A 288358-nucleotide genomic window follows, 5' to 3' on the forward strand; every position below is an offset into this window, starting at 1 on the left:
GTTATCAGAACTCGGGGCTGGAAGAAGTGATTCATGAAAGAAAAAAAAAGGGAGAAATGGTTCATGGATCCACCAAGAGGTGGGGATAACCTGATTTGCAAATAGGAAGCAGATTGTGCAGCTAGAAGGTAATTTCTGGGGGGAAACAGGCACAAGGGCCTAAGCCAATGGAAATAAACTATTCCTTTCAGGAGAGTGGTTCTGTATCCTAGTACCTGTTCTAAAAAAAAACAAACCTGCATTTCTTGAGCTACATGGTAGCATACACCTGTAATCCTAGCGTTTGGGATGTCAAGGCAGAAAGATTTTGACTTTGAGGCCAGCATGAGCTAAATAATCAGTCATAATTTCCTTATTAAAAGAGAAAGAGAAAAAGAGAGAAGGAAGGAAGGAAGGAAGGAAGGAAGGAAGGAAGGAAGGAAGGGGAAGGGAGGGAGGGAAAAGGAGGGAGAAGGAGGGAGGGAGGGAGAAAAGGAGAGAAGGAGAGAGGTAGAGAGAGGAAGGCAAGCTGCATTTCCAAGCTTTACTGAAGTCCTCTTGAATCAAATATAACTTTTCTTGTTTCTGGCATGTCACCTATACATGAAGGTGCTTTCAGCCATTCACAGAAAAATGGAATTTTATTCTATTTGCATCCTTTTCTTCACTATAAGGAAATACCTAGTCAAGCTTTTCTGTTTACTTTTGTTGTTAATGTTGTTATTTGCCACAGATTCTTCCTAGGTAGACTAGACTGACCTCAAACTCTTGATCTTCCTGCCTCAGTCTCCTGAGTATTGGTATTCATGCTGGCTCTAGCCAAGTGTTAACACTAGGAAAATACAAATGTATAAAACAATAATGGAAGAAAGGAAGGAAGGAAGGAAGGAAGGAAGGAAGGAAGGAAGGAAGGAAGGAAGGAAGGAAGGAAGGAAGGAAGGAAGGAAGGAAGGAAGGAAAGATTGGAGAAAAAGAAGAAGATATGAAGGGAGGAAAGGGAAGATCATCAAGATACCAGTTCTTTCAGCATGCATTAAATATTATTTCATGCAGTTGTGGTAAAGTTATTTATACTTGTATTTTAAGCATAATTAACAAACAAACATTCATTTGTCTTAGATGACAGATAATATCTACCACTAGATGGTTTATTAGTCTTTCCCAATTAAAAAAATGACTCAGGTAATCAATCTGAATTTTAAAGATGTGGAAACTCATAACTCAAGCTTCTTAGCAATAAAAATGACCACTATACTTCTGTGTGTAGCTCTCTTATAGAAGGAGGGTAAAAGCTAAAATAATTCTTCCAGCATGTCTCACAACTTTTCAAATAGTTAAGCCAATTCTTTCTACACTTTTTTTTTTACAGTATTGTGCACTGAACTCGGGGCTTTTTGCTTGCCAAGCAGATACTGAACCACCAAATCTAGCTTTTACTTTGTACTTCTTTCATCAGAGTAGTGTGTGCATATGCTATGGCCTAAATGTTGTGTACATGATGTATTAGAAGGAAGAGATATTGGGAGATAATTAGATCAGAAGAGTAGCTTTTTTACTAGTGGTTTAGGTGTCCCATAAAAGAGGCAGTAAGAGGTATAGCTCAGTGGTAGAGAATCTGTTTAGCAAGCATGAGACCCTAAGTCAAAACACAGTATTACCATAAATAAAATGCCCAAGAATTGGCTATAATGGTATATAATTGTAACTCTAGGTGCTCAGGAGGCAGATGCAGGAGGATCACTAGTTTGAGGTCAGCCTGAGCAAAATATTGATACCCATCTAAAGATAATAAAGAGATAGATTGCTTGTCTATCATGCACAAGAACCTGTTTTCTAAGCTAGCAACACACACACACACACACACACACACACACACACACACACACACAATACAAGAGGCTCTAGAATACAACTTTCCCTTCCACTAAGTAGACAAAAGCTTCCTGTCATATACCAATGAGGAAGCCTTCATCAGTACCAGGGCTTGAACTCAGGGCTTCAGTCTTGCTTAGCTTTCCTATCCACAACTGGTGCACTATCATCTGAGCCATGCTTCTAGTCCAACATTTGCTGGTTATTTTGGAGATAGAATGTTAGCCTTTCTCTTTAGGCAGGCTTTCAATCCCAATCTTCTATGTCTTAGCCTCCTGAGTAGTTATGATTGAGACTTGAGACATTAGGCTAACTGAAACCAAGGTAAATAAAGAATTTATCATCCTGAATTGAACTCTGGGTATTTGTTTCAGCTTTGAGATCCTGTCACAAGCCTATGAAAGACCTGATTAGAATTTATGAATGGTATTTCTGGTGAGTAGGAGCAACATTCTTGTCATCCCCCACATTATATCCCACAAACATTTCCAGAATTTTCCAGTACTGTTGTCATGGTAGATTCCGGGATCACTGATTTACATTAGCCAAAATCATCTGAAAAACCTTTCATTCAAATGTTCAATCTATCATGAAATGGATTGCAACACTGCATATAGCCAGCAAGAAACACAGGAGAACCCTAAAATACCACCTACTATAGAATTACTTCTTTAGGATGCAAGTTGAAACTCAAAGCAAGATGTAAAAATTTTAAGGTAATAAACAGCAAAGCCAAGTAAATAATTCTAGCCAATAATTATTATTTACAACAATAATCTCAAATTCCTTCCCAAATTCTCCTGTGTTTTAGAAATCTCATGTGGGTAACACTCAAGTCCTGTGGTACTTAAAAATCCTGATGGGTAATTTAATGTAGTCATGAAGAAATAGCTCCTGTATACTAGGCAATGTTTAAGATAATTTGCATGTATTTACTATTTAGTCTCCATTTACCTCTTATTGTTCCTGTTTTGAAACTGAGGCATGGAGAGAATAACGTCTTTCTCAAGGGTGCCCAGGAAGGAAGTAACAGAATTAAGATCCAGTCCCAGGCAGTATGGCTCCGGCATCTAAGTGCTTAATCACACATGGTAACGCCTCCTAAATTTCCTTCATTTGCTTACATATTTATCAAATCCTATGATTTTAGAGTTTCCTGAGTGGGAGGGGAAGCCAAGGAGGGCTGCTCAAAAGCTGTTAGAATAAAATGTTATACAGCAGCGTTCATTTAAAAAGTCTTTTTCTGTCCTCACAAACACAAAGAAACGTGTCCACACCACACCAGTTATACACACCAAGCTGAGAGTTCCAGAAATGGATTTGAACTAAAAAAATTTTTGATGGTTATGGATAAGAGACATGGTGGGGGGGACCAATCTAAACAAGGTGATCTGAGCTAAACGCAAAGCTCAAATTAATTGTGCAACCTAGAAATGCTCTCGGAAAGGCTAAATTTTTGGATTTTTATGCTATTTGGAAGAGGCCTGGGTTCTGTTAATAGGACAGACTTCGTGCAACATATGTTAAGAAAAAAAAATTGGAAGCTCTTAAAAAATACAAGCTTGGAAACTATCTTGCAAAAACAGGGGGAGAAGTCCTTAAAAATGTTTTGGAGCTTTTAGAAGAAAGTCAATATTAAAATTAGTACAGAACATAGAGAAAGAGCTTTATGAGCTGTGGGATCGTTGTTTTTCTAAGTGTCAGCATGGAAACCCACACAGAAAGAGGTGAATTGGGTCCCTGGAAAGACTGACTGGGAACACTGAGTGTTAAGTTTGTGATGTGATGGATAGCAACCAAAAAATTTTCATGTTGTGATGACAAAGTATTTCCTGGAACTAGGAGCTGCTTCACGACACACAAACAAGGGAAATGCTGTGGGGGTCACAAGTTTTCGCCCACAAGGTCATTGGTATGTGGCAATATTAGCAATGGTTTGTACAATGTTCCCAGACAGAGCTCTCTGTGGTTTGGAAAGCATTCATAATCTGAAATTATTTTATACTAAAGTGACAATGTTTATATACTGAGAAGAAGAGAACCAACTTTAAGATATGACTTGCAGTGGCTGGTGTCACGAGACCAAAGGCTCAAGCTTCCTCTCATATACGGAAGTTAGATCTAAATTACCAACATATCTGAAGGCATATACAGAACCATATGAATACATACACAAACAAATTGAGTAAAGATTGGTATATGTCAATGGAGATTGCAATAGTGTAACTCCTTGCAACAACAGACTTACAGTTTAACAAAATGAAAACCAGGAAACAGAAAACATGGTTTGTCGGGAGAAAGGTTACAAGGGGTAGGGACAGACAAATAGAGAAAGGAATGGTGGATGAATTCATCATAATATTTATGTAAAGTGGAATCAGGTAACTGGAGGGGATAGACGTTAAATTGAAACTCTTTTGTACAATTGCTTAATAAATAAATATACAATAAATATTTAAATTATACATATATAAAACTTTCAGTGGCTGACAATGTATGGTTTAGTGGTAGAACATGTGTCTAAATATGCAAGGTCCTGATTTCAATCTCTGAGATATAGTGGGGGAAAAAGTTTTCAGGAAATTATATGGTATTGATTTTAAGCCAGGAATTATATCCTCCAGAACTTTAATCACATCACCCAGGAGGCTGAGGCAGTAAGTTCAAAGACTGCTAATCTTCATAATCAGAATAAAAACAGAACAAAAACAAATACAAAATATCAAATAAAAATAAGGATAGAAATGGTAGAATATCCTGTAATCCCAGTTACTTGGGAAGTAGAGGTAGGATACTCAGGACAAATCAGGGCAAAAGTGATAAATCCTATATGAAAAATAAGACAGAATCAAAAGAACTTGTAGGGTGGAATGGCTCGACTGGCAAAGTGTCAAGACCCTGAGTTCAAACCCAACACCACCAATCAATAAATAAGGTAACAGGACACAACATTTTATTTATTTTACTTATTTACTTTATTTATTTATTCAAGGCAATACAAATAGATATACATGCATTGCCTTAAATTTTTACTTAATTTTACTGCCTTAAAAGGTTTACATCTTGTTAAGTTTCAACTTGCATCATAAAGAAAGAGTTCCATGGTAGGAGGTATTTAAGGATTCTCCTTTGATTCTTGCTGGCTACATGTAGTGTTGCAATCTATTTCATGTTAGATTTAGAATTTGAATGAAAGTTATGCTTTTATTTCAACAGCATGGAAAATAACTAATTTTCAAATAAGACTTTAATTCTCCTTTCTTTAACATCATGATTTAGAAAATATGCTATTTGCTAATAGAAGTTATAACTTATTTTATCAGAGATTTAGAGCCTCACCCTGAACATCATAACTGAGAACTAACCTTTAACTTAAGATAATGTCCTCTACAGCTGCTACCACCTACACTGAAGAAGGTGGGAAAGGTCTGGGAATGTGGCTTAGTGGTAGCGTACTTCCCTTGCACGTATGAAGCCCTGGGTTCCATTCCTCAGTACCACATACACAGAAAAAGCCGGAATTGGTGCTGTTGTAGAGCACTAGCCTTGAGCAAAAAGAAGCTCAGGGACAGTGCTCAAGCCCTGAGTCCAAGCCCCAGGACAGAAAGAAAAAAAAAGTGGGGAAAATGTGACCTAGGTCAGTTACAAACTCTGGGCATCTTAGTTTTCTCAGCCTTAAAAGGGAAGATAGACTGGTCTAAATGCTCTTTAAGAGTTTGGGGGGGGGGGGGGGGAGGGGAGGGGCTGGGAAGGTGGCTCAGTGGTAGAGTGCTTGCCTTGCATGCCTGAGGCCCTGGGTTCGATTCCTCAGCACCACATAAGCAAAAAAAGCCGGAAGTGGCGCTGTGGCTCAAGTGGTAGAGCGCTAGCCTTGAGCTGAAGAGCTGAGGGACAGCGCCCAGGCCCAGAGTTCAGGCCCCACGAGCGGACCCCCCCCCCAAAAAAAAAGAGTTTATGGGAGGGGCTGGGAATGTGGCTTAGTAGTAGAGTGCTTTCTTAGCATGCATGAAGCACTGGGTTTGATTCCTCAGTACCACATAAACAGAAAAAGCTGGAAGTGGTGCTGTAGCACAAGTGGTAGAGTCCATGCTGACCTTAAACTCACAATTCTCCTAACCTCACCCTCCTAACTAGTGGGATTACAACTATGTATCATCTCACACAGCTCAAACTCAAATTATTACTGATAGGACTTTTATCTAAAGTACTGATAAGTGCTAAGAGAAGTGAAAGAAGAGTTAGATGGGATGTGTGCGTGTGTGCGTGTGCACACACACGTGTGCACACGCATGTGCACCCATCAGGCAACCTCTCCTCCTGAACACTCATATCTATATTAAATACAGTGCTTGAGAAATTTACAACACTGAAAATTAAATAAGAAGCACTGTGGGAAGAAGAGCAGAAATTTGCTTAATTTCCCCAATGTACTCTCTGCTTTACATTTTTATCCCCCTCACTAAAGGAAAACCATTTTGCAAAACACCTAAAGGAGCAGCCTAGAAACCTCCATTCTTACCAACTGACACCTTTCCCCTTTACGGGAACAATTAAGTGTTTTTGTTGAATAGCCTTTTTCCTCTCTAATTAAACAGATAAAACTGAGTCAACAATGGAGTTCGGGAAGCAGACAAACTGAAATGTCAATAAACTATTGAAAGACACGCTCTGTCCAGCCATAGGGAAGCTGCATTGATCCTGAATCCTTTAGAAGAGAGAAAGACCTTCAAATTAGAAAACAAGCCGTAGGAGGAGCTGCAGAACCTCCTGATTAGCTTAATCACCATTCTTTCCACTTAGTAACCCTTTCTGATCCACAGGCTAGAAAGCTGAGGGCATGGCTTGCCACATGCCTCAGAGCAACTATGGATCTTCTCCACAATGCCCCTGATCTTTTCCAGGAAGTAGAGGAAATCTGTCCAGCAGCAGGTGACTAGTCATGGAAGGCAGGTGAGCATGGTTCACGCAATCATTTGTCTTGTGCCTACCTTCATTCTTGGTATGGGGGCAAGGAGTTGACCACAAAGCAACCTCAGCCTCTATAAAACAATTTTCAAGGAACCAGGGACAGGGTTTCATATGTCTACATGAATCTGATTAATCTCACCTCTTCCATCATGTTCCCAAAATGTTATTTAATCCAGTAGATCCAAATGTCAAATATGGTAGTTACATTAGCTGTACAAAATGAAGGGGTTCATTATGTCATTTCCAATATGACAATACAATTAAAACATATTCACCCTTGGTTACCTTCTCTTCTTCCCCTGTGGCTTCTCTTTTCCCTTTTTTTTTTCCACCTCTCTCAGACCCTCTCTCTGTCTTTAGGATTTCATCTCTGTTTTCACAACTTTGATTTTAGTTGTTTTTCTTTTCCCCTAATTTTCACAAAGGAGAAGAAACATGGGACAATTGTTTTTGTCAGACTAGTTTGTTTCACTTAACCTGAAAGTTCATTTTCAAAAAGAAATAACAATTTTATTCTTCTTAGTGGCTGAGTCCAACTCTACTGTGTACATATACCACATTTTCTTTATCTATTGGATGGTTACCTAGGCTGATTCTGTAATTTGTCTATGGTGAATAGGGTAACTGTAAACATGAGAATACAAGTATCTCTATATGAATCTGACGATTCTTTGAATTATACGCCCAGCAATGGTAAGGCTAGATCATACGGGAGTTCTATTTTTTACTTTCTGAGGAGCCTCCTTAACGATTTCCACAGTGAGCCGCCCAATTTACAATCCCAACAGCAGAGAATAAGAGTACCCTTTTCCTCGGCTTCCTTGCAAGCATTGGCTAGTTGTTTTCTTAATAATGGCCAGTCTAATTAGGGTAAGATTTCTTTATTAACCAAGAATGTTGAAATTGTTTTTGTGTGTAGACTCTACACGCATTGATATTTTTGAAATTAAAAATTGGTGAAATAGTATTCACACACTATACAACTCATCCATTTATATAACACAATCCAAGAGCACCTTCATGAGAAGTCCAGAATACAGTAGGAATAGAAATTTCTGACCTGAACATAAACAAGGCTATGTACGGCAGGACTATACTATAATGAATGGCAAAAACATAAAAGCAATTTCTCTAAAATATGAACAAGACAAGAGTGTCCACTATCACCACTCTTATTCAATATAGTATTGAATTCTTAGACAGAGAAATAAGGCAAAAGAAAGAAATAAAGGAGATAGGAAAATAAGTCAAATTATCCCTATTTGCAGAAAATATAATCCTATACTTCAAAGACCCTAAAGACTCCACTAGACTTTTAGACCTCACATTCTGCGAAGAAGCATGACACAAAATCAACATACAAAACATTCTTTTTTAATACAGCAGCAATACATATTTAAAACATATAAAAGACAAATAAAAGAAATTCTACACACATTCACAATAATGAATAAATACCTACCTATAGAAACTATAATTTAATCAAATTTGAAATCTTTTTTTTTTGGGTGGGGGGGTCCGGTCGTGGGGCTGAAATCTGGGCCTGGACATTGTCCCTCAGCTCTTCAGCTCAAGGCTAGCACTCTACCACTTGAGCCACAGTGCCACTTCTGGCTTTTTTCTGTATATGTGGTGTTGAGGAATTGAACCCAGGGCCTCATGCATGTGAGGCAAGCACTCTACCACGGAGCCAAATTCCCAGCCCTCAAATTCTAAATCTTTATGAATTATTAGTAAAATAGGGACTACAATCAAGAAATCTTGATTAGTAGGCCAAGCCCAAAAAGACAAGGCCCCATCTTTTCTTTTACATGTAGATCTTAAACTCAAAATACAACCTCCCATGTAAACACACATAAGGGCATAGGCTTATATACGCAATTGAGTTGACTATAGTATATCCAGAAGTGAAACTCCATAGAGCAAACCTTTCAAATAATTAACAAACAATTTAACTAAATGAGTATCAGGAAGTTGAAACAAGACATAAAGAGGTGTACTAGACTGATGAATGAAAAAGGGCGACACTGGCTCACTCTGTTAATCCTAGCTACTCAGGAGGCTAAGATCTGAAGACTGAGGTCCAAAGCCACCCTAGGCAAGAAAGTCTCTCTCTCTTTTTTTTTTTGTTCAGTCATGGGGGCTGAACTCTGGGCCTAGGCACTGTCCCTCAGCTCTTCAGCTCAAGACTAGCACTCTATCACTTGAGTCACAGCACCACTTCTGACCTTTTCTGCTTATGTGGTGCTGAGAAATTGAATCCAGGGCCTCACGCATGCGGAGGCAATCACTCTACTACTGAGCCAACCTTTCAGCCCAAGAAAGTCTCTTATCTACAATTAGTCACCAAAAGTTGAAACTGGAGATGTAAGTGCTCAAGGACAGCACCCAGGCCCTGAGTTCAAGCTCCAGGGTTAGCAAAAAAAAAGAAAAGAATAGAAAAAGGTACCAGGAGACAAATGCAGTCAGAATACTTAATGTACATATATGATAAAGGAAGTGGGAAATGGGAAATGTGTGTGGGAAACGGCAACATACAGAATTGGAGAGAACGGTGGAGGGGTGCCTCCGATCAAGAAGCATGGACCCTTAGGTGAACATGTTAAATTGGAACTCCCTTGTATAATCTTCTGAAGTTCAGAAAATAAAATAATATTGTTTAAAAAGCAACCTTCACTGGAAGGGCTGGCAGTTTCAAGTGGTAGAGCACCTGCCTAGCAAGCATAAGGCTCTAAGTTCAAACCAGTGCTATCAAACAAGAAATAACAACCAAAACTTTCACCAGAGCCAAACTGAGTCCCCTCAAGCAATAGTTTATAACAATAGTTTCTCAGATCATTTCACAGGCTGCAGGAATTTTGTGCTTTTTTGTTTCTTTTTTTTGGGGGGGGGTGTCCGGTCGTGGGGCCTGAACTCTGGGCCTGGGCACTGTCCCTCAGCTCTTCAGCTCAAGGCTAACGCTCTACCACTTGAGTCACAGCACCACTTCCGGCTTTTTTTCTTTTTGCTTATGTGGTGCTAAGGAATCGAACTCAGGGCCTCATGCATGCAAGGCAAGCGCTCTACCACTGAGCCACCTTCCCAGCCCGTGGCTGCAGGAATTTTCTGAGCATGTTCTTACTGAACCCTTACTCAACCCCTCCAAAGACATTGGAATGTTTTGAGAGCTGTACAAACCACCCATCTCCTACAGAAGGAAAAGCGGGATACAGCAGGTTAAACATCTTTCCCCAAACACTAAATGATAATTGGTCAATCAGACTGCAAACTAGGTCTTCTAGACTCCTGGTTCAGCACTCTTTTCACTATAAAACTCTAACTTTAAAATGCTACTTCAGCATGTGCCAACCTAACCTTTAGAAGCTATTGTGCGAACACACTTTCCAAGTTCTTTCTTAACGATGCTAGAAAAGTGAACATCCTTTTTTTTTTAAATCTGCAACACAAAAAGAAAATGCACAATTTGATACATTTTTCTTAAAATTCCTTGAACTATTTGTCCCAGATCTCAGACTCATATTGTGAGTGGTGAGGAATGAATCTGTATGTGTTGAGAGGAAAGATAAACATGTCTCTTTGGGCTTGTTGAGTGGAGGATGAAGTAATATTCTAACATGAATTACAGCACACAGAGGTTTATTAATTTGTAGTGAACTGTTAAAAAGAAGCCAACATTTATTGGATGATCATAATGCTCTCTCATCAGCTGCCTCGTCACTGTCAGTTCTGCCCAATCCTCTCTTCCCTGTGGATGATTCAGGATGACTTCTTGCCCTTTTGGATTTTTGTATAAAGCGGGGGCTCAAACCCAGGGTCGCACATGTTCAAGCCTGTTCGTGATATCCACAGGTCTTGTCTCACGCTTCATGACCCCTTGGTTTTCTCATCATTATTAGCCTTCATGTTTCCTCTGTGTGGGGCATCAACTCTCAAGAACTTATCACCCTGAACTCTTCCATCTTTGAATATTTATTCTTTTTTTTTTTTCCTTTTCTCTGCTGTTGGACTGGCTTGAACTCAGGGCCGGAGTGCTGTCCTTCAGCTTTTGGCTCATGGCTAGGGCTCTATCACTTTGAGCCACAGCACCATTTGCAGTTTTTCAGGAGGTTGATTGGAGATAAGAGTTTCATGGATGTTCTTGCCCCGGCTGGCTTTGAACCATAATCCTTAGATCTCAGTCTCCTGAGTAGCTAGGACTATAAATGTGCCCCAGCGACCAGTTAAAATATTTAATCTCAATATTGCACTGACCATGGCTCTCTGACTTGACCATAAGGAAATTTCCCTGCATCTGGTCATCCCATCTCATTTTTACATCCTAGTCCAGAATAGTAGTATATACCTATTATCCTATTACTTCTGAATTAGAGGCCAGCCTGGGATATATGGTGAGTTCAAGGCCAGCCAGAGCTATACAGTGAGACTCTGCCTCAAAAACCAAGGGTTGGACGGAGGGATGGTTATGGGGTCACACCTGTAATCCCCAAGCTACTCAGGAGGCAGACAACAGGAAAACTGAAGTTCAAAGCCAGCCAAAACAGAATGTCATCTGGACCCCAGTAGAACAAATAAGCCAGGTGTGGTGATGTGTACCTATGATTCTTGATACTGTGGGAAGGCAGATGTAGATGGGAGTGGGGTGAAAAAAAGACAAAAAACAAAAAACCTTTAAGAGTAAAAAAAGAAAAAAAAATGTTGATGTGACATGGCATTGCACCAGTATAAGTACAAATTCGACTATAGCCAAAAATAAAAACTGTCAAGGGATGTAGCTCAGTGGTTAGTAGTAGACTACTTGCCAAGCATTCATCAGACCCTGGTTTGATCCTGGATGATACCCGGGAAAGTTTAAGTTCTATGTTTTTCTCTACAGTCATACCCTTATCAGTCTCACATTTTCTGGACCTATTGTCTTTTTCCATAGGCACCTAATAGGATCTCTCCCAGGCAATCTGACCAGCCTATTCTTCTTTGCTTAACTCACTGTCCTCCTCCTCCTCTCCGTTTCCTCCTTTGATGTGCTGCTCAGAATTCCTTGGAGCTCTTTAGAGATTTTCCACTTCAAATCTTTAAATATATAAATTGGAATTGAGGCCAGTTAGATAGTCTTTCTATTTTCTTTCTTTTCCCTTCTCTTCCCTCTGTTTCTTCCCCTTCCCTCTCTCCTCACTCCCCTTTCCCCCTGACAAATAGAAGTTTGTATGATTTTTTTCAGGCAAATGTCCTTATTTGGCTGACTCTAAATCTCTAAAATTACCCAGAACACAGAACCTATGTGTTCCTTCTTTTTTTCCTGCTGTGATAGGGTGTGAATGAGTTTCTTCTCTTTCCAGGAGACACTTGAGCTACTTCTTATACTCTTTCCTTGTCTCCCTCTCTGATGTCTTCTTAGATCATTAAAAAATATTGACTTCCAGAGAATGTGATGTTAGGAAAACGAACCCTCAAATATGTATTTTAATGTTTTTGTTTCTTTCATGCATGTGTTTCTAACGCATTTATAAGATTATTTCTTGGTTGCTTTGTATGTCCCTCCCCCACAGTGTAACCCCTGCTTTCACTATATTTGATGTCAGTATAACATGTGGAGGAGATGGGGACAAACAAGTCATTTAAGGATTCAGGTGGACCTGTTGCAACAATGAGAAGTACAAAATGTCATGTCAAAACCAGCTTTACAATGTCGGGGGGGGGGGGGGAGTATGATTGGGTGGGGGGGAGGGGAGAGGCTGGGAAGGGAGGTGAAGGGTAAACAAAGGAGGAGGCTGCAATGCTTGGTAAGAAATGTATGCATTATCCTGCCCATGTAATTGTAACCCCTCTGTACAGTATGTTCTCAAATAAAATAAAATTAAATTAAAAAAAAATATTGACTTCTCTTCTATCTTAAAATAAAATAGAACAAACCTCCACTTTTTTAATCCCTAGCATTTCCTTAATCTACTAGCTTTTCATTTGCTTGCTAAATTAAAAGTCATCATTCACTCCTTCCTCTTTCTTATTTTCTATGCAACTGATATTCAAATTTTGTCAAATTCAACTCCTCAATATTGCTTTATCTATATGCTTTTGTCTCTCTCCAATGTAAAGTTTCCAAATCTGTGTTACCCAATAGAAATATAATGTGAAAATATGTAAAAGTTTTAAATTTTCTGGGAGCCACCAAAAAGTAAAAAGAAAAATCCGTTTAAATTTTTATTTCATTTTTACTTAACTCAAATATCAATAATATTGTTATTTCAGATGCAGCTCATTATAGAAATCTATTAATGAGATAGTTTGCATCCTCACTTTGGATTGGTGATATTTCGAGAGGCCTAACTACCAACTAGATGCTGGTGGCTCATGCTTGTAATCCTAGCTGCTAAGGAGCTGAGGTCTAAGGATCGAGGTTTGAAGCCAGTTCAGGCAGGAAAGTCTGTGAGACTCTCATCTCCAATTAACTACCAAAAAGCTAGACATGTATCTGTGGCTCAAATGGCAGAATGTTAGACCTGAACAAAAAAGTATATGCAGGGATAGCACTCAGACCCTATGTTCAAGCTCCAGGACTGGCGTGCACACATACACACACACACACACACACACACACACACACACACGGCATAAGTTCCTATATTAATAATATTGGACAACAGATCTTTAGGTAAGCATCACTTACCTATTTCAGACTCTTGTTGGATGGCAACAAGCTCTAGTGGTCTCCTAGCTTCCACTTGGGTCTCCTCCCCATATGCTCTGTAAACTATAACCAAGATGATTTTTCCTAAAAATCATTTTGATTTTCTCCAAAGAACCCTATGTGATTCTCTCAGCTCTCTATGACCTCTTGCATTTACAAGGCTCTGCATAAGTAGATGTAGCCTTCTTTTCCACCTTCAGCTCTTCCTTTTCATAAATGGTGCATATCCCCACAACTGCACACAAAATTACAGCGTAATTGTCTTCATGAAGCCATTATTGTCTTCTTGGATTATGGATCACTGTCTATTTGTTCCTTTTTTTTTTTTTTTTTGGGTCCAGTCATGGTGCCTGAACCCTGGGTTTGGACGCTGTCCCTCAGCTCTTCAGCTCAAAGCTAGCACTCTACCACTTGAGCTACAGCGCCACTTCCGGCTTTTTTCTTTTTGCTTATGTGGTGCTGAGGAATCGAACCCAGGGCCTTGAGCATGCACGGCAAGCGCTCTACCACTGAGCCATCTTCCCAGCCTTATTTGTTCCTTCTGTTTAACATGCTTTTCTTTACTCTCCTTCTTCATATTCATCCTCAAGAGCGAACTGCTGCTCCTACTAGACGTCCCTCTGAAACATTCCAGATCCACTAGATGCGAATGGAATGTTCCTTCTGTGTGCTCACATGCAACTCTTGTATTCTTCTACTACAACTCCTCTCACATTATTGATGAGTCCTTTATAACTGGCTGCCAACTTCCTGAACTTCAATCAGAGCTAGGGCATGGGCAGCCCTAACTTTGACAATGCCTTATTACTAGCTCCAAGTAGAGTGCCTAGCATTATGGTAGGTGCCCAGTAGACACCTCATCATTAAAGAAATGTAATCTTTGGGGGACCAGGAAAAGAAGAATGTGAATCTTGTCTATTTGTAAACCTTCTGGTGCTTTAAAGGTATTTGTGTCTTCTGTCTTTCCTTAATTTCTTAGATCTCACTAGTATCCAGATGAGTTTGCTTTAAAAGAAATAGCTTCTTTAAGGTAGGTATTAAAAGGTAAAGAGCATGAAATAGCTTTTTCAATAAAAGAAAGACATGAAAACTTCCCAGAAAGAATCACTATAAATTTAATAGCATTTATTAAGAGAATTAACATTCAATTTGTAGTGAAATAACTGTTATTAAAGGTATCAGTGATCTTCATTTTCCTAAACCTAAAAGAAATGCTAAATCCTGAGCATCTCACCTAACTTCTCAGGTGCCAGTCTTTTCAAACTTAACCTCTCTTGGTATTTTCTCCCCTAACGCTAGGAATCAAACTTAGCACCTTATTTGTGCCTGGCAAACACACTTCCATAGAGCTATATTTCTATCACTCACCCGAGTCTCTGAAAATGTCTCCTGATTATCTGCCTATCTTCATGAATATTCCTCCTTCTCATCCTCGTATCTTAACCTTTAAATGTGATCATTATTCAAAGCTAGACCTTCAGCCCTGTTTTCTCTTTCTTTTCTTCCTTCCTTTCATTATTCTTTCTTTCTTTCTCCCTTTCTTTCTTGTGGGGCCATAACTCTAGGCCTGGGCAAGGTCTCTCAGCTCTTCAGCTCAAGGTGAGTGCTCTACCATTTGAGCACAGCACCACTTCCGGCTTTTTGTGCTTATGTGATGCTGAGGAATTGAACCCAGGGCCTCATGCATGCAAAGCAAACACTCTACCACTGAGCTACCATCCCAGCCCCTTGGCCCTGTTTTCTTAGGGGCGGTGATTACTGGAGTTTGAAATCAGAGCCTCACACTCACAATACAGGTGTTTTATCATGAATCCATGTCTCCAACTCTATTTTCCCTTAGTTAGCTTTTGCCCAAATTGGTCTGGAACCACAATCTGCCCAATCTCATTCTCCCAAGTAGCTAAAATTATAGGCACGAGGTACTAACAACCATCTCTTCAGTTACTTTGTATCTTGTCTCTACTTCTCCCTAAATATTCTTATCTAAGTCTATCACTCTGTTTATGTGTGTGTATGTGTGTTTCCTCTTTTCATATCTTCAAAAACAACTCTCTACTAACAACCATCTACCTATGCACTCCTGTGGAAGATAGAAATGCATTCCAAATTGTATAAATGAAAATGGAATTAATGAGCATCTATAAAACAAACTCTCAACGAATTGTGGTGGTGCATGCCTATAATTCCAGCATTCAGGAGGCTGAGGCAGGAATATCACAAACTTGAGAACAGCCTGGACCACAGAAACCCCCAAACTAACCAGGTTACTGGACGGTTGTCCATTTCTCTAGCAGCCAGGAAGGATGTTGGTGTTAAGGCAGTGACCAGCTTGGCTTCCAGTATATTGATAGCAGTTCAGATTCAGGATCTTCTGACCAAATGTCTGTATCTTTACACTGCTGGAGCATTTCTTGTCACTCTGGAGCTTGCAGTAATAAAGCATATGCAGATTCCTATGAAATCTGGTTTGAAGGAGATGAAGAAGCCTGTTGTTTTTCAGAGTGCAAGGTGATCTGGGAAAGTAAATAATTTCTCTGGTTTGAATTCCCTATACATTTGTCCTTGACCTGTACTCCTGAACTATGAAATATGATTAGGTAGTCTAAAGAATAGTTTCTCTTAATAAAATAATAATTAACAAATAAGAAAAACAAAATGGCACTAACAGAATACCTCACTCTCCTGCTGTTGGCTGCTTCATGAAATGACATCCTACCATCTTGTTCAAGCCAGAGCACTGGTTTTACTTACCTTACACAGCACCTCCTCTCAGAAGCCCAAGTAACAATATTGACTATGTCAACCAGTCTGTAGTAGACTGGCATTATAAATGTTTTACATTAGTAAATCTGTACAGCATTCTTAAAGTAGAAGGATATTATATATAATTACATATCTATCACATATATATGTAATTTTGCAGAACTGACATTTTTTCCCTGGGATTCCACACAATATTTAATGTTATGTAGTTCAATGGTATCTTTGCTGTTGTTTCTGCCTTTTGGTATGCTAAATGGAAAATATTTAAGTAGCATTTATTTTCAAAATGAGTAACAAGAGACTGATATGTTGAATTGAATTTTGTACAGCTATTTAATTAAAGTTTTTATAAATAAATTCCATGAAAATTACAAAATAAAATAAAATCAATATTGATATTGATCCCCTGATTTCCAGCTACCACCAAGACAATACTTCATCCTGATCTAACACTGTTTTCTGATCAAGATCAACCAGACATGTACTTTAAGCTGTTGAAACCACTTTCTGTGGCATAGCATTTACTTTTGTCTTCTGTTATATAACTATTCTCATTGCAATTATTTATAGGCTTTACAAATCCTCCTTCAATAGCTTACAATCTTCTTGAAAGCATATGCTACATGATACCATGTGCTCTTCATTCAAGTATCCTATATAGTCAATTTTTGTTTATTGGATAAATAAACTTCAGAATAATTAAAGAGTGACAAATATGAATATTTTGGATACCAGTCACCATTTATAACCTGTTTCCCACTTTCAAAGAATTTGTTTTATAATGACAAGAAGCTTGAAATTAGAAGTGAACAAAGGAAGTATAACTTTGGAATGCAGAAGCAAGGCCATGATAATCACCTCTTCATTTGCATCTAGCCACTTGCAAATAGGTAGAATAGTACAGGAGATACTGAGAAAGAATATTTCATTATAATGCAATTGTCTTTTTATTCCTTTTAGAGATAAGGAAGCAATAAAGTTCTTTTTTTTTCTCTTTTTTGTCAGTCATGGGGCCTGAACTCTGGTCTGGGCGCTGTGCCTCAGCTCTTCAGCTCAAGGCTAGTGCCCTACCACTTGAGCCACAGCGCCACTTTCAGTTTTTTCTGCTTATGTGGTGCTGAGGAATCGAACCCAGGGCCTTATACATGCAAGACAAGCACTCTACCACTGAGCCACCTTCCCAGCCCCGCAACAAAGTTCTATAACCTAGAATTATGGAAAAGTAAAATCTCTGGCTTCACATCAGCTTGTCTGCATTCAACCTTGTTGGCAACATTGGCAATGCCTAGGGCCATCTCCCCTGGTATTATAAAATTGATACAGTTTTTCATCAAGACATTCCTGTTTCATTGCTGGTGGCCATGCTTGTAATCCTAGCTACTCAGAACGTTGAGATCTGAGGATTGCCATTCAAAGCCAGCCCAGGGAAGAGATGTCCATAAGATGCTAATCTCCAAATAGCAACCAAACCCCTAGAAGTAGAGCTCAGCTCAAGTAACAGAGTATTAACCTTGCGCAAAAATAATCTGAGGGACAGCTCCCAGGCTCTGAGTTCATGTACCAGTACCAGTACACACACACACGCACACACACACACACACACACACACACACACACACAAAATGATCAGCGAATTGACATACCTATTATTTAAAACGTACATGCTTCTCATGACAAAATATAAGGTGTCTTTTTTCTTACACATAGTCAAGTATACAGCATATTAATAATTATACTTACCAAGAGGTCATCAGAATTCATTCATCCTGAAAAACTAAAATGTTTTATTCTAACCAAAATTTCTTCCTTTCACCACCATGGGCACAGCTGCTAAAATCCACCACTTCATCAACTGCTTCTATAAATTCAACTTTTTAGGATTCTACATGGAAGTGAAATTGTGCTTTATTTGTCCTTCTGTGCTTGGTTTACTTTACTTCACATAATGCTTTTCAGGTTCATCTGTGTTATAACAATAGATAGTAATTTCTCTCTCTCTTCATTATATATGTATGTTACAGTCCCTAGAAGTCCTTATCCATCAACATACATTTAAATTGATTCCTTTCTTTGTTGTTAATGAAGAAACACAGAGTAAAAGAATTTCCTGGGGTGGGGTAATGAGAGACATGTCTGTTAAAATCACAGGAGCAATATGATCATATGCCTACTTTTGTCCCACAGAGAACCACGCAAAGCATTCCTTTTGTGAATGAGAACTGATGTGCTTTTATGGGAAATACAGATCCCAAATAAAGCTGCTTAAGTGTGGAGCTGCTTTCTCTCCCATTGAGTCTGGATATAGACAGCTCAGTATAGGCATGATGACTCCATAGCTATTTAGGATGCAAGCTGCTTTCACATGGCTCAGATATGGCTTCCTCCTCAAGCTGTAAGCCTTACTTTGAGCTATCCCTAAGACTGAGAATAGGATGAAGGGAAAATGATGATCAACTTCTAGGAAAGCTTGTCATTAAGGGAAGACATATGCTTCTTTCTCTCCAAGTGTGGCCACAAGCTGAAAGTCAGGAGATACATTATCATAGATAGGAGAAGAAATATTGAGACCAGTAGTAGTGTTTAGCATAAACTTAGGAAATATTTCTAAATACACACATTATTCATACAACCTTAAGGATATACCATTTCAACTTTATATGTATAAATTCAGGCAAGTTACAATGTTCTTGAGTATTTGTTTCTTCCTTTACCACTTCATGCAAAGTTCCTTTACAGAATTTGCCATGATCTATTAAGATTTATCACTGTGCTCCGCAGGGCTTAGTTTAGTAACCTAGGTGTAATTAGGATCCCCTATCCCTGATCATGGCTCTTGGAGCCTTCTTTATAGCAGTCTACTCTCTTCCAATGATTTGCTCCTTTGCTTCCTCATTCATTGTCCTTCATCCCTTACTTTCTCACTATAGTACAAACATTTTTTTACTTTTTCATGTCTCTATATAACAACCCATATGAATAATCATATATCAGTGTCACATGTCAATGCCATACATAGTCCCCTTTTATTACTTTATCAAGTTAGAGCAACCATAGCATGCATTCTTGTCACAACAACATGGTTTTCATCACACAATCCAGCTTTTGTTGTTGTTAATATCTTCATCACAATGGTAGAATCCTGGAAGCACATTTTCCCTTTACCAATCACCCACATAAAACTGTAAGTTGGCATGGTTTATACACCTGGTCAGAACTTAGTGCTATGGAAGAATTGACATAGAATAGCTAGCTTTCAAAATAAGACTTTATCAGAATCTGTATACAACTTCCAGCTGTTGGAGATGGACCAGTGCTACAAGACTGCAGGAGCCCCTGGTTAAGCAGACTGTCTAAATCTGGAAAGTTTTTTCATATCCCATAAAGATAACTATTGTTTTTCTTCCAATCTTAAAGCACCTTTCCTTTAACAGACCATTAATAGGTGTGTGTGTGTGTGTGTGTGTGTGTGTGTGTGCCAGTCCTGGGGCTTGCTTGGGCACTGTCCCTGAGCTTCTATTGTTCAAGGTTAGCACGCAACCACTTGAGCCACAGAGCCACTTCTGGCTTTTTCTGTTTATGTAGTACTAAGGAATCAAATCCTGGTAGAGCACAAGATGGAATTCCTGAGATCAAAGCCCACTACTGCAAAGTCCTTGCTTTTGCTTTAATGATGGTAATCAAAAGCTAAATTACAGAATTTGCAACTCTCCCAGTAACTTACTGTTAAATAAATACTTCTAATTCTAAATGCAAATTATGATCAGTGTAATTTTTCACTTTAGGAAACATTGAAAAGAGTAATGTTTATTAACTTTTTTGAATTAAATGTAATCAGTAGCTTTCTTTGCCCTCAGGTTATTATTAATAATAATTAACTGTGGTGATGAAGAATTACTACTAGTTTTGAGCCTGAGGAGCAAAATAATGTATTTCACAAAGCTACTTGTTCCTTTAGGTATTAAGCAAAACAATCCAGTCCTTTTTTCATCCAGGAAACTACGAGCACTAGGCTTTCCCAGGTGCCAAGTACAGATCATACTCCTCCTACCCATCTTCTAGCAATTTCTTGAGCCTGTATAGCTGCCAGGAAATCAGCAGGGTCACCCTCAGTTAAGGCCTCCAATCATATATAACCAATATGTGGTGGGGGAGACAAAATACGAGGATAGGAAATGCTCGTTGTTAGCACTTGAACACCTGCCTCCACCACTTCCATTTTACTTGAAAGAAATTAGGGAGGAGAACTTGGAATGAGTCAGCTTCTTTCATCCTCCAGCAACACTGATGCCTGAGTGTGGTGGCTCTGGGCAATGAGCCTTCCACTTTCAGAATTATGGCAGCCTTGCTGTTCGCACACCAAGTGAAGAACTTGAGAAAGTATGCACTTGAGTTCAGCGATTCTCTTCTCTGGAAGTCTTTCAAACATTCCATGCCTAGGCCATTCCAATGCCAGGCCCATTAAATCAGTGCACTGGGGATATGATCCATGCATTAGAATTTTTTAAAAATATATTTCTAAATGCTCCTAATGTGCACAGTTAAGGTTGAGAACCACAAGTCTAGAAAGAGGCATCTCTATTGACATGGAACCCACTTGCAAGCAATGGCTCTCAGTTTAACCTGCATGATGGAGTCATCGGAACATTTACAGATACTGATATGGGAGATGTTGATCAGTGAGCACAAATTTTCAGTTATATGAACAAGCTCTGGGGATCGAATTCTAGGACTACTGCAATAGATAATTTAATTTGATTATGGTAATCATCACATTATACATGGAATCTTTATTGATTTTTTTTTCTTTTTTGGCCAGTCCTGGGCTTGTATCAGGGCCTGAGTAGCTAGGATTAAAGGTGTGAGCCACCGGTGTCTGGCTTAAATGTGTTCTTAAAAAAAAACAAAAACAAAAAAAAACCAAAACATAAAACTTATTCCTGGTCCCACCTCTAGAAAATTTAATTGGTCTGGGTTGGGCTCAAATAAGTGTCCACATTCTTCAAGAGTTCTCCCAGGGGTTCTAATGTGTAAAAAGGAGTAAAAGACCACTGCTTCAACTGGGAAATAACACCTTAATTTGAAGCCAGCTCTGACGAAAGAATACTCAACACCTGCTGAATCACAAGTGCCAAGAACGGAAGCAACATACAGGAAAACCGTGTCAGAGATAAATGTCACCTGCTTCAAAGGGGACCAAAGGTAGGTGAATGGTGTGGGGGGGGGGGGGGAGAAAGGGAGGAGGGGGAGAGGGAGGGAGGGAGAGGGAGAGGGAGAGAGAGAGGGTGTGATCTAGATGGGGAAATAGGGATGTGGGGAACATAGTAGATCAAGCTAAACTTTTTAAGCTTGCATAAATTTGGGACATGTGGTCAGCCTTTCTGAGTCTTTGAACACCTTGGGGCACTTTTATTTGCATACAGAATAAATGTGATCCTAGGAGTTCTCCTGAGAACTGTAATCTAACAATGTGCCCTGTGTTTTGTCTTTCCTTTAATCTTTGGTAGTGAAAACACCCATTAAGTTTGAGCCTTTTTTTGGACTAAGTCAGAATACTGACACAACTTCACTTCTTCTGTTGGTTTTGGAATTCCACCTCATTTTCCTTACCAGGTGACATAGATAGACCTCAGTTTGTGGAAATGGAGGAACGAGGATTTAAAAGGAACCCATCTTTGGACTTAGCTCAGGACTTAATTGATTCAGAAGAAAGCCACTGAAAGGAAAGTCCCAGGTGATGAAGAAACAAACCATAGAGTTGAGGAAGGAAATCCTAAAGAGACCTGGCTTCCTTCTCCCCCCACCCTTAACTGGGTAGTATGATTGAAGCCTAGGGGTGGAAAAATGACTGTCCTCAATTTCCAGTTTGGAATCAGTTGAAATTCATATTATTGTATCTTGAGAAGGAAAGCCAGAGCGTTCTCAGGCTTAAAGCAGACCTCTTTAATAGTTATCCACTGATTTTTTTGACACTCTGTATTATGTGACTTATCCTAGCTAAAATCAAAATCTGATTACTAGCTATTATTTGTTTAAATTACTATAAGAAAAGTCATTTATTTCTTTTTAATCTAGAATTTTATTATGACACGGTTTATCGTAGTGATTTTGAAATTTCTGCTTTCTGCTCTGACTCTGGGCAGGTTATTTTTCTTTTTCTTTTCCTGGGGGGAGGGAGGGGGCGGCCCGGGAGCGAGCAGTGGGGTGGGGGATGGTGTGCTCTACTAGCTGAAAGGGAACATCTTTAGGCCTTCACTGGTCAGCCTCAGAAAGGCCTGACAGTGACAAGGATCCAGCTAGCAATGGAGATCTCCACTGTTCCCAGGGTGTCTGAGGCTTCTACCCCCTCCCTCCCCAGCCAGCTTTAACTGCCCTGAGTGGTCTAACAGACTTCATTTCACTGGATCAAAGGTTAGCTCATCCTCTCAGCCCCTGACCAACTCAAGACTCAGTCTCTTAGGGAATCGGACTCGGGGTTTTTAACTCAGAGTCTTTAACTTAGGGTTTGGGTGTGATTGGAGGTTAAGGAGACGTGAAGAGGTGATTAACTGGGCTACAGCAGTCTAGTAGCCCTGAGGCATAAAGATCAAACACAGTGAGAATCCGCTCCGGGCAAACTATCCTCCCAGATCGTATCACCGGCGATTCCCAGTTAAACTGGAAAGAGGGTGGCAGGGTGCTGGTCTTCCGGCCGGAGACCCACGCCAGCGAAGAACACAGAGGAACACGGCTGGAACCAGCCTACGGCGGTGGGAACACGGTGCGCACGCATCCGTGAGCTTTTCGGTGTGCGAAGGAATCTCCACCGGCTCGGAACCCGGGGGTCCGCGGGGTCCCGCGCAGGTGCCCGCACACAGGGCGCGCGCCTGATACCCCGACAGGAGCCGAGGGGTCAAGGTCCGGGTCTGGAATGGAGTTGGAATCCCCGGTGTCCCTCCAGGCCACAAGGCTCTTCGGCGCCTGCGCAGTCAGTGCGCCAGCCGGGCCCGGGCAGGGCTGTTCGGGAAGCCCCGCCCCCACCCGCCTCCGTCCCCGCCCACCCCGAGCGTCCTGCGAGCCGGAGTCCCGGAGGCCGCAGACCGAACGCGAGCGCAGCTTCGGGAAGTTGGCTCGTTCGTGGCATTGAATCTTTACTATAAAGAAAGCAACATCTGCAGAGATAGGGAAAAAAAACACAAAACAAAAACCACACTTCAGAAACACCCATCGAAATGAAGGTACATTTTTCATCTCGCTGGCCAGCGGTAAAGCCACTCAATAAGTAGGAATAACAGGGCGGTGTGATTCGGCTGGGGGATGTAGCTCAGTGGTAGAGCGCGCGCTTCGCATGTGTGAGGTCCCGGGTTCAATCCCCGGCATCTCCAGCCAGGTGCCGGTTTTTTGTTTTAGACCCCCGCTCCCTTTTTACTCCCATCACGTTAGGATGTCCAAAAACCATCAACAAAGAAAGAAGGAAAATGGCAACATGCAAGGCGAGAACCCTTTCGATTGCTTGAAGTGAAAGTGAATCGAGAAGCTTTCTTTTCCTTCTCCCCCTAAAGCCCATGTTTGTTTGGAAATACTGAATCTTCGGAGATAATGAGGGCAGAAAAACCAAAACCAAAACCAAAACCTTTGGTAAAGAGCGCAGAATGAAAGAAAAATACAACCTTGCATTGGCCGGGAATCGAACCCGGGCCTCCCGCGTGGCAGGCGAGAATTCTACCACTGAACCACCAATGCGGAGGCAGTAACCAGGCTTTAGGTTATCGCCCTAGAAGATGGCTCTAAGAATCATGAGTGTGTAAAAAGACCGTGATTCCTTAATTATTGATTACAAAATTACGGGGAAATCTTGAAACTTAAAAAAAAAATTAATTATGCTACCTTCTGTTGAACTTCATGATATTCTTCTGAAATCTGAGACGCAAACGAGAGCTTTGATGCATGGTAGGCTTAGGCAATGTCCTGGACTATCCTAAAATCCATTTAGTTTCTTTTATTATTTTTTTAAACTATTGTAATAAATACATGTGTAAATTCGTTTAAGATTAAAGGTAAGGGCTAGGGAAGAGAAGAATTTGCCTAGACTCTGCAAGGCTCCGAGTTCCAATCCCCAGCACCAGGAAAAGAAAAAAAAAAGTCACAAATGTAAACTTCAGGGGTATATTGGACCTATCATATAGGAGCTGCACTGAGAAATTTGAAACATTATCGTAGCCAAGTGGCCTGAATTAACTGTTCCAGGTTTCATGTGGAACCCTTGATCCCCAACCGCTTTCAAATCAAATATTATGAGTTTGAGTCTTTCCCTTTAGTGTTCCCAGGAAAAGTGAAATCGCCAACGATGCAACAAATACGAATAAAGTAAAAGGAGGGGGAATTAATTCATGGAAATAGACACATCAAATAAATGTCCGTGGATTAAGGTACCTTCCTCCCTTCACTTCTGAGAGGAAAATGTCCAACAATTGTCCAAGGTCTTTGGCTAAGGAGGGGTCTGGGGAAAAGGAGGCAAAATAACAACTGGCATCTAGCAGATATGCATGCCAAGCTAGGTAAGCATGCTGTATATGGGTTTCAAGTGTGGAAAATTACCTCAAGCAAACAAATGAAACTGAAGCGCTCAGAGTCAAGATTGGAACATATGTAATATTAGGTCAGTGTGTTAGCCACTTCCCTGTTGTGCATACAGCAGAATAAATCATTCTGTATTGCCCTTGAAGTCATGTGTTATATCTTAGGTTGTTATATATTAAGAATAGCATTGTGGAATTAGAGAATATCATAAAAAGCAATTGAAGTAATTTCAGGATTCTATATTAAAATTTGTTTCTAAAGACTCCTAGGCTTGTTATAAAGTGTAAAAGACACAGAAGTGCCAGGCACCGGTGGCTCATGCCTATAACCCTAGCTACTCAGGAAGCTGAGATCTGAGGATCTATGTTCAAAGCCAGCCGGGACAGCAAAGTCCATGAGACTCTTATCTCCAATAAACCACTCAGAAAACCAGAAGTGGTGCTGTGGTTCAAGTGATAGAGCACTCACCTTGAAGAGCTGAGGGACAGCATTCAAGCCCCATGACCTCTGCCCTCCCCCCCCCCCAAAAAAAAAGGCAATCAGAAAATCTAAACTACAGTCCTAACTAGTGAAAGAATAAGTCCAAATCATTTCACCTGTAGGACTAGTTTGTTCTTATGATGAGAAAAATGAAGAATAACGTGGTTTCAAGACACCATTCAGGAACACTCATTCTGTTTTATGGAACAAAATGTTGCCTGGTTTTAGAATTGAAAATAAAACTCATTAAGATCTTTAGACAAACAAACCATTATGAACGGATCTAACTTTCCAGGGCAGCTAACAGGCCAGTGACTGGTCAGGCCATACCTTCTTTGCCCTGGCCTCTCAATTTTACCAACTCATTTAAAAAATTTATTTATTTGCATTTGGTTATTAGGTTACAAGCCAGAAGTTTTAAACAAGCTAACTAATTTGAGGCTAAGGCTATCACTCAGTAGTAGGCCAGGCCCTGGTTCCAATCCTTAATACTAAAATTAAGTAAAACAAAATGTTGAAAACCTCTTAACTAAATGATCTCAGATCCATTTAGTTTTTGTTGTTGTTTTAAAAACCAATCCACAGCAATTGCTTGCCTATTAAAGTAACCTGTTCAAAAGCCATTTTATTTTCTGTTTTGCTGAAAGGTGTCCTAAGCCAGTTATCCAATTTCGGATAATCTAGGATGGGTTTAATAAGCAGAACTACAGTCAGCCAAGGCCTGTCTGTGATCGATGACAACAATGGCAAGAAGATCTCTTCCGCCCTTCTTTCTTCCTTGTTAACACTGCCATATGAGAGTAGAATGCTTGGGGCTGCCCAAACAGCCTGAGAGACATTGAAGGCTGGGCAGAAACATGGCATCTGAGAATTTCTCCTTCTACACCATTGATTAGGTATGGGTCATTTTGTTACATACGACCAAAGACTCAAAGTAGGAGAGTATGGGTGAAGGGGGGAGGGGGGAGACGAGGGAGGTGGGAGAGACTTGGGTCTATTTAAGAAAGGAATTACTAGAAATGGTTTATGTAAATGGGAGTAACTGAGAGAAGTAATCATTCACTAATGCAAGTGGGCAGATCATTGAGAAAAGAGGCTCTTGAGAAGGAAAGGGTGGTGATTATCTGGAGCAGATCTGCTCATGCTATTGTGGGACTATCACATGGATGGCCACCAGGATCTTCAGGGCACACACAGGACAGGGCACTCACAGAACAGGGCTCACAGAACTATTCCCACTGGGACTGGTGGAGAGAAAGAAAGCAGTGTCATGAAGCTAGTTACACACAGCCAAGGCTGCTGTGCTACCTCAGTAGTCCAGTCGCTCATGACACCGAATGCAACACCTTACAAATGTCGAAAGGCTTCTAGTCAAAGAAAGTAAGCCATTAAGAGACAGAATCAGGAGGCTTTAACTCCCTCCCGTTTCTTGCCTGGGGAGCAGAATCATTTCCATTTCTCCCTAAACTACTAAAATAAATCCTTGCTAAAACTTAGAAAAAAATAGTTCATGTACTACATCGTCACCAAAGCAAGGCTTCCCTCCCCCCTTTATTTTTTAACTTGTGAGTGATTGTATTGATTTAATACACACAGCTTATTTCTGTCCCAGGTTACAAGCTAGCCCTGGGGAAATGGTGGAGCCTGTCATTTGGATTGCCCTTTACTGGCTGGGAATTAAATCATTACTTATTCCATTTTAGAATCACAAGTAGTACCCTAAGGCCTACTTTCCTAGGGATTAAAATCAAGGCATGGAAATGAAGAACCCAGGTATAATTCTCAGATGCATGCAGATGTTGAGAATGTAGCAATTTTTCCTGGAAAGCTGTCATTGCAAAATCATCTGCTCACCACGCATAGTCCTCAAGCATGTCTAATTAGTCAACAAGTCGAAGTCTTCTCTCAGATGGTGCTGGAGTTTGCTTTCCTACTCAGGCCAAACTCACCTACATGATCAGTGAACTCCTACCATTATCTGAGAGCCCTTACATTTCCTTATCTTCCTTTCCTGTCTTTATGTCTTCTTCCTTAATTCTTGAAAATTCAATCATTCTTTTCTTTCTAATTCTAAAATTGAATGCATTCCTGTCATGTAAAGTCCTGAGGATAGAAGAAGTGTAGTGTGGTGTGAACGTGGCTACCATCATCTTGGCAGAAGGGACTTTTGCCTCTTCCAAATGGCCCTCCTTTTCCTAAGTCATTTCATCTTTTTTTTTTTTTTTGGCATATGAAAAACCAGAGAGAATAGAATTTTATTGTTGAGTGTATTCTTTTTTTTTTAATTGTGAAAATACTGTACACAGGGGTTACAATTACATGGGCAAGATAATGAGTATATTTCTTATCAAGCATTGTAGCCTCCTCCTTTGTTTCCCCTTTCATTTCATCTTTTTTCATCTCACATTTTTTACATTTCCTTTCATGTGTATAACTCATGCTTATGGCTCAAAATCAAAGCAATATATGAGAGTATGTCTTGAGGCTCAACCCGGTAGCATGCTGTACAATCTTAGTACTTGAGCAGGCAGCACAAGAGCATCACTAGTTCAAGAGGATCACTAGTTCAAGATCAGCCTGGACTACTTCATCCCACCTCCCACTAGTTCCTGATTTCTTTTCTAAAGGCAACCACTATTATGCTTTTTGTGTTTCTCTCCATGGAGAGAATATATATGTGCTTATTTATATACATTATTAGTATACATTAGCTATACAAGGAGGGCTTCATTGTAATATTTTCAAACATACATACAACCTCATCTCTTCTCTTTCTCTTCTTCACCCTTTTCCTTCTAAAAACAATTAGAGCAGTTCTCGTTGTTCTATTTTCAAACATACATGTAAAGTACTCCTACCATATTCAAGCTAGTTCACTCTCCTCCTTTACCTAGCCACATATTTATTTATGTTTATTTTTTAATTGTAAAGGTAAATTGTAATTGTAAATGAACAGGGGAGGGAGAGTTTACAGTTACATAAGGAAGGTAATGAGTCCATTTTTTTTTTGGGGGGGGGCGGTCGTGGGGTCTGAACTCTGGGCCTGGGCGCTGTCCCTCAGCTCTTCAGCTCAAGGCTAGCGCTCTACCACTTGAGCCACAACGCCTCTTCCGGCTTTTTTTTCTTTTCGCTTATGTGGTGCTGAGGAATCAAACCCAGGGCCTCATGCATGCAAAGCAAGCGCTCTACCACTGAGCCACCTTCCCAGACCATTTCTTTTTAAACACTGTTAACCCGCCCTCATTTTCTCCCACTTAGCCCTCCCTACTCCCCTCTTCCCACAGATATATTTATGTAGATTCAGATATTTCATTTTATTTTTAATCAAAAAATAGTCTTATATAGTTGTAACTACAATCTTTTTTTTTTTTCTCCAGAAAAATACATCTAGGAAAGTTTTCCTTTTAAGAGCACATGAAATGAAGGGATGGAGGCATGGCTGGAGCAGTATCTTGCTAGCCACCAGCTGAGTGGGAGATCCTGAGTTCAAACCCCTCTACCAGGGATTCTAGCAGTACCTTAAAGTTAAATTTCTGAAGGAATGGAATCAAGGCATAAACATGCAGAATACAGCTGCAATCCTAGGATGCATAAAGACAGCAGGAAACTCCCTTCAATGGAGTTATCTAAGCCAGCCAAGGATGTTTAAGTTGTTTCTGATACTATGATGTGATATGAATGATACTATGGCAGATGCTTTGAATGAAGGCAGTTTTTCCATGTTTGATAACATCCACAGGATGAATTCCTAGAAGTAGAATTTCTTAGAGCTTTTTCATGTTGATACACAGGCAAAATTAATTACTCCCCAAGAAATCTAATTCTTGACATTACTTTCATCATGCTAATCTTTCCCTTGTAAACTTTGTGGACTGTATGTCCAACCACATTTTTAAAGTTTTGTTAGATCCAGAGTGGCTTTCATGAAAATGTAGGCCTTAGATCTGCTTAATTTTCTGTTGTCACCATGTTGTAATTCTTTTTTGTCTCCTCACTGACTCCATTTTAATTTTAAGAACGCATTATACGCTTCCTATAAAATTGGTTGTGAATGTGAGTTTCTCTTAAAATGGAAATTACTGTTAAAATTAAGCACTCTTTATTTTTTGGGTCCAGTCGTGGGGCCTGAACTCTGGTCCTGGGTGCTGTCCCTCAGCTCTTCAGTTCAAGGCAAGCGCTCTACCATTTGAGCCGTAGCACCATTTCCCCAGTTTTCTGGTGGTTAATTGAAGATCAGAGTCTCACAGACTTTCCTGCCTGGGCTGGCTTTGAATTGTGATCCTGAGATCTCAGCCTCCTGAGTAGCTAGGATTACAGGGGTGAGCCACTCGTGCTTGGCAAAATTAGGCATTCTTAAATGTCTATTTTAACATGTAAAATACTAAATATATGGAGATAAATAAAGTACATAGATAAATTCCTTGAGATCTTCATTATGTGAAGAGTACAATGTTGTGACTCTTAATCTTGGAACACATGGCTTTTCATTTGTTCTTATCTGGGTGCTCCAAGTTCTCTGGCCAGGCGTGGCTAGATTCTCCAGACTCCTACATCCAACTAACATTGCATTATGGCAGCCATACATTCTTGCTGTTGTCTGTCTAGTCCCAAACTCTGGATACTGGTACTCTTTATGATAATAGTTTTGCTCGTGTTGCTTTCTCCTCCAGACAATTTCCTTTATCTCTGTACAACAGTAGTTCTGGTTCTAGTCCTAAAATCCCTTTAAGGTTAGATGAGTCATTTCTTTTCTCAAGTTTGGAGATGTAAGATGAAGGTATTGTTCTCAGCATCAAGATAAATTTTTATCAGCATTAAGAAAATGTGTGTGTTTAGATTGCTTTGAAATAGGACAAGTTTGAGATTATAGGAAAAGTTTGAATAAGATGACAGCATGTAATCTTAGCTACCCAGGAGGCTGGGTATAGTTCAAAGCCAGCCTGGGCAGGAAAGTCTAAGAGACTCTTTTCTCCAATAAGCCACCAGAAAAACCAGAAGTGGTGCTGTGGCTCAAATGGCAGAGCATTAGCCTTGAGCTGAAGAACACAGGGACAGTGCTCAGATCCAGAGTTCAAACTCCACAACCGACCCCCTCACCCCAAAAAATAATGATGACAACATGACATGGTAAGAGGTCTTGGCAAGGTGAGAAAGAGTAGATTTGAGTGGACAAGGTATTTCCTCATTAGAGTTCATGAATGTTATAAAAAGAAAAACAAGTTTAAGAACAACCCCACTTTAGGTGGACACAACTGGGTCACAGCTGTAATCCTATCTATTAAGGAGACTGAGATCTAAAAAGCATGGTTTTGAAACCAGCCTAGGCTAGGAAGTCCATTAGATTTTTCTCTCCAATTAACCACCAAAAAAGTTAGAAGTAGAGTTGTGGCTCAAATGGTAAAGTGCTACCCTTGAGCAAAAAAGTTCAAAATTATTCATGTAGAATAAGACATTCATTGTAAGATAATACATCTAAACAAAAGGATGTTACACATGATAAAGTGATGGCTTTTAGAGAAGCAAAGGAAATGGAATAAAAATATAAGGCTAAAAGTGAATAAATAGATAGCAAAATAATAGATGGGCTGCAGCCTAAGATAATAACTTGACAAGTTATTGTCACAATTGATGATTGTGATTATACAATTGTGATTAATACAATCCCAAGCAAATGAATTCCCTCAACAGAAGAAAATAGACCTGGGTGCCAGTAGCTCTCTCTTATAATCCTAGCTACTCAGAAGGTTGAAATCTGAGGATTTCATATCAAATCCAGCCTGGGCAGGAAAATCCATGAGATTCTTTTATCTCCAATTAATTCCTTTTAAAAAAAATATGGAGCTGAGGCCTTGAACAAAAAGCTAAGGGACAGTACTCAGGACCTGAGTTCAAGCTCCCAAACTGGCACACACATACACATACAAAAGTAATACATCTATACTATAAAAATGTAAACAAAAAATACAAATGTATAAAATCAATAGTAAACTCTGCCCATTGTACTATTCTTCCCTTCCCCATGTCTCAGATCCAGATCATAAAGTTAACTTCCATTAATAGTTTTTGTGTTTACCTGACTTTTCTGTTTTTCTTTTCTTTTATTGTAAAGGTAGTATACAGAGGAGTTACAGTTACATAAGTAATATAATGAGTACAATTCTTTTCAAGCAGTGTTACCCCCTCCCTCATTTACCCATCCTCATTTTCTCCTGCTTTCCCTCCTCCAGACTCTCCTCACCCCAAGTTGTAAAGTTCATTTCCAACATAGTGTCTAGTGACTATCTCTATTGCATTTCCCTTTGTCCCACAGTTTCTTTGTTAGCTTGCTTTTCTATATACCCATTCGGCATATACATTGTATACATGTATGTAAATGTCACAATGAAACTTCCCTCACTGCATAACTAATATATGGTAATAGAAAATCTTTAAAAATATAGACTTTCCATTCACTAGCACCATAGAATAGATAAATAAAATTAAACAGATTAAAAGTAGTTTTTCTCTTTCTAGAAATAAATGACATGTTTATATTTCTGTTATTTTAGGTATAGAAGCCTTAATTGTAATAGTGGCCATGAACGATTACAGTCCTAGGTATAACACAGAACAGGCAGGATATGAAAGCTTAAAGAGGGAATTAAATATATTTTTCACCATCAATTCTGCAAATACCATTTTAAACTTATATGTTTGCCTTTTTATTTTTTATTTTTTATTTATTTATTTTTGGGGGGTCCGGTTGTGGGGTCTGGGCCTGGGTGCTGTCCCTCAGCTCTTCAGCTCAAGGCTAGCGCTCTACCACTTGAGCCACAGCACCTCTTCTGGCTTTTTTTTCTTTTTGCTTATGTGGTGCTGAGGAATTGAACCCAGGGCCCCAGGCATGCAAGGCAAGCACTCTACCACTGAGCCACCTTCCCAGCCCTGCCTTTTTATTTTTGAACCACTTAAAAACATTAAGATGATAAAGTTTAATTTAAAAAAGTAACATAGAAAACAAACTCTAAGTCTTGAGTATAACAGAAATAACAGAACTCGATAATATATTAATGTATAACCACATATGCAGAAAAGAATTAACTTGGGTCAAGAGTAGTGGCTCACACTGTGATCCCAGATACTCAAGAGACCAAGACTGAGAGGATCCAGGTTCAAGGCCAGCTGATGCAAAATTAGCAACACTCTACAGCAACAAATAAACCAGGTATTGGTGGTATACATTGTTATCCCAGCTGTATCAGGAGCATCTGTAGAGGACTGTGATCTGAGGATGACCCTTAGTAAAACAAAAACAAAATCAACAGGGATATGGTTCAATTGGTAGAACACTTGCTTGGCAAGTTTAAGGCCCTGAGTTTTTTTTTTTGTTTTGTTTGGTTTTTATTGTGAAAATACTGTACAGAGGAGGGTGACAATTACATGAGAAAGGTAATGAGTACATTTCTTATCAAGCATTGTTGCCTCCTCCTTTGTTTCCCTTTCCCATCCCTTCCCATCAACTTCTCCCCCCCTCTGCCAAAGTTGTAAAGTTCACTTTTTGACATAACGTCTTGTATATCTCATTGTTGCAATGGGTCCACCTGTATCCCTATTTAAACGATTTGTTTTTTCCCTTCCCCTCCACAAATTATACCAACATCAAATACAGTGAAAACAGGGGTTATACCGTGGTAGAGGGACATAGAAAGCAACATAGAAGATCATCTTATAAATATGTTAGAAACAATCGCATGAAATAATAAAACATTTGAATAGTTATCTTGGGGTTCATTTCACCTAATATCAATTTATCTAACCTTTTCTGTTTGTCTCAGACATATACTAGTTATTGCAAATAAGGGAAACCATGGGACCTATGTTTCTTTGGGCCTGGCTTACTTCACTTAATGTAATTTCTTCCAAGTCTTTCCATTTCCTAACAAATGGGGCAATGTCATTCTTTCTGATGGAGACATAGAGTTCTATTGTATATATATATACTATATTTTCTTGATTCATTCATCTACTGAGGGGCATCTGGGTTGGTTCCATATCTTAGCTATGGTAAATAATGCTGCAATAAACATAGTTGTGCTGGTGGCTTTAGTATGGTCTTGTTTGTGATAGTTTGGGTAAATGCCCAAAAGTGGCATTGCTGGGTCATAGGGGAGCTCTATGTGGTCTTTTGAGGAACCTCCAAAGTGGTTGAATAAGTTTACATCACCAATGCAGTAGGGTTCCCTTCTGTCCACATCCCCTCCAGCATCTGTTGTTATTAGAGTTCTTGATTCTAGCCATTCTAACTGGGATGAGGTAATATCTCAATGTTCTTTTGCTTTGCATTTCTTTTATGGCTAGGGAGGTTGAGCATTTCTTCATGTGTCTATTGGCCATCCTTTTTTCCTCTTCAGAGAAGTTTCTCTTTGAGTATTGAGCCCACTTATTTATTGGGCAGTTGTTTCTTTGAGGATTTGTTATTGGAGGATTTAATTTTTTTAGTTCCAGGTATATTTTAGATATGAGACCCTTGTCTGTTGTGTGGAAGGCCCTGAGTTTTTGAACCATTGTATGTAAACACAGTCAGATTCATCCAAATGTAAGCCTGACTTGCCTTATAATCTGACCATAAGAAGAAAAAAGAAAACACTAGTTATGTATAGAAAACAATACTAGTCCAGGAAATTGTAGTTTGAACTAGAAACCGCTCTACTGCCAGAAGGAAAAGAAAAGGAAAAGTATTGCCTTAAGTAATATTTGAACACAGTACAGTCCTTTGACTATTTAGTGATGTTTTCTGGAAAAAAATTTATAAGTAAGTCAGTATGACAGGCATATCATTAGTAGTTATATTGGTATAGTGATTTTGAAATTATTTTATAAGTACTGTAGGATAAAGAAAATGGGTAACATATAAATGTGCTGTTCAGTCTGTCACTCTGGAAAGAAAGAGGAACTATAGATGGCATTGGGGTTGTGAATGTAGCACAGAGGCAGAGCGTATTTAGCATGTGGGTTATTATCTCTAGCACCAAGGCAGAAAAACCCACACTGGTGAAATATAAAAAAGTACTCTGGGGCTGGGAAGGTGGCTCAGTGGTAGAGCGCTTGCCTTGCATGCATGAGGCCCTGGGTTTGATTCCTCAGCACCACATAAGAAAAAAGCCGGAAGTGGCGCTGTGGCTCAAGTGGTAGAGCACTAGCCTTGAGCTGAAGAGCTGAGGGACAGCGCCCAGACCCAGAGTTCAGGCCCCACGACCGGGCCCCCCCCCAAAAAAACAAAAAACAAAAAAAAAACAAAAAGTACTCTGGACTACTGAATTCAAACTGGAAGTGATCCTTACAAAATCATGATTAAGAATATTTCCCCTTATTTGTGCCAACTGAAAGAGTATAGAAGCAGTAAGAAGTCTAGCACAAGAAGTCTAACTCATGGCTAGACCTTGATTTCTAAAGACTTTCTTAATTTTTGTATATGGAACAAACAAAGGCTCAATATCATAAAATCTTGCAAAATCACACTTTCGCAAGAAACATAATGTATCTACTCATAAGGGTAAGAAAAGAGGCCTCTTCTTCTTCTTCTTCTTTTTTTTTTTTTGTCAGTCATTGGGGCTTGAACTTTGGGCCTGAGCACTGTCTCTCAGCTCTTCAGCTCAAGGTGAGTGCCCTACCACTTGAGCTACAGCTGGCACTTCCAGTTTCCTGGTGGTTTATTGGAGATAAGAGTTTCACGGACTTTCCTGCCCAGGCTGGCTTTGAACTGCAATCCTCAGATCTCAGCCTCCTGAGTAGTTAGGATTACAGGCGTGAGCTACAGGCTCCCGGCAAGAGGCCTCTTCTTAGTTGCATACTTCTGACTTCTTGTATCCTCACCTGGCAGAAAGAAAATGAAGGATACTCTGGTGTCCTTTTTATAAGCACAATGGGAACAGAGTGTTTGTGGCTAAGTACACAATGCCATTTACGAGCTGTGGACACTGTGGCAGGTGGATGATTTGTGAAATAAAGAAAGTTATATACACATAAGCATTGAGAAGAATTTTTAGATCATATTAAGGACCTAAAAGCTGTTACTTGTTACTAAAGACAAGTTTAAATATGGGCTTTTACTTATTCACATTTACAAAAAAGTTTCTGCATGTATGACCTTTGTAACAAATACATAGTAGTACAATTCACTTTAAAAAGGCCAATTATCTGAATAGATTTAATTCAGTGGGTTATGATTTGTCATGAATATGACATTTGATGGAGGTAGGTCAAAGTCAGGTTAGATGTTTCCCAAGAGTAGTCACCTAGCATTTTCCTGGGTGATTTCTACATCTCAAGGTGTGGCTCTCAATTTTGTAAGCTCAGAAGTTTTCTTGTTGGTACATCTGAATAAAACCACTGCAGGCTGAGGAAGTAGCTCAACAGCAGAGTACTTGCCAACTATGTATGATGACCTAAGTTGACTTGTCAGTAAAGCAAAAAGAAACAAACCAACCAAAAGCAATGCCTCTGAATCATGTGAAGACCAAATGAGAACCACAGTCATTTGGTTCCTAATTCATACTATCATTTCTTGGACTATTATTATTATTATTATTTTGTCAGTCGTGGGGCTTGAACTCTGGGCCTGGGCGCTGTCCCTCAGCTCTTCAGCTCAAGGTGAGCGCTCTACCACTTGAGCTACAGCGCCACTTCCTGTTTTCTGGTGGTTTATTGGAGATAGGAGTCTCATGGTCTCTTCTGTCCGGGCTGGCTTTGAACCGCGATCCTCAGATCTCAGCCTCCTGAGTAGCTAGGATTAAAGGCGTGAGCCACCAGCGCCCGGCTTGGACTAGTATTATTGTCTATACCTAACAAGTACTTTTTTTCTTCTTCTTTTGATCAAATATAAGGGAAGTCAGACTTTCCTATAATGAATTTGGATGAAACTCACTGTGTTTACATACAGCATGGGGATATCGTTGTAAACTCAATAGCATCAGTTTAAAAAATATTATTTCCATTTGCATAAGAGATACATATCCCTGATATAGAAACTGGACAGAGTCCAAGTCTGGGCCATGATCTCCCCCCTTGGACTGGTTGCACTAACTAAGGTGTACCTCTTCAGTTGAGACTAAATATGCTTAACCCCTTCCTAGACACACCTTAATAGTATTGCTAAAGTTGATTGTAGGTTTTTTTGTTCTTTGCTTCAGAGATTGTCCTGATTTACTTTTCTTATTTTTATTCAACTTTTTTCTTTTATTGTCCTGATTTTTAAAATCAGTTCACACTTGTTCCCAAGTCCCACTTGGAATATACAGTGTATGAGAAACAGTGAGAAACAGCAGGGAAAACCTCCCTATCTAGAAAGAAGTCTCTTTTGAACATCTATTTGTTCACAACTAAGGCACATTCATGGTAAGTTACTGAACAAGTCAGTGAGTATTTCTATCATGAAGTACCATGGATAGAATGGCTTGTAAAAAACCTAAATTTATTTCTCAGCTCTGCAGCCTGAAAGTGGGCAATCAAGGTGCCATCATGGACAGCCTCTTCTCAGTTGGGTACTTCTGATTTCTTGTACCTTCACCTGGCAGAGAGAGAGGGAAGGATACTCTGGAGTCCTATTTGTAAGCACAATAATTCCATTCACAAGGGTACCACCTTCAACTTATTTATCTTAGAAAGGCCTGACTTCCTAATAACAATCAAATTGTTAAAATGTCAATGTTTAAATTTGAGAAGTGGTCTATATTTAGGACTTTGTTAAGAGTGAGATCTGCTTTTCCTGTGCTTCAGCCCAACCAGACCAACAGAAGCTGGTAAACTAATGCTAGGACACTATTGTGTTTCTGTGCTTCTGTTCTGACTCTTCTTATGTGTATTTTGTTGTCTCTTCTTCCCCGTGGATCCTGGACTTGTTTACTTTGGTGTATCTGTCTCTCATAACTAAAAAATGTGTAGGATCTCTTCAGCTCTGCTCTCAAAGTCCCAGATTAGAAGCCTAGAAAGTAAGGGCAAGACAAGGCTTTATACAATTTTGTGCCTTTTCTGAAAGATTAAGGAATCTGTTTAAGTTGTTTATAAATACCTTGATCCTTTCCATCAAGTGTGAAACATCTCTGTGCTGAGGTGTGGATGATGTACAAAGTATCCTGATAGAGATTTCAAAGTTTCATTTTGGTTGAATTATTAACAAAGCTGTCTCTCTCCTTTTTTAATGTTCTTATTCATTCATTTACTGCAGAGTACTGTTATATACCATTTGACTTTGCTTTGCTTTCCTCAACATTCATGACTACCTTATCTTGATTTTATGCTTAAAAGGCTAATGTTGCTTTTAGTTACTTAGAGACCTCTTCCCTTTTCCCTTTTCCTCTACTATACAGATATACAATATTTACGTAAAAACAGGATATTGCACTGATGAAAGGAATATTCCACTTGGTCAATTTGCTGATTATCTAATAGAGATAAAATATTTCCATTTTATTAGTTTTTTATTTTTTTAGAAGGTTTTAGACCAATATGTCTTTGCTAGAACATGATGTGTGGTCACCGGGGAGCAGTTCTGGTTGTCCATGTTAGCTGGAAGAATATGCACATAATAGCCAGGCAGAGATGCCAGGAGGAAATGCAACCACCCAGACTTGAGTGGGCTAGAATCTGAGACATCTTAGAATCTTCCAGAGTTCTTTAAAAAAAATTCCTGAATCTTCCAGAAATGGGGGAGGGGGGGCGGTGGGAGAGATCTAGAATCTTCTAGAATTCTTCAGCCATGAAGAAGAATGTCAGTGTGCTGGGTTCTCTGAAATCGCCATGTTGAGTCACAGTAGATTGGAGCTGGACTCAGCTTTTCTTCCCCAGCTTTGCTTGGTCCCTCACATCTGAGGAGGATCAGAGTGGTTCTTCAGTTGCTTGCCCAGGTCACACTGGTACATAGTGGGTCCTCCTTCTTGTGCAGACACTAGAGGAGAAAAGACATCCAGCTACCAGAAGCTGGAAATCAGTCTCCGTGCACATGCTTCTGATCTACCTCATTCGTTCATTCATTCATTCACATGTGCATGCAACCTGAGGGGTGGTGGTAAGGCCCAGCATGCCCTTGAACTGCTGCTGTGTCACCTTGGCCTGGTCCCTTCACCGGCCTAAGCTGCAGCTCCTCCTTTCCCAAGATTGCCCGAAGGCCTCCAGTCAGGTGCCAGGCACCTGTGGCTCACACCTGTCATCCTAGCACTCAGGAGGACGGGAGGACACTCACTCCTTGTCCCCATGGTGCCTCAAACTCCTGTTCAATTGCTTCTTCCCACAATGCTGTGCATCCCCACTCAAATGCTTCCTCCCACAATGCAAAGGCTTCTTCTAGTTTTTTACTTTTAAGACTAATTTTATGTAGTGAATTAAGAGATTAAGAATGACGGTAAAGCAAATTAAATGGTTAAAAATGTTAGCTAAGCAAAGCTACATATAGGGCTGATTAAAAAAATTAGACTGCTCAACTTGAACTAATAGCAAAATAATTATCACAAACTAGAACATGTCTAATTAACATATAAGAAAACAAGGGCTTAAGCTGCTTGCTAAAAACCTTCCAAGAAGTAGAGTATTAAAATTATTACTCCACAAGTCAAATTCTTCAGAACTGATCTATGCTCCATATCAGATTTACTCTCCTTGATTTGTACAACTTCCTATTTATGTAAGTTCTACATATTATACAATGCAGCAAGGAAAAAATTTCTAGCAGTTTTTCCTTTAGCACCAAGTAGCTGGGAGATATCTAATTCTTCAGATATCTTCTACTGTGACCTTATGGGTCATTCAACCTGTTTGCTGTTCATTAGTGTATTAAAATTTAAAAATAATACATTCTGATACTGTATTATGTAACAAATATGTATTATAAACATAGGATTTGATTTTATTTTTTATGCAGGTCATGTGGCTTGAACTCAGGGTCTGATCATGGTTCCTAAACGTCAGGGCTCAAGTCTAGCAGTCTTCCACTAGAACCACAGCTCCACTTCTGGCTTTTTGGTGATTAATTGGAGAGAAGAGTCATGGACTTTCCTTCACAGGCTGGCTTTCAAGCTGGATCCTCAGATCTCAGACTCCTGAGAAGCTAGGATTATAGGTATGAGCCACTGGTGACTGGCTCAGCATAGGATTTTAAATGCTTCAAACATCGTTGAGTTATTTTCTTATCTTTAGAATTATTGTTGGACTTTAGGAATATCATGCTCATTCAGAAACATCAAATGCATTCAGATATTAAGTCATGCTCTTGGCTTGGTTGAAGATCCTGAGTGCAGTTGAGAACATTGTAATGACACGAAGCTTCTATTAGGAGCTTCAGTAGGAAATGTCAGCCGTTCAAGATGCATGCATAACTTGTGGTATGTTGTGTTGGCTAAGAGTAAAGTATCTAAATGAGCTTCCAAGGTTCAAATTCTGTCTCCATCTATCACTTTGTAATCTTAGACAAGGTTATTTGTCTTCTTTGTCTTAGATTTCTCCTTGGTATAATGGGCATATAATTGCATTTATCACATAGGGTATGAGAATTAAAATGGGACAATGCATGTAAAGTTCCTTCCTCCTCAGAATCCAGCATCTAATAAGCTTAATTCAATAAATATTGACTGTTAAGATAGTAAAAGAAAACCAGAACAGTATTGTAAAACCTGTTTATAATCAGTATAATGATGAGCAATATCATGCAAAGGTAAGTAAATATGAAGCTGGGGGGAGGGGTGGACTCACACACATAGTATCAGAATACTGAGCTTGCAAAACTGGATAATATTTCCTCAGTATTTTATAACCATTGTGCCTGCTTGCTTCTTTCTTTCTTTCTTTCTCTCTTTCTTTTTCTTTCCCTTCCTTCCTTCCTTCCTTCCTTCCTTTCTCTCTCTCTCTCTCTCTTTCTTTCTTTCCTTCTTTTTGCCAGTCCAGGGGCTTGAACTCTGGGCCTGGGTGCTGTCCCTAAGCTTCTTTTGTTCACGGGGAGTGTTCTACCACTTGAGCCACAGCATCATTTCAGGCTTTGGGCTTTTTTAGGTAGTTCATTGGAAATAAGAGTGTCATGGAGTTTCCTGTCCTGGCTGGCTTCAAACAGGGATCACCAGATCTCAGCCTCTTGAGTAGCTAGGATTACAGGTGTGAGCCACTGACACCAGGCATTGTGTCTTCTTTTGTAGGTTATGTTAGTAGATAGCTGAGTTAACAGAGGCAGTAACCATACTAGCCCTTTATGTTTCTAATATATTTATAGATACAAAGCATTGTTTCAAGCATTCTGTTTTGGCACAAGTCAGAGTGATAGGTAGCCTTTTCCTGTTTTCCTAGAGAAGGAATTGATGCTTCAGAAATAAAGGTAGTATTTTAATGGGGTAAAACTGGGACTCAAAGGAAAGATTTTTAAGGGTTGGAGGTTTAGCTCAACTCGTAGAATTTTTCTTGGTATTTATAAAGCCTTGGGTTCAATCCCTAGTAGCCCTCCCCTACTAAAGAACGACTTATTTCGTTACAATTTTTTTAATTTCTTCTATGTGAGTGTGAAATATGAGTAAATGACTTATGTGCTCAATAAATACAATTAGTGAATCTGAAGAAACTATTCAATTTAATTCAGTTTGTTTAAAGATTTAATCATTTCAGCTTAAACAATTTTAATATTAAATGAAAAAGAGCTGATGCAAATGCACAAATCTCTTGAGGACAGAGTTTGATTTTCCTCATAATGAAGGATAAGGTCTTAATGTCATTCTTGCTTCTACAATTAAAAGTTGTAATACAATTAGCAGAGAACGATGTCATCAGTGTACTTTCATTTGGGTATTCCAAGTGAAATTGCTTTTAGAACTGATGCTTCAAAACAAGATCATTGTTAAATACACATACAAATTGACTACCAACCTGTTTTTCTTGTTCTTCCAGTTTTGTTATAAATTGAAAGTTAGGCGCAAGAATTGTGGTAATTGCAGCTGAAGCACAAGAAGAGAAGATCAATGTGAGGTCAGATATTCACATTAAAATTTAAATCATAGGTCTATTATCTGAAAATATTCATAATAATTTTACAGATATATTTCAATGTGTTTCAATCCCAGGATCTTGAATAGCTTATGTGTTCACATGTTTAATGGAAAAGGTATGAACCAAGTGATCTCAAGCTACTTTCTAGCCCTGTAGCTTTGTGACATTTTACGGGTTTTAAAATGTATCATATTATTGGTGAACTTTATTTAAAAAAGGAATCAACTTTTTATGTTCAAAGTGAATGAGTACTTAAAGTTTTTTCAAAGGTTGCTTAGCACTAACATTACTTTAGTGAGAACTTAATGTGTTAAATGGCTATGGTATCAATGCCATTTGTACACTAAAAATAGAAGATATCAATTTTCCACATACACTCTCAATAACAATGACAGTCTCAGGATGAATTGGCCTTTGATATATACTGTTAAATGAGGGCATGAAGACTGCATACTAAGTAAATTGTGAAATTATATTATGATGAGTTAATGTGCTGCTGTTCCCTCTGTCTTTTAGATAAGATAAGGACAATGTGTGCTACGTGCAACTATGGAAAGAACAAGCAGTAAATGTGATTCGAACTGCTTTTCATTCATTAGTCATCCTTTAGGCATTTCATTGAGGGCTTTAATGTCTCACTATTCTAGTCCCTGATGATACATTAGGGAACAAAACAGGCAAAAAAGTCTCAGTACAAGATAAAGAGAATGATGGAGGGTGGGTAATATTGAACCCTATCTGTGTCTATGTATGTAGATGACATAAGGAATCTCACTGAAACATGGGTTAATTTCCCCCTCTTTATCCAAGTGCTTAACATCCGACTCCAATCCTTCACATATTCCTGTCATGATATCTTGTCTTGTGAATCATTTTTAATTTTATTAGTATTATATATAAAGTACAAGCCAACCATCTGGGCATTGGTGGTTCATAACTGCAATCCTAGCTACTCAGGAGGTTGAGGTTTTAAGTCAGCCAAAGCAGGAAAGCCCAGAAGGAAAGGCCAGAAGTTGAGCTATGACACATATAGTAGAGCACTAGCCCTATGCAAAAAAATCTCAGGGACAATTGGGAACTGTTGGGAACTACTGGGTCCTGGGTTCAAACTCCAGCACTAATCAGGACACACACACACACACACACACACACACACACACACACACACACACACGAAGCAGACCCATATAGAGGGTAGGGAATAACTAGATTGCAGTAGATTTTATCTTGCTGAGAAGAAACAAGCACAGAGACTGTTTCTAGGAGGTCTTACTAGATACCAGCTGGCCTCAAACTGTCAATCTTTTTGACTCAGCCTCTTGACTGCTGAGGTTGTAGACATGTGCCATATTGCCCAGTGAAGACAATGGTTTTAGTTAGTACATGCAAGTTGGCCTGAAGGTGTTCTACTGTGGTAGAGGTGTATAAACTTCCATAGTGATAGCTTAAGGAGAATCACATATCAGTGTTTACCATATACATTCTTGTGGGACATTATGGCAGATTATAGTAAAGTGGGAAATCTTCCCTCAGATTTTAGATATTATATATATATAATATTATATTATATTCTTGGCTTTAGGATTGACGGAAGCCAGATGTCTGTCAAGAGTTCTACTTAACAGTCCTAAGAATGTTAGGTTGGACACATCGGTTGAAAGAAAATGCGTATCAAAGGGACTATGATAGCGTAAGATATTTTGTCTCTCAACCAGCAACCTCCATCTTTCAAAAAAACATATTGTTCAAGATTATGCAGCTAACAGGAGGTTATTTTTTTCTTGAGAAAGAGTCATACTTTTTAGTCAGAGCCAGCATTCAACTTTTGATCCTCCTGTCTCCCAAGTGCTGGAACTACAGGTATGCATCACCATGCCTGGCCTGCATCTGTATTTTTTAAATACATGCATCTTTTCTGAAGAACTTTACTTTCTCCTTTTCTGTTTGTATCTTTTGTAATCAGATTTCTAAACAGGCTGCTATTGAGACTCAGGGAATGGCACTTTTACCAAAATATGGCATGTTTTTATTTTCTTTGTACACTGAGCAATTGGATCTAAAAGGAAGTAAAAGACCTTGAAGACAGGCTCTGTATAAAGGTCCTCCCAACCTTTCCTTGCTTGTATCTTTGACACGCCTAGGGAGAGGCTTACTTCATTATGACTGCAGGGCAAAACCACACTATTGACTTGCATGCTGACTCTGAAATCTTGTTCTCAGAAAAGAAGTTTGAGAGGCTTAATGTGTGGGTACATCTTATAATTTGAATTTAATTCAGAGACTGAATTAATTCAGAGACTGCAACAGAAGGGTGAGGAGTTCCACTCCAGTCTGGCTATCATAGTGAGATCTTGTTGAAAAGACCTGTCCCCTTACTGTAGCAACACTTGGATGACATCAGGTATTAGGATACCGTAATGCCTGAGCCTTGTGCTCATACAAATTCCTAAAAATGTTTTCTTGCTATTTATTTTAAATAATCATTCATGGTCCCTCAAAGTTACCTATATACCCCCCCATTGCCCCTTCTATATAAAAAGGGTCATATATGTTTTTGAACAATGTTGAGTTAATGGCTGCTGTGTCCATGGTAAATTTGTTTATCTTTTCTCTTATTTAATGTAGGTTATACCTGTGAAACTTTGGAAGGCAGAGGGGAAATTTCCATATATCCCATGAGACTCTTCTCTCCAATTAACCAGCAAAAAGCCAGAAATAAGATTTGTAAATCAAGTGGCAGTGGCCAGTTTTGAGTGAAAAAAGGCAAGCAAGTATATGAGATCTCGTTTTTAAGCCTCAGTATTGGAAGGCACACACATAAACACACACACACACACACACACACAATGTTACACTAATAACAAAAAAGTAATATAAATATATATGTATACCAATTATATATTGAGCACCTATTTTGCTAAGATTTTTCAAACACTGTTGGCTCATGAGATCAATTTATCATAGCATATAAACATTTTCAAACTTGATTGTTCATAGCAAATTATAATGTGTGGGAATTATTACTTTGCAAGAAGTTAGTTTTTCTTTTACAAAGCTGGTTTGAAGAAAAAAAAAAAAAACATTACCAGGCCGAGGCTGGTAGCTTATGTCTGTAATCCAAAGTCTGAGGTTTGAGGATTGCAATTTGAAGAGAGCCAGAGCAGAAAATTCCCATGAGATTCTTATCTCCAACTGACCACCAAAAAGCCAGAAATAGAGTTGTGACTCAAATGGCAGAGGCCAGTCTTGAGTAGAAAAAGGCAAGCAAGAGTGTGAAGCCTTGTGGTGAAGCCTCAGTATTGTCAGGCACACACATAAATACACACACACACACAGTATTACACTAATAACAAAAGTTGCACAACTGTTAAGGGACATGTAAATTTCACAAGTTTGAGAGACAATGTATTGTGAAGTATACAGTGGCAGGAAAGAAATTTCCAAGTTTCTATTGTCCTGGATATTTGGATTTGAGGTCCAAATAGATGAGGCAAAAGAATTTACCAAGACAGGAGAATAGGAGAAACACATATTTATTAGGACTCACACAAGAGAGACACCGAAGGCCCTACTGGCACAGCAGAATGCAGATAGGGTTAGGGGTGGAGCTATGTTTTTGATTAGGCTACTTTTGATTAGATAATCCCTGTTTTGTGGAACACATTTTTGGACCTCTTTGTTGCATCATAGTTTAAATTTCACTTGGATGGGACTGGATTGAGCCCTCTCTGTTTTATCTGATCCCTTTCTGGGTCTTGACTGACTTCCTCATTTTACCTGAACCTTGTAATGTGCCTCTCCCATATCTATTATCTTAATCAACTTAAATGAAGTATTGCAATAGCATTCCTCTTTAGTTCCAAAGAGAAAATATTTGGTATTCCAGTGGGCTTCCCAGTTGTTTAGTGTTGGCTTTAAATTTACAATTGGTGACTAAAAGAAAAAGCCTCCTTACTGATAAATCTCCTCTCTCTCTGTCTCTCTGTCTCTGTCTCTCTTCTCTCCCCACATCCTGAGATTTAGGCACTGTCTTAGAGCGTTTTCCACTCAAGATAGTACTCACTCCACTATGGCTTTTTGGTGGTTAATTGTCTTGGACTCTGCTGCCTTTGAATTGCAATTTTCTGATCTCAGCCCCTTTTGAAAAGCCTTTTGCAATCCATTTGTTCATTCATTCATTTTGAGGCAAGGTTTCCTCTATTCCAGGTGGGCCTGGAACTTGCAAACCTTCCACCCAGTGACGGCATTACCAACATAAAACCTTTTTTTTAAAAATCATTTTTCAACTCATAATTATCCTTCTTATCATCAACAAGAATAAGTTTCAGTGAAAAAAATGTGGATAAACTTACACTTAGGAAAAAGGAAGCTTAGTCTACAATCTGTTTGTATTTGTTATTATTGGGGGAGCTGTAATTAAATTAATAAAGTTGGTTTGCTTTTGACTTGCTCAGGCAGAACTGCTGGGTTCAAAGGATTCCCCAGAGCTGCCTCTACATTATATTTTGAGCATCTAACGAACTTAAAACCTTTTCCCTAAATATATTTGTATTAGAGAACGCTGAAATATCACTTGATCCAGCGTGTATGCCCCCCCCCACACCATTTGTTCCAAATCTCACCATATAAGAGAATATTTAGAAACTGCTTTTTCCAGAAGCACTGTTAGTTACTATGCTTATTTGTGAATGTCCAAAGAGTAACTGAAAGCAGACAAAACACTAGGCATCTTTGCCTGTATTTTGCAACATTTTGATTTTAACCTTTCCCTTCCTGAAGCCATTTTGGGTTCCAGAAGGACTGAAGAGCTGGATAAACATCTTGGGAGGAAAGGTGAATCTACCCATAGGCAACAAGGGCTTTCTTTTCCTGACTCAGCTTCTGATAATCATGAGATAAAGATCAATCAACAAATGGGACCACATCTTGGACCAAGATGTTTATGTTTACCTTCTTTCTTCTTCCTGAGGCCAAGTTAAATGAAACTCTTTTCTCTCTTTTTCACTACTCATTCCTATAACTGGCATATTGGGATGATTGGTCAAGCTTAATCAGATGAGACTCCCAGAGCTAAGACTTTTGTCCTAAAATTCCAAGATCATGCCTATCCATACAATTATTTAATGAAACATTTGCCATCCTAACAAACATTCACTAGCTAGACTTCTGTAAAAGAATAACAGAACAAAGTATTAACTCAGTAAGGCTTCTGTCTACCAATTTTGTTATTTCTTAAAATACCAACTGGTAATGCCCCATGAGTTCTCCTCTTTGCTTTTAGTTTCTGCTGCATAATTTTACAACTTAAAAGACTGGTCAATAAAAACTGTCATGAGATATGAAGCCAAAACTAATTTTATTTCATTTAGCATCTATTGATCATACTTTGGGCTGCTTAAATCTTTCTTGGTGCAACCTCCCAGAAGGTCATTTATACCTTAGAAAAGAGGTAGAAATTGATAGATAAGCAGAAGAGGATAACTAGAAAAATATTAATAGATCATTTAGGTCTCATTTTTCCTCATTACATTTTCTGAAACGTTGGTGAAGGTGTCTTAAATGCCACAGGTTTGTCCTTTGGCTCCCACCCTCACATTACTGAATTAATGCAGAAAAGAACTTGAAATACAAGGTTGCTTGTTATATACTCTCAGTATCCAGTATTATGTAGACTCTCTCCTTGTGCAGTAAATATTATGTGTTTGTCCCCAGGCTCTGCTACAGCAGAGCTTGTCTCTATTGCCCTTTATTCCCTACTGCTAAAAGCAGTCGCCACCAAGTGTAAAAAATCAAAACAAAGCATTTTCTCATCTCCCCAATGGAGTAAAAGCAGTGAAGCCCAAAGAATGCTTAGTTACCAAAAGCCACGCCAGGTGGCTAATCGAAAGGGTATTGATTTTAGCTAGTAAATAGCCCTTAATATAGGTGGATCTTGGGTTGAATATGCAGCCTAGTAATTAGCTAATAAAGCAAACAAGGGCTGGAGAGAAGCTGGCACCGTAGGATAAGCAGCAGCCTGTCATCCGGGAAGCTTGCCTTCACCTAATACCTTATCCCACGAACGGGGCAAGTTACATCTAGAATTCCATGCCTAGTGTTTTCAGCCATTAAATAAGGAAAAACCCTATAAACCTATCATAGGGTGTGAGATATAACTAAAAGCTGTTGTAAATGTTTTGCAAATATTACACATTGTAGACATGCTTCCTGAAAACACAGATGTTGCAGTTTAATAATCTTAAATGGGGAGGTTTATTAACTATTTTAGATCATTAGGATAATGTTTAGTGCTCTGGGATAGTTATGAAAGTTTCCAGTTGAACTCATCTGATACTCAGATAAACCCATAGTTTGATTAGTTTTCATATTATCTTCCAACTGCTCAACGACACGGAAAAGTGGCAGAGGCCAGATGGGACAAGAGAGAGAAAAACAGAGACACAAAGAGAGACAGAGAATATTGGCCAGATACTGTTTTGAGAAAGGAAAAGGACAAGGACAAAACATCAGAGAGCTAAAGCCTAGGGAACAGGGATGGGAGAAGGAGTGAAATCAGAGAGGGAAAATTCCAAGCCTAAAGATCAGCTTCTGCACCCAAGTTCATGCTACGAGGCTTGGGGCAGAAGTGCCACTTTTGGTGGTTTTGTTGCTTTTAAACCTTTGGCTACTAATAGTTTCTTAAAGGCAAAAGAAAGTATTCTATCTAAAATTTCCATATCTCCAGTGTATTTTGAACATTCAGAGAAGCTATTAACATTATTATTAACACTAATTGTCCCACGGCACCAGTGGACAAGAGCTTTCCAGATGCTGGTCCTTCCATGTATGCTAAAAATTCTGCTGATGAAAATGTTAAAGCTGAATATAAATTAGAAAAGCAAATGTGTTTCCAGCTATGTGTAGATCAACAACAATTAATGTTTTGTCATTTATTATAATGTTACATATGAATATGGGCACACGTATGTTTTCAACGAACCATCTGAAAGTGGCTATGTTACTACAACCCTAAGTGTTTTCTCATTCTTTTCTAAAACCAAGAACCATCGGTAGGGAATGTGGCTTAGTGTTAGCCTGCTTGCCTGGCATGCATGAAGCCCTGGGTTCAATTCCTCAGTACCACATAAACTAAAAGGCCAGAAGTGGTGCTGTGGCTCAAGTGGTAGAGTGCTAGCCTTGAGCAAAAGCAGCTCAGGTACAGTGTCCAGGCTATGAGTTCAAGCCCTAGGACTGGAAAAACAACAAGAAAAACAACAATAACAACAAAAAAACCCACAATTAATTACTGTCTGCTATAGAATGGCAATATTCATATTACACTGAAAAAAAATCATTTGCAGCTCCAAATTCTGGCTTTACTCAGTCTATACTTGAATTTCCCGATTCTTCTCCCTCTCTCCCTCTCTCTCTCCCTCCTTCCCTTCCCTTTCTTTCTTTCTTTCTTCCTTCCTTCCTTCCTTCCTTCCTTCCTCCCTTCCTCTTTCCTTGTTTTCTTTTTGCTACCCTCCTCCTGTTGTTTGTTTTACTTTATGTTTGGAGATGATGTCTTGCTCATGGAACAAGCAGGGAACTTGTATACAATCTTCAACTCACCATCCTCCTGCCACAGCCTCCCAACTGGTGTAATCCATGTTTCTTTTCTATGACACACGCTGCAAGAAAATTTTACAAACAAAAGAGTTTACTTTCGCTCATTGTTTTAAATGCTCTGAGTCCAAATAGCCTGGTGCAGTCATAGTGAGGGCCACATAGTAACTGTGTCACTGCTTGGTGGATGATGATAGTGTGGCTGCTTATGAGAGGTCACATCTGTGGCGTCAGGCTCTGGATTTTAATGAGCCTCATCTTCAGAACTAACCAAGATCCCAGGAGAAATATCTTCACTCCTTTGGAAAATACATCCTAGATTGAGCAAAAGATCTCATGTTAAATGCTACCCTTGAAACTGCACTCACTCACAATAATACCTGTGAGACTAAGCTACCAATACCTTGGGGGAAAAACCATATCTAAACCGTATCAGTCCCCTAAGTATCCTTTTGTTTTCTTTTTCTTTTTCTTTTTTTGTCAATCATGGAGCTTGAACTCAGGACCTGGGTGAGGTCCCTGAGCTTTTCTGCTCAAGGCTCCCACTCTACCACTTTGAGCCACAGCACCACCTCCAGTTTCCTGGTGATTAATTGGCAAAAAGAGGATTATAGGCATAAGCCACTGGCCTCTGGCCTAAGTATTTTTTGTATTCATTTTTATTTCAAACTGAGATTCAATTAAAACACATTGTGAGATGGACTCAGTGTCAGTCGCCTTGAAGTAGGACTTTGGCTCCATTTCACAAATGCAAGAGGACCAGTTTGATAGAACATACGCCCAAGGAAAACTGTATTGCTGGAACTGTATTGCTGAATGTTAGAATATACATTTCTCTAAACTTGCTAGGACACCAGCTTTATCTTCTTATCATAGAGTCAATTGTTTCAGATCTCAGAAACTTGGCCAGAGCAGGATTATTATTTACAGTGTGGTGTGGAGAACTTTCCATTAAGTTGCAAATTTTCCCATTAAATTCTCCTCTTCTTAGCCCTTCCATAAAATGAACTTCAATTTGTAACCCAATGATAATAGAACAAAGGATGAAGAACAGAGTTTCTCTAGGCTTCTGTCTTTCCTGGGTAAACTCTGAATGATTTTTCTAATAGAAGAAGAATAAAGGATGTGGTTTGTAGGCCAAGGTATTTTACTGAGAGAATGGGCATGCATTACATGTTGGCTCCTCCTCACTGTGTGTAAACTGCCTTCCTCTCTCTTGGCCAGCAGAAATTAGATCAATTCCTTATATGATCAAAGGCAGATGAATTAAGATGCAACATCCCCATTTTAAAACTAATCATAAATTATAAAGCTAACTATAAATGACAAAAGCTTTATTTATAAATCCTGTCCACAAGTGTTGTCGCTCTAGTTTTGCTTTTCCCACTTATTATTTTTTAAAATCACTTTATACATTAAAATCAATGGTTAAGATTAAGCATTCATAGCTGACACTTAAACAATCTCCAGGTTAGATAACAGTGAATGAATCTCCTGTTTCTTGGGCCACTTTGCTCTGGGCTCAGTTACTTCTCAGTTACTACATGTGGGTGGTAACTTTCCTCTGAACCTAAGGTTTGAGCTCCCACATCAGAGCCTAATACTTATTCATGCTCTCTGCATGAGTTTACCCTCGACCTTCCTGCTGTTATTAAATAAGAGGCTCTGTTCCAGAGACAACATGATTCAGTTTACACCATCATCATTTGCAAAAGCTTGTTTTCAGTGCTGCTCTGACCTCTAAACAAAGTAGATGTTGGTCTGGGAAAGGAGAAATCATTTCCTTTACCCTCAAGACCTTTAAATCTAAGTGAGTTTCTTGGTGCCACTTTATATTGATGCTTTAAACATTTATTTTAAGAATACTTTCCCAGATTCTTATGAAGCAAGAATAAAACCTAAAGTACCCATTTAAAAATATATTCGGTATTTTTATTTCATCTTTTCAAGGATCATATATTTTTCACCTCATTCTTGATCCTGACTCTTTGAGACTCATTGACTTGGGGAGATTCTCTGCTAGATATTTTTAGATGTCTATAACTCTTCTGTTATGAATTCATGTAACAAGTAAGTGGAGATTGACTGACTGAGCTGTTCTAATCCTAAAGTCCTCAAGTAAGTGGAACAATCCGTCCAAGGATTTAAGATTTTCTTGGATAGCATTGTTAATCTTGTAGCATTGTTAATCTCAATTAGTTTTATTGTGATTTTTTTTTTTTTTTTTGGGTCCGGTCATGGGGCCTGAACTCTGGGCCTGAGCGCTGTCCCTCAGCTCTTCAGCTCAAGGCTAGCGCTCTACCACTTGAGCCACAGCGCCACTTCTGGCTTTTTTCTTTTTGCTTATGTGGTGCTGAGGAATCGAACCCAGGGACTCAGGCATGCAAGGCAAGCGCTCTACCACTGAGCCACCTTCCCAGCCCCTGATTTTTTTTTTTTTTTTTTTGAGGCAGGTTCTTACTCTCTATCCCAGCACCTCAAAGTCAGGATCCACCTACCTTAGCCTCTTGAATGCTGAGATCACAGACACGTGCCACCATGCCCAGATTTAATCTGCTAGAATTTCTATATTACTGTTATGTAAGTTGTAAACTTGTAGTCTTTGTTGTGTGTTTGTGTGTATGTGTGTGTGTGTGTGTGTGTGTGTGTGCTTGTCTTGGGGTGTGAATTTAGGATCTGAATGCTCTCTTAGCTTTTTTGCTAAAGGTTAGTAGTATTCTATCACTTGAGCCACAATTCCATTTACAGCTTTTTAAAAGTGGTTAACTGGAGAAAGAGTCTTATAGACTTTCCTGCCAAGGCTAGCTTGGGACTGTAATTCTCCAATCTCAGTCTTCTGAGTAGCTAGGATTACAGGTGTGAACCCCTAGTATCCAGCTTTCTTTGTTTAGTTTAGGTTCTAAATACTTCAACTACTATTAACAATGTATAAGATTGTAAGAGTAGGGCTGGGAAGGTGGCTCAGTGGTAGAGCGCTTGCCTTGCATGCCTGAGGCCCTGGGTTCAATTCCCCAGCACCACATAAGCAAAAAGAAAAAAGCTGGAAGTGGCACTATGGCTCAAGTGGTAGAGCCCTAGCCTTGAGCTGAAGAGCTGAGGGACAGTGCCCAGGCCCAGAGTTCAGGCCCACGACCGGAAAAAAAAAAAAAAAAGATTGTAAGAGTATACACTACTTCCTAATTCCTCTAATGACTTAAAATGCATGAAAAGTAAAGGACATATGGAAAAAGAAGGTGTGAACATTCATGGATTAGGACAGTTTGGCAGGGTACCTGGCCAAGAGTAAGGATCTCTGTAGGTTGCAGAATGGAGCAACTACTTGCCAGGTGTTCTACATTTATCAGAACATTCCATTCCACTTTGGCTATGTGTTACCTTGGGCATATTATTTGACAGTCTGTATCATTCGACCGATTCTTTTTTTGGGGGGGGGTCCAGTTGTGAGGCCTGAACTCTGGGCCTGGGTACTGTCCCTCAGCTCTTCAGCTCAAGGCTAGCGCTCTACCACTTGAGCCACAGCACCACTTCCAGCTTTTTTTTTTCTGTTATGTGGTACTGAGGACTCGAACTTAGGGCCTCAAGCATGCAAGGCAAGTGCTCTACCACTGAGCCACCTTCCCAGCCCTCGACAGATTCTTATATCTGCCAAACCCAATCCAAAGTAAAAATCTCCAGCTATTCTTATGTTTAAAGGTTACATGCACTTTGCAAAGAGGTGTAATCCCAGCATTTGGGATTTGAGTCCAGCCTGGGCTACAGTAAGAAAAAAAGGAAAATAAAACTATTGCCTAACATAACGTAAGTACTGTGTGAATATTTGCTCTAGCATCTACCACTCATGAGGATATCAAGGTTCTTGTAGGCTAGAGAACCATACCGTGGCTGAGGAACTATTAAGAGGACGCATTTGTAACTCACTCCAGTTCTTTATTCCAAGCAGTTCCTCTTTTTAGTCTTGGTTCTATGATTATCTGTAACCCTGAAAATATCACTGAATAGCTTTGAATCTTGGTTTCAAAATTTATAAAATAAATGTGAGGTATCTAATGACATTTATATGCTAATGTTCCATAAAGTATGTTATGAGCTTTGGTGACAGATGAACTTACACACACACACACACACCACTAATAATTCAGCATACAATTGAGCAATACATTGTTAGTCCTCCACTATTTCTACTGTAGACAGCACTACTATTTAGCATGATAATCATTGCTAGATTACTTCTCAGGAACTTATTGCAAACAGACTTCATTTGCACCTTGGAAGCTATCTCCTAGGTGACATTTTTTGAAATTTTTGGTGATAGGGTCTTAGTATAGCTCAGCCTGTCCTCAAACTCAAAATCCTCCTGTCTCACCTTCTGCAGCACTGGAATTACACCTGTGTGTTATGTATCTAGCCCTGATGGATTATTTTGACACGTGAGCACCAAAAACTGAATTCATACTGAAGCAGCTATTTTCTGAGCATATGCCTCATGAAGAGCCATGCAGACCTGATTACTTCACCTGCAGTCACCTTTCTCCATGATTCAGATGATTCTGCTTTTTTCATATAATAGATTTCCCCAAACCCTATATTCTTGCGGCGGTCTTCGCCCTCCATGCACAGCTACCTTGTGAATCAACTGTGAAGCCTGAACAAAATAGAGCAATTTTAGGTTTGGATTCCATTTTGTCTGGGAAATGTGTCAGCAACTCCCCTTGATCTCCTTGGGCTCAAATTCCAGGAACAACCCTCTATGGTAAATTCCACTAACCACAGCTAATCAGCAGATAACAGGGAAAACAGAAAATTCCCGGTGTTCCTGCAAGTGAAAGACCACAGTTGCGGCTCTAACCGTCTGCTTAAGCCAATCATTTCGAAGAGTCTCAACCCTATGAACCAGCCAATCCCCAGTACCTGGTCAGTTCCCGCCACTGGTTATGCTAATCATCTTTTAGAATTATTTTATCATTTTTCTGCAGTAAATCGTATCAGAGGATATGATGTACTTGCATCTGAATCGGCTCTTGGTGGTCTTTGGGGATCCTTATCTGGGCATAAGAAAACTTTGTGCAAAACTCAGTGTTTCAGTGATTGAAATAATGTGTAAGTGGGAAAAACAGTCCTGGTTTAGTAACCTTTCTGGGTGGTTTAAGATGACCATAGCCTGGCTTGTTCTTTAGGCCTGAGAAGAGAGGAACTCACTCATTTTGTCACACTGGACTACAGGCAATGGCTTAAATTCACCTGATAATGCCACAAAAGCCACATACATGAGCTGTGGCCAAACTTAGGTTTTAGTAAGAGAGGACATAAATGTGAAGGGTGAAACCTTGAAGATTATTGTAGTCAGGGGGAAAAAAAACCTGCCCTGATGGTTTCTTAAGCACACAGAAAAAGATTAAGTGGCACCTAAGATATTTGAGTCTGGCAGTCTGAAAGACAGTAAACATAGCCGCTTTCCAAATGCTTAGTCATGCGCCCCATGACAAGGAGAAACACTTCAGGCTCTTACTTCCCTTGGGGCTTAGTCTTCAAGACTGCCTGGGTTGAAATAACTGTTAATGTTTTGGCATTTACCTTCCCTTCCTGACTCCACTCAATTTTTTCCTTTTTATCCATAAACCTGTTTTCACTTGCTTTTAATTCCATGAGCAAAAAGCAGCAGTAGCAAATGCCTGCGTCAAAAAGATGTGTTGTTTTTCCTAAAAAATATTGTTTGTGGATTGAAGGTAATAGCTCAGAAGATCAAATCCTAAATTAATAATGCTCCTTCTCCCTGTGAAATTATTTTAATAATGATAGGAAATTGCTTTGACATATGGGAAAGTAGGCACCTCTTGGATATTTCACTCCTTCAAGTCTTTCAAGGGAATTCTCTTTATAGTAACAGCAAGACATAGGGGCAGATATATGGTGCAGAAAGCTCTATCTGTACTCCTAAAAAGTATTAAAAACATCTCAAAGTATTATGTAGTCAGTTAAAAGAAAGGAAGTGTGTTTTTATATTTTATTCCCTTTGGAAAATACTTGTGGAATAAAGAATAGCTTTTGATTTTCTAAGATTTTATGGGAATTTGAAGTATAGCTATCATAAAACTCTGAATTTTGAAAGTTAAAAATTTTTAAAATCAGATTTGGATGTGCTCTCAATAAGTTGTGCCAGTAGTTATAAGTCAGCAATATTTTATCTAGAAAATGAAAAAAAGCTCCTGTATAACAATTTCTTCTTCATTTTTTGCTGGACAATACATTGAGATGGGATGTATATACACAATGTGGGTAAGTGTAGAGCAGAGACAAGTGGTTTTGGGAAAAGGAGTCAGAGTAAATTATGGGCTGTTCAGGTGTGCTACTGCTGAATCATTTTGGATGTTTACTGTTCTGCTTTCTTCTGTTACTTTAGGGTCCAACTTTGTCAAATGAGGTATTGTCCAGTGCTTTTGACTTTCCTCTCCTCCTCCCAGGTCCAAGTCAGCTCTAGAATGTGAGAGAAGGCCATGACTTACTAGTGGCTAGTGAATAGCAGTCACAATAAATCCTAAGACAAATTTTGTTCACCTAAGCACTGATATCAAGTCAATAAACAAACATCTATTATAGGCACCAGAGTCAAAGGTGAATGACAGATGGTCCCCATGTTCCAAGAACTGAACTGCCCCATGAGAATTAGCAAGTACAGAACTGGCACTTGATTGGACCAGATTATTTCTTTTTGGAGAAACAAATCTAACTGCTAGGTAAATGTTTGCGGTTAAATAAATTAAAAAAAAAAAGTAGTGTTTATTACAAGGGTTCTTCTCCACTAGAATACCTAGAGGAATTTTAGTATTTTATCAGATTCACCTTAAGGTTTATTAAACCTGGGAGCCTTACCTGCCGTTGATGAGTCTGAAGTGCAGATGAGAATTTGTATTTCTATCAGATGCTGCTGAGGCTGAGTCCCCAGTGGGCTCAGTGGTCACGCTGCATTTATACGGGGTGAGTCACAGATTATTATTCTATGCAACGTTATATAAAGATTCCCAGATACCAATGCCAGATTCATTCCGTGGATTCAAGGATGAAAATTAGGCATTGGTCATTTTAGCTGCTCACTTTTTATCTGGGGCCCAAGGCTAAGAGCAGTTGTTTCTCTGGATACCCTATACTTAGGCCTTATAAATTACCATTTGAGAGTTCATGAACACATTCCTATGGGTCAACTGTGGGAATTCTGTAATGCTTAAGAACATACTAACAACGACTTAATAAGGAGCGATTTCAAATTACTTTTATTTTCCTTCCAACTCTTTTGGCTCTCTTATTCTGAACTTCATTGGGACCATTTCCTATATATTTTCCTAGACTTTGGTAGTACTAGTATTACCAAGGAAAAAAAGTCTTAAGGTTGTGGGTCCCATTAGAATCCCACCTGTGCCTTCCCCCCTCCCCCCCCCCCCCCCCCCCCGCCCCAGGCTCGCCCCTGTAGTTATCTGGGCATGCTCAGTGGGCAGGGTCGGTTTGGGGGTAAAGCCTGCAGTTCAGCTTTTGGGGCTTTCTACCTCCCCCCCACCCCACCTGTAGGAGGCTGGGCCCTAGGAGTCCATGCTCAGCATCCCAACCCCTGGTGACTGAGCTTGGTCTTCTCTGCGGGTCCCCGTGCTGACATTCAAGTCGGGGGTCAGGAGGCCTGGCGCGCCCTGGGAGCGCGCGCGGGAGTGGGGTGGGGTGGGGAGCCCGGGTGAAGGCTTTGGGTTCCGCAGGCCTGGTCCCTGGGGGGCTTCATCCTCCTCCTAGAAGCGTTTCTAGGCCCAGGGACGCCGGCCTACCGGGAGGTGCGAGTAGCAAAAGCCAGATCTGCGGCGGGGCGACGAAAACCAGGTAAGCCCGTGTCACCGGCACGCAGGTGGAAGAGCGTCCCCACGCTCTCCCGGGCAGATGGCGTGGGCAGCCCGCAGGGGGAGGGCGCAGCAAATCAGCCTCCTCCACCCCGGCTTCCCTGGCCTAGCTCAGCCCGGGCTTTCCCCTCTGCTGGCCAACTGGCAAGGCGGGCGGGGCGAGGGTCTGGAGTCCGGGGCGCAAAACCGGAACAGCAGCCTTGGGACGCAGGCCTTGGCGCGGCCCTACGAGGCGGGACCTGTGTCGCCGGGTCCCGGCGTAGTTAGGTTTCTGGGGCGAGCCTTGCTTGGCTCGCTCGTCTTCCGCACCGTTGTAATATTCCCCTTCTCCTCCCCCCCCCCCCCCATTTTCAGCATCTCCCAAACCCTACCCCTGTGCCCCAATTCCAGTCTCCACATCCGCGTGCTTGTTCCAGGCCGGTGGAGCCTGGCCAGGCCCCAGATCTCCCGGCGGGACGCGGCAGCCGGGCCTGCTGGTCTGGCCCCGGGAGAGGGGACGAGAAGGTGGGGGGAAGAGGGAGGAGGGACTCGAGAGGGAGGAGGAAGTCGCCCGGGGGGCGGGCGCGCCGCGCCGGGCGTGTCGGGTTACTCTGGCCCCGCCTGACCCGAGTGACAACCGGGCTCGCCTCGCCGCCAGCCCCAGGCCGAGTCTCTGATTCCGGGGAGGGGAGGCCACTGCGCCCTGGCTGGAGGAACCTGGGGCTCCTGCCGCCGTCCACTCGCGCGTGAGGATTGAGCTGAGGTGTGTGCTTGCTGGGTATCCCTCACCCCACCCCCGCTTCTCCGCCCTTGGGGTCCTGGGGGACTGGGGAGAAGAGTGGTCCTTTCCTGAACCCCGCGATCGGTGGGGGCTAGGGTCTTGCCGAGGTGGTGGCGGGAAAATGGGCCGAGATTCGGAGGTGATTGGGTTTTTTGGTCCCCCCACCCCGCCCCGTCTTCAGCCGAAGATGGACTAGTTCGTGTTTAGGGTTGAGCATTACAGTTTGGTGGGAAGTAGAGCAAAATCTATTTGATGAAGACTTCGAAAAGTGGACGCCAGTGAAACTGGATGCAAACTTTTAGCTTGTGCATGTGGCTCGTGGGAGGTGAAGGATCTTCGCTCGCGCGCCAGGCTGGGGTGGGAGCCATTCTGGAAGGGGACGGAGGCTTCTCGGAGAAACTCGGAGGGGTGCGACGAAGTACGCTGGGGAGTTTAAGACGACCTCGGCTCTCCAGCTAGGTTAGATTTGCAGAGTGCTTTGGCAGAAAGGTGCCATTTTTAGCAGCCGTGTCTGTGGACATCTCCCACCTAGTGCCGTGTTCCCTCCTGCAGCTGCCCGCCCCACCAGTCCCAAAGGAACTTACAGACACCGAGTTTCATAAAGGATCGGAGACTGGGGCAACACCAACTACACATCACACATGGCAAACCACACAGGAAGCCATAGCAACAGCCAAACGCTAATGTAGTCCATGTATGCAAATAAGTGAGGGAAGGAAGTTGGTTAAGCACGGTCTTAACAGCTTAAAGCAGGGTTTTGCGTACTTCCGAGTTGAAGGGATGTGGGGTGACTTTCTGGAATGTGGAAGGTGGGTCATGGCTGGTTATGATCACACTAGGACTTTCACTGACCACTCTTGTGGGTGAAACCCACCGCTCATGTGGCCATCACGTGTGAGCCAGAGACCATTGCCCAGTCGGTACTATGAGCAGTGTGTGGAAACCTTACCCAGTGGATGTTGAAACTTGCGTTTCTCATGAAAGAAGCATGATGTCAAGTCAGCACACTCCCTTCATTTGAACAATCCAACTCCGCAAAGTTACAGTTGTACCTTAGTGAATAATGGTTTGGGAGAGTTGAGAATCTGGATGGTTGGAGCTGAGACTTCAGATTACATTACAAAGAAATTCTAAGTAGCATAGGAGTTTTTCCTTTTCCCTCTCTCTGGTTTGATGAAAGATTTAGTTGCTTACTTTAGTAATTAATATGAGGGACACAGTGTTCCCAGTTTTCAATGAGTCTTACACCCCTATTTAGTTTTTGCAACTATTTAATCTTATAATTAAAGAGATTTGATTATCATTGTACATCATGGGCAAACTGTTACAGTCTGTCTGGTTATTTGTTTTCTGTCTTCCATCTCAGGAATGTAAGGTTTGTGGAAGAGAGCTTCTTGGTCTACTTAACACTATTTAGTACTGCGTGTCTTAAAATGAACACTCCTTCCCTTCCACCCACCCTCTCCTCCATATCTTTTTTTTTTTTTTTGCCAGTAATGGGGCCTGAACTCTGGGTCTGGGCGCTGTCCCTCAGCTCTTCAGCTCAAGGCTAGCGCTCTACCACTGGAGCCACAGTGCCACTTCCGGCTTTTTCTGTTTATGTGGTGCTGAGGAATCGAACCCAGGGCCTCATGCTTGCAAGGCAAGCACTCTACCGCTGAGCTACCTTCCCAGCCCTCTCCTGCATATCTTATCTCTCCTCCTGCCACCCCTTTTCAGAGGGTCTGGTTATGTAGCTCAAGTTAGCCTGGAACAGGACACTTGCCTGTTTCAGCCTGCCAAGTGTTGGGATTATCCATGGCTGGATTCAATGTTTTCTAAATGAATTACTAAACTGTGGAACAAATTACCTGAGTCTAAAAAAGAAACTTAGACTTTGGCTCTAATATTTAAATTCATTAACCTTTGATTGCTTCATGCGTAAAGTATGCATAATAATAATATAGGACAAAAGTTGCTAGTATGTAACTGTCACTGGTAGGCAATAATCTTTAATACACTCATGTTCTCCCTGCTTATCCTTTCTTTTAATACTTTAAAGGGAAAATTTGGGCAAAGTGCACATTGATATAATTTATCTCTTACAATGTTGTGAATGAATGAATTATCCTTTTCTTTTTCACCATTTAATTTGGTAGTGTGTGTGCTGTGGCAGTTACAATAATTAGGATAAAGGAAACAATTTCCAGATTATTATTTAATTCCTTTGATTTATTTTTGGAATTTGGTGATGTTTTCATTTAGAGTTTCCCCAAACTTCATTTTTGTTGTCAATATCTGGATTCACAGGACTGACCTAAGTACAGAAACTCTTGAGAAAGCCCTGGAAATCATGTGTGTGTTACACTGGTTTTTGTTTTCTTGTTTGTTTGTTTTGTGATAGAATTTAAATTTGGGGCCTTGAGCTCTTTCTTGCCTTTTCACTTCAGGCTGGTGCTCTACAACTTGAGCCACACCTCCAGTGCTGGATTGTGTGTGTGTGTGTGTGTGTGTGTGTGTGTGTGTGTGTGTGTGTGTGTGTGCTGATCATGGGGTTTGAACTTAGGGTCTGGGCTCTATTCTTGAGCTTTTATGCTCAAGACTAGCACTATACCACTTGAGCCATAGCTCTACTTCTGGAGGTTAATTGGAGCTATGAGTATCACTGGATTTCCTGCCTCAGCTGTCAGCCTCCTGAATAGCTAGGATTAAAGGTGTGAGCCACTGATTCCCAGCTTCACTGCTGGATTTTCCCTGTTATTTGGAGGTAAGAGACTTTTCTGCCCAGCTGTGATCCTTGGATTTCAGCATCCTGAGTAAAGTTACAAGCATGTAATCTAAATTACACCAGCTCCTGGTTTACATTGGTTTCTCAAATGAAGTTTATGTAGCCTTGTGTATCATCATATAGTAATTAGGGTTAGGTAAAGAATAGTTATCATCTTTCGAGATGATTATTTTAACAAGGTATGTCATGTGCCACCTTAAGTCATCTTGGTCTACAATGCACCATAGATATGAAGTTGGTTGTATAGCATTATATTACCTGGTGGACGCCATCTTAGTTTGTATAAGTAAGTACACTGTATGGTATCTCCACAATGGATCTCCTAATGAAGGCTTTCTCAGAATGGATCTCTGTCCTACATATGACTATACGGATGAAACAAGTAGAGACAAACCAATGTGAAGTGTTGCGAAATAGGATATTGGCTGTAACTATTGTGGTCACAGAAGACAGGGATTAACATAGGCTTAAGTAGTTGGAGATAATATCATTTGCATTAAAGATAATATTTCCATAACAGAGTTATTTACAGTGACCTTCTGATTACAAAAGTTCATAGTTTCAATAATATCCATCACTTGATGGGTTTGGTACTTGACTAAAATACTGGCACCTCAGGAATCTGAGGAAGGAGGATTGTGTATTTGAGGCTACATAGTGAAACCTTATTTTCAAAAATAAAAAATAAATACCCCGGAAAAGAAAAGAGAAAATTTGTTATTTTTTATGTCAGTGAATGCAAAAGCAAATACAACCAGGTTGTTTTCAGAAGCTTCTTTTTCTGTGGAAAATGAAGAAACTTTTAGTACCATTCTGTATGTGCATGAATGAATACTTTCCACGAGGTCTCTTATGAGGAAAGCTCAGGATTACTGCTTAAAAATTGTAACACTTCATTCTTGTCACTTAGAAAACACTTGCCTAAAACTTTGTCACATGGCCTGCCTTTTACTCTGTCCTATTTTGTCAGTGGTGTACGTTTTCTGTCTGAACTATGAGAGGGAAAATTACTGGTTATCAGAGTTGGGACTCTTCGCAACTGTGTTCATGATTGCTATTTGGGGAGATAAGGAAGGACTGAATGAAACTAAAGAAAGTATATAGTTGCAGGTTTTTTTTTTTTGGGTCCTGTCGTGGGGCCTGAACTCTGGGCCTGGGCGCTGTCCCTCAGCTCTTCAGCTCAAGGCTAGCACTCTACCACTAAAGCCACAGTGCCACTTCCGGCTTTTTTCTTTTTGCTAATGTGGTGCTGAGGAATCGAACCCAGGGCATGCAAGGCAAGCGCTCTACTACTGAGCCACCTTCCCAGCCCCTAGTTGTAGGTTTTAATTGCTCATCAAAATATTTGGATAATTCCTTTATGTCTTATTACCTTTGAGGTAAGAAGAAAAACTGTAAGTGGTTTGTCACCATAAGAAACTTGTAAAACTTTCTTGTTTTATAATTGTTGACATGATGAATAACAAAAATGTATGAGAGACCAGTGACCAGATTCTAGTCCCAGTGACAAAGACTAGGGCCATCATGGTTGCAAGTCAGGACATTTCTAACAAATTTAGAATAGACCACTTCCTATAATATATAACCAGGGATTGATTTCCAAATCAATGAAGAGGAAAGCAGAGCTGCTGATGGTTTGAGTGCTCAGGGCTGTTAAGGCAGTGATTGTGGTCAGTTGGTCTACAATTCTAATTTGTGCTCTGACATGAATATGATTTATTTTATTAATTGATTGATTGTACTGATACTGATACTCAGGACTCTTGCTCAAGACTAGTACTCTACTACTTGAGTCACACCTCCATTTCTGGGCTTTTTGATAGCTACTTAGAAATAAGAATCTCAGGCTGGGAAGGTGGCTTAGTGGAAGAGTGCTTACCTTACATGCATGAAGCCCTGGGTTCGATTTCTCAGTACCACATACACAGAAAAAGCTGGAAGTAAAAAACAAAAAAAAAGCTGGCTCAAGTGGTAGAGTACTAACTATCCTTGAGCAAAAGAAGCTCAGGGACAGTGCCCAGGCCCTGAGTTCAAGCTTCAGGACTGGCAAATAACCGCCCCCCCCCCCAAAAAAAAAAAAATGAAGTAAGACTCTCTTGGATTTGTCTGCCAGGGCTGGTTTCAAACAGTGGTCTTCAGATCTCAACTGCCTCACTAGTTAGGATTCAAGGTGTATGCCACTGGTGACCAGCTTTTGCTTAAAGGCTTTTTCTGCTTCTTTGGTTGGGTATATTATCTTTGTTTTCTATTTTGTTTAAGTGTTACTGAAATTGTAGCTGTTATTAAAACTTGTTGTTTTACAAAAAGGTTACAATGACATAAGTCAGGTTATTAGTACAAATCTTTTGATCAATTTTGTGTCTTCCTTCTGTTTCCAATTTCTTTCTTTTTTTTTTTTTGGGTCTGGTCGTGGGGCCTGAACTCTGGGCCTGGGCGCTGTCCCTCAGCTCTTCAGCTCAAGGCTAGCACTCTACCACTTGAGCCACAGCGCCACTTCTGGCTTTTTTTCTTTTTGCTTATGTGGTGCTGAGGAATCGAACCCAGGGCCTCAGGCATGCAAGGCAAGCGCTCTACCACTGAGCCACCTTCCCAGCCCTTCTTTCTTTCTTTCTTTCTTTTTTTTTTTTTTTTGTCAGTTGTGGGGTTTGAACTCAGGACCTGGGTTCTGTCCCTGAGCTCTTTTACTCAAAGCTAGTGCTCTACCACAGTACCACTTCTGGATTTTGAGTGTTTAACTCAAGAGTATCATAGGAACTTTGCTGCTCCAACTGTCTTTGAATCTCAATCCTCATATCTCAGCCTCCTGAGTAGGTAGGATTACAGGCATAAGCCACCAGCACCCAATTCTATCAACTCTTTATTCCACTACTACTATATTCTAAATTTTAACATGAAGTTGAAGCTCACATCTAAGTTTAGATATTGCTTTCAAGTCTTTTTTTGTTTTTTTCGGTCATGGGACTTGAACTCTGGGCCTGAGCGCTGTCCCTCAGCAATTCAGCTCAAGGCTAGTGCTCTACCACTTGACCTACAGCGCCACTTCCGGTTTTCCAGTGGTTTATTGGAGATACCAGTGGTTTATTGGAGATAAGAGTTTCACGGAGAAAAGTCCAGGCTGGCTTTGAACCGCGATCCTCAGATCTCAGCCTCCTTCTGTTTCCAGTTTCTACGTGGAGCATTTTGTGTTGGTTCCTTCAGCATTAGATTTTGTGTTTGTACTCCAGAACATGGATTCTCATTTGGTTAGCGCAGTCATTGCTTCTGTTAGACCAATTCACTAAAATCAAAGGGAACAATATGTTAATGGGAATTTTGAGTGTCTTTTAACTAAAACTTCATTGTGACATATTGTGATATAATAAAATATAGGTTCATCTCTGTTCCTTAAACAGGAACCTTGGGATTTCTGGAGTGATAGTATCATTTTATACACTAATGAGATTATACACTAGGAGATTATGGTGGTTTTCTGGGATGGAAACTAATTGCTTGAAGCCCCTCTGGTCTGATGAGAGTTGACCTATGGAAGGAAGTAGAGAGCTGGAGATTACTAGCCACTAATGGCTGGGTTTTTGTTGTTTTTGTCGTTGGTTATGGGGCTTGAACTCTGGGCCCGGGTGCTGTCCTTCAGCTCTTCAGCTCAAGATGAGTGGTCTACCACTTGAGCCACAGCACCACTTCTGGTTTTCTGGTGGTTAATTGGAAATAAGAGTCTCATTGACTTTCCAGCCCAGGCTGGCTTTGAACTGTGATCCTCAGATCTCAGCCTCCAGAGTAGGTGGGATTACCAGTGTGAGGTGCCTGGCTAGCTAGCATTTTAATAGTCATGGATACAGAAAAACTCAAAATTTAGGTTTGGAAAAGCCTCTGTGTAGTTGTTGGAAGAATGACAGGCACCTAGAAAAGAAAGTTTTGTACCAGTGTCCCACCCTGCCCCACCCTGTCTGCCACACCTCTTCACCTAGACTGGGTTTCCTTTACACAAATCCTTAGTAGTAAGCTTGTGAAAGGAAGTAGAACGTTTCCTTGTTGCACTTCTAAGTGGCTCAGATCTGTAATCCTAGCTACTCTGGAATTGAAGATCTGAGGATTTGGTTTGAAGAATATCAATGGCTAGAAAGTCTGTGGGACTCTTATCTCCAGTTAACCCCCCAAATCCTGGAAATGGAGCTGTGGCTCAAGGAGTAGAGTGCTAGCTTTGAGTGAAAAAGCTAAGCATAGCACCCTGCTTCAGATTTCAAGCTCCAGTATGGGCACAAACAAACAGACAAAAACAATATGTTTCATTGAATTCTGTGTGTTATTACTAGAAAATTAGCTGACCCTGAGCAGAAGCTTTCAGGAATCTTCCATGTATGGCCAACTCAGAAGCAACTTGAGAACCTAGAGCTTATGACTGCTATCTGAAAAGTGTGTTTGGGGAGGTGGGGGGAGGGTGCCCAACTGACCCTTAACCTGTCGGGCCTGTGCTAACATGGGCAGTTAGAGTCAAAATGTGAAATAGATTCTAGTACTCTTATATGATGTCCTCATAGAAGTGCAGAAATGCTGATAGGAAAAATCCACACATTTTTGTGTCAGAAGAGTTGTGAGCAGAAGTTTCTTTCTACATATGTATTATTACAATATTGAGATATTATTATTATTATTATTTTTGGGTCCGGTCGTGGGGCCTGAACTCTGGGCCTGGGCACTGTCCCTCAGCTCTTCAGCTCAAGGCTAGTGCTCTACCACTTGAGCCACAGCGCCACTTCCGGCTTTTTTCTTATGTGGTGCTGAGGAATCAAACGCAGGGCCTTGAGCATGCAAGGCAAGCGCTCTACCACTGAGCCACCTTCCCAACCCCCTATTGAGATATTATTTAGGTGCATAATTACTAGTTTATTTTTGGACAATGAGATGCTGTAACTGAATGGATACATTTTGAACGATGACACATTTTTTTTAAGTTATGTTCTTCAATTCATCTTCTATTTGATTATGCCTATACGTCTTCCCACATAAGGTTTTAGTTTTCCTTCTGTGTACAGTAGTTTGAACTCAAAGCTTCACTTTTGCTTGATTTTGAGGCTTCACTTTTGCTTGATTTTGCTTACTTTGCTGATATTCTACCACTAGAGTCACACCATCAGCCTGGATTTGTGTTGGGTATTTTGCAGATGAAGTTTGTTGGACTTTTCTACTCAGGCTGGCTTTGAATTCAATTCTTTCGGTCTCAGCTACCCAAGTAGTTAAGATGATGTGAGCTACTGGCTCCTGGCCCATAGTAGGTTTTAATATGGGTAGAAAAACCAATCTTGGAAGATGTTATTTTCTACAATGAGGTTTTTGCAGTTGCTACTGGTAAATGAAGTAACTTCTGAGAAAACATGGTGACAATGACATGTTTAGAGATTTTTAATAACCACCTCATACCTACTGGTGACCACAAAGTCAGGTGGGAAGTTTAAATGTTGATACACAGAAGAAAAGTTTATAGTCAGTGTAATCATTTTTGGAAAAATTTTTATCAAGATTTTATGTCATTTTTATGTTGGTACAACATAGTAAGCTTCTATATATAATTTCAAAAGTGATTAAATTAATATAGTTCAGAGCACTAGGTTCTCAGAGTCCTTTCCTTTGATTTACCTTGAATAAACAGAGGATGTTTTGTTTTATTGAAATAATGTCAAACCTCTTTGATCATTCCCTGCTCTGCTCCACCCTTCCGGAGGTCAGTCTCCTGTGGGATCATGTTCCAAGTATTTGTCTTGGAATTCATAGGGTTTCCAGTCTCCACCAAGATTCTGCTCTCATCTTCTCTGGGATGAAGCCCAACCTGAGGAATTGGAATTCCCCCAAGTCTCCCTTATTTCAACATTTACTTTATGCTACAGTTCTTTCTTCTACTTCACCCTTTCTAAATCCCGGAAGACCAGCTTCCAATTTAATAAAGCTTTCCCTCCCACCTCCACGTACATTTGCTAAACCTTTTAACTAGGATTTGAACTCAGGGGCCTAGTGCTTGCTATTCAGGTCCTCTACCACTTGAGCGACATGCTCAGCTCATGTGTCCTGGAATATGCTCCTGTAAGTAGTTGAAATTTTTCATTGTTCCCTTTCATGCAGAAGATCATGCATACAAGAGCCTGGATTTTACTGTTTGTTGCTTAGAACTCAAATATCTAACCCATTGTGCCTTGCCAGTGAGAGTCACTTATAAGTAATCATTGTATGTATGCTTCCCTATAGAATTACTCATCCCTTAGTTATTCAAGAAATGAATGATAGTCTTGGATGAATGATAGTCTTGGGTAGGTTGTGATCTGAGAGCAGATAACTCACAGGCAGATAATACTCCCAGTCACTGTAACTGGGCACTCTTAAGGTCTTTCTCTTTTCAGGCCTTCCTTTTCTCTCTATACAAGTATCACACATACAACAAAAGCTTAAAGGCTATATGGGACGAGGAAAATTATGGCAGAGGAATACCATCAGAGCAATGCTGGAAGAAAATCTGTGGTGGAATCTACTTACAAGGAAGTTATCAATATCCAACTCTGTCCTTTGTGTTCCCGGATTTCTTCTTCCTTCTTCACTCACCCACCCACTCACCTATGCCAATTTCTTTAGAAAGAATTTGGCAAATCAGTTACAATAAGGTGATTGATGTTACCTTTCCACCTTTATCCAACAACAGTCTCTGGATTTAGGGGAACAAAACTTTGGGGACCATTTATGTAGGCCAGGTTGAAGTGTCAAAGGAGATCAATGGCAAATGCTTCATCTCTGAAGAAAGAATTTACTAGTAGGCACACAAAAGAGTCTTGAATAGAGTAAATTACTTCAAGTAAATTCTGGATTTTATTTAAGCAGGAGTGATCATAAAGCAATAGTACACAGCCCGTAAATTCTGGATTTTATTTAAGCAGGAGTGATCATAAAGCAATAGTACACAGCCCCAAAGGAAACTGAGTGCAGGCAGCCTGACTAAGCAATCCTCCCCCAGTTTGGGCCACATTTATGGATAGAGTTTAAAGACTCTGCTTACCAATATGTGGATATGTGCATAACTTGAGTTATCTAACAAACACAAGGACATTTCCAAACCTTGGAATTTTTACCTAATAAAGTGACACTTTAGGAGGAGACTTGTAGGCATGAAACTATAAATATAATGAGATGTACATGAGACTTATGGCTAACCTCTGGAGTTGGGACTATTCTCATTGGTGTCATTGGGGTGAACTGTTCACTTTTGTACCAAAGAGTAATTAGACATTATGCTAAAATGGTGGTGGAGAAAAGATTTGGTGAAACATACCCACACATAATACTGGACCTGTGTACTGGTTCTTTTCTGCTGTGGTGATCCTCTTTCTACCTGCCTGTCAGATAGGAGGAGAGTGGAGAAATTCCCCCGTAGCCCAAGCTTTTACTTTTAGTCTTTTATTCTTCTGTACATTTTTTTTTTTATCAGAAGATGATTGCTAGTGGTCACCATAGACTAAACTATTCAAAAATAGATACAAGTTGAAACACAAAGTTTCTTTTCTTTTCCCTCTCCTCCTCTCTCCTCCCCTTTTCTTTTTCTCTTCTCTACTCCCAAGTTCTTCTTTCTTTTCTCTCTCTCCCCTCCTTCTATCTCTTCTACCTTCCTTTCTTTTTCTTGTTTTTCTTTAAAAGAAATTACTTTGGCTATTGAGGAAACATCCTACCTCAACAGAATTTAAACCATGTAAAAGCAGGCTGTAGGTGTGACATATATGGTAGAGCCCTAAGCTAACACAAGCATGTTGAATAAATTCCGAGAACTTAGTTTAAACCTGGTAATCAGAAAATAAATCTAGTTTGGATGCCTGTCATAAGATACATGCCTATAAATCCAATTACTATACAGTTGTGAAATTTTGGAAAATTGGTGTATGTGACCATCCCTAAGCAAAAATACGAGACTGTATTTTTAAAAATACTGGTAAACTAATGCAAGACATACTATGGGGGTGAAAAAGTTGCAATTTTGCCTAAAAAAATTTCCCTATATGAGCCAAGAACTGTGGTTCCTGCCTGTAATCCTAGCTGTTCAGAAGGCTGAAATCTGAGGATAACATTTCAATGCCAGCCTGGGCAAGAAAGTCTGTGAGACTCTTATCTACAATAACCTACATAGAAAAATCAGGAACTGGCACTATGGCTCAAGAACACTAATCTTGAGCCCAAAGAGGCTCAGAGACAATGCTTATGCCCTAAGTTCAAGCACTAGGACTGGCAGATGACTTTCACCTTAGTTTAGAACTACATATAGTTGTAAGTTTTTTTACTTAGGAAAATAAAAATGCAGTGTTTGTTAGTACTGTGTGAAACACGGAGCGGATGTAAAGAAAAATCCCACTGATGGAAGAGGCTAATTGATTCAATCATGAGACCTGAGGAATAGAAGAAGTGGAAATCATCTTCAAGTACAACATGGCTTAAATGGCTTAAATCAATACAAGGAGTTTTTATATCTTAACTTTTTGATGGTTATTTGAAGATGGAGTCCAGAGGATCTTTCTGCTTGAAATGACATAATTCTCTTGATGGCTGCTGCCTTCACAGCTTGTATTACAGGAGTAAGTCACCAGCTTCTGGCTACAATAGACATTATCCTCAAACATATATTTGTTAATTATTTTGTAAGCTATAAAACATGTCAAATTTTCCTGATCTAATATAACTTTTTCAGTATAACCGGCTTTGAAAAAATTATCAAAATGATTTAATGTGAGGAAACTTACAAATGAATTTTAATTTTGAGAAAAAAATATTTTGAACTCACAGAATGTAAAAATATATTGAAATTATGTAATTGTTACAACTAAAACACTGAGTAAGCTAAGAGGGAAGAAAATGTCAAATTTTCAGAAGTGGTGCCGAAAATTATAGCCAATACCATTGTAAGAAGGTATTGTTACAAGCATTTTACTGAAAATAAACAAAAAGGGACAGTGGCTTGACTTTAACTTTTAACATATTGATGCCTAAATAGACCACTAAAAGTAAACCTCAGGAACACACCCTTGTCTAATCCCATCAAGGAAAAGCATTTTGATTGGTTGTCAGAGTACTTAGATCCCCACCCTCTCTAACTATAAATGAGGCACACAGACTATCCAGAGGAGCTTCCCACTTCGACAGAACTGCTGGAGTTTAGAAGCTGGCTACAGTTGGTGAGCATCAGAATGGAGGATCAGCTCTCTAAACTTGCATTGATTGGAAAGATGGACTCGGACATCTCCAAGGCCTTCCAGGAGGAACTGACCTGTGTCATCTGCTTGGGTATCCTCATAGACCCAGTCACCATCGACTGTGGACACACTTTCTGTCAACCATGTATCTGCTTTGCCTGGGAAGAAGCCGAGATTCCAGACATGTGCCCTGTCTGCAGGGGTCCATCGCGGCAAAGAGACCTCAAAACCAACATCATTCTGAAGCATCTGGTGTCCATTGCTAGAAAAGCTAGCCTCCGGCAGTGCCTGAGCTCTGAAGAACACCAGTGTGAGATACACAAGGAGGCCAAGCAGACGTTCTGCGAAGTGGAAAAGGAGTTGCTCTGTAAGCTCTGCTCCCAGTCTCCGGGGCACAGGAACCATAGACATTGTTCCATTGAAGGCGCTGCTGAGCAGCAACAGGAGCTGATGTTAAAGCAAATGAGATCTTTATGGGACAAGATACAAGAAAACAAGAGAAACATGAATCAACAGCTTGTTTTAGTCACCGATTGGATTTGCTATGTGTATACCTATCGCCAGCTCATCAACAATACCTATGAGATGCTGCTTCCAGAATTGCAGGAAGAGGCAAAAAAGCATTCAGACATACTTTCAGTTGAAGAAAGCACCACTTTACAGCAACTTGAAAGAAGAAAAACACAAATGCTGAATAAGAACAAACAACTCAGAAAGATGTATCAGGAGCTGCTGAAAACATATCAAAATCCAGATGTGGAACTCCTCAAGGATTTGAAATACATACTACGAAGGTGTGAGTCACTGTTGGTCTTTCTGCCCCAACCTATGAATCCAAAGCTCAGTGGTCTTCCCATGTCTGGACTGATAGAAGAACTCAACCAGTACAGAGTGGAGATTTCCTTCAACCAGGAGCCACAGAATCCTGATGTGATGCTGTTTGACTATGTGAGAAAACTCATAAATGGCCAAGACAACGATGATGTATTTTTGAATTCTGATGGATCCAGCGATTTGACTGCATGGGGAGTAAATGTGTTCAGCTCTGGGAAACATTACTGGGAGTTGAGTGTAGATGACTCTTGGGACTGGGCATTAGGAGTCTGTAGGAATTCTGGGGTACGGAAGAACTCCACAATAATTGACTCTGAGGATATATTTCTGCTTTTGTGTGTGAAGGGGAGTAATGATTCCCATCTCTTTACCTCATCTCCATTTTTGTCTCATTATATGGAGAGGCCTGTGGGCAGGATTGGTGTGTTCCTAGACTTTGAAAATGGAAACTTGAGTTTTTTTAATGTTGCTAAGAGCTCCTTTATCTGGAAGTACCCCACTGGCTACTTCCAATTTCCTGTCAGGCCTTTTTTTGCTACTTCCCATACATGATGATTCATTACTGAAAAGTTTGTCTAAGAATATGGACCTGTTCTGTGAAGCACATCACTAATACTGTACTGTGTGTTTTTTTGGCTTTCTTTGTACTTTAATATACACTCATTTTGTTATTAATTATGAACATGTAATAAAGTGAATTATAAAATGAAAATGACTTCCAGTGAATCTTTTTGGCTTTCACTTTTTTTTTTTTTGAGACAGGGTTTTATTTTATATGTAACTAGGCAGGCCTAGATTTCATCGTATAGTCCAGACTACCCTCAAACGGTCTTTGAGTGCTGGGATTGCAAGTATTGCTGCTATGCCTGGTTTACAGGTTTATTGCTTGCTTCTGTCATAGTCTTTTTTTTTTTTTTTTAATTTTATTTTATTTTATTTGAGAACATATTGTACAGAGGGGTTACAATTACATGGGCAGGATAATGCATACATTTCTTACCAAGCATTGCAGCCTCCTCCTTTGTTTACCCTTCACCTCCCTTCCCAGCCTCTCCCCTCCCCCCCCACCCAATCACACACCCCCTCCCCCCCCCCCCACACCAATATTGTAAAGCTGGTTTTGACATGACATTTTGTACTTCTCATTGTTGCAACAGGTCCACCTGAATCCTTAAACGACTTGTTTGTCCCCGTTCCTCCACATGTTATACTGACATCAAATATAGTGAAAGGGACATACAAAGCAACAAAGAAATAATCTTATAAATGCGTTAGAAACACATGCATGAAAGAAACAAAAACATTAAAATACATATTTGAGGGTTCGTTTTCCTAACATCACATTATCTGACTTTTTCCACTTGACTCATACCTATACTAGATATTGCAAATAAGGGAAACCATGGGACCTATGTTTCTTTGGGCCTGGCTTACTTCACTTAATATAATTTTTTCCAAGCCTTTCCATTTCCTAACAAATGGGGAAATGTCATTCTTTCTGATGGAGGCATAGAATCTGTCATAGTCTTGGTTGGAGTGAGACTTCCTCCTTTCTGAAACTCTTCTTCTTCTCTCTACTCCCCTCTAGCTACATGCTCACATTTTTCTTCTTCAGGCTACATTTCTTTTTTTCTTTCTTTTTCTGGTCATGGGGCTTGAAGTCTGGGCTTGGGCTCTGTCCCTTTGCTTCTTTTGCTCAAGTCGAGGGCTGTACCACTTGAGCTACAGTGCCACTCTGGCTTTTTTGAGTCATCTATTGGAGATAAGAGTCTCATGGGGTTTCCTGCTTTGACTGGCTTTGAACCTCCTGAGTAGCTAGGAATATAGGCATGAGTCACTAGTGTCTGGCTACACTTCATGACAGAACGTGGTTTTGTTTTTGCAAAGTTTTATTAAAGACTTACCCCACATAACAAGTTAAAATAGGGAGAAATGGGAAACAGAGAACCTCTTATCTTCTCAAATACAGGAAATATAAGTATAAGACTTAAAGTGTGGATTCCTCTTTGTAGCATTTACACATGGTCACGTGAGTTTAGCTCTCATTGAACTTTTGACAATAGTATTTGGTGGATAAAGGATAGTTAGGGCTGGCAGGTGCCAGTGGCTCACACCTGTAATCCTACCTACTCAGGAGGCAGAGATCTGAGGATCTGGCTTCAAACACAGTCTAGGCAAGAACCAGTTCTAGCCTCATGACCAAAAAGAAAAAAGAAAAGATAATTAGGGCTCACCTCAAACCTAGGTAAACTTCAGGACTTCTAGAATTTTACTATTGCAAAGGAGAGGCAGATTTAGATAGGCTCCAATGTTTACATATTTCATATATATGAATTTAAATATTACCTCTTCCATCTGGAAATAAATTTTCCTTTACTTTCTCACTTTTATTTACTTCAAAACTTGGAAATCTGTTTTTAATTTCAGTTGAATGTGTTTTTGTTCAGATGAGGGACTCAATGGTTCAAGCTCCCTAGCTCCCTTCCATTCCTTGTTGTTCCCTACCCCCTCTCTCCCTTACTCCCTCTCTCTGTCCCTCCCTGCTTCCCTCCCTCCTTCCTTCCCTCTCTCCTTGCCTCCCTAGCCTCCTTCCTTCCTTCCTTCCTTCCTTCTTTCCTTCCTTCCTTCCTTCCTTCCTTCCCTCCTTCCCTGCCTCCCTCCTTCCCTCCCTCCCTCCGTCCCTCCTTCCCTCCCCCCCTGCCTCCCTCCTTCCTTCCTTCCTTCCTTCCTTTTTTTTTTTGCATTTGTCTCTGTGGTTCATGCAGGGTTTTTGTCTGTGATGCACTGTTCTTTCAGTAGATGCTGTGTCTGCACTAGATGTATCTAGGCTCCTTATTTGTGTGCTTCTGAGATCAGCTTTCTCCCCCAGACCTCTAGGCATCCCTGAACTCAGAGCCTGTGGATGAGGCACAATCCTGGTAGGACTTCCCATTTCTTGCTTCTTTCTGTCTGTGCTGGGTCTGTTGTTATTGAAGAGCATGATAATCCTACTCAGGGAAGCTCAGAACACACCCTAGTCCAATCCCATCAAGAAAAGCATCTTGATTGGTTGTCAGAGTACTTAGATCCCAGCCTGTCTAACTATAAATGGAGCCAAAGCACTGAGGCACACAGACTATCCAGAAGAGCTTCCCACTTCAACAGAACTGCTGGAGTTTAGAAGCTGGCTACAGTTGGTGAGCATCAGAGTGGAGAATCAGCTCTCTAAACTTGCCTTCATTGGAAAGATGGACTCGGACATCTCCAAGGCCTTCCAGGAGGAACTGACCTGTGTCATCTGCTTGGGTATCCTCATAGACCCCGTCACCATCGACTGTGGACACACTTTCTGTCGACCATGTATCTGCTTTGCCTGGGAAGAAGCCGAGATTCCAGACATGTGCCCTGTCTGCAGGGGTCCATCGCAGCAAAGAGACCTCAAAACCAACATCATTCTGAAGCATCTGGTGTCCATTGCTAGAAAAGCTAGCCTCCGGCAGTGCCTGAGCTCTGAAGAACACCAGTGTGAGATACACAAGGAGGCCAAGCAGACGTTCTGCGAAGTGGAAAAGGAGTTGCTCTGTAAGCTCTGCTCCCAGTCTCCGGGGCACAGGAACCATAGACATTGTTCCATTGAAGGGGCTGCTGAGCAGCAACAGGAGCTGATGTTAAAGCAAATGAGATCTTTATGGGACAAGATACAAGAAAACAAGAGAAACATGAATCAACAGCTTGTTTTAGTCACCGATTGGATTTACTATGTGTATACCTATCGCCAGCTCATCAACAATACTTATGAGATGCTGCTTCCAGAATTGCAGGAAGAGGCAAAAAAGCATTCAGACATACTTTCAGTTGAAGAAAGCACCACTTTACAACAACTTGAAAGAAGAAAAACACAAATGCTGAATAAGAACAAACAACTCAGAAAGATGTATCAGGAGCTGCTGAAAACATATCAAAATCCAGATGTGGAACTCCTCAAGGATTTGAAATACATACTACGAAGGTGTGAGTCCTTGTTGGTCTTTCTGCCCCAACCTATGTATCCAAAGCTCAGTGGTCTTCCCATGTCTGGACTGATAGAAGAACTCAACCAGTACAGAGTGGAGATTTCCTTCAACCAGGAGCCACAGAATCCTGGTGTGATGCAGTTTGACTATGTGAGAAAACTCATAAATGGCCAAGACAACGATGATGTATTTTTGAATTCTGATGGATCTAGCAATTTGACTTCATGGGGAGTAAATATGTTCAGCTCTGGGAAACATTACTGGGAGTTGAGTGTAGATGACTCTTGGGACTGGGCATTAGGAGTCTGTAGGAATTCTGGGGTCAGGATGAACCTTACGATAATTGACTCTGAGGACTTATTTCTCCTTATCTGTGTGAAGGGGAGTAATGATTCTCATCTCTTTACCTCGTCCCCATTTTATTCTCATTATATAGAGAGGCCTGTGGGCAGGATTGGTGTGTTCCTAGACTTTGAAAATGGAAACTTGAGTTTTTTTAATGTTGCTAATAGCTCCTTGATCTGGAAGTACCCCACTGGCTACTTCCAATTTCCTGTCAGGCCTTTTTTTGCTACTTCCCATACATGATGATTTATTACTGGAAGGTTTGTCTAAGCATATGGACCTGTTCTGTGAAGCACATCACTAATCCTGTACTCTGTGTTTTTTGGCTTTCTTTGTACTTTAATATACACTCATTTTGTTATTAATTATGAACATGTAATAAAGTGAATTATAATATGAAAATGACTTCAGTGAGTCTTTTTTGCCTTTACTTTTTATTTTTTTGAGACAGTGTTTTATTTTATATGTAACTAGGCAGGCCTACAATTCATCGTGTAGTCCAGACTACCCTCAAACTCTTGAGCTTCTTGGTCTTTGAGTGCTGGGATTGCAAGTATTGCTACTATGCCTGGTTTACAGGTTTATTTCTTGCTTCTGTCATAGTCTTGGTCGGAGTGAGACTTCCTCCTTTCTGAAACTCTTCTTCCTCTCTCTACTCCCCTCTAGCTACATGCTCACATTTTTCTTCTTCAGGCTACATATCTTTCTTTCTTTCTTTTTCTGGTCACGGGGCTTGAAGTCTGGGCTTGGGCTCTGTCCCTTTGCTTCTTTTGCTCAAGTCGAGGGCAGTACCACTTGAGTTACAGTGCCACTCTGGCTTTTTTGAGTCATCTATTGGAGATAAGAGTCTCATGGAGTTTCCTGCTTGGACTGGCTTTGAATCTTAATCCTCAGGTGTCTACCTCCTGAGTAGCTAGGAATATAGGCATGAGTCACTAGTGTCTGGCTACACTTCATGACAATATGTTTTTTTTTTGGGGGAAGTTTTATGAAGCACTTATCCTAGTATAATAAGTTAAAATAGGGAGAAATGGGAAACAGAGAACCTCTTATCTTCTCAAATGCAGGAAATGGAAGTAAAAGACTTAAAGTGATGGTTCTTCTTTGTGGCTTTTATACATGGTCATGTGAGTTTAGCACTCCCTGAACTTTTGACAATAGTATTTGGTGGATAAAGGATAGTTAGGACTGCCAGGTGCCAGTGGCTCACAACTGTAATCCTACCTACTCAGGAGGCAGAGATCTGAGGATCCCTCTTCAAAGCCAGTCCAGCCAGGAAAGTCCTTGAAACTCTTATGCCCAATAAACCACTAGAAATTGGGGAGTGGTGCTGTGGCTCAAGTGGTAGATCTCTCTCTTTGAGTTGAAGAACCCAGGGATAGTATTCAGCCCCAAAGGGCAAGCTCCACGACCAACAAATAAAGAAGTAGAAGAAAAGATGATTAGGACTACCTGGGGGCAGGTGTTTCCCTCATATAATCTTAGCTACTGAAGAGGCTGAGATCTGAGGATCACATTTCAAACCAGTGCAGGCAGGAAAGTCCATGAGACTCCATGCACTTAACCACTAGGAAACTGGAAGTGGTACTGTGGCTCAAGTGGGAGGGCTCTGGTCTTGAGCTGAAGAGCTGAGGAACAGTGCACAGGCCTAGAGTTCAAGCCACCTGAGGATCCTCAAAACAAACAAACAAACAAACAGAAAAGAGTATTAGGGCTCACCTCAAACCTAGGAAAACTTTAGGACATTCCAGAATTTTACCATTTCAAAGGAGAGGCAGATTTAGATAGGCTCCAATACTTACATATTTTATATTAATATATTTAGATATAGCCTCTTCTATCTGGAAATACATTTTCATTCACTTTCTCACTTTCATTTACTGCAAAACTTTTGGAAATCTGGCTTTAATTTCAGGTGAATGTGTTTTTGTTCAGATAGGCAACATAATGGTCCAAGGCACATCCCTTCCTCCGTTTCCTCCCTCCCTCTTTCCCTTCTTCCCTCTCTTCCTCCCTGCCCTTCCTCCTTGTCCCTTCCTTTCCCCCAATACCTCCCTCCCTCCAGCCCTTCCTTCCTTCCTACCTTCCTTTCTTTTTCTTGCAGGGTTTTGGTCTATGATGCACTGTTCTCAGTAGATGCTGTGTCTGCACTAGATGCATCTAGGCTCCTGATTTGTGTGATTCTGAGATCAGCTTTCTCCCCCAGACCTCTAGGCATCCCTGAACTCAGAGCCTGTGGATGTCCCACAATCCTGGCAAGACTTACCATATGTTGCTTCTTTCTGTCTGTGCTGGCGCTCTTGTCATTTTATTTATTTATTTTTTTATTGCGAAAATACTGCACAGAGCGGTTACAATTACATGGACAAGATAATGAGTACATTTCTTATCAAGCCTTGTAGCCTCCTCCTTTCTTTACCCTTCCCATCAGTTCTCATCCTCCCCCTGCCCTCCCCCCCCAACACTCCCCCTCCCCACCAAAGTTGTGAAGTTCGTTTTCGACATAACGATTTGTACATCTCATTGTTGGAATGGGTCCACCTGAATCACTATTTAAACGATTTTTTTTCCCCTTCCACTCCACAAATTGTGCCAACATCAAATACAGTGAAAGCAGGGGTTATACTGTGAGGGAGGGACATACAAAGCAACAAAGAAATAATCTTATAAATGTGTTAGAAACAATCACATGAAACACAAAAAAAAACAGGGGCTGGGAAGGTGGCTCAGTGGTAGAGCTCTTGTCTTGCATGCATGATGCCCTGGGTTCGATTCCTTAGCACCACATAAGCAAAAAGAAAAAAAAAAAGACAAAAAAACATTTGAATACATATCTTAGGGTTCATTTCCCTAATATCAACTTGTCTGACCTTTTCTGCTTGTTTCAGACATATACTAGTTATTGCAAATAAGGTAAATCATGGGACCTATGTTTCTTTCTTTCTTTCTTTTTTTTTTTTTTTGCTTATATGGTGCTGAGGAATCCAACCCAGGGCCTCATGCATGCAAGGCAAGCGCTCTGCCACTGAGCCACCTTCCCAGCCCAAGGGACCTATGTTTCCTTTGGCCTGGCTTACTTCACTTAATATAATTTTTTCCAAGTTTCTCTATTTCCTAACAAATGAGCAATGTCATTCTTTCTGCTAGAGGCATAGAATTCCATTGTGTATATATATCACATTTTCTTGATCCATTCATCTACTGAGGGGTATCAGGCTTGGTTCCATATCTTAGCTATAGTAAATAATGCTGCAATAAACATAGTCGTGCTGGTAGCTTTAGTGTGTGGTCTTGTTTGTAAACATTTGGGTAAATTCCAAAAGTGGGATTGCTGGGGTCATAGGGGAGCTCTATGTGGAGTCTTTTGAAGAACCAACATACTACTTTCCAAAGTGGTTGAACAAGTTTACACTCCCACCAACAATGCAGTAAGGTTCCCTTCTGTGTACATCCCCTTTAGCATCTGTTGTTATTAGAGTTCTTGATTTTAGCCATTCTAACTGGAGTGAGGTGGTATCTCATTGTTGTTTTGATTTGCATTTCTTTTATGGCTAGGGGGGTTGAGCATTTCTTCATGTGTCTATTGGCCATCCTTCTTTCCTCTTCAGAGAAGTTTCTCATTAAGTCTTTAGCCCACTTATTTTTTGGGCAGTTGTTTCTTTGAGGATTTGTTGTTGAGGGATTTAATTTTTTGAGTTCCAAGTATATTTTAGATTTGTGGGTCTCTTGTTATTGAAGAGCATCATAGTCCAGCTCGGGAAAGCTCAGTAACACACCCTAGTCTAATACCATCAAAAATAGCATTTTGATTGGTTGTCAGAGTACTTAGGTCCCACCCTGTCTAACTATAAATCCAGCCAAATCACTGAGGCACACAGACTATCCAGAGGAGCTTCCCACTTCGACAGAACTGCTGGAGTTTAGAAGCTGGCTACAGTTGGTGAGCATCAGAGTGGAGGATCAACTCTCTAAACTTGCCTTCATTGGAAAGATGGACTCGGACATCTCCAAGGCCTTCCAGGAGGAACTGACCTGTGTCATCTGCTTGGATATCCTCATAGACCCAGTCACCATCGACTGTGGACACACTTTCTGTCGACCATGTATCTGCTTTGCCTGGGAAGAAGCCAAGATTCCAGACATGTGCCCTGTCTGCAGGGGTCCATCGCGGCAAAGAGACCTCAAAACCAACATCATTCTGAAGCATCTGGTGTCCATTGCTAGAAAAGCTAGCCTCCGGCAGTGCCTGAGCTCTGAAGAACACCAGTGTGAGATACACAAGGAGGCCAAGCAGACGTTCTGCGAAGTGGAAAAGGAGTTGCTCTGTAAGCTCTGCTCCCAGTCTCCGGGGCACAGGAACCATAGACATTGTTCCATTGAAGGCGCTGCTGAGCAGCAACAGGAGCTGATGTTAAAGCAAATGAGATCTTTATGGGACAAGATACAAGAAAACAAGAGAAACATGAATCAACAGCTTGTTTTAGTCACCGATTGGATTTACTATGTGTATACCTATCGCCAGCTCATCAACAATACTTATGAGATGCTGCTTCCAGAATTGCAGGAAGAGGCAAAAAAGCATTCAGACATACTTTCAGTTGAAGAAAGCACCACTTTACAGCAACTTGAAAGAAGAAAAACACAAATGCTGAATAAGAACAAACAACTCAGAAAGATGTATCAGGAGCTGCTGAAAACATACCAAAATCCAGATGTGGAACTCCTCAAGGATTTGAAATACATACTACGAAGGTGTGAGTCCTTGTTGGTCTTTCTGCCCCAACCTATGAATCCAAAGCTCAGTGGTCTTCCCATGTCTGGACTGATAGATGAACTCAACCAGTACAGAGTGGAGATTTCGTTCAATCAGGAGACACAGAATCCTGATGTGATGGTGTTTGACTATGTGAGAAAACTCATAAATGGCCAAGATAACAATGATGTATTTTTGAATTCTGATGGATCCAGCACTTTGACTGCATGGGGAGTAAATGTGTTCAGCTCTGGGAAACATTACTGGGAGTTGAGTGTAGATGACTCTTGGGACTGGGCAGTAGGAGTCTGTACGAATTCTAGGGTATGGAAGAACTCCACAATAATTGACTCTGAGGACTTATTTCTTCTTTTGTGTGTGAAGGGGAGTAATGATTTGCATCTCTTTACCTCATCTCCATTTTTGTCTCATTATATAGAGAGGCCTGTGGGCAGGATTGGTGTGTTCCTAGACTTTGAAAATGGAAACTTGAGTTTTTTTAATGTTGCTAAGAGCTCCTTTATCTGGAAGTACCCCACTGGCTACTTCCAATTTCCTGTCAGGCCTTGTTTTGCTATTTCCCAGACATGATTTATTAGTGAAATTTTTGTCTAAGAATATGGACCCATTCTGTGAAGCACATCAATAACACTGTACTGTGTTTTTTTTTTTTTTTTACTTTCTTTGTACTTTAATATACACTCATTTTGTTATTAATTATGAACATGTAATAAAGTGAAATATAAAATGAAAATGACTTCCAGTGAATCTTTTTGGCTTTCACTTTTTATTTTTTTTGAGACAGGGTTTTATTTTATATGTAATTAGGCAGGCCTACAATTCATTGTGTAGTCCAGACTACCCTCAAACTCTTGAGCTTCTTGGTCTTTGAGTGCTGGGATTGCAAGTATTGCTACTATGCCTGGTTTACAGGTTTATTTCTTGCTTCTGTCATAGTCTTGGTCGGAGTGAGACTTCCTCCTTTCTGAAACTCTTCTTCCTCTCTCTACTCCCCTCTAGCTACATGCTCACATTTTTCTTCTTCAGGCTACATATCTTTCTTTCTTCCTTTTTCTGGTCATGGGGCTTGAAGTCTGGGCTTGGGCTCTGTCCCTTTGCTTCTTTTGCTCAAGTCGAGGGCTGTACCTGAGCTACAGTGCCACTCTGGCTTTTTTGAGTCATCTATTAGAAATAAGAGTCTCATGGAGTTTCCTGCTTTGACTGGCTTTGAATCTCCTGAGTAGCTAGGAGTATAGGCATGAGTCACTAGTGTCTGGCTACACTTCATGACAACACGTGGTTTTGTTTTTGCAAAGTTTTAGGAAAGACTTACCCCAATATAACAAGTTAAAATAGGGAGAAATGGGAAACAGAGAACCTCTTATCTTCTCAAATGCAGGAAATGGAAGTAAAAGACTTAAAGTGATGGTTCCTCTTTGCAGCATTTACACATGGTCATGTGAGTTTAGCTCTCGCTGAAGTTTTGACAATAGTATTTGGTGGGTAAAGGATAGTTAGGGCTGCCAGGTGCCAGTGGCTCACACCTGTAATCCTATCTACTCAGGAGGTAGAGATCTGATGATCTTGCTTCAAAGACAGTCTAGGCAAGAAAGAGTTCAAGCCACATGACCAAAAAAGAAAAAAAAAAGAAAAGATAATTAGGGCTCACCTCAAACCTATGTAAACTTCAGGACTTTCAGAATTTTACTATTTCTAAGGAGAGGCAGATTTAGATAGGCTCCAATGTTTACATATTTCATATATATGAATTTAAATATTACCTCTTCCACCTGGAAAAAAATTTTCCTTTACTTTCTCACTTTTATTTACTTCAAAACTTGGAAATCTGGCTTTAATTTCAGTTGAATGTGTTTTTGTTCAGATGAGGGACTCAATGGTCCAAGCTCCCTAGCTCCCATCCATTCCTCCTTGTTCCCTCCCCCTCTCTCCCTTAATCCCTCTCTCTGTCCCTCCCTGTTTCCCTCCCTCCTTCCTTCCCTCTCTCCTTGCCTCCCTAGCCTCCTTCCTTCCTTCCTTCCTTTTTCTTTGCATTTCTCTATGTGGTTCTTGCAGGGTTTTGGTCTATGATATACTGTTCTCTCAGTAGATGCTGTGTCTGCACTAGATGCATCTAGGCTCCTGATTTGTGTGATTCTGAGATGAGCTTTCTCCCCTGACCTCTAGGCATCCCTGAACTCAGAGCCTGTGGATGTCTCACAATCCTGGCAGGCCTTACCATATGTTGCTTCTTTCTGTCTGTGCTGGGTCTCTTGTTATTGAAGAGCATGACAGTCCTGCTCAGGAAAGCACTTGTTGCCTACAGCTGGATTCCTAGATATCTATGATACTGCAATCTGAGGATAACAGTTGGAAGCCAGCCCAAGCAGAAAAGTCCCTGAGACCCTTATCTCCAATTCTCCACTAAAAAGCTGGAAGTGGAATTGTGGCTCTGGTGGTAGAACACTAGCCTTGTGCAAAATAACTCAGGGACAGTGCCCAGGCCATGAGTTCAAGCCCCAGGATGGGGACAAGTGTGTACTCCACACACACACATATTTTTTCAAGAATATAAAGTTATTTAATTTAGGGTCTACTTAAGAATTGAATATAATTTCTCCTTCTCAAAATGCTTAATGTAATGTTTCCCTAACCTTTCTTTTTTTTTTTTTTTTGCCTATGTAAGATATTACTTACAAGATGTAGGGATTAGGATGTGGATATCTTTAGGTGTCACTATACATTATTCAAGAGAAGCTTTACAAAGAAAACAAAGGCTGGATCCTGCAGGGCTATATAATTCCAGGGAAGACTTTTAGATTTTATTCTAGAGTGATAAGAACCACTGGAAGGTTATGTGTAGATGAGTGAAATGACATGGCTTTGTAACAAAATGTTGTCACTTAATACCTTTCCAAAAATTAAAAAAAAAATTTTTTTTGGTGGGTCGTTATACTTGAACTCAGGGCCTGGGCATTGTCACTCAGCAATTCAGCTCAAGGCTAGCACTCTACCACTTGAGCCACAGCACCACTTCTAGTTTTCTGGTGGTTTATTGGAGATAAGAGTCTCATGGACTTTGCTGTCTGGCTGGCTTTGAACCGTGATCCTTAGATCTCAGCCTCCTGAGTTGCTGGGATGGCGGCTCTAAAAAAAAATTTAAGTTAAAAGTAACTAATTGAAAGCTTAAGCTAATTTTAGTTTATCAGAGTGTTCCTTATGTGCAAAAAATAAGATTTTTGGGTAGAGTTGAGTTTCACAGGGCCACAAACCCATTGTAATATACAATTTTTAATGTTTTTAATTTTAAAAATACTGTACAGAGGGGTTACAGTTACATGAGTAGGGCAATGAGTACGTTTCCTATAGAGCATTGTTACCGCCTTCTTTGTTTTTCCACTACCTGTAATGTACAATATTTTTAACCACCAAATTCCTGTGGTGGTTGGTATTGTTCCTAGTAAGAATGCATGCTATTGAAAACTGTTCTGACTGCTAAACGTAGACGTCATTAAAGCAGGCAGAGGAAAAACATTGGAATTAGTATTTAGGAGTATTTTAGTTGATAATTTGAGAAATTATCAGTCTAGAGAGTGTTATTTTAAAGTTGGAAGGAAGTAGGTAGATGTAGATTAATAATCTGGAAGAAATAACCTTCAAAATAAATATTTACACTTTTTTCCTCTTTGTTTTTTGGTGGTATTAGAGATTGAACTCAGGGCCTTTTGCTTGCTGGGTATGTACTGTACCATTTTGACCCCTTCCTCCCCCAACCCTGTTTGCTTGTAGTTTGTTTTTCAGATAGGGTCTTGTGCTTTTGCTTGGGCTGGGCTGGCTGTGGACAGTGATCCTACTATTTCTGACTTCTATGTGGCAGAGCTTTTAGATGTCCTCTCTCATGTACTTTTTATTTGAAAAAGGAGCCCAGTTACTGAGAGGGGAGAATTGGAGAGAAAAGCAGGCTTGATGTTCTGTTTTGGTGATGTTAAGGTTGAAATGCTTATTAGACATTTCCTTGATACTGTTATAGAATTGGATGTTTGAGTTTGGAGATTCTGACACTGATTTTGGCTAAGGATACTATATATATACATATATATATATATAAATAACATATATTATATATATTTGTTTTTTATAATATTAAGGATTGAATTTAATTTCTTGTGCTTGCTAGGCAAATGCTCTACCACTTGGGCCATATCCCAGCCCTGATTTTTACATACTGGCTGAATTAGACTTAAATGTGGGTATCTAAGAACATTTCTCCTGGTGGGATGCTAGGAAAATAATGTGGTTTCTGTCCAGCTAGGTCAAATAGGTTGTGCAAAGAGTAGCAGTAGGGCCTCTTGTCATACCAGAGGATGGTATAAAACACTGAGGGAGAGACCTTCTGTTTGTCAGAAGCTGTGTGGCCTGTTGTTTAGCAGATTGTTTTTGCAATCTGCGTTGTATTTGCACACTCTTTTTCTATCCATTGTCCTTGTCTTTGTGTGGAATCACTGGAGTTTGAATTTGCATACTCATGTCTAGTCTTCTGGTTTTCTCTTTCCTAGACTCATGTCCTTCTAGTTTATTAAATAGATCTGTTTCAGAGAATGGGACATAGAAAATGAGGGACTTGCCTTTTACACTGAAATGTGATTCTATCAAATCCTCCAAGGAATGTTGAAAGAATTAATATAATGTTAAGTTGACTAGCAGCAGATCTCATAACAGTAGGCAGCCAACAAATATGTTTGACAGCCTTCATTATCTATTGCCTACTGGGCAAAGTCCGGGATATTTTGAATTCTCATGAATCATATGAGATATTCAGAAATTGGCCCCACCTTGCTCATTCCTGCTAATTATTCCCCCACTTAGGACTAACTACTCAGCTAAATCATATTTACCTTTGAGGACAGGATATTAGTAGGAGAGGAACCAGAAGTTCCTCTTCAGGTGGGCTGGCCCAAACTGGTTGGATATAAGTGGGATTACTTCATTATGATGCTGTCTGCATGCTAAATGACACAAGCTCCAGTGAACTGACAGTTGATAATTACCATGGAGACAGATGATGGAAAGAACCATAAAAGAAAAGGCAGTGTCTGAATTCCAGGAAAATCTTCACTTGTCTTTTCTTTTACTTGATTATCTTTACCTTCCCAACCCCCAAGCGTTTGACAAATTGATTTGCTGATTTACCTCCCACTTCTGCTATTCTTGGCTGGTAATAAAAGTTACCTTTACTACTTAAGTCATGTTAAGTCTTATTACTGGTTTCACTATTCCCAGAGGGAAGGAGACTCCACTCAGGGACTAAACCATTGCTGCCTTCAGCTTTAGTCAGACGCTATAACAAATACCTTGTTCTAAAAATGCTGTGTTTACTCAGATCATTTTATCTTTATTCACAGCCACTTCATACCTAGAGGACTTTCAACATGAAATATTGTTAAAGATTGTTTTCTCATGGAACCTGCTGTGATCAAGTTTCCTTACCCTTCCTTTCTTTGGTAGTACTTAGTTCCTCCCTTAGCTTCTTAACGGACCTGAACCTTGTTAGTATCACTTTTATTTGTTTAGAGTCTTTTTTCTTTCTTTAAGAGTTTCTTCAAGGCAGAAACACAAGTTATTCACTCACAGGCTTAAACAAAATACTGCTTGTAGGAAATAGTCTTTTTTTTAAAAAAAACTTTTAAACAAAGTATATTACAGTCCTTTGTAAGACTCCAATTTTTCTTGCCCTGTTCTGGGTTCTTTTCCTGTTTTGCTAAGCCATTCTTCCTTTTGTCTGTGAAAATTCCCTGCCAAGATGTAAAGCCTGTAAGACTTGCCAGGTCCTTTGCTCTTTCAAAGTCCACCACCAACACTCCCCAGTTCCTTTGGTTTAAATGTTGGGTATTAGCCAATTGCCGGAGATGTAAACGCTGAGCCTGACCCATGCAGGTAATGGGGGAGGGCTCAGTCTGTCTGGATGTGAGTTCAGCTTTACACCCTTTTGGAATGCTCACACACCCTTCTCTGCAGAAGTAAACTTTCTTAGCCAAGTTCCTTTAGAGTTGGTATCCTTCTTTCTACATGGTACCCCTATATCCTTTCCTTTCCTTTCCTTTTTTTTTCCTGGTATAGTTTCTGGGGCTTGAACTCATGGCCTGGGGGCTATCCCTGATTTTTTTTTTTTTTTTTTTTTTGCTTATGTGGTGCTTAGGAATCGAACCCAGGGCCTAATGCATACAAGGCAAGCACTCTACCACTGAGCCACCTTCCCAGCCCCTCCCTGATTTTTTTGCTCAAGGCTAGTGCTCTACCTCTGGAGCCCTAGCTCCACTTCCAGTTTTTTGGTGGCTAATTGGAGTTTTAGGGACTTTCCTGCCTGGCTGCCTTTGAACTATGATCTCAGATCTCAGCCTCAGATTGTAGACATGAAAAACTGGCACCTGGTTTAATACTGTTTGAATAAATGATTGTGCATATTTAAGTATATATGTCTTATCATATGTAAATGTAAGTTTATGTTTACACTTACAGATAGCAAATGTTATATGTCCTTTTTCACATAGACTTGTTGTAATCACCGTGGAGGAAAATTTGCTGATGGAGAGTGAGTGCAGGAAATATTTGTCTGACTTAATTGGGATGAAAAGTATATTCTTTTGCTTTTTTTCTAGACTGCAAAATATTTTATTTAAACATAAAATCGAATGCCCAGGTAGCCTAGGTAAAATAATTCAGTTTTTCAGAGCCCAAAGTGCTCATGAGGAGCTCCTTTTCTTCCTGAAATACAGAACAACCTCCTCAAATGTCCAGGCAGGAGTGTTGTGTTCTAATCACCTGAGAGGAGATGAATAGGTTAATCACAGTTGCTAAAAAACCTCTTTTTGTTTTTTCTTGGTGAGAGTTTAAGAAACTGGTCTTAAGGCATTCATCATATTCAGGAATCTATCTTTGTCTTTCTCACTCTGATATACCTCTGAGATGAGCAAGCACACGTTCACCTTGCTGTCTCCACATGTTCTCCACGTGACCTTGATTGCTGAGCTATTAGGATAAGTTTCTAAGGATAGATCTTGATGAGCTTGCTCTTATTGACGTATATGATAAAGTATGAGGAAAATGATTTTGTCTGGGACAGACAGCTGCTTTTCACCTTTGAATCATTCTGTTATCACTGGGATCTTGGTGGAATGGAGCCCTGGGAGGAGTCTCAAGTATGCTGCTCTCTGCTCCCAGGTGTGGCATAGCATGAAGGTCTTCTGCCCACGTGGTTCAGGGACTGTGTGTAGTGGAGAGGTGTGTAGTGATGGCTTCTCTCCACCGCCCACTGCTGGGTCAAATAACCAGCCTGTTCTTTTGCTTTTACAGTGTGACTTTCATTGCTTGAATCATTTGTTCACTCATTATTATCATTGCTTTATGCCAAATTGTAATCATTAACAATTTCAACGTAACATATACTCAAATACATACATCAAACATATTGTTTGCCGGGTGCTGATGGCTCACGCCTGTAATCCTAGCTACTCAGGAGCCTGAGATCTGAGGATCACGGTTGAAAGCCAGCTCAGGCAGCAAAGTCCGTGAGAGTGTTATCTCTAAACCACTAGAAAACCAGAAGTGGCACTGTGGCTCAAGTGGTAGAGCACTAGATTTGAGCTGAAGAGCTGAGGGACAGCACTCAGGCCCAGAGTTCAAGCCCCTTGATTGACAAAAAAGGGGGAAAAAAAAGAAAAAATAGAAAAAAAATAGAAAAAAGAAAAAAATTGAATAAGCACAATTGATTGAGCATTTGCCAGTTCCCACCTATTATTGCAGGATTGGTGTGTGAAGTCTTCTGGAACCATGGTGACCAGACCAGTTTCTTTCAAGTCTCTTCAAATGCCAGATTCCTTAATCCTGCATAAACCAAAAATTAATTCTGTATTACACAGGTTTGAGATAATACAAGCCAGATATCAGGGTTATCAGGCAGTAAAGGTGGCTATAACGACTTGAAATGATGGGGCTGTGAAGTGACTCTTTAGGGTAGGGAGCTAGCCAATGGAGGGTAAATGGAGGGCTGGCTTGGGGGTCAGTGAGGACTGGAAGGGATTGTGAGGCTTTGATAACAGTGGTTTGGGGACACGGAAGATTAGTGGCCTGTGGTTGGCTCACTGAATGAGTGAGCAGACCTTTGAGATGGAATCACTCTCGTTCCTAGGTTCTTGGAATAAGATGATCCAAAGTCATTTTGGGCTTTTTTTGTTTTCTTTTATTTATTTTTTTATTGTCAAGGTGCTGTACAGAGGGATTACAGTTACATAAGTAAGGTAATAAGTACCTTTCTTGTCAAACTTTTCATGCTTCCCTCATTTTTCTCCTACTCCCCCACCCCCTTGCAACCTCCCTCAAGTTGTACAGATCATTTCCAACATTTTGTCTGGTGTATATCACTGTTGCATTGGTTCCCCCTTGTCCTTTGTCTCACCATTCTGCTGTTCCCCTTCCCTTCCCTAATTCAAGTAAATGTATATACAATACTAGGGTACCAGCTTCCACCAGAAAGAATGACATTGCTCCATTTGTAAGGAAATGGGAAGATTTGGAAAAAATCATATTAAGTGAAGTAAGCCAGGCCCAAAGAAACATAGGTCCCATGGTTTCCCTTATTTACAATAATGTTAGGATAATCTTAGCGGATGAGCAGAATAGCTCCATAGCTATGTACATTATGTACGTTTTTATGTCCCAAGATTAATATTATCATCCTTGAAGGCACATAGTCTTTAAAAATAAGGTAGGTTTCTTTAGAAAATTAACTTTCATAACTGATGGTTTTGATTGCATTTGGGTTTTATAATAGCATGTTTATTTATTTATTCATTTATAATTATCTGGAATCGTAATCTAGTCTCCAGAGTTTGTGACAGAGCCAGAAAATATTTCCTCAGTTTCTCAGAACTAAAAAATAAGCACCAACAAGTACTATTCTGAAGAGAGGATGAGAAACCATGTTGTAGGGCACTGTTGTCCTAGTGACTTAGGTTAATCCGGGCCACAAGCCTTTGATCAGACATTTTGTTTTCAATCTACCAACTACAAGCATTAGTGGTACAATCACTGCACTCCACGTGATTGGAGCCTGACCTGAAGAGAACGTCAGCTGTCCTCCTCTGACTTCTGCAACCGGTAACCTGTGGCCCAGATCTGAGGTAGAGTCTAGCTTTATTGGGATTTATTTGTGATAAAACACTATGCACATAATAGTGTCTGTTTTGTTTGAAGGAGTATTTATTTTGGCAAGAGATGCTAGAAAGAAAATCTGGAAGAGGTCTAACTACTTTTTTGTCAGGGACCTGATAGATTTATTCCCCTAGTGTTTGAGTTGAGTGAACTTGGACTAAGTAAGTGCTGGTTAGACCAAACCAGCATTGTAAGCCCTGGGAAGGTGGGCTGCTCTGGTTCCCTCCTCTAACTATAGTCTCCCTGTGTCACTGCATTGCAAATGTGTAGATGGGGATAGTCCAGAGCTCTTGACTGGTGCTAAGTAATCTGAGGTAATAGCAGTGGGAGTTCTTAATAGCAGATCCATTATACACTGCATTTACATTATCTCAAATTCTATATAACTTTGGACATAGAAGAGATTTTGTAGATGTGGGAACGACAGCTCAAGTCATACTACTTGGATGAATTGCAGGTCAGCCAAGGACTGCAGGTGTCTGGTGTCTATGAGTATTCTCTTGTAGTGAATGTCACCCTGCACATGAAAGTCGTATCATCTGAATGTGCCAGGGAAGAACCTTTGATTGGCAGGATCCTGGTTGTGCCTAGAATAGTGGCTGTGTCCTACAATGAAACAATCAATTGTCTTTGGGGAGAGAAGAAAGATTCCCCATCCCTTGCTAATTTCCCAGGATGAGTTCTCCTTTCCCTGTATATCTATCTACAGGCTTCTTCTAGGGCCTGGCAGAGTGCAGGGCCCCCCTGGGTGTGTGGTTGACTGAAGAGATTCTCCATTTGCAGAGTTGAGGATTGGAGAATACACTTTAAGGAAATTTTATTAGTTGCTTTGCAGGGACTGGTTTGGTTTGTTATGTTAACTTTAAATTGCTGAGCAGAAACAGTGTACAATAAATGAAAGAGCAGGGCTAGGACAGGTGCAGTTTCACGCCAGTTTTAAATAGTTATTGGGTCAAATGCTCCAGACAAATTCATTCTAGTTAGGGTAGAGACACCAGGCTCTTCAGAACAAGGTAGATAATTTTGTGACATTTTCGAGTTCTTAGTCCAGGATCCCGAATAAATTGCAAAGGCAAGTTATCCTTTTTCCTTTTTCTATGTGCTTCTTTTACTCTTGTTCATTAAAGATGAGAAGTTGTGTAACAGAAAAACCACTCAAGCAATGGTGAGATGATATGAGGTGTCGTCAAATGTCAGTTATCCATCTGCATTTGCTCTTTAAAGCTCTTGCTTTCCTTCACTTCTCTCTCTTATAGGTACTCACACACTTTTTTTCTTCTTCCAAAGATAATACAGGTTCATTTTAGAAGTATAGAAAATGATGCATGCAAATAAATCACTCTAAGGAAACTTAAAAAAACAGTTTGGGGGTTTACTCTAGTCTTTACGTGTGTATATACACATACAGTAAATGTACACAGGCACTGTTTTATATTCTTTTGTTCTTCATAATTATTTATTACCCCATCTCTTTCCAGAGTGTAATAAACTCCCTCTCTCCCCCCCAAAAAAACTTGTTACTAAGTAATAAAAATACTCCTAACATAGTTGGTCATTCATATATTTCTAGAATTTTCTTTACTGTAGTGTTTAGTACCATAAAAAGGTTGCTTTTATACTGACAGCCAGGATGTTGACCGCAGTCTTCTAGGTATGGTGAGTTAACTATACTCACTGTCCAGTCTGTGTGGAAAAATGGGAAAGGGTCTTGAGAAGATGAGTCCAGCAGTGCCAAGAAGAGGGGACAGTACAGATGATGTTGCTTTTATTTTTTATTTTATTTTTTATTTTTTGTCGGTCCTGGGGCTTGAACTCTGGGCCTGGCCGCTGTCCCTCAGCTCTTCAGCTCAAGGCTAGCGCTCTACCACTTGAACCACAACACCACTTCCAGCTTTCTGGTGGTTAATTGGAGATAAGAGTCCTGCTTTGGCTGGCTTTGAACTGCGATCCTCAAATCTCAGCCTTCTGAGTAGCTAGGATTATAGGTGTGAGCCACTGGTGCCCAGCGATATTGCTTTTATTTATTTACTTTTTGGGTATAGGAGGGTTTGAGATAGGTTCTTGCTCTGTAGTTTAGACTGGTCTGGAATTTACAATCCTTCTGCCTCTGCCTCTCAATTAATGGAATTACAGATATGCTGTCAAACCCCACAGATCTTTATCATGTGCTTCCCCCCCCCCCCCAGGGAGGGAGCTTGGTGGGGGTAGGGGGGAGGAGAAGTGAGATTGCTCTGTTCAGGCTGAGACATCATGGGTGGATGATAGTGAAGGACATGATCTCTCAGAGCACATAGTCTGAAAAAAGAAACATGTTGTTGGCAGCTGCCAAGCATATGGCCAAGGGAGTAGGTAGAAGTGCACAGGGTGAGGTCAGGCCTGAAGGTCACTTAGGATGGAGAACTGGTTATTGCAATGGGGAATTTTGACCTGAGTCCTATTAGAAACAGCATTTTTCCAGTCACTTGCTTTCTGACGGCCATATGGTCAGAACAGGGGCTCAAAAGATGGGCCCTGTTCTATTAACTTGGAGTTTCTCTTAACACGATCTCCAAATTTCTGGTTGAGGAGCGGCTGTTGAGGCTAAATTGCTAATGTGCTCTGCTGATTTCCACCAGCTGTGTGATTTGACTGACAACAGAAGCCTAGTCACCACTGGAGTCTGGTGAATTGTATCCACTCAGCCAGAGTATTTCTTGGGCTGGAATTGAAATGAGTGGCCCTCTTATTTCCAGTGCAACAGCAAGACTCAGTCAATTGACTTTTGCTCTTCAGTCTCCAACAGGGGGAAAATTATGAACTAAAATGAGAATAGGCCAGGCATACTCAACATTCAAACCCATAAGCAACTATAATTTATCACCTATTAAATCTATCAATTGTATCAATGTGTTTCTCCTAGCTTTCTTAACTTCCCAGACTGAAGTTCATGGGGGATATCTTGAGTGTAGAACATATGGAGATATGACCTCAGATGCTTATCCAGTATCGGTCCAGAAACAGTTCAAGTTTATGAGCAATGCAAGTGTGGGGCGTGAGTTATCCAGTCCCAGGGAGAATAGAAATGCAGAAATGGCTTCCTCTTTCGGGACTGGCTTTTTCAGTTGACCCTCTCTATTACTGGCTGGTCAGCGTGAATGGCATGGAGTTGTCTGTCAAGTATGTGAGTTCAATAAGTATTTATATTCAGATTATCTCCCAAGTATTGTTTCCTCTGTTGTAGAGTCTATTTATGATTGATTTCTGTTTGTTTACTATTTTCTCAAGTCATCTGTTCGCTCACTCTCTCTTCATTAGCACTTTTCCCCCTAACTTCCCTTTACTTGTGAATAAAAAGCAAGAATTGCATTTAGTGTTGTTTTTGTTTTGTTTTGGCAGTGCTGGGAATTGGACCCAGGGCTTCAAGCGTGCTCTACCAATGCTTCTTCTTTCTTTTGAAACATAAATTCCACAGGATCACTGTGTGATTAAAACTTGGTGATATCCTAGCTCTATTCCATCAATAAACCTTCCCCTTCCCTTCCCTTCCCTTCCCTTCCCTTCCCTTCCCTTCCCTTCCCTTCCCTTCCCTTCCCTTCCCTCCCCTCCCCTCCCCTCCCCTCCCCTCCCCTCCCCTCCCTCCCCTACCCTACACTACCCTTTCTTCTGCCCTTCCCTTCCTGCCTGCCTCCCTTTGAGATAGGATCTTAGATGCCTTGGTTATTCTCTTGCAAGGTATAATTTTAAATTTTTCTTTGTAAATAATATTGTTTTTTAATTTTTTAAATAAGGGAGTTTTGGCTGGGAATGTGGCTTAGTGGTAGAGTGCTTGCCTTGCATGCATGAAGCCCTGGATTCAATTCCTCAGTATCTCATACACAGAAAAAGCCAGAAAGTGACGCTGTGGCTCAAGTGGTAGAGTGCTAGCCATGAGCAAAAGAAGCTCAGGGACAGTGCCCAGGCTCTGAGTCTAAGCTCCAGAACTGACAAAATAAAATAAATAAATAAATAAGGTAGTTTTCAACAAAGGATTTTTGTCTTTTAAGAGTACTATCAGAGGTAGCTGGGAAGGTGGCTCAATGGTAGAGTGCTTTCCTTGCATGCATGAGGCCCTGAGTTCGAGTCCTCAGTACCACATAAGCAGAAATAACCAGAAGTGATGCTGGGTTTCAAGTGGTAGAGTGCTAGCCTTGATCTGAACAGCTGAAGGACAGTGCCCCCCCCCCCCCCCCCAGTCTTGGGGCTTGAACTCAGGGCCTGGGCACTGTGCCTGAGATTCTTTTGCTTAAGGCTAGCACTCTACCACTTGAGCCACAGCGCCACCTCTGGCTTTTTCTATTCATGTGATTCATTCATGCTAGGCAAACACTCTACTAAGCCACATTCCCAACCCCCACGCAGAGATATTTGTGAAATGTTTTTTTCAGACAAAGCAGAATTTTTTTTTGAAATCCTAGACTATATATCTGGTTTAATTTTTTGACCTTTGTAAAAGCCTTCAATAGTTTCATTCATACCTTGAAGTGCAGCAATATCCACAAGTTATTTATTTATTTATTTTTTGGGTCCTGTCATGGGGCCTGAACTCTGGGCCTGGGTGCTGTCCCTCAGCTCTTCAGCTCAAGGCTAGCGCTCTACCACTTAGCCATAGCGCCACTTCTGGCTTTTTTCTTATTGCTTATGTGGTGCTGGGGAATCGAACCCAGGGCTTCAGGCATGCGAGGCAAGCACTCTACCACTGAGCCACCTTCCCAGCCCCCCACAAGTTATTTAGATCTAGCCAATTCTTCTACCTTACAACAAAAGAAGGAAGAGGGACTAGATAGGAAGAACAAGAACAAGTAAAAAATCTGAATAAAGTGGTTCCATTTTTGTTTCTTTGTTTTGCTGTTTGGCTTTGTGGTCCAGGGTCTCACGATGTCACCTATATTGGTTTAGGATTTACTGTGTAGCCCAGGCTAGCCTCAAACTCCTAATCTTCTAGCCTCTGCTGCCTGAGTGTTAGGATTCTAATCATGCCTCACCAATCCTGGCAAAGTAGCAACATTTCATTGCCTGGAGATTTTTATTTTTAGTTGATAACCAGCTTCAGTTGTACCAATTTGGCATTTGTATTTCTCATCACATAGTAAATGAGAAGTTAATTGGAAAGCTCAAAGATCTACTTAGGAAATTATCAGTCTGCTGGTTAGGAAGCAATAGAGTAACTTTATAAAGCAGATAGAGGGAGCATTCTGAGGTAACAGTCTGCAACCAGGGGCCATGTAATGGTAGGATCCTATGATATTGAGACAAATATTCTGTAGTTCCTGAGAGCATCACCTAGCATAGCAAGTAGGTATGTATGTATGGGTCTTAAATCATCAATAATCCAATTCATGGTTAATGTAATGTTCTCTATTTAAGAAGACAAAATGAGATAGCACTTTCTGAAATACTTTAATCAAACTCACTTTCTCTTTAGTTGTGAACTCCACTGAAATGTAAACTCTTAGAAGACAGGATTTGTGTGTTTGTTCTCAGTTGTATGTTCAGTACCTGGTACAGAATAAGAGAATGAACATAAACCTTAACTATCAAAAGTACTAACTAATCACATGAGAGATCATCACCAATGTTCGTCAGCATTCCATTTTTGTGACAAAATACCTGACGCAATCAAGTAGAGGAAAGGAAGGTGTGTTTTCACTGAGTTTCAGTCCATGTTCGCTTGGCCCTGTTGCTTTAGAGCAGACTGTCTTGGAAGTAGCTAACAGAGGAAACCTTTTCACATCATGGTGGCTTAATAATCTCTTCAAGGGAGCACTCTTAATTACCTAACTTCCTTCTACTAGCGCTCTTCTAAAAACTTCCATCCTCTCTCAATTGTGCCACAGGCTGGTGATGACTGCTTTTGCATACGACCTGGAGGAACATGTAAAAGTCAAATGGCGGCACCACCTCTCTACCAATTGAATGGAAAAACATCATGAAACATGAAAATAATGAAAATGTAAAGTTTAAATCACTGTGGAGATTTTTAAAGCTACCACATTAATAGCTGGAGAATTAGCAAGTTCAATCTGTTGGAAATTGCAAAACCAGCTAGTGAAAGAATTACCCTAATTGTTTCTACTAGATTACTTTCTTGATGATTTTAGTTTTTAGTATGGTATTTTTAAAAACAAATGGCAGTGATAGAACATTGATTATTACGTATGCATCTTCTCTTTTTTGTATGTACATCTAGGGCTGTGAGCTGTTGTTAGTTGCTTCATGTTGGACCATAGCACCTCAGGCACAGGGACTACACATTTAGAGACTGGAACTTGAATAATGCTTTCCATAGAGGAGGTGTGCCAGTCCTTCTACAGAAGAAAAGACAAATCTAAAAATGAGAGGTTTGGAGAGGATGCCTTATTCCAGTGGGGTAGAATAAGCCTTATGATCAACACGTCTAGCCCAGATGATTGTTCACTACTTTTGCATTGGTGATGGAAAACAGACTTTTTTTGGTGCTTTCAGGGAGGGTGAGGGGGATGGAAGATTTAAAAAATGCTACTTTATTTTCACATACTTTTAAATAGGATCATTGTTAGCAATATGAGTTCCTTCAACATCACTACTGTTTTCTGATACTTATTCCTTCAGGGTCAGATGCTTTAAGGAAGTGCGATGTCTTAGCAAAATAACACAGTATATGATAATGTTGGCTAGTACATCTCAAAATGTCTTTGGAGATGTGCATTCTACGTATAAATTACATACCTGGATATGTATATGTGGATTCTTAGATGTATAGAGGAGTGACTGTAAGTATAAATTTCAGTAGGCTGTGTGTGTGTGTGTGTGTGTGTGTGTGTGTGTGTGTGTGTGTGTGTGTGTGTTAGGGAAGTACGGATTGTAAAATGTAGTTACCTTCACTTCCTGGAGATAGTCTCTATTTCCAGAGAGCAGAATAACTGGTTTTCCCATTTGGCTTGCTTTATCTATTAGTCATGGCTTATGCATTAATTATTAGTATAGTGTTGTTTATAGTAGAGCTGTGTTCAACTTAGAAGGATTTTTTTTAATTGTTTTATTGTTATGATAAAGGTGATGTACAGAGGGGTTACAGTTACATAAGTCCAGTAAAGAGCACATTTCCTTTTGGACATTGCACCCCTTCCCTTATTCTCTCCCAGGTTTTTTCTCAGTTCACATAAGTCCATTTTCAAAGGGTCTAGTGAGTATCACTGCTGCATTTGTTTACTCTTTGTCCCTCCATTTATGTATCTTCTCCCTTACCCTCCTAAAGACAGAAAAATGAACAAAGAAGACAAAAAGAAAAGAAAACAAAAAACAGCAACACAGAAAAAATCCTCTTGTTTCAGTTTCTTGGAGTGGAGTTCATTTTGGTGACTATTATTTAGGTGATCAAACACATATGAGCATTGCGCCTAGTGTTCCTCTTAGAAATAATGTTTTTAGTGTAAATAAATTTAACTGAAATTCTTGCACTGTGACTAGGTATCGCAACCCATATTTTAATGAACTCAGGGTTTCAGAAACAAACATTTCTTTTTTTTTGGCTAGTGTCTCACTATGCACATAGTCTGGGCTAGGCTTAAATGTCTCATCTACTTGCTTTTGCCTCCTGACTGGTGAGATTGCAAGTTTGCACCACCATACCTAGCCCTAAAACACACTTCTAATTATACCAAGCTATAATTGGCATATATGTATTAAATGTATAATGCCATTAAAACTAGAACTTTTGAGAAAATTGGCACGATTTCCTTGTTCATTGATTAGAAACAACAAGTGAAAGCTAAGAGAGTCCATTGACATTATTTATTGACTCATGAGCTCTCTATGTGGCCCACACTGGCTTTGAATTCAAAATTCTCCTGCCTCCACCTCCTAAATATATTTATTATAGGCTAGAATCACAGATGTTAGCTAATATGCCCAACTTCCTTAAGGCTGTTTATTTTGAAAGGAAAATGCTTACATTCAGGAGACAGTCTTTCCAAATTCAGAGTATGTATTTCATAAAGACCTAAATAAGTAGAAACTTGACCCAAGATACCACATTTTGTGTCCTGTGAACATGTTATTTGATTTCATTTTTCTTATGATGCATTTCTTTGGATTATGTAGGAATTGGGAATATCTAGCCTGCAGGCCATGTAAGACAAAATCATTTGGTGCATGATGGGCCAGAAATATATGCCATCTACCTGTACTGAGAATTTTGTGTGGCCTGCGAATGATGTTAAAAATATCCCAATGGCCCTTAGCAGGAATAGTTTCCCCACCTTAGAATTATAGGGTTAAAATTCATTATCACTCCTAGGTAAAATCTTTTCACTTGATATACAATGATTTTATACTAGTTGAGAAGATCTAAGCCTTTAAAAATGCATTTATTTATATGATGAGGCCCACTTGTTTTCTTAGCCATAGCCTCATGCCTAGACTTTGTTTTCTTGTGAAACATTTGGAATGTATGTTCAGTAGTCATGATTGTTGGTACTTCATAAGGCTTTGTTATAGTTTTAATGTATCTGGATAAAGGGCTTGATGCATTGTACTGTGAAAATAGACGTTTCATATTTTGTCGTTCAGCATATAGTATATATCAAAAAAAGAATTTTTTCCTAATTACTAAAATGGATTTCCTAACTGCATGTGAATTATGAAAACAGGTTTGTGCTGTTAGAAGAATGTTGGCTCCTTGCTTAACCTAGTAACAGGTTAAAAAAGGGCAGAATAATGAAAGAAAACAGGAATAACTTTGTCTGATTCTTTGATAACATCTTTCTTAAGGCAAAATTGTCCATTTTTGGGTATCAACTGTACTTTAATGAACTATTTCTTATTAGTTGATATGTAAATGCCAGTTTGTGTAATTTCCTACTTCCCTTTTCATCCACGGAGTTTCTCAATCTGACTTGTGATTTTACAAGGAATGGGAAAGAATGTCCCTGCTTTTCATTTGTGAGGGTCATTTTAATTTAGGCTTCTCAGGGTTACCCTAAATTTCATATGACAAACAAAAGGCTTCATGAGGGCGCAGTGACTCACACCTATAATCCTAGTTACTTAGGAAGCAGAGATCAGGAGGATTGCTGTTTGAGACCAGCCTGGGCAGAAGCGACCTCTAGTTCAATACATAAACTGGGTATGTTAGTTTAGGTCTGTAATCCCAGGTACAGGGAAGGGTAGGGAGCAGGACCATGTCTGAGGTTTGTCAGGACCAAAACACTATCTGGACAATAACACTATCTGGGTGTGAGTGTGTGGCTCAAGTGGAAGCACTTGCCTATCAAGTATGAGATGCTGAGTTCAAACTGCAATAGCTAACAAAAAAGGAGGGAGAAATATATTTTAACATAAGATTAACAAATTGTGTGTCATTAAGGAGAAATCTTTTAATAATAGTGTATATTTTGATTTTAAAATAAATTTAAAGTGGAACGCAAATGTACATATGTGCGATAACTGTAGTTCTTTATGATTTATATAAATTCTGAAAGGCAAATACAACAAACCATTCTGTTGTGAATTAAACTAGGATCACTGGCTCTTACTGGATATAATTTGCTATTAGCAGAGGTAGGTTTCTTTCCTTTCTGGTAATCTCATAAGGAACCTCATGAAAATAAGGAAACCAAGTGAGATTTGTGACTTTATTTTTGTGTGCATTTTAGAAATGGCAGAAATACAAGAATACAATATGAGAGTTTCCTTGAAAACACCCTATGTATAAAATTGGACCTTAAATAATAAATGACCATGAGGCTGTAAGCATCTGTGTGTTGTTCAGCTAAGCACCTTCCCTTTCAATATATTTTCATTATAGAGGATTTTTGAAATAAATGGTAATGAAATTGTATAGCAAGTTAAAACAAACAAAAATTGCATATCAAAGAGGTTTATGTCAGGTTTGAGACTTTTTCCCCCCATAAATAGACTTTACTTGGCTCATTTTAGTTATTGACCTTATTTCCCCTGTTACACTGTTGGAACTCCGGTTTGAACTCTGTACCCAACAACATGCCTCCTGTTGAACTCCTGGGCAGCTGCTTTCCTTTGGGACTGAAAAGCTGTCCTGAACCAGCCTCTTTCTGTTATTCCTAACTGTAGGTTTGCTTCTAAAATGCTATTCAATGCTGTTCATTCATCCTCCCTCCCTCTTCCTCTCCCTCTCTTCTCACTTTTCTCCTCTCCTCTCTCTCCTCCATCCTAAAATGATGTGATTGACCTGAAGGTACCCCAGAAAGGCTATTAGGAAACTTTTCCAAAGTACTTTCTGGCTTGAAACAGTGTGAATCAGTACAAATACTTGATGTTAGTTTTCTTTCACTTTGTTTTCTGATTTCTGTCCCTCTTGTTTCCTCTTTTAATGTCCCTTTGTCAAGACCTTTTCTATCATTTGGCCTGGGCCCTTCTGGCATGGACTGGGGAGTTGGACTGAATATAGAAGAACATGCCCTTCCTTGAAGCAGCCTGGCAGGGTGGGTGTGGGAGTCAGGGATAAAGCCAGGGTTTGAGGCTGTGCCAGCTTCACAGGAGTGTACATTTCAGTTTTCTTAAGGGTCACAACCTAACCATGTGTGCATCTAGAATCAGAATACAATACATTTCTAGCTTTTCTGCTGACTTTGTTTGTCTTTTCATGTATCTTGTATTATACGACAGAACATTTTTCAGTGCCTTCTAAAACCCTTGATTTTTCATATCTTGTGCAGTATATATAGAGCCTTTAAAATTTCAGGTTGTCATTGTTTTGTGGTGCTTTCATATATGTATAAATATACACATATTCTTGTATACACAAAATATGACTGAAGATCGCTGTCTGCTATTTCTCAGGACTTGCTACATTCTCTTCTTTCCGTTGGGATCATTGCTTATGAATACTTTGTGACTGTTTCCTACCTGGTCTGGGCCTAAACCTTTTAGAAAGATGCCTTAAGCCAAAAAACCAAAAAGAATGATTCATTTTTAGTTTATAGACAAGGACTCTTCCCTTTGCAGAGAGCAGGCGCTGTGCCTCTGATTTTACTGTTTTGTTCCTTTATGTCTGACAACCTTCAAAAGGCATGCTGGAGGCTCTCCCTGTGATCTGTAGGAATGAAGGACTGCTATAAAAAATGCGTGTGGAAGTGCTTTTGTTTTGTTTGTTTGTGGGGCTGAGGCAGAATTGAGCATTGTCTTTACTATAGTGTGAACTCTAGGGAAAGAGGATGTGATTTTGATTGTTACCTGTCTGTGTTGTAATCATGGTAGCAATGTGTGTTTGATGCATCTAAACCATGAAATACTTCTTGATGGGGACTTGAATGAAGCATATGCTATCATATTAATTGCAGTTAAAAAAAGGGCTTGTTTGTTAAAATGTGTCTCTTTCAAAATACCCAGAGATTTTGACATACTTATTTATTTATTTATTTTACTATTGCTTTCTTTTTTATTTCTCAATGTTTTGTTATCTCTTTTTTAAGTTACTATTTTTTATGCTTGTACCGAGGCACCATAAAAGGGCCTGGGTACTGCCCTCCAGCTTTTGTGTTCAAGGTTGGTGTGCTACCACTTGAGCCACAGATCCACTTCTGGAGCTTTTTTGAATATAAAGGAGTTTCAGTTCAACATATTAATGTACAAGTAAGATACAGACATGTGGGGTAGGAAGATGCTTTGAGCTCACTTTGTCTTCTTGTGTCTTACTATATAGGCTTGTTCTCAAGTTGCATGATTATAGGTTATTTATTGGGTAATATTTCTTCTGAAGGAAGCCCTACACTTTTGTTTGATAAAGTTCATGTTCTTATCTCTTAAAAATCACTGGATTTATATGGGGCAGCCATTTGGCTTGACCTCACGAGTTGTGCCTCTCTTGAGTGTGACAGTGGGACATGAGGAAATGAAGACAAGAGGAGATTTCCGTGCTCTTTTCCCGAGTGGGGTTGCTGCACATCTGAAGTGTGAGGCACTTGGTGCTATCCTTGGTCCTGCTTACATGCTTCATTTGTAAAGGACTTAGTGTTGTAGCCCCTGTTACTGCTAGGGTATACTCTGGGATTTTATTTCATGTTTGGATTGTCTTGTACTTCAGGGATCTTCTAGTTACCACAAGAAGAGCAGGGAAGAACTTACATAATGCTAGAGAACCCATTTCCCAAGGACTACAAGGCTAGTGATCAAATTACTATTCTGAAAATGATCTTTGCATCATACCCTTTCTTCCTTCAATCACACATACAAGAAATGGGGGAAAGGATCAAAATCCTGAGATGTTTCATATTGCCCCTGAACTTTTTTTTTTTTTGTTAAGGCTGGCATGCTACTACTACCACTAGAGCCACAGCTCTACTTCCAGCTTTTTTGGTAGTTAATTAGAGATAAAAATCTCATAGCCTTTCTTGCCCAGGCTGGCTTCAAACAATAATCCTCAGATCTCAACCTCCTGAATAGTTAGGATTACAGGAATGAGCCACCAACAGCTGGCCTGAGAGGTTCCGTTTTATTCTCTTCAGTTAATAGCAAGTATAGAGACTGGAAAAATCAGGTATTGGAATTTCTACAAAGGAGGCCAGAAGTATAGGATAGTGTTGTAAACTTGAACATACTCAGGACTTCTCCCATTTGCATGAAAAGACATATGCATATATTTGGCAGTACTGGGGGCTTTGCACTTTGTAGGCAAGTGTTCTATTACTTGAGCCACTTCTCTGGCCCTTTTGGCTTTAAGTTATATTTCAGATGTTTTCGTGTTTTATGCTCTGACTGGTGATCATCTTACTTTTGTCTCTGTGTATCTGGGATGATAGATACATGCCATCATTCCTTGATTATTGATTGAGATGGAGGCTAGCTAATGTTTAGTTCCTGATGACATTGGACTACCATCCTTACAATCCCAAGTATCTAGGATTTGGGGATTATAGATACGCACGAGAGCCATTGCTCCCAGCTTGCATGAAATTTTACTTATGCCAGTTTTCCCCTCTTCATTTTTATTTGGTTGTTAGTTTTCTGCAGTGTCTCACTGAAGGAACACTTCCTTTGAATAACTGAATAGCATCTTCATAAGGGAAGGCTGATAGGAGAAGAAAGATGACACTGAAAGAGGAAGAGAGGAACCTGAGTTTTGTAGCTAGATAGTTTTCTCAAATAAGTTTGCCTGCTCATTGTTTCTGATGAGACATTCTGAATTTTTCAGTAGGTGGTTGACTTGTTTTTAAAAGCATTTGGAACTGGACACTGATGGCTGACACCTGTGATTCTAGCTACAGGATGTGGATCTGTGGCTCAAGTGGTAGAGCACTCACTAGTCCTGAGCACAAAATGCTCAGAGACAGTGCCCAGGCTTGCAGTTCAAGCCCCAGGAATAAAAAATAGTATTTGGTAAAGTTATTCAAATGTATAAATCAGCCCAGAGACAGCCTTTCCTTTGAATCGGAGGAGACCAGGGGTAAGTGGTTATGTATATAGAATAAATCTGAGAAGTTATTGTCATTGTGATAATACTGTGCACAAAGACAATTCCCAAATGATAGCTAAGACTGAAGTTGAAAATGACTAAAGTATAGTTTATTCAGGGGAAGATTCCAAGGGCCCAACTCCTTTGAACAACAACTGTACTGTTCAAGTGAGTATCAGGATACCGAAACATGTTTTGTCAGAAGGAATGAAGTCAGGGGGAGGTGGAGTAGATGAATGGAGAGAGGAAGGATGGGCAGATACAGTCATAATATTTCATGTACATATATGAAAATGAACCCAGAGAACTTGAGGGGATCGGTAGGGTTGGAACTGAAGAGGGAAAAATGATGGAAGGAGTGATATTGATCAAGATGCATTGTGCTCATCATTTATATTGATAGGCTGAACTGAGACCCCTTTGTACAACTACTCAAAGACACTTAAAAGAAAAATTGTCATTAGGAATCAAAGAAAAAAAAAAACAACTCAGTTTAGCCAGAAGTTGTAGCAATCAACATACTCATGGGTAGGCAGAACTTGACAAGTGGCAAGTCTAGTTTCTGTTTGCTAGCAGTCATGTTTATTTTACTGTGTACAGTGAGAACTGTCAGTTCTAGGCTGAAGTCTCTCAAGCCACACCTTTATGTGTGATTATGATGGTGAGTTTAAAACTCAAATAGTCCACTTGGTGTTCCTATCAGTAAGTTTTCTGTCAAGATCTCAAATTTCCCTAATGCCAAGATGAGCCCTTTATGTCCCTCAAACCTTCTTCTCTTTCTCCATCTGAATAGGGACAGCCTAGCTGTCCAGGCTCACACCTTTTAAAAGGTGTTCTGTCTCTGTCTGCTTCTCTTTATGAGCCCTTGTCAGGTCCTGTAAAAGTCTCTAGTTGATTGCTGTCACTAGAGATTTCTGCAAAGCATTGATTCTGTATTTGCATTTTTCAAATCTGTCTTAGACCTGGCTTATGTCCTCTCATGTGAGAACTCTCATTTAACTTCCTGTTGCTAAAAACAATAGCATCAAGATATCTTTATCAGGGGCTGGGAAGGTGGCTCAGTGGCAGAAGGCTTGCCTTGCATGCTCGAGGCCCTGGGTTCGATTCCTCAGCACCACATAAGCAAAAAGAAAAAAGCCGGAAGTGGCGCTGTGGCTCAAGTGGTAGAGCGCTAGCCTTGAGCTGAAGAGCTGAGGGACAGCACCCAGGCCCAGAGTTCAGGCCCCACGACTGGACCCAAAAAAAAAAAAAAAAAAGATATTTTTATTATACACGCAGAGGCTTTCTCTCTTTCACACAGGCCTTCTTTCTTTTTTTTTTTTTTAATTTTTTTAAATTTTTTTATTTTATTTGTGAACATACTGTACAGAGGGGTTACAATTACATGGGCAGGATAATGCGTACATTTCTTACCAAGCATTGCAGCCTCCTCCTTTGTTTATCCTTCCATCCCTTCTCAGCCTCCCCCCTCCCCCCTACCCCCCAGTCCCAATCCTTTCCCCCCCCTCCCCCACCAACATTGTAAAGCTTGTTTTCAACATGACAACTTGTACTTCTCATTGTTGCAACAGGTCCACCTGTATCCTTAAACGACTTGTTTTTCCCCATCTCCTCCACAAGTTATACTGACATCAAATATAGTGAAAGGAGGGGTTATACTGTGGGGGAGGGACATACAAAGCAACAAAGAAATAATCTTATAAATGCGTTAGAAACACATGCATGAAAGAAAAAAACATTAAAATACATATCTAAGGGTTCATTTTCCTAACATCACATTATCTGACCTTTTCCACTTGACTCATACATATACTAGATATTGCAAATAAGGGAAACCATGGGACCTATGTTTCTTTGGGCCTGGCTTACTTCGCTTAATATAATTTTTTCCAAGTCTTTCCATTTCCTAACAAATGGGGCAATGTCATTCTTTCTGATGGAGGCATAGAATTCCATTGTATATATATATACCACATTTTCTTGATCCATTCATCTACTGAGGGGCATCTGGGTTGGTTCCAGATCTTAGCTATGGTAAATAATGCTGCAATAAACATAGTTGTGCTGGTAGCTTTAGTGTGGTCTTGTTTGTAAACATTTGGGTAAATGCCCAAAAGTGGGATTGCTGGGTCATAGGGGAGTTCTATGTGGAGTCTTTTGAGGAACCTCCATACTGCTCAGGCCTTCTTTCTTAAGCTTCATTATCAGCCAAGCCGGATGATTCCTGTGGAATTACTATGGAACACTACTGTTGAGTTCCACTCTCTTCTTTAAATAATTGTTCTTTATGCAGACTTTCTCTGCGTATTCTCCTTTATATCTTTTCCTTTCCTCTGGCTTTCTCTCACCAGGCACACCTATATTACCTCCACTGGGGAGGCTGAGTCAGGAGGATAACCAATTTAAGAAAAGCTTGGAGTACCTAGGGAGACTTTGTCTCAGAAAACCAACCCCTTTCCCTCAAAAACAAAAAAAATCCTTCTCAAATTCCTGGGCTTCTTTAAAGAATTTTTACATTTTTCAGTCAGACTTAATCTCTCGGTTGTACAATAATATAGAATCTTGCTGACAACATCCTTCCAAGTCAGGCTTTAATGTGGATTATAAACACTCTTTGTGGTAGTTGAGAAGACCCCAGGTATATTTAAGTGAGCACCGTTCTGTTTAGGCTTTGCTACTTGAACTGGAATTCTCCCTGGCAGAATTAGAGTTGGTCTCTTCCAGCACCAGAGGCAGTCCTCTCAGTGTGCATGTGATTTAATAGGCTGTAAAGCATGGACCTTGAGCTGTGCTAAGTTAATTTTATCTCTGGATTATTTTCTCCCTGTAGTTTTCTCACACTTTTAACTGCAAAGGTGGAGACTTGTCTGGGCCCCTGCCTTGCTAACTTCCTAGTGGCAGCAATTGCTTAGAGGGAAATCATTTTTCACTCTTTGTAACTAGTATGAAAACTTCTTTTTTTAATTTCCTCAACATAGTTTATATTTATTTGATTTTGAAAACAAGGCCTGTAGTTTAATCTGGTAGAAGATTACTGGTAGATACTCTGCCACAGGATTTATTTATTATGCCAGTCCTGGGGCTTGAACTCAGGGCCTGGGCACTGTGTCTGAGCTTCTTTTGCTCAAGGCTAACATTCTACCACTTGAGCCACAGCGCCACTTCTGGCTTTTTCTGTTTATGTGGAAATGAGGAATCGAACCCAGGGCTTCATGCATATTAGGCAAGCACTCTACCACTGAGCCAAATCCCCTGCCTTAACTTTTAAAAAATTATCTTTAAGTAGTTGTACAAAGGAGGTGCCATTTAGCAAAGTAGTTTATGAAAACAATACATTTTGTTCAGTTCACCCTCTTCAACATTTTCACTCCTCCTTAGATCCAACCCTTTTGTTTCTTTTCTTAATTTTGTGTATATAGAATGAATTTTAACCTTCTCTCCTTTATTCATTTGCACCTCTTTCCTTGGCCCTATATCCCCATTCTGAGTTGGGCTTTGACCTTGTCTGTCTTAAAAAAAATACTATTTGAGCTCTCTGTAGAGAGAAATAGTATTATACTTCAGTTAATTCATTTGTAATCACCTAATGTGTTCACATATAGATTTATTGGTACATTTTATCTACCACAAATTAAGGACACTATACAATCTTTGTTTCTCTGGGACTGGCTTATTTCACTTGATACATTTTTTCCTAATCCATTTCTTTATGAATGGATAATATTCTAATGGATGGGTAAAATTCCATTGTGTATATATACCACATTTTCTTGATCTCATTCATCTATTGAAGGGCATCTGGGCTGATTCCATGTCTTGGCTATTGTGAATAGTGCTGTTATGAACATGGTTGTGCTGAGGACTTTAATGTAATCTTTTTTGTGTTCTATTAAGAGAAATCTGAACTCTGATGACTGCACACTGGGGGATTGTTTGATAAAAGGATCTTCTTTTAGGAATGATAGCAAATGGAGTATTGTTCTTGTGGAGATGTTGTCTTGAGACCCAAAGCAGACAATACTACTCAGTAGCTAAGAGCCTAAACAAAGTCATGGTTTTCTTACTAGGGGGTGACTTTTGACAAATCCCCTATTTCCTCAGAACCATAGCTTCCTCTTTTATGAAATTAGATGTTATGATGGTAAAATGAGCTACTGTATATAAGGAATTAAAAACATGGTTTCTATTACTTAGTACTCAATAAACAATAGCTATTGTTATTCTAAAAATAATGATGATTGTCTTAGGAGAGGTAGGTGCAATGAATTCTATGCTTTTGTTTTTGAATTACCTATGAGAGTGGTTCATTCATTCTGAATAGCTAGATAGCCATATGGGAGAATTTAATCCTAGTCAGAATAATGAATTTCTTTTTTTTTTTCAGGATAATGATTTCTCAAGCCTAAGTTAATTTATGAAATTACTGAAAAAGGATAGTTATTAGAGTCAATATTACTGGCAACATGTGAATTGTTTTTTGGCAGTATTAGTGGCTTATTGTGATAATGCATAAAAATAACCCCTTTCACAAGTCTTGGCCTTGGGCAAATCAAATTGAAAGATTACAATAAGGTGGGTAGGAAACCCATACTTCTGAATGAAGGAATCAAAACCTCTTGAATGAATAGCTCTGATGGGAGACACTTCCATTGACTGTGCTTATGTAGTATCTCTCATTGTCTATGTTGATGAATGGTATCCCTTGTGAGGTCATCAATGACATGACTAACATGACAGGAACAATGATACTAAACTGAAGTCAGTCCAGTACCACACTCACATCCAATGGACCACCAATGCTGCTGTCTCTATGGGGTAGGCAACATGCATTGTTTAGACAAATAAAACTTGGATACCATACTCTGTCCTGAAATCACAGGGAGGTCCAGTTAGTGTTGTGATGGCATACTGTTTCCATTGTTGTAAAATAAGCACCTGTGTGAACATTTTCAGCAGTGCCTTGAGTGGTGATGGTGTGTGAAGACAGATGAGTTGTGGTTTTTACTATGAGAACAGCCTAGGATTAAGGTTTTTGCCTGAGGTTGGATGAATGCTGGAGTTTCTAGCTAGTATATACCAATATCTTGCCCAGTGTGAGCACAAGATGGAAAGGTTACTGAAGAAACCTCTCCTATCTGAGTATTCACGTGAAATATTTTCCTGGTAAGAATCTTAATGAAGAGTCTTAGAATTTTGGAATTTCCAACCAAGTATGAGATCAGAGAGGGGAAATACAAACTTAAAAGAAATACCAACTTCCATTTTTGTATATAATTTATTGCATTTCAAAATGTATTTTCTGTAGAAGCATAGCAACTGTACTGAAGTTCTTTAATTTAGATATGATAATGCAATATAAATATATGTCACTATCAAAATAATTACACACATTTTGTATATGGGAAACAGTACAAGTTTTTAGTATCTTGAATTAAAACTGCCTTCATAGTACATTCTAGAGTTGTGAGGTAATTTGTAGTGTAAGGTGTGTGGTTCAGACAGGCCTGATCTCCACCCATACAGGAAAATAGGGCGGTGACTTCCCCACAAAATGTGGGTGTGCTGGCTGCTTTTGTGAATGGAAAGAAAATCTTAGGCAGGTCAACTCATGCAACTCTAAGAATTTGTTTATAAAATGTTATCTTTTTATTTTCAATAAAATAAAGGTGATAAGATTTTTTGGTGCAATTTTATTTCTTGGTTATTTATTTATTTATTGATGGTGGGGTTTGAACTCTGGACCTGGGTGTTGTCCCTGAGTTCTTCAGCTGAAGGCTACCACTTGAGCCACAATAACACTTCCGGTTTTCTGTAGCGAATTGATGAGTCACACAGACTTTCCTGCCTGGGCTGGCTTTGAACCAGAATCCTCAGGTCTCATCTTCTTGAGTAGCTAGGATTATAGCTGTGAGCCACCGGTGCCTGGCTAGGTTATATCTTTTTAATTAGAAAATTACAATTGTGTCTGTGTTTGTGTGTGTGTGTGCGTGCACGCCTGCTGTACTGGAACTTGGACTCAGGGCCCCAGCATTGTCCCTTAGTTTTTTTCATTCAATTAAGGCTGGCAATGTACTATGTAAACTATAGTTCTACTTTCATCTTTTTGGTGGTTAATTGGAGATTAACCTGGACTGGCTCAAACTGAGATTTGAGGACCCCAGAGTAGTGAGGATTATAGGAATGAGCTACTGGTGCTTGGCTTAAGATAATTTTAGATCTTCAATAAATATTTTAAAAAGTCTACTTAGTCCAACATGAGAGCATGAAGAAATTCCTGGGGGGCTTGGGGTGTAACTCAAGTGGTAGAAATCCTGCCTACCAAACCTGAGGTATTGAGTTCAAACCTTAATAATACTGTGCTTTATTTTGAGATATTCTCTGAGCAGAGAAGAGTGCTTGATCCAGAGGTGTTTCCTTCGAAATTGTGGTGTCAGGCAGCTCTGGCTAGAAGAAAACGTTTGCTTTCCTTTTTTGTTTCTGTTTCTCCTCCCCCCAACCTTTTTTTTCTTCTCTTTCTTTTCTGATTCAGTGAAAGAAATTCCTGCAGATTAAGTGAAGCATTGAGGGAAGCTATCCATGAAACATGAATTGTTTCATAAGCTAACATACTTGGATTTCTAAGTATGTTGGCTTATGGCTCTAGTGAGGTCTTCATTAAGAAAGGAAAATTCAAGAAGGGAGTTGCACCATAGTTTGAATTAAACACTTGCCCAAGGAACCTGAAGCAGAACTGAGGTTTATTGTCCTGTTGAGTGACCCAGGACATTTACCAAGTTCTCCTTGTGTAGGGGATTAGCTGTTGAACAAATTTCTAAGTACAGCATGCAGTTTTGTCAAATACACAATGACATTTCTTTTCACAGCTCTCTTGACTTTATACTGTTTAAATACCCTCAGTTGTCTCATAATTTGCATTTCTCTCTTTAATTTCTTTTGGAAGAGAGTGTGACTTTTACATAATTAATTCAGTTCCTTGTTGAGGTTTTTGGTGGTCATTGCTTTTGAATGTGGTATACAAGTTGACATATTAGTAGCACCCTCATTTTCTGTTTGCTTTTCTAGTTTAACAGTTTCTCAATTCAGTGTATCTTTAGAATTAGAATTATTATGCAATGAAGCCCTACTTAACTTCTTTCCTATTTCTCTTCCCTGCCTTCTCCCCTCCCCCCCCCCAACCCTTTTGCAGGCTAAGAAATGGCGTTTCAAAAGGCAGTGAAAGGGACTGTTCTTGTTGGAGGAGGTGCCCTGGCTACGATTTTAGGACTCTCTCAATTTGCCCATTACAAAAGGAAGCAAGTAAGTAACTGGCCATGTATTAAATATAATATGAAATTTAAAACTGCTGAAGTATGTGGAGTTTTTCGCTTAGGAGTTGCTTAGTGTGATTTGAAAGACTGATTTAGAATACTCAGAATTCATAATCCCTGAACATTGCGTTTCTTGTTTTGTTTTTCATTTCCTTTTAATGTGAATGTCTTTTTCAAGGAGCATTGTTTAGCGACTGTTGTGACTCTTTGGTTTAAGAAAAAAAAGCCCCAAACTTTCATTTACCAGTGCCAGGGTTTGTTCATTTAGACTTGTTTTGTCCAGTTCATCAGAATATCTGGACACTTTCTATGCTCTTGCCAGATTTGTCTTAAGAGAAGGCAGGCTGGTAAGAAAGGAAATAGGAAAGATCAAACTCTCAATTCTACTTTTATTTTTTTTTTAAAGGTTTAGTTACTTATTACCTTATGTTACATAAACCTCGTTTGTTTGCTTGGTGCCAATATTGGAGCTTGAACTCAGGGCTTGGGTGCTGTCCCTTAGCCTAGTCTGCTCTAGGATGGTACTCCACCATTTGAGCCACAGCTCCATTGCTGACTTTTTGCTGGTTCATTGGAGATTCTCATGGACTTTCTTGCCCTGGCTGGCTTTGAACTATGATCCTTAGTTCTAAGCATCCTGAGGAGCTAGCATTATAGAAGAAAGTCCCATAAGCATCTTAATGGGGGGAAGGCCATGATAAGAGGACAGCTATGGAGTTGCCAAATCCAATTCATTCAATTTTCATGATAAGCACATTGTCCATATTTAAAATTGATGCCAGGATGGAATGAATTTTGTTGCAGTTCCTTCTTTCCAGCTTGAAATGCTAGTTACCAGTATAGTCAGTGTTTTAACATGGTTGAACATTTGCTTTCTCTCAACAACATCAGGGTATTTTGTGCTACCAGCAGGGTGGAACCTTCTTATTTCAAAGATGACAGTGTAGGAATTTGGTAAGCTGTTTGTGACTAGATGACTTATGAGGTACTGAGTTTTCTACATTTTTATGAGTATTTCTAAAGCAAAGAGTTGCCTTGTATTTGTTCCCGCTCTGAACTATAATATAGAGGTGGAACAGGTTTATTTATTTAGCAGTGTGGGAGGTGGGTTCAGGGCATCCCACTTAGACTTTTCCACTTGAGCCATGCCACCAGTCCTTTTGCTTTCTGTTTTTCAGATTGTTTGCTACCAACTTTTCCAGGGGCTGGTGCCAAAATACAGTTCTGCCTGAAATATTGCTAATTTTTCTTCTTCTGCTGCTTCTTCTTCTCCTTCTCCTTTGTCCTTCTTCTTCTTCTTTTTCCTTCTTCCTCCTCCTTTTTCTTTCTTCTTCCTCCTCATTCTTCTTCCTTCTCCTCCTCTTCCTCCTCCTCTTCCTCCTTCTCCTCCACCACCTCTTCTTCCTCCTCCTCTTCCCTCCTCCCTCCTCCCTCCTCCCTCTTCCCTCCTCCTCCTCCTCTTCCTCCTCCTCCTCCTCCTCCTCTTCCTCTTCCTCCTCCTCCTGCTGCTGCTGCTGCTGCTGCTCCTCCTCCTCCTCCTCCTCCTTTTTCTCCTCCTCCTTCTCCTTCTTCTTCTTCTCCTTCTCCTTCTTCTTTTTTCCTGACCTGGGGCTTGATCTCAGGGCATGGGGTATGGTCTCTGAGATTCTTGTGCTCAAGGCTAGCACCTTACCATTTGAGCCACACCTCTACTCCCTGCTATTTTTGGAGATAAGTTTCTTGGACTTTCCTGCCCTGGCTGGCTTCAAACAGCAATCCTCAGATCTCAGCTTCCTGAGTAGCTAGGATCACAGGTGTGATAAACCCATATCCAACTACTACTTTATTTTTATTTATTTATTTTTTTAGATTTGAATATTTCTTTTTTTAAAATTTTTTGTGAGCATATTGTACAGAGGGGTTACAATTACATGGGCAAGATAATGAGTACTACTTCTTTATTTTTAAAATTTTAAAAATATAAAATTATTAGCATTGGGGTTTGAACTCAGGGCCTTTCACTTGCTCAGCTTGCTTGCTTAGCTAATGCTCTGCCATTTGAGCTAGACTTTCAGCCTGTAGTTTTGCTGATTGTTTTTGGAGACAGAGTCTTAAAGACTTTTCTATATATTCTAACTTTGAATTGAAGTTCCCCAAGTCTCATCTTCATACGTACCTAGAATTATAGTTGTGAGCCACTGACTAACCTGAAATATTACATTTAGAGTACAATAAAAAGAATCTATGTGAGTGTTAAGTGTGTGTGTATGTGTGTGTGTGTGTGAGTTCTGGGGCTTGAACTCAGGACCTGGATACTGTCTCTTAGCTTTTCTGTTCACAGCTAGTGCTCTACTATTTGAGTCACAGCTCCACTTCTGACTTTTTGCTGGTTAATTGGAGATAAGAGTCTCACAGATTTTCCTTCCCAAGTTAGTTTTGAACCTTTATCCTTAGAGTTTACCCTTCTGAGTCATGAGGATTATAGGTGTGAGCCACCAGAGCCTGGCTTCATGTGTTAATGTACAGTTAATGAACAGAGTTTAGTTTTATTTGCTTCCTCCTATAGAGGAATTGTATTGAACAGGCTATGTGGGGTCAGCTTCTTTTTCATTCTGAGCCATGAGCACAGTACTTACCAGGTTTCCTGTAGGTGTTTATGTTGTAGATATTATCAACTGACTGACATGCTACCAAAACTTGTTCCTCTTATGTATCTTGTGTCTGATGCACTATTTCTTTTAAAAGATTGCCTTGAAAAACAAATGTGTAAAGATATTGCTTCTGCTGAGGCAGTTTCAGAAGTTTGGGACATGCAACTTAGGAGATTAGATTACTTTCGCCATCTTTACTAGTGTTACCTGACACCATACCAGAAAATGCCAATACTAAAGGTCATGATATCTAATAGTTGTTGCTAAAAACGTATGTGGCTTATGTCTTTTAACCACAGTAAACATGCTCTATTACAAAGTTTATGGCTTAACTTGGTATCTAAGTGATACTGTTCTATCCGTTTTTCTCTCTCTCTCTTTTTTGATGATTTCTCTAATAATTTATAGAGAATAGAATAAGCAAGAGAAACTACCCATAACCAATCTAGATGGAGCTAGATCTTAGGACAGTCAAGGCAAAAGGGGGACTGATTTGATTTCCTAGAACATTTTGTCCTTCCTGAGTTAGATACACTAACTAACTACCCTGATATCCAGATGAAATAGATATCAGTAGCCTGAAGACATAAGAATTTTATTCTGACAAGGTCTGTTGAGAACAACAACTATGGGCATATTTAATCAATGAGTTATATAAGAACTCAAGCTGTGTGTATTTGTTGTAGTGGTTCCTGTCCCTTTAAGGCATTGCCATGAGCAGGATAGTAGGTGTGATGTAGCCATGGAGTTTAGTTAAAAAAAATTAAAAAGAAAGAAACTATTTTGCCCATTGACATAAAATGACCATAGGCCTTCCTTAACTCAGCTGTCTTCTCTCAGAAAATATCTGCCAATCAGAGCCACTGTAGGGAGGAAAATTTTCCTGACTTCAGTAGTCAAAACATTCTGCCCCTTTAGAGACATTAATTGGTCAGTTTGTTTATAGAAGCTGGGGCCTTAGGTTGACTAGGAGTATTTCATTTTTCTCCAAAGTGCTGTTGTAAAATGTTTATTTATTGTACAAGGCTATTAATCTAGTATGTTTTTATGTTCTTTTTGGTTGTTGTTTCCTAATTTTCTATGATGGTTCCAATTGATAGAATGTGTTGTTATTGAAACCCCAAGGTACCAGGGTCCTAGAAAGTCATTTGTAGATTTTAAGTTCTTGATAGCGTGTGGCATTCACACTCAGTCTCCATGGCACCTGGCTGTGGATGTTTGGTGTTCCAGTATAAAGCATCCTTCTTAGAATGTAGGCTAGGGTTACATTCTGAATACAAATAGGCGGATTCTGAAAATGGGTAGGTTGTTAAAAAGTGATTGATCACAGTGCTGTAGGAAGGTTTAGGTGCCAGGCCAGCTCACAAACCCCTTCAAGTCAATTCTCACTTATTTCAGCTTGGATTTACAAGGATTATGTAATTTTTTTTAAAGTGAGCTAAATGAAGCACAATAAAATTGAATAAAATGTAGCTTTACTTACTTTTAAGCTAGTTTTCTTAGTTGTAAATTAATTTTATGTACTTAGTTTTTGTTTATCTGGTACCAGGGCCTGAACTCTGGGCCTGGGCACTGTCCCTCAGCTCTTCAGCTCAAGGCTAGTGCTCTATCACTAGAGCCACAGTGCCACTTCTGGCTTTTTCTGCTTATGTGGTGCTGAAGAATTGATCCCAGGGCCTCATGCATGCAAAGCAAGCACTTTACCACTGAGTCACCTTCCCAGCGCCTTTATTTTGCTTTTATCAGTAATTAATAGTGCCCACTCTTTCTTTATAGCTCAAGTTGCATGGGAACTTGTTCACCCCGGGCTTCTTCAGCCTCCTGAGCCACCATATCCAGCAAGTGCCCACTCTTGATTAAACTGAAATCTAAAAGGCCTTTTGCTTTCTTCTGAGGAAAATAGGAGAATGCTAAGGTCATCATTGCTAGGGAGTTGATGAAGACAGTGACTACAACTTACTTCTGGAATTGCTTTCTTTTGGAACTGCAGCAGCCTAAATCTTTAATTCCATTGATGAGGCTGATGAGAGAAAGGAGGCAAATGTTGATTGTCATCTTCTTCTGTGTCTGCCTGCTGGGGCAGAGGCTTCTCCACATTCTAGGCCTTCTTCTCTTTTACAACTAGGGATGTTTATCATAAACCTCAGAGTGGTCTCCTATCCCTTCCTTTATTTCCCTTTCCTTTATTTCTATAAGTAGATGACTGAATTGCCACAAAAGGATCTAGAGTTTTTTTTGTTTTTCTTTTTTATTCCCTTCAGGCCAGCCACATGCCAAAGGACAGGAGAATAAGAAGTAAGAATGAATGCCCTACCAATGTCTTTTTTCTTTCTTTTTAAAAAGTGAGGATTGAACTGAGCTCTTTCTTGCAATGCTAGACATACAACTGTACCACTGAGTTCCATCACCAACCCCTACATTTATCCTAAATCCTACTGAGGGTACAATAAGCCAACCCTCTGTAATATGGGGTTTCTTGTTCCCAAGAAATCACAAGTGATTATGATTTACTATTTAGAATAATTGATTTAATAACAAACTTTTAGTTGGATTTAGAAGACACCTTGTCCTGTCTAATATGTTAGTGAGAGGGAGTTGCTTCATGCTAGAGCCTCTTTTTTTTTTCTTAATGCTTAAGTTTATGAGTAGAGTAGGTCTTAGGAGAGAGGACTTTGGAGTTCTTTGGAGCACATTAACTTCAGGGCTACAGGAGCTCAGGTAGCTGGGAAGAATGAAGATGGCCTAGGAGAATGTCAGAAAGTAAGGGTGAGAATATGAAGGTTTAACCTAGGACTGTCCTAGTCTTAAAATTTTTTTTGAGAGGGGATCATGGGGCTTGAACTCAGGACCTGAATGATGTCCTTGAGTTCTTTTTGCTCAAGGCTAGCATTCTACCACTTTGAGTCACAGTTCTACTTCTGGCTTTTGAGTGGCTAATTGGCGATTAAGTCTCACTGGGACTTTTCTGCCTGGGCTGGCTTTGCTTTGAATCATGGTCTTTAGATCTCAGCCCCCCTCCCCCCGTTTTTTTTTTTTTTTTTTGTCGGTCGTGGGGCTTGTACTCGGGGCCTGGGCATTGCCCCTTAGCTCTTCAGCTCAAGGCTACCGCTCTACCACTTGAGCCACAGTGCCACTTCCAAGATCTCAGCCTCTGAGTAACGAGGATTACAGGTATGAACCACTGGTGACTGGTTAAAATTTTTTTATTTTCATCATAGGCTAAGGGCATTTAAAAACACTTTTTTACAACTCAACAAACATTTTATACCTTTTATGTCCAACTGGAAAAATTGATATGATGACGTGTTTCTTTTTAACCCTAGTGGTATGGCTGATGTAGTTAAAGGTCTTTTTAGATATAAGAGTGAGCTGTCTGGCTTAACACATACTAGATCTCGTTCTTTCCATTACACTTTCTGGAGGTGCAGATGGCTTTGTGAGTCTATTCTGAGGTGAGGCTAAAACCACTGAGAGTTTTCTGAAAGTCCACATATGAAAGTTCTTCCCATGCCTCCCCTCAGCAAAGACCATTCTGAGCATTGATGTAACTGAAATTACCATGTGACACATTTGCTTTATGTATACCAGATTGCTTTTAACTTTGTGAGTCAATTCAGGCTACCAGACTTATTTGTTCTTCCAGAGTAAATAATCTTTCATTTCCAGAGGTATTTTTCATAGATTTGCAGGTAGTCTTTCTCTTTAAAAATCATGTTGTAAAAACAAACATTACTAAACAGTCTTCATTTATATTTTTTATGCTTTCTTTGAGTGGAACTTCACATCCTTTGACAATCATTGCTTTGCCTCCCAACCCCGTGCCTTTGCCCCCACTCTTGGTCTTGATAACCACTGTTCTTTTTGTTTCTATATGCTTTAGTATTATAAGTCACACACACCTTGTTATTACATGTAATATCTATATTTATCTAATAGTGTATCTAATAGTACTGCGATTTGCATATTGCATAGTTATATATATATATTGTTTTATGTATTTATATTGTTCTATCTATCCACCTATCTACCTACCTACCTATCATCTACTATCCATCCATCTATCCATCTCTCCCTCCATTCACCCATCTATCAATCCACCCATCCATCCTTCCATCCTTCCATCCATCCATCCATCTGTTTATACTGGGGACTGGACTCATGATCTTCCACTTGCTAGGCCTTGAGCCACATCCCTCATCTTTTTATTCATTTTTATTTTATTGTAAAGGTGATGTACAGAGGGGTTACAATTACATAAGGAAATGAGTACAATTCTTGTTGAACATTGTTACCCCTCCTTCATTTTCTCCTACTTTCTCTTCCCCCTGCACCACATCCCTAGTCTTGAGTGACCATTTTAGATTTGATATATAAATAAGACCATATAAAATTTTTTTCTGGGTCTTTCATATTACACTTAGTGTAGTATCCTCCAAGTCCATCTAGGTTGTAACAAATGGCAGGATTTCTTTCCTGTTTAAGGCATTGTGGATATATACCACATTTCTTTATCCATTCATATACTGATAGACACTAAGGTTGCTTTCATATCTTGGCTATTGTGAATACAGTGTCTTCTAGAATTATAGTATTAGAATCCACGTGGAGAATGTTATTTGAAGATGAAAAAAGTACTGGTGATTTGGAATAAATTTTTCATTCTATCTGCCTGATTAAAGAGCTATCATCATCATCATCATCATCCCAGCAGTTTGTCAGATTGGGAAGACAGAAATGTCCCTGCTTCATAGGCTTCTGGGTTTGCATTGATGATCAATGCTTTGGCAGATTTTTTTTTTTTGATATAAGGTCTTACTAAGTAGTACAGGAAGGCCTCAAACTTGTGAACCTCCTGCCTCTATTTCCTGAGTGCTGGGATTATAGCCATACATCACTATGCCTGGCTCCATTTGCAGTTTTATCTATTTGGGATTTATTCTGTAAATGATGAGGCCCTATCCATCAAGAGATGACTTACATGGACAGTACACAATTTAGGTAAGTTGAAAATCTTGGGTAGACAAGCATATCTCATAATTGTGTATTAAGTGAAATAAGCTAGTTGGTTAAATAAGCAATCTCCAAAGCTCAGTGACATCATAATTAAGATATTTATTTCTTGCTCACCTCATACATTAATGTGGGTAGATAAAGGACCTAATTCTTGCTGTTGATGAAGAATTTACAGTCCTTTATTTTAGTCCTAAATTTAGTTTCTAATATCATTGACAAATGAGCTGTATTTTTTTTATTTTTAATAAGAGAGTTTGATTGTTAGTTTCTACCAAAGCCTGTATCATTCATTGGCTTCTCTTATTTAGAACCCTGTGCATAGATTCCTAGAAGGGCTGCTTTTTTTCTTCTAGAAATACAATTAAGTGTTGGGAATGTGCTGGAGATGGAGCTTGATGAGGAGGACTCTGATTTCTCTGTATTTTAGATAAGGCCAGTTGAAACTATTCTTTTTTTTTTTTTTGTTGAAACTATTCTTAACTACTCTATATGGTTAACTGTTTCTTCTGTGGCATGTTGCATCAAAGCACTGAAATTATGCAGACAGAGCTGGAAATGTTCTCTGAAGAGCATCCTATCATTTTCCTTCTAATTTTGGTTTTTATTTAACACTTAGCCCCCAAAGTGAGGCCATGGCAAATCTTAGAGTTCTAACTCACATCAGGCCTTCTAGGAGTTTATGATGCTATTTTGTTGCTGGCATACAAAATCAGGGAGGTTAACTGTACTTCTATAGGTCAGCCAGTGAGTCAACGACTGAGCTATGATTAGCGTTGACAGCTGGTGAGCGGCTAGGCTGTTGCTAACTGAGCAACATTGACATTCATTTTGATTTGACTTTGCATTTCATTTTCAACAATTTATTCATTTTAAGGCCTCTTTAAGAAAACTTTTTAGGGATATAGTGGGACCAAGGAAACTTTCTATAAATTCGTTGGGGAGAGTCCTTTAGCTTCCATCTCCTTTTCCCATCTCTCAAGTTCATAGTTACATGATATTTATGTAAGCAACGTTTCTTCTGGGTGGCTTTGTAAGTTAAGAAGAAAATAGGTACTTTAAAGTTAGGTTATTCTAGTTTGACTTTATCCATTTTTCAACTTGTGACTTTTCAACAAAGAATTGCTGGGAATTTAATCATGATAGTACAGATTAGATAAGGAAGAGTTGTTGAAATAATTCACAGAAAAATGGAGAGTGTATTTCACATATTTACCCATGTTTTTAAGAAAAAAACCACATACATTAGCATACGTTAGTTGTAGAAGGGGGTTATATTGTGACAGTTCCATACAAACATGCAAAGTATCCCAACCAAACTCATGTCCTCCACCACTTCTCTCTAAATGCCACTGTATCTTCTAAGCAATATTCTTTTTCCATTTGTATGCATGAAAATAAGCTACCTGGACCATTTCATCCTCATTTATCCTCTTCCTTAACTATCTCCATTCCCACTGGCACCTACTTCTTCAACAGACCTGTTTGGCTTTCCTGGCTTTTTTTTTTTTTTTTCATTAAAATAATTATCTTTAAGTAGTTGTATAAAGGAAGTGCCACAGGGCAAAGAAGTTTATGAATACAGTGCATCTTGAGCAGTATAACCCTCTTCAACATTCATACCTCTTCTCTTACTTTTCTTAATTTTGTGGTATATATAATGAATTCTTGACTGCATTCTCTTCCTCTCTCCCCTTCGTTCATTTACCTCTCTCTCTTTGCGCCAACTCCTTTTGCATGTGCCCATTTCCTGGTGTTGATTTGTGGGGCTTTGTCTAGTCTTTCTAAAAGATTATGCTAGTTGAGTTCTCTTGAGTCTACTATATTCTCATCATGTATTTTTTAAAAAATATGTATGAATTGTACCAGAGATTTTCACCATGAAGGACCAAAGAATTTTGAGCCAAAGGTTAAAGTAGTCAAGGGATGTCTGTATTGCAAAGCGTGGAATGGTCATTTGATTTTGTGTGTAACATTATACTTGCCTGACAGGTGTAGAGGACAAGTGAGCTGTCTTTTTTTCGTTCTTGTTCCATTTCCACAAGTGTGCCTCAGGGAAATTAAAAAAAATACTTTTATTGTTTTTGTAAAGGTGATATACAAAGAGGCTACAGGAAAGGAGTACATTTCTCTTTGGACAATGTCACCTCTTCCCTGCTTTCTCTTAGGGAGATCTTTAAGGTAAAGTGCCTGTTTCATACATTCCTGGATATCAACTTTAACTGACTACCATGGCTGGCTGCAAGCTAAGCACATGCCCTAGTATTTGGAGATCTTACTAACTCCATCAAAGGTTCTGCATTGCAAGTACTTGGCTAACCTAGGGGCCATAGTCAGCCATCTATGTGGGCAAAGAATGTAGCAGAGCTGAGATTTGTGAGTTAGAGTCAAAATTGGGATCACATTCTTTTATTTTATTCTTTTATTTGCCCAAAGGGGAAAAATAAAGTTGGTTTCCTCCCTAGTTAAAGGATGCCTCCCTTCTGTGGACAACTATAAGACCTGTGGCACTAACTTGTTAGTTGGGCTAACCTGTTGGGCTGCCACTTTCTAAACAAACAGTAATTTTGTCTCTTATTTATTGTCTAGAGCCTTTACTTCTCAGCATGCTATGAGAATTGAAGAGCAATATTAAGGTTACACAGCTTCTAACAGATACATCTGTGTTTTAAAAATATACATTTGAAAAAAATAATAAAACTTAGCCCCCAAACCTCAGATCAGGTAGAAAATCACAGTGCTAATTTATTTGAGGTATATTCAGACAGAGCCAAGGGTTTTCTCCAGTTTTTAGCTATCAGAAAGTTTGATAATTCATTTAGATATGTTCTGATTGCAATGAGCAACATTTCACGTTTGTTTGTTTTTTTTTTTGAAAGAATCCCAGCCATGTACTTGATTAGATAGCACCTTTGAGGAGAATAGAACTCAGTTCTTAGCTACTTAAGAGATGGACTTGTCTTGTTCTCATTGGAGATGAGAGTCTACCCAGTATTAACCAGCTGTAGTAGTCAAGAATCCTTCATCCAAATGATCCCACTGAAAATGTGTGCTGCAGTATAAGGACAGTAAAAAGCCTGCATTTAGAATCACAAAATGACTCAAGAGGTGAATGAGAACCACAAGTGGGTCTTAAGATAGTCTACTTGTATATTCCTACTAGGAATATACAAATGTAGTTAGTCATTTTTTCCCCATGAGAACACAACAGGGAGCAATGTCTCTTAAATCCAACTAGTTCTAGTGATTGAATCACATAACATGGGATGGTAAGAGTGATAGTTGCAGTTTGCAGTGATTTGCATGAAGCCCTGCTTTATACTCCAATTATTATTGTACATGATTACAGGACAATCTGGCTGTTAATTGCCTGTGGGTCTTTAAATATGCACTTCTTTCAGCAATAGACACTAATTATTAGACCTTGTTTTCAGTCTCACCCGAAGTTGCAAATGTCTAGATTTTTTTTTTAAATTTGCAAGTCTAATAGTGCATGGATAGAACATAGTAAAACATTTTATTCTAAGTCTTGTTCAGGGTGAATGTTCTTTAGCTTGTAAACTCTTGAAGATGATGAACCTGGATTTGACTTGTGTGTTGATGTTCTTACAAATCTCTTGACAAAAGCTGTGTGCCGGGGCTGGGAAGGTGGCTCAGTGGTTGAGCGCTTGCCTTGCATGCCTGAGGCCCTGGATTCGATTCCTCAGCACCACATAAGCAAAAAGAAAAAAGCCGGAAGTGGTGCTGTGGCTCAAGTGGTAGAGCGCTAGCCTTGAGCTGAAGAGCTGAGGGACAGCACCCAGGCCCAGAGTTCAGGCCCCACAACCGGACCCAAAAAAAAGAAAAAAGCTGTGTGCTGATGAAATATTGGAGAAATTTTATCTTTTTACAATGTAGGTGAAAATTGGTTTATAAGTAATGAAGAATAGCATCCTTTCTTCCTTAACCATAGTGATTAAATCCAATTAGAAAACCATCACTGCGACATTAAATTTCAGATTTCACACAATTCCACCAAGGTAACACTATTTTGTTATTATTGTTTGGGATCTAGTTGCAGTGATGCCTGAACTTTGAGCTCTCCTTTCTTCTGGTCTCAGTGACTGAATGACGTAGCCTATCTTGAATTTGGTAGTACTGCACTTGTCCCTGTGTTGGGCCAAACTCAGGAACTCACGGGCCTGTAGATAGATACCAAGTGGTGAGGGAGAAGTGTGATGCTAATAAGAGCTCTAAGTGCTACAAGTCCAGCCTGAAGGCCAAACCTTTGTTATTTAATTGCAGCAGGTTAGTCTCAGATAGAAGAATCCTGAGTTTTATGTAAAATACAGGACTTCTTAAATACTGGATAAGAAACTTGGTATTTAAGAAAGTAGTATGTTGAAAAGCTTTCATGTCTTCTGGTTTTAGCACATGACATTCCCACTTCCTTTTCTGATTTCTGTCACCCCTCACTGCCTTCTACTCTTTCTTAACTTGATTTAGCTATCATGTCAAGAAAGCTTTGGTCTGGATAGTAGATATCTCCTGTGATGCTTTTAGCCTCTTCTTTGTCTTCAATGCTCTGTATACAGCAGTATAGTTTTTTTTTTTTCTTTTTTTCCATATGAAGGGTTGAACCCAAGATCTTGGGCTTGTAGACAAGCAGTCTACCACTTGAAGCATGCCTCAGCCCATTTGGTTATTTTGTTTTTAAACAAGTCTCCCTAACTTTGCCCATGTTGAACTGAACCTCACAATCTTTCTTGCATCTGCCTCTTGCCCAGTTACTAGGATTATACTATATGTGGCATAATTGCTTCTTTATCATTTGGTTTTGTTTCCTAGTCTAAAGCATTCTAGGGTCCTCCAATGGGGCGGATTGAATGAATAGGTGGGGCAAATCACACATACAATTCTGCAGATAATTTCTTCAGGTTAGTTAGGACCTATGGAGGCCCAAGGCTTCTCTCAGCAATCCCAGAATTTGAGGCCATTTTTCACAGATTCCTGTTTAATCAAACAGCCTTGGAGCAGAGGTGAAGAAAGGGCAGGTCTTAGACAACTGGGAACACTTTTCTTTGAGTGTTCTGTTACTTAGCACTACTACTGCTTTATTATTCCTGCTGCCTTCCCCTCTTTATTTTCCTGAAATCAACATATTCTAGAGAAGGTAGAGTGCAGATGTGTTTTTGTGACTCAAAGCCATATGAAACCAAAATGAGTCTTTCTCCTGTCATAATTATAAGTAGGGCCTTAGGCTGTGTTTACTGCCTCTAAAATAAACGTCGTGCTTAGCTTCTCAGTTGCAACACTTTCCAGCTTTTATGAAAGAAATAAACAAAAATAAAATGTTATTTTAAAAGTAGTGTCAGGAATTAAATAAATTACCCTCAATAGTGCTGTGTGTGTGTGTGTGTGTGTGTGTGTGTGTGTGTGTGTGTGTGTGTATTTTAAATCATAGGAACTGTGCAGTCAATCTTCTGCAATAAGACCACACCAAAAAAAAAAAAAAAAAGAATAAAAAGAAAAATCTTCCTGCTTTTGGCAGGGGTTAGATCTTATATCCGGTTATAACCATTTAGTCTGTTTATATATATATATATATTTTCTCAAATTATGTGTAGAGTCAGTCTTGAGTAGTAGTGTAAGACTTAGTTTTTGTTCTCAGGCTATGTGGATTCAATTCTCAGCTCTACAACGAGCTGGTGGTGTAATTAGGAGAAAATTACCGTGTCTCAGTTACTTCATTGTAGTGAAAAGCTTAATAGTACCTGATTCAGGGTTGTTGTGAAGATTAAATGAGGAGGAAAAGGGAAAGCCCCTATAAAAGTGTTTTTATAAGGCATATTAAAACTGGTACATATATGTTTGATTACTAGTTTGAAGTTAAGTTTATTGAGATGTAATTGGGGCACAATTTAAAATGTAGTGACTTTAATCTTTTATAATACAGATATATAATCCTTTCTAATACACAGTCTAGCTATGGAACATGTCTATCATCCTCCTATGTTTCCTCATGCCCTCCAGGCCAGTCTTGCTTTGGCTCGGGAAATCACTGATCTGTCTGCTTTTGGATCCTGTACTTTTTACTAAATATTGTTTATATATTATTTATATATATTGTTTATACTTATTATTCAAAAGCATCTGAATCTTAAAAAAAAAACCTGGCCAGTTTAAAAGACTATGGGGAACATTATATACTAAAGATGTTTTAACCTAAATTAAATTAGATGCTCTTGAAAGGTTTTGTATATAGAAATTAAATTACTTGGATTAAAAAAATGTTTACTTCAACTGCAGTGTGGAAAATAATTTACAAGGCACAGTAAATGTGTGAAAACCTCTGGGAAGATGTCACATGAGCAGGAGGAGAGAGAATACACCTTGGTTTGAAATGTAGCAGTTGAAGACGAAGAAATGGCTTAGATGTGAGAATTTTTCAGAGTAGAATTGGGAGGATTCATTGATCAGATATAGGATTTAAAAGAATACAAGCTGTCAAGGTTGTTTCTAAATTTCTGTTACGGCAACTACATGAATAATGGCACTCTTCTGAAATGAGGAACACTGACAGAGGAAAAAAAAGTATTTGGGGAAATAGCAGAAAACTTTGAGATGCACACAGACATGCAAATGGAGGTGCAAGTTATACAGTTTATAAAGGTCTCAGAATGAGAAGTTACTGTGCACAAGAAGTTACTATGTATAAAGAATTATGATGCTATGGGAACAGGATCAAGTGAAGATGAGAGAGAGGAGAGGAAGGGAGAAGAGGGGTGAAGAAAGAGGAATGAAGGAAGGGAAAGGGAGAGGACAGTAGAGGACAGGAGAGTTCAGTTCTTAGTCAACTGTAAAGTATGAATGGAACCTACTTAAAGATGCTTTGCTGATTAATGTTGGTCAGCTGAGTGACATCCAGTGTGTGTGTGTGTGTGTGTGTGTGTGTGTGTGTGTGTGTGTGTGTGTGTGTGTGTGTGTGTGTGTGTATGTGTGCGTACATGAACATGCACATGCACACACATGTGTTTGAGAGAGAGAGTGGTGTGGATAATGGTGGTGATTGTAGGGGTGGGAGTTTACATGTGGAAATACAGTTTACAGTGAGTTGAGAAGAAATGAAGGCAATAAAAGGCTTGTGGATCTCTCAAGAATTTTTAGGATGGCTGTTAGAAACATGAAAGAAATGCTTTTTAAATTGTTAGGTAAGACAGGTTAGGGCCTGCTGGGGAGAAAGTTGAGGCAGGAGAAGTCAGAAGAAACCGAGAAGCCAACGCAGATGAGCAATGCTCATCAGATCCAGTCTACTTCTGTAGGAGAAACACAAATAGTTCAGTTGATTCTGCATAGTCAGAGCAGAACAGGGAGTTTTTTAATATTACCAGGTTCTAATGAACTATATCATAACATGGTCTTTAAACTTATTTTTCAAGTATTTCTCAAAAACTTACCAAGCAGAAAATGTCAGCAATTCTGTTGATGTGTGAAAATGCTCTGGCGGTTTAGTCACTTGTCAGTCCATGTCCAAATCCTATCCATCTGTCATGGCGCAGTTGAAACCTCAAATGAAAGGCTCCCCCTCCCTCAGCAGAGCGGTCATAGCCTGGTGTTGCTTTTTTCTCTATTTTGGCATTTGTTCTTTCTATAAACTTGTTATATATATATGTGTGTGTATTCTGTGTGTCTCTGTGTGTGTGTGTGTGTGTGTGTGCATGCACAAATGTATTTTTTCTTATTTTTTCCTTCTCATTAGATGAAAAAAAGAAAAAGACCATAACTAAAAGTTATTTGTTCTCCATAGTTGTAGTAGTAGTATATTTATTTAGTTATCTTAAAAGCATCTAAAGGTAAGCATGAGGAAGTAGTTATTAGTAGTAGTTATTAGTAATTAGGAGGAATTATATGCAGAACAACAAGATTTTTATGGCTTGGCATCTGAATTGAGCTTGGAAAATTATAGCACTTGATTATAACCTTTGTTTTTATGATACTTTGTAAAATATGTTTTGAATGTTCCTTGCTATATAATACTAAGGTGTCAAAAACCTTTTTTTTTTTCTTTGAGACAGTGCCTAGTTATGTACCCCAGACTAACCTCCTATTCACAATCTTCCTGCCTTAAAGCTTCCTAGTGCTGAAATAACAAAGTCACCACCAGCAGTACCAGTAGTTCTCAGATGTTGGGTAGCTTGCCAATGGATTTAATGTCATCATTCCAGTTAGACTGAGTGCAAACCAGAGGTGCAGTAATGGAAACATCCAGGGGTTTTTATCCTTGTTTGAAAAGTGGATAAACCAAGATTCAAAGAGATGTTACGTAATTTAAAAAATTATGTATTTTTATTGTAAAGGTGATATACAGAGAGGCTATAGTTATGTAAGAAATGTAAAGAGTACATTTCTTTTCGGATGATGTTATCCTTTTCCTCCCTCTCTCCCAGTTTTTCCTTCCTGTCTCCACCCACAGGTTTTATAGTTCATTTTCAACATAGTGTCTAGTGGGTATCACTCCTGAATTTGTTCTTACTTGACAACACTAGTTAACAGGAGTGAAAATCTCCATTCTGGGACCCTCTCAGTATAACCCACAGTTTTTATTCTGCGTGTTTCGATGGCTTCTAGATGCATTTTCTTCGAAATCTAGTTGGCTTGATAATCGAATAAAAAGGGGGTAGTTGGATTTTTTTTTGTTGTTGTTGGTCGTGGGGCCTGAACTCTGGACCTGGGCACTGTCCCTCGGCTCTTCAGCTCAAGGCTAGCGCTTTACTACTCGAGCCACAGCACCACTTCCGGCTTTTTCTGCTTATGTGGTGCTGAGGAATCCAACCAGGGCCTCATGCATGCAAGGCAAGCACTCTACCACTGAGCCACCCTCCCAGCCCAGGATTTTTTTTTTAACTGAATAAAAATGTAACTAATCCTGAATATTTCAAATACTCTGTAAGAACTAGGATCACCCTTTCATGAAGAAGCTTCCTCACTGGTACAGGGCTCTGTCGCCACAGCAGCAGAAACACTACCACCATTATGGATTCATGTCTTTGAAAAATTTAGTTTCATCTGAACATATCTGATTCTCTGTGTTTGTGAGCAGAGGTGTCTGTGTATGTGTGTGCACTGGGGTTTTAGCTCAGTGCCTGGGCTCTGTCCCTTAGTTTCTTGCTTAAGCTTGGCATACTACCATAGCTTCACTTCTGGTTTTTTGGTGGTTAATTGGAGATAAGAGTCTGATAGACTTTCCTGCCCAGGTTGTCTTCAAACCATGATCCTCAGACCTCAGCCTGCTGAGTAGTTAGATTGTAGGCATGAGCAACTGACACTTGGTCATAGCTGATTCTTTAAACTGGATAGGTACTTCTATTAGATAGATTCTTTTATTTTGTCTTTTTGAGACAGAGTCTTGACTAAGTTGTCCTGGCTAGCCTTGAACTCATGATCCTCTTGCCTCAGCCTTCTTAGTCTGAGATTACAGATACATACCACCACTTGTGTCTAACAGATTCTTTTTAATTGCCCTGATTGAAACTTGTAGACTATTATTGCGAGAACAATTGAGGAAGGAAGCACACATGTTTTTAGGAAATTGCATGAAGACAAAGTGCTTTTTGTTTACTTTCATGGAATGTTACCACTTTTCAACAATGTCTGAATGAACTGCTGCTCTCAAGAAAAATATTTCCTACTGTTACCTTATATGTTTTAGATGAAGTATTTGGGAATTGCCAAATAGTTGAATATTAAAGCCCAAACAAGCAGTTGCATTATTACTGCATCTAAAACCAAATGTTGTGCAGATAAACAGCTGTGGCTGATGATTGCAATTATGCCAGCATAAGTACCACCTAAAACTCCAGTGGTTTTTCAGCAGTATTCCCGAAACTCCATGCAGACTTGGACTATGGCTGTTTCTTATCTTCAGTGCAAATTTCTTTCTTTCTTTTTTTAGGTATACTGTAAATTTTCTTAACTTGCAATTTCCAGGTGAGTGACTAAAACTGGTTTGCTTTGACATCAGGTGAACCTAGCCTATGTGGAAGCAGCAGAATATGTAACGGAACTTGTTAACAGAGAGCCTCCCTCCAGAGAAGCTCAGCTTCTGACTTTGAAGAACACATCCGAATTTGACATCCTGGTTATCGGAGGGGGAGCAACCGGAAGTGGATGTGCACTAGATGCTGTCACTAGAGGTAAGTGCTGACGTTTCCCCTCCCTGGTAAACCAATGTAAACAAAACACAGTGTGTGCTCTACACTTTGGAAGTCATGTTTCTGCTGGTGTTTCCCAAGTTTTTTTTTTTTTTCCTTTGTGAAAAAGAAAAAAAAACAAAAACAACAACAACTATACAATTAAAAAAAAATAGAATTTCTGGCTGGGTGATGGTGGTTCATGCCTGTAATCCTAGCTACTCAGGAGGCTGAGATCTGCGGATCTAAGCCAGCCGGAGCAGGAAAGTCCATGAGACTTAGCTCCAGTTAACCACCAGAAAACCAGAAGTGATCCTGTGGCTCAAGTGGTAGAATGCTAGCCTTGAGCAGAAGAACTCAGGGACAGCGCCCAGATCCAGAGTTCAAGCCCCACAACCAACCAAAAAAAAATAATCTCTGTCAATAATTTTATGACTAAATCGACTCAAGTTGCAGGGATAATGCATTTAGTTCTGTCTCAGCCACCCTGTCTAGACAGAATGAATCGGAGTGCTTTTATGTTTGATAGTTTATAAAGTTATCTGAATCCTTTGCTTGTGGAATTAGTATAGAATTTGGAGTCAAGAAAATATAGGTCTATATTCTGACAGCTTCATTTAATTATACGTGTGGGTATTTGGGAAAATCACTTAATTTCTCTGAGTTCTTCTTATGCTTCAAATTGGAAATCGTGAGTGGTACATGGGCAAATAACAGACATTTAGAATAGTTGTTTTCACACAAAGTAGTGTCCCAATCCATTATAGATGTCATTATAGATGCTGCTTTAGTGAAGGAGAAATACTTTTAGAATCAGTTGTCCTGAAGAAATAGCATTTTGTGATATCTTCAAATACGTTGAATTGGACTCTCTCTTGCTGCAAGGATTTTGAACTGAATTATTTTAGTTTCTATATAAAGTGTTTATGACAGTTTCATACTCAGTGCTAATAGTGTGTAACAAAGATGGTTCTTCTCAGACTGATTGAGTTACTGTCACTGCCGCCTAGATTTTTGTTGGCTTAGATATTAGGTACAATTTATTCTTATGGAAATAAGATGTATTTAATGAGACCCAGGAACATACAAACAAAAAGTTCCCTAGATTATTATGGTTTCCCAGAACCCATATTTGGGTGAGGTATGTGTATATGTGTGTGTGTGTGTGTGTGTGTGTGTGTGTGTGTGTGTGTGTGTGTGTGTGTGTGTATGTGTGTGTGTGAAAGTGTGTGTCTACTTGTGTGTCCTAGGACTTGAACACAGGGCTTGGGCGCTGTCCCATACATACATACATACATACATACATACATACATATATATAAATTTTTTAATTTTTCAATTTTTTGTTCAAAGCTAGCTCTCTACTACTTGAGCCATAGTGCTACTTCCACCTTTTTTTTGGTGGTTATTTAGAAGTAAGAGTGGTTATTAGAAATAAAAGTTTCATGTCTCATGAACTTTCCTGCCAGGGCTAGCTTCATCAGATCTCAGCCTCCTAAGTAGCTAGAATTACAGTCATGAGCCACTAGCACCTGGCCATACTTAGGTTTTGGTCCACTTAAGCTTCATAAATTAAGTCCTCTCCACCCCTCTTTTTTTGGTTAGCTCCAAATAATGATGTTAAAAATATAGACACTGGAATATATTTTAGTGTCAGTTTTCCTAAAATTTATTGTCTCCAGTGATGGAATATAATTTGAGTTAGATTATTCTTGACCATGCTAAAGAAAATGAGAACAGTTAGGATCAGCACAAGATAATTTGAACTCAACTTTTACTCCCAGTGACCTGGGCAGGAAAATAGATAAAAAGATACAATTCATATATGATGTGAAGTCTTTGGGACTACTCCTGCAACACATTAAGATTTACTTGGTGACAGTTTTCTGTATTAAATAGAATCATTCCTCAGTAGGATTTGAGAGCTATATTACTCGTATCTCCAGTTATTTTTATGCTGTTATATTCAAACATTGTCTTCTCTTTATCTCTATTCTGCAAATACTGAATGCCTACTGCATGTATGACAATCAATATACTCAGTACTTTAAGAGAATAGTACAAAGACATTTGGTAGTGTCCTTTAACTTTAGGGTGCCCATAATTTTGTAGAGACCAAATTATACTATAAAGAGATATACCTTTTAAAAAGTTCACGGACATCGTAAATATGTAAATACACCTGTTTACACATTTATAAACACATCATTATAGATGCTTTTTTTTTTTTTTTTTTTGTTTTTTTGGTCCTGGGGCTTGAACTCAGGGCCTGGGTGCTGTCTCTGAGCCTCTTTGTGCTCAAGGCTTGTACCCGACCAATTGAGCCACAGTGCCACTTCCAGCTTTTATTCGAGGGGACTTTTTTTTCTGCCTGGCTTTGAACTGCAGTTCTCAGATTTCAGCCTACTGAGTAGCTAGGATGACAGGCATGAGCCACTAGTGCCTGTCTCATTATAGATATGTTTTATAGTGAAAGTAGGCACATTTACCAAGCATTGTCAGGAATGGCAAGTTGCTGGTTGGTAAAGGTACTTTTTTGGTTTTTTTTTCACTACACGGGATTGAACCCAAGGCAAATATTCTACCTGAGCTATGATCTAAACCCTTTTATTTGTATTTTGGCTTTGACGTATAGTGTCTTATTAACTTTTGAGCTGGCATTGTACTGAGCCTTCTGCCTTTGCCTCCTGAGTAGCTGAGATTATAAAGACAGAGAAAATTGAGTCATATTAGAGTCCAAAACTGAAAATTCACTGGATATCAATGAGAAAATGAGAAAATGAAGAAAGACTGAGTAGAAGCAGAGGAAATTGTTTGAAGGTAGACCTAGAGCTGGATGAGGGTGTTAGCAAAGCTAAGAGTAGTCAGCAAAGCAGAGTTTGCTGTGAGGATGGGTTGAACAGAGTGTGCTAAGGGCAAAGCCATCATCAACTACTTCTTATGCCCCCTTTCCTTTTGCTAAATTTCCTCTATATTTGTGCACTTTCAATATTTATTTTATATATTATATAAATAACATATAAATTCTACATATATTTTAAAACATAGACAAGATCATCATATTGTAGTTACTCTTTTGCCCGGTTTCTTCTAAATGATAAAATATCAAATCAGTCTTTACGTTTGTACAGTGTTTATTCTTTTTAAAATCTTATTTTACTGTAAAGATGCTGTACACAGAGGTCACAGTAAAGTAATGAGTACATTTCTTGTCAAGCATTGTTACCCCTTCCTTTGTTTTTCTCCTATTATCCCTTTCCTCCCCCATCTCTCCTATTCCTCCCCCAATCCCAAGTTGCAACGTTCATTTCCTACATATACAGTGTTTATTCACGTTCATTTCCGACATATACAGTGTTTATTCTTGTTAGTCTTTCTCTTTCTTTCAGTGGTGGTACTGGAGTTTTAACTCAAGGCCTTGTACTCACTTGTCAGGAGCTTGTACTCACTGCAGCCATACCTTAGTCCTGTATACACCAATAGTGTGTAATGAAGACAGTTTTTTTAAATGTATTTTTTAAAATATTCATGCTTGGATTAAGTGCAGAGTTTCATGTCTGCTACCAGCAATCTATATTTTCCCTGCTTGTTTTATTTTTATTTTATTTTATTTTTTTTCTGTTCAAAACAATACGTTTATGAGTTAAGTATTGAGCTAGCTCTGAGAATAAAAAGACTAACAAAATGTGGCCTTACCAGTAAAGGGCTTACAGTTTATTGATATTTGTTTAACATTTAGGCTGTGAACAGAGGGGGGGGAGGAGGAGGGGGAGGACGAGGAGGGGGAGGAGGAGGGGGAGGGGGAGGGGGAGGGGGAGGGGGAGGAGGAGGTGATGATGATTTTGATCAGTTCCCAGAGTCTGAATATTGATTTGGTTTTTAACTTTTTTTGGGATGATACTGGAGTTTGAATTCAGAGTCTGATATTTGGCAGACACTCTCTGGTTCTGTTGTTCACTCATTAGTTTTAGGATAGAATCTCGCTTCCCTCATGGGACATACGCTCTGAGCCTTCTTGTTTTAGTCTTTCCCCTCTTGCTGGGATTATAGGTAATGCCTGTGTAGTCCAGCTTTTTTTTTTTTTTTTTTTCTAGTTAAAGGCATCTTTTATTGCACACACATGTGAATACACAAATTAAAATATTTTTCCTGGCAGTTTTTCATCCAGCTCTTTTAATGGATGGAATCTCATGGACTTTCCTGCCTGGAGTGGCCTGATACTATAATTCTCCCATTTTAAGCCTCCCAAATGCCTGAGCCAATGTGCCTGGTAGATTTTTAATTCTTATAATTAATAACAGATAGTAGTTATGTACTCTTAATATCTCTACGTATATTGATGGCCATCTTAAAATAACATCTTACTTTTATTTGTGCAGAATTGTGATTTACAAAAGGCCTGTACAAACCTCACTTTGCAATCTTTTCATAGAGCTGGCTTTTGGGGGATAGTGTTGTTTGTAATTGAAAAGTGTAAGGAGATGCTGAAGGTAATCTATAGTTATCCTTTTACTACAACTTCTGATCATATCAGTAGCCCTTTGAAGTGTGAAATAATCGTGGGCATTTGGTTAATGAATTGTACATTGTTGCTGTTCATTCATGGAATTTGCTCTTTTATCATATTTGATGCTTCACTTAACAACAAATTTTGCTTTCTTTGTATTTGATATGTTTTTACCAAATTATTCCTGATTGTATCCATTAATCTTTACTCACATTTGACAAAAATAAATTACTGTGATCTTTTAAAGTTACTAGTAATAATTAGATTTTTTTCAGGACGTCAAAATTTTCGGGAGGAACCACTAGATGGTAAAGGGCTTGTATAAAAATGTTTGTTTAAGCTTTCTGATAAAACACTGTGCCCAAATATAATTTTAGTAATGGATAAAAAAAGGACTGCAGAGGCAGGAAAGAAAGCCATGGAGTCTTCACAATGGACATTTATTTGTATATTCATCATCCACATTGTTTTAGGAATCTACTTCATTGTTGGTTTAAAAATTCAGTTTATAGCAGGACACCAGTGGCTCACACCTGTAATCTTTTTTTTATTATTATTGTGAAAATACCGTATAGAGGGGTTAAAATTACATGGGCAAGATAATGAGTACATTTCTTATCAAGCATTGTTGCCTCTTCCTTTGTTTCCCCTTCCCATCCCTTCCCATCCCCCTCACTACCCCCTACCCAATCCTCCCATCCTCCCCCCACCAAAGTTGTAAAGTTCGTTTTTCGACATAACGACTTGTTCATCTCATTGTTGGACTTGTACATCTCATTGTTGCAATGGGTCCACCTGTATCCCTATTTAAAATACTTGTTTTTTCCCTTCCCCTCCACAAATTATACCAACATCAAACACAGTTTGATGAAAATGAAAGCAGGGATTATACATAGGGGACATACAAAGCAACAAAGAAATAATCTTATAAATATGTTAGAAACAATCGCGTGAAAGAATAAAACATTTGAATACTTATCTTGGGGTTCATTTCCCTAACATTGACTTATCTGAACTTTTCTGCTTGACTTAGATATATACTAGTTATTGCAAATAAGGGAAACCATGAGACCTATGTTTCTTTGGGTCTGGCTTACTTCACTTAATATAATTTTTTTCCCAAATCTTTCCATTTCCTAACAGATGGGGCAATGCCATTCTTTCTGATGGAGGCATAGAATTCCATTGTGTATATATACCACATTTTCTTTTTTTAAATTTTACTTTTATTTTCAAGGTAATGTATAGAAGGGTTACAGTTACATAGTAAAGAGTATACATTGGTCCATACAATTCTTTAGATTTTCTTTTGTACGTTTTTCATTCTTTTTTTCTTTTCTTTCTTCTTTTTCTTTTTTCCTCTTCTGCTAGTCCTGGGACTTGAACTCTTATACCACATTTTCTTGATCCATTCATCTACTGAGGGGCATCTGGGTTGGTTCCATATCTTAGCTATGGTAAAAAATGCTGCAATAAATATATAGTGCTGGTAGCTTTAGTGTGGTCTTGTTTGTGATCATTTGGGTAAATTCCCAAAAGTGGGATTGCTGGGTCATAGGGGAGCTCTATGTAGAGTCTTTTGAGGAACCTCCGTACTGCTTTCTAAAGTGGTTGAATAAGTTTATACTCCCACCAACAATGCAGTAGGGTTCCCTTCTGTCCACATCCCCTCCAGCATCTGTTATTATTAGAGTTCTTGATTATAGCCATTCTAACTCAATGTTGTTTTGATTTGCATTTCTTTTATGGCTAGGGAGGTTGAGCATTTCTTCATGTGTCTATTGGCCATCCTTCTTTCTTCTTCAGAGAAGTTTCTCTTTAAGTCTTGAGCCCACTTATTTATTTGGCAGTTGTTTCTTTGAGGATTTTGTTGTTGGGGGATTTAATTTTTTGAGTTCCAGTTATATTTTAGATGTGAGATCCTTGTCTGTTGTATGGCTAGTGAAGATCTTCTCCCAATCTGTGGGCTTTCTATTGATCTTGCTAGCTATGTCCTTTGCCATGCAGAAGCTCACACTAGTAATCTTAACTACTCAGGCGGCTGAGATCTGAGGTTTGTGGTTTGTAGCCAGCTGGTTCAGGAAAGTTCATGAAACTCTTGTCTCCAAATTAACTACCAAAAAAAGCTGCAAGTGGTGTGCTAGCTTTGAAGGGGGGAAACAAAAAGATCAGAGGCAGCACCCAGACCCTGTGTTCAAGCCCATGGACTAGGGGAAAAATCCAATTTATAAAACTTATAAAAACAAACGTATTGTTTCAGTTCCAATTTCAGAAAAGACTGTCTCTAGTTGGAGGAAAAGCATCCCTTGTAGTTACTTAAGTTCTCTAAAAATGCATTTGTGCCTCCCTTCTCAAATCTTATCATGATTCTTCAGGCCTAAGGCAGTATATAACATCAGGATCTAGGACACAAACTGTGGAAATAGAGTGAACTAAGGCCACATCTTGGCTTTACTGTTTGTGTCCAGGACCTTCTGTAAGTTTCCTAACTTTACAGAGGGCCTTGTATTGTTCGGGATAAACAGATCATGATAACAACATTCTTCTCCTTAAGTCAAAGCTTGGTAAATGGAGGAGGAGGAGGTGTGTGCCTGGCAGGAAGTGCTGAGCAAGGAGACACTTGAGAGCAGTGGTTTCTATCCACCATATCTGCTCATCCCTTATCCTTGAGCAGTGAAAAAGTACCATTGGAGGAGGTGAGATGGCCAAAAGTTCCTACAGCTATTACAGTAGATTACATGCCCCCTTAAAAATAATCTGGAAGCCGGGCGCTGGTGGCTCACGCCTGTAATCCTAGCTACTCAGGAGGCTGAGATCTGAGGATCGCGGTTCAAAGCCAGCCCGGGCAGGAGAGACCGTGAGACTCCTATCTCCAATAAACCACCAGAAAACCGGAAGTGGCGCCATAGCTCAAGAGGTAGAGCGCTCGCCTTGAGCTGAAGAGCTGAGGGACAGCGCCCGGGCCCAGAGTTCAAGTCCCACGACCGACAAAAAAAAAAAAATAATAATCTGGAGACTTAACATAATTTCAACCAATATAATGCCTTTTCTTTGGCAGGGACTGAATGAGGGAAGGACTTGAGAAATTGTACTAAATTTTATCTGGAGAAATAAATCTGTGAGATTTAATAGCTTAATATTGAAAAAGAATATTGATAAGGACAGTAACAATATTAACAGATATTATAAAGCTACTAGGAAAGTAGTTTGGCAAAGGAATAGGGAGACAAGTGATACAGAAATAAGTCTAGAAACGAATGTAAATAAGCAGAGGGAACAGTTGAGCCAGCATTTCAAATCTGTCATTATTAGCACATTGATAAATAGCATTAGAGTATTCACATATGTGTATGTACTATTTTTATCACATCCTATGTGAATTAAGACCTAACAAGGAAATACTATAAAATGATCAGAAGAATGTGTATGTGAATTTTTTTCTTAAAAAAGTGAAGAGGAAATTATTTTTTGTTTTTATTTTTTAAAGCATGACCCAACCATACTGGAGAAGCTTTTTCTTGAATTTCATTTCATAAGATGAAAGTACACCTGTGGCAAGAATGTAATAAAGACAAATCTTGTAAGATTTGGAAAATATTCACACTGTGTCAAACAGATGGGGCTTGCTTTAGGGGTTTTCAACTTTTTGGAATTCTTTTACTTTATAATTCAACAATTTGTAGGTGGATTGAATTATTTACTTTCATTCTTATTCCTAATAGATTGTATATTCTAATAGACAATTTAATCCACTTATATTAATTTTGATTCCATAGGCAGTCATTTTGCATATTTTGCCTTTTTATTTTCTTTCCTCCCTTTCTGTCCATCATGTTAGCTTAGTTTTATATCTTGCTCTGTCCCCATTCCTTTAGCTTTATAGATACATTTGCTGCTACCCTGAAGTCCCACTAGGGACTCTTTCTGGAACCAAACTGAAGCTGTGCTGATCTTGTGGACTGTGCAGAACATGGCTGAGTTAACTGTTAAGTGTCTTGGCTCTGTTGCTAGTGTTCAGGCCATATATGTCTTTCTGCATCCTGGCCACATGTGACCCAGCAGATTGCCATAGGCTCCAGAGAGTGGTCAGAAATAGCTCATCAGCCACTTGTGCCAAGGCAGTCTCAGCAATCCAGGCACTCACTGGCTCCCTTACCTTTTCTTGCAATGCATGGTTTCATGTGCTTCTAGACTCTGATTCCTCCATGATAGAAGTAGTTGTCTTCAATGCTCTACTCTGCTGCATTTCTAGTCCACGGACCTTTTATCTTGGTTTTTGAGTCAACCTTGTCTTTTAAAATAATCTTGTCTAACATTAGAGAAGAGTCTAGCAGTTCAGTGCTGGTATTTAGAATTTTCCTTTATAGTTTTTTTTTTAAAGCAAAAACTAGGAGACTGGCTTAGTAAATTAGGGTATCTCTGGCGATTGAAATGACTGGATGCTAGTGGCTCCTGCCTGTGATCCTTGCTATTCTGGGAGGCTGAGACCAGCCTGGGCAGAAAGTTTGCAAGACTACATCTCCAATTAACCAGGAAAGGAAAAGAAGTAGACCTGTAATGAATATGGCCAAGAAATACTATAACTTGAAAAATCAGTTGTCAAGAGTGAATATTATTATTACTATTACTGTTACTAGTGACAGTACTAAAGCTTGAATTTAAGGCCTCACTCTCTTTTTTTGCTCAAGGCTGACACTGTATCCTTTGGGTTATATGTACAATTCCTAATTTTACATGTTTTTTTTTTGAGCACAGAAAATATGTAGATTGTGTACTTTCATAAGCATTGAAAAATTATTTTATTGGGTATGACACATTTAAAATAATTAACCTTGGTTCTTTCTGGATTCTGTAACTAGGAAGCCAGCAATACATTATGTTCATTCATCTCCTTTTCTTCTATATTGTTTGGATTTTCTTCCTGTTTTTGAACAATGACTCTTTTTATAAAATCAAAGTACAAAGACAAAGCAACTCCAGCAAACCTCTTTTGTCCCCCTCTGTTATTACAATGTTATAACTTACTGTTTTCTTGACTATCTAATTACATGTGTGTTTAAGGACATGAAGTGTAATAATAATAAAGTCTAACTTAACATCTCCATTAGTAGTTTATATAAAACACAGAAGTGACTACTAAAATAACCAACATCCGGTCCTTTACACATCTATAAAATACTAACATTCACTGTCAGAAAATACCAGGCCAAGTATAGGATCCTGATCATGAGGATTAACAAGCCAATATTACTTTGCAGCTTTACTTGGGTGTTATTTTATGGAGAAATTGATCCTTCAGCCCTTAGGTTAGTTCCTTTTCTTATTAATGGCAGTGGCTGCCTGAAATCCAAAGTTAAGTACACAAAGCTACTATAAAGAAAGATTATCTCACCTTTGTTTAAATGATGTCAGCTTTTCCTCCTGGAGCCTGTGGATTTAGTACGTAAGCAATGGTGCAAATGTACAAAATGTCTTAAATTTTCTGTGTGTTTAAAATTTTCTATGTTGTTGCCTTGCTGCCTCTGGTAGTTGTTTCATAGTGATTATTCTTGCATTTCTACTTAGCAATACCATTATAATGATACTTTGTAAATTTTATCATAATGCAGTAACTAAACATGCAGTGAGCTTAAATGGAAATACAACCTCACAGTGCAATATGTAAGAGTGGAAAAAGAAAATAAGCCAAATGTTCAAAAATAAGGAGCGGAATAAATAAATCACTGTAAACATTTAATGTAATACAATCCATGCTTTAAACATGAAATTACAGAAAAATATTTATTGATTTGGAAAAGTATTTACAACAGTGTTAAATGAAATAAAAAACCTTTAAATATACCATATGATCCTATTTTTGTAAAAATGTACATATGTGATTATATACATGCATAGAAAATGTGAACATTTAAACATCCAAATGTCAACTCTGGTTATCTCTGAGTGGTGTAATTACAGGAGAGCTTTATTTCGTTCTCTTTGCTTCTCTGCATTTATTATATTGAGCATGTTTTTCTGCATAATAAGATAATCAGTAAAAGGTATTAAAATATACTTCTGTTCTATTCCATATTGTGAAAGTTAAATGTCTTACCATTTCTCCCCTTAGATTGTAATTATCCCTCTACATCTACCCAACTGTTTTGGTCCATGAATTGGTTTAGTGGGAAGTAGCTAGACAGTCTTACTCAGGCCAGAAAAGAAAAAGCTATGTGTTCAAACGCCTCTCCTTATCTGGAAGATAGGATTTAAGCTTGCTAAAAGATGGAATGAAGATGAGTGAAAGTTGAAAGTTGACCTTATTTCTACAACCATGAGAGTAGAGAGAGAGAGAGAGAGAGATTGATTTATCAAATAATCTTGAACTTGTTTAATGAATTACCAAATGCAGACAGGCCAGTCCTTCCCTGCCTAGAATAAGTTTGGAGATCACTTTTCTGCTGTGAAAGATGATCTTTCTGCCCTCCTCAAATCTGTTGCCATGAGTAGTTGCTTGAATATTTGAAACATCATCATCATCATCATCATCATCATCATCATCATCATCATCATCATCATCACTATTAGTTTGGTTATTTTGGTGCTATGACTCACAAATTTAAAATTAGAAGTAATTTTTTTTGGCAGTACTGGGGTTTGAACTCAGGATTGTATACTTGTTAGCACTTAGATGCATTATTTTTGATGTTTTTCAAAATTAATTGTTCTACCTAAAAACGCAAAACATGAGCCTTGAATTTCACTTGAAAATACTCTTTAGTAAGTCTGAGAGGGTAAAACAGGTCTTTGGTCACCACTTCATCTTATACTTAGTCTAGATAACTAAGCTTTTAATTTCAGATTGGAAAATTTTGAGTTCTGAAATAGTAAGTGAAACTTAAAAAAATTACATACACAAGAGTATTAAAAGGCTTTTAATTTTTTATTGTTTTCAGTTAAGGCATAAAGTTAGGCGAAACAGATATAACTTTTAGTTCTGTGTTGGTTTCTGTCTTCCTGTGTTCATCATTACTAACTAGTAACAACAGAAATTCAGAACATTGGACAGACTATCAGTTGAAAAATTTTGAGTAGTTTCTTTTTCTAGAGTATCTTTTTTGTGGTTTAAAAAGATTACATAGTATTCAGTATATCAATTTAGTTATAGTTTTTCCATCTAATTATTTATCTAATATTCTTTGAGTTAGTAGACATTAATAATGCAAGAGGATTTCATTGTGATGATACCAAGGCATGTATACAGTATGCTTTCAACACGTTCACCTCCTTCTTTATATTTCCTTTCTTTCATACCTTCTCATTTTCAAAGTTTTCTGGGTTTCATGATGCTGTTTTCATATGTATGTATATATGTATACATATATAATTATTATTGTAACTTGTAATTATTGTCATCATTGCTTTACGTCTCTATATCTATATCAATACCTATCTTTATCTATATCTAGTATCTTCTATCTATCTATCTAGTAGCTATCTCTTCTGTATATCTTCATTTGTTCATCTGTTCATTGGTTGTTGGGCTCCGGAGTTTCTTGGTTTTGCTGTGGAAGGGGTAGTCTTACCTGAGATGTCCTGGTAGTAGCTGGATGATTAATACTAGAAATAATGGGACAAAACAACATCATGCAAGAAGCTCAATTTGACTGAACAACCCTTAATTTTTGCTGTTATTCATTAGGGTTTTTTTCCACATATATTCATGTGAGTAGTTATGTTCTCTTTATCCTTTTAGATTTTTTCCTATCTCAATAGTTTAAAAAAATGCTCAATACTGGAAAATAGCAGTTTTGAGAGCTTGAAAGAGTGTTCTCTCACTGAAAAATCCTGAAATATGCTCCTGAGATGACTTGTGAATTCCTAGAAGTAGTTCTCTGTCTCACACTGAGTCAGTTTGGTAAAGAAGGTGAAAAAAAAATAGTATACCCTAACACACTGCTCATGAAATTCTCTCTTCTTGTCACTTTCCAATATTATCTAGCTTCATGAGGCTTATTTGTCTTTACCCTAGTCAGGCTTTGTGGCCCGGGTCTCCTGGCTGTCTCCAGAAGCCAGCCCCCTGTGCCCTACCCTGTAAGCTAGAGAAATCTCTGAGAACACTAATAAGATTTCTTAGCCTAGCTCATTGTCATGGTTTCCCTGACAGATACTATAATAGGTATTCTTAAAACAATGTCAGAATGGAAAAGGCTAAAGTTTTGCTCCTTTTCCAAAAACTTTATTAGATACATGCTGCCCCCCAGAATGGATACCATGTAACTGGATACGGTATCATGACCCCATATCATTAATGCTAAATTTCTTTTTTATAATGAATCATTTTTTTTTCAAAAAACAGATCCAATATCCATACCAGGTTCTCAAGCATTTTCATTTCAAGGAGTTCCAGAAATATGAACTATGGCCCATAGGCCAGTATCCATGTATCCTAGTGTTGGTGAAAAGCCTTTGATTTGGTTTGTCATTTCCTCCCACTTGGATCACCTTCAGATTGAATCTCATCCCTCCACCTTTTATCTTTCCCTTTGCCTTTTCACTGAGACAGGGTCACATGTAGGGTTTCTATGTAGCTTAGATTGGCCTTCAAATTGCATTCCATTCTCATCTTCCCTAGTGATGGAATTAGAGGCCTGTACCACTACACCTACTTACCTCCTTTTTCTAAGCAGGTCTTTGCCAGTATAACTCCCTTCATCTGGTCCTCTCTACTTTAAACCCTGCTCTGTAGACTTAGCCTTTCTGAAGGTCTCATTCCAACTTGCAATGTGAGTGCAGTTATTCCCTACACAGAGATTTTTGTCTCCAATAAACCACCTCTAAACATAATGGCTTAACATTGCTTATTTTTGAAGGGTCATGAATCTAGGACCCAGGGCTTTGTGTCTCCTACAGGCTTCAGCACTTCCTCATGACTCACAAAGTGTTAGCAGGATACACTTCCTCCCAGGTGTTGGGCAATGGTCTTGCTTCCCCTTGACCTGGTGTCCAGGGGACTCTCTTAATTTCTACTTGTCTTATGACAACTTACTTCACAAGAGGAAAAGAAGAGGGATGGAGGAGGGGGGGAGGCGGAGATTTAAGAGAGATGGACAGATATTTAGAGAAAATTCCAAGCTTTTATAACTCAATCTTGGAAGTAATAAGCCCTTGTTCTTCCCATGTTCTGCCGTTCAGAAAAAAGACCCTGGATCCCGCCCATATTCAAAGGCGATCGGTCACACATAAAGGGGGGAAAATGAGGATTGCTGAGGACTAAGAAATCTGTATACCCCAGCCTGTAGGACACTTGTGGTCAGACCTAGGAGAGGAAGTCACAGTTGGATAGGATACTGCTTGTACTCTCCTCACTTTACAGACTTTCCTGGTTTGGGCCTCTTGGTGCTATGATGGTTATTCCAGGGTTTAAAGAGAGATACATTTTAAATAATCCAGCTCCTAAATGTCATTTGAAAGTCAACTCCTTCTTTTGATCTTCAACTGAAGAAAAAGTGGTCTATTTTGGTGCTGAAAGAACTTGGTTGGACTTCTAAGTAAAGGCGGTACAGCTGACCGAGAAAGTGCATTTTTTTTTTTTTTAAATCCTAAGGCAGGGTCTTGCTCTATAGCACAGGCTAACCTCAAACTCAGGATCCTCTTGCTTCGGTATCTCAAGTGCTAGAACTATAGTCCTGTACCACCAGGCCTTTGACACAAAGCATCCTTAAGAGGTTTCTCAATGTAATTCAGACTCTGCAATTTGGGGTTCATGGATTAAATTCAACGTGTAACCTGGAGTGAGAGGATAACATTCTGTCTTCAAATGTGGCTCCCATTAAAGGCTGTTGCATTTTGTGTACTTGGAGTTTGAGCTGGGCATTTCTTGACAGCCTTTTTATGCTTAAATCATATCTAGCACCAGTATTATAGCACTCAATATTCTTTAAAATAAGTATGTGCTACTGTACCGTCTTTCTCTGTGTTTTTAGTGCACCAGACAGTACATTTACTGATATTGCTAGTGTTTTAATAGTTGAAATGTTGCAGAACTGTCTCTGAGGTACGTGCTCAAAAGCAGTGTCTATACTTTCTGTGCCTATAATTTATGTGTTATTTTACTAGTTAGGGCATTGGGGTGTGTGTGTGTGTGTGCGTGCGTGCATGTGAGCATGTATGTGCACTCACACGTGTGTGTGGCAGTACTGGAAATCAAGACCTTTTGCATCTAGGGAGGCACTTTCCATAAAGGTGGTATATTTGCCATGCCTCTAGTCCCTTTTTGCCTTGAGATATAGGATCTTGGCTCTAAGACTGGTATTACAGACTGTGCTTCTTCAGGAGCCAGGATAATAGGCATGGGCATTCTGCCCAGCCATTGGTGGAGATGAAGTATGGTGGACTTTTATGCTTTGGATGGCCTCAAACTCTAATCCTCTGACCTCTACCTCCCAAGTTACTAGGACTACAGGCTTGAGTTTACTGTATTGTTAGATTTAGTGGGATTTTAAACTTGAATCAAAATTCTCTACTTTTGTCTAACTAATTTCCAAATATTTTTTCCCTATTAAGTCAAAGGAATCGCCCTAATTTTGTTCATACATTCAGTGTGATCTTTTAAAGCTACCTTTGGTATTAGATGTAATAAATAGCTCTGAGTGGAATGTATATACAGGTTCCTCTGACTTTTGTGGTTTCAAACTGCTCTAGGTGCATATTCTTATTGTCATTGGATTCTATACCATTTTCTTACCCCTTAAAATGTGTTAGCCACTGGAAATACCTCCTAATTCATGTTGATGCCTTGTCTGCATCTCTTAGTGTTTAATACTTGTAGTCCTGCAGTCTTCATCAGTCCAAATGAGGCTCCAAAAGAAAGCAAGGCAAAGCAAAGCAAAGCAGATCCCCCCCGCCCCAAGAAATTTATAGAAACATTCAAATAAAGGGGATGGGATGACTTCTAGAATCAACAGCTTTATCTTACCAAGAATGTTTTCTTCTTTACTCGTGGCATTGTGTTCATTTGTCCAGGTTTGTATTTCCAAACTTGTCACGTTCAAAAGTTTTAAATTGGACTGTAATTGTCTCCATAGTTAAAGTTATTCTCTCTCTCTCTCTCTTTTGTTGGCCATGGGGCCCTAGGCACTGTCTCTGAGCTCTTATTCTCAAGACCAGCACTCTACCACTTTGAGCCATAACTCCACTTCCAGTTTTTGAATGGCTAATTGGAGATAAGAGCTTCATGGGGACTTTGCTGCCCTGGCTGGCTTCTCCCCTTTTATCTTTCTGTGATATCTTGAATATTTTCTCCCATTCTATTACCACTGTAACACCACATTTCCAAGTAGAAGACCACACTCAGAAGAGGGTCTTTATTTTTGTTTTTGTTGTTGTTGATGATGATGCTGGTACTAGGACTCGAACTCAGGACCTTGTGTTCTTATGTTCTGCTTTCTTGTTCACACCTCTACCACTTGAGTCATACCTCCAGTCTGGCATTTTGTTGGTTATTTTGGGAAGTCTCATGGGCTTTTCTCCTCTGGCAGGCTTGGAACTGTGATCCTTGCAGGTTTTAGTCTCCTGAATAGCCAGGATTACAAGTGTGAGCCACTTGTGCCCAGCTAGGGTTTTCTCTAAATTTATTGAGAGTCCATTGGAGTAGACTAAAAATGAGGACCTAAAAAGTGGAGAGTGATATTGAACATGCATTCCAGAAGGTTTTATAAGAATACCCAGTGACCTCTGCATGGGCAAAATGGATGCCAGGCTCTCCTTTGACAGCGCCCCCTCCCCCCCCCCCCAAAAAAAATGTACCAGTGTATGTTACTGCCATGAGTTTTTTACTGTAATGTTTTCTAGTTGTGATTCATTCACAGTTTAATATGCTTCTAGTTCTGGCTTGACTTTCCCCCCCAGGAATTGCCTAAAATCTCTTCATTATAATATAGACGGTGTACTGCAGTTTGAATACAAATTTATCCATGTTCAGACTAATTTTTCTTGTGATTGTCTCTACCCTGGAGAAGAGCCTTTAATGAATTACATACAAATTGTGTAATTTAAGAAGTTAATTTGGTTTTCTGGTTACACAGGACTAAAAACAGCCCTTGTAGAAAGAGATGATTTCTCATCAGGGACCAGCAGCAGAAGCACTAAATTGATCCACGGTGGTGTGAGATATCTTCAGAAGGCCATCATGAACTTGGATATGGAGCAGGTAATTGTGTATGCTGGTTGTTAAACAAAAATTGCGACTATGCTTTTTTCTACCCAATTAAATCAGGCACACTCTCTCTTTCTTTTTAATGGCTTTTAACATTTCTTCCTGTTGGAAATACCTATTTAGTGTATGCGGCTGGAATATCTTTCAGGAGAAGAGTGTCAGCCTTTTCCTATAGTATTATGTTTATGGGTAATCAGGGCCTGTTTCTGCACAGCTGTGTCGGAGTAGCAGATTTACAAAGTCACTTTTGGATTTGTTGCCTTTTAACAATTGTGACTGAGTTTTTGCCTATGGCCACCAAATTGCTCCTCTGCAAGCAGTTTGAAGGGAGCTGTGCTGTAATGTAAGGGGTGTGCCAAAAGGATCTTCTTAACTGCAGTCTACTCAAAATCATACTGCACCCACAATCATACACTCATGTTGTTCCTGACATATTTTGAGGAAAAAGATGATCTGAGTCATGCTTTGCCCGGGTCACTCTTTATTGTGTCCAGTCTGCCACGATTTGAAAACTGCCAAGCAATGTGGAAAATGACATTTCCCAGAGGGGTAAAAAAAAAAAAAAATCAGCCGCACTTCTTACCAGGTTTTTGAACATGAAAAGCATAGCAGCACTGACTTGGCATTGTCAGGTTTTGATTCTGTCCTCCCTTTTCTCCTGACAAGTCAGTTTTGAATCTGTCCCCTTTCTTATGTATCTCCTCAGATCATGATGGATTGGACACACACACACACACACACACACACACACACACACACACACACACACACACACACACACACACACACACACACACACACACACACACACACACACACACACACACACACACCTAAAAAACCAGCATCAGCAGAGGACTAGAGGACTTCAACTTAGCCAGCTCAAGATGTGTTCTGCTTTGTTTATTCAGTATCTATGAGCCTTGGTCATCTCCTTTGTAAAATTAGAATTATCATAACAATTTCAGCCCTTTAGAGAGGCATAATAAAAACCACAGGAGTTAAGACCAAAGCTTGCTTATAATCTGTAAACTACTGGGCAAAGCTCATCTTTGCTGGGTTTAGTGGAAGCAAGTGGGGAACTTTTAGCCTGAATTTGAACAATCTGTTATTTCTTACCTGGAGGAATTATTAAGGGGAGCTGAGAAAGGAGGATAATATAGAGAGTGCAAGATAAATGGTGACAATAATCTTGTAACTCAAGTCAGGGAAATATCTTACACCTGGGAACTCTGACAGCATGTTTTTCTCCTATGCAAATACAGTTAAGGTTTCTAAAAAATCTTTTGAGGTTGACAGCATGATGTATTATTAGAAATTTGATTAGGAGGGAGCTCTCCTCGCTCACAGGTAGAAGGTTTCTGTGTATCAATCAGATGGCAGGGTGTCTATTGCCATTTGAAAATATTATGATCTGTTACTGCCAAACTAATTTTCTCTGTTTTGATTTTCAGTATAGGATGGTAAAAGAAGCCCTTCATGAGCGTGCCAACCTGCTAGAAATTGCTCCTCATTTATCAGCCCCATTGCCTATAATGCTTCCAGTTTACAAGTAAGCCTTTGCTATCACCTTTATGGATACACTTTGCTTCTGTGAGGTCAATAGAACACCACCGTTTTAATGGAAATACTCCCTCAATGTGTATTTCTTAATGTGATTTTAATTGGTCCTAATCTTTAATCCTGTTCAAATATTTTCTTTGCTATATTTAAAAGTGTGAATTTTCTTGAATACCTTCTATAGACTTATATCTAAGGACCAGCCCTTGAAGACAGAGATGGTGGCATTTGGAATTAGTAGCATTTGTAATGAATAATCTGACGGAATCATGTGCAAAATATGAAATGTAAAAACTCTGCACCTTACCCCCACTCGTTCCCCTCCCCGATTTCTCTCACTATAAAATCTGAACAAACTCAAAACCTGAACTTACTGTGCCAAAATTAACCTAAACCAACATTTTCTAGGTAACATCAAATTACAAATTTAAAATCCCAGTTTTCTTAGGATTGTTAAAGCTATACAAAAGGTTTCCTTAAATTGAAGGCACAAGTATAGTCATATGAAAAAGTGGATTATTATTGTTTCCAGTGCTTGAAAAGCAGACTTTATAGTTTTTGTCCAGAGACTGCTTAGGGATTCTTGAATCAGTGATTCCAGACTCTGGGTGCTCTTTGCAAGTTATCCAGGCCTCCATTCCAAACTAGCTCCATCCGTCTTGCCATGTGAAGTCCAGATACCAATGTCTATTTTTAATGTTTTCCTCAAGTATTCTAATATACAGCCAGGATGAGAGTCTTACGTGAGACTCATTCAAACTTCAGATACATTTACTTATACTGCAGCCAAATCAGTTTTGCAGGCATCCTGCTTTGTTTGGAGTCCATTTCTAGGTACGCTTTGTTTTAATTAAGTGAAGTTTCTTATAACATAAGACAACCTTCTATAGTATTGTACTCTTTCTAAAATAATCTTTCCTATTTATGTTGTAGATGGTGGCAGTTACCTTACTACTGGGTAGGAATCAAGATGTATGATCTGGTGGCAGGAAGCAATTGCCTGAAAAGCAGTTACGTTCTCAGCAAATCGAAAGCCCTTGAGCATTTCCCTATGCTTCAGAAGGACAAACTAGTAGGAGCAATCGTCTATTATGACGGTAGGTGATGCTTTATTTTCTACTATACATACGCACGCACACACACACACACACACACACACATATTACTATTCCCTTAGAACACTGTAACCCTTATAGTTCAGTTTAGTGAGATAGTTTTAAGTTATCTTAATGCTAACCTTATACAACATGAAATGTACATGTATACATACAGACTCACTGTTTTTTCCAGTACTGGCTGAAAAGCTAACCATAATGTTTAGCTGCTAATCCTGTTTGGTTCCTATCTTCCTTTTCTTTTAATTTTTTTCCCACTAGTGTCTTATGGTTGGTTTGGTCCATTTCTCATCATTATGAATTTAGAACCCACCCTCATACTATTTAATTTGTTATATATTTGCTGGTGAATACTTGTCTTATGAATATATTATAATGGTAAAAGCAGCTGAAGACATGTTAGGTTTCTCTAGATGAAACCTCTTATTTCAAGGGGTTATAAACATAGGGAAAAATGCCCTTTGGGCTGAAATTGACATGTTTGTATTTTCCGTAGGACTCATTCTTGAACATGTAATTTATGTGATGAAGGTAGATGAATATTGCATCTGTTAAACTAAACCCTCAGGTTTTATTATTTATTTTTATTACTGTTAGATGTGTTCGGACAGTGTCATTACCTAGTGTCCATTTGCCATACTTTTAATGTTTATTCTTGTGTGTGTGTGTGCTTGTATAAGATATAATTTATACACTTTTATTTGAAGGAATTAAAGATATATCTCCAGATGGAGTGCAAAACAATACAGGGAAATTTTACTGGTTGTATCTTAAAGAGTGTATGAACCTGGAAATGGGTATATGGGACTGTAAATGGATATTTAAAAGGAAATATTTGGACACAGGTAAGTGTGTGTATTCAAAAGTTCTTAGAAATTTTGTGACACAAGGAGAACTTATACTACACATCACAGTGACCTTTCCATTATGTGGTTTTATATTTGGTATGAGATATGTAAACTCTTCTAAGAGTTTAATGAAAAAAATGTTTTTGGTTCTCATTGTTTTAGAGAGCTTGATTCTTATGCTTCATAGCTTGGGATGTCCATTAGGCTACCCTTACCTTTTCCTCAATTTTTTGTTTTTGTTACTTTTCTGAATAAGTTCATATGTCTGGCAGGCTTTCATATATAAATGCAAAATGTATACGTGCAGAGAGGGTAATAGGGACCAAACTCAAGAAAATGTCCCAGGAGCAACAATATTAGAAAAAATGTTAAGAATCTTAGACAAACATTAAGAGCTGGAAAATTAACAGTCTGTAGGGCCTTTCAGCATCCAAGCTCCACAGGAGGGCTACTTAACTATTTTTTTGGTGCCCTTGATTGAGCCTACATGTTAAAGGACAACATTCACTGTGAATTTGCTTTTTCTGCACAGTCCCTTAATGTTAATCCATTGTAGTTTATTGGGTGATTATAGTGAAGAGGTTTTTGGTCCAGGAGGAGTAAGAAAGCATTCTGTACCAGCATCCTGCCCATCTGGACATGAAAATGCTTGTGGCTTTTGCCTCATATACTTCAGATTATCCATTCTCCTCACATAAGCACTCTCAAATTTTTACTCACTTAATATATCATGAGATATGTTGGGTACTAGCTAATTTTATTTATCAGCTTATGTGTATCTGAATTGCCTAATAAGGAATGTTAGTGGGTTCCTCACAAATTGTATATGAATTTGTGACTATCTTGTGTTAATTTGCCATTATTACAAATTGTAGATTCTTAGGAATTGTACATGGCAAAACCAAGGGAATCATCCTATATCATGCAGTGCAGAGGGAATATTAACCTACTAGAATTAGAGAAAGGAGACTTTGTTTACTCTGTAATTGATTTGTTTTTAGAACCCAACTACAGCCATTTTTATTTATACAATATAAAACTCTTCAAAAGATGCATTCCTTTATTCCACCAATGGTTAAAAAAACTTTATGAAACAGAAATAGAAAGCGTACATTTTACTTCCATTTAAGGTTCATTAAAAGTTCACGAGCCTATTATACAAATGAATGTAGTAGTAATGTGAAGGAGGCTGTTTTTGATTTCCACTGGCAATGCCATTCTATCCGCAGAACAAATTTTACTTAAATTAGTGAAAGTGTGAAAAATTAAATTTTAAAAATGAAACAGTAACAAAAATAATACTGTAGGAAATATCTCCATTAGAAAACAGATGAACAAATTCTGACTCCAATTTTTTTCTAAGGCATGTCAAAATCTCAGCATGGAAAGTTCCATTCATTTGAGAGTTTTCAACACATTTTCAGTGTGGTGATTATTTCAGTGTATATATCAAGCAGCATAACACATACTACTGTTGCTCACATTTGATGCACAAGTTTAATCTCTGTGCCAGTCTCTTACTTCAATGTACAGTTAATGTAATGACAATTACTCATTATTATTTTTGTGCATGGGATAAATGGAAACCTGGACCTAGCTGTATAAAATCTCCCACATACAGCATAGTTAGGTTATTTTCTGAAGATTCCGTTATTTTATGGTTACTTTATTATTTTTTAAATAAGTTTATTTAGTGTGAAAATACCATACCGAGGGGTTACAATTACATGAGCAAGGTAGTAAGTACATTTCTTATCAAGCATTGTTGCCTCCTCCTTTGTTTTTCCTCTACCATTCCTGCCCTCCCATCTCCACAACCACACTTCCTGCTTCCCCCACCTCCTGCCAAAGTTGTAAAGTTTGTTTTTCAACTTAGCATTTTGTACACCTCATTGTTGCAATGGGTCCACCTGTATCCCTATTTAAACGATTTGTTTTTTTTCTCTTCTCCTCCCCAAATTATACCAACATCAAATACAGTGAAAACAGAGGTTATACCATGGGGAGGGACATACAAAGCAACAAAACAGTCACCTTATAAATATGTTAGAAACAATAGCAAGAAAGAAAAAACCACTTGTGTCCCGATCTTGGGGTTCATTTCACCTAACATCATTTTGTAATCATTTTGATTACTATGGCTTTGTAGTAGAGTTTGAAATTTGGTATTGATATTCCTCCAGATGCTCTAGTATATGTCTGACTCAAGCAGAAAAGTTCAGATAAGTTGATGTTAGGGGGATGAACCCCAAGATAAGTATTCAAATGTTTTTTTTTTCTTTCATGCAACTGTTTCTAACATATTTATAAGATGATTTCTATGTTGCTTTGTATGTCCCTCCCCCATGGTATAACCCCTGCTTTCACTATATTTGATGTTGGTATAATTTGTGGAGGGGAAGGGAAAAAACAAATCGTTTAACTAGGGATACAGGTGGGACCCATTGTAACAATGAGATGTACAAGTCCTTATGTTGAAAAATGAACTTTACAACTTTGGTGTGTGGGGGAGGATCGGGTGGGATGAGGTGGAGGGAGTATGGGAAGGGATGGTAAGGGGAAACAAAGAGGAGGCAACAATGCCTGATAAGAAATGTACTTGTTATCTTGCCCATGTAATTGTAACTCCTCTGTATGGTATTCTCACAATAGAAAAAAAAGAACTCTACTAACAGCAGATGCTGGAGGGGTATGGACAGAAGGGAGCTCTGCTGCATTGTTGGTGGGAGTGTAAACTTGTACAACCACTTTGGAAAGCAGTATGGAGGTTTCTCTAAAGACTCCACATAGAACTCCCCTATGATCTAGCAATCGTACTTTTGGGTATTTACCCGAATGATCACCAACAAGACCACACTAAGGTTATTTTAATATATATATAAACACAGTAAGTGAGTTCTGGTTACTGAATGGTATGAATACTACCACAACTAAAATCATGGCAAGGAAATACTCATCTCCTCCACTGTTTTGGGTTTGTTTTTTTCTACCCTTAGCTTATGGGAGTAGACGTAATCTTTATAGTTTAGTATAATTCATAAAAATTTAGGTTTAAGAAAGGTTATTAAAAACTTAAAAAGTTTCAAATTGTTATTTGAATATTGCTTAAAACCTTAAATATCAACTGAAAGAGTGGAAATAATTCTACTTGATCATTTTAAATAAACTATTCATTGTGTTCTGCAATGATACAGGCCCAGCTACAGCATATTTGAGATAAGACAAAGAATGAAAACTGTAGAAGTGTATATGTCTGGTTTTACAATATTCACAGATGGTGACAACTCCTGTTTCACCTAATATGGTATGATGAACAAATTCTATATCAGCCTGGAAAAATAGAAAAGAAACATAAGTAAAGGAATAAAATGAAGTAATGGCATGTTCAGAAAAAGGAAAAGATGTCTTAGTCCTGGACCATAAAAATGATATTTTAAAGTATTTCAGAGAGAGAGAAAACTATGAACATTAACCATTTCAAATCCAAGTACAATCACTTCATAGGATAAATAACAAGAAAAAAAATACTATTCTTTATCAACAGCCATAATGAGAATATGATGTCACCCAAGTTATTTCAAAGTGAATTCCATCTGATTGAAATACCTTTCCTAAAATATTCAAATTCACACCTGATTACCTATTTTAAAGTAAGCAGAATTAATTTTTACAACACATAGAGAAAATCTTGTTGCTGATACCAGAGTAGTATGAGTAATAAAGTGAATGTTTAAATGTTACCACCAGGGAGAGATGAAATGTAGTGGTGTAAAGACATAGTTGGCAGACCAGTAAGCATTGCCATGAACTTGGTCTAGAAAGTAAGACAATTAGCAGGATGCTTCTGTGTAGGGAGGTTAGGACTGTAAGATGTCCCTTTGAAGTACAAAGTATACAAAGTTAAAAAAGAAAATTATGCATAGCATAGTTTTTCCTAAGGAAATCCTAGTTGCCATTGTATAGGATTAAGGCAAAATCAGCTTTCCTGCAAAAGTTCATAAAAGACACAGAATAAAAGTTTTCATACTTCTTTTTTTGTTGTTTCAAAGTCCTGAGGTTCAAACTCCAGCTTGCTAGGCTAGCTCTCTGCTACCTGAGCTATATCCTCCAGCCCTTCTCCATGTTTTTGGATGTACTAATTAATAATGGAAATTTTGTATTTGGCATATGTATGATCCATAGCCATAATTTATTGTTAACTGTAACAAACTTTTTACTCTTGGTGGTATAACTGCTGTCATTTTAACTGCAGATAAAAAAACAAAGAAAGAAACAAAAAAAAAGTCATTTCTTACTAAAATCCACAGGAAATGGCAGTTAAGATAGGAAGTGTCCTGTAGGTTTTTCTTCTCTTAGGTTCTGTTTAGCAGCTTTCTGACTGAGACATGCCCTAATGTTTTGTATTTAATCCCTGTACCTTTCTAGTGTGGATCCCTCAGCTGGGCCCTAGTCATGAGTTACCAGAGAGTGGGGCTAAACCAAGTCTTACAAGAAATGTTCAAGTCACCTATACTTGGGTGATTTGGCAGCCCGTGGGACTAGGTGAACCAGCTGCTGAGGGTAGCTGGTGTCCTTAAGTGCTTATTTTGTCTTCCTCAATCAACCCTCTTCAGTTTTCCAATTCTTAGATTACATCCCAGGTGCTATTCTTGCTAAAAGTCAGTCATCCAATCTATAGCTCAGGAAATGAAATATAATTAAAAATCATTAAATATTTAAAACCATTAAATAACCCCATTAGGGCTCAGTAGAATGAAGCTGGGGTTTAAAATTGCAGATTTTAATTCTTCCTTTCTGCCAGTCAAGACACCAATAGAGAGAGATGTCTGTTATATCGTACATGATGATGCTCATAAGTACTGTTAGGCACATATGAAAATAGTAACCTGAAGACATTACCTGGGCTTTCCTAATGTAAATAAAAGTTGGTTACATCCATGTTTCGAAGGGGGAATTAAAGCCCAGTGTTCACTGGAATATTCATTTTTATTCTAACCTAAAACTCAGCATACAAATAGATGAATTCAGCTCGTGAGAGAGCAAAGCCAATTTAATCTCTGGCTCCCCTGAGGTAAATGTAGTTCACGGTTCTGCCCCCTACCCCAACCTCAGCTATAATCCCTGGCTCCTGGAGGTAAAAATGCACTGAAGTGAGGAAAATTCTGCAGCAGGATATAATGATCCAAAATGACAGGGACAATAATGACAATGAATTTCATGTCTCCCAGTCATGAGCTGGAGATGCTTGACTAGGCTGACTTATACAATTAAATTGTTACAGGTACAGCAGGAGATGCAGTTAGCTGTGTGCTTTGAGGGACGATGCCTCTGGCAAAAGGCATATTGTGGAATCCAGATTCTTTTGTTAGGATCAAACTATTATTCCTTTAGGCATGCAGCTGAGATTGTACACTTCAATAAAAGAAAGCCTGGGTTAAAGACAGGTCTTTTAAAGTATTGATTTTTATCTACTTTGAAATTTTACAAAAAAAAAACAATTAGTATCACAAAGGTGATTATTATTATTTCTTTTGGTGATACATTACTTTTTTTTTCTATCCTGCTTATGCCACATAAATGGTATAAATGGTATCTGAGATCCTCAATCATAGTATTTGCAAACCTAGTTGTTGAATTAATTGGGTGTTATCTACTTTACATTGTACAGACCTTGATTTCTAAAGAGCATTAGAAATAGAGTGAATAGATAACTGAACATTAATTGGTAAATTGTGTCAGAGGTAAACATCACACCAGAAAGCTACTTCTCAAGGTACTGTAGTGTGCAAAACACATATGTTCTATAATACCTTTATAGATGCAAAAATATTATTCAAACATTGTTTTTTGGGGGGTGGGTGGTTCACTTTTATTAAAACTTCTATTTACCATGAAAATGTTCCAAAATAAGGCATCAGTTCCACAAGCATCTGTTTAGATACTTAAAATGTAAATCTTTTTCCAGATAATTTGCTAACCAATTTTAGGGAGAAGAGACAATATATTATACCTATGAGCAATCTCCAGGTAAATTAATATGGCTTGACATTTAAGGATTGGAAACCAAACTTTTAAAAAGAACTTCCTCTAAAACATACCTATTAGACATTGACTTAGAACATAGTTATTTTGCTATTTCTTTTTATCTATATGCTGTTACACTTCTAAATTAAGTGAGTAGTTGTATCTTGATTTCCTGTCAGTTTTTGTATTATATTTCTCCTCTTGTTTTCTGTGAGTTACATAAATGAAGCTGACATTATTGCTGTATAGCAGGCATTTTTTTTTTCTTTTTGCCCTCAAATGTTGCCTTTTTGCTATTCAATGTATCTCGATACCAACGAGTGCTAAATGAAGTTTGACATGTACCCCTAAGAAACAAAACTTATAAACTGTGGCTTCAAATGGAACCTTAAATAAATAGGACACACTGTGTCCACCCAGGCTAACATCTAACATATGCTTTAGCTTCTTGATGATGAGACAGAGCAAAATAGCCTCCAGGACCTTCTGCAATTGTTTATTGCTCACTTGACCAATGTGTATTAACTACCAGAATATAGAAATAAAAACAGAAACAAGTGCAGAAAAAGCCAGACGTGGCACTGTGGCTCAATGGTAGAGCGCTAGCCTTGAGCAAAAGAAACTCGGGGACAATACCCAGGCCCTGAGTTCAAGTCCCAGGACTGGCAAAAAAAAAAAAAAAGGCTTTTTTCTTTTTTTCTTCTTCCTTGTTTTCAGAACTCAGTACAAAAAAAGTGTGTATGTGGAGGGTCTATTACATTTAAAACTTGAAGTTGGTGGCAATGGCTCACGGATATAATTCTAGCTACTTAAGAGGCTGGTAATAGAAAGATTGGAGTTCAAGGCTAGTTAGGATAGTTCATGAGGCACCCTTCTGATATCACAGCTGGGTACCCTGGTACCCCTCACAAGCTTCATGGGTGGCTGAGATGAGTGGAACTGTAGTTCGAGGCCAGCTTGGGCAGAATTTGATACTTCATTTCCCTGGAAGGAAACTGGAAGTGGTGGTGGGTGCTTGTGACTCCAGAAATGGCATGGCTTGGGCATCTTCCTGATTGGGAAGTGGAAACCCTATTTTAAAAACAACAAAAGTAGTGAAAAACAGAGCTGGAGATGTGGCCCTGAGGTGTTGCACCAGCCTAGGAAGCCTAAAGTCTTAGGTTCAAACTTCAGGATGACGCCTCCTTTCTGCCCCCCACCCCCCCAAAAAAAACAAACCTTGTTTATTTTTCTTTACAATATACTATGTGCTCAAAATTTGGCAAATGTCATAAATAATTGTTGATAGGCAGCCATATAACGATTGTGTTCAGAACCCAGTCCTTCTGTAGGACAGTTGAATGCTTCACATCTCTGTTGACAGTCTCTCTAGGTGTCTACTTTGCTAAGGTTGGGAGTCATTTCCCAAAAACATGATTAGATAGAGGAAGAAAATAATAAATCCATTTTGGAGTTGTTTTGGTGTCTTAATGTGGGTGGAAATGCAGGCTGGTATTACATATCAAACCCCCAAGAAAGAGCAGTAGTAGAAATAATTTTTCAATTAAAAAGCTTCACACTTGTTAGTTCTTTCTCTCTCTCTTCCCCTCTCTTTTTCTCTCTCTCCCCTCAAATAGATTCTTTTTTTTTTTAAACATTTATTTTTATTTGAAAATGCTAAAAACCAAGTGGTTACAGTTATGTAAGTCAAAGAGTACCTTCCTTTTGGACAGTGTCACCCCTTCCTTAAGTTTTCATTGCCAGTTCTATAACCAAACCCTGGCAATATAATAGAAATGTAGAAAGAAAGTCATTGGCATATACTCTTATAAATGTAACTAACACTGTGGTAGATTACATTTTCTGAAGCCAGATAGATACTATTTTAGAATGTGAGTTTTTAAATTAGTTTCATTATGAGTCTTAATACTTACTCATCTCACACTTTACATTAATAAGACACTCTTTTAGATTATTATACTTACCCACAGAAAGCATAACCACACAACACCTGTTTTTAAAAACTCAGTTCTGCTCATTAGCCATACACACACACACACACACACACACACACACACACACACACAAGCACACACCCAGTAGCTTCCCATATAACCTATCTAACAATTGTTCTTTTTCTGTCCCAAACTAAGTATGCATTCTTTCATTCACTACAAAAGTATTCTTAAAGATAATTTGCTATCTATTTTGGACAATACGTCTTTGAGAAGAAAAGGTTAAAAAATACACAGTAAGTAGATAAAAGCAACCACTAGATGAAGAAAAAAAAATATCAATTGGTATTATTACTATTATTATTGTTGTGTGGTTGTTGCAAGGATTTGTACTTCTTGAATGAACACAGATCTTCTGCCTACTAGGCAAATACTCTGCTTCTGGAGCCATGCTCCCAGCCCTTGTTGCTTTTATATTTTTCAGATAAGCTCCTGTGTTTGTTCCCTGTGCCCCTGTCCAGACTAGCTTGGGCAGCCGTACTTTTATCTAGGATATCTACTCGGTGCCTCCATGCTGACTTTTTTTTTTTTAATTGACTGAGATGAGGTCCCTTGAACATTTTGGTGGAACTGGCCTCAAGGCACAATCCTGCTTCCAGAGCAACCAGAATCATAAGTGTGAAGCTGTTAGCCAATATGTCTGGAGTACTTCTGTTTTGTTTTTTGAGAGTCTTGTAGGCTGGCTTTGAACCTATTAGCTTCTTGCCTGAATCTCCTGATTTGAGATTACATGTGTTCTCCAACATGCCCAGGTTTCAATGGTATTCTTAAAAGCAATCGTACATGCTTGTTATAAAGCAAGATACACACACACACACACACACACACACACACACACACACACACATTTCCCCTGTATCTTCTACTTATGTACTTCTTTTTCTCATTACACCATTGGGTAAAATTTGTATCTTTATGAACCTTTTTTTATTTATAAATTTAGGTTTGATTGTTTAGATTTTCTTTTCTTTTATGTAAGTAGTTGTAAGAAGGAATTTTAATTCAAGAAATCAGTTTATAAGTACATCTTGACTAATGTCACCTGTTCCATCTTTCTCCCCAGACTTTCCTAATTTAAGTTACATTGTTATGAGTTTCAACAAAGAAACTGGTAAAAGGGTTTAAAATGGCTTCTCATTTTATGTTTTTATTTTATTTTTTTGCAATTCTTTATTGTGAATAAGTGATTACATAATTTCACAAATTTTACAGTATTGTGGGTTAGTGATGCTTAGTTAAATTCACAAATACACTCTAACTTTAATGGGGCAAATTATTTATTGTGGTCTATAAAGTTTATGAGTTCTATGGGCTTTGACAATACAGTTATTTAAGGGTCTTTATGACCCTTAAATATAAATGGAGAGAAAAAATAAGCTTCACTCAATTATGTCAATTTATTTATTTTTTATTTTTATTTTTTGTGAACATACTGTACAGAGGGGTGACAATTACATGGGCAGGATAATGCATACATTTCTTATCAAGCATTGCAGCCGCCTCCTCTGTTTACCCTTCACATCCCTTCCCAGCCTCCCCCTGCCCCGCCCCCCCACCCAGTCCCCCCTCCCCCTCCCCCCCCCCACCAAAGTTGTAAAGTTCATTTTCGAATTATGTCAATTTTTTAAAATAGCAAAAGATCTCTTTAGAGAATCCTAAGCATAAATATTATTAACACAAACATAATGAAATATGTATATAATTTAGAGTAATAGTTAAAGTAATATGAATACCTAGATGCAATTAAAAACCTCATTTACTAAATTCTAATTATTTAATTTGCTACACTTGCTGTTTAATGTAACTTAGGGCCTCTCCTCCTCCACCTCATCCCAAATGTGAATAAAATTAATTGACCCCACACATTTTAGACTTATCTTTCCCCCTTTTTGTTACTATGGATCTCAGTTGAGTGAGCCTTCACTACATGAAGGTATAGCTGAGAGCTATCTGTGTACTATGCTGCCCTATAATAGACTTTTCCTCCTCTTCTCCCCAAGTGATGCTTCCCCTCCAGTTTTGAGAAAGTCATCTTTCTCTCAGCACCTGTATCTTTTTCTATAGGCTTCTCCTGTTAATTGGAATGACTACTTTTGTTAATTCCCTTTGAATTATGGCACTACAGCAATATTTCCCTTCCCCCTTCTCTACTACTCTATCCCTCCTTTCTTTTTGGTACTATTGGAGATTCAGTCCCCTCCCTCCCTCCCTCCCTCCCTCCTTCCCTCCCATCTATTTGTTGGTATTAAAGATTACATTCAGGGCTTTGAGCTTGTAAGGTCCTGTTGTACCACTTGACTCATGTCTCCTTTTTTATGAAAGCCTCTGTTTCTCTTTCTCTTCTTCTCCTCCTCTTCTCTCCTCCTCCTTTCTTCTCTTAGGTTTTCTTTTTCTTCTCTTTTCTTTTTATATTACTTCTTTCCCTCTCTCTTCCTCTCTCTCCTGGGATTTGAATTCAGGACCTTGTGTTTGCTACCACTTGAGTCTTGCCCTTACCTCTTTTTACTTTAGTTATTCTTTTTAGCCACAGACTATGGTCCTTTTACCTGTGCCAACTGAAATGACATGCCCTGAGAGCTTCCTTAAATAATACTTTGCTGAATTTAAAGAAAGAGTAGTCTAGGCAGATCATCATTGGGGAAGGATGCCATGGGGACATTGTGGTCCATATCATACAGACAGGTAATATAGGAAGCAGCTAAGAAGAGCTTGAGAGCAAGATGAGTTGAGGCATGGAATTATGCACAGGGCTTTGTTGTGGTACCTTCTGTGTTAATCTGCAGCCTATGATTCCAGGTTTGCCATGCTAAAGATGTTAGTCAATTCTGTAGCAAACTGGAATCCAATGAGCAAAAATACAACACTGGACACAGAGATCTCAGAATCTAGGAAACATGTCCGATACCTGATGAGAAACTGTTGGATGGAATTTCATGCTGATGGGAAAGAATCTTGGGTCACAAAGAAAAGTGGAGACTTAGGAAAAAGATGATATAATATGTAGTCACAATATCTGTGACTTTTGCCTCCTGTATCTACCCCCTAGATTATCTTATTTTATTGATGGTTGTCTTTGTTGTTTACCTCTTTTTCTTTGTATGTCTACCCCTTTCCAATCTCTTGTTAAATCTTCATGTTAGAAATGAAATTAATAAACTAATGTTACATGTTTTCAAATCAGTTTTAAGATTAATCTAGATCTTTTCAAACTTCAGTAACGTGGGCTTTTACAAAAAATCTGTGATTGCCCAACTGGTTTATGTCAGCATTTGGAATGAATATAAGTCTTTAAGCAGTGCTAGAGATAAAAACCCTCTGGAGAGTGAAGAATGCCGGATGCATGCTAATTTTGTACTTATCCAGGTGGAAGAAGGGAGGAATAGCCAAAGCTATAGTTAGAACAAAGGCATGTCAGTTGCAACCTGGTCTCAGTTTGGGCTTAGCTCTCTTTACCAATCCCACATTGGGACATTGGTGGTTTATTTATTTATTTCTAATCTGTATCATATTAAGCTCTAACTTTGACAAATTGCAGTTTGAGTTATAGTCTGTGCTCTTGGCATGTGCTTTCATGGTATTAGCCAACTCTAGACACATACTGAATTCATTACGTACCTTATGTATGTAAGTAGTAATACTTCCTTTTAATGAACATACGGTCACATCAAAGTGCTGTGAGGGTGTCTTACAAATACATCTTTGTGTGGTACGCTCAGAACTTTGGAGACTTGTGTTAGGTTGAAATTGAATAGGCTGTATTTTAATGGGATAATACATTATAATTTTGCCTCTCCTTAAGGTGAATAGTCTGTTGTAGTCTGCTTTTCAGTCACTGATTCTTCAGCTTTGGTTTTTAATTAGAATTCACAATTTCCGACATGCAAATTTTTTATTTGTGACCAGCTAACTTAGCACTTGTAAAGTAAAATTGACTTTAAATTTGTAAGCTAAATTACAATATTTAGAAAGACTAAATAGAGGATTCTTTTTCTTGCTTTCTGTAGATGATAACAAAACCGCTGAATCTGATCAGATAGCTCTTTGGGATCAGTACCAAAACCTTGACTCTCTCCTAACAGGGTTCTTGTCCTTGGTTTGATTGTTTGTTTCTGTTTGTCTGAGGCAAGGTCTTATTATATAGCCCTGGCTGGCCTCATATTCTCCTTTGTTCTGCATCAGCCTCCTGAGTATTGGGATTGCAGGTATGTGCCACCACCCCTGGTGGTCATTGTCCTTAAAATGTGGACAGCTCTCAAATAGACTTGAGGGGAGGTCTCTCCTCTGGTAGATTGGTGAGGTGAACCATCAACAGGTAGGGCATGAAGAATAGCCAGACTCTCAGTGGTCCTCTGAAGGACATGGCTGGCAGCCACCTGCCCCAGCCACCTGTCCCAGCTGACATGGCCAGCTTAGTGTGCAGCCCAGTTTTTACTTTATTACTGGATGGAGAGATCTGAGCAGGGAGCAATGTTCTTAGTGATGTACATATGGAGTCAAGTTCATGATAGTACTTTAGAGTTTCTTTTGGAGGAGGAAGGTTTTGAAGGCTATTAGACAATCTTTGAAATGGAGAGAGGTTAATCCTTGGGTGAGGCTAGGAAAAATGTCAGAGCTCTGGGCAAGCCAGTCAAAATGGGGGCAGAGTAATGATCTAGAGGAACAGAGTACCTTTGGGTAAGGAGCCTTATGTTTAGAGTGTATGGTGGGGGAGGGGACTGCTGCTTCTCTTGTTGAGCTAGGAAAGTCCAACAGGCCTATGATAGTTTATGGGACTACAAGAGTTTGAGGTGGAATTGGGTTCCTTAGATACTGCCAAGTGCTGTCAGGATTGATGCAGGAATTGCCTGGGGCTGAGCCTGCAAGTTGAAGCCTGCCAGTAATTACAACAGAGCCAGGGCACCGTGACTGTCTCAGAACCTAATAAGATTTGTCTTTGACAAAAACCAGCATTTCCAGGAAGACCTTGAGAGTTGTGGGAATATGGTTGGAAGTCCTACTTACTAAAACATAGTATTTGCCTCTTGTTTTATGTTTTATAATAAAACAAAAAAATGAAAACATTGGTAATAGTTATGGTATATTCCATTTGATTTGACATTATATGATACCTAAATTTATAATTACTCTTTTAATGATAGGAAATGAGTAGAAGGATGATATGGTTAATTGTTGCATATTACACTGTTAGAATTTTGGCGCTTGAAGAGAAAGGTTTTTATTTTTTTATTTTTTCCGCAGTTGTGGGGCCTGAACTCTGGGCCTGGGCATTGTCCCTCAGCTTTTCAGCTCAAGGCTAGCGTTCTACCACTTGGGCCACAGCACCACTTCCAGTTTTTTCTGTTTATGGAATTGAACCCAGGGCCTCATGCATGCAAGGCAAGCACTCTACCACTTAGCCACTTTCCCAGCCCCAGGAGAAAGTTATGAAGCCTTTTGTGTGTGTCCAATGAGGAGGGAGTCATGCATATTGTTTTGAGACAGAGTCTAGCTGTGTAACCCAGGCCAGAACTCAAAATCCTTCTGTCTTATCCTCCTGAGTGCTGGGATTACAGGTGTTCACCACCTTGCCAAGCAAGAGCTATTTATAGTACTGTTTTATTGTAACATATGTAATAGTTTATCAGAAGTGAGTCTAGAGCTTATTTATTGAAACATTTCTTTTGTAAGCTCATACATATTTATTGAGTACAGATTCCCCTCTAGCTGTCTAGAATGTCTTTCTCAAGTACTGGGGAGTATTGATTATATCGATAGTATTTTCTCCCCTCCCATTTTCACCAAAGGGGAAGTTCTGTTTCACATGTTTACATGTTTTACCTGAACACATTTATTAGCTTTCAAAATATGGTGGTAGCATCCAATGTATTATGTGATATATATATGGCTGGAATATTTACATACTTTTCTTGTTAATAGTATTGTAGACAACCTTCTCTTTGATGTCATTTTATCTGGAAGATAAATCAGCTATTCTACTAGCTATTAGAACATGATGAAATTAAATTGATTCTCATGACATTTTCCCCTAAGACTTTGATCTTAAAGGTTCAGAATACCTTCTGTCACGTCTCTCCTTGTGATTGGGTTGTAGCGCCATTAGCACAACTCACAGCTATTATTATAAACCGATTACTTTAGACAAAAAATTTGTATAACATCTTCTTTTTATTCTAGGCATTGCTGCCTTTGCTTAGAGATACGTTTCTGGAGGTTGTGGTGGTGGTTAGAACCAGGTTTCTGGCCTTTATTTATTCTTTTGAGAAGTGAAATTTCCCTGTAAACTCAATGACTCAAATTGCTATTAAAAATATGTAGTAGGGCAAACTTATTTGAATAATCAAGTTAAGTCAGGATTTTGTTGAGTAACTGTGGAGTAGAGCATATGCAACTGGAAATTCTTACTGTAGAATTGAAAAAAATACCTGTGAATTTGTCAAGTAAGTCTAATCAATTTGTGTTTGTAGTTTAAAAGAGAATTAAATTCTGACTATCCATTTCTTCTTTTTAGAGAATCCAGTTCTGAGTAAAATGTTCCAGTTTAACATCAAATCTGTTGCTGATAGTTATTCTGACAAACAGGAATGTTTTTAATCCGAACACTTAAAGAACTATCTCAAGCAAAAGAAGGGTCAACTTAGTAGAAGGCAATCTTGGCTAGCTTTTATAGGTTCATTCTTGTAAAGTTTTTACATTTGTGCCAATCTGGTCATTTCTGTAGCTCTAGTGGATGGGTGAGAAACAGATAAGTCCCTATTGTAGACACGAAGAAATGGACTCAGGAAAGGAATGTGCTCAGAACCTAAGCTGTGTCAGTGGCAGGAGGAAAGAGTTTTCCTGGCTCTTCAGGACTGGGTCTTACACAATCTGGACTCTGGGCTCTGGTCAGATTGATTTGATAATGATTTGATAAGGTACAAGATCTTCGTGTGATTAAAGTGAGAGAACTCTGATACGCTTTGGGGGCTCAGTACACAACAGATAAAGGCTCTCAAAAGGCAGTTTCCAGTCAGAATTCCCCAGCTGGTTCCTGGCACAGAGCTCTATGTGTTTATTATGTAGCTCACACTCGGAACAGCCCTTGGGGCAGGTTGAGACATTCCAGCATTTCTGGAAAAAGTTGTGTGCATGCGCTCACACACAAATGAGGCGAGGAGGGCGCAAAGCGTATGTCTGTGTATGTGAAAGGATTCACTTTCTTTTACTGGTCCTTTCATGAAAAATGGCTTAGTTTCATCAAAAGTCTTTTGGGGAACTTGCTATATAATTAGATTGAATTTTCAGTTGGTTTATTTGAGGCCTTATTGCAGTTTTGAGTATTAGAACTGGATGATAACCAGAGAAATGATCAGAGTCTACCTTGTGGCTGGAGCCATAGGACAGAGACATAACATATTATTTAGAACTTTAGTCATTAGTACAAACAGCAGCATAAGGATGATGGAAAACCTGTCTTAACATTTTGGGTGTGTGCGTGTGTGTTGCTCTCTGGCTTTGAACTCAAGGTCTGATGTTTGCTAGGCAGTGTTCTCTGGTCTACCACTTGAGATATTGTCTCTACCCCCTGAAAAAAGGAATTCCTTTTGGGTAGCAGAAGACATGCTGGGAAACAGAAAAACTAACTTGAAAAAAAGAGGAGCCAAGATGATTTTCAGTCACTAGAGCCAGGAACACAGTCCTCTCCAGAACCAGCACAACATGGGCTTCATTGCTGATTCCCACATGTCATATCTTGCTCTGCCAAGGCTGCTGACATCTCTGTCACCACAACCCTTACAAAGGGGACAGTGAAACTGCCTCCTTTCCCAGATGGGAGGTTCTTTGGGTCACTGTCTCTTGATGAGAGAAGAGATATGATTGTGGAGCAAGATGAGAGCCTACTTTTGTCTTACCCTTTCCTCTTCGGGAGAAGGGCTATCCTACAAGAGTTAAGGGTAGGTACTAGGTTCCAACCCATACTGAAACAGACCACCACCAGACTGGTATCTGCTGCAAAAGCATACCTGTTAGTGGCTGTTTAAGGAACCAGGACTCCAGTTTTGTAACTTTTCCCAAGATACCACATTAATTCCTAGTGTTGATTTCCTTTGTGAAAACCTAGTTTTTGGGAAAATGAAATCCCCTAGATTAAGAGTTGTTTTAATTTGTTGTAACTATCAATTTCCCTGTCAACATTTTATTCCTCTGGATGGAAAACTGTCCACTTGTCTTGTTACTCTTGTGACAAATACAAAGTGTTTTGTTTGCTAGTGGCAAAAATTGAAGAGAAGAAGAGAAAGAAGAAGCATAAAGACAGTGCAAAGATTAGAGATGAGTACTTGTATGTTTCAGGGAAGGTTTTCTCCGATTGCTAAACAAAGAAACACCTTTGAAACTGGAAAATGTTGAGGAATATTTTGGTTTTCTTGTATTTTTAAAGTATTCAATAAATATTATTTTTAAGGTATAAGGAAGTCTTGGCTTTAAGTATTTTTAATAATAAAGATAAAATAATACTATATTTATAGGTATATACTTTCCGTCTGACTTCTTGTCATAACTCTGTGTAAATCTCATTGTCATTTCCCTAGTGTAGATGAGGTAACAGAACCTTAATTTTGATGGGACTTGGCCTTAAGTACACATTCTCTGTGAGAGAAGCGTTGCACATTTTGCTATGCCTTAAGAGAGAAAAGAAAGTATGTCTGGAGCATTGAAGTTTGTGATATTTTAAGAAAACTGCAGTGAGAAGAAAAAGGAATTGGCTAGGAAGAGCATGGATTATGTGAATTTTCCAAGATAAGTGGTTAACCTGCTCTCCTATCTTTGTGTCCTGGGGAAGCATCATCCATTAGACCTTTTTTCCATTTCAACCACAAATAGTAGTTCAGTGTTTGATCATGAGTAGATATTCAAGAAGCATTTCCAAAAGCAATGAATCTGAAGAATCTTTAGATGAATTTTCTTGTGTTAAGATGCTGCACTGTCTAGACTGTAGCTCAGTAACAAGAGATCTTTGCCATCAAAGATAGGCATTCCAGGAAAGATTGCCAATGAATTTAGCCCATTTCACAAGCAAGCAAGGAAACTTACCTAGGGTTTAGGTCATATCATTGTGTAGTCTGTCAAAGAGTCTCTGGCGTGTCTTGCTTTCTAACTTTCCAACTTCACTTAATTAATTTTTGCCACATTTCCCACTTTCCAATCTTTTTTCTCCTAAAAAGTACCTCCTCTCCTCCCTCCCCAGGATACAAAAAGCAAAACTACTTTGGGCTTGTGCTAGAAAGAGAATTGATTGTCCTGGAGCAGGCAAAGGGAGTCTTCATTGTAAACTAATGTATAGAACATTTTTTTTTTTTTTGGTACAGAAATAGCTAATGAATACCCAGAGCATTCTGTTGTTTGCAGTTTAAATGTGGTTTCATTTTTGTTCAACTCTAGTTAGATTCCTAAGTGTCTGAGAAGTACAAAACTCACTCATTAGATTCATTTAAAACTTTTTCAAGAAAGAAAAGTCCTGAGGGTATAGAAACTTTATGTACTTCAGTATGTCATGTTAAGGTGTTTGACAATGTTTCGTTTATGCGGGGCCAAAGACCACCGATCCACCCTGATTGCTAATTATTCAGATTGTAAATAGCTTAGGATAAGACAAAAGAAACACGAAGGAACAAAAGGCCCACGATAATGAAAAGGATATTGTGAAGGAAAAGGCCGGGCAGAATTACAAAGCAGGTCACATCCTGTGCCTGCATTTTAATTGTACCTTTGTATTTAATAATAAAAATGATTACATGCTCACTGCTAACAAGTGTCCCTTCTTGAGAACTATAGTATGGGTAGGTGACAGCAAATCACTGTAATTCATAAACTTGGAATATTATGCTTTTGTTTTGGGTTTCACCAGTCTATCTAGAAGATATTTTCTTTTAAAATATTCTTAAACCTAGGAAGATTTAAAAAAAATCTTAGTTCCTGATAAATATAGGTGAATACACACATATTATTCACAAGCACACACACATAAAATGCATGAATACATACATACATATACATGTACATACATACATTTGTGTATATTTATAAATCAAAGAATAAAAGCACTTTGCAGGCACTACTTGACACATTGGGGTTGTACTAATACTGTAGTTATATTGCTGGTATTTGGTCTTTTATGTAAGTTTTACATGCAATTTCAAATGAATGGAGCTGTAAGGTTAGTGGAGATTTGCTCTAATTGCTTTGGCTGTATTATTCATGCCCTAAAATGGTGGTATGTATGGCTCTTCTGATCTTGTCTTGGGTTGGCTACATGGTCCTCTGCTGAAGTAGAAGTGCTGAACTGTACTCTGAAGTAGTAGTAGTAAAAGTTGCCTGACTTTAAGCTGATAGATGATTACCGTAACTGGGATGACTAGGGTGAGTCATTGCATGTTTTTCATCCTTCTTATACTAGCTAACCCAGGGAATATCTGTTTCTTGGAACTGGCAAAAGCAGAGGTCAGGAGCACAAGAATAAACACATAGCATGCTTTTGAGGCTCTGTTTTGATCACATTTACTCAAATTCCATTGATAATCGACTACCCATAGTGGAGTTCAGACCTAAGTAGAAAGCTGATGACAAAGGATATTGTTCCAAGAAGGGGAGAAGAACTAGAGGAATACTTGTAATATACTATATAGCCCATAAAGTTAATCAAATAAAAAGGTAATTATACTTTTAGATTCAGTGAAAGAAAATGATTTCTGATTTTTCCTCTCATTTCCATCACAAAGCACTTGTCTTTCAGTAGTTATGGATATCCTATCTCTTTTAGACATAGTGAGATATAGGCAGAAAAACCAGAAATGGGGGAAATATTGAAAGGAAAAGATAACTCTTACAGATTAGCTATTATATGTATGGTATAATTTCAAGAGTACCAGTAAATCTCTTTAAATAAACACTGAAGACCAGAGGAGTACAGCTTATAACCCACGTTTCACTAGCTCCATTAGTGACACACTCAAAAGTTGCAACTGGGCTATTCCAAACCTAGATCCACTCTGCCCTGTACCTTGGAAGGTCTGTTCTGTCTTCATTGCCTCTGGTGCTCCCTGAACCTCACCCATCCTAACACAATAAGTGCTTTTATAAACGATTTCTTTTTGGAAATGACATGCTGTCCCTGAGCTTTCCTTTCTTAAGCCTACTTATAGGCACCTAAAGCAGAACGCAATAATCCTCTGACACACCTATTTTGTTCTGCTTCTACCAGAGAGGGAAATTTTAAATGTAATGGTTATGTTAAATTAGCTTGAGCTTCATAGATTAGCCTTTGAATTACCTGTGCCAGTCTGCTGAGGGAAAGCTGCCAGAGGTCATTGTGACACTCTGAGACAATGAAGCTTTCTTTGTGGAGCTTGTTAGAAATGGGGTTAAAGCTTCAGGAAGAAATTCTTTTTTTTTGCAAGCATCTCCCCTCGCTAGAAGTAGTCTAAGTGATTGTACAAGACTCAGGTCAGGGCAGAAGGAGTTAGAGGCAATATTCTCAATGTTGTAAAGTGGCAGTTTGTATTGGTGATGAATTATGGGCAGGTGTTATTTTAATGAAGTATCTTTTCTCTTTTTCCTCTAACAATTAGATGCTCTATACCACTGGGAAGGGGTGTGTGTGTGTGTGTGTGTGTGTGTGTGTGTGTGTGTGTGTGTCTATGTCTGTGTAGGACAATTTAAAAGTACGTGTATTAAGGTTGGCATCTTTGGCTCACATTTGTAATTCTAGCTACTCAGAAGGCTGAGATCTGAAGATCAAAGTTTGAAGTTTGATCAGGCAGAAAAATTCATAAGACTCTTTCCTCCAGTTAACTACCAAAAAGCTGACATGGAACTGTGGTTATGCACTAGTCTTGAGCAATAAAACTAAGGTACAGCACCAAGACCCCAAGTTCAAGCACCAATACCAGTATACTACTACTACCGCTACTCTCTCTCTCTCTCGCTCTCTCTCTCTCTCACACACACACACACACACACACACACACACACACACAAGTATATTACATTAAAAGGAACATTGTTTGTAGAATTTCATAGTTCTTCATTTTCCTGAAGGACCAGGATATCGCTTGCTAATGTATTACCTGTTGTTTCTTTTTCATATTACTCATTCTTTATGGGCTTTACACGTTCAGTGATTCCCCCAGCTATTTGCACATTATCTCCATTGCCATAAAAAGCAATATTGCTTTATCTCCAAAATATTTATATATAAAATTTATCTTTTAGATGGCTACACCCTAAATTATGCATAAGTTTGCATATTTGACTTAAAATACCTCTGGTACTTCTTTGTGTGAGGCCATCGAGGGTGAAGACAAAATCTCCACCTCCAATAACCCTTATTCTTTTTAGTGGGTAGATTTCATGTTTTGTTTTTCTAAACAAGAGAAAACAGTTATAGTTCCACCTCTTATGTGCTTCCTCTCCTCAGAGCTGTAAGCTCAGTATGTGCACATATGTAAGATTTCAAGTGCAAACGCGAACATAGCAGGAAACAGATTTTCCCAGTTGCCGTCTGGGTCCTTGTGTAAGTGCCAAGGTAAAGCTACTCACTCATCAGTGAAACACAAGATAATGCTGCTGGGCTGTAAGGAAACAGATTTGAAAAATCTCAACTTCAGCAGCAGATCAATTGGGTGATTTAGGATGATTGTATCACATTCCAATGACATGCAGTGTTGTCAGAAACTTTCCTCTCCAGAAAAAAAAAAAAAAAGGAAAAAAAAATTACAGGAGGCATAGAGATACCTTTCAAAATGTCAGGCAAGGGGGTTGTGGAGATGTAGTTGGGAATATACACCAGGAAGTGTGCACTGCAGGCATCTGGGTATCTCAGGGTAAAGGGCAAGGTGGTTTTTTATTTTATTTTATTTATTTATTTTAACGTGAATAGAAGAGGAACAGAAGATTTGCCCTCTATTCCAAACTGGCAAATCGATGGAGGTGAATGGGTGGAAATGTAAGGACCTCCTGGGCTCGGAGAAGTTATTTGATCCTCAGTTTTTGTGTTTTTGTTCTTATTTTTTATTGATTGTGGTGCTTGAAAACAGGACCTGGGCCTTGTCCCTGAGCCTCATCATGCTCAAGGCTAGTGCTCCACCATTTGAGCAAAAGGGCCACTTAGGGTTTTTGAGTGGTTAATTAGACATAAGAGTCTCACAGACTTTCTTCCTCAGCCAACTTCAAACCGCAATCCTCAGATCTCAGCCTCCTGAGTAGTTAGGATTGCAGACATGAGCCACCAGTGCCAGGCTTGGTCCTCAATTATTTAGAGCTAATAATAACTATATATTCCCTTGCAGAGCAAGGGACAGAGCTGAGGGAATCATTCAGAACAATTTCTCTATCTCTCCCCACTACTCAGCATAAATAGAAGGGCTGATTTGGGGTTATGTTTAGATTGCACACAATTCTGGGATTTTCCTCAATGTCTAACCACCAACATACTTCTGATTGAAATTTTTTTAGAAAAGTAACAAGGTATTTCAGAGATGAGATTTTAATTGCTTCTTTATATAATATACTGAATGGAGTATGGCTTATGTCAGTACTAACTGGATACCTATTTTCTGCCTGTTGCTAATGGGAGAAGGAGAAAAAATAAAAACAAGTATGAACAAGTAAACTCTCCTACAGTATTTACAGTGGAAGAGTAAGTTACAATAGGCCAATAAGGTCCAGTAAGTTACATTACATTCCCTTCACAGTTCACACTGCTCAACTCATGACTGATACAGTATTTTTGTAAGTAGATGGAAGCCTGGGTGAATTTAGATTAGCAAGACTAGAAAGAGGTATATCTAAGGCAGAATGCTGACCTAGGAGATGGAGTGAACAATTTTGCTTTAGAGAAGACAGGACACATATCAGAAAAGACTTTTTGGGGAGACAGTTGATGCAGATTATTATAGATGAGCAATATTTTCCTAAAGCCTCCAGATTGGAAGCCAACCAGAAGAATAGGAATAAATGGGACCAAAAGCAAGACGGTAGGAAATGATTTGAACATTCAGAGATCTGCAAATTGTTTGGCAATCTTAGTAATAATAATAGGAGTAGAAGAATTGTGACAGAGGAGAATCATTCCTGAAGGGTTTCTTCCAGTAAGTGATATTCCTGACTCAAGCCAGAGCAGGTGCTGTGCTGCTGGCTCCTGGGGGTAGATATGGATAAACAGGAACCAGTATAATGAGTTTGTGCCTCATGTCTTCGAGTATGGTTGACCTTTTTCTTAAATTGTATTGGGATTCAGAAACTAATTAGGGATCCATTCCATAGAATGGAAGCAATGCAAGTTTATATATGACGCTATCCTTCAATGTAGGCTATGTGTATTCTATGTATTGTTGCTGTAATTAGAATTTACTAAAAGAAAATTTTATATTCCCAAAACTGGCTTAGGGTCACAGGATTGTGTGATAGGTACATCACTTTATAGAAGAATTTGTCATTTAGTAACTGTTCCTTGGAACAGTGATTATCTTGGATTTAATTTTTTTTTACACATTTTTTTTACACATTTTTTATGCCTCCTCCTCCTCCTCCTCCTCCTCCTCCTCCTCCTCCTCCTCCTCCTCTACCACCACCTCCTCCTTCCCCCCCCCCCCCCCTCCTCCTCTCCCTCTTTTGGTGCCAGTCATGAGATTGAACTCAGGGCCTACGTGCTGTCCCTGAGCTTTTACCACTTGAGGCATAGTGCCACTTCCAGTTTTCTGTGGTTAAGTTGTGATAAGAGTTTCACAGACTTTTGTGCCTTGGCTGGCTTTGAACCATAATCCTCAGATCTCAACATGCTGAGTAGTTAGGATTATAGACATGGACCACCAGTGCCTGGCTGTATCACATCTTTTAAACCAACACATCTAATGGAAGAGTTTCTCTAGCTTATATGATGGTTGGAATTCTTGTGCTGCCAAATGCTTGCCTCTGCTGGTGAGTGTGTAACACACTTACTGTGGAATGTTTTCCTACAATGGAATTTTTATTTCTATGGAGTGTGTGCATGTAACATTGCAATTGGATTCTGGCTTGAAATAAGAGCCCTATTTTAATAAAGGTTGGTTCCCTTCAACTTCAAATGATTATTTGAAGCAATTTTAAGGTTTTGCTGAGTTGAAACTGATAGAATTAATTATATGTCCTTTCTTCCAGCTTCCGCCTCATCGGCTACTGTTGTCATAGTTGCTTTGTTCCTTCTCCTATTTTTCATGAATTAAAATTTTGGCTATATTAAATCCAGGATAATATATTTTTCATTAATGAATGCTAAATGTCCAAGTAAAATAATTCTAAAACAGTGATAAAATATTGCAGATTGAGGTTTAATATATACATTTCCCATTTGGAAGTACACAGAATCTGAGGGCAGAGTTTCTTGGCTGATGGAATTAGTTCAGCAGTTTTAGAAAATGTTTGTGGGGAGGGGTGGCAGGACCTTCAGTCATCGATTCTCTCTTTATAACTTTGCCCTTTTAGCTGGAACAGATTACTTGTATAGTCCTTCTAGCTCTGCACAGACTGAATCTCAAGGAAGAAACTTTACATAAACCATTTATACTAAATGTTTGGTATGCTGGCAACATAAATCAACAACAATATCCATTACAAATTCATCCCTTTATCAGTATTATCTTGATAGAACTGATCCCAGTGTGTGGGAATCTGAACTCTGCTTCAATACATCGGGCCCTGGATAATTAATTATTCAGGGCACAGAGAACCTGGCCCCTGGAATGTCGAGCAATTCTTCCTGGTCAGCGTTAACTCCACTGGCAATAATAAATAGAAAAAGTCTCCAGTGATGCCAGTATTTTAAAGTGATTAATCATTTTCCCCCCTTCTCTCCTCCCCCTTAGTTTTCTTTAACTAGGATTTTTCAGCAATAAATCTTTAACAATACAGGTAGGAATTGTTCTGTAATTAAATTTTGCCCTGCTTAATTTCGTACCTTTAATGTGCAATTAAAAAATGTTACATTTGAAGAAGCCCTGATCAAAATTCAAACCCAGAAAAAAAAATCCTTTTATGGAATGCTGAGAGATTCTCCATGGAAGATTAGGCTCTTGGTTTTGAATATTAGATTGAGCACATACTCTTGAAAATTGTTCGTCAACACCAGTTGGGGTGTCAAATATTCTGAAGTTTTGAATTGCTTTACTTTCATGCTTATGGTTTTTCTGTATTAGGAAAAGCTTGACATATACATATGTTCCCACATGGAGAGAATAATTAACTTCTTCTTTAACTTTCAGATAATTATGTTAGCTCGGTATCTGAAGGGGATATATTATTTTGCCATTATTTTCTGGTACACAAAATGCCCTTGCTGCTGTGGCAGGTAAATGTCTGAGTGAGAATGACCATGTATTTTCAAATCATGCCCTGTAGAGCTGCCCAGCCATCACAGATATTCTGGGTGACAGGGACAGATGTGACATATCTGTTGTGACACCCTTCTGTACCACCAGCCTGTGGCTCGAGGTGACTCCTGTCCCTCCCTGGTGCTTTTCCCTGCTGCAGGACAGCACAACGATGCACGGATGAACCTAGCCATTGCGCTCACTGCTGCCAGGTACGGGGCTGCCACAGCCAATTACATGGAGGTTGTACGCTTGCTCAAGAAGACAGACCCCCAAACAGGCAAGGAGCGTGTGAGCGGAGCACGGTGCAAGGATGTACTCACAGGTATGCTCGTGTCTGGGGGGAAGGGAGGGGGGATGTCTTTTGGAGTACTTGGCCTTGCTGAATTATAATTTTTCTGTCGATTTTCTTTCATGAAATCCAGACTTTCAGAGTCATATTAATTATATCCCTTATTGTCAACAATGACTGATTTTAACATGAAAATTTCCCCTTTTGAGCCTTGGCAATTTTCCTCCTTTGCGTTAATAATAATAATGATAATAATAAATGCTCACCAAATCCCCACAGCTTATGAGTGCATTCCATTTCCACTGCAAAAACATATGATTAATAAAATTAAATAAATGTGCCAGATTTCAAAGCATTACTTAGGTGACACCAGCAGTGCATTTACACATCATTAAAGTCAATCACCTTTAACTTGGGTGAGGTTTTCATTCTGACTCTGGTCTCATGGCCAGGCAGGCAACTTGCAAAATCCCGTTGTTTTAGACATGCCACTGGTTCTGCCTTGGGAATTCATTTCCCCAGCAATGCTGTTTCTGTTTCTGAGTTTCGAGGAAAACTTAACTTATTTACTCATCCCCTTTATGTGTGAGGCCTTGATCATGAGAGCTTTATAAATAGACTGAAAACCATAGTGAAAAAGTGGCATGCCTCCTCCCCCTCTACCCGCCCCCCCCCCCCCCCCTTTAATTTGGACTTGCTTCTAGTAAACTTACTTAGGAATGAGCCTTTTTGTTTGGCTCCTAATAACTCTAGCTGCTCTTGTCACTTAGTGTGGCATGCTATACATGTCACCCTAGGTTATGGTAATGGATATATTAGGAAAATACAGACTCAGTGAACTCAGAGAAACAAATGGGGAAATGTGATGGATGGTGATTTCTTTCACAGGGCAAGAATTTGATGTGAGAGCCAAATGTGTTATCAATGCTACAGGACCTTTCACAGATTCTGTGCGCAAAATGGATGATAAGAACTCACCACCTATCTGTCAAGCCAGTGCTGGGGTCCATATTGTCATGCCTGGCTACTACAGGTAACTGGGTTTCACCTTGACCAGTATCACCTGAGAAAGGGATGCAAGTAACTGTTTATGCACTAATTGCTTCCAGCCCAGTGTGTGTATTTAATAATAGGTGCTCAAACTCACTGTGCAGCATGAGAACAAATAAGCCAAGGAGCTCTTTCAAAACAAAATATTATACAGGCATGGGAATTATTTTATTTTTTTGTCTGTCCTAGGGCTTGAACTTAGGGCCAGGGTACTGTCCCTGCGCTTCTTTTGATCAAGGCTAGTACAATACCACTTGATCCACAGCCTTTTCTGTTAATGTGGTACTGAGGAATCGAACCCAGGGCTTCATGCAGGCTAGGCAAGTGCTCTACCACTAATCCACATTCCCACTTATAGCAGTTCTTGATCCTAAGGGGCCATGATTTGGGGCCTAATTTTTTATGTTGTATTTTGTTCAGTGCGTCATGTTGCAAGATTGAAGTATTGGCATTTAAAATTGGCAAAATTTCCATGAAGGATACATTTTAATTAAATTATTAAAATGATTTTTGAAAATAGTTTGATGGGGGCTGGGAAGGTAGCTCAATGGTAGAGTGCTTGCCTTGCATGCATAAGGTCCTGGGTTAGATTCCTCAGTACTACATAAGCAGAAAAAGCTGGAAGTGGTGCTGTGGCTCAAGTGGTAGAAAACTAGCCTTGAGCTGAAGAGCTGAGGGATGGTGCCCAGGCCCAGAGTTCAGGCCCCATGGCCAGAAAGAAAAATTAGTTTGATGGAAAATGTGAGCCACTCTAAGATTCTTTTTTTTTTTTTTTTGGTCGGCCGTGGGGCTTGAACTCTGGGCCTGGGCGCTGTCCCTCAGCTCTTCAGCTCAAGGCTAGCGCTCTACCACTTGAGCTACAGCGCCACTTCTGGTTTTCTGGTGGTTTATTGGAGATAGGAGTGTCATGGTCTCTCCTGCCAGGGCTGGCTTTGAACCGAGATCCTCAGATCTCAGCCTCCTGAGTAGCTAGGATTACAGGTGTGAGCCACCAGCGCCCGGCTTCTAAGATTCTTACACACACACACACACACACACACACACAGTATATATATTTCTTTATATAAATATAAAATATATAAACATACATATTTTCCCCCAAAATATCAGGTTGGCAAAGTGGGAAGGAGGCATAAGTAGGGGTAGAGATAAGAGTAATCAAAAATAATTTCTGCTGGAGGATGGGTAAAAAGCACACTCTTCTGTATGTTTGGAATTTTTAATAAGAACATATATCTATTTTTTTTTGCCAAATCATTAAAAATAATCTCCCCTAAAGAACACTTAAAGGAATCTATGAGGAACTCCATACAACCACAAGTACAGAACGTACCTACTGTTTTTTTTATTTCCATATGTGTTTAAGGTAGTGAGAAAGTAGTAATTCTACATACAGAAATGGCTTACATGCAGAAGCATTATTTTGGCCATTTATTATTCTTAAGAAAGATTAGAAATGCCAGGTGAATGCCTCTAATCTTAGCTACTCAAATGGCTGAGATCTTAGGACCAAGGTTCATAGCCAGCCTGGCAGATAATTCTGAGAAGTGATTTTTTTTTTTTTTTTGCCAGTCCTATGGCTTGAATGCAGGGTCTGGGCTCTGTTCCTGAGCCTCTCTGTGCTCAAGGCTAGCCCTCTACCACTTGAGCCACAGTGCTACTTCTGGCACTTTCTGAGTAGTTAATTGCAGATAGATATCTCACAGTCTTTCCTGCCTGGGCTGGCTTTGGACCTCAGATCTCAGCCTCCTGAGTAACTAGGATTACAGGTGCCCTGCTTGAGAAAGTCTTATCTTTGGTTAACCAAAAAATGTTGGAAGCAGATGTATGTCTTAAGTGGTAAAATGCCAGCCTTGAGTGAAAAAGCCAAGTGTGACTTAGACATCTTGGGTTCAAGCCCAAGTTCTAGCTTAAAAAAAGAAAGGAAGAAGAAAAGGAAGGAAGGAAGGAAGGAAGGAAGGAAGGAAGGAAGGAAGGGAGGGAGGGAAGGAAGGTTAGAAACTACCTGAGTTCCTCACCTTAGAAGAATATATATCTATAAAAGGAAGTGTTATATATAACTATAAATAGCTTTGTTGTCCAAGGAAGACACTTAGGACTAGAAATTGTATATGTGGTAGGCTCTAAATGAAGTATTTCTTTTCTTCTTCTCTTTTCTTTTTTGTCCTGGTTACACATTCCTCATTATGAACCTGCAGATGGAAGTTCTGAATGACTTATTATTATTATTTTCCTTAAGTCGTTGTACAAAGAGGTTTTAATTAGACATTCTGTGAATTCAGTGCATTTGGATCATTCTTTCATCATTCTCCCCCTTATCTTCCAACTCCACCCATCTCCTCATTTTCCTACTTCCATTTTCACCTGTACATTGAATATTATGAAATATTTCTATATATTTTTCTATGTAAAAGAAAAAACTAAGAAATATGTTAGTTTATCTCCAGATAATATGACAATAGATAGTAGTTATTATCTTCTATTTTTCATAATTTTCCATAAAAGAAAGATAGAACCTTTTAATATTTAATGTATCATCTAGAGCGTTAGCTTTCTGTTATCTGATGACAACATATACATACACACATACATATCATATTATATATTTTAACAATTTTATTTTTGAGACGGTATGTCTTTGTAACCCAGGCTGGCATCAAACTCCTTAGTCCAGATTGTCCCTGAGTGCACAGTCCCCCAAGTTTTTTCCACTGTTATCCCTTAATGTTGTTCTCCAAATGCCTTAGTTTAATTCTGTCACAAAATGACTCAATTCTTTTGGGAAAAAACCATTTCATTTTCTAACTTCCGTTTTTCCTGTCTTTAAAATGGGAAATACCCTGCTTTCTTCTAATGCAGAGACAAGAAGACAGCATAGTGTATAAGATGAAGGCAATACCTTGGCATAGTACTTCCAAGGTTTGTTCATTGTCCACATGCTTGCTACCTGTGTGACCTTGGACAAGCTCTTTCAGATGCTTGGGTAATACCTAACTTGAATACAGTTTTATAGTGATCTTTTATTTACTTTTTAAATCTGTTTTTTTTTTTGGGGGGGGGGTCCAGTCATGGGGCCTGAACTCTGGGCCTGGGAGCTGTCCCTTAGCTCTTCAGCTCAAGGCTAGCACTCTACCACTTGAGCCACAGCGCCACTTCCGGCTTTTTTCTTTTTTGCTTATGTGATATGTGGTGCTGAGGAATCGAACCCAGGGCCTCATGCATGCAAGGCAAGCACTCTACCACTGAGCCACCTTCCTAGCCCCTTAATCTGTTTTGTTGACTGCTGTATCCTTAGCTCTTGTTACAGAGCTGAGTGTCCAATAAATTGTTTCTCCTTTAATGCTGAGGATTTAACCAATTAACTAGTACATGCTAGGTAAGGTCTTAGACTAACCCAAAGGCCTATGAGTTAAAAATCTTGGTTACTTATTTGTGCTCATACCAGGGCTTGAACTCAGGGCCTGGTTACTGTCCTCTGTCCTTTAACTTTTTTTGCATAATGCTGGTACTCTACCACTTGAACTGCAGCTCCACTTCTGGCTTTTTGGTGGTTAATTGGAGGTAATGAGTCTCACAGACTTTCCTGCCTAGGATAACTGCAATACTCATATCTTAGCCTTCTAGGTAGCTAGAATTACAAGTGTGAGCCACACGCACCTAGCCTGTTGGTCTTTTATTTGGTAGTGGTGGAATTTTAAAAGAGATGGGGCTTAATACACAGTGTTTGGTCATGGAGTGGCAAAGCCCTTACAGGAGATTGCGGGGGTTCCTGCCTCTTGTTTGCTTTTGTTCTGGCATGACTTGAATAGTTTTGTTCTGCTGCTTACTTATTTCCTACTACATCAATCCTTGAAGTGGGCTCAACTAATCATGGGTAGGAACCTCCAAGACTCTGGGCCAGAGTCTTTTTATGAGTTGAATAACTCAGCTACTTTTTTTTTGCTTTCTTTTTGCCTTTTTTATTGGCAAAAGAAAGCTGAGTGACACATTTGTAAGGGATTTTGCTTAATATGGAAATTTTAGAATATGAAAGAAAAATAGAACACTTTACCTTAATGCTCAGATAAAGCCTGTTACCACCAATGAATAACTAAATAACAAAAATAATAACTAAGATAATGCTAAGTACATGATCACAGATGTCAGACACGAACAAAATAACAGTAAAATCTCCCTCTTCTCTCCAGACCTTCCTCCAGCTGTTTTCTATAATCATCAGCCTTACTTTTAATTCTTTCTATAAAAGTTTTATGTTTTTACTTGTATAAATGTATATCCCCTTTAAAAAAAACTTACATGAAAGCCGTCATGTTACAGATATTTTTGTATATTTTATAATAGGGAGGTTTTTGATAAAAGTATAGATATCTATCATAGATAGATGTAATCTTTTCAAAGCGAAATGTCCTTTTAAATCCTAAAAATTCAGTTTAGATTAAGACTTCCCTAATTTATGAAGTTGTTAGTTGCAGGTAGGTTTGCTTCATTCCCACTCCCTCCCTCCCTCCCTCATTCTGCTTGGAGAAAAGTCTGTTCTATTAGCACTGGGAGCTATAACAGCGGTAATTCTGTTGGAAACCTTAGATGAGTGGTCAGTAGCCTGGCTCTTGGTCAGTGTCAATGCAGGTGAGCTACTTGTCTATAGACTGATGGCCGGAGGAAGGCCTTTTGAACACTGTCCTTGAGACAACCATACCCCTGGCCTCCCATAAGAATTGTCTTCCTTTCCCTATTAAGACCTTCTTTTGCCTCTATTTGCAGACCTCACACTGTAGAGACGGTCTCATCACAGCAGTCTATGACACTTAGCAATTGTAACATAATGACTTTAAGCAGGTCTGCAGGGATGAGGTAGAGTTGGTCTGACTTTCTGGGGATGTCCTACACCTGGCTATACATTTCCATTACATACTGATTCATTTGCAGTACAGTGAGTATAGTAGCTGTGAAGAACAAAGACCACTTGTGTCATCTTTCTTGTTGGGCTATTTTCAGAAATATGGTGTTTACTAAATATGTTGTGCCTCTGACTCAAAGTTTGCATATAGTATTATTATCCTAAGCCATCATAGCAGTTTTTGAGGAGAGAAGAAGAGGCAGAAGGAAAATTTTAATTTCAAGAAACCCAACATAGAAATCAGTTCTGCAAATCTTTTAGTTGACACTATGAACCATTCTGGAACTCTGATGGCAGTTGCGGTTAGGTGCTCTTGAAAAAGCATCGATAACACATCATATAATGAAATGCATACCGATAACTATCTTTTCCTTCTAGCCTACAGATGCTTTTTTGCTAGTGACCAGAGGTCAGTCTTTTTTTTTTTTTTTTTCCTTTTCTAGAATGTGTGTGTATATACTATTAGCTTTAACCTTGATGACTAAGTAGTTAACCACTAATTGATTTCAGTTTAACTAAGGGAACTTTTAGAAAACAATAGTCTGCAGGGGGGAAAAAAATGTTCATTACCTTTAATCCCAGACACATGCATAAATTAGTCCTGCTTTTCTTCCCATTGACACATGAAGCATACAGATTGCAGAGAGACTCGTACCATGCTGCACAGTGCTTACTATCATCACGGCTGGTCCTGTGAACAAATGTCACTCTGACCTTGCAGACTTAATCCTTCAGAAGAAAACAAATATTTCTCTAAGGGAGAATATGAATTGGGTAATATAGAACTCAGTAAGGATATTTCCAAGTGGATCCTTAAATTTTTACACCGTTCATTCATAGCATTGCCTCCCCTCTGTGCTTGTTAAACTTTATATGTGTCACATATGTCTTCACTTAAGCTGCTGGGTCTCTGCAGGTTCCAGTTGCATGTGTGATGGTTATCGTCACCTTCACCCTGTAAATAGCTTTTATTGCAAATAAAGTTTTTGAAGGATTCAGTAGTTGCACTTTTGTAACTGCATTGCCTACTTAAGTTGCTGAGTATTATACTTTTATGTTTAAGTTTAATAAAGATTTATTATTTGAGGCCTATCCTACCTGGTCCATGAGATGGTGGTGGTATATAAAACAAATCAACATATAATTTGTATCTCAAATATTTGAATTCTGAATTTATCCTATTCTTTTCCTTCCTCCTTCCTTCCTTCCTTCCTTCCTTCCTTCCTTCCTTCCTTCCTTCCTTCCTTCCTTCCTTCCTTCCTTCCTTCCTTCCTTCCTTCCTTCCTCCCTCCCTCCTTCCCTCCCTCTCTCTTTCTCTTTCTTTCTTTCCTTCCTTCCTTCCTTCCTTCCTTCCTTTCTTCCTCCTTCCTTCCTTCCTTCCTTCCTTCCTTCCTTCCTTCCTTCCTTCCTTCCTTTCTTTCTTTCTTTCTTTCTTTCTTTCTTTCTTTCTTTCTTTCTTTCTTTCTTTCTTTCTTTCTTTCTTTCTTTCTTTCTTTCTTACTTTCTTTCTTTCTTCCCTCCTCCCTCCCTTTCCTTCCTTTCTCCCTTTCCTTCTTTCTCTTTCCTTCTCTCTTCTTTCTTTTTTCCTTTCATTCTCTCTTTTTGCTTTGTTTTCTTTCTTCACCAATGTACTGTTTATTAAACTGCATGCTTGAACTCTGATGTGTTATCTCCAATCCTAAGTGACTTATTTAATCTAAGGGTATATCAAAAGGTGCTTATCAGAAGTGGAGATGTGGCTCAAGTGGTAGACCACATGCCTTGAGCTGAAGAGCTCAGAAACAGCGCCCAGACCCAGAGTTCAAGCCCCATGACAAAAAAAAAAAAAAAAAAAAATAAGAAAAGAAAAGAAGAAAAATTGCTTACCAAATATGTGGTTCAGTCAAGATACTTTATTTTATGAATGAAGCATGACTAAGTAAAGATTTCTAGAGTTTTGTGACAAATACAATGAAGAAAGTATATAGCCACTTTTAGAGATAAAAAATTATTTGTAGTTTTCTATATATGTTAAGGTGAAGTAAAACAATTTCCTTCAAATACCACTGATTGAAGCTAAGGGTCTTATCTTCAGGTCTAAATGATGTGACACTTCCCTGATATAAATGACTGACACTCACTTGAGTATCTCCAATAAGTAATGAATGGGGCCCAGAGTTCCTTGCATAGAAAGTTCTCCTGTGCTTTCAGTAAAGGAAACCTATTAACTAAGTGTGTGTGTGTGTGTGTGTGTGTGTGTGTGTGTGTGTGTGTGTTGGTCTAGGAGGTTGAAGTCAGGGCCTGGAAGCTGTCCTTGAGCTTTTTTGCTCATGGCTAGTGCTCTACCACTTGAGCTGCAGCTCCACTTTTGAATGAATGAATGAATGAATGAATGAATGAATTAGCTTAGCTGGAGACAAGAGTCTCACAGACTTTCCTGCCTGGGTTGGCTTTGAATCTCAGTTCTCATGTTTCAGCTTCCTGAATAGCTAGGATAACAGGCATGAGCCACCGGTGCCCAGCTTGCTATCTTTTCATATAAAACATTTTGATTTGTTTTAGAGAGTTGCTAGCTTCCTTACGTATTTGGATAAATCCTTTAAAAACGTAAGAGAATGATAAACATGCAAAGTTATCATTGCCCTTTTGTGTGTGTGTGTGTGTGTGTGTGTGTGTGTGCGTGAGTGTGTGAAAGGGATTTCTTGAAATTTGTTCAAACAGAATTATTTTCCTTTTAAGATGGTGCATTAGGAAAAGCTAAAATATGTATTTAATAGAAAATATCTTTAGATGAGAACCCAGTTAAATCAAACATTATGGGAATATTTATTGTGTTCTCTTTGAATATGATGCTTTCAGCTGCCTCCTGTGCCTTTAAGAACTTGTGCAAATTTCTTTGCATGCTATAAATGCATCAGAACAATAGTTTCTAGTCATAATCATGTTGGTTTTGTTAATATTTGTTTAAACTTACCCATTCTATCAAGTGTGTTTTATAATTCGGTTGTTATAGACCAGTTTTTAAAAATTTTTTTATTGTAAAATAGACCAGTTTTTTTTTTTTATTGACTATCATTGGGGAAGATTTCATAGAAGCCACCTTGTTCCATAATGCAATACCATTATATAACAGTGTCTTTTATTTGAAGGATTTTTATTGCCAACATATTCCTGTCCATTGACTCATCCTAGGACATTGTTATTTCATTATTTTCTTCTGCATACATTTCCTTGGATTTCTGTAATCTTGAAATAAATTAAGAAATCTCACGTTTGGTGAAGTGCCAAAAGTTCATCTAAGCACAAAGGAATAAAGAATTTTTTAAAACTATGTTTTAGTTTCTAGAAAGTTAGACTCCTTACTTTTCCTACATTTCTGAGACCTTCTACTGAAAGATGTGCCAAATGTCAAATGTCTCAGGAAAATACTCTTCATAGTCTTGGAAAAAGGTTGAAGAACTATCCTTAATTGACCATAATAAAAGAAATTATAGGCATTTATCCCTGTGACATTATCTGATGTGAATGGTCCAAGGAGTATAAAAACCAAACAATTGGGAGTTAATTAACCTTGCATTGTTGAGGTGGAGAGGGTGGTTCTACTGAAGAATAATATTATTATCACATTTGCTCAGATCTTTTTTTGCTACTCAGTTTTTTTTTTTTTTGTGGAAGTTCTGGATTAGAGTAGGAGCAAAATAATAGCTTGCGCCTTTCTTGGTTTGCTTCTTGGTGCCTTCATGAATAAAATAGCATTATGGTGTATGGATTATTTATGGATTATTTTATTCATTAATAAATTATTAAATTTATTATCTTATTTATTATATGGATTATTATTAAATTATTAAATTTCTGCTAACGTCAGAAGCGTTTTTTGTTTTTTTTTAAATTTCAGCCCTGAGAGCATGGGACTTCTAGATCCAGCAACTAGTGATGGGCGGGTTATTTTCTTCTTACCCTGGCAAAAGATGACCATTGCTGGCACTACTGATAGTCCAACGGACATCACACCCCATCCTATTCCTTCCGAAGAAGATATCAACTTCATTCTGAATGAAGTGCGCAACTATCTGAGTTGTGATGTTGAAGGTAATCTAGACAGTTTGGTTCAGCGAATCCCCTGTGACGCTTTCACTTCAACTGCCTCATCTCTAGTCTGAATCAATCTTCCTATCTGGAATTCCTAGAAAAATTTCAGATTGAAAGAGTTTGCTTTTTCCTCTCTGTTTTCTGCATCCACATGAAATTCATGCAGGCAGTTTCTGATGATTTTCTAACTCGTGCACTTTGAGAAAATGATGCAATGTTTAAATCATTGTTTACTTTTGCATTTTGGAAAGATCTGATTTATAGGTAACAGACATCATAGTAAAACCTGAACAAAGGAATGCTTAATGGCCTATGTCAGTTTATTTGGCATTACTCTGACAAAATACAAGAGATTGGGTGCTTGTGTTGAGAAGAGAGGTTTACTTAGCTCATGGTTTTGGAGAAAGAGAGGCCAAATTCAGGCATCCCCATCTGACTGATCTCTAGGAAGTGCCTAACCGGATGGGAGTGCATGTGAGAGAGGAGTCAGACTTGCAGACTTGCTTTTTTTTTTTTTTTTAGTGACAACTTTGTCTTGGGAACAAATCCATTTTTGGATTAGGAGAAATGACCCAAAAAGTAAAACCAGGGTCAGTCTCTTCCAGAGGATGGTTATGATAGTCATTCACCTCTTAAAGGCTTCACCATCTTTCTATTACAATGGAGACCAAGCCTCCAGCAAAGGAAATCTTTGGAGAACAAACTGTATCAAAACCATGGCTTTTTGTTGCAATGTGGAAAGCACAGTGAAGATACAGCAACTTCTTTTCAATTCTTATCCCAGGGATTTTAATTTGGATGTTATAGTATTTTCTCCAGTGAAGTTGTATAATGACCTTTATATATATCTATATATAGTATATATTGTATATATAAATACACATACAAATACAACCTTGTGTGTGTGTGTGTATATATATATATATATATATATATATATATATATATATGCACATATACATACAAGATAGTTCTCTATGTTGCCCAACATTGTCCTTTGTATTTTCTGTCCAGCTAGTCATCCACCATGAAAACAAAATGCCTTTCTTTGGCAATCCTTTTCTCTTTCCATCCTCTGTCTAATTCATAGGAATGGACACTCTGAATACATGAACACCCTTTCTCACTTTTTTGCCCTGGTTCAAGCCATGCTATTTCTTACTTGAACATTACTGCATTTACTTCTCATTGGCCTCCCTCTCTTAGGTCTCTGTCCTTACCCAGTTTATCCTGAATCACAGCTTGCTTTCTAAAACAAGTGTCATCATCATCATTCCTGTACAAATATACCTCTTGGGTATCTCCTCATTAACTTTAGGAACAGCTCTTGCATGGTTTTTGAGAATTGTCTTTGTAAGTTTATATTCATCTACTGCCCTTCATATATACTGTGGCTTAATCATTTTATTATCATTTCCAGATCAAGCCATACGCATTTAAAAGTGCAGGCTTTGTTTCAGGTGGATGTTCTGGGATACCCTTTATTCTAACTTCTCATCATGGCAAAATATTTCTGTTTCAGAATCTCTCTGACCTTTGTGTTCCCACAGACAATGGTCATACTGTCCGTAGACCACAGTGTTGTAATAAGTCTAAGATAGTCTAAAATAAGTCCTCACTTGGAGCCCCTCAGGGTAAGAGTTTTTTTAAGCTGCAAATCTTGTTATTTGAGTACATATTACTACTAATGGTTGTTTTGAATTAAGATTAGTTATAAGTCCTTTCAGGATTTTTAATCATGGTAGCAACTAAAACTCTCTCTCTCTCTCTCTCTCTCTCTCTCTATCTATCTATCTATCTATCTATCTATCTATCTGTTGTAGAGCTTGAATTAAGGCCTGAGTGCTTGCTGTCCCTGAGCTCGTTTGTTCAAGGTTAGCCCTGAACCAAATTGAGCCACAGCTCTACTTCCAGTTTTCTGTTGGTTAATTGGAGATAAAAGTCTCAAGGACTTTCCTGCCTTGACTAGCTTTGAACCTCAATCCTCAGTTCTCAGCCTCCTGAGTAGCTAGGTATGAGGAACCAATACTCAGCTAAATCTTTATGTATTAAATCACACAAGTTTAAGACTTTTTGACTACTCTTCATTTATTTATATCAGCAATCTTCTTATAATGTTGGGCTTCATAAGGACATGCAAACACTTTTTTTGTGTGTGTGTGAATGCAACTCACTAGCATCTATGAATCCTTTTCTCAGAAGGGATTTTTATTTCCATTTTGTAAGCATGTACTTTTCCAATCAAAGTGCTTTAAAAATGGCTCGGGTTACTGTCTTATTTTAACTGATTAATCCACATATATTCTTAGTTAATTCTAACTTAAGACAATGGATATAATTTTTATCTGAATAGAGTCTCTTTGGATATACTATTGGTGTAAAGATATTATACTCACACATAGTTTTTTTAATAAAATGTATCTTTCCACATTTCAGTACTCAAACCACATTATCATTGTAGCTTGAAACTTTATTTTTCATCTTGAAATTTAGGAGGAGCTCCAATGGCTGATGGCTGCATTCAATGCATTTAGTATTGATAGTGAATCCTGCTTCATCTCATGTTTATTTGGGTATCATTTTTGTTAAAAATGGGCTTATTTTTGTTCCTGAAGATCAAGAAGTTTAGAATGTTGGAGAAAACATAAGATTAATGCAAGAGCAGGGAACTCTAGGTTGACAGTTTTTTTTTTTTTTTTTTAATTGGTCATGGATCTTGAACTCTAGGCTGGAGCACTGTCCCTCAGCTTTTCAGATCAAGGCTAGCATTCTACCACTTGAGCCACAGCACCACTTCTGGTTTTCTGGTGGAGATAAGAGTCTTATGGACTTTCTTGCCTGTCTGGCTTTGAACCATGATCCTCGGATCTCAGCCTCCTGAGTAGCTAGGATTACAGGCGTGAGCCACTGGTGCCCAGGTTTAGGTTGACAGTTTTGAAAAGCTTAAAGTTCAGATGTAGTGAGAATGAGAAATCTAACTGTTTCTACTCTGAGGGTCTGGTGTGCTGGAGGCAGGTGTGGTTTTCAGAAGGACACTTGTCCAGATTGTGGCTGGGGATGTTAGTAGTGCAATGAGCCTTGTGCTCTAACAGACTGGATCACTTTTATATTATTAGTGAGGACACATGGTTGATCCACAAAGTCCTTTCAACTACCAAACTTACTGGTAGTCAAGGAATTGGTGAAACTAGCCAAAGGTTATTGTTTATTCTGACATTCAGTAAAAGTGGTTGAAATTACTACCTAATCATTCCAGATCACGCCTTTCTCCTGGTACTCACCTTGAGATTATGGGTCCTCAAGGTAGCAGATCTCCATGATAAAAGCACAGGTGACTGCTCTGTCATAGGCTTCATTTATTTCCTTATGTTCACAACCAATTACACCTTTTCTATTTATAAATCTATTCCTGCATTCTTATTTCTAGTTGACTGAAGACCTGTTTGAGAAATTGCATTCTGGGTCTTAATATAGAGTATTACTTAGCACACCAGAAGTACATCTCTAACTTAAAGACATTCACATTTCTGTTTCTTTTCAAGGAATTTTGGTTGAATCCCAAATTCTCCTATACAAATGAAAGGAGAAAAAAATGCTGAAGAAAGATTCGGTTTGATTCAGATCTAATTTTTTATTATAAGCTATAATATTCGAATATTTCTTTTTACATGCTTTATTTAAAAAATAACTCTACATTTTTTTTTTTTTGGTCCGGTCGTGGGGCCGGAACTCTGGGCCTGGGCGCTGTCCCTCAGCTCTTCAGCTCAAGGCTAGCGTTCTACCACTTGAGCCACAGCACCACTTCTGGCTTTTTTCTTTTTGCTTATGTGGTGCTGAGGAATCGAACCCAGGGCCTCATGCATGCAAGGCAAGTGCTCTACCACTGAGCCACCTTCCCAGCCCCATAACTCTACATTTTTATATTCAACTGTGCTAAGAAATCATATTGCCTTTTGAGGTCTTTTTTTTTTTTGTGCCTACCTCAATAGTTGAGAAAACTGAGGCCTTATGAGACTACATTGTTTTGCTCATAGCTAGTTAGATTTAGAGCAAGGCATGTGAATGCAAGCACTCTGTTTAGTAGGCCTGGATTCCATTATGTGCTTAAATCCACTAGGGAGGGTATCATTAGTGTATTTCATGGAAGCTCTGGACATCTTCAGAATGCAGGGACTTTGCTCTCTATTGATCTTATGTAGAGATGAGTCTTAAATTAGAGTAGCTTTTCATTTCTCATCATGAATCCCTTCAACTAGTCTTCACAGATTAAAAAAAACATTGGGTTCAGATCCTAGACCAATAGTTTTGAAATGTTTTGCATTTAACAAGTTTGAAATAATTACTCTAAATAAAAGCATTTGTTAAATGGAGAACTACAATTCTGACAATAGTTTCTGAGCCTCCTCCAAATGGCTATAGCTTTTTGTGTGTGTGTGTGTGTGTGGGGGGGGGGTCATGTGACCTGAACTCTGGGCCTGGGCGCTGTCCCTCAGCTCTTCAGCTCAAGGCTAGCGCTCTACCACTTGAGCCATAGCACCACTTTCAGCCTTTTTTGTTTATGTGGTGCTAAGGAATTGAACCCAGGGCCTCATGCATACAAGGCAAGCACTCTACCACTGAGCCACCTTCCCAGCCCTAAATGGCTATATCTTTAAGTAAAATCAAGAGAGGAGAAAAAAGTCAAATCCTAATACTGCATGGTGTTCCAGCAGCTGCCACACTTCTGCAGAATTTGTCAGAACAATTCTGAAAAGCATTTTGTCTGTTGGGAATAAGACTATGTCTTCTTTTACAATTTAGAAAGCGTTCCATTCACAGGCAGGATTTTCTAGATTACTTGTTTGTTCTTTGCTGAAATGGGTAATTGATAGATCTGCAGTTCGTATTGAGTTAGGAAGAAAAATGATCTTTTGAAAAATGTATCATTAAGTCTTCTGTGTAGAGGTTAATCAGAAGATTGCAGTGGCGAGACTTAAGCTATGACTTAACCAGATTGAGAGAGACAGAAGATTTGTTGAGTGCTTTATCCACGTAGTTTTTCCGGAGTGCTTCTCTAGGCAACTTGTATACGTGTACACAGGTTTTCACATGTGCAATTAGTTGTGTTTATAGATTGCCTGTTATTCAATTAACAACTGAGCTGGCCATATCAACTCACTGCAGACCTGCGTTTTCCCTGCCAGAGATTGTACGAGGGTTATCAACTTACACAGGCTTGGATGTTTTCCAGCTGTTTAATTATAGTGTCACACGCTTTGCTTTTCCTAGTTTCATTAGTTTATAAATGTAATATGGTATCTTATTTCTGTGATTAACACTTCATTCCAGCAGGTTAAACATGCCGGTAGAGAAGTATTGATTTCTGACACTGTTTCCCCTGTGTTCATTTAGATATTTTCACATGGCTTTTATTGATTTTTTTTTTTTTGCAAGTGGCAGGCATGAGAAAGAATTCCCCAAAATGTGTACCTAAGTAACTAATGTGATATATAGTAACATATTTAGCTCTTAATCCTCACTTCTTATGGGCTTCATTTTCTATTTATTTTGAAAACAAACACTTGCCAAGTGTGTAAGAATAAAAATATTAATCACAATCTCAAACAATGTTGTTGTGCTTTTTTTTCCAACAAGCTGTGAAAATGTCTCTATTAAATTTTACTATTTATATTTTACTCTTCATTTTAACCCTCTTGAATCCTGGAGGTATTATATCAGGGATATAATAAAAATTATTTTAAGCATGATAGTGGAAGGCCTATTTTAGTCTCTCCTTACCTTGTAGAACTGTTGCCAACTACTTTTAGGCATATTGGAGGTATTGCCTGGATCTTGTTTTGTTTTCAACATCTGGGAAATTGACACCTAAAAATTCAACTCTGCACCCTCTGAGTGAACCACTCTAATAATATTCTTCAATTGTGGTACTCTTTTCAACTTTATCTGGTGATAGTTTTGTTACATTTCATTTTATTTGTAGCATTCACCTATTTTGAAAGGAAATATCCAATTGTTTAGAGGAAGCCTGGTATATTGTCTCAGAGGCTCAAATATTTTTACTTTTAATTTTGTGATATTGGCTTTCATATTTTGACATAAAAATGTTAGAGAATGCTTTAATTCCACTTAATATTTATTGATCACTACACGATTCTTGATAAAATATTTGATATATGGAGAGAGACTAGCTGAAAACTACTAACATGGCTAGGAAGAGATAAATTAGTCATGAAGTTTTGTGTAGCAATCTTGGCAGGGTGAGGACTAGAAAAATAAGATGGATCTTTGAACTCTGAAGCGTGAAAGGCCCAATTTATGTTATTTTCCTCGGGAACTTTACCATAGAGAATTACAGTAAGTCATATTTAATACTACCTTTTACCTAGATTCTGTATGATAGAGCCAGTGTGTAGGTTAGAATTGAATGAAAGAAATAATTGAGGAAAAATAGGATTTATTTCTTTGATCTCATGAAATTGGTAAAAGGATAGTTTGAAATGATAAATACAAAGTGTATTTTATATTCTGTAAAGTGAAGGTGAAGGATGCTACTAAAGCAGATTTTATTCTCATGTGGGAAGCAAGTACAAGAAAACTTCAATGGTGATCTAGAGTGATCTACCAGGACAAGTCTGATAGCCACTGTTCGGTGGCATTTACTCTAGTCTTCCTTTGTGCCGTATGCTAGTCATTCCCTGCTCATGGCTACTTAAATTTATATTAGTTAAAATTAAAGGTTGAAACAGACTTCTTCAGGTATGTGAAATCACATTTGAAAAGTTTAATAGCTACGTAGTTCTAACAGCTAGTAAATTGAACACAGAACATTTCTATCACAACAGAAAAGTTCAATTTAACTAATTCATTAAAGAAAGGGATGGTTAAATTGTTAAATGAGACAAAAACTACCTTATAATACAGGAACTCCATATACAAGAAGGTTTAAGAAATGACTAATTTAGTGATTTAGCTATATTGATGATACTCAGCCCTTATTTTCCTTTGCCATCTCCAAGTTGGTTTATCCTAAAGTTGCCCCCCCCCCCCCCCCCCCGTAGTTACAACACGGCTGCCGCAGCTCCTGGCAGAATGAAAAAAATATGGTTAGTGGTTCTCTACTCTGGCTGTTCATCTGCTGCTATCGAATCTATCTCAAGCAAATTTTAATTAGGGGTTATCTAAGGGTAGATGAAGTTTCCAACTTGGGCAAAGAAGGCATAAGGAGAGGAATGTTAGCTCAGTTCGTTGCTAATTTATATCTAAGAGGTTAGAGTTAACTCTTCACGTTTGGTCATGCTATGCTTTTCAACGTAGTTTATAACTTGGCCCTAAACTGTCTTTACTGAATTTTAGTGGTGAGGAAGCACAAACTGTATTCTTCAGAAGCAAATGATATTTTCAAAATCCAGAAAAATAGTCAAATCTTATTGTTTGAAGAGAACTGATTGGTAGATAACCTAATCCAAACAACCACTGCCTAGTCTAATAATACTATGATCCTATAGGCAGTAAAAACATTTACATTTTAAATGAAATTTGAATTGTTCCAGTTTGAATAATTCAGTTTTGAATAATTTGAATAATTCATTTTTAACAATCATCTGATATAACCCTCAGACTAAATAGCTGAATACTAAGCTATCTGGCAAAGTAAGGTTGTTATGAACTTTTTTTTTTGCTCTTTGTTTCTGAACCTTTAAAATGATCTTTAAGTAGTTGTACAAAGGAGCTGCCACTTAACAAAGCATTTTATGAACTCTTTTATTCTTTTTTTTTTTTTGGGTCCGGTCATGGGGCCTGAACTCTGGGCCTGGGTGCTGTCCCTCAGCTCTTCAGCTCAAGGCTAGCGCTCTACCACTTGAGCCACAGCGCCACTTCCGGCTTTTTTCTTTTTGCTTATGTGGTGCTGAGGAATCGAACCCAGGGCCTCTGGCATGCAAGGCAAGTGCTCTACCACTGAGCCACCTTCCCAGCCCTGAACTCTTTTATTCTTATAGTGAGTTGTTTGCTTGATTGATGATGAGTTCCAGGAACATAAAATTTGCACCATTATATACACACATTATTTTACTTCATGGTCCTTCATGAATGAAGAATCTGGTTGAATGAAGAATCAATGAAGAGCCATGTTGCTCTTTGTATTTCCAGCAATTGTTGATGTAGTTTTGTCTTTCTGCCTATTAGAATGGAAAAAGTAAAGCATAAGCCACAAATGATTTGCATATGCTTCAGATTTATTCTGGAAAGATGAATCTTCTCCCCCCAAATATTTTAAAATTTAGTCAAAGGTTTTGAAGAGTCAAAACAAAATTCCTAATCAGTGTGGGTACCTAAGGAATTTCATATTTGTTGGTGAGATTATGTGGTAGCCACAGTGACATAGTATGTGGGTTAGGTTGTTTTATATTTGAGTCAGAAAGACTATATAAATTGTAATGGAAAAATGGAAAATAGAAATCACTTCCTAATGATTTTTGTTTTACTTTTTTAAAAATGAAGGTTGAAACATGTTGTGCTATTTATATAGAGGTTTTTACAAGATTTGTAGAATTATGTGAAGCAGGCATTAACCCCTAGTCCACAAAAGCCACCCAGATTAAAACTATTTGAAAGAATGCATGCATCACAGAGATCTAAGACAGGAATCTCAGCACTCAGATCCCAGATGGTCTCTAGTTAACAAGACTGAGAAACCAGCTAAGAGTGTTCCTTTTCCCCTCATTTCAGTTAGAACACTGGAGTTTGGGTTTGATTAAATACCCCCATGAGGGTATATGCTCTTCTTTTATTTCACATGACAGTTGTTTTAAGAGTGTGCTCCTTAGGAAACTAGATTTACTTTAGTTGATTTTTTTTTTAATAAGAACTGTACTTTTAATTTGAGATCAAGGCAGGGTGATTATCTGTCATTCAATATACCATGTTTTTAGCATCTTTCTCTCCTATACTTGGTAAATTTCTCCTTCTAAATCATTTGAAGAAACTTTGTGATTCCTTAATACAGTCAGCTAGATACATACCTACATTCTTTTCAGGTGATACTGAATGTTTATATATGACCAAAAGGGATAAGCAGGAGCTGAAACCTAGTCTTTTCTTTGCCAATAAAAATGTGCACCTGGCAAAGTATTCATTAATTTAGGGGTTACTACTGAGGACTGAACCCAGAATCTTTCATATGCTAGGCAGGTGCTCTCCTGTATAAGCCATACCCCAGCCCTTGCAAGGCATTTACTAATTTCAGCTAAATGATAGACATGATACTTTTATGTTAGATACCATCTATGTTCTGCTATGTCTCATATTTTGAAACTCATTTGTTCATTTTGTTGCTTGTGTCAGAGCTTCTTTCCTTTTTTTACTTTTAAAAAATGAATACTGGGCTGGGAAGGTGGCTCAGTGGTAGAATGCTTACCTTGCAAAGAGGCCCTGGGTTTGATCCCTCAGCACCACATAAACAGAAAAAGCCAGAAGTGGTGCTGTGGCTCTAGTGGTAGAGCACTAAAGCTGAAGAGCTGAGGGACAGCACCCAGGCCCAGAGTTTAGGCCCCATGACCGATTAAAAAAAAAAAAAGATGAATACTATTCTGCTGTATTTATTTGCCACCTTTTGTTTCATTTGTGTATTCATCTGATCATGGGCACTTAAGTTGATTGTACCCTTTGACTTTCATGAGTAATTTTATGAACATGAGTGTACACATTTTCCCTACTTTCGGTTCTTTGTATCCAGATTGTAGTTGAGAAATAATATGGCAATTCTAGATGTTTAGTTGCGTGAGAAACTGCCTTATACTTTTCAAAGCAGCTATACTTTTGTTTCCTAGGTTTTGTTTTATTTCTGTTTATAATAATCATCCTAACAAGTGTAAAATGTATCTCACTTGTGGTTTTCATTTGCATTTTCCTAATAATTAGTGACCTTTACCATCTTTTCATGTGTTTATTCATCTCTTGTGTATCTTCTTTGTGTATCAGTTTCTTTGTACATTTCTTAATTTAGGTTACTTTGTTGTTATGATGAGATTTAGGGGTTCCTTAAGCACTGCGGATATTAACCTATTGTCAGATATAAAATTTGCAAATATATGATTTTCCATTCTGTTAATAGAATGTTTTGATTCACAAACTTTTTAGAATTCCATTTTATCTTTTTCCCCCTTTTGTCATCTGTGCTTTTGATGTCACCTCCAATAATTCATTACCAAATCCAGTATTATGAAACTTTTTCTTTATGCTTTCAAAGAGTTTTATCGTTTCAGCTCTTATATTTGGTCTATGACTCATTTGACTTAATTTTTGTATATGGTGCAAGGGAAGAATACTGGGTGGGACATGATAGGAAGGTGGTCAGGCACAGTCCCAGAACACAGATGAAACAGAATTCATTTAACATTTATGTTATCCAGAGTGAATTAATGCCTTATCAAAGCAGGTGAAGAAGGAAGGAGAGGTAAACATTAACTTTTCTGCAGTCTACATTGTTAGTTTTTGTTGGATTGGTGTACATAGTTAGCTACATCATGGAGTGTAGGGAAAGAAGCTATGTGACCTATGTAGCTGCACTAGATAAAGAATAGATTCTGAAAACCTTGCCATTGAGTTTTGCCCATGTCTGATGGTAGCCCTGAACCACAGCTAATCACTGTTCTCAGCCATTTTTAGGTTAGTGATCAATGCCCTCCAGCTGTTAATTGTCAAATTCGGTTCTTAAACTCTATTGTCTCTCTTACTACAAAACAATCTTATTATATTTGGTGAATTTTATTTTGGAAAAAATGTGTTCTGGTTGGGACAATAAATATAGTTTCAGAATTTTGTGGATGTGTATATTTTGGTCCTGGGACTTGAACTCAGGATCTGAGTACTGTCCCTGAGGTTTTGTGCTTCAGGAAGCATTCTACCACTTGTGCCACAGCTCCACTTTCAGCTTTTTGATAGTTAATTGGAGATAGAGTCTCACAGGCTTTCCTACTTTGACTGGCTTTAAATTGTGATCTTTGAGTCTCAGCCTCCTGAGTAGCTAGGATTATAGGAATGAGCCACTGGCATTTGACAAGAATAATTTTGACTTCTGGAAGAACCTCCATATCCTGTAATGTAAGTGTTAAATGCCCAGGGGGAGGAGCCAGGATATGTGTTTCTGTGTCATTTACAAAGATAAGGTATGAGATGCTATCAGGACAAAGTTTTGGGGTCTTGGCCTGTGTGATACCGTACTTGCCGTGAGTTCAAACTCCAATACCACCAAAAAATTTAGTAGGGCAGAATATGGAAATCATCACAGTTGAGAGACAGTACAATGTAAGCAGTAAGATGATGGTCTTTAAAACAAAAAAGCACTTGGTTCTAGTGCTAGTCCAACATGGAAAGGATGTTTGTCTTGGGTAAGAGGTTTCTCTGCTTGGTTGGTTAAATTTTTCAATACATATATAGAGAGTAATAGTACCCAATTCAGTGGGACTTTGTGCTATGAAATAAGATGAGCTATGTATGTCAAATGCATTGCACAGTGCTAGTCTTATTCCACATACTCTACAAATAAGTGGTAGTAAGGAGAGAAAATTTCTGGTTATATATATTTAAATAGGATTTTTTTCTTTACTGAAAAGAGACAAGGATATCTATTTTAGAGAGAAACTTAACAATTTACAAGTTTCTTGGATTGTTTTTGTTTTACTTAAAAAAATTATGGTTGATTGCCCCCATTGAACATTGTTGACATTTATTTCTTTTGCTTTCTCTTTGTTATCAGTGACAATGATTTTCAAGTTCTTTGCTTTTTTTCATGCAGATTACCTTTATTACAATAATTCTTTGACCTTTCTTGTACTTGTCTTTTGTGCAAAGTTCTTCTATTTAAGGTTTTCTTTTCCTCCCTTGTATTCCTTCTATTCTTCTTACTGAATGTTTTCCTGCTTACTATTTTATACTTTTGTTGAAATGTTTTTGAGTAATCCTCTTAACCCTTCTCATTAACCATACTAGTGAGAAGAGGGGATGTCCTGGCAGCCTGGAGCGGTATTCGGCCCCTTGTTACAGATCCCAATTCTGCAGACACACAGTCCATCTCCAGAAACCACATTGTGGACGTCAGTGAGAGTGGGCTCATCACCATTGCAGGTAAAGACTCGGCCTTGCAGTTAAAATGTCTATAATCAAGAATTCTAATAACAACAGATGCTGGAGGGGATGTGGACAGAAGGGAACCTTACTGCATTGTTGGTGGGAGTGTTTACTTGTTCAACCACTTTGGAAAGTAGTATGGAGGTTCCTCAAAAGACTCTACATAGAGCTCCCCTAAGACCCAGTAATCTCACTTTTGGGCATTTACCCAAATGATCACAAACAAGACTATACAAAAGCTATCAGCACAACTATGTTTATTGCAGCATTATTTACCATTGCTAAGATATGAAACCAACCCAGATGCCCCTCAGTAGATGAATGGATCAAGAAAATGTGGTATATATACACAATGGAATTCTATGCCTCCATCAGAAAGAATGACATTGCCCCATTTGTTAGGAAATGGAAAGGCTTGGAAAAAATTATATTAAGTGAAGTAAGCCAGGCCCAAAGAAACATAGGTCCCATGGTTTCCCTTATTTGCAATAACTAGTATATGTCTGGGACAAGCAGAAAAGGTCAGATAAGATGATGTTAAGTGAAATGAACCCCAAAATCAAGATACAAGTGTTTTTTTTCTTTCTTGATATTGTTTCTAAGGTATTTATAAGGTACCATATGATTTTTTGTTGCTTTGTATATTCCTCCCCCATGGTATAACCCATGTTTTCACTGTATTTGATGTTGATATAATTGGGGAGCAGAAAGGAAAAAACAAATTGTTTAAATAGAGATACAGATTGACCCATTGCAGCAATGAGAAGTACAGATGCGATGTCGAAAAATGAATTTTACAATCTGGGTGGGGGCTGGTGGGGGCGGAGTGTAGTTGTGGAGATGGGAGGGAAGGGATGGTAGGGGAAAAACAGGAGGAGGCAACAATGCTTGATAAGTAATGACTCATTACCTTGGTCATGTAATTGTAACCCCTCTGTATAGTATTTTCTTATTTAAAAAAAAGATTCAGCCTTGTTCTTTGGATGTGCTTTAGAGACAAACTTCGCTAAATTATTCCATGAAATTTCTCTCTTTTAAATTTTTATTGTCAAGGTGATGTATAGAGAAGTCATAGTTACATAAGTAAGGTAATAAGTACATTTCCTGTCAGACTTGTTACCTCTTCCCTTATTTTACTCCTATTTTCCCTCTTTTCTCTCTAATAAACAAACCTTGTCTTATGTTTGTTAATACAGCCTTACACATTGCTTTGTCATACTTACTGTAAACAACAGGTGAGATTTGTTATCAGTAAGTTGTTATTACTAATTTGTTATTAGTTATTTGATGAATGGCTAAATATAAGAGAAATAAGGAGTGGTGACAGAATGAATTGTTTGTCAACTTCATTGTAGGTGGGAAGTGGACAACGTACCGGTCCATGGCAGAAGACACTATTAATGCTGCAATCAAGGTTCACAATTTGAAAGCAGGGCCAAGCAGGACAGTTGGTCTTTTCCTGCAAGGAGGCAAAGATTGGAGTCCCACCCTCTACATCAGGCTTGTCCAGGATTACGGACTGGAAAGTGAGGTGAGTATCTGTTGCCATCTCTTTCTACTTCACTTCATCTGTCACTAGTGCCATAACAGAGTCAGTAGTAATGATGTAGCTTCCTTGACTTAGAGTTTCCTTTTGGGGGGACATTTCTCTCTGTGTATGGCAAAGTAAACTTAGAGAAAAAGATAGTCCAACCTTGCAATAGATACCAAGAGGCAATGTACATGTCACTTTCTATTTTGAAACTGAGAGTTTTTTCTTGGTTTATTCTTAGCATGTAGAGCTTCACAAATTCTTTCCCAAGCACAAGGATGGCTGTTCTGTAGGAGTGATGTCAGGAGCAAAATGAAACTGAAGCTTCATCTGTCACTGATACAGTGATACATGAGAAGCTGAGTTAGTGCTGGCCTAAGCATTCAGAGCCCAAGTGGTTTCCTCCCACAGAATCAAAACCTAATCCTCTCTGGGAGCCATTAGTTATAGACTGTAAGAAAACTGACCAGATAAGCATGTACTTTTTGAGGGTTTTTCTTTTTTTTTGGTCTGTCTAAGGTAGTCTTATTTCTACAGGTGGCCCAGCATCTCTCCACCACCTATGGTGACAAAGCTTTTGAGGTGGCTAAAATGGCAAGTGTAACTGGAAAAAGGTGGCCTATTGTTGGTGTACGCCTTGTGTCAGAATTCCCATATATTGAAGCAGAGGTATGTAATGGTCGCATGGGAATTTCTTGTCTGCCATGTAATACGCTTCATCTGTTCATTCAGTAGTGTCTTCACAAAACTGTACGGAGCTAGTTTTAATGCACACGTGTCAGCCAAGAACTGGCATTATGTGTCTGTTTGCATGGACACATTCTTCCATTTATGGAATTTTCATTCAGAGGTGGTGTTCGTGGTGGGCATTGTATGATATGTGGATTTCTTTTTTCTCATGATGCTATATCAGTGATTGTGCAAATGAACTCCAAGATATAGAAACAAATTTTTGTCCCTTTTTGTGAATCTGAGCTCTTCCAATTTTTACTTATCTTGCCTGATGACATACCTTGCTGCACTAAAAACTTCTCAAAGATTTTAAGTCTTGTTTCTCATGATACTTCAAATTTTCTGAAACTTGTCATGTTATGCTTTTGTGTGGTGTGTGTGTGTGTGTGTGAGAAAGAGAGAGAGAGGAGAGAGAGAGAGATTGGAGAGAGAGTATACTGGAGCTTGAACTTAGGGCCTCCTGTTCTTACTCACTTTTTTTTTTGTTGAAGGCTGGTACTCTACCACTTAAGCTATACCTATACTCCCAGATTTTTGCTGGTTAATTAGAGTTGAGTTTTTTGAATTTGGTTTTCTAGACTGGCTACAAACCACAGTCCTCAGATCTCAGCTTCCGAGGTAGCTAGGATTACAGGCGTGAGACACTGGCATCTGGCCATGTTTTATAATTATTCTTAGCACATTGTGTCCAAAAAGCATTTACTTGTTGATGAAATTCAAGCTGTCATGCGGTTTCTTTAAGACACAAAACTTTACAGCCTAAAGAGATGAGACGAACTTTTATCTCCTCATCTTTTACCTACTCAGCTACATAAACTATCTTCCCTACTTTGTAGAAGCAAAGAGGATTAAGTGATTACTGTAGTTGGTTAATGAAAATTGGTACAGTTTGCAAACTGATACCAGGATCCATTCAGTAGGAAGGCATTATCGCTTGTCCAGTTTATCCTATTTTTAAAATCTACTTTGGCAGGCAGATGGAGAACTTGGGTTATATGAGTATTTGTCTTCTGCCTGCTAGCGAATCAGACAATGTAAAGAATACCACCACCTTTTCAAATATGAACATTTTAATGTGAAACTTCTATTTCCTCTTCTTAGAGAAAACTCTCAACTAATCATTTATATTTTTTCACATTTTTTATTAGCATCAATAGTTTACGATGAGCTTTTATTTTGACATGAACATACCAGAATCCTTCCCTCACTCCCTCCCTCCTTCTGCTTGACCTCAGGACCTCTTGCTCTTGCTTGATCTGTTCGGCTCAGGGCTGGTGCTTTACCACTTGTGCCACACCTCCACTTGGCTTTTGGTGATTAATTGAGGAGTCACATGGACTTTTGTGCTGGCTGGCTTCAAACCATGATCCTCAGATCTCAGTCTCTTGAGTAGCAAAGGTGACAAAAAGCCACAAATGGCCAGCATACAAAATCCTTTGATTAGAATTCTCCCCTTTTCTCAACCTACCAAATCCTCCTTCTCATTTCTTTTGTAATTCAGGTAAAATATGGGATTAAGGAGTATGCCTGCACTGCAGTGGATATGATCTCACGTCGCACTCGCCTGGCCTTTCTCAATGTCCAGGCTGCGGAAGAAGCCCTTCCCAGGATCGTCGAACTGATGGGCAGAGAACTGAATTGGAGTGATTCTAAAAAACAGGTATTAAATACATGGAAGTCTCGATAATTATATTTCCCTTTATGAACATGTAAATGCTTGATATGTATATAAAAGCTAGAATAATTTTGGTAGTTATCTTAGATTTCTTCCTGTATACATATTTATATATTATGTTATAGTTATATATTATAAATTAAATGATATATATGATTGATATATATTTGATATATATGTATGTGTGTATATCTATCTATATGATTTAATATTGTTAGGCCTTAGGAGAGTGGAAAGATATTCTTGGACCATCTTATAGAGAATGCTCTTAAATTTGTGCTCATAACTTCTGCAAAAGGAAAGGTAAATGATGGTGGGTGTTTGTTGTTGTTGTTTCATGGAATACTTTCAGAGGAGGTTAGTACATGGAGAATGGAAGTTTGAAGATAGCCCAGGTAGAAAAGTCTGTGAGTCTCCATCTCTAATGAATGGGGGAAATTCCGGGAATAGTTGGTTAGAGGCATGATTCAAGTGGTAGAGCATCAGCCAAGCAAGAAAGTGAGCAAGACTGTGAGGCCCTTAGTTTGAGCTACAGTACTAGCAACAAAGAAACGAAGAAAGGAAAGGAAGAAAGGGGTAAAAAGAAATTTACTCTAGCACTTTGTCAGCAATTCACATTTTTGCTAATTTGCCTTTGTTAACAGTGGTTTCACCTCGTGACAAGCAAATACTTGTCAGTTATGTCATTTGAAATTTTGTATTATGTCCATAAAGCCAGAAATGGTCAGATGAAAGTATTTTAACACCACATACACACACACACACACACACACACACACACACTTGGATTTGTTGTAATAAGTAGAAGATCTTCATGTTTTAAAAATTAACCCAAACTGTTGTGACATGCAGAGGTTTTTGAAGTATTTTCATACATGCAAAAATCTATCTTGGGAGAAGGTTTTAACTCAGAGGCTTCGTGTACTAGGTGGTCACTGTACCATTTGAGTCACACCTCCAGCCTTTCACATATTCAAAAATACTAGGAACACTCCCAAGATTTATTTTCTTTGTCCTTACTCTTTCTGAATCCATCATATTTTTTTGCTACCATCTTGCTGTACTAACCCTGGCCAAGCTCACCAGTAACATGTTTCTCAATGTACATGTAGGTGCTCTTTACCCATTAGCTTGCCCAGCAGCAGCATTTGACACCGGACATTCTCCCTCCTTGCTCTACCTCCTTTTCACTAAATAGACCAACCTGGCCCAGGCTCAAGTGCTGGTCTTACAGATGTGCCACCTTGACCTCCTTTCTATTATTGTTGAAGACCATTTATCTTCCTACAGAATTTCCATGTCATAATTAGCTCTTTTACCTGTAGTCACTCTAACCTAAGCCTTGGTATTACACTCAGAAAAAATAGTTTTATCTTCAAATGTGTGTACAGTATTTGTACATGTCCGTTTATGTATATCGTTTAATTTTTATTATCTTCAAGTAGTTGTACAAAGTGGTTTCAATTCAACGTGTATGGTGTTTCTTGATCAGTTACCCCTTGCATCATTCTCAACCCCTAATATCTTACTCTAGATATTCACTTACAATTATCTAAGTCTACTAGTAAATCTTGTCCTATTTTTTTTCAAATGGCTTAGTCCAGCCCTCAACACATGCACTCTTATTAACTTGAGGCAGATGAATGATAGTAATTCCTCTTTCCCAAGGCCAATGTTTCTGCTGATGTGAAGTTCACATCTACGTTGTATTTCAAGTGCTCATATTGAATGAGCTCTTGAAGGAAGTCCCTGTAACCAGGGAAGGAAAGTGGCTAGAGACTGAACCCAGGGATACTCCAAAGACTGAAAGTTGGAGCGAAAAAAGGAGAATACAAAAGAAAGAGAAAGTAATAGCTTGTAAGGTTGGAGGAGGTATGAGAAAACCAAAAGCTAACTCCATCCACTTGGGCTGCCAAACAGCAATACCACAGGTGGGTGGCCCAAAAAACAAACATTTATTTCTCTCAGTTCTGGAGACTGGGAAGTTCCAGAATCAAGATTTCAGTTGAGGTCTGATGTGGGTCTACCTCCTGGTCCAGCAATGGACATTCCTTTTATATTTTCTCACTTGGAGTGATTGAATATGAGTGAACATCTATGTCAAGTGCTGAGGGTATAGTGAAGAATAGTACTTAAAATGTTCCCATTCTGGTATAGACCCCTGAAGATGATGGTTCTATACCAGTCATTTTGAGAGTGCAGAAAAATGGGAAGATTGAGAGGTTTATTTTAGACTACCAAAACGTCTTAAAGGGTACCATTATAGCCCTGAATTTTTAGATTTTGCCTCTAGTGATTTTTAGAGTAATATACTACTGTATATTAATGGTAGAAGTCACTTTTCAAACAGAGTGCCATGATCCTAATGATATCTCTGAGGGCCAGCTTTGCTGCTATTTGATGGTTGAGAAATTCACAGAGTCAATTTCTGCCAGAGTTTACACAAGTAGCAATTGTAGAGCTGGCATCCAAACCTAACCTCTGGATCCCAGAACATGTGTTTTCCCCCCTGCCCTTGTGCCTCTTTATTAGCCATTGTGGTACCAGTGTTGCATTTAAGCGTGCTCTGCCAGAGCTCCATATAGAGGCAATTTAGAACAGAGCTTACTCTTCGATTACAACCAATCTTCCCCTGTATAGAAGAATTGGAGAGAATATGTTCTTGCAGAAATTATGGTCAGAATGACTTGAATATGCTGGAACATACTTTCTTTTTTTTTTGCTTATGTGGTGCTGAGGAATCGAACCCAGGGCCTCATGCATACAAGGCAAGCGCTCTACCACTGAGCCTTCCCAGCCCCTGGAACATATTTTGTGCTAAGAATTCAGAAGGTAATAGTAGGAAGGAAGAAGAAAATTCTGTGAACTGGCTGTTAGGAGCACTGGTTGTGCTTAGCCTTCCTAGGAATTCAGAAATAACAGCATTTCACATTTTCCTTGTTTGATTAAGAATACTCTAATATCCTACACAACGAAGTAACAAAATGAAAGACAAAGTTATTATTTAGTGTCTGAGACACAGGAGTATTAATGAGATATGTGGACAGTCTAGAGAGAACCAAGAAGGGAGTGGGGAGGGGGACTTAAAGGTTAGAGAGTTGGACTTCTGAGAAAAGGTTAAAAGCATTGGGATTATTTAACCTGCAAAAGTGGAAAAGGAAAGGGTGATAAATAACCCTCTGCAGATGAATTGTAGTTGTTTTTACCGGTCAATACTTAATGAGTGAATTGTATACTGAACACCATAGCAAACATTTTAGGGGAATAATAAATAGCTCATAGTTTCAATGATTTTGAGGTGTCATTGGGTGGATATAAAACATACTTGCCTCAGAGATGTATGCATTATTTTTCCAAATTTTATAGAAATAATTAGTGGAATTGTTACTCAGAACTGAAAGCCAAGCCAGGCATGGTGGCACACTCTTGTAAACCCAGCACTCATTTTATAAATGAAAAAAAAAGAATATCAAGAATAATAATCCCATTTTAAATTATTTAGTAAACAAATCTAACAGTAGATAACTTTTTTTTTTTTGGCCAGTCCTGGGGCTTGAACTCAGAGTCTGGGCACTATTCCTGAGCTTCTTTTGCTCAAAGCTAGTTTTCTCCCATTTGAGCCATAGTGCCACTTTCAGCTTTTTCTGTTTATGTGGTACTGAGGAATACCTGCAGGGTTTCATGTATGCTAGGCAAGCACTCTACCCCTAAGCCACAGTCCCAGCCCCAGATAGATAGTTAAATAACTTCTTTTTCTTTACTTTCAATTATATTTTCTGACAATTTATTACTCAGTAGTAAAACTATTTTTTTCTTCCTCTCCCTTGTCTTATGTATTTTAAATTATTCACTTCTATAAAAGCATTTTTCAGTATTACAAGGTCTTCTATGACATGATAAGCAGCTAAAAAATTCAGATTATTTTGAAAACTTTTTACCTCAAGAATACACATACTAGACAGTAGATAATCTCTTTAACACCTCACCAAGATTAGAAAGCAAAAATACTCAATTAGAAACTATGTTCTGATATCACATTTCCACATAACAGCCATAATATAATGAAATGGTCAATTTGTATCTCTTTGCATGTCAGCATTTTAAAGACTATATGGCCATAAACTTTTCTAAAAAGTTTATATCCTAAATATATACATGTTGGATGTTAAATTTTGTTTACAAATAATCTTCCAATTAAAAATACCTCTTTAAGTATTAAATAGGAATTTGTAAGTTTCTGTTAGATTTTATAATATCTCAGTATAATCTTTAAAGTATTCATTTAGATTTCTGAATATTTAATATCAAATAAAGTTAAAGCAATGAAAATTTCAAGGGGAAAAAAAAGAATGATAATCCCTTATATGAATAGTATAAGAAATGAACAGTTTTGGGGATAAATGCTAAAAGCATCGGAGTAATTTTTTTTTCTTTTTTTTTTTAATTTAATTTAATTTTATTTGAGAACATACTGTACAGAGGGGTTACAATTACATGGGCAGGATAATGCATATATTTCTTACCAAGCATTGCAGCTTGAGATGGGACTTACTGGCCTATGCTGGCCCCAAACTGGCTATGTGTCCCAGGCTGGCTTCAAAACATGATCCTCCTGCCTCAGCCTCCCAAGGCCTGCAATTATAGACCACAAGTATGTGCTACCACATTCAGCTTTTCAAATAACCTTTTTATTTTTGATACTGGAGTTTAAATTCAGGATTTGAGTGGAACCAGCCCTCTCCCTTTTACTTTAGGTATTTTGTGTCTTATCATCTCAGATTATATTTCTCTGCATAGGCTTTGTGCAGAGCTGGGATCACAGGCCTGGACCATTCTGCTCAGCTTGTTTGGGTGAGATTGAGGTCTCACTAACTTTTTGTCTGAACTGGCCTTGAACATGATCCATCTGGTATAAGCACTGTGCCTGAATGCAGAATAACTTAAAAACTGAACAGAGTTCTAGTAGGGTTTAAATATTCAATTATTTGAATATTAATTAAGTTTGGCCAGCACTATATATATTTGTCAGTTTTCTCAGAACTCAGGGACTAGATACTCTTTGAGCTTTTTTTTTTTTGCTCAAGGCTAGTGTTTTACCACTTTGAGCTACAGCTCCACTTCCAGTTTTCTGATGGTTAACTGGAGATAAGACTCTCATGGACTTTCTTACCCAGGCTGGCTTCAATCCATGATACTCAGATCTCAGTAGCTAGGATAACAAACATGAGCCACTAGAATCCAACTTCTAAGCATTATATTCTTGAATGCTGGAGAGAAAGGAGGTCTGACTGTCTTCATGTTTAACTCAATGAAAAAATAGCAAAATAAATAGAAGGTGGAAAATGCTTTCTAAATTGAAGAAAAAGAGAAGGAAGAATAGTATAGATTACATCCTGAGGACCAGCGGTATTGACATTTATCTTTTTTTCTAAATTCTGACCTTTTTTTCTAATTATTTAGGAACAAGTAGTAATAACTGGAAAATATTAAGGAATCACTGAGAAAATAGCCATTTCAGATATCTCATTTTTTATTTTACTTTTAATTATATTTTCATTATCTTTAAGTAGTTGTACAAAGGGGTTATCATTCATCTTCTCTGTTTATGAGCACAATGCATCTTGATCAATATCATCCCCTTAATAATACTCCCCTTCCCTCCAAACTTACTCATCTTCTCTGTTTTCCTAGTTTCATAGGATAGGCAATGAATGTTTTTATTTCAGGGAGAGAAAAGAGATTGTTGTATCAGGGAGATATTATAGACATGATAGATGGATTTCATAAAGTATATATAAGGCCTTAGGTGCTCTTTGTAAAAATGGTAGATTTGTAAACAGTTAAATGGGTAGTGCTGACCTCTGAATAGGTGTCTGATAACAGTTCATAAGCACAATGTTCTTGGATTTGACCTAGTATACCTCGATCCAAGTGTTTACATTACAATAATGGCAGCATATATCCTTGATATATAAATAAGCAGAAACTGAAGGGTGACTTGCTTTTGTTGTTGCTTAAATATTTTTTATTAGCATATATCATTATTGTATGAGGGGAATTTCATTGTGACATTTCTATATATGCATATAATTTATCTCTATCATGATTAAATGTTTGATGGCAAATTGAAAGAATGAGTAAAACTTCATTAACCATAACATAATTAAAAAAATGGCAAAACTTGCAGTACATAGAAAAATAGCTCCACTCATTCAAGATAAAATCTTCAGGGCTTAAGAAGTGCACTTGTCAGAAAGAAAAGGTTTTAGTTAACTTTGAAAGCATTGCCACTGGGAGTGGGCCGATGGCTATTCTCAAATCCAGCTGTAATCTTACAGTGTATTAATAGAAATAATATATTTCGGTAAACAAAACTGTTACTCCCTTCCAGGCACTGGCCAGATATCTGTTAGAGCATTTGGTGTTCTTTGAAATTGTATTAGTTGATATGAAATATTTGCTATAGAAGAAATTATGGCATAAGGGATTTAAAATCATGCCTTATTATTCCAAAGAGGAATTCTAACTAAAAGCAATCTTGAAGGAAGGAAGTAAATGATACCACTTTAATGTGTATGATACGATATAGAAAACAGACATTGGGTATATTCTGTAGCCAAGTTTTGCCCATCCTATACATGTAGGAAGGATTGCAAGGAAGATAGACTTCATCTCAACCTAAAATTTTCTAACCAATAGGGCTATTCTTTCATGGCCTACTTCAGCAGAATTGTTTCCTCCCAATTGCTAGACTGATTTAGACAGAGGACTCATGCCTCCAGTTTTGGATGTTTATAAAGGAGCTATGGGGCTGAGGAGGTACAATGTCGTGACTAGGAGGGACATGCTTTCTCTTCCAGCTTTGAAATGCAGAAACCCTTGTTTGGTTGAGTGTGAGTAGTCTACATAGTCAGTGAAGGAACATGTCTTGAGGAAGAGATGGTAATTGCAGAACACTTCAGAAGTGGCATTTCTAAGAATGTGAATTATGAACGAGTTTTGTAGAATAATGTTGTGTAAAATTGACGGAACAACAAAAGTACATATTTTTAATAGTCAGTAAAGAGAGAAATCTACCAGTGTGGAACTGCTTTTGGTGACAGAGATTCCATGGATATGTTTACTTAACTATATGACATATAAAGATATATGCTTTTTAGTTATTTTAGTATTCACAGTGTGTTATTTGCTCCCTTTCTTTTTTTAATTTTAATTTTATTGTCAAGGTGATGCACACAGGGTTTATAGTTACATAAGTAAGGTAATGAGTACATTCTTGTCAAATTTGTACCCCCCCTCATTTTTCTCCCACTTTCCCTCCCCTCAATACCCCCAAGTTGTACAGATCATTTCCAAAATAGTGTCTTGTGAGTATCACTGTTGCATTGGTTCCCCCTTTGTCCTTTGTGTCACCATTTTTTTAAATTCTCCTTCCCTTCCCTAATTCAGATAAATGTATATAAAACACCAGGGTATCAAAATCAAATACAGTTATGATGGGATAAACCATAGGGGGAAAACACTAAAAGACTCCATATAATACATTTAAAACAACAACAACAAAGAAAAACCTCTTGTGTCCATGTCTTGGAGTTCATTTCACTTAGCATCATCTTATATGATCATATGTACATAGCTATTGAGCTATTCTGCTCATCTGCTAAGGTTATGTTAGATGTATACTATTTATTACAAATAAGGGAAACCATGGAACCTTTGTTTCTTTGGGTCGGGCTTATTTCACTTAATATGATTTTTTCCAAGTCCTTCCCTTTCCTTACAAATGGACTGGTGTCTCCCTTTCTTCTAATCTGTTTCTTAAGGGGAAAATGTTATATGGATTTTTTAAGTGTTTATTTTCTCATGCCAAAAGAGTAAAAAGTTTTTATCTCAGGCTTAAGAAAACACATATAGGCCGGGTGCTGGTGGCTCATGCCTCTAATCCTAGCTACTCAGGAGGCTGAGATCTGATGTTTGCGGTTCAAAGCCAGCCCAGGCAGGAAAGTTCGTGAGACTTTTCAAGTATCTACCAGAAAACCAGAAGTGGAGCTGTGGCTCAAGAGGTAGAGTGCTCGCCTTGAGCTAAAGTGCTCAGGGACAGAGCCTAGGCTCAGAGTTCAACCCACAGGAAAAAAAAAAACCACATATGAATACATTTCATGACATGTAGGTAATTTTATTTCCTTTGTTCCACTTCACTGGTATGTCACAGTTCAGTTCAGAATTTGGGACTCACTGAGTTAATATCCTTTGATGGGAAGTTGTTGGGAATTTGAGACTTGTATTCATGCTTTTTTGGGCTAGGTTATATGGTATAAGAAGGGGGAGACGGTGGATGACTACAAGAGGGAACAGGACAAATGCAGCAAGAATACTCAATGAGCTAAAAGAATTACAAAGTATAAAGTGAGTAGGGGAAAGGGCAGGCTGGATGGGAGAAAATGACAGGAAGAATAACTGAGCAGTACTGGACACTGACATGGACATGTTAAATCGCAACTCCCTTGTGAAACCTTTTGAAATGCAGAAATAAATGTTAAAAATTAAGCAAATTTAAAATCTCTGATTTTTTGTAAGTCTTTCCATTATTATATGTGTAGGATAATCTTAGCAGGTGAGTCGAATAGCTCAATAGCTATGTACATATGATCACATAAGCTGATGCTAAGGGAAATGAACTCTTTAAGACATGGACACAAGAGGATTTACTTTGTTGTGGTGGTTTTTAATATACTATGTGATTTCTTGTTTCTAATCTATGTTCTTCCCCCTATGGTATCTCCCCTGTTGTCACAGTATTTGATTGGTACCCTAGTATTGTATATATGTTTATCTGATTGAGGGAACGGAAGGGAAACAACAGAAAGATGAGACAAAGGACAAGGTGGGAACCAATGCAACAGCAATATACACAAGACAATATGTTGGAAATGATCTGTACAACTTGAGGGGGTGGTTAGGGGAGAAGAGGGAGAAAAATGAGGGAGGGGATGACAAGTTCAACAAGAAATGTACTCACTTATTACCTTACTTATGTAACTATAACCTCTCTGTATATTACCTTGACAAAAACATCTCTGTGGTTTATCACAGCAAACATTTATAATGTGAAATCTGCCCATTAGTGGCATGGTTCTCCACACTGACTTCTCATCTAAGCCATGGCCCTTTTGTGGGCCAGGAGCAGAAGAGGCAAGAAAAACTATGAAGTCATTTTAAAAAAATTCACACAAAAGTGATATGCATTATATTCATTCATGTTCTATTGGCCAAAGTAAATTACTGTGGTCAAGCTAAAAAAAAAATTAGGTGTTGTATGCAGGAGAACTCTGTGTGGATATATGTGGATGTACACATGCACACCTACATATATGAAGAAAGATTTGAAAACAATGTAATTGACTCTCTTGGGAAATACTCTGATGGGAGAATGACATGGTGCAGCCATAGCAAACACCAGTTAAGATGAGATATATTGCAAACAGAATCACTATTGAGGATGACTTAGTTTTTCCTGACTTTGTAACTACCAGAATCCTATGGATGAAACTTTAGTGCAGTTAATCTCAGGATGTTGCCTTTTTCTCTTTGCACTGCCTGTGATATTTTAGGAGTTGCCTGAGTCTTAGATATCTTCACTTTTAATCAGTTTTTCCTCATGTAGCTACAATAATTTGAACTGGCCAATGCTGTGCAAGAATATTCTGTAGTAAAGAGAAACAGAAATATTGCCTGTGGTCACTCCTGTAATCCTAGCTACTCAGGCACCTGAGACCTGCAGGACTGTTGTTCAAAGCCAGCCAGGCCAGAAAATTCTCTGAGACTCCAAGTGGTAGAATTCCAGTCAAACAGGCAGGTAGGGGAGATGAGGCCCTGAGTCAACCCCTCCTCCCCCAGCCCCCGTACTGCCAAATAAATGAATAAATAAAACAAAAAAAAGCAGAAATAGGTAAATATTCAGCAAAACGAGCCCATTGTGCTATGAGAAAATTGTCTAATGCAAAAAACTACATTCTTTATGAAACCTGTAATATGTAATTCCTGAAAATGTATACTGGTGAGTAAAAACAGAGCTGGGGATTCCTTGGGTCAGAGGTCAGGGAAGATAGCTATGAGGAAGTTATTAGGATAATCATCACATTGGAGTATACATCAAATTGCAGACCCGAAAGAGGTAAATTCCACATTAATAAAACTAGAGGAAACGTGTGCTTATCAAATAAGAATCAGTTTCCTTTTTGAAGTTCAAAAGAGAAAAATAGAAAAACAATCAGTTACTCTTTCTATAAATCTTTGAACTTTGTTTATGTCTGTTTTAGGAGGAACTTGAAACAGCCAAGAAGTTTTTATATTATGAAATGGGCTATAAATCTCGATCTGAACAATTAACAGATCGTTCTGAAATTTGCCTCCTGCCTTCAGACATTGACAGGTATTCCTAATGAGCTTCCTTCTCTCTTTTCTCATTCTTAGTAATATGTTTCTAAATCACTCAATGTTGTGTTGCAGGTACAAGAAGAGATTTCATAAGTTTGATGCAGACCAAAAAGGCTTTATTACCATTGTTGATGTTCAGCGTGTATTAGAGGTAACATTTTTTTGGTTCAGCATGTCTTTGATAGCAAAAGAGTTTAAGGATAAAAATAGTTAACTTTTTTCTCATCTAATATTTCCTACAAACAATATTCTTAGTTTAATTTTAGAAAGCTTGGTCACATTAGGAAAAGGATATGCATAATTTTTAATTAAACTCATTATTCTATGCTTTTCTCTTAGAATATCAATGTACAAATGGATGAAAATACACTACATGAAATTCTTAATGAAGTAGATTTGAACAAAAATGGGCAGGTTGAACTCAATGAATTTTTACAGGTGAGTTGTTGAATGAGCACATGCATTTGCTTCTGTCTTTTAGTTGTCATTATTGTTCCAAGAATGATTTTTATTAGCATATATTCTACAAAATAAAATAATGGGACTCATTATGATATTTTCCTACATGTGAAGTCCAGGCATGCATTCATTCCCTCCCTCCTTCCTCAATTACTCTCTCCCTCCCTTCCTCTCACTTTCTTTCCCTCCCTCCCTCTCTGTTTCCTTCCTTCCTGCCTTCCTTCCTTCCTTCCTTCCTTCCTTCCTTCCTTCCTTCCTTCCTTCCTTCCTTCCTTCCTTCCTTCCTTTGGGCCTATATGCTGTCTCTTAACTTTTTCTTCTTAAAACTCATGCTCTACTACTGCTTCACTTCTAGCTTTTTTTTCTGGTTAATCAGACATAAGAGTCTCATAGACATTCTTGCCTGGGCTGGCTTTGAACCTCAGTCTTCAGATCTCAGCCTCCTAACAGGCATGAGTCAGTGATACCTAGCTAAAGTCCATGTATTGTCACTTCATGTAGAAAGAGAAGAAAATGGGATGTCAGACGCAGCTCTGGCTATCCACCTTCAAGGAGGAGGCTCTCTTCTCTTGCTTTTCATAAGAAATATTTTATGTGTGACAATTTAGATGAAATCTAAGTTAATTGTGGCTTAAGGAGTATACAAGCAGCTTTTTAAAGAAATCTATCTTGGAATAACACTGTTGGGTCATTCTGTCCAAGAGAGGCAACAAAATATTTCTACTGCGGATTTTTTTTTTTTTTGTATCAGGGATTAAACTCAGGACTTTTGATTATGCTAGGCAACAACTCTACAACTTGAACCTATACCATCAGCTTTTTGTTTTGTTTTGTTCTCAAACAAAGCTCTGGCTGGCTTTGAACCTCTGATCTTTCTTCCCCAGCCTCCAGAGTACAGTGATTATAAATATATATCACCATGCCCAGCTGGAAAGTATATTGTTTTCATGGAACAAATTACAAATTACAAGAATCATATTTATTTGAGAATATAATTATTAGATTGTTAAGTTATAAATAACAAGGAAAACAGAAGAAATGAAATTTACATATTCTGGGCTGAAGACCCATATAATTTATACATTTTGGTTGCCAATTTTCAATTTACTGAAGTGTCATATGTTTGACCTTTGTAATCATGGAGAAAAGTTTTGTTACTTTAGCTTTAAACTGGTTGCTAGGCATCATTCCTTAAAAATTCCTTAAAGGAAATGCAAAAAATCCACATATTATTTGTAGCTGTCTATATGACTGTAATCATTTGAAGAATGCATTGGTTTCAAACTAAGCACCCAGGTTTTTTCTGGAAGGTTTCATGGAAAGGTATTTCAAATGAATGCCAGGCCTTGCTTGCACTGTGGCAATGATGAATGCTGAACATGAAATAAATTAATGCTGGGGATTTTGGTCAATGTCAGCCCTTTCTTCAGTGTGTCAAGTTAAACAAACAAGATCAAGGCAAAGGAAATGGTAATTGTCTCTCTGGAGATGAGCTGCAGATAAGAGCATTGTTGAATCTAAATGCAGAAAATTTTCACAGGCTGTGTCCAGCATTACAAAAATGAATGTTTAGTCCTTTTAACTTTTACAGTTTAACTAAGTGCACATTTTAAATTAATTTTAAATTTATGGGTAGGAATTAGAAGTCATTTAATGAATATTTTTGGTGTTGGTTTCCTGGAGAATATCTTATTATTTGTTTCAGAATGTTAGAGTACTTTTCTTCAAAGAAATGTCTTTTGCTTCACTTCATGTGTATTGTAAATAAACAACAGCATTTTGGTTTGAAAATTTCAGGATTTAAGAAACAATAGGAATCTAATTTTGTGGATATGCTATGTGGTTTGAGTTTTAGGTAATATTCTTCACTGTAATAAAGTAAAACACATAGAAAATAATTTAAACCATCTGCAGTTTTTCTTGTAGCATTTAAAAATATTTGAGTGTTTCTTGTTCAATTCTAAATGAAAGAGATTATTTATTCTCCATGTAAGTACAGACATACAGTGAATTTTCTAAGTTAAAAAGTACTGTATGTATCGGAAAATATATTCAGACTCAAATGTATTTCTTATAATGTGACTTTTACATTTATGTAATATTTAAAGAAAACTTTGACATTTGGGAGGTTAGTCCATGATTTACAGTTTTTGGCTGAAAGAAAGTCCTAGCTTGGTCAGTCTTGTTACTGTTCATATACTTCCATGGTCTTTCCAGATCAGGGATAAAACAATATACAATAAATTGTTCTGGCAAGGATGCCAATATTGCTTATATTGCATGATTCATCAGATACAGAGTCTATTTTTGGGTTTGTTTTAATATTTTGCCGAAGAGTAAGAGCCCACATTTATGCTATTAGAGATCTTTATTTTTAATATAGAAAGTCTTCAGAAAGAGCCTGTTTGACATGACTTTATGTCTAGGTTTGGGCTTTTTAATGACACTTCCATGTCATGTCATGTAGGAGTCCACCTGTAATAAGCAATTGCTTGTGAAACAGCTTTTAATTAGGTCACCAAATTTTGACCTAGCCCCTGGGCAGATACTTCTGACTTACTTGCAGAGCTGAGGGGCTTTGTTTGTTGCTGTTGTTTGTTTTTACAAATATACTTCCAAGTGCAACCCTAAAATATTTAGATTTTTTGTATTCTTTTTAAAATATAACTTTAGTGTTATTATTAAGGTGCTCTACAGAGGCATTACCATTTCCAAAAATCAGGTAATGAGTACATTTCTTTCTTTGACAATATCACTCCTTCTTTCACTTTCCCCCAGTTTCCCACTCTAGTTCCTGCTCCACTCCACTCTTTTTAAGATAAACAGATTGGGGAAATGAGATCAGGAAAAGTAAATAGTTAAAGCCGCTTCAATGTGAAAATGTAATAATAATAAAAGGAACAATATACTCAAGCTCATAATTGCAAAGTGCTTTCCAGAGTAAAGACCTCTGCCCACTGACTGCATGAAATTTCAAGACTAATTCTGATTTTATCCAGTTGGCTAAAAATGAATTGACTAAAATCTGGAGTGCTTTTAATTCTTAGGGCAGATCTCTGGGTCTATTTTCAAGGACTTCGTATGTAAATTACTTTAAAAAGTCTTGAAAGAATTTGGATTTAGGTGACAGTCAAGTACAGTTACATTAAAAAAAACTAAAGTTAAATATAGGTCTTGCTTTGACTTTGTTCAATCCCTGAATTCCTGTTTGGAGATTTTTAGAAATAGAATTAAATATCCAATATTTGAAGTTGCTTTAAAAGATATACCCTAGGTATCCTAAGGGAACAAAGAGTGATACATGGGATATGCTTTTGGAGGCAGGCTGATTTGCAGGATAGATGTCATTTTATTTTATTTTTCAGCAGTGGATGTGTCTTGGTCTCTTCCTCTCTTTTTGACATGTTCAAAAATGTTCCTCTTCTTATTGGAGCCATAGTATTTTGATAGTATTTTAGTATTTTGTGGCATTTGATAGATCACCTATTTTTGACTGCCACAAGGGTAACAAGGAGAGAATGAGCTGGCCTACCTTTTGAATCTCTTGCCTGTTTTCTTTTTAAGCTGATGAGTGCTATTCAGAAGGGAAGAGTATCTGGAAGCCGACTTGCTATACTCATGAAAACTGCAGAAGAAAACCTGGACCAAAGAGTTCCAATTCCGGTGGACCGCAGTGGTGGAGGATTGTGAGTCTGACCAGTAAAATCCACAGCCAACCTACACAGAAATGACAAATTATGATGTAGCAAGCAGAGATGACTTAAATCAATTTAACATCATGGTTGTGGTAGCTTTTTTTTTAACACTGGAAAACATTCCAAAATTTTGGGTGTTGGTATATTTGCCAACGTAATTTGCCAATACTTTATTTGTACTTGCCATTCAGTCGAGCTTCTAAAAAGTGTATTTTCTCATTTTCAGTGCACATTGATTTGATGTTTTGTATCCATTTTGTGACCTGTTAGACTTGACATTCTTCCTTTCTGTTTATCCACTTATTCTAAATCAATTCTGGAGGCAGAATATTTTGGCAGAAAGAGAAAAAGAAAAAAGAGTGGGAAAAATTCTGTGACATATACCACGCTCTGGATGTTAAGCTTGTAGATAGCATTTTTTTTTTTAAAACAATGACCTATTAAAATGATAGCATTTCTGGCAACTTTGCAGTCCTTTTTTTCCTCCAACTGGTCTACCTCCCTCTTCTGAACAATATTGCACAATTTTACGTCCAGGGCATGCCTAGCAAGGCTAAGGGAAAGAAAAAGTTTAGATCTAGTTACAAGTCTCAGAGTGAAGCTCTGAAAGCTTCCAGAATCGTAGGTATAAGATAAGGATAGCACTGACATTTTCTGAGAGTTACAGTGATAGTTTCATCTCAGCAGTTCATTTTTTTTCCCCAGTCACTGCTGGTTTTCTTTTGACTATTAGTGTTGCCAGGAAGATCCTGGCTTTTCTTACTCAAAAGCCAGTGTTCAATGTGGCAAGTTAAATTTTATGAGATGAGTCCAAATCTTTCCAATCTTTATATAAAATAATAATAATACAATGACCCAATTTTTAATATCTAGATCCTAACTTTTACAGCAGCAGGTATTATTAACCCTGTCCTCTTTGTTGACAGTATTTGCAAACAGACAATAAAATGACAAAGAATAGAGTTCTTTAATTATAATCACATTTAAAATAAGGCACAAGACTTCAATATCCAAGGTCAATCTCTTTGTTAAAAACCCTTTTCTTTCTGTACTCAGTGGAAAAATTCTCGATATATATTTTAAAAACATACATAACAATGCAACAAAAATAAAAGTCATTGTGCATTGAATTTAACAAATAATACACTGAGTTAAAATGACATTCTGGCTTCCTTCCTTCCTTCCTTCCTTCCTTCCTTCCTTCCTTCCTTCCTTCCTTCCTTCCTTCCTTCCTTCCTTCCTTTCCTCCCTTCCTCCCTCCATGCCTCTCTCCCTTCCTCCTCTGTCTCTCTTTGTCTCTCCTCTCTCTCTTTTCTTTCTTTCTTTCCTTTCTCTCTCTCTCTTTCTTTCTTTCTTTTATTCATTCTTTCTTTTGTTCATTCTATTTTTCTTTCTTTCTTTCTTACTTGTCTAGATATTGGGATTTGAACCCAGGACATTGTGCTCTTGCTTGGCTTTTTCATTCAAGTCTGGCACTGTGTTTCCTCTTTCAAAGCCAACTATGTACTTCTTTAAAAAGACCAGATTCTACATAGGGAGAAATAGATCACTTTATTTCACAGCAGATTTTTATTGCATAGACTTAGTCCTAGTTTTGTAAATGAGTACATAACATGCTTATGTACCATTATTTCTACTTATGTCAACACAATAGAATTTTGTGGATAAAACTCTATGCCATAATATAAACTAGGAGGTTTATTTACCTATTTGTGCCATCATTTCTGAAGCAAGCATAAACTACTTGGGGAGACAGCATTTATTTTTAGTTGAAGTTTAGATGCTTGCCACTTCCTAAAGTAAATCTAAAACAGTTAGATATTCCCTGCTGTCACTAAGTGATATCCCCAGGTATCACTGTGATTTTTTTTGTTGTTGTTCAAAGTAAAATTTTACACTGTTATTTTGTTGTTGTTGTTAATGAATGGAAGCAAGTGGCTTTTGAAACATTAGTGGCTTTTGAAACTTAATGTTTTTCTATTGAGACAATAAATTTGTCTACTGACACTAAATAGGTAGCAAAGCTGTCTTTTAAAACATCCCAGATGACATGCCACAATATTTGTACATTGTACTCTCTTTTTCTCTCCTTCTCTCTCTTTTTCTAGTTAGATCGAGATAACGGTGACTTTTCTCCTCCCTGAATCTGTTACAGTAGGGATGGGATGTAAAGTGTGACTGGCTTGGGCAGACCTGGGTTTGAAAAACAGACCTTGTTTATGCCGTTTGCTGTGAATGAAGTTCCTATAAGGACAAAGAAGAGTGCAATTTTCTCGATTTGAGCATCTATGCTTTTGCTTAAGGCTGATAATTTAATTCTAAGATACACGCTCCTTCACCAATCCCAGAGACTTGTTTTGGAAATACACTGGTTTTTAAACCATTACTGTGAATAAGAGCACCTTAGCATTTTCCTCTATGTTCTTAATTAACCCTTTCTTACTTTTTTACCTGGTTTAAGCAAATTGGGAAAAAATAGAGGAATACCCCTTCAAAACCATTCTAAACACAAACCAATTTTGTTTCCTTATTTTCTCTCTTTCTTTTCATACAAATTGGTGTTGGGTGATTCTGTTGAGGATTATATCTGGGTGCTAGGGATTGCGTTTTATTTTTACTTTTTTGTCATTAATGTTTTAAGAGCCTTTATAGGGATTCAGGTGAAGGAACCTCATCTGTGCTGGAGAGTTGGCTACTCTAACTTGCTCCAGTTCAGTCATAACAATGATAATGCTGGATTATTTGTAAAAGTGAGGTCGTCTGCCTCACGTCCATCTTGCTGCAGCACATTTGCTTCTGATCAGTTTGTACTGAGTGTAATTAGGATTTCTACAATTAAATGCATGCTTCTTATTCTGCCTTAGTTTATAAATGGCTTGATTTTGTCTGTTTCAAAATAGGTATCTTCCTTTTTTGTAAAAAACAAAAAAGTTATTCTGACTTTTACTACACATACTATAAGGTTCATCACTGATTTTCTTTCCCTCTTTTTTTATTCATTTATAAAGATTTTTTGCCTCTGAATGTAATCACATATGAAGTCAATGAGAGTGTAACTTGCACAATTTGCATTGTGTCAACTTTTTAAGGGAATTAAAACAAGCTCTGCTTCTTTTCAAAGAATATCAAGTATAAACACAGTACTGAATGGGTATATACACTGCATGTTTTCATACATGGCACTTTTATGTATTGTATTGGGTTATTGTTCTAGATTGGACTGTTAAATACTATATTTGAGGCTGGATTGTCATTTTTATAACTGTCTTGGTATTTTATTGCCATTATTTATTACTTTTGATATACAGAATGAGCTGCATGCATTTATAGAGCAATAAGACGATGTATTTAATGTGCCTTGTTTTTAACTGAATAAGAACTGAAAGCATGAATCAATAAAACTGATTAAAATGCTCCATTTGCTGGCATTTTGGTATTCCTTGCAGTTAGACAAATAATTTTAATTACTCCTGAAGTCTTTTTTCCTAAGTTTGAAAATATTTTCATAAACTACTTTTCAATGATATGTTAATCTTCAAAGTTGGAATTGTGTAATTGAGTCTCAAAGGTGAAATCTCTGCATAGACAGATGTAATCTTATGAGACTACCAGAATGAAATATTTGTATTAATTTGTTGCTGGAGCCGTTAGGGCTGGATTTTTGTATTTGTGCAATCCTACTCTGAGCTTACATTTATCCTATTACAACTCAGTTGAGTTCTTTTTCTTTTCCTCCCCCTCTCACCCCCACCTTGCCTTTTTTTGTCAAATAGAACCTTCAGCCTCAGAGTTCCCAGGCACACTGATGAATTTTATCATAACTAAAATCAATAGAAATGAATGGGAAAGATTACATAATCCATTTTGATCATCTTACATGTCAAGTTAGTGCAGGGTTGCCAAGTGTTGATAAATGCTCTGACAGAAAAAAGTGCTATATATTCTCATTGTCAGTAAATCAGTAAAACTGTTATCAGTTTTAACACTGGGCAAATTTTATAAGCTCCCCCCCTTTTTTTTTTAATAGGTTTTAACTTACACAGGTCCATGGAGTATGTTCTCCATTTTGTGCTTTAGATGTGCTGCCTTCTGGTTTGGTGTGCTCAAAGGCATTTGTGAGCTTTTGAAGGTCCTTTGAAATGGAATAGACTATCCAAAGCCAGGCCTCCCAGGCAGACTTGAACAATGAACTGTTAGTTGAATACCTGGAAGAAAACATATAAGCAACTCAAAACATTTTTTTTCATTGATCTAGCCTATCAAATTTGATAGTACTTTCAAATTTGTCAAAAGATTGTCCCCAGTTTTCAAAATGTGTAAAATTGATGGTTATAAAAAAGTGAAACATGATATAGCATCAATATTTTGCAATGACTGTCAATAGTGTGTTATCACTAGTGTCAGATTTTCACATGATGGAATTTGACTTGTGAAGGTAAGAAGCAACAGAAGTTTTAAATTGATCTGGTACCCTTATAATGAGAGAATTTCTGTATAGGAGGCAGAAATGATGAGCCATTTGTGCCATTTGTGTACTTTGTAGTTTAGGTCTCTAATTAGCAACCGATTTTGTGAAATGCAAGCACAGAACATGATGTATTTGAGCCTAGATGATACCACCGGCAGATGTGCGGGTCCTTGTGGTAAGAGCTGTGGGTACTTTGGGGGGAAAATTAATAGATACCCTTATATTTTTGTCACCTAGTCCAGAAAAAAAAAACAATATATCTTTTTTTTTTTTTTGAATGGTGAAAATACCATACAGAGGGGTTACAATTACATGGGCAAGGTAGTGAGTACATTTCTTATCAAGCATTGTTGCCTCCTCCTTTGTTTCCCCTTCCAAGTGAAGCAATATATTTCTTTAGCAGAATTATTAGGCCTATCTGGGTTCTCCACTCTTGGCATTGAATTAAATTGTTTATTATACCGTATGGGAGGTGTTCTTGTTGGAGCTACCTGAATCTAGGGAGTGTACAGTCTATATCCTTTACTTGTAATTATAGTTATGGTTAGTATATAATGTCAGTGAACAGAGAGGAAGATTGAATTGCCTAGAACCTGTCTTGGACATTACATCTTGGCACATAGTACAGCTAGTTACACTTCTGAGCCATTCAAATCCAGTTTTATATCTTAAGCAGAGCATCCCTGTACATTTTCCAGGCAAATGACTCCTTTAGAACCAAGTTTCCTTTTATTCCTTGGCTGCTTGGCTTGCTTGCACTGTGTCAAGGAGTTTAGAGGTGTTAAAAATACATATGCATTTGAATTCTTTTTTCTGTTGGCCCTAGTATCTATAACAGAATAGTTTTGGTGCTATGAATCTTAAATTAGAGTGGTTTTACATTTATATATGAATATATGTATATATCTGTACACATATATATGTATATATGTACACATATATATGTGCATATACATATATATATACACACACATACTCATAAGATTTCTTTGTTTTGATCTTAGAAACTGAGTCTAATTTTCTTTTTTAAAGCTCAGAATGACTTTTGTTAGTAATTCTGGAATCAGAAACAGTCCTAAATTCAGCCTCTTTCTTTTTGTTAGTTTTATTTTTTCAAGTCCAATATAGAAATATCTGTTTTTTGCTTGCCTAAATTAGCTAAACATAATGGGTTCATTTTTTACCTGACTTTTTTTTTTCTTAAGCAAGTGTTTCCTTCTTTGGTGGCACCTATCCCCACAAAAAGGGAAGTAAAAGTGAATAGGCCCTTCTTCCCTTTAAATTGTTGCTTCAATTCAAGTTTTTGTTTGCATCCCCATTATTAATTGATTTACAATTCATTTTTATGCATATGGAGTTTTCCTATCCAAGTTAAGATGCTGTAAATCTTAAATCCATTGAAATGACAGTGAAATGTTTCATTTTATCCCATGAATCATTTGCCATCCTTATTGCAGAAAAATGGCAAAATTATAGTGTACCATGTTTTCATAAATTACCATCCTCTACCCCACCATCCTAGCACCCCAGTGTCGGAGTCAGACACTTGTGGTAAACAACTCTGGTTTTACAGAAGGCTGATCAAAATTTCATACTATTACAAATTAATTCTTCTAGAATGGTGGAGTATTTAACTTGTTACCAAATATATCATCTATTGTATAAGTAAAAAAAAAACCCAGCTTGATTTTAAAGTCAGCCCTGTGATTGCTAGTATCGCAAAAGAGGAAGAGTGCTGAGTTCCTTAAATAATGTATATAATTTTCATTGAGTTTCATATATCAAAGTAGTCATTTATATCCTGAAAGGTGTGTGCTTTGCACTATGTGTTTGAACACTATTAAAAAATCATAACTTTTCCCAAAAAGGACAAATCATAGGTTTCCATTTCTCAAATTTTCAAGAATGAGTATATGCAGCCCTGTCCTACCAATCAGTAAAAGTAATATGCATAAAATTAACAAAACTGAAAATAATTTTTAAAAAGAAATACTGTTAAAAGTAATAAATGAAGCCAGGTACTAGGTTGTAATGTTATTAAATGGGAAGATTTGTCTTTTGCTCTTAATTTCTGTTTTATTGTCAGATCATATTAGGAACCATGGGTCGGTTATTTATGCAGCCTAAAAAGGAAGTTTATCCTGATAAATATATTCATCATAGTGAACTGCTAAACTGTTTTCAGAATGGGCCATTTTTTAAATGGTGCTTATCCAGCTTGATCCGTGCTTTAAGCAGCACTGAACCATTAAATAAAACCCTGGACAAAATGCCTTTGAAAAGGGTTAATTAGCTTTAATATTGATTTATTCCATATAGGACACTAATAGACTAGAACATTTATTTCTGTTTTGGATCATTAAAAACTGGCTTTAGTTCTTGAACAATTTGTTTCTAATAATTAAAAATTAGACCAATTAGAGTAGTTGCAGTATAAGCTACTATCCCTATGCATATTTTTATGTAAACAAAATCCAGATCACTATTTCACAGTTCCGTGCAGTCCCAACAGAAACACAATCTCATGAGGCCATTAAGCTGGAGATAGGAGCAGGTCTACTTTAACTCTAAAAAGAAGGATGAGGTGCAGAGGGAGTTTGCAATGAAAACTCACAAAAGCTAAATTGCATATGCTGTTCTCAAGGTCAATTTTTTTTTTCCCCCTCTCCCATCTCTCTTCTCTGTTACTTTGTTTTCTCCATTCATTGGCTTTACACTGGGAAACTGACTACAAGGAAAAGTTTACCTTGGCAGAGGTGTTTGTCTATCTGTGGGATACCTTCCTTGCTGAGCTTAGTTTTTGTTCTTATGCTGCCCTCTAATGGATACCAAATTATTCCATTAGGCCCAGAACAAAAGTAAATTTTCCGCTTCTAAAGTCCCTACACCAGTCTATCACTCTTGAAAAGTAGGGCATGACTGTTTTTCCCCTTGGCACATGTGCTAGCAGAGAGGACATTGTGATAATTGTGTAGGATTGCCCTTGCCCAAGTTACATTCTTGTCCTGGACAGAAGAGGAACAGTAATGCTAATGTGTGCTCTACCATACTTTCCTTTCCCCCTTTTTTTTCCTGCCAGCAATCAGAATGAATTGATGTTCTGAAGGACTTAAAAATGAGGAATAAAAACAGTGTAAGTGCTGTATTAAGATGATATGCTGTATGTTTTATCAGCCACTGGCACCTAGTTCAAAAGACAAAAAAATTAGCAGCAGTGGTTTGGGAATAGGCCTGTGCACGAGGTGGATATCAAATCCATACATGAAGAATATCAGCACTTTTCACATGCTGCTTTCTGACACCCATTGCTAGACTGAAAACTATCTCTATTGTCCAGTTTGATTGCTTGAATCAAACTGATTTACAGCAAATCCATCTGAGCTTTGATAAATCTATTACAGTTTCATTTCACTGATTTCATTAACGTGAATAAAACCAGCCATGCTTTCTGCATAACTGCCTTTTAATGGCTTGGCCCTGTCACCTGCCTGAATATTAATCCCCCTGACTTATTGCTCCACAGAGGGAATGAGTAATGGGTATTTGAATGTGATCAGCACAGTACAATGCAATTAAGGAAGCAGTACTGTTCTGTGCCTTTAATCCTGAACTAATTTGAATTGCAGTTTGATAGCACAGTGAATCCTGCATAATTATGTAGGGTGCATATTAAACTCTGTGACAAACCGGAGAAGCTTTTAACCATCACAGCTATGGTAGACAAGTGAAGGCTAGAGTCAGAGAGCCCACTATTGGTCTGAGAGCTCAATTAATAGAAAACCTTCAGTGGGGAAGGTCTGAACGTGCAACATTTCTTGGAACAAAAATACATAGTATTGACATGCTTCAAATAGATTTTAACTTACAAGCATTGGGACTCTCATAGTTCCCTTTGAGTTTACAAGAGTAGCAAGGCAAAAGTCCCTTAACAAAACTTGATATTCTCTGTGCTTTTCAGCAGTGAGAAAATCAGCAGTTGTCATAATGAATAGCTTCTTAGCATTTTGACTATCCAGTTGTTTTGTACTCTGCAGTTGTATAAATAGTGCATTGAAACACATTGAACAGGTCAGTTAGGGAAATAAATACATGTGTGCACACAGAGACACACACAGAAATATAACTATGTAGAATGTTTCTACTTAAAATATTGTCTTTTCCTCTGAAGTTTGAAAATCATTTCATCAGGAATCAGGCCTCCTAGAAGTATATATATTATGCAATGGGAAATTATTTACTGCTGTTATATGGATTCTTTTATTACTCTGTGTTAATGCTAAGGACAATAAAACAAATGTTGCTTATACTTTGTAACATTCTGTGAATATGCTGGCAATTGATTTGCATGATGGTTTAGGAGTTTTCTTTCTTTTCTAAAAAATCCAACTCCAGGCTGTGGCAGAGAATGACCAGAAATAGTGGTCCTTTCTTGCTGCTGTTAGTTTCATAACTGAATAGAATTAAGAAAATGAGATGTATTGAGTTATGTACTAGACTGGTCCTGCAGTAGGAATAACCATATAAGGCAAGAAGGACTCATTCGCTGCTGTTGGGGCATTTAAGGTAAAGACTCAATATCATAACTTCAATGCATATTATTATCCAAATAAAAATGACATTTTGGTTCTACTTAACTATTTTTATATAGCACTTTAATTCCACTTTGCTACAGTCACTCTGATACTTAAATTTTTCATGGATGAAATAAAGATAATAAACAAGGAGATACCTTTTAAATAGTAGAGATAAGACAATTATGTTCATAGACAATGTGTACCAAATAAGCTTCATAACTGTTTATAATCTAATCCATTCAATTTTTAAACATAGAAATTTGTTTCTGTGTCACCTAATTGATTCATTAATGATGCAGGTGATAGAATATGAACTTAATGAAGTTTTAGGAAATTTGGATAGCTAAGAATCATTGCATACATATATAGATATGTATTTAAAGTTATTCAGTTGGGAATGCAGCTTTAATCTGACAAATTGTTATTCAAAATACACTAAATGCAAAATATATTCACCAAAATGGAGTTGGGGGAGGAAGTGACTTCCCTCAGGGTATACAATAATATTACCAGGATTACAGACCTTTAATTTTTTTCAATCTAATTGAATCCAATAGAATTACTGAAGGTTCTTAAGAGTCCCTATACCCTGCTGGGCTACTTTAATCTAAATATTGCTAGTTAACCTTGTTTTTCAAAAATACATTGGAAAAAGCTAAATGGAGCCTTTTTCCATAATCAGTTTACATTATGTTGCACACTAACTGTTGATTACTTTTTGCAGAGATGGATTATTTCCCTTATGCTACCTGAAATAATTTTTTCAGCTAAAGTACTAGACACTGATTAAATAAAATACTTTTGTTTGTAAAGCCTCAGAAAACATATCAGAAGTGAAAAACAGATATGAAGAAACTAGGAAGAAAGCATCTTGGAGCTGATGTTAAAACACCTTCTGATGGATTGATTTTATAAATCAAAGCATGTATAGCACTACAGAAAGTTGAAATATTTCAAAGGCTAAGCAAAATGCAACATTTGGAAAACAATTAAAAATACAAAAAAAAATACAAAGCATGTCTTCACCATGCTTTTAATTCTTTTAACTTTAAGTAGTTGTATAAAAGGAGTTTCAATTTAAGAGTACATTATATTTTTAAGAGTGGTCCTTCAGTGTACAAAATCTCAATAGATTACTTTTAAGGGAGGAAATAGTCCTCTAATTTTATTTTTTTAAAGAACTTCTGAGATGCTCATTGTATTTTTTTCCATTTATGTTAAGACATAATAATACCAAGAACATGTTGTAGCTATCTTATCAAACATGTCCAAACAATCTTTGCTTACTGATTTAAAGATCTTAATTTTTTTTAAAAAAAGATCCTAATTATGGCATTTCTTTTGTATCATTACAAGTATTTTTTTATTAATCAAAGCCCTATAAAAATTATAGTAGTGAGGGTTCCTCCTTTACCCTTACCTTTACCTTCCCTCAACCCCATTACTGTTTTGTTGTTGTTGTTGTTTCATCCTAAAACAATTCTAGACAGCAAGAGAGGTATGTTTCTTGGGCTAAGTCTAGGCTGTTAGCTAAATTAAGCCATTGTGACTCAAAATCCTCCTTTAATAAGGTTCATGCTGTCTACAACTTCATCATTTTCTGCTGAATGATAATTACTTTATTCAATCATGTTCAAGGTTTTAGTGAAAGCTAGCATTGATTGATTAACTTCAATTACCATGCTTACATTTGCATAGATAAAAACTGCTTTTCAATTTGTGAGTGGCACGCCAGTGGAAACCCTGCGCTGATATTTGCATTTCAATGTGAACAGTGAAGAATAAAGGTGGAAGAGAGGTCTGATCAGTGCTAAGCCCTTTCTGCTTCAGTGCTTAAGCATTTTTCCATAAACACTCTTGTTATGATGTTAGTTTGTTCAAACCACTCTGAGGTAACTGATGGAGGCTCCTGTTTACAAGCTTTTGTGACAATTGAGCAGTGTGGATTAAGGGGAAAGGACTCCCACAGAACCTTGCAGGCTGGCCACCATGTTAAAGAAGAATGAAATCTTCTGCAGCATGCACAGCAGCTCCCTAAAGCCATCTGTATTTTGTGGATCCACTTTGTCTGCAACTGTTTGGCCCAGCCTAGTCTAACCTTGTTATAGCTAGGCCACTGAGCAGTTCCTTTGACACTACCTTGACCAATTCTGCTGGTCTTGGAACCAGCCTCTTGGTTTCTTCAGTCTCATTTTCTGTCCAAACCCAAAGGAGTGTCCAAAGTGAGAAGACTAAGTCTTGTCATTCTTACCATATAGGCCTTACAATAAGACATTATCTATCATCTGTGTGTTCTGAGTATCCAGGTTTTTAGCATGTGCCTAATTTCCTTAGCTTTGAAAATGCAGATATTTAATGCAGCTCCTCCTCCTCCTCCTCCCCCCCCTCCTCTTCTTCCTCTCTCTCTCTGTATGTATGTATGTATGTATGTATCTATCTATCTATCTATCTATCTATCATCTCTTAGGTTAATCAGGCCTTTCTATACTATTCTTAAATTTACCCTGAAAAAAAATCAGACTTTAAAAAAATCACAAAAGCTCCCAAGCTGAGAGCTATTTTTCATGTTAACTTGAATCTCTTATTTCTTCTTCAAGATAGCCCACAGAGTGGAACACCTGCCAATGCAGAGCTCAATAACTATTTCTGTAAGTAGTATTTGTTTTTAAATAGCTTTTGACACTGAGTAGTACTCAAATCTTTTTGGTTGTGATGTTTTTGAAAACAAGAACTACAATTTTCTTAATGTTTCTACTTGAGTATCACATAGGTTTTCCTAAAGGAATAAATTCAAGGCCAAGTGTGGTGGCATACATCTGTAATCATAGCTATGCTAAGCAGAAGAAGGAAGATCTGGTCCAAGATTGGCCTAGGCAAAATCTTGAGACTTTATCCAAAAAAGTAAAAAGTAAAACATGTAGGGGCATGGCTCACATGGTAGAGAAGTTGTTAAGCAATCACAAGGACATGACTTCCATCTCCAGTATGGACATATACACACACACACACACACACACACACACACACACACACACACACACACACACACACACACTACAACCCCTACTACCACAAACACAACAACAGCAAAAGTTTTCCATAAAGTAAATAGAAGTATTGAGAATGCATAAATTGGCAGATTCAACTACAGAATTTAAATGAAACTCCAAATTTCCATTGGAGATCAAGTGAATTCTAGAATACATAATTATGTAAACAGTTTTAAAGTATATATTAATGGATGTATTATTTCTATAATTATGATTAAAATCACTTGACAGCTAAATTATATAGTTTTATAATATTTCCTTTTTACCAAATAAGAAATTCCTGGAGAATTCGTATGATTTTATTTATTTATTTTTTTCCATTCCTGGGGCTTGATCTCTGGGCCTGGACCTTGTCCCTGAGCTATTTTTGCTCAAGGTTAGTGCTCTATCATTGGAGCCACAGTTATACTTCTGGCTCTTTATGTAATTTGTTAGAGATAAGAGTCTCATGTATTTCCCTGCCTGGCCTCAAATGTCAGCCTCATGAGTAGTTAGGGTTACAGGCATGAGCCACCAGCACCCAGCACTTCATGTAATTTTTAAGAAATAGAACAATATGTTATCTTTTCCCCAAATCATGCTTTTATTGCCATGGTTTAATCTGATCTGAAATTGTAAGTATTCTCCACTTAAGGTATACTTTGTAATATTCTATCACTCTCCTGCCTCTAACTTGAAGTACTGTGAAGTATACTGTGTGTGGCTTGCTTGGAGGATGGATCTGTCCATTTGAAATTGGCTTCTGGTTCTAATAAAAAGTTTAGCTATCAAATTGATAGCTCTGCCTCTCTCAGTATGCAAGCCAAGATCATTTCCATCAATGTTGGCCACCTTATATCAAAAGCAAGCCAGGCTCCTAAGACATTAACTCCTGCCAAATGTGAAAATATTGCCTGTTAGCCCTGGAGATGCTGAATGGATGAATGGATAGACTGGGTTTAGTGGGTAAACCCAACTGGTGATAGGACAATACTGTTTGTAATACTTTTTCAGAGACATTCTTTAGCATTGAAAGTGTTCTGAGTAGGGATTGATTAACAAAGCAATTCCTAACTGGTACTTGTGACAAAGGATTTTGTATTTAAACTGAAGTTGCTTTGTCTTGAGGATAGAGATTATGATAGAAAGGAAAAAAATAGATTCCACTAAAGAAAAAGAAATTATGCTAAGAAAACAAATTGGAGAAAAATCCAAGATTCTTAAATATAATGGCAAAGATGTTCCTTCCATCAATTTAAACAGTTTGGTCTGAAATATCCACCAAAATGTATATAACTTTCTTTGTAGTTAGTTTTATAACTGGTATGTAAATGTTATTTTGAAAAGTTAATTTTAGTTGGATTGGATAATTAAGTGTAGAAAAACGAAGCAGTCTTGAAAGTCAGTTAATTGTGTTGTCAAATCAGCATATTACATATGCAGGCATAATAGAAGGCAAAAAGACCACTCCTATAATAATTTGCATGGGTCAAGTAAATCAACAGTAATAGTTTTAAAAACTGAAGTGAGTGACTCACAGTTGTCAAACATTTGTGGGGTCAACAAATAAAAATTTTGGTTGTATTGAGATATCACCTCACTCCAGTTAGAACAGCAAAAATCAAGAACTCTAACAACAACAGATGCTGGAGGGGATGTGGACAGAAAGGAACCTTACTTCATTGTTGGTGGGAATGTAAACTTGTTCAACCACTTTGGAAAGCAGTATGGAGGTTCCTCAAAAGACTCCACATAGAGCTCCCCAACGACCCAGCAATCCCACTTTTGGGCATTTACCCAAATGATCACAAACAAGGCCACACTAAAGCTACCAGCACAACTATGTTTATTGCAGCATTATTTACCATAGCTAAGACATGGAACCAACCCAGATGCCCCTCAGTAGATGAATGGATCAAGAAGATGTGGTATATATACACAATGGAATTCTATGCCTCCATCAGAAAGAATGACATTGCCCCATTTGTTAGGAAATGGAAAGGCTTGGAAAAAATTATATTAAGTGAAGTAAGCCAGGCCCAAAGAAACATAGGTCCCATGGTTTCCCTTATTTGCAATATCTAGTATAGGTATGAGTCAAGCGGAAAAAGTCAGATAATGTGATGTTAGGAAAACAAAACCTCAAATATGTATTTTAATGTTTTTGTTTCTTTCATGCATGTGTTTCTAATGCATTTATAAGATTATTTCTTTGTTGCTTTGTGTGTCCCTCCCCCACAGTGTAACCCCTGCTTTCACTATATTTGATGTCAGTATAACATGTGGAGGAGACGGGGACAAACAAGTCGTTTAAGGATTCAGGTGGACCTGTTGCAACAATGAGAAGTACAAAATGTCATGTCAAAACCAGCTTTACAATGTCGGTGGGGGGGGGAGGGGGGGTATGATTGGGTGGGAGGGAGGGGGGAGGCTGGGAAGGGAGGTGAAGGGTAAACAAAGGAGGAGGATGCAATGCTTGGTAAGAAATGTATGCATTATCCTGCCCATGTAATTGTAACCCCTCTGTACAGTATGTTCTCAAATAAAATAAAATAAAATTAAAAAAAAAAATAAAAAATAAAAAAAAAAAAAAAAAAAAAAAATTTTGGTTGTAAAAGTGGATTTGAGGAAACAGTGCTGAAATCAATAAATAAATTTTCTAGGATTGATCATATTATTCGTATCTTGATGACAGTCATCAGTAATTTGGTCCATGAGGTGGCAACCATTTGCCCTTTTCCATGTAGAATGAATCTCAATATTCCTCAGAAAAAGTCCATCCTACTTTCTCATCTGACTATGTGATACCCCAGTCCTTTTTCAGTACCTCTGGGACTCAAAAATCTTGTCTACTATATAATTCTCATGGTAAGGAATGGAGCCATGTGTTCACATGGGACCATTGATATACTCTAAAACTACCTGGAGTTTTCTGTACTGAGGGTCAGAACTGTGAATTTTAATGTGCTTGCATACCCACTACGTGAATTTTGTCAATTCTTTGTAAAAATGTAGAATTGGGTTTCACCATATTCTTTCTTGTTTAATTATTAAGGATCATGTTTTCTTCATTTTCCATCCATCTCTTTATCTCCCCATTATTTTGATTTTCCTTCATTACTACATTATTACATTCAGAAATATAATAATTTTACATGGGGTTCATTGGCATAGAGCAATTTTTCTTTAATTCATACCATACCAGTAGTTTAAGAAAAAGTCAATCAAAGCCAGCTATCCCCAGGTCCTCTTCTGAATGCTTTCCTTCTGTATGATTTTTTAAAAATAAAAATACTACATTTAGAGAAAAAAATTTAAAGACCCTGGAGAAATTAGTTAGTAATGAACCAAATTAAAGCTTTAAAAATATCTGAGTACTACCTTTGTAATGATCTGCCAATTATTAAATATTTGGATTGATTAAGGAGTCACTAGAAATCAAAATGATGACTAAGAGTACCCCTGAACTCAAAGTCCAGTTACATGCAAATAGAATAAAAACATCTTCACTTACTGACATCTAATAAAAGAACAAGAAAAATAAAAGTGGACTACCTCAAATGAAAGGTCAGAAATTCATGTCTAAATTGTTATAGTTCTACCTGGCCATCCAATAAAAACAATATGATTTAAGCAAATGTAGCAGAAACATATAATCTGTTTTAATCAAGTTTTGGAAAATCATTCATTCAACGTTCACCTCTCCTCTTTCAAACCTATTTCTTGATTTTTCTTTTCTCAGGCCAGATCTAACTTTGAATGAAGTTTGGATAGATATTCACAATCATGGATCAAAGGAAGGGAAACAGGGTTGAGGTAGACAGGAGAATGAAGGCTTACGTCCTCCTAAATTATGTTCATCCAGGAAATACGTGAAATATTAGAAGCTAGGAATGATGTCTCCTTTTCTAGTATTGCTTCCTGTACCTTCTACACCAGCAGCCTCTTTTCCATTAAACACAGAATGCTGAAAAGTTAACGTTGGCATTTCCTAATGGTTCTTTCATAACTCTGACTTTTCATCTAGTAGAAAACAAACAAAACCTTGGTTTCTTCATCTGTAATGGAGGAAGATAATTTTCTGGCAATATCATTTGTTTTTCAGGGATACTGTTGTGATAGGATATTTTTTAGAAATTTATTCTAAAACAGATATTTTAAGACAATCTTCTCCTGGCATTTCAGTATTTTTTTTCTTTTTTTTTTTTAAATTTTTTATTGTGAAAATACCGTACAGAGGGGTTACAATTACATGGGCAAGGTAATGAGTTCATTTCTTATCAAACATTGTTGCCTCCTCCTTTGTTTCCCCTTCTCTTCCCTTCCCTTCCCATCTCCTCCCCCCCGCCCCCCCCCCCCCTCCCCTGCCCCCAAAGTTGTAAAGTTCGTTTTCTGACATAACTACTTGTACATCTCATCGTTGCAATGGGTCCACCTGTATCCCTATTTAAACAATTTGTTTTTGCCCTTCCCCTTCACAAATTATACCAACATCAAATACAATGAAAGCAGGGGTTATACTATGGGGGAGGGACATACAAAGCAACAAAGAAATCATCTTCTAAATATGTTAGAAACCATCACAAGAAAGAAAAAAACATTTGAATACTGATCTTGGGGTTCATTTCATTTAGCATCAACTTATCTGACCTTTTCTACTTGTCTCAGACATATACTAGTTATTGCAAATTAGGAAAACCATGGGACCTATGTTTCTTTGGGCCTGGCTTCACTTAATATAATTTTTCCAAGTCTTTTTTTCTATTAAAAAGCAAACTTTTTGTTTATTTATCCAGCGTTAAAATAATAATTTTTGTCTTATCCTTGGAAAAATACGATTTTAAAAAATCCATAACCACAGGATAATCAAATGAAGGAATTTTCATGGCAGTGCCAGAAAAAAAAAAATCCCCCCTTCTGTCCATATACTAGATCATTTTTAAAAATGACATTCAAATGACAATCACATGGCACTGCCTTTGCTGAAGCTGCTATGCACGATGGTGCTAAACTCTGTATTATAATATACGGTACAGATGGCACCTACAGTATTTATGTAGGGATTTTGTCCACCCCTCCAAAAAAGATATATTTACTTACAATCGCTCAGAGCAGATGGATAGACAAATCTGTCTTCGATATTTAATACTAATATATTAATGTGCAAATGACTTATAACAATAGGTTTGTTTTCTAGAACCTAATGCAATGGTTACCATAAGAACACAAATTATGTGTACATTTTAATGCATCTATGCTTTATAATTATGCATGGTTGTGTGCTGTTATAATTGACATAAAATATAAAACAGGTCAAAGAGCAGCTATTAAAACTATTTTTCATTTTGCTTCTTGACAGCTGGCAGCGCTGGTGCTTGGTACATTTAATAGGGCCATACATGGAATGCCCAGATAGTTATAGAATTGCAACCACATTAAAAAGCCTCCAGAATTTGTAACCTAATTATTTCAAACATTTTTAAAGCTGGTGATTTTATTTGGAAGATTCCTTTTTGAGACCAAATAAGTGCAGTGCTCTAAAATAGAAACAAATGAGAAAGAAGATTGTATAGAAGCAAGTGCGAGGGCATGTGTATTTGAGAGCCAGAGTGATAGAAAGGGAGGGGGAATGATTCAGAGAGGAATTTTATTTCAGTATAAGATGCATTCTTTAATATATTTCTGGCGTAGGTAAAATTAAGAGGTTAGTCTCCATTTCACAGATGTACTACAACCAAAATTCTGTGTAGCTCTCACTCACTGTGTTTTTTTTTTTTGGTTTGTTTTTCAGCACACTTAAGAATCATTTGATTAAATTCTCATTTCTTAAAGGGTTACACGGGAAGAGACTAGTTCTCTAATTACTTAATCCACTCAACCCCCTTGTGAGAAAGCTGAGTGCTAATATCCTCACCTCAGCAGCAGAGAGAAAAATAGAGGGAGGGGAAGTGACTTGCTCAAGGCTACTCAGCAAGCTTTTATCCAGGCCAGGATTGGGGCTGAGACTGGCTTTTCTGCCATGACCTCAGACCCCTGCTATGGCTGCATAAAGCTTTGGAATTCTTCCGCAGGCCTCAAGGGGTTGAAGTCATCATTTTTCTTTTCTTTAACACTGTAGGGAGCTCTCAGTGAAAGAAATCCAACAAGTACAAAATCAACCAACAGCAATGCAGACTTGCTTAAAAAAAAAAAAAAAACCATAAAACAAAACAAAAAATCCTCGGTGGACTCTTCAAATTCACACCATTTTGGAACTATAAAACAAAAATGTGAAATTTGTACTTGAACAGTTAGGATTCCTTACAGTCATGATATGTGAACATAGCTGGTGTAATTCCCCCTGGTTTCAGAATTTTTATTTTGGCATAGAAAGATAATTCTTGTTAAACAGTTGGGGAAGGACACTTTTGCCTCTACAGAAACCAAAGCCTCATCTCCTCCTATATGTTCTCAAAAGGTTTCCGTTCTATAAACAGTTTGAACAATTTCAGAGTTATGTAATATAGTTAAAAGAAACTGAGGGAAAACAAAATGGATTGAGGGCTACTTTAGCATGCTTTCTGTGTATGTGGAGATTTTTCCGCTCGTACCAAGTATGTATAGACAAAACCAGACGGCAAATGAGTTGAATTAAAAATGGAGAGAAGAGTATCTTCCTCCAAATTTGCTAATGATGTATTCTCTAGTTTTCTAACCCAACAAAGTTCTGTTGCACATTGAGTAGCAACTGATCTTATTTGCCTGTTTCAGAGAGAAAATATCTGAATGAACAGGAATGCCAACAATGAGAATAACCACTATAACTATTACCATCCAGTTTTAACTGTAAAGAGAGAGAGGGTTGAAAAGATTGAGGGACTTATTCAAGGTCCTGAGTATGCTGAGGAGCAGAGCTGGCTTTTCAGATTACAGGAGGAGAGTCTGGAATTAGAATCATTTCTTTTGTCCTCCTTGAAGTAGAAGAGCATAAGTGACAGAGGTCAGAGCCTGACTGCTATGAGGCAGGAGATTATACTGTATTCATATACTAATAAAAATCATAATAACAAGACATCATATAAAAATGAAAAAGGTGCTGGGCACAAGGGGCTTACACCTGTAATCGTAGCTACTCAGGAGGTGAAGTCTGACGATAATAGTTCAGAGCTAGCCCAGGCAGGAAATTCCATGCAATTCTTAGCTCCAATTAACTACCAAAAGTACTGGAAGTGGAGCTGTGGCTCAATTAGTAGAGCACTAGTCTTGAGCAAATAAAGCTCAGGGAGGGCCACACCCTGAGTTCAAGTGGAGACAGGAGGAGGAGGAGGAGGAGGAGGGGGAAGAGAGGCAGGAGGAGGGAGAGGAGGAAGACTGTTGTGACCCTACATATCAAACAATGTAAGTCTTTCACATTTACCAATAATTTGGCAAACCCCACCATTGTTTTGGTTAGTGAATATGAATATACATTTATTTCTGAAAATCTACTTGTGTCTGTACCTCTCCCAAAAACATACATAGTTGATTTTGCCAAATATATTATTGTTATGGCTTAATAGTATTCATCGGTTCAATCTCTTGATCCATCACTTTCAATTGTGGATGGTCTTGCTTAGATATCCTTTTGACTTGAAAGATATAAAGGAATCAAAGAGCAGAGCATGACTTTGTCTGGTTTCATTGGGTGGATCTTTTTCTCAGTAGATGTTGCTGATTACATAACTTTAGTTATCAGAGCTCTTTTAAATTTATCCTTCTTGTGTTTACCTTGATGAAGTTTATAACTTATTTCTGGGTAGGACAACTGAACCTTGGCACAGTATTTCAGCCAGTCCTTCAAATATATGGCAAAGTTGGAAGATATCTTAATTGGGAATGCTACACAGTTTTGTAAATTGATGGTGCTATATTCAAATTGGGTTGCAATTTTCCAGAAAGTATACACATTAGTTGTAATATAAAATACCAAAAGCTATCGATACTATCTGTATATAACTTAGTCCTCAAAATAAGTCATAATTTAGCTCTCTGTTCTATTCTAGCTCTCTTTCTCTGTTCTTATCTCTCTCTCTGTTCTATTCTAGCTCTCTCTCTGTTCCTTTCTAGCTCTCTCTGCTACCTAGCTCTCTCTCTCTGTTCTATTCCTCTTTCTCTCTCTGTTCCTCTCTGTCTCTCTTGCTGCTCTTTTCTAGCTCTCTCTGCTCCCTCTCTCTTTCCTCTTTCCCAGCTCTTTCTCTTTCCCAGGCCTTTCCCAGCCACGTGGGGTGCCAACCTTGCCTGGTCCCAGCAGGTCTACTGAATAAACCTACCCCTTAACTGAAAAAAAAAACCCAAAAAACAAAAAAAAAAGTCATAATTTAATAGCTTCCCAGGTCCTCAGGAGGTATCTGTATCTGTGCCTATATCTGTATCTGTGCCTTTGTAGCTTAAACCTTATTGTGTCATCAGCTGAAGAAATAATCTCAATGTTTCTCAAACACTGGCAATTCAACAAAAGAAATAAAGCTTTTTTTTAACCCCTACATAATCAATAATTTGTCAAGTTAAATTCACTCTTGCCACAAATATGTTCACTACTTGTCCTACCATCTTTATGCAGGGCTAATTTTCCCTTCCATCTTTTCTACTTGATGAAAATCTGTCATCCCCTAAACTGTTTTCTGACCCCACATTTACCAATAATTTGGCATTCTCCCAATATTGTTTCTCCCAATATTGCTTTTATTTCTGAAGATCTACTTATGTCTGTTGCTCTCTAAAAAGCATACAGCAGCCCTTTAACAAGATAAGGAGATTACCCTCAACACTGCCCCTATCTTCAATTCTAGGTATTGCCCACACTTGCCCTCTACCTTAGGGACTCAGAATTCTTCACCATTGACCAGTCTGTGCCTTCTCATGCTGCTTGTACTGCACAAGACGTTCTTGCCTTTTAAATAGCTTCTTTTATTTTTAGCTCTCTGCTACATAAATTTTTATGTTGTTGTTGGGCGGGGGTGGGGGTGAAGAGGGAGGGTCTGGGCACTGTCCCTGACCTCTTTTGCTCAAGGCTAGGATTCTACCACTTGAGCCACACCTCCATTTTTGCTTTTTGGTAGTCTCATGGACTTTTCTGCCACTTCAAATTGCGAATCTCAGATCACGGCCTCCAGAATAGCTAGGATTACAGGCACGAATCATTAGTGCCCGGCTACATTTCCATATTTTAAATCCCAGCTCAAATGTTCCTTCTCTTCCAAAGCCCTCTCAATCCCCATCCACACCCATTAACATCCTATCCCAATTAAAATAACTAAATAATCCTTCCTTATTCTCCATCAAACTGTGATTATACTTCTATTGTGGTAACTATGAAATCTTGTTAGTTTATCATTTACTTGACTATTTTGGCTGGGGGAAAAAAAAGTCTTTTCTTGGTCAGGAATTGGTGTTATTTATCCATTTGTCCTTGGTTAAGGGTTTTACATATAGTAGGTACTCAGTAAATGTGTACTAAACTATCTGCATTAGACATAATCTAGTTGCCTCTTGTTTCACCAGGTGCCTGCTCAACAGTATCACTGAGGGCAATTCCAGCTGTGGTGTGATTGGGCTTTTTTTCTGTTGGGCTATCAGGAGAGACCCTAAGGTCACATTCTGGGCATAGTGAAAGGTATCCATGGAGACAGGAGGATTTACCCTTGGGAGCACTTGCTGAGGAAAGGGCATGCAGTCCCCCTCAGATCTCTAAACTCCTTTGGAATTTGCACACAGGAGGTTCTGGAGGCTCTGTATAGTGTTTCTGTTTCTCAGTTTTGCATGATGGGAGTGCGGGGGCAAGGTTGGAAAGAAGGCAAAATCCTCCTTCTTGCATAAAGCATATGTGGGGAACCCTCTGGCCTCTAGACAAGGGAAAGAGCCAGGCAAAATGTGTGATGCTAAAAGATTCAAAGAAAAAGAAAGAAAATAGATGGCACATTTTATAAAACTGAAACTCGTAGGATGTCTAGGAATTCAAAACACTTTTATTGCCTTAAAAAACTTACCCTAGCAATGGTTCCATGGATGTCTATTTTTCCGGTAACGGAGATAGGAATAAAGGGTGCTTCTTGTCTCTTGGTGCCCTACAGCCCACTTGCTATTAGTAACACAGCTTACATTGTAGCCCACATTGTGTAATTACAACCAGTCTTTATGAGCAACTAAGCCAGCTGGGTAGTTGATGTCAGTTCAGATTTCAGGGTGTGGATGATTATTGGTATGGGGAATAAGACTGTGAATCCAAAATATGATTCTGTAAATCCAAAATAGGAGCAGGGTTCTTCAACAAAATGGCAAAGATCAGACTCACTTGTCTCTACATGTTGTGTTTGGTTTTGAACTAAAAGGGAAAGAAGGGAGGACAAGTGAAAGTTTGCTACCAAAAGCACAAAATACTCTGACAATTTTTGTATGAAGCCCTGGGGAGCGAGCAGAACACAAATGACTGTAGGCTTTGTTCCTCCAAATGTCAAAGGTTACTAAAATAGGAGTGAGAAAAGATGAAATGGAGGCTTTGAACGTGCTGCATTATGTCATTCTATCGCAATCTCATTCAGGGACATCCAACTGCTGCCTCTCTCATTGCTAAGCATGTTTTCTAATTTCTAATCCCCCTACTTCTACTCCCATTAAAATAAGACCACACCCCACTCCCATTAAAATAAAACTGAATCAAAAAACCTTGAAATAGGAATGATTATGGGGAAGGAAAGATTGGAAAAAGTGTATTTGGTTGTTCTGTTTCATATGAATGCATTTTGTTACATATTATTTAATGATGTGGTATTATATAGCTTATTTAAAATTCTGGAAAATTATATGAATAGTTAATTCATTTACCTGAAATCTTATTATTTGAAGATAAGCAACATAAATATTTGATATTTCAACATATTGCTTTCCCCCCCCAATAATGGGAAATCATACACATTTTTTATTATGAGCATGTATCATTTCTTCTATTTTCCTTATTTTAGTATAATATACAATGCTTCCTATTACGCAATATTTTTCAGAAATATTTGTTGTACTCTTCAATACTAGTCAGGCATTATCTTATTGGTTTTCTACTTTGATTTGTAACATCTTTTGTTTTCTTATTTCATATACTTACTAAATAACCATTTGGATATATTTCACCTTGAGTTGTCTTTTTAAATTATTTTTTAATCCATTGCTGGGATTGTTTGGATCTTAAGAAATGATTTGTAATAGATTATGATTTTTGGCTATCGTAATGGTAGCTTGTAATACAAATATATTTTATTTATGGAATAAATAAACCTTTTGGAGTATAAATCCTTTATTTTTGTTATAAAGCGCTTCAGCCTGTGGTTGTATAGTTATAAAGGAGATAATCATATTGGTTATATACATGTAGAATATAGATATATGCTATATAGTGTATATATACATATGTATATATTAATTTTATTCAAGCTTAGTATTATTTTACCCTTTTCATGTAAGCCTTTAACCCACTGGAATTTCTTTATGTACATGTGGTAAGGTAGGGCTCCAACTTTTCTTATGGGTGAAAAACCTGTTATGACAGTATCATTTATTAACTTATAACATATTTTTATATTCAAATGTAATATATGCTAAGTATACTGAGATTTATTTCTTGACCATTTATTTAATTCCAGTGATCTATTCTTCATTCCCAAGGCAAAAATCTCTTAAATATGAAATCTATAGTATGTTAACTACCTAGGAAAACAAAGCTTTCTTCAACCCAAGGCAAAAAAACTCTTAAATATAAAATCTATAGTATGTTAATTACCTAGGAAAACAAAGCTTTCTTCGATATTCTATTTTACTTTTTTTTTTTTCCAGTCGTGGGGCTTGAACTCTGGGCCTGGCTACTGTCCCTCAACTCTTCAGCTCAAGGCAAGCACGCTACCACTTAAGCCACAGAGCCACTTCCGGTTTTCTGGTGGTTTATGGGAGATAAGATTCTCATGGAGTTTCTTGCCCGGGCTGGCTTTGAACCACAATCCTCATATCTCAGCCTCAGTGAGCCACTGGTGCCCAGCTCTATTTTAGTTTTTATAACTAATATTCTCGGATACATTTCTAAAGGAAATCTAATTAAAAGAAGCTCTACTGAGATTCTAAAATTATAGGGTATGTATGCTTAACTTTGGAAGAATTGAGTTTTCTATTATGCAGGATTTTTCTTCAAAATATTGTATATCATGCAAGAAATTCATGTGGTTAGTAATATTTGTTTGACCCAGCTTTAAAATCTTGTTTAAAATAATTCAAATATAAAAACTAATGTCTCTTTCTAAAAGCAACTGAATATTTGAGAAAAACTACGACTCCTGTGATATCTCTACTATGACAACAGTCTAATCAGAGAAAATTGTGTTTGAGAGGGAAAGGAACAACAGTCAGATGATAAGCAGTCATCTTGTCTACTACTCACCAAAATACAGTTTCAAACCTATATCCCAAACTCTTCTTCCTCTTCCTCTTCCCCTCCTTTTTTCTTTGCTCTACTGGGGTTAAACTCAGAACCTCATATTCTCTTAAGATTTTTTGCTTGGCTTGCATTATATTTAGCCACACCATTAGCCCTTCTTTATTTTATTTTATTTTCTTGTGCCAGTCCTGGGGCTTGAACTCAGAGGCTGGATGTTATCTCTGAGATTTTTTTTGTTCAGGATAGCACTCTACCACTTGAGCCAGTGCCTTTTTCTTTTGTACTGAGGAATGGAACCCAAGGCTTCATACATGCTAGGCAAGCACTAACCCTACTTTTTGCTAAATGGTTATATTGTAGATAAAGTCTCATGGAATTAAAAACAAACAAACAAACCACAAGTTAGGGGCCAGGATATGGCTTAGCAGCAGCATGCTGGCCTAACATGCATGAAGCCCTGGGTTCAATTCCTTAGTGCCACATAAACAGAAAAAGCCGGAAGTGGCTCCGTGGCTCAAGTGGTAGAGTTCTAGCCTTGAGCTAAAGAGGCTCAGGGACAGTACTCAGGCCCTGAGTTCAAGCCTCAAGCCTGGCAAAAAAAGGAGGGGGAGATTCGCCTCATATTGAAATACTCCAGATCCTAACCTCTATTAGTACCTGGCTGCCTCCTCCTCTTCCTCCTCCTATTCCTCCTATTCCTCCTCTTCCTCTCCCCATCTTTTCTCCCCTCCTCTCCTCACCTTCCTCCCCCTCCTTTTCCTACTCCTCTTCTACTTCTTCAGGAAATGGTATAGTTCCTTCAAAACTACGTTGAGTCTTAATGACTTTTTTGACATCTACATTTTTAACATTGAAAGACTAAGTTTCTTATATACTACATGAGCTAAATCAGACAATTCTGAGAGATATTATGATTTTTTCTATTTCAAAAGTATTATATAATGACTGAAAAGTGTCATGAAAATATCCCAGTCATGGAAAAAGAATTAACCACGTTTGGTCTTTAGAGGATCTTTTATCTTTCTTTTCAAAATGAGATTAGATTGTACTTTCTATACGTCACATTTTATGTATGTGTCATATATTGTGTGTATTTCATGTATATATGTGTATGGTGCATATAGAATTTTCTCAATTTTAGTAACTATATGCTATCCCATTAGATGTAAGAATCTATAATTTATTTTATCAGTCCTCTAGTTATACATATGTATGTATATAATACATAATATACATATATTCCAGATCAATGCCAAACAAATGGTAAAAATATGTTAAGGAAATTAATAGATATGTATAATATACTGTAAAAGTCTCAGATCTTTAAAATGTTTAAACCATATTATCAATTTACCCTTTTAAACCATAGTTGGTGGGCATCTTTATCAAGTGTCTTTACTTTTAAGTTAAAAAAATTCCAGAACTTTGCATTTAGCAGTCTGCCAAATTTTTTGGCAATCTTTGTCCATAAATGTTAAAGTAATGGCACACATGTGCATATTCCCTTTTCAATAAACCCTCCTAGTGGTAACAGTCATTGAAATTCAGCATCATGATGGAAGTATCTGTAGATGCTCAAAACTTTATCTGTATTATTTAAAAATTACAGTTAGCTCACCTTTATCTTCAGGCATATACTTTTTTTTAAAAAGCCACTGAATGAAGATTTTGAGCTTCATCAAATCACACTGTTTTACCTATGGCAGTTGAATATGTTCATGTGTATAATGAATTTTTAAAGAGAGCTCAAACACTGTCCAAAATGCATTAAATTCTGCCTATCTTCATTACCCTCAAATCTCCTCCAGCTTGGTGATTGGTGCCATCATGTCTTCCATTAGCCAATGCTCCAGCCTAACAGCAGCTATTTTTAATCCCTTCTTTTCTGACTTTACCACCATTTAATCCATATAGCTAACCAATTCTTCCTCCAATACAGTTCATGTCTGTCTCCACCTTATTGCTCTGTCTGTCCAAAAAACCCTCCCAACAGCTTGCTGATGGATTTACACTCAAACTTCACCCTTTAACTCCTTCCAAACTGCTGTTTTCTCATATAGTTTTCCAATTGCTTCCCTATGGACAAAGGCTATGTCAAGCCTTTTCCCTCTTCTAAAGCTTGAGCTTGTTGTCCTGTCTACCTGGCACACTGTTTTTCTGATTCACCATTTTTCTGGCTTTCCTGAGCTTTCCTTGTGGCTGGCTGTGCCTGTTTATTCAAGTCACAAATCAATGCAACCTCTTTTTTTAAGTTAAGTTACTTTATTGTCATAACAGTGATGTACAGAGGGATTACGACTACATGAGTCAGGCAATGAGTGTATTTCCTTTCTTACAGTGTATTCTGTTCTCTTACTCACTCCCAGTCCTTTTCTCTGGTCTCCACCCATGGCTTGTACAGTTCACTGTCATCAGTGTCTAGTGAGCTCCACTGCTGTACTTCTGCACCTTCACTTCCATTCCTCAAGTTCTGTACCCTAAAATGTCCCTTTCCATATAGTATTTACCACAGAATATTTTGTACATTTCTGTTTGTACATTTCTGTTTTTTTTTTTTCTCCTGCTCCTAGAATCTCTGATACTAGGGATCCTTTCTCGGTTGTTCACCAGGTATTGCTTATGCCTGTAACAGTATTTGACAGTCAGAAAGCATTCAATACATATTTATGGAATGGATAAATTTCTGAGGCACAGGTTTGCTTTGTAGCCCCCTCATGAAAGACAAAATTTCCTTACTTGGATGCTGAAGCACACTTCAAACCATAAACACAACTTGGAGCTTGAATAGTATAATTCTATTTTGGTAATAGGCTCCAGTGCCTTTGATGAGCCTATGTGATAGAGAAAGGTAACTTAGGTCTAGAATCTAGAACATATGCACACTAACACTAGTCAAATAACAGCATTGCGAAAGGGAAACAATTAGGAGCTTTTGACTGAAATATTTATCTGTAAAAGCTTTTGTTATTGGTGTTTGTAATCAGTTTAATCATATTTGGAAACTTTTCCAGAATTTTTTTCATTTGTTTTTATTGAGATTTAACTTTACACACACTAAAAATACATGAAGTTTATACTTGAATGAATTTCCATAGCTCTTTAATATCTGGTGTACCACATAGATGAAGCTATTGAAAATCTCCAGCATCTTGGAAGATTCCCTTATGCCTTTTCTCTGTTAATACCTGCCTTTTCGTGTAATGACTTTATCATTGTAAATGAAATTTATGTGGTTTTAACTTAAAATAAGTAGGTGCTGTTTGTATCTGGCATCTTTCCCTTAATTTAATGTTGGTGAAATCCATCCATGTTACAGGGAAGGGTTCAGTTTCCTCTTTATTTGCCAGTGTTAGTCTGAGGTTACTTTGCATTCATTCGAAAGCAGAACTTTAAACTTTTTCACTTCAAGCTTCTTAAAAATCAGAACTGGTGACTTGGTAGTGGTCTTGTCTAATGGTTTTTGAATGCTCTTCTTGAGGGAATATGTGAGGATAATGTTGAACCAGCAATTTTCTTAATCCAACTGAAGTAGTTGGTCACAGTCTACATTAGATGAACATCTTGAGTTGAACTTGAGCATGCAGTCAACCTGAACAAAATGAGCTCAGTCACACAAGGCCAGATTTCTTAATTAGTTCTCAGTGGCAAGAACATTTTATGTTTCCAAAAGTCAAGTACAAATTCTGCAAGTGACACAATTCAAGAAGACTTCAGAAGAGTGAATTAAACTTAGCCTCCCACTGTCATCTGCAGTATCTGAAGCCATATTCATTTATTTCTCACTGCTAGTGTTCTTAGAAGCACCAATATGCTATAATAAAGAAGTAGCTGTGAACTTTATTGAGGGATCATTGAATTAAGTAATACAGTGCAGCTCCTTCTGCCTGACCTTTGGCAGGTAGCTCTATCCCCCCTTCTTTTCCTTTATTTATTTTTTCTCATTCGCTTAGACCTATTTCTATCAAAAGACACATATTAAGTGCATAAATCCATCTGAATACATTGTATTGAGTCGATCCTTTTATACACACATGCCACTTTAAAGCAAGAAGGATTTTAAAAGTCAAGAAATGAAATATAAATAAGTTTGTTTTTATTTGTTTTGTTTAGCTTCACTCGATGTAGGGTAATTTATTTGTAGTTTAGAGACTGTATTTATAAATGTTACGAACAGAATGTGGCGATCCAATGTGTTGACACTTTTTTTTTTTATTACTATTGCTGTTAATAATGAATGCAAGCCTTCCCTTCCAAGGCTCAAGCACACATCTCCCGAAAACTCATTGCAGAGACAATAATCTACCAAAAGCCAACACTACAAGGGTCCCAAATTTGCCCATCTTCAGGTATATCTATAGAATCTTTACTTTTTAGGTTTATTTTATCTGAATCTCATGTAAGTAAGTTGAGGATTTCCCATTATTTTTTGTAGTTGGTGGTTATTGTCAGATCAGCATCTTATGCTCAATTATAAAGATAAATAGCAGCCCCGTGACAGCTAAAATCTGAGGATTATGGTTTGAAGCCAGGCCAGGAAGGAAACTCTGAGACTCTTATCACCATTTAACCCCCCAAAAGCCAGAAGTGGAGCTGAGGGTCACATGATAAAGTACTAGCCTTGAGCACAAAATCTCAAAGATGGCACCAAGTTCTTAATTCAAGCCCCACTACCTACATACACACACACACACACACACACACACACACACACACACACACAAACCAAACCAACAACAACAACAAAAACCAAAAGGTAAAGGTAAATAATCTATCAAGGTGCTGTGGTTAACACCTATAATCCTAGCTACTCGAGAGGCTGATACCAGAGGATCGGGGTATAAACCAGCCTGCATGGACAAATCCAAGAGACATTGATCTCCAGTTCACCAGCATAAAATAGTGGAGATGTGGTTGAGGAGGCAGAGCACTAGTCTTGAGCAGAAAAAGTAAGCAAGAGCCCAAAGCCCCAAGTGTGAGTCCCAATACCAACATAAAAAATAAAAAATAATAATCCAACGAAAATTAATACTAAGTACAATTCCTCCATGGGCTTAGAATGTTTAAATACTTAGTTTTCAGGTGATTTGAAATCAGTTTTCATATTTTAGTCTTATAATTGAATTGTGTTATACAGATGGTTGACACTTCATTGGAAAGATCTACTGCTCTAATACAGAGAGGTCAAATTACCCAAATAGTTTCATTTTTTTCCCTGCTTAAATATGAAAAAAATAAACATTTTTGTAGAGAGTGTGAAATATTAAAAAATGAAATTATATATCTTTAGGTATTTATTTTCATCAAACATTTAATTCGTAAAACTTGACTTTTAGGAAAATAATATTATCTTGAGGTGTTTTTCTATTGCAAATTATTTTGCTTTAAGATATCAAAAAGCTCTTGCAATTGCTTACACCACTCCTTTATCCAGGCAGAAATGTGAATGAAAAGACTGAGCTCAAGGCAGCTCTGCAAATTAATGGGTAACAGAACAAAATGATTATAGGTATCCATTAAAAATCATTCTTAGCATATAAAAAGACAGTAGCATGTCAAAATAAAGCTTCATATTTCCCTTCTGCTTTAATCTCAGTTTTTTTTCTCATTGCCATCTGTTGGGTAAATGTGACTATGTTTGAGACAACTCCACCTGTATGTCTTCAGTACACGTCCAATTTCCTGTTCTCTGTGACTACAGCTCTTCCCACCAAAGCATGCCTTCTGCCCCATGACAGATAACCAAGACAAGAAAATTAATGAGCCACTATTGCTTGAAGTTGAACAATCAAAGAATCAAAAGGAATAATAACCATAATTGATTTATGTAATTTAATATTTAAAAATCTATATGCTTATAATGATAAAGAAAAAGCAAATGAATAATAAACTCTTGCTATTCTTTTTACTTATTTAATTATTTTATTTTTTTGTCAGGTGTGGGGCTTGAACTCTGGGCCTGGGCATTGTCTTTGAGCTTTTTAAAATTTTTATTTTTTTTATTTTTAAGTCATTGTACAAAGGAGTTGCCATTCAACAAAGCAGTTTATAAGTGCAGTGCATCTTGATCAATACCACCTCATTATTACTACTTCTAAGCATGACTTTAACACCTGCTCTCTAAAATATGGTAGCTTTAGGGGAAAGTCTTACCTAGATCTTTCTTTTTGTAGAACTGTCTATAGTCACAGAGGCCACTTGTAAGGGAACATTCTAAGCTTAGAGGGATAATATTAAATATGTCAACAGAGAAAAAATACTTAATATTTTAAAATTTAGCATTTATTAGATTGCAGATCTTTGGGTATTCATTATACAGTGCGCTCATCTTTTCCATATGTTTAAAAATTTTCATATGAAGAAGAAATTGCCATCATGCCAACAAGAAGAAAATGAAATTGAAGACAGTAATTTGAGTTGAAGAGACATATTTATAGCATATGTTCCCCATATTGTGAATTATTGCCCTCATTTAAGAAAGTTTCTTCTGAGGTCAAGCAGGATATAGTTTAGATAAAACGAACCATTCTTGCACCCCAATAAACCCAGGAACCATTTATTCCCAATGGCAACCTCTTCAAATACAAGTTTGCCAGCAGGGAAGGAGGAATAAAGGTGCATCTTGATTTATGATGGATCCCTCATTAATAGAAAACTTCTAAAGTCAAAAATTCATCCAAACAACTTAACCTGCTGAACACCATCTTGGTGGACTAACTGGAAGTTTTCTGTTTATCATATCCAAAGAGAACCACTCCAAGACAGCTTCTGAGAAGCTATAAAACTATAGCCTCTTCAAAGGAGTATTATCAGGAGTATTATCAGAGAATCAGCACAGTACAGATACATCTTTATATACATGTGTTAAAAATCTTTGATCAAAAACATAATGTTCTTGGGCTGGGAATGTGGCTCAGTGGTAGAGTGCTTGCCTTGCATGCATGAGGCCCTGGATTCGATTCCTCAGCACCACATAAGCAAAAAGAAAAAAAAAGCCGGAAGTGGCACTGTGGCTCAAGTAGTAGAGCGCTAGCCTTGAGCTGAAGAGCTGAGGGACAGCGCCCAGGCCCAGAGTTCAGGCCTCATGACCGGATCCAAAAAAACAAAACAAAACAAAACAAAAAAACAAAAAAAAAACCCATAATGTTCTTTTGATTATTTACAATGATTGATTAAAACAATATTTCAAAGATGATGTTTGGCTATTTTCTAATCTCTCCATATCCTTACTAATCCAATAGCTAACTTTATTTTCCACAAATACTCTATTTTTCTGTATTACTTAATAAATAATTTACATTTTCTCTTTTGGTATGATGAAGTATTGTATCTGTTATATACATACCAGTAACAGCTGACCTACTGCTTTCTTCCATTGACCAGATTCATTATAGTGTTTTACTTGTTTGAGTTTTACAGCATTCAAATATAAAGCAAGAAGTCTCTTTCTCTGTTTAATCACTGAGATGAAGTTTTAAATCACTTAAATAAAATTTGTTTTATTTTAAAATTTGTTCCAGGTTCTTAAACTTTGGTTTGCATTTTACCTATTAATTGGTTTGGAGATTGACAGACATAAAAGATGTAAAACCCCTTTTTCCATAGAAATGTGGTGCACATTTCTGTTTCTGGAGGAATATTTTGGTTTTTTAGAAGTACCAGGGTTTGAACTCAGGGCCATACACTTGATCACTTGAGCCACACTCCCAGCCCTTCAGACTTGACTTTACTTTTTAGCTAGAGTCACGCCTCCCTTCACAAGTAGCTGAGATTATAGTTGTGAACTACCACTTACCTTGATTTTGAGACAGCGTTTCTTATCTCTGACTTGAACATAACTGATAGTACCAGCATGTGCCACCATACCCAGGCTACATTGTATGTTTATCCACATGTATGATAAAATATATGTGAAGATATTGATATTTATTTGGAAACATATAAGCATTTGCCTAGAGAGATTATGTTCATATGAAATTTGTTAAGGCTAACAATCCCTAGTCAGTGTCTTGATCAGAAAAAAATGAGACAACCACAAAATATCCTTTTGTTTATACAATGTACATGTAACTTTGTTTAAATGCTACTGTCTAGAAATTATTGGCAAATTTTGCATTTGCATTTCAGAGGCACATTTGAGCCTCAGGAATCAATTTGTATAGCCTAGAAGTTTTCAGTGCTTTGGACTTAGAGAAAGCAGAATGTGAGAGTCCACAGGCAGTCTCATGATTCTAAGGTAGAGTAGGCTAAAAATTGATAACATCTTTCAGTTCCATTGTCTCACCATAGCACAGAGATAATAGAGCTGGGCATGGACTTACAATCTCAGCATTCTGGAGACTGAGGTAAGAGGATGTCAGGTTTGAGGGTAGCCTCAAGCTTCTAAGACTCTGTCTCCAAAAGCCATTATTTTAACAATAGCAACAAACCTGCTCTGCTGTGACATCTGTAATAGAATTGAATGAGACAGTGTAGTTAAATCTCGATGTCATTGATGTCAGTTCACAGGGAGCTCCCAACATTTATCTGTCATTCCAATCTTGAATAAGCACCTAACAAAATTTCAATCGAATTCATAGGTCCTCTCCTGAACAAACTTTTGCAAATTACACATGTGAGAAAGCAGTTTGAATCTGTTGAATGTCTTTCCTACTTGGGATAGCCACTGAAGATGACTGTCAAGTTCTTCCTTTGTCTTTGGGTTTTACTAGTGGCCACAGCTTAATTCTCCTTGCATCCCTTGTAGTTTTTCTTCATTGAGGCTCTTACCCTCTCCCAGTCCAGCATTCAACATTCACCGAGACGGCTCTGCCCACCCAGGGAGGAGGGAACAAGAATCTGCCTGAAGCCCAGATACCATCATCACAGGTTGTTCTAGCCATGGTGACTCCAATACTTCACTCCATCTTTTGGGCTTGTTTTATGAAACCCATGAGCCTGAGTTCACTACCTTCATGTCCTCTGTACTGCATACCTGCTAAAGACGAAATCAGCTAATGACTATAAGAAACATAATCTTATTAATAAAGAATTCAATTATTTCAATGTACACATCACTTATTTTAAAATAACAATGTGCATATTTTAATATGCACAGCTAACTGGCATGAAAATAACACAAGGATGCCTATCTCTTTAGGAAATACTACATATAGTTTATATAAATTCCATGTTCTCTTTTCTCCTCCCCTCTTTCCTTCCTCTCTTTTTTTCCCCCTTCCCAAGCTTTCCCTGCCCTTCTTTTCCTTTCATTTCCTTTCTATTCATTTGCCTTCCCTCTTTTCCCCTCCTTCTTTTCCCTTTCCCTCCCTAGCTCTCCCCTCCTCCTCTTCCTTTCTTTTCTTTTCTGTCCTTCTCTCTCTTCTTAGTTTTTCTTTCTTCCTTCCTTCCTTCCTTTCTTTTTTCTTTCTTTTTTCTTTCTTTTGTTCTTTCTCTCTCTCTCTCCCTTCCTTCCTTCCTTCCTTCCTTCCTTCGTTTGTTCTTTCCTTTTTGTTTCTCTCTCACTCTCTTTTCCATCTCTTTATAGCAATTACTAAGAATGGGACATATATTTTCTGAATTTATGTTATTATCTATTAATGTAATACCTATTTAATTCTTCTCATGTATGTAAGGATTTCAACAGGCCATTACTTCAAGATTAAGATTGGAAATTTTTAGTTTTGGTGATTTTATCTTATGCTATCACGATTTAGAGGAATCTTGTTAATAATGAGTGTGTAAACTGATACAATAAAGCTAGATTTGCCCTGATTACACAGTTGTTTTCTCTACCATTTTGTAATACATCACATGATTTCATTCAGAATGTTATAATCAATAAAGTTTTCATCTATTATCTCAACTTAATGTCCTGAAATGAAAACCCAAGCAACAACTTAGAAATTAAGTTTAACTTGTTAATTTACATTTTTGAGTTTTCAATTCATTAAATCAAATTGATCAAAACTGTGCCATTTTCTCCAAACTGGCAGACACATTTTAAATGCCATAAAACTCAGATTCCCTGACTACTTTCTTTTATTGAGCAATGGTCCTTAAGTGATGACATCCATTGTCAAAGGCATCTACCAAAAAATACAGCAATTTTTGAAAGAGAAACGAGATTGTCTTTTTAAGTAATATAACCCCTGTGCAATTTTCTCTCTTTTTTTGACCCTTTTGATTTCCTGAGGGTTTTAAGTAAAGACCTCCAATTTAAAACCTATTATTCTGTAGGAGCTGCTTTTCCCCTCCCCCAACTGCAACTTTGCTGTAATCTCTGCCCTGTTATTTTCTGACTTTTTCACTTTGCTTAGCTCTGAGGTGCAGTTAGGATATAGTCCAAGATATGTGTATGAATATATGATGTGCATTCAGCAGTTCAAGAATAGAAGTAATTTTAAATATTTTAATATCAACCTATTCTTTCTTTTTTATTATCACAATCCATAGAATGCTTCCTAGCTTTAATTTCTTGTTGCTGTTGTATTTTTTATGCTGCATAGATAATGTTGAAGTCAAATTTTCAAGTGACGAAATCATCTCAAAAATAGTCATTAAGAAATCATGATTTCATTTCCACAAGGTGGTTGGCCTTGTTTTTATCATGTAGAAGACATGGCAATGAAGAGAAGATGTTTTTCAGAGATCACTTATCAAGAAATCTATGGTCAATCAACTCAAACATTTTCATAATCAAAAAGATAAGATAAGCATTGATTGCATTATATTCTGGTCACCTTTGTCTGGTTGAAGACTGTTTTGAAGAGAACTATCAGTGTTTTAAAAGAGGGATCTTCTAAGCAGAGGATACAAAGATTTTTTAAGGGGAACATGTATGTAAGTAGTTTTAACAGAATGAAGGCTTGGATCACAGCCTATTCTTTTCCCAAACTGGGTGAGAATTTACCAGTTATCTAATTTGCACTTACCTATCTCCTTTTTTTGTCTACAAATAAGTGTTTACCATCTACCTGGGACTTTAGACCATGGTAAAGAGTCATAAGTACAGACCATCATACTAAACCAAAGGCAGTTGGAAAATTCCCTTAATCAAGGCATCCTAAGCAATTATTTATTAAGAGGGCTTGAAAATAGATTTTATTTTTTTGCCAGTCCTAGGGCTTGAACTCTGGGTCTGGGTATCATCCCTGAGCTGCTTTTTGCTGAAGACTAGCACTCTACCACTTGAGCCACAGCACCACTTCGGCTTTTTCTTTTTATGTAATACTGAGGAATTGAACCCAGGCTTCATGTATGTTAGGCAAGCGCTCCACCACTAAGCCACATTCTCAGCCCCTAGATTTTATTATTTTAGGATTAATTTTATCAGTACTTGTACTTTGATGTTTTGACAAACATTATTAACAAAAATAGTGACAGGAAGTGGTGCTGTGGCTCAAGTGCTAGAGCACTCGCCTTGAGCTGAAGAGCCTGAGGGATCACACCCAGGCTCAGAGTTCAAGCCCCATGACCAACAAACAAACAAAAAAAGACTCAGGGAAAAATAGTGACAAATGGAAATATATATGCAAATGTGTATTATAATAACATAATTTTATAAACACAGTATATTTTGTTGTTGTGGTTGGTTGTGAGGCTTGAACTCAGGGCCTGGGTACTATCCCTGCACCTCTTTGTAATCAAGGCTAGCATTTCATAACTTGAGCCACAGCGCCACTCCCAGTTTTTGAGTTAGGTTTAATGGAGATAAGAGTCTCATGGGGATTTTTCTGCCCTAGCTGGCTTTGAATCTCGATCCTCAGATCTCAGCCTCTTGAGTAGCTAGGATGACAGGTGTGAGCCACTGGCTCCCAGCCATAGTAAAATTTTAAAGGCTAATTTAAATACATATTTCAGATTGTGATAGTATAATCAGTAAGAAATTTTCAAGCATAAGATTATATTTAAAATAATATTCTCTAAAGTGAATTAACACACATTTTCATTTTATTTATTTATTGACTATTTAATGCACTAGAATTTGAACACAGAGCTCCAGACTTCTAGACAGGAACTCTACCATGAGTCACGCCTCCAGCCCCTTTGCTTTCATTATTTTTATTATTTTTTGAATAGAGTGCTTTTTGACTGGGTCACCCTGAACCAAAATCTCTTATATGTGCCTCGAGAATATCTAGATAACAGGCATCATGCCTAGCTTTTCTTTTCTTTTTTAATTGGTTAAGTTTTCACAAACACTTTAGTCCAGACTGGATTTGAACCATTATCCTGATCTTCACCTTCCCCATAGGTAGGATTATAGGCATGAGCTACTATGCCTGGCCTCTTTAATTAATTAGTTAATTAATTGTAGACATTGAGGCTTGCACTTAGTGCTTTAAGTTTGCTAGACGGGTACTTTAACTCTTGAGCTGTATACCTATAAGCCTCCAGGGCAGTTCTTCCCTTCCTGCCTCTTTATTTTTTAATTGGTTATTATGGATCTCAATATTTTTATTTGATTAAAATATTTAAAAGAATGATGCAACGTTTTGTTTCTAAACTATCAATATTTATAATATGCCAGAAATGGCATTTTTTGCAATTAATCATATGGAAATATGTATTATAAATGTTCTATGGTATGTGTAATTAAATAGAATTAATTTGACAATACTAGAACAAAATATGGAAAGCTTCTGTCTAAAGGATAGTTTTCTTGGTAGTTAAGACAAGGGTGTTGAAGTGAGTCAGAGTTTACATTAAAGGCATGAGATAATAATTCATCACTGAATTTGGGTGATGTGAATTAAATATTTTTAGTAATTTCGGTAAAATATAATGAATTGCTTTCTTTCTATATACAGATTTGTCCTGCTAGCTCTTACTAGTTATGGCTTGCTAGTTCCTTATTGTCATTTTTAGTCTTTGAGTAGTAGTTTTACTTAACAGTCAGAATGTTACTCTTTTGGGAGGAATCAAATAGTCAACCACATGAACAGGGGTAAAAGTAGGGCACAACCACAGTTAGTTTATAAACTAGAAAATGTAACTTTGCAGATCTTCCCACTGGGAAAAAAGTCATTATCAACCTGCTGCTCTGGCCCATCATGCCAATTTGTAGAAATAAATGAAAAATTATGGATGCTTGCTGAGAAGATAATCAACAATAAAAGACATGTGTAAACAATTGTTATGTGTATGTGTGTGTATATATATATATATATGTGCTTATATATATAATTGCTTTATAATCATTTTGGGACAATGGGTCCTATTATAATGAATACTTCAGGAGAGCAATTAAAATTCACAATTTTAGGAAAAGTTACAAAATAAATATGTTAGGGTTGATTTCTTGACACCAGCAATACTCTTGAAGAGACAAGCATCCAGAGTTTTAAACAAAAAGAATGATGTGGTGTACTTCTTCTGAAGCTTGATTTCTCTAAAAACTAAAATATTCTTTGGAAATGTAGGGGAGGACAATTTGAGCACTGAAATTATTAAATCCCTCCCTCAATAGAGCTGTTCACTGTTTAGATATCTGAAAGGCAACACATCTTGATTAGAAAGGTTACATATTTGGGGACTTAAAAAATGCAGCTTAAAAACTCAGCTTTGGGTTTGGGCCTGCATCATGGGTTTCCCTTGTTCTACTGCTCCGAGCTTCGACACCAAGAAGCTCCTAGGTTTTCTGACTCTACAATCTGCAGTTAGCCATTTTGGGCCTATTTAGCCTCTGATAGACTAGTCTAGAAATCCCCTTTTACATTTGTAAAAACAATAAAGGAAGTCCAGAGCTTTGCACTTCTGTATGGGCATCAACAATGTATAGGACTGCAGAGTAAAATTCACAGACTCCAGACTGCTAAGCATGGCTGTGGGGGAGGAAGAAGGAATAGGGATTTGTAAAGGTGTGTTAACTTTCCTCTTTATAGTTTTGCACTGTTTGAAGTTTTGACAATGAAGTATAGAACAATAATAATGGTATAAAATTAACTTTTTTTTTCTTGTCCACATTTTTATTAGTGTCAAGGAGTTGTCATTTCAATCCACATATATATATAGACATATCTTGATCAGACTCACCCTCCTTCACATTTCCTCATTCTCTCTCCCTTTGACCTTCTTATCTTTGATAAAAGACAGCGCAGACAATTTTCAAAATGTTATAACAGCTAGTAGTAGCGGGTGCCAGGCACACTGGTAAGTTTGCAGGTAGGTATGTGATATCACCAGCAACCCTGGAGAGAGGAACCGAGTTAGATGCTGTGCTGTTTGATACATCATGAGTCTTGATTAGTGAATCCATTCCTTGAGTTCTCAGGTTCCTTATCTGTCGCATTAGGAAGTTCCACTGAGTCATGGGTGGCAAGCAATTCACAAGTGGCCCCCATTCTTAAAACCTCACTCTTGATAAGGTATTTCCCATCCACCCTGGCTCTTTCTCTGCTGAGGATTGATCTCCTGCCCTTCAAAGTCAGTATCTACAAAGAAAGATATTTGTAATCACAAATTGCCTAGAGAGGCATTATGGATTGTTGGAAAGAACATAGGCCTTCAGAACAGGTTAAATACTTCACTGCCATTTACTGAGCTGTGTAATCTCAGGCAAGTCAATAAACCTCTCTGAGTTTTCGTCTCTCAATCTGTAAAACTGGGGAAGGGGTTTATTCCTACATCCTGAGACTACAGAAAAAAAGTGACCAGCATGTACATAATTAGCACTAAAGTTTTTACACCTCCAGGATTGTATGATTTTAATCTGAGAAAAAATGATGAAAAATAAAACTTATTTTGGAAACGACTTGTGATACTTTGGATGATATGAGCCAAATTCCAATGTGATCGCATTGATAGGTGACCGTTAAGACATGACTGGTCAGGAGGGCTGCTGCTTCCTGGATGGAATTGAAGGTCCTATTAAAAGAGGCTAGCTGGAAAACTTGGCCTTCTGCCTTCTGCCATGTAAGCAGGAAGGCTCTCAACAGATCAAAGGCTGGTATCTTGATCTCAAATAACCCAGCTAGTCAGGCACTGGTGGTTCACGCCTGAAATCCTAGCTACTCAGGAGGCTAAGATCTGAGGGTCATGGTTCAAAGCCAGAAAGTCCATGAGACACATGTCCAATAAACCACCCAGGAAACCAGAAATGGTTCTGTGGCTCAAGTGATAGAGTGCTAGCTTTGAGCCCTCAAGGGACAGCGCACAGCCCCAGAGTTCAAGCCCCATGACCAACAACCTCCCCCCACAACACCAATAAAACAACAAGAACAACAACAAAACTCAGCTTGCAGAATGGTGGGCAATTAAGTTTTGTCCTTTAGACATGACCCTGTCTCAGCGTAAAACAACTGGTAACAATATCTATTTTTGTTGTCAGATGCCCTCTTTAGAACTGCCTTCCCTCAGCTCCCATGACCACAGATTTCATCCTCTGCTGAAATCATGTTTCCATACTATTAGCTCATCATAGACTATTCTAAATGGGGCCTCAGGGTCTCAAAGCAGCACGTAAGGCCTCTGAACAGACCGTGTAGATACCTTGTATATGCACTCAGCTTGGGAGGTATGATTCTCCCTTTCCAAGAAAGGAATCAAAGTGGAATGTCTTCCACTGGAAGAGCAATTGATTTGGACTGCACTGGGGGCTCAGCCCAGGATGCTTAGACACAGTCTTCTGCCTGATACTAAGAAGAGGACAAAGTAGTGGGGTCTCTGCTGCCCTCTTCCATGCTGGTCACCCTGTAAGCATGACTAGGTGAATTGTGTGATGCAATTTGATTTGTTAGAGTGTGAATGGTTTATAACCATCATTTTCGAGTAAATTACTTAGCCGTATTCTTCTTTATGACTAGCTGAAGAAACTTACTTGATGGTATAATAAAATTTATTCCTGTGAATAAGTGAGTGACCTTCACATCTCAGTCCATCTCCTGTGAGTTACGGGCCTTTCTTCACTTAGGGAAATGGCCTGTGTTTTACCACTGCTCACCATCTTCCATATTCTGTTCCACTAATTGTATACATAAATAAGCCAGCCTTCTGAGATGGTGATGAAAATTATATTAACATACTAAACATCGAAATAATTCTGCTTGGTGTATAGCAAACATCTTTCTTCTAAAGGTCTGCAAACAACCTTCAAGCTTTTACAATTATATTTTTCTAGGTTATTGAATCCTGTGGGGCAGCACAAATCAAGTATGATCAGTCCCATTTAACAGATGGGAAAATAATGGCTCAAATAGAGCCACGCCTGTCCCATGGTGTAGAAGCAGGTCATTAAAAAGAAGTGGAATGTGGAATACTTTGGCATATTGGACTTAATTATGGCCACTCTGCTTTGCTTAATAAACAAGAACTAGTGCTTTTTTTTGCGTGTGTTTCAAATATGTTCCAGGTATGTTCTAAGTATTTGACACAAATTAAATAACTTCTACTGGAGATGATCCTTTAGGTGGACTTACCATAAATATCCTAATTGACAGATGAGGAGCAGCGAGTTCAGTGACCTGACCAGGAAGATGGCACATTACTGGTACAGAGTTATGGAATCATCATATGTACCTGTGCTTTCCCTTCTTATTTCAGAGATCTGAAGAGACCGGAGAGTTCACTCAGGTTAGTGTATCTCCACAAGTGATCATTATACCATTCTGATCTCTAGTCAATGAAAGTAGTAAATGGAAAATTCCTTGGCTTTTTGACAGAAGAGAGGAACTGTACAGTGATCTGTTAAAGCAACTTTCCAGGTGATTTGGCATACTCTAAACTGTGAGAATCTTTGATTTGTTCGAAATGTGTTCTGTGTGCATCCCAAGACATTTTCTGATGATAGCACATAGTGCAGAAGGAACAATGAGAGATAAGGTGAACATGCAGCAGGCTGGACCAGTCTCTGTTTAGCTCTAGAGCCTTGAATCTATTTGACGCTTCAAAGATTTCATGTGAAGCATCCTATGGATTAAAAAAAGAAGGAATACTTGAAAACCCAGGCTATTTTATTTCCACTTCCATCAATTTTACAGATTCTTGAGACAAGCATAGAGATAATGAAATGTTTTTCTCAAGATAATTGGGCTTAATGGGAATGATGGGGATTAAACTTTTGGCTTACTAAAATTTAGGCTGGTTCCTATCACCATTCTGTAGGCATCAATCAGTGTCAACTGCTAAATCTCAGCAGCCCTTGAGAAATCAAAATGAGGTATTCATGCATGTATATTTAGCTAGGTGCTAGCAAGGATCAGTATAACCCAAACTAGCAGGTTGTGTGCACCCAGTATGCATATGACAATGTATGTGTATGTCTTTGTGTATGTATGCGTGTGTGTGTGTGTGTGTGTGTGTGTGTGTGTGTGTGTGTGCATGCGTGTGCACACTGGGGATGGGAAAAGTTCTCTACAAAAGTTCTTCTGAAGCTTCAGTGGCTATGAACACCAAGGGTATTGTTCTGTTTCCTTTTTTTTTTTTTTTTTTAGAGAAAAGGATTAGGGGACCAAGAAGGAATAAAAATATGAGAAGGATTTGTGGATAAATATATGGTTCATAAAAAGTTTTGAAAAAATTAAATGGAAGTATGATAAATGTTATGTGTGTGTGTGTGTGTGTGTGTGTGTGTGTGTGTGTGTGTGCTGATGTCAGACTTGAACTCAAGGCCTCTTGCTCACAGCTGGTGATTTACCACTTGAACCACACCTCTAGTTTATGGGTACCATTTATGAACATAAAATTAAGTGATCTTCCTGGAGGGAAGTCAGACTTTTAGAAAAAAGAAATAATAAGAACAAAACTAACAATAGGATGATAGACATTTACTCCAAAGGAAAAAAAAAAGAAAAAAATCTCCTTCCTAGTACTGGAATCCCACTGTGTTGGCTGGTAACTAACTATATAGTGTGGTATCTAAGCAAGCCCAGCAGGAAGCACATTGCTTTTCTTGAATATGTGCTTCCAGAAGATAATCTGCAGGGACTCATGAGATCAATCCCCCTCCCTCTGTTCCTTCACAGAGAGTCCATAAGGAAGCCACAGTGAGTATTCAGGTTGATGGCTGAGGACTTACTGTTATTCTTCCTGACATTTGGGGGGTCATGGTTTTAAATAGAAAAGCAGGTGTGTCATAGGAATAATTGTCTATCTAGATGATGTCAAGAAGATCCTGTTTTCTGGACTATTGTTTGAATTTCCAGTCTGACAGGCATCTGAGAAAGTACAGAATATTTCTCAGAATGATATATTTAGTTGAGTAAAAAAGGATTATAAATGAAAATCTTAGAGAAAGAATATTGCCCAGATGGAACAGAAAAAACAAAACACAGAGGGAACCAATCATATACCGGAATGGACTTTATAAAGTTTCAATCTGCCATCTAGAATCATCCTGGCGTAAATGGTTCCTAGCTATTCTTAAAAAGCAAATGCAGTAAATGGAATTAGAAATGGTATTTGTGGAGCAGGGTATTGATACAGCATTTCTAGAAAATAAAGTGAACTTAGGTCTGTAGGACAGGAGGAAAAGAATAGTGGTATTATTGTCACTGAAATTTACCTGTGCAATGACTAGAATGTATCAAAGGGATTTTGCTCTGTGTGTGTGTGTGTGTGTGTGTGTGTGTGTGTGTGTGTGTGTGTGTGTGTGCATATAGTAAAAATATGATCAGTAAGCAGAAGCATGGCAACAAGTAACAGGGTAAAGTTAAAAGAAAATCTAAATAAAAGATGCATGATTGTGTGTATGTGTATATGTTTGTGTGTATGTGTCAATCCTGGGTTTGAACTCAGAGCCTGAGCACTAACCCTTAAATTTTCACTTAAGGCTGGTATGATACTACTTTAACTACAGCTCCACTTCTGGCTTACTAGTGCTTATTTGGAAATAAGAGTCAGGTATGGGAGAATTGAGAAGATTGGATTGGGGGGTGGCGGGGGGGGGGGGGGAGGATGGGAACGGATGGGAAGGGGAAACAAAGGAGGAGGCTACAATGCTTGATAAGAAATGTACTCATTATCTTGCCCATGTAATTGTAACCCCTCTGTACAGTATTTTCACAATAAAAAATTAATTAATTAAAAAAAGAGTCAGATATGGAGGGGCGTATCTGTAATCCTAGGTAGATGGGAAGTAGAGGTAGGAAGATTATAATCTGAGAATAGCCCTGGGCAAAAGCTTGAGACCCTACTTTAAAAAGATTAAGGCAAAAAAGAGTTGGGGCCATAGCTTAGGTAGTAGAGCATCTGTTTAGCAAGAATGGGGTCTTAAGGTCAAACTGTGGTACCACCACTATCAATAAAAGAAAAATTTATGGGAATTGTATAATACAGCAGAAACTGGAGATTTGTTCATAACTAAGAGATTTTTTAGAAAATATATATTTGTAACCAAGATAGACCATAACTTAGGGTTGGGTTGAAAAATTACTGAAAAGGAATAAAAATGCTTGGATTTTAGAAAGTGAAGAACAGTCGGAAACTTAGGGAAAAAATGGAATAATGAAATATACACATTTAAGCTGCAGTTAAGCCAAACTTAGATGACCACTTCTTAACCTGGGCTGCATATTAGAACCATATGCAGGGAAGCTTTTAGAAATACTTGCAGAAATTCTGACTTAATTGCTTTGAGGTGAAGACCCAGGCAGGGGTATTTTTAAAAACCTCCCTGGGAGAATTCTAATAGTCATCTTTTAGAACCATTGCCTTGGATAAATTAATTATACACCAGAATTCACAAAGAACTCACAGGTGTTACAGGTAGAGAACAGAAATGTCAGAGACTGGAGATTTTATTATTATTATTTTTAATGTAGAAAGTATGGACTCTGGAAACCAAAAAAAATAACAAACTCAATACTGTTAGTGAAATCTGGATAAAAGAATCATATGGGAGCTTATAAGCAAAATCAGGGTGGACTTATCAGTGATTAATAAATAATGTCCAACTCAGTGTATGTATATGTGTGTGTATGTAGTGTTTTGTGTATGTTATGTGTATGAATTATGTATTTATGTGTGTTGTACATTTTTCTTTGGGTAATTCAAGGGGAAGTCAGTGCCTTAATTTCAGCAAAGCATTTAATAAAGTGACTTATAAGAGTTTTGTGTTGTGATTTTCTTGATGAAAGCAAATGAATTTGGTAGGATGACAGTTCAAAACAGTTGCTATAGTGAATCAAAGCAGGTAAGACCTGAGTTCATGTCCACATCTCTACTGTAAACCAACAGAAACTGTTTCCATTGGTTTGTGTTTCCTTAATCTGAAACAGATTTTTACTTCAGTAGAGGATTGTTGGTAAAAGTAATTTGGAAGCTTCTATTTTAGATCAATGCAGACACCACAATGGCATGCTTTAAGGTAATATCCATTCACTAACAGATATAACTCTGAGCTGTTGTCAGAGTAGAGTCATTTTTCTATCCACTATCCATTCATTAAAAACTCATGAAAATGCTGAGGAGTTTACAGCAGTGTAGTTTGAACTGCAGTTAAAAGGAAAAAGTGGATGATCATTTGTATATCAGAATCTCATTAGATGAAAATGATAGACTCAAATCAAGAGTGTTATTAGCTACTTGAGCAACCATAACAAAACACTGTAGTTAGAGTGTCATAAACAGACATTTTTTTCCTTATTGTTCTGGTGACTAGAAGATGGGTTTGTCAGAAGGCAGAGAGCAAGCTTGGGACTCATTCTTATAAAGGAACTAGTCACAGAACAGACCCCACCCTCATGATCTCACCTAAATTTAACTATCTCTAAATAACAGTGTATTAATAATCAGAACTTCATTAGATAATATTGGGGGCAGTTGTAAATAGTCTCCAACAATGGGTAAACATAAAAGTTCTGCTTTTAAATTCCCCAAATACAAGAGTTCATGTTTACTCAGATAAAAGTGCTCAGGCTTTAGATGATCAAAATGTAAAATGAATAAGAAGAAAGACAAATAGAAAGGGAACACAATGTTGCTGTAATCCAGTTTTCTGAGTCACAACAGGCTGACGGGAATAGCAATCAGGATAATTGTAGTCACCAACAATTCATTGTATGGGCTCATAACTGTGAGACTCAATGCTTCCTCAGTACTCAGGGACATTCTAATTCCTTCTTTCAGTTCTGGGAGTCCCTAGGGTACACCTTCCTTATACTTGCAAAAGCCATCTGTCAGCTATTATTTAGAGGCAACAACAGTCATATTTCACAGAATTGTTGTCTGAATTGAGAGGTTAGGTTGTAAGAAAGCATTTAGTAAACAAGTAAATTCTGTAAAACAATCTATGGTATGGAATGGATTGAACGGTCATTTCTGGCAGCCTTGTCCCGGCTTATCATGGCCCCCAGCACTTAATTACCCCTTGCCTCAGTTGCTGAGTTTTCTGATGACTGAGGGCTCTTAACTGGTCAGCCTACTCTGAGAGAGCCTTGTTTGAGTTCAAGTCTGTTTGTGTGATCAGCTCCCATTATCTTTGCTTCTTGTCTTCCCAGGGAACAGTTATCAGAACATCCCTATTCTGAATCTTTCTTTTCTTTTTTTTTATTGTGAAAATACCATACAGAGGGGTTACAATTACATGGGCAAGATAATGAGTACATTTTTTATCAAGCATTGTTGCCTCCTCCTGTGTTTCCCCTTCCCATCCCTTCCTTTCCCCCCTCCCCGCCCCCCTACCCAATCCTTCTCCCCCCACCAAAGATGTAAAGTTCGTTTTTCGACATAACGACTCGTACATCTCATTGTTGCAATGGGTCCACCCTATTTAAACGATTTGTTTTTTCCCTTCCCCTCCACAAATTATACCGACATCAAATACAGTGAAAGCAGGGGTTATACCGTGGGGGAAAGACATACAAAGCAACAAAGAAATAATCTTATAACTGAGTCTTTCTTGTAGGAGGGGTTTAGGCTTCTGTGGGGACTTCACAACCTTTGCTCTGCTTTCTCCCTCTGCCCCACCGCACTTTCCATCCTCTGTGCAAAGGAATTCATCCCAAGGGTATTCCCTGATATTCTGTCTTTACATGGCCTCTGTGGCAGCGCTTGCTTCCTTGGGAGCCCAGTACCATTTCCCAAAGAGAGTCTTTCGGCTCTGATACTCTCTTTTCTCCATCTCTTAGTATTTAGTTCACATGGAAACAAGGGAATGTAGTCACTTACTTAGTCTTTCATCAAATGAGAATTTATTTATCAAGTATTAAAAGATATGAACCAGAGGACAAGTTTCTGCTCAAATTTGAAGCAGAAACCTAGTAAATGTTGAATAGCAGTAGGACCCAGACTCATGGTAAGTTGCAACTTGCTGGTTAGTATATGCTTTGAAATTTTGAGTGTGGTGTAAAAATATGTGTGAAGTTTTGAAGATGAGTAGGAGATTCAGTGATTTTGGAATTGGACACCATTTTACAAGCTGTCTCATCTTCAACCTCATGAGAAAGTGTGGAAACTGAGACTCAGAAAGATCACATGACTTTCACCCAGCTGAAAGATCAAGTGACTGTCACCCAGCTGAAAGACTAGATGGATCTTGAGGAAGGGCATGATTTAGACAGTAGAGAACTCACCAAAGTCTTTGATTTCTTCTTTATTTTGGGGGGGGGAGTCCGGTCGTGGAGCCTGAACTCTGGGCCTGGGCGCTGTCCCTCAGCTCTTCAGCTCAAGGCTAGTGCTCTACCACTTGAGCCACAGCACCACTTCCGGCTTTTTTCTTTTTTCTTATGTGGTGCTGAGGAATGGAACCCAGGGCCTCATGCATGCAAGGCAAGCGCTCTACCACTGAGCCACCTTCCCAGCCCCCTTGATTTCTTCTTTAAGGATGATTTTCCATCCTGGTGGTCCACACTCTGCAGTGCTCTTGATCTTCATCTATCAAGGTTGGCAGTTCTCGGGAAAAGTTACACTATCTCTGGCGGCACTCCAGGGGAGAGTACGTGCACATTTAAATGAAGCACAGTTTCCCAGTAATGTGACGTGAGTTCCTGCCACTGCTTTTCATGTTTGTCCTCCGTGACTTGCCCAGGCAGTCCACCACTTGTTTCCTGGGGCTCCCTTAAACCCATTTGGAAGAATAAAACCACGTCTCCTCACACGATAATGCTGTCAGTTGAAACATTACATTATAGCTCTTCTTTCATCGTCCCTTCCTTTGTGTAGTGTGATTTAACTATCCCCAACAGCTCTGTGGTATAGTTTACAACAGTAGTATATCAAGCTGACTTTTCACCAGAAGCTTGGCAGATGATTAATAATAACAGAGACTGTTCCTTCCTAGCTGAGGTTCAGAAGAATTAGACAAAGACCAAGGAGGAGGATCTATTATGAGTCTCTTCATTGACCAATAGTCCTAGCCTTCTTGAATGAAATTCAATTGGTAAGAAGTCACAGAATCTCAGCAGGAGTTTTGGAAGATGCTCAGTCAGATTTTAGTGGTATTAGATTAGAAGCAACTAGAACTTTTAATAGCAGTTGTCAGCCTTCCATTTGTTTATAACTTACTAGCCTCCGTCTCCTGAAGCTAGCTCTTAGTTTGGGAGGTATGAGATTTCTTTACTTAAAAAGTATAAAGTCATTTGTTCTCTATTTTGAAATCATAATTTTATAAGGCAAAACAATTCCACCAAGCTGAAGCTAGAGGAGACTTTCCAATAGCTCTATTACAATAACATGTTTATATATATTCTCTTCTTAGCTTGTGTATGTTCATATGAACAATAATAAAGGTACTGATTTCTTCAGCCCTTTCTTATGTACACAGTTCATGTTTATCTTTCTATGGAGTGGCTATGTCATAATGTATTTAATCATCCATTCAGAATGGATATCATGTACTTTTCCCTATTTTTAAGCATTTACTTTGTTTTAGTTTCACAATCCTCAATTATAATGAACATCCTCATTTTCAACTTTTCCTACAACTTATTATTTCTTTAGGAATATTCCCCCAAAGTTGGATTATTAATATATAAAGTTCAAGTTGTGATTCCCATAACCTCTTTGGGCTCTAAAAGAAGTGTGTCAACTTACAATTTCAATAAGTTTTACCTTATTAGGTAAAGAAAACATTTTATTTCTGTTAACATTTGTATTTCCCTATTGTGACCTGATAGCTAGTAAGGGTTTTTGTTTTTTTTTCTTTTTCTTTTTTACAGAAAGTTCTTTGATCTGTATGAGGCAGGGTACTATGAATGATTTAACTGTAGGTTGAAAAGTTGCAGGTGGAGTTCTGGAAACTTCTGTGCAGTATGGTGCTGGTACTCTAAGACCAGGGTAGTACAATACTTTCTTTGAGAACAGAGGAAGCAGCACAGGTGAGTAGTGGTAGGCCTGAATCATGACCATCTTCTATGGGCAACAAGGGCTCACTTTCTAGTGATTTACAAATACATCTGCAGGAGAACAAGCACTTGGGAGAAGCTGGTCCATAAACAGATGGTGTAGCTAATGACCAGGGAAACCCTGGTAGTCACTGAAGCCGAAAGCTCATCTACGGTGAATGTGGGGATTTTGATGAGGGTGGAGGTAAAACATTACAAACAAGTGCTTATTACCACAATAAGTCCTATTTTTATTTTATTATGCCAAGCCAGTTTCATTTAAGGAAGCAGACATACCTCTAAAATGTTTCCATTGAGCATGATGACAATTTTTGCTTTGAGCTACTTTAAATCATGAGAAAATATTCCATCTCCAATTTTGCATTAAAGGATAAGGAATGCTTATTTCCATGGGCTTTTTTAAAAGCATGTATTGAAAAGATTACATAATTTATTTTGGTCTAACCCATTGGTACATTATATGCACAGATTTTCTTATGCTAAATTGAAAAATAGACACACAGATTTAAAAATATTTACTGAGAATTCATTGTTACTAAGGTTAAGAAATAGTAAAAAAAAAAAACCCTCATTGTGTTTGTACTATTTGATAGTTGAAAACAGTCATGATGATGACATGATTGCAATTAAGGAGATTGCTTCCTTTCATTTTATAGAGGTTCTCTTTGCATGTGATCCCTATTTTTGTTGTATGTAATTTTCAGTTATTTAAATATAACTCATTTGAATAAAATTCTCAATTACCCACTTGGCATATAATAAACAGTTGTGTTATTCTTCCAAGTTTTCTGTAGATTTTTGATTCCATTCATGTTGGGTGAGTTATACTTTTTAGGACTAACTCATCTAAGAATTTCTACTTTTCATGGCATGCTTAATAAAAAGCGTTTAATATACACCATCATTACTAAAACTTCTAAGTAGAAACTAGATAGTAGAAGACTCAGCTAGTAAAACAGGTACACAAAGGGAGCCACAGAATGATACATACTCAGTGTTAACTCGTTCATCTTTCTGTTTTCTTTTTGGCTTGTGTGCCCAAAATGTGCTGACCAATCAAGAGAAGAAACTCAGGTTCAACGTATCCTTACGATCTTCTTTAGTGATCAGAAATAATTTGAGATTGAGATAGATTACCTTGATCTCATTTCTATAATCTAGACCCTCCCACCCTGCCCAAAAATAATGATTACATAAAGTCCATTAACTCAGATTCTAAAACACATACACCTGTTGAAGTTAAGAATTTTCTCTTAAAGGACACCAAAACCAGTGGCATATTCCTCTACCTCTATTCCTAGGTATAAAAGTCCTCAGAGCAAATTCAACTTAGTATTTTAATTTAGATCATGTAACATACTTGGTGCATGAATATTACTTTTTATGAATTACTAATTAAAATATTCTTCTAAAAATGTATAAATAATAAAATGTATTGTGACTTTTAATATTCTTTCTGAAGGGAGAAAAATGTAAATCAGGAGAGGAACAGTTACAAAGCAGCATTCAGTAGTGGCTGGGAGAGGAATGGAGAAAGAAATGAAAAAAAAAAGCACTAAGACTCCTTTCCCTTGGATTTAATTAAAAGCTGCTCTTTTTGTTTGCCTTTTTGGCATGGCTGCAGATTAATATTTTTTCATTTTTCTAGAAAATTAAAAATGTCCATTGTTACTTTTTAGTGGATGAAAAAAATTTAATCTCTTAAATAATACTGCAGACCAATAATCAGTTATTTTTTTTTAAAAGAAACAAAGCAACTAGAAATAAAATATTCTAAAAGCTTCTCCATTTGATTTCTCTTCATTGTTGAGAACATTTTTAATGACAAATGACCAATTCTTTCAATTGACCAACATCTCAGCATTGTCTTAGCATTGTTTCCTTTTTCAGGCCTGCAGTTTAATGCTGTTTTTCATAATCTTATTATCATGCTCATTTTTTTCTACCTGACATTAAACTCACTGTATTTTGGTCCAGCCAGTCCTTGTGGTTGTTATTACACTTCTAATGTTGGATGTACAATATGAAAAACATCAGGAACAAAAAATTAGTAAGACTATTCATTATCCTGCCACAAGGGTTTAGGGGGAAAACTGAAAGTATGATAATGTAATATCATTATGCTTTAGGTTGGGGTAGTTATGCTAACTAAGGTTTATTATAAAATCTATAGTAGTATAATATCCTATATCTTGGAGGAGCCATAGAAATTATCCAGTCCAAATCACTCTTTTCATAAATAAGGACACTGAAGCTCACACCTCACAGATAGAAAGTAGCTGAACTGAGAGATGATCTAAATTTTCATAACTTTCTAGTACATTGTGACAACTAGAGGTGAATAATTTGACCACCGTTTAGAGATGCATACTTCCTCAATTATGTCTAAGCAATTTTGAATTGTAGACAGCCTTAGGTCTTCATCCATTGGCATGATCTCTAAACAATCTATGTTTTAAAATGTAGGTTCTACTTTTCATCTGATCTGGTGAGACCACCAGATCAGATCACAATTCCACTGAAATGATAGTTGTTATTTATAGTTCCTAGGAGAAAGTCAAGGGACGTCTTCCAGGACCTCACAGAATGCACCAGCGGTAGGCAGTCAGGTGACAGATTGTGTGGCAGGACAGTAAAAGCTAGAGCCTAATGGTGCTTTCTGTGGTAACACATGAGGAAATATGGAGTAATTATTGATGGAGCTATTATTGAATAGTTTGAGCAATTTTGGTGGGTTTTAGGGTATAGGTCCTGACTTGAACTGTTTGGCATTCAATTATGCTGTGATTGTAATAGGGAAATATTGGTCTGAATGTATGAGTTGAATAGAAAAGGTGTAAGGATAAGTTAGCCTGTAAATAAAAGACAATATTGGAGGAAGCTCTGGCTAGCCCTGAGGTGAATAGGTGAACTCTTCTAAGTCAGCAAGGTCCCAACTGCCAGAGTAACAGTAGTATAAAATAATAAAATATAATTAACAGTCTTCTATCAAGAAGCATGCATTTAATTCTGGTCCCATTAAGGGACCAGTTCTTCTGTTCCTCATTATAATTACCTGTGATGAAGATGTTGTTTTATTTTTTCTAGTAACACAATGCAAGCATGTTTCAGGATTATATTATGATCTAATAGACTCCAAATATTTCTGGAGCTGCATATTGTTTGGACTTTGACAGTAGCTCAAGTTTTCCAAATATATTCCCACACCTAGTGTGATGGATTTGTTAATTTAGTTTAGAAAATATCACTCTCTAAGTAGAAAAAAACTAAGCTGAGTAAAAATTGCAGTACATTATATTCAAAAAGTTCATTTACCTATAATTTATATTTTGAAACTTTAAAGACCGTTATCATAGGGGCTGGGAAGGTGGCTCAGTGGTAGTGCTTGCCTTGCATGCCTGAGGCCCTGGGTTCGATTCCTCAGCACCACATTAACAGAAAAAGCCAGAAGTGGTACTGTGGCTCAAGTGGTAGAGAGCTAGCCTTGAGCTGAAGAGCTGAGAGACAGTGCCCAGACCCAGAGTTCAGGCCCCAAAAAAACCAAAAATAAAATAAAATAAAAGACTGTTGTCATAAAAAGATTTTTTAAAATGGAAAATAGGGTTCTACATTGTAGCTTGTAACATATGTAATCCAGGAGTCTACACTTTATTTTTTAATTATTATTATTGTAAGTGTAATGTACAGAGGAGTTATAGTTACATTAGTAAGGCAATGAGTACATTTCTTGTTGAATATTATTATTCCCTCCCTTGTTTTCTCCACTTTCCCTCCCAGTAAACTCCCCTTCCTCCAAGTTGTAAAGTTCATTTCCAACATGTCTTGTGAGAATCCCTGTTGGGTTGGTTTACCTTTGTCCTTTGTCTTACTGTCATTCCCCATCCCTTCCCCAAATCAGATAAATGTATACAAGACCCAGAGGACCAAGATTAAAAACAATGACAACAGGGAATAAACCAAAGGGGGAGGGGGGAAACAAAGGAAAAAAAGAAATAGCCTCACAGAACACATTAAAAAAACAACCTCTTGTTTCCATATACTGGAGGTCATTTCGATAAGCATCATTTAATATAGCTATTGTGAACCTGTGATAGGACTATCCTAGACATACTCTAATTATTACAGATGTGGGAAATCATGGAACCTCTTTTTCTTGGGTCTGGCTTATTTCACTTAATATTTTTTCCAAGTCATGTCGAAAAACGAACTTTACAACTTTGGCTGGGGCGGGGGTGGGGGTGGAGATTGGAAGGGATGGGAAGGGGAAAAGGAGGAGGCAACAACGCTTGATAAGAAATGTACTCATTATCTTGCCCATGTAATTGTAACCCCTCTGTATGGTATTTTCACAATAAAATAAATAAATAAAATAATCTTGCTAGCTATGTCCTTTGCCATGCAGAAGCTCTGCAATTTCATGCAATCCCATTTGTCCAACCTTTCTTTGATTTCTTGTGTTTCTGGGTCTCTATTAAGAAAAGGGGCTGAGAAGGTGGCTCAGTGGTAGAGCACTTACCTTGCATGCCTGAGGCTCTGGGTTCGATTTCTCAGCACCACATAAGCAAAAAGAAAAAAGCTGGAAGTGGCGCTGTGGCTCAAGTGGTAGAGCGCTAGCTTTGAGCTGAAGAGCTGAGGGGGACAGCACACAGGCCCAGAGTTCAGACCCCACGACTGGACCATTCCCCTCCAACCAAAAAAAAAAAAAAAGAAAAAAAGAAAATTTCAGCCTGTGCCAAGGAGACCTAGGGTTTCTCCTATTCCATCCTGTAATGTTTTCAGAGTGTCTGCTTTGACTCAGAGATCTTTGATCCATTTGGAGTTGATTCTGGTGCAGGGTGATATATAAGGATCTAGCTTTAGTTTTCTACAAGTAGTTAACCATTTTTGCCAGCACCATTTACTGAAGAGGATGTCTTTCTTCCATTCTATTTTTTTAGCTCCCTTTTCAAAGATTAGATGGCTATAGGTCTTTAGGATCATTTCTGGGTTTTCAATTCTATTCCATTGGCCCTGGGGTGTGTTCTTGTGCCAGTACCAAGATGTTTTGATTACTATGGCTTTGTAGTAGAGTTTGAAATTTTGTATTGATATTCCTCCTCTGTACGGTATTCTCACGATAAAAAAATAATCATTACAAATATCATTTTCTTACTATCGTAAAATAGAATAAAAGACCAGTACCAATATAAAAAATAAAATAAAATAAATGAATAAAACCTAAAAAAAAGAAAAAAGAAATAGAATGGGGCAATGTCATCTTTCTAATCGAGGCATAAAATTCCATTGTGCATATATACCACATTTTCTTGATCCATTCATCTACTGAGGGGCATCTGGTTTGATTTCATATCTTAGCTATGGTAAATACTGCAATGATCATAGTTGTGCTGGTAGCTTTAGTGTGGCTTTGTTTGTGATCATTTGGGTAAATGCTCAGGAGTGGGACTGTGGGTGATAGGGGAGCTGTATTTGTAGTCTTTTGAGGAATTTTCACACCACTTTCCAGAGCTGTTGAACCAGTTTACATTCCCACCAAGAGTATAGTAGCATTCCTTTTTGGCCATATCCCTACCAGTATCTGTTGTTATTATTTTTCTTGATAATGGCCATTTTAACTGGGGTGAGGTAGAATCTCAATTGATTTTGATTTGCTTTTCTTTTATGGCCAGAGATGTTGAGCATTTCTTCATGTGTCCATTGGCTATTCTTACTTCCTGTCCAGAGAGTCTCTTTTTAATTCTTTATCCCACTTATTAATGGTAGAGCTGCTTCTTTGAGGATTTGTTTTGGGGGTTTTAAATTTTTTGAGCTCTAGGTATATATTTGATATGAGGCTCTTGTCTGTTGTATAGCTGGTGAAGATCTTTCAATCTGTGGATTTTCTATTTATCTTAGTAGCTATGTCCTTTGGCATGCATAAGCTCTGCAGTTTAATGCTATCACATTTATCCTGTCTTTCTTTGATTTGTTTGTTTCTGCATCTTAGGAAGTTTAGACTTGTGCCAAAGATCCTTAGTGCATCCCCTATCCTTTTCTGTAATATTCCCAGGGTAACTGCTCTTACCTTGAGGTCTTTGATCCATTTGGAGTTGATTTTGGTGCAAGATGATATATAAGAATCTAATTTCAGTTTTCTACATGAGTATAGCCAATTCTACCAGCACCATTTGTTGAAGAAGTTGCTTTTCTTCCACATGATGGTTTGGCTCCCTTATCAAAGATTTGGTAGCTGTAGGTTTGTGGGATCATGCCTGGGTCTTCAGGCCTGTTCATGAGCCACCAGGCTGTTTTTTATAACTACAACTTTATAATAGAGTTTGAAGATTGGTGTTCATATTCCTCCAGCATTGTTCTTCCTGCTAAGGATTGTTTTAGCTATTCAGGGTCTTCTATTATTCCATATGAAATTTTGGATTGCCTTTTCTATTTCATTAAAGAATGTTGTTAGGATATTGATGGGTATTGCATTGAATTTGCATATAGCATTGGGCAGAATGTACAGTGTTAATCCTCCCAATCCAGGAGCATGGGAGGTTTTTCCACTTCTTTAGTTCTGCTTTAATTTCCTTTTTCAAAAGGTTTTTAAGGTTTTCATCATAGAGGTCTTTCATCTTTTCTGTTAAGTTAATTCTTAAGGTTTTTTTTTTTTTTTGAGGCTATTACAAAAGGAGTTGCTTTCCTGATTTCAGTCTCATTCTTCTCATTACTGGCATACAGAAAAGCTACTGATTTTTTGGGTTAATTTTATACCCCACTACTTTGCCAAAGTTTTGGATCAGCTCAGGTAACTTGGGAGAGGAGTCAATGGGGGTCCTTTAAATACAGGATCATGTCAGCTGCAAAGAGGGAGAGTCTTACTTCTTTCCCTACTTGGATCTCCTTTATGTTTGTCTCTTGCTTTATTGCTCTGGCTAGGAATCTCAACACTATATTGAAGGGGAGTGGAGAGAGTAGACATCCTTGTCTTGTTCCTGATGTTAGAGGAAATCGTTTTAACTTTGTACCGTTAAGTATAATGCTAGCTGTAGGTCTGTTATATATGGTCTTTATTACATTGAGGAATGTTCCATGGATTTCTAGCTTCTCCAAAGCTTTCATAATAAAGGGGTTTTAGATGTTGTCAAATGCTTTTCTGAATCTGTTGAGATGATCATGTGGTTCTCGTCCTTGCTCCTATTGATGTATTGAATTACATTAAGTGACTTGTGTATATTGAACCAGCTTTGCATCCCTGGAATGAATCCCATTCGGTTTTGTATGAATTTTTTGATTAGTTGTTGATCGTTTGGCCATAATTTTTTTGAGAAGTTTTGCATTGATGTTCATTAAAGAAATGGGTCTATAGTTCTGTTTCTTTTGTGAGTCCATACCTGTTTTGGGTTATGCTGGCTTCATAGAGTGAATTTGGTAGTGATCTTTTGCTTTCTATTTCATTGAAGAGTTTGAGAAGTATTGGAACGAGTTCTCCTTTGAAAGCCTTATAGAATTCGGCTGTGAATCCATCTGGTCCTGGGATTTTCTTGGACGGGAGGTCTTTTATTGCCATTTCTATTTCAATATTTAATATGAGTCTATTTCGTTGGTTTAGATCTTCCTGGTTTAGTTTGGGTATATCAATATTTGCTAGCAATTCTTCTATTTCTTTCCAGTTCTCAAATTTATTAGCATAAAGTTTTGCAAAGTATTCCCTTATAATCTTCTGAATCGTGCTTGTTTCTGTCGTGATGTTCCCATTCTTATCTCTGATTTTTTTTGTCAGATTTGCTAAGAGTCTGTCAATTTTGTTATTTTTTTTAAAGAACCAACTCTTTGTTTTGTTGACTCTTGCTATAGTTTTTCTGGACTCACATTCATTTAATTCTGATTTAATTTTAATTATTTGTTTCCATCTACTGGATTGGGGTTTGGCTTGTTGTTTGTTTTCAAGGTGTATCACTAAGTTGTTGGTTTGAGATTTCTCCACTTTGTTGGTGTAGGAACTTAGAGTTATAAATATTCCTCTGAGTACTGCCTTTGAAGCTACATTTTTTTATTGTGAAAATACCATACAGAGGGGTTACAATTACATGAGCAAGGTAATGAGTACATTTCTTATCAAGCATTGTTGCTCCTCCTTTGTTTCCCCTTCCCATCCCTTCCCATCCTACCCCTCCAATCCTCTCTGCTCCCCGCCCCCCTCACCAAAGTTGTAAAGTTGGCTTTATAACGACTTATACATCTCATTGTTGCAATGGGCCCACCGCTATCCCTATTTAAATAATTTGTTTTTTCCCTTCCCCTCTACAATTTATACCAACATCAAATACAATGAAAACAGGGGTTATATCATGGGGGAGGGACATACAAAGCAACAAAGAAATATCTTATAAATATGTTAGAAACAATAGCAAGAAAGAAAAAACATTAGAGTCCTTATCTTGGGGTTCATGTCACCTAACCTCAACTTATCTGACCATTTCTGCTTGTCTCAGACATATACTAGTTATTGCAAATAAGGAAAACCATGGGACCTATGTTTCTTTGGGCCTGGCTTACTTCACTTAATATAATTTTTCCAGGTCTTTCCATTTCCTAACAAATGTTGCAATGTCATTATTTCTGATGGAGGCATAGAATTCCATTGTGTATGTATACCACATTTTCTTGATCCATTCATCTACTGAGGGACATCTGGGTTGGTTCCATATCTAAATTCAAAAGTTCCAGACTTAAATTAGCTAAAATATTGAAAGTAGATGTTTTGGTTAAGTGGGATAAAAATGGATGCATTTGTGGAAAATCTGATTGTCTGTAAGAATAAAGTAGACAGATTTAGATTTTATACTTACTCTTTTATCATTTCCTTTTTATTAAAAATTATCTTTAAATGGATGTACAAAGGGGTTTCAATTCAACATGCCAGTTGAAAAGTACAGTGCATTTCTGTCAATGCCACCATTTCATCATTCCTCCTCATAAACTCCAGCTCATCCTAAATCAACCAAAGCCACATTGTCAGGTTTGCAATCACATTTAAACATTCATTGAAATACAAATACCCTAAAGCAACATTCTCTCTCTCCTCCCAAATTAGTACTGAAGTAATTTAGCACATCAGCTAATCAATATTACATTATAAAATATAATAAATCTCCTTACCTACCCTAAGTATTTGACTTTTGGAAAACAACAGTTATGTTCTAAATACAACTTTATTGCAGCCCACGAATGAGGTATGGCAGCCTGTAATGACAGCCTATATGGAGTGATAAAATTTTTAAACAGCGAATTAACAAGTAGACATATCAACTCACCATGAGCAAGCTTTCCTGGGACTCTCTTCATACAATTAGCTTTGAGTGTTTATTGTTAAAGGTTCTGAGAAGTTTTATACTGCAAAACACAATTTAACTATGGTTAGGTCAGGACCCTAATGTTCTAATTTTTTATGTCTTCACTTTTTCTAATGCAAATGTACATATTTTACAGGAAAGCCATATGTTCTATAATGGTTCCCATGACAGGGACTGGAGATTCTCAAGGAAGGGCAAAGAAATAGAGGGTGAGAGTTGCTACATTAATGAATGCATATTTTGTAAATGACATGCCATGAGGTTGTAGAGATAGGAAATCTAACATGTCTAAGCATTATACTCTATGATGTCACATAAACCAGGTTGTAGAAATAGGAAATCTAACATGTCTAAGCATTATACTCTATGATGTCACATAAACCAGTGCCATCACACATGCAGGGGAAAGGATGGGACAGCTCAACCTACAAGCTGAAGTATAAGGAGAGGGTTATTTCAGATAACAACAAGGTAGCAAACTCTCTCTCTAGCTCTGTAGAGCTGTTACTGTGGAATTCTATAGTGCGAATAGACACAGCAGATCACTATTTCTGTAGCATGTCATCAGAGTTACTAGTTACATGCTGCCTATTGCTGTAAATTAATTGGCTACATAAGAGACATCGAGGCATTATCTTTCTCTGGAAGAAAGTAGACTTGTATGGTTTCCTTCATTTGTGGTACCTAGAATGTGCCTATAAACCTACAAGTAAACACACTGAATGGTTAAAAAAAAGAAAAGAAAAAATGCACTGGGACAAATAAATTTTACAGGTCTCTAGGCATTCACCTAGTGTGAGACCAAAGGAGGATATTCTTAGGAGAGGATCACAAAGGTTCACTAGCTATGTATATCTCATCATATAAAATAACCTTTATCAAAATGAGCTTTAGGAAATGGAAACAAGATGTTTTTCTCTTTGTTGCTGTTTTTAATTTTCTTTTTCTAATACCTTATTTGTTCATTTATCTGTCTTTTTGGAGGGTGAGAGGGGCACAGAAGTGGTGGGACAAATGGTGAACAAATGCAGCAGACACTATATTGAGAATGGACTATCCAACTTGTGGGTGACTTATGTAACCATAACCACTCTGTGTATCACTTTTACAATAACAATAAATATTTTTTAAGTAGACTTGCAAACGAACTTTATGACAGTAGATGCATTGGTTTCAGTTTTCTAAGGAAGTAAGTCACTGAAAAATACCATGCCTTTTGGTAATTTTCATTTCTCTGATTCATAGGAGTGTCAAGTAAATATAGGGCTTCTATAAGGCATAGTTTAAAAGCTAGGAGAGCTTTTAGTTTAGATCTGCTCATTAAACTTAAATAAATGAAAGGACTATGCACTGAGTCATCAAATGATTCAATAAACTGATAAATATTAGGCTTCATCTACTCTCAGTACTTACATTTTATCTTTTGTTGGTATCTTTAGAATCTTTGCATTATAAAGAAATAGTAACACAACCTCTTCAAAAACACAGAAAAACAATCTGTCCATAATCACCCAACCCACCTTTACATTGGAAACAAGATTTCTACCTAATTTGAAATTTCTGCCAATAATTTCACCAGAAGGATGTGCCAAATAAATGAATATTTTTAGTTTTATGAGCTAAACAGCAGATAGAGTTCTGTGATTGAAGATAAACAATCTGTCAGCTAAATATTTAAAAATAATGAATCATTGCCTCTTAACATACAGTATTTTAAAATTATCTTTGAAGCTCAGATTGATTTTATCAGGAAGTTCTTGGTGTTTTCCTGTGGTACATAGTTAACTACTTTGCTCAAAAAGACATTAACCTTTTCAACTAGCTACTGGATACAGCAGAGGGAAATGCCTCTTTCTGTAGACATCCTTCTGACAGGTATTTTACATCACCTTGCAGTTTTGACCTTGGTTTCTAGTTCTTATTATACCTCTCATGGTTCTTGTCAAATGAATGAATTTTTAAAAGGAAGCCATTTTGAACTCCAAAGTAGTAGTATTTCTCATCATTGCTATTTCTAGGTGATGAGGAAAGATCTTAAAAAATGCTCCTTTCATTTGGTATATCATTCAAAAGTCCTAAACAATGTTGTCATGTGAATTAATATTGTATTATAAGTCATTTGCCTTTCTTTCTTTCTTTCTTTCTTTCTTTCTTTCTTTCTTTCTTTCTTTCTTTCTTTCTTTCTTTCTTTCTTTCTTTCTTTCTTTCTTTCTTTCTTTCTTTCTTTCTTTCTCTCTTTCTTCCTTTCTCTCTTCCTTTCTTTCTATTTCTGTCTTTCATCCCTCCCTTTCTCTTTCCCTCTCATCTTTCCCTCCTTTCATCTGCTCTTCCCCGCCCCGCCTCCCTCCCTGACACTTCTTTCTCTCCTGTCCTCCCTTCCTTCTTCCCTCCTCTCTCCCTCCCTTCCTTCCTTCCCTTCTTCTCTTTACCTTTTTTCTTTTTAGAGACACAGTCTTTGCTATGTTTCCTAGGCTCACATGGCATTTTAAAATACTTGTTTGATAAAATTGGCCATTGACTTCTAAAATTGGTTCGTTGATTTCTAAATAAAACATAGTGAAATAGACTTTCTTTTCTAAGTTTGTTTAATGAGAATCATTAAATTTCAAAAAAGCTATTCTCAACAGACTCTAATTTTTTCTATTTTAATGAGAGCTCAAAACAATATTAAAGAAAACTAGGACAAATTTTGGGAAACTTTCTACAGAATCATAAAAATATAAAAATTAAGTAAGTTATATTAGTCTTTTTTTTAAAGCCATGTCCAGATTTTCAATTCATCTAAACATGACTTTTCTGCTCTTGTCATAGAGAATGAAGTTTATTTTACTTATTTTTGGCATCAAGAAGCCAACCTGATATTTATTTAATGAAGACATTATTATACATGCATATTTTTAGATTCTTTTAGAATTACAAATTCTTTTAAAGTCATTTAAATTATCTTCAAATAGTTGTACAAAGAGGGTACCAATCCAGTTTGTCTGAGTACAATGCATCTCAATCAGTGTCACTCCTTTCATTTCCCTTGCATCTATCTCAAACTCATCCATCTCCTCAAGTGACCTATTGCCATTTTCATGTATGTGCACTGAGCTTCGTGATGGCATTTGCCCACTCTTCTTTCCATTTGTCAGCTGCCCTGTCTTTAACTCCATCCTCCTCAGATAAGACACATTTTAGTTTCCTGGTAATCACTTTGTTAAACTGATAAATGTTCAAAGAAGTTACACTCTTGTACATATCATAGTTTAGTATACAGTTTGATCATCTATATGGCCCTGTATATGTGTGTGTGTGTGTGTGTGTGTGTGTGTGTGTGTTATGTATTAGCTATAATTTCCACATATGAGAAAAAAACATGAATCCCTTTTTTCTCTCTGAATATGAAATGCTTGAGTTTGATTCTATTCTCTGTTCTTTATTAAAGCCTGGTGTTTTGACCTTATAATTTTATGTTAGGCTCAAGATGTTGCTGCAATCTGGACATGCACTCTCATGATCTTAGCAAATGCTCACTTAAAGAATTGAAGGATACAACCATTTATAAGCTCACCCTTGCTTGAAGCTCTGACTCTCACATTCAATACCTGGTTGGGGCTGACTTACTTAACCCCATTCCTGCTTAGTGTCTCTAGCCTCCTGGTAGCAGTCCAGGCCTCTAATTCAAGGTAGGTACTTTAACCTTTGTGTGATTTAAATCTTTCATCTACAGAAGAGAATTAATAAAGTGACAAAGTCTTCTCCTTCACCTGGTGAGCTTAGCCTAAAACTTTCACTAGGGTGAAATTCAAAGCATTTTGTGAGGGCTGCTTTAAGAATTTTTCCAGTGACAGGAGGGATGCGGCCTCTTTCTCTTTAGGATCCTTTTTAGTTTGGTTCCCTGGGTGCATACCCCTTCGTTGCTCATGTTGAAAACACAATCAGAAGTATCCGTTGTTCTCTGAGGACCTGGGAGGCTATTCACAGCCTGTTGAGTTAACTGCTTCCCAGAGGAACAAAAACATATTTTACCACTAGCCACTAGGTCGCCTTGTGTGTCCTCAAGCATAGCTGCATGAAATAGAATGAATAAGAGGTAACCAAGAGTGGAGATTTTCTTTTTACACATCATTGACTATTTCCTTTTCTTTCCACTCTGTCTTTTCAAGAAGAAATTATGGGCTTTGGTGCTTTAATTATTATGTCTCTTGGAAGTATCTGGCCTTCTTTGATGCATAGTAATTTAAAAATTCTTTCTTATCCATTATATTTAGTTTTTCTTCATTGTATTATTTTTTTCCTCAAAGATCAGAACCAATATAACACAAATTCTGTGCAGAAAACATTGCAGCAATAAAATCTTGAAAACACAAGTAAGAGAATACTACTAGTTATCAGATTTAAAATTACAAATAACCAATAATATAATACTGATATTGTTATTAATATTGTGATGGTAATAATTAGTGACAGCAACACTAATGTCTGTAATCATAATGAGAATTACAATTTCACACTTATAATAGGCAGAACACAACATGAATTCATTTGCTAGCTTCAACAATCTTCATAGATGTTAATATACTTTACTGACTCAGATTAAGAATGTGGCATTAATATCTCAATTTACACAACTATATTTTACTCCCCAAAGCACTTTTTTTTTCCCAATTAAAATCCAAATGTGATGATGTGCCTAGTCACACATTTTAACTTTCCCTTATCTTTTCAGGCTGATAGTAAGACTTCATAGAAATATCACTAAAGAAAGATATCACTTTTTATTTGCTTACCTGCTTTTTGCTTTTATCTGGAAACCTTCTGGGCTTCCAAGTTTGGGTCAAGTAGACTTATGTGCAGATATAATGCTTTTCTTAACATGATTTTGTAAACACATGTACAACCTACTCAAGACTTTGTTAGTTTTCTTTGACTGGATTCAAGAGTGTGACTCACTCTGGCTATGGTGGCCCAGATTTGTATCCCATTACATGAAATGCCGGAGCAAGAGGATCTGGAGTTCCAAGACAGCTTAGTCCACATTGACAGATATATTTCAAAACAAACAAACAAAAAACCCTAACAAAACAAAATTAAAAAAAAAAAACAAAAATGTAATTTGATGACTGCAGAGCCCAGAAACAGTCATTTTAAGTCAAAGGAAGGATAGCAATTTGTGATTTTGCAGATGTTTTTACTGAAGCAGGAAACAACTGAATTGTGCCCAATAGAAATCTGATTCAAATTTAGAATCATAAGAGCTAGAACATTGGAAGTCATTTTTCTTTTCTCAACCAGAAGAAAACACTTCTTGGGAGGCAAGTCTTGCAATCTTTCCCAGTCAGGCTGGTGCCTTCTTCCCCCACTCTTATTTCCTGCCTTTGCTGCAAATGCTTTGTGAAAAATAAGTGCGGATGAGAGGATACAAAGGCTTCCTGCCTTCCTGCTCATGCTTCCATAAGCAGTACTTCTGTGGGATGCAGCTGCATTGATATTGGTAGGCAGGGGAATGCATTTCTTTTTAATTATTGAAAGTATTTTTTTTTTCCCCTGGTCTTAGGTGCTGACCCTAAACCTCTCTCTGATCAGGCTAGCACTCTACTACTGGAGCCATAGCACCACTTCTGGCTTTTCAAAGCAGTTTATTGGAGATAAGAGTCTCATGGACTTTTCTGGCCAGTCTGTCTTAAAAGCAAGATGAGATCCTCAGATCTCAGCTTCCTGAGTAGCTAGGATTACATGTGTGAGCTACTAGTGCCCGGCATTTTTTTTTTGTTGTTTCTTTTCTTCATCAAAAATGACATTTGTGTGTCAGAGGAAAGTTAAAGCTTGGAATGAAAAAAGTGTCAGGATAAAATTAGCTTTTGTCTCTCTTCCAACCTCAGTTTGGATATTGTTTCCAACATGAGCACTGTTCAGACAACCTTCTTAGCATAAGGAAGTTTGAAAAGGGGTGGGAGGGGCACAGTGCTCTGCAGACACAACCATCAAATGCAGTTTAACCAATAGTTGGATTTGTCTGTTCTCCCAGGAGTGCTCTTCATTCTCCCCCTCCTCTGTCCCTATTTTCTTTTTTTTTGGTCTTGCCATGTGCTAAATGCTAAGATAAAAGCGCTGGACATTAAGATCTTGGACACAGTTCAAGCTTATAAATTATTATTTTAGAGATACAATTTCTTGCCCTCTTGCTGTTTTTGTAAAGATATTTGTTGTTTTTGGCCATTATTACATGGAAAAATATATTTGATTTTTAAGAGCCTGAGTGTATATATATATTATATATGTGTTTATACACAAATGTGTATGCTCATATATATTTATGTATACACGTACATGAAGATTTTATATATATGCAAACTTGAATTGTAGATGTTTTTCTGGACTATTGAATATTCAGAAACAATTTTTATGCCTTTGAAGCAACAATCAAATTCTTAACCATCTGTTAAGTATCCACTGATACTTAACAGTATCTGATCATTGCATCTCCACTGCTTTTAGAAAAAATTTAATATGAATAGAGGTGTTCTGAATCTATGTATTCCAATTTCCTTTAAACTTAGCAAAAAAGTGAGAAGTAATAGGAATGCTGACTGTAGAGCTCAGAGAATGATATGTGTTTGTGTTAGTTAAATTGAGGGAGAGGATGATGGGTAGTTGAATGATAGGTTGATTGCTAATGGTTAGCAAGGATTAGCCAACGATACAACTTAGCATCACAAATTTCAAGGTTTGTCATGCACTAGGGAAAAAAATAAGGAAATTATACTTCTAGCCCATTATTATTTCAGTGGTTACTCAACAGGCAGGGTTACTATTGATCATTTTAACAACTATATCTGTATATGCATTCTACAAGAACTATTGCTGTACTGAAGCTTATGTATCATTCTAAAACAGCAGGTTTGCTTCATAATTGTTAGCATACGGGCTTTTATCAATACCATTTTGTGAACAGTATCCTCCAGTTTTTTTCTTTTTAAAATGAATTTTTATGTCTAATTTAAATACCATATGCTATCATCTTCTTTATCAAAATAGATCATTTGAATAAGAATAATTATGGTTTCATGGATAGAAATCTTTCAGAGACTCAATGATGATTTTTCATTTGAAATGTGCTTCCAATTTGCGAAGGCACATGGGATCTTTATCTTTCCAGTATTGAAGTCTGTGGTTTGGGGGAAATTGGTGATTCAGAGAAAGTGAGTCAGGTCACAGTTCTAGGACCCTACCACTTCCTTCCAGTCTCTCTCCATCCTGGAATGGAGCATTCTTTTGCCCTTAGATAATGACATATATAGCATTTCATTTAAAATTCACAACTTCCCATTAAGACTAGTATTATTTTTATTTTATAGATAAAGAAGTATAGGCTCAGGAATTAATCTTCCAGCCATCAGACATACTGACTTGAAAATGGGAGATAGATAAACATTTAGGAAAGTTTTTGGAATGAAAGCACAACAGACACTACCTACCTACCTTCAAACCCTGCATCAACTCCTTTTCCATCATGTCCGGGAAATGTTTTGGTACAAGACATCTAAATCAAAGTCAATTGTAGTCAGGCCTGCTAGCCTTTCCACTAGAGAGGAAATTTGTAAACTTAAAATTGCAGAGAAGATAATGCAATGTAAGCTAGAATTTAGCACAGAACTTGTGTGGGGATGCATTATATAATTATATCTTAACAAATATCAAAATATTATTGAGAATACTGAGTATCTAATAGTAATAATACAATAAAAGCTATGAATTATTTATATCTGAAGACTTGGAGGGAAAAAGAGTGTTCTTACTGAGTTACTAAGTTGGACTCTTGTATATTGTATATAAATGTATAGAGGGTTGCTAAATAAATTTTTGTTTCAATTCCGCATGTTTGTAGAATGGTTAGTTTCTTTTTCTTTTTTTCTTTTCTTTGGGGGGTCTGGTCGTGGGGCCTTAAACTCTGGGTCTGGGTGCTGTCCCTCAGCTCTTCAGCTCAAGGCTAGCGCTCTACCACTTGAGCCACAGCGCCACTTCCGGCTTTTTCCTTTTTGCTTATGTGGTGCTGAGGAATAGAACCCAGGGCCTTGGCATGCAAGGCAAGCACTCTCCCACTGAGCCACCTTCCCAGCCCCAGAATGGTTAGTTTCTAATTTCTCTCTTTAAATAGTGGGGAGAGGGACAGAGAGCCTGCTGCTAGTGGCTCACATCTATAATCCCAGTTACTCAGAATGCGGATATCTGAAGATCACAATGTGAAACCAGCGGGGACAGAAAAGTCTGTGAGAGTCTTCCCTCCAATTAACCACAAATAGCTAGAACTGGATATGTGGCTCAAGTGATAGAGCTCTACCTATGAGTAAAAACAAGCTAAACAAAGGTATGAGGCTGAACTCAAACCCCAGGACTGTTGTATGTGCGCACACACAAGAGAAGCTGAATGTTTACCTTGTTCATTGAGTATATTTATTCCCTTTTCCTTTCCGGAGAGTATTTTAGTACATAACTAAGACTTAGAAAAATTAAGACACAAGCATAGAAACTCAAGGAATAACCTAGCTGTGTAACAAAATGCATATTTGGCTTTAAGTATTTTTTTATAGCCTAGTCAAAATAGTGACTAGTTTCCTAAACTTTAATAGATATTTTTCCCCAGAGCTTTCCAAAGGAAACTCTAAATGACTAATGACAACAATATTCTAAAAAAATGTTAGGAGATGCAATTTCATGGAGTGTCCAGTTAGATTTAATAAGATCAGAGGGCTTAATCTTAAAATAAAAATCAAAGCAAGCAAATCTGTGAGGGCCGAAATTAAGTGATTTGTATGATTGAAAGACCTTTTGGTAAGTTTTAATCCAAGGACAGGATCTGATTACAACCTAGAAGAGCAATAGCATCCAAAAACTATCTTCTTTCAGTGTCATGTGTCTCAGGAAAAGCAATGAATTAATTGAAATATAATAGAAAGCTCGAATAGCATAATTCTTTAGAAAGACCAAGTCAAAGCTCAGTGAAATAAGTACCAGGAAATGTCCACTTGCAAGAGGGGAGGGGAAGAGGAGTAGAAGGATAAAGGGGAAAAGAGTGAAGAATTCTGTCAATAATTCATTGTCTATATCACAGAATTGGATAAAGTAAAGGAAGGGGTGGGTTGAAGAGGGTGAAGATATTGAAGTGGTGACATAGAGCAAAATGCATTGCATACCTAAACTGCTTTGCTAAATGGAAAAACATCAAAACATATCCTAAAAATTAAGAAAAGTGAAGAAAGAAGTAGGTTGGGAGGGGTGGGAATGTTGAAAGACATGACATTGACCAAGATACACTGCATTCATAAACTGCTTTGTTGAATGGCAACTCCTTTGTACAACTACTTAAAGATAATAAAAATATTTTTTTAGGAAGCCTGTGCAGGAAAGAGCAGGAAGGTCAATATGGAGGCTGTGATCTCTAACTTTTGAGGACTGAGATGCAACCAAAGAAGAGCCAGGACTCAAAACTCTGGCTTGACGACAGGAGTTCTGGGTAGAGAGGTGATCCAGTGGTATTAAGCCAGCTTACCCTGTGGCCTGTAGCCAGAGCTCCCGACGTTGCTGCTGCCATCCAAGTTCTCAATCCTTGGCTCTCACTTGGCTGTATCTCTGGCACTCCTTCTCTACAACTCCACTGGCTTTTTGGCCCTTGCTACCCTCCACAGTGCTGCCTCTTGGAGCACAGACTCTATCCAAAGGCCAAATCCAATTTCTCCAGTACCAACTTTCACTTGAACTTGGCAGATTTCAACTTTGGCAAGCTGTGTGAAGAGCCAGGCGGGACAAAAGTTAGGCTTGATGATAATCTGCTATATCATCTTGGCCATTGATTTAAGCTATTAGCTGTAGAAAGAAAATAAATTTAGCACTGAGGTGCTCTTGTGAAGGGTGAAAAGGTCATCTTGTGAGGAGAAAGTTTAGACGTTGCTGGGACACAGATGGTAGTATCAGGGCTGGCCCATTTTTTATGTATGGCTGAGCCAGACCCCAAATCCTTGCCCACAGACCCAGTGCTTAAAGTTGTGCTTTTATTTCTTTTTTATAACAAAAGCGCACCAGCCTATTAATTTTTGAAATGTACACTAACAAACATCTATAGAATTTTATAGTATCTTTATGATAATCCAACCTAAAGGCTAGTAACATACATACATTCTCTGTAAGTCAAAGCAGACTCACAGATTATAAATAATACTCTTTAAACAAAATAAAGTCAAACCTACATTCATGCCTGCATGGTAAAATGTAGAGCATGTCATTTAAATGTCGATTTCCATGTTTTAAAAAATCAAATGTGCCACATTTAGACTCAACTTTTCATATGCCACAAACAGCTGGGGTGGCTTTGGCCCAGATGAGCCATTTTTAATGAGAAATAGATTTTCATTTCTCTGATATAAAGTCTGTTGAAGTTAGCTTGGAAACACCATAACAAAATGCGATAGAAGGTATATCCTGGAAGACAAAAATCTATTTTTTCATAGTTCTGGAGGCTAGAACTCTGATATCAGGGTGCCAGCATGGTTGGCTTCTGTCCTTCCTACAGAGGGTAGACATCTTCTTGTATCTTCATTTGGTGAAGAGCCAGGGAGGAGGAGACAGAAAGACAAACATGTACACAGAGAGTGTCTCTTTTTATAAGAATATTAATTTTTATAAGAATATTAATTCCAGTATGGAAATCCCATCTTATATAAGCTTGTCTAATTATTTCCCAAAGGCTTCATCTCCAATTACCATCACATTTGGGATCTGGCTTCAAGCTATTCATTCTGAAAGGGTACAAAAAAAATCTGACCATAACAAAACTCTGTGTATACATGCTGATTCAGAACCCAAATCCTTGCCAACTGTCCCATTACTTAAGTTGGTGGTCTTATTATTATAGCTAATTCAAAACACTCCTCTAGCAGTTGCCCTTTGATCTATATATACAGACAGATATTTATAGGATTTAAGAGTATTTTTATGATAATCCAGCATAAAGGCTAGTAACATATACACACAATCTGTAAGTTGGTACCCATAGATATGGTAACAACCCTGATAGAATTAGATCTTAGAAGGCCCAGGCTTAACTTTGGGAATCTTTCTTTCTTTTCAGATATAGCTTACTTTCCATAGCTCTGTAGGTGTATTTTTATAATCAATGTGAATAAGAATAAACATTGTATATTAAATATTTTCTTGCTACATCAGATCAAATACATCCATATACCTGATATTTTATATCAATAATTGATCATCTGTAAATAGTTCATGGAATCCAGATATCTACATTTTTATGGCATCATTCTTCAAAATTATATCTTTATTGTTTTTCCACAGACATTATAAATTTATTACCACCCTTGGGGAATTATTTTGACAGGGGGATTCATAAAGATTTACTTTGTATCTTAAGTGAATGTGCTTTGGTAAGCTAAAGACCAGCTATCTGTAAAGTTCATATGACTTAGAACAAGCTCAAAACTTCATTTAAAGCAATTTTATAGAAATGCAAATCAAAACAACATTGAGATTTCACCTCACCCCAGTTAGAATGGCTATGATAAAGGCTCTAATAACAACAGATGCCAAAGAGGATGTGGCCAAAGGGAACCCTACTGCATTGTTGTTGGGGATGTAAATTTGTTCAACTACTTTGGAAAGCAGTATGGAGGTTCCTCTAAACTACACATAGATATCTCCTGTGACCCAACAATTCTACTTCTGGGCATTTACCCAAATGAAAACAAACAAGCTACCAGCACAGCATTATTCACCATACCTAAGATATGGACCCAACCCAGATGCCCCTCAGTAGATGAGTGGACCAAGAAAATGTGATACACACACACACACACACACACACACATACACACACACACAAAATGGAATTCTATGCCTCCATCAGAAAGAATGACACCACCCTATTTGTTAGGAAATGGAAAGACTTGGAAAAAAATCATATAAAATGAAGTAAGCCAGTTCCAAAGAAATTTAGGTCCCATAGTTTCTCTTATTTGCAATAATTAGCATATGTATAGGATAATTTTTATCAGATGAGCTGAAAAGCTCAAAATCTATGTACATATGACCATATAAGATGATGCTAAGTGAACTTCAAGATATGGACACAAGAGGTCTGTCTTTGTTGTTGTTTTAAATGTACTATGTGATTTTTTTTCGTTCCCTTTGTATGCTCTTCCCCATATAGTATGTCCCCTGTTGCCACTGTACTTGATTTTGGTACCTTGCATCTTGTCTATACCTTTGTCTAATCTGAGGAGAGGAAGGGGAATAACAAAGCGCTGAAACAATGACACAGGATGACTCATTGCAATATTGAGACATACAAGACAGTGTATTGGAGATGAACTTTACAACTTCGGGTTGGGGAAGGAGTGTGGAAGGTGGGCAAGAGAAGGAATAGTGGGACAACAACAAGGGAAGAGGTAACAAAGATCAACAATTAATGTGCTCATTGCCTTACTCATGTCACTGCAACCCCTCTGCAAGCATCTTTACAACAAAATAAAATTTAAAAAATAATTTTATAAAAATCAATAAATTATTTAATGGAAAACCAAAAAAATTTACCATGTATAACATTTGCGGATCATTTTGCTATTATTACTTTACTAGCTGTTCTTTACTTGAGGAGTAGCCTTGAAGTGTGTTATCCAAAGTAATGTGTAGAATGTTCAAAGAGAAGAGTCAAAAAATTTTGCATGTAGATTTGAATCTGGGACTGAAATTACATTGTTAAGACATGTATGAAAATGAAGAAAGGAATTTGAATGCATCAGCAGAGAAGACAAAGCAGAAAGTCTTCCCCTTTCTCATTTCCTTCTCTTCTCTCCCTTCAAGAGCCTATGTATCTGATTCTGTCTCCGTATCACTCACACACACACACACACATACACACACACATCTACATACACACATACACACACTTATTATAAAATAAGGTTCAGACTCTCTTAACTGTCTGAAACAAGGAAAAGCTTATTCAGGAAAAAATACATTACCCATTTTTGCATTTTTCATTCTCATGTTTTTGTTGCATAGTAGAGACATTACCAAGCTTCTTCCAAAATGGCCCCAAGCAACAGGAAGGGTATATTTTAAGCTTTCTATCATTATGTGTTAACTTTTATATATTTTTCCTTTTTTTTGAAACAGTATTTTTAAACAGAAAACGTAGGAAAGAAGAAATGGTATAGAAAATTATTATTGGAAAAAGAAAACCTTGCAAAAATATCTAAGTTGTGCATTATCTTGCTGGTAAACTCTGAGTCCTCCTGTAGATTTCCCAAAGCATATTGGCTCCTGGTTTCTGGGGGAAGGTGCGCTGGATCTTTTAAAAAGCACACATGCTACTCCATGTGGTGTGGCAGCTGCTTAGGTAATGATGCATTTTTAGTGAAAAATACCATAAATAAACATACAAAACAATCAGAGGAAACTCTCTCCAACTAAGCACAGAATTTGGCAGCAAGTTACAATCTAAAAAAAAAAACATGCTATAACTGATAAGATAATGCACCAGTCCATTCATTTCCAAATCCTATTTCTACCTACATATTTATGCACATATTTATATAACACATATCACCAGTATATTTACCTTTCCAATATGTTCACAAATTTATTCCATGATTTCCAATGTTAATATATTCCAAAGGCTTGGAGGACTCACAATTAAATGTCTCTACTACCACATAAAGTTAGTTTGTAATGAATTAACTAATTGTATGAGTAATTACATTTTTATTTCACAATTAGTTACACAAACTAAGTGAAGACTTCATTGTTTTTCTGACTAATAATTATGAGGTCTTACTAGAAATAATGATTTTTAAAAATCTGATCATTAGGTATTTCTGAATTGAAGGATCTGAATAGAAGGATCCCAAAGGATTTACATACATGGAAAAAATCTATGTCTGTGTATATTTTTCTTAATCTAAAATGACTTATCTTTTAGCAGAAAAACGTTCAACACCTCCTTTGTGGCAAAAAAAAGTTATGAATGAAGAACTAAATATATCTCACAACTTAGAAGATTCACTAGAATTAATATCATATGACAATCTGATGTCTGAATTAAAAAGACTGAACACAGTAATATCATCATCACAGAAGTATCATCATCAAGACAATGGGGTTCACATAATAAATGACTACATTTGGCAAGTGTGCATCAGTGGATGAACTATAAGTGGAGAAAGTAGAGTGGATTGTCATTAAACTGGCAATTTATCCAAGTTCTAAGAGAGTTACCAAGAACTTTTCTCCTCCCAGCTGCTTTGTCCAATAGTGAAAGCAGGTTTTTTTTTTTTTTTAACAATATGGAAAAAAAAACTTTATACTTTTAGAAAAACTGACTCACAGTCCAACAAAATGAATACCTAGAAAATAATTCTTGAATGGTTAGGGAAGAGGTCAAGGGAAAGAGGTAGATGATTGAAGAGAATGTCATATCACTCAGTGTATATTCTATGAAATTAAGAATGTTTTAGGGAAGAGTTGGACTGGTAGGAAAGAAGAAATGCTGACATCAATCAAGATGCAGTGCACTTATAAACTAATTTGTTGAATGGTAACTCCTTTGTACAGCTACTTGAGGGTAATAAAAATACAATAAAAAGAGAGAAAACCAAATTCTAGTTTTGCATCAGTACTTGTAACTCAAAATCTTCCCTGAAAATTATTTATGAGCCCAACTTTCCATTTTTGTATTACTGTTTTATTGAGTATTTTGTCAATCCACCAATTTTAAGAATTGCTGGGCATGTTTGTTAAAAGGAAAAATGGAGGGGAATGAAAGAAATGGTTAAAAAAAAGAGCAGTAAAGATGCATTGATAAATGCAGATGGATAAAAGAGAACAGCACGTTTGATTTAGTTTCATCCTAGTCTTCCCTTCTCTTCCTTCATTCCCCTTTTCTCCCTCCTTTCCTCCATTCCTCTCTTTTTCTTTATTTAAACTATTTTTTTAGGTCAGTTGGCACCTAAATCAGATTTTTATAAAAGAGAATCATTATATGCTGCATGTGATATTGATAAATAGATAGATATTCTTTCATTCACAAAACAAAATCTTTTTTGTGTAGATTTTAGAGTTCTAAAATAATTCTCTCCAACTTTGGAGGTTTCAACCTTCTCAAGTTTCTTATATAGAATAAGATGAAACTCTCAATGATGGAATATATGTATAGAAACAAATGGACAAAAATTCTCAATGTAAGCAAAACAAGTAAAATCTGATGAAAGTAAATGTATCATTCAACAATGCTTGCTATGGTCTAAACCTAAAAATGCCTCTCAGATTCATACGTTAAAGATTCTGTCTTTGTCCCTTGATGGGATTTTGAGAAGAAACTGGATCATTAGACCTCTAATCATCAATGGGTTAATTTGTTAATGTATGCAAAGCTGAAGAGATTCTTAGGAAGTGAGGCTTTTTTTTGGAGGAAGTAGGTGAGTACAGGCATGTCCTGAAAATCTATTTTTTGCCCTAATAAGTTCTTGTCAGTCTTTCTCTGCCTTTGTCCCTTGTGAAGGGAGCATCTTGGCTCCATGACACTGTTCCATTCTGGTGGTCTACATCCCCATGACCTCAGAAGGAACAGAGCTAAGGGATCACAGACTGAATGCCAAAAATAAATCCTTCCTCCTTTAGGACATTTCTCAGTTATTTTGTCATAGTGATAAAAAAAACTAACACAGTATATATTTGGATGTGGTTTAAATGGCAGCTTTCAAACAAATACTGACAAAAACTACAAAACTTGACAAGATGAAGACTTCCTTTTATTAAATGAGGGTAAGACTAATTGGAAAAGACTTCAAAGGCATAAAAAAAAAAAAAGGAGTCTAAAGACTCTAGTCTGGCTGAGACTTCTCTCCTTTTAGCATCACAGACACATGTAACATGTTTTATAATTGACATAAAGTATTACCTTCTACTCAATTTCACGTGTGCACACATTATTGATGGGTCTATGAAACATTAAAAACATTTCTCTACTTACTTGGATAAACTAGTATGGAAATCATTTTCGTTGTGGCAATATAATAGAGATTTCCTAGCCCAAAATCTTTATCATAACATTTTAAATTGCAGATCTCCTGGGTTTCTATCTTCCTTTTTTAAGACTCCAATCTCATTTCTTAAATGTGATTACGACATTTATTCTTTGAATAAATTCTTTGATGACTACCCAGGAATTACCTCCAGAGAACTTAATTTGTCTGAGGTGGGACCCAAACACTGTGGTTGTTAAAAAGCTCCCAGGTGATTTTTATGTATGGCTAGGGTTGCAAACCACTGCCTTGGAATTTGAACATCAACCTTAAGGTCAATTGTGCTATGAACTGAATTCAATATTGAACAATGACATGTATGATTCAAGTCTTCAGGTTTATTTTTCCCACATTTTCTATCCCTCCTCCAATTTTCACTTACAATCAATTTATTATAATTCAAACTTTAAACTGGCGAAGATCATTAATCATAGATATAATTTAGTGACAGCAGGGTCATGTCCCACTAACTAAGTACACCTTGTTTTCCTCAAAATGCTAATCGCTTTTCTGAAACATTAATGAGGGGCAATTGATATAGAGTCTAAAACTCATGTTTGGCCTAGTTGCCGTTTTATTAGGTTATGGCAAAAATATGGCAAGGTAAAATACACAAATATCCTGAATCACGTAATACCACAATTTTGAAACCCTGACACCAAGAAATAGGTGAATTTAAACACACACATTTATTTATATATTCATTATTATTATAAATTTATGTATAATATATTTCTACTATATATAATCTTTAAGTAGTTGTACAAAATGATTTGAATTCAGCATAGCAATTTATGAATACATTGCATTTTGATCAATGTCCTCCTATCCCTTCTATCATTCTCTGAAGAGGACAATCTGAATGATTTTCAATATTATACTTCTCCTTAAATAAGAGATATTATTCTTAGAGGGGGACTAATGTTTCCGTTTCCTTTGCTTTCAGCTCTACAGTATCAAAAGAAGCAATCTCCCCTATTCTTATCTGAATCTACTTTATTTAAATTGTTTATTTATAAAGAAAGACTTCAAATTCTTAAGGCAAAGGGTAGAGTAAGCTTATGGTTAATGCCATTGTGTTTTAAAGTATTTTATGTGTGTGATTTTAAACAAATGATAATTACACATACTCTTATTGAAATGTTTGCATACCCAATTTTTGAAATAAATTTTTGACACATGCTATTGGACTTTGGAGTGCACTAGTATACTTTTAAATTTCTTCCCACTAATCGCTATTGGAATCAATTTCAAACTTGATAAAAATAATGATAAAAAATATTTTATTTTTTTATTATGTATCAGGATGTTTTACGTATAACAAGGATAAGTGCTTAGTACATTTGAGTTCCAAGAAATACGATTGCCTCAAAGAAGATAGTAACAAAATACATTGATTTAGCTTTGCCTCAGAAATCAATTGATAAATAATAGATGATAAAAA

The 288358-nt window shown here is 37.9% G+C and overlaps 2 protein-coding genes, 1 long non-coding RNA gene and 2 other non-coding genes across 8 annotated transcripts; 3 read left to right on the forward strand and 2 right to left on the reverse strand.

Moving 5' to 3' along the window:
* Positions 1 to 23553: 23553 nt before the first annotated feature.
* Positions 23554 to 23625, forward strand: Trnaa-cgc. The gene has a single exon. It is a non-coding gene; the product is annotated as a tRNA-Ala (tRNA).
* A 287-nt stretch (positions 23626 to 23912) lies between these two features.
* Trnag-gcc lies at positions 23913 to 23983 on the reverse strand. The gene has a single exon. It is a non-coding gene; the product is annotated as a tRNA-Gly (tRNA).
* A 30939-nt stretch (positions 23984 to 54922) lies between these two features.
* On the reverse strand, positions 54923 to 57227 carry LOC122110833. 2 transcript variants are annotated; one of them, XR_006147918.1, is made up of 3 exons: positions 57123 to 57227; positions 55748 to 55837; positions 54923 to 55351 (listed from the first exon to the last, which is right to left on the reverse strand). It is a non-coding gene; the product is annotated as an uncharacterized LOC122110833 (long non-coding RNA). The 2 variants fall into 2 exon arrangements; XR_006147917.1 differs by lacking the exon at positions 57123 to 57227 and adding an exon at positions 56683 to 57052.
* Positions 57228 to 57351: 124 nt separating this feature from the next.
* On the forward strand, positions 57352 to 213553 carry Gpd2 (glycerol-3-phosphate dehydrogenase 2). Of its 3 annotated transcripts, none has more exons than XM_042683534.1 (17): positions 57352 to 57493; positions 109228 to 109337; positions 126989 to 127160; positions 143730 to 143854; positions 145315 to 145412; positions 146354 to 146517; positions 171941 to 172105; positions 172961 to 173105; positions 181897 to 182090; positions 194079 to 194213; positions 195572 to 195747; positions 196285 to 196416; positions 197981 to 198139; positions 208474 to 208586; positions 208664 to 208742; positions 208931 to 209029; positions 212615 to 213553. In XM_042683534.1, exons 2-17 carry the CDS (start codon positions 109236 to 109238, stop codon positions 212738 to 212740), a joined length of 2184 nt encoding a protein of 727 aa, XP_042539468.1. In that variant the 5' UTR covers positions 57352 to 57493; positions 109228 to 109235; the 3' UTR covers positions 212741 to 213553. The 3 variants fall into 3 exon arrangements, with proteins under 3 accessions (XP_042539468.1, XP_042539470.1, XP_042539469.1); XM_042683536.1 differs by lacking the exon at positions 57352 to 57493 and adding an exon at positions 61881 to 61948; XM_042683535.1 differs by lacking the exon at positions 57352 to 57493 and having other exon boundaries at positions 109223 to 109337.
* Positions 69521 to 70873, forward strand: LOC122110764 (tripartite motif-containing protein 43-like). The gene has a single exon (XM_042683431.1). The coding sequence runs from the start codon at positions 69521 to 69523 to the stop codon at positions 70871 to 70873; it is 1353 nt and encodes a 450-aa protein (XP_042539365.1).
* Positions 213554 to 288358: the final 74805 nt, after the last annotated feature.

The sequence above is a fragment of the Dipodomys spectabilis genome, unplaced genomic scaffold (assembly GCF_019054845.1).
Source record: "Dipodomys spectabilis isolate Male_0828 unplaced genomic scaffold, ASM1905484v1 ptg000081l, whole genome shotgun sequence".
In the NCBI taxonomy this organism is placed as follows: Eukaryota; Metazoa; Chordata; class Mammalia; order Rodentia; family Heteromyidae; genus Dipodomys; species Dipodomys spectabilis.

Excerpts from the sequence above, each read along its gene's own strand:
- LOC122110764 (XM_042683431.1), top strand. The coding sequence starts at position 69,521 with ATGGACTCGGACATCTCCAAGGCCTTCCAGGAGGAACTGACCTGTGTC.
- Gpd2 (XM_042683534.1), top strand. The coding sequence starts at position 109,236 with ATGGCGTTTCAAAAGGCAGTGAAAGGGACTGTTCTTGTTGGAGGAGGT. Across the intron at positions 146,518-171,940 it reads AGCAATCGTCTATTATGACG|GACAGCACAACGATGCACGG; the intron begins GTAGGTGATGCT and ends TCCCTGCTGCAG. Across the intron at positions 196,417-197,980 it reads TCCCATATATTGAAGCAGAG|GTAAAATATGGGATTAAGGA; the intron begins GTATGTAATGGT and ends TTTGTAATTCAG.